Here is a 224,583-nt window from a genome sequence, read left to right on the forward strand (position 1 = left end):
ACCAGGTCCCTCTCACACTGTGTGGATGCTGCACGTTCCCCCTGTCCCCTCCTGCACAACAGGTACCTGCTTCTCTGCCTTTTCTTTCAAATTTTAAGCAAGGTACCTAAACCGGCTGTATAGGTTCATTCAATGATTTGGGCTGCAAAGGATCTTTGGATGTCTCTAGTCCAACCTCCTACTCAGAGTAGGGCCAGCTTCAGATTTATGTGTGGTTGCTCTAATCCTGAACCTGGGTATTCGAGTATCCCCAGGGATGAAGGTCCCAGTGCCTCTATGGGTCCCAGTTCCAATGCTTGACCATTCCCATTGTGAAATTTTTTAACCTCCTAAGTTAGAGTACAATTCTGATACTGCTCATTTAGACAAAACAGGTTTAAAAAGCTCCTCTATTGATGGTGCTTTGATTTTTATTGTTTTGTAGCAAAATAGGAGATGAAGAGGCAGAGCTTCACATAAGACACAAACTGAGCTCTTGGGCAGCATTATTACCTCCCTACCATCATCACAGCCACCCCAGCTTTTCAGCAGCCAAGACAAGAGACCAATCCCAGCATTTATCATGTCAGATCCTACTCTCTCATCAGGCTGGGTGGCTGTAAATATCACCCTGATGCTTTTCTCTCTGGAAGCAGTTTTGCCTGCAGAGTCACCTGCTGAATACTCATACTGTGCATTGCACCAGCACAGCATGTTCCTCCCTCCAGCATGACCAATAATATTTTATTTGAAAATCTTGAAGAAAAATAATTACTCATCCTCCCTATCAGAAAGGCAAACAATTAGAGTGGTGAATGATATTGTAGCAGTGTTGGTAATTAAGGAACTGCTAGCATTTTATTATAAACTAATATCTTCAGTGACTGATGATCCAGCTGTACAGCAGACATATGAAAAGTGAGATTGCCAGTTCCAGAGTTATAGACCAGCAATTAAAGTTTTAAGGAGATTTTCTGTACTTCTTAAGATGTGTTTCTTGCCTGTTAAAAGCTTTGGGAAAAGCTTTCAGTAAAGTCCCTATGTGAATGAATAGTCACCTTTCCTTTTACTCTCAGTGATTCTTCTATCACACCATGGGGTGGGGACATCCTGATGCCAGGAAGTGTCTCCTATCACACTGAAGCCCACTCAGTGCTGCTTTAACATTTACCACCTTCAAATCATCAGTCCCAGCTATTGTCCAGTCTGCCCAACAAGTTCTGCTGACCCCTGGTACCCCAAGTACCAGTGGGGATTTATTCAGTATTCACCTAAATTTAAAAATAGATATTAAACAATAAAACTTCATTAAGCATAAAGAGGCTAAGAATGCAGCAGTTTGCATTATCTAAAAATATTAAAAACAAGATGAAGCATATCCCTTTCCCAGCCTCTGCTTCTGAGCCACTGCAGAACCAAACTGTTGTTCACTTTATTTTTCCTTCATTCAGGAACTCAGATCAAGTGTTCAAACTTAGCAGTAGCAGACATGGAGACCCTCTGGACTGCCTGTCCCTGCAAGGGCTCACACACTCCAAGCCCATGCTCGACCCAGCAGTGGGGCAGATACAAGGGGCAGAGCAGCTGCCAGAGGCCCTGAGTGTGCAGGTACCAGACACACCAGCATCACCTACTCCAAGAATCTGCTGCTGAAAACCTCCCTATCCTGCAGCAGCCACTGCACCTCCCAGGACTGCAGTGGAAATACTCCTGCTAAGTGGTGCTATTAGGTCAAGCTGCTTCAAGCCAAGACCAGGTCGTACAAAAGGATAACAGAAATAACAAACTCTGATCCTGGTAAATTTGCACAGATCACGTCCATTCAGTTGGCACAGCAATAAGCACCCAGACATGCCTTTGCTGGCTGGCCCCAGAACACACAGGCTGCAGCAGGAAATGCACAGGGAAGCTGGTGTTACCTGCCTGCAAGGTAGGATTGTGCAGCTCCCTCCAGCCTTTCAAGACTCAGGATTGTAAGCTGTGCTGCTTGGTTTACACAGTCAGCCTTGCCCTTGTTACAGGGGGGACAAAACCCCAGCCAGGGCAAGCCCCCTCCTCACCTCCCTGCCTTTTCCAGTCCAGGTCTCCAGTGAGAATCAACATAGAGGCTTTCTCTCATTCCTTGCCTGGGGATACCCAGGGGTGCTCAGACTTCACACAGAGACATTCTCTGCCTGGAAAAATCACCCACGCTGACATGCACTTCTGAGAATGTATTTCTGTCCTTCAGGTCTAGCTCAGGGAAAGGTCCTCACAGAGCTCAGCAGAAGCAACACTTGGGAATAAAAACCTGCTGAATGAGATGTGCTGTGTCTTAATTACAGAGAGCTGGTGTTCCCAGCATCACCAACACATGCACTGGAAGGTAAGAGGTGAAGCCTGTCAGGTAGTGAGTTTACCACAGTGCTACCCAGTGCAGGGGTCCCTTGGAGAGACGAGGCCCCTGCTCCCACCCCCTGGAGCCTCACAGACCCCAGTGACCCACCACGTCAGCTGGATGGCAAGGCAAGAGCCATGAATAGCAGGCAGGGGCAAGGTATCAACCCCAGCTACAAGAGCTGCTGGGTGGCAAGATCACTCAGCCAACTCATTCCCACTTCTCCAGCTCCTGGGGCTCTGCTTTCTTCCCCAGCTGCTTCTTCCCTGCCTTGGTTTGCTTGCTCCCCAGCTACTGCCCCCCATTCTCTTCTGGCAGCCTCCTCATAAAATAGCAGGAACAAAAGCTGTGCTGTTTGCAGGTGCACCTCAGCCTCCACAGGCACACAGGATGACTGTGGTTTCAGAAGGGAAATGCAACCTGTACAAGGGAATATTTTCTGAAGAATGGTAACTACCTTTATAAAGAGAGGATAAAATACATACATTCTATACAAAAAGAAGGTGTCATAGAAATGGTTCCAGTATCATCAACAGTAAATACTTTACTCCCTCATAAAACTTCCAGATAGTTCTATCACATACATGGAAAAGAAGCATGTTACAAATCCTGTGGACATAATCCTCACATTTCTTAATGTCCTACACTGTGAAGATGTCAAGGCCAAGGACAGGACACTTAATAGTAATAAAATCACACCCTTCACCCTTTGTAGTGAATGAGTTCTCTGCTAGCACTGAATGTCACTGCAGCAAAGCTTGAAGTAAGAGCTACACTGTCTAACTTCATTATAAGGTTTTAATAATATGATAACTAAATTCCATGGCAAATGTTAGGACTGGCTGCTGTTTTAAGAGGTATTTATGCAAAATCTGCTGCCAGTTCAAATTAACATATCTCATAGCTAGCCCTGGAATGAGAAGTGATCAGCTGAGTGACGAGCAAGCCTCAGTTTCTGTCCTTGCTCATGTCCTGCCTCAAGGCTAATCCTCCTTCCTTCAGCACAGCTCTTCTAAAGCTTGTGGTAAAGGTGTCAAATCATGGTTCATAAGGTTTCAGCAGGAAACAAAAGTATTTTTTATAGCCTAAATGTCACTAGTGCCTGCTAGAAACTTGTATTTGAAGTGCATTTGGTGCCTGAAATCTTCTGTGGAAGGGAGCCAGACTCTTTTCTCTGCTGGAGGAATCCAACTCTGAGCCCTGGGGTTATCCTTGTCTGTGGACAGCAGGTAACCCCACATGTACCTGTCACCCCTGTGCAGGGCTCAGTGCTGACAGCAGTGACTCACTTTTGTCTGGCCTGAACTGGGGAATTTGTGAGGTAATGAGTGCTGTGTACATTCAGTACCTGAGCTGTCCAGCTTTGAAATCATGCTTAAAAATCTGAAGCTTAGAAAAATATTTTGAAATGTTGGAAACAGGTTCTTCCCAACTTGCCCTTGGCCACCTTCTCTCCACTTACATTTCAGCAATGTTTGGAGCAGAGCTCCTTTAGCATCCTTCCCAGTGGGAGATCCTCAGCTTCCAGAGATCTACCTGCTATGGTCTAGCAGGTTCCTGTATTGCTGGGAAGTGGCCCTCAGACATGAGTGTAAAAGAGGAGCAAAGAACAGAAGAAAGATTGCTGTTCTTTACTCATGCTGTCTAATTATAAATGGCACTTTCAAACCCATGCACAGTGTTAATGTCAGGAAATCACATTTCTGTCCTGTGTCTTCCCTTACTTATTCTGCACTCTTCTCAGGATACAGAAGAGAGAAACTCCTACATGCAATTTATATATATCTGTAGATATGTGTGAGAAATTTTTAATAAAAAGAAGATGACAGTTGCCACAGGAAATTATGAATACATGCATACATACATTCACTTAAATATGCACCCTAAGCCTTTGAGACTTTTCAATTTCTTGAAGGAAATAAGAAGTGTGATACTCTCTGTTTGCTCTCACTTGAACCAAGAGCTCAGCAGCAAAGGGTGTGAATATGCACCCAAGCCCACCTCAAGAGTTCTGATGTAAGAGAACACATCATTTTGTGACGTGGCCATGTGAATAAGTTGTTTCTGAGTAAGCCATAGCACAGCTACTCAAGTAAATATGCATTTTCTCTCCTTTTACTGCAAGGTAGGGCATATGGAGGGTAAATACTTCACATGGCCATTGTGAGCATCAGTTTTCCTCTACAGGAGGGAAGGGGGGGTTTCACATCTTCCTCACCCTTAATGTAGCTATCAAAGAAATGAGTCAGCTTCACCTGAGATTCATCCACTGACAAAATACATTGAGATCCTTGAGCTTTTGTTTTTCTCTAATTGCTACATAAATAATCAGTTTGGAAGTAAATCTGGCCCTGGAAAAACTTGAAGCAATAAGAGTTTTGTGCAAGCTAAAGACTAGTGTCTTTATTAAAAAACTCCATCAAAGCCCGTGCCTAGTCCAGTCTATTCACATTACCTCTCTTGCGTTAAACGTGATCATACACAGAAGAAACCTGATGGATCGGAGCCATAGGAGGCAAACCAGCAGATTGAAGAGGTAAGTTGTATTCCTTTACTAATGGGCCTGATGCTGTACAAAGCTCCCATAAAAATTCAGCATGAAGAGCTTCCTAAGCTCAGGGGCTTTATAGACTTCATGATCATTCAACTTTTAAGCTGACACAAAGAAAATTTTTCTCTTCTTCTCTCTGAATATATCCATCTCCTCAGGAGCAAGGGAAAGACTTCTATAGAGAACTTGATAAAATTCCTGAGACAGCTCATTAATTCCAGTCACTTCAGCAGTGACTTCCCCACCACTTGTGGCACTCAAAGAAGTTATAGATTGCCTTAGTAATAACAAATCCTATTCATTAGCCATGTCCCTGTACTTGCATATTAATATTGTCTGGCCTTGTTAAATATAGAAAAGTATTCTCTTTAATCTGTTTTCAACAAGCAATTTTTTTCCTAGGGGTAGCCACAAAATAATTGATAGTGATAGCTATTCCACCTCTAAAAAACTTGTGAAATTTCCTTAATGGCCTCTTATTGCTGCTGGGTAGCTGGAGGAGGCCAGCTACCTCTGTAGGTATTGTGATTTTACCTGTCTTGATGGGAAATTTAGAAACTTTTGCGCTGTACACACCCCCTTTTCCACTTTGTGGAAACATAAGTTTATCAGTAGAATTCTGTCTCTTACAGGAATAAAATGTGTGCTTCTAAACAGGATCCAGTGGTGAGGATAGGAAATAATAATCACAAAGAGTGCAAGTGTTTGGTGTGAAGGACCTTGCACAACCCCTTATCCTCTCTACAGCTCTGCTTCACACGTCACAACCCAATCAAAAACCTCTGATCGCAGAATCATAGAATGGTTTGGGTTGAAAGTGACCCTAAAGATCACCCAGTTTCAACCCCCCTGCCATGGGCAGGGACACCTTCCACTAGACCAGGTTGCTCAAAGTCTCATCCCATCTGGTCTTGAACACTTCCAGGGGTGGGGCATCCACAACTAACTCAAGATACTCTCAAGTAACTGAAAAGCAGAAGGACTTGGCAGCAGCAAGAGGTAACTTGCTACCAAAGAAATCTTTATTCTACAGAGTAAAGAGGGCAGTGTTCATTTATTTGTCTAAAATGAAAGCTGGTTGAAACCTCTCAACTGTGTTCAGTTGAATAAGGTTTTTCATGTAGACAGAAATTTTGAAGGACCTTGGGGAGAGGAGGTATATTGAAGAAAATGTTGCTTTCTTGGCAGGAGAAAACTTTAAGCTTTGGAGAATTCTGTGAAAATGATGCCTCTTGTGCTGTTAACTGCCTAAGGAACAGTGTTCTACCTGAAATAGAAAATAGGTTTTTTCATCTTTTATCAGCTTTTAGTAGTTTCACAAGTGTCTGATAATTTCAGAAATATTGCATCTTAGATTAGATATAAGGAAAGAGTTCTTTACTGCAAGGGGGTTGGGACACTGGAACAGGTTGCCCAGAGAAGTTGTGGATGCCCAAATAGCAAACTATATAGGCAAAGTGGACACAAAAAATCTGACCCTAATTTCAGCTAATTTGGTCATTCTGATGAGGCTTCAGGAAAAGAACTGGAAACAGAAGAATTACAGAGGAACTCTCAGATATCAAGTGGCAGCCAAAACCTCCCTCTGATACTGGCAACGCACCATAAACCAAGGGCAGTTCAAGCCCACGGCTGCTACTAAGTTCCTGATTGTTGGTGTGGCAGTGTTTTAATATTCATTATACTGAGGAGTTCCAGATGAACTCTTGCTGCTGTTTATAGCACAAGCTCAGGTATAGCTCATTTTCTAAGAATAACTTTGGCAAAATATCAGTATCTGTTGCAGCTTTTTGACAACTTATAATTATGGTTGAAAGTGCAGTTGAGCAATTTCAGACAGCAGAGCAAGTAATTTCCCAGAGCTATCCACAGGGGCAGAACCCTCCCCATCTGAACACCCGTAGGGAAGAGAGCATTCCCACTGTTCAAGTTCCCACAGGGTGTGTGCATGAGGGGAAAATGCACTTTTTGCCTTTAAGGAGGAAAAAAACCCTTTCCATTTTTCTCTCCTTTACAGTCTCTAGTGATTTTCCATACGCTAAAAATACATCCCAAATCCCAGTGTTCCTGCACAGAACAATTGTGCCTGTGAAGCAGAGTCCCCAGGTGCCCACTGCTGTGTGCCAGAGCACCAATGGTGAGCGTTGCACTTCAGCATTTAATTCTGCACTGTTAGTGACTTTCACCTTTTTTTATAGTGACTCAACACACAGCACAACCATGACAAAAATCCTTTTCCTGCTCTTTTGGGACTCACTTGCTTCCCATCCTCAGTACCTGTGCTGGATGCTTGATTCACTCCATTCAAACTCTACGGTGGACTAGGTCCTCTGTGATTTCAGGAGCTGCCCCTCATGGGGTTGCACAGACAGTCCTGGGACAGCAGAGCTCAGCTCAGCTTCTTTTAAATAATTTAAATCCTTTAAATCAGTGCCGACTTCAGTGCTGGTACAGCTGAACATACAGCCAACAAATTTCACTGCTACACTGATAGAAGACTGACATAAATGCAATCAGAAGTGTGATTCATCACTTTTAGAAGCCACTTCGCTGTGTTTTTCAGGAATCATGACTCTAAGCTGATTTTTACTGAGAAATCAATTACCTACTGGCTGTTACATTTATCAGAACAGGTTTCCAGTGATGTGAATCATCATCACCTTGCTGAAGTCAGTAGTAAGCACCAAGCCCACCTGCATGAGCCAGGCAAGCAGCCTATCTCCTATCAGGATGGATGGCAATGTATGAGCCTTGTACAACTGACAGGCATTTATGGAGGATAATTACAGAGACTGCAAGTATATCAGTTACTTTGACAGGTTAATGTTTTCTTTTTAATTCAATACACAGGCACAGAGGTGATTGCAAATAGTTGTGTCTATCCCAGGACAGGTCCCCAGATGTACTTCATTCTGTGCCAAAGAGCAGTCTATCAAGTATGGGGAAGGTCTTCCAGCAAAACAAGGCCAGGAACACCACCTGTGAGGTAAAACTGAGCCCAGGTGCCTTTTTTGCCAATGAACCATCCAGTTTATGGTGCTGTCTAGACTGATCCAAGCCCACACAGAGCTGGAAGCAAGGTGGGTATGGTACAAAGCAGTTGGTGCTACAGCCTTTGGGTGTACATGGCTGCAGCAGGGAAAGGAAGGGAGGTATTTGGTGGGGAGTGAGCCCCTGGCAGGTCCCAGTGAGCTGATTAACCCTACACACGTGGGACACAGTTGTGCCTGGTGTGCTGTGGGTCTGAGAACAGCAGCCACTCCTTGAATAATCTGAGCCAGAATAAACAGCAAAACTATTTAGTCTTGGGAAACTGGGGGATACCTGTCAGCACCTGGCAGGGCTGGAGGAGACTGCCAGGCTCAGCTGCCAGTGGGCACTGCTATGTCTCCAAGGGGACAGTGTCCCAGACCCCTGGCTGAGGGAGAGCACCATGGGCATCCCACCTCTGAGGGAGCCAGCACTTGTCATGCCATGGTGCTCCTGCCTTGGGACTGCTTTGAACAGGAGATTGATTCTTGCCTCTAATATACTACTTTCAGAATGCAATTAAAAAAATCAAGAGATAAATGCTCTTTCTATTTGACCTCAGATATGAATATCTCAGAGATCTACCTTGTCATTACATGGAATATGTGAGTGCAACCATGTATATTTTTAACAACCACCTAACACTGATGGTATGGTTTGCTTTGTCAGGCTTTCAAGGTCACTGAAGAGTGAGTTTATGAGGATCCACCTGAAGCTGCAGGTGTCAACGTACATGAAATGATGATATGTGACACAAGACCTTTCCATACAGGAATATTTTTAATGTCAACTCCTTATTTAAAAATTCTCTCTACAGACCCATCTTATTTTCCTATCCTTCATATCCATCAGATGTATTTTACAGAAAGTTCAATCCATTTCCTAGAAAGTTGGCCAATGAAGCAGCTTCCACTCCAGACACCACATCTGTGTTACCATAACCAACCATCTTTCTCTTATGCCACATCTCTGGGAAATTCTTCCTTGCTGTCTGCAGTGAATAGCACTGTGTAAAAGAGAGCAGCGAGCTCTGAATTGGTATTTAATCCCTTGTTTCTAGGAGTAGGCTGCAAAGTTGGCTGCATTTCCAGGCTGGATGCTGACTCATGGAGTTTTCCCAGTGTCCAGTAGCAACCCTGTTGGCAAACACCATCTCCTACACAGACACCACGAGTGCACCTACATGTGTGAGTGTAAAACCCACACAAATTTCAGCTTCCCTTTTATAACCTAAATGAGGATAAGGGAGCATGTCATGGAAGATCCTGTCTTTGCTGGGATCTAAGAAAAGACAAAACCTTCCTCATCCCCCTGTCTGCCTCCAGCAGTCTCCAAAAGAAATGGAGATAATTTGTTTAGCATCAGCCACATTCTTTCAAGGAATACAATTGCTACACATGACACTCATAAACAATGGCATGTTTAGCAATTTGTGGCATTAAACATTGAAAGGAATTTTCTCTGATGGAGTTTGACAACATTGTCCAAAAAAAAAATTTCTGTAAGCTGCAAATAGTCTTTAATGGAAACAGATTTAAATACAAACTAAAGTTCCTTCACACTGTGCTGTAAATCACAAGGGAAACATAATTCATTTGCAGCAGTTTTCAACAAGAAAACTTGGCAGTCTTTCAGCAAGTTTCATAATTGCTCTATTTTAAACTTCAGCTTGAAAACACTCAAGATAGCTTTTAGTTTTATTGAAAGGTTAATTTCACACCTACAGGAAAATATCAGCTTTCCATTAGATCTAACGGAGTGTTAAATGTGAAAATTACAGTCCCTTCATATGAATGTGCAAAGTTTGTTGCATTTCTAACCCATCTTGCTTTCCCATTCTTTCCCAGCAGAGCTGAGGCACAACGGGCACTGTGCTGCCTCCGTGGGCACACTGGGCATGGGGCTTCCTGCAGAACAAACACTGACAGCACATATTCCCATAACATCCCTGGCTGAAAGCTCCAAGGCATTGCCAGCCGTGATAATCTGGGTGCCAGCTGTGTGGGGCGAGGGCATGTGACAGCCCACACCTGAAAAACACTCAGCACAGAGGGCAAAAAGGGACATATCCTGGGTCAAGACTTGAGCAAAAATACTAATTCTTCACAGATTTATGCCAAGGGGTCTCAAAAAGCACCATTGCATCTCTGAGCTCACCTTGCTGTTAGGACAGTGCAAACAAGGGGTAGGTAACCAAGAAATTTGCTCATTTCCATTCCCAACCCATCAGCTGACTTTCCTATTGGAGACAACATGACTTTGGGGACCAGCCTGCTCTCATGCTCCTCCCATGACCAGGCAAGCACAGCTACACTCCCACTACAGGAGTCAAATTAGAGCACAGAATTAGGGGGCAAAACTCCACATAAACAAACAGCAACAACAAAACAACCCCTTAAAAATACTTCTGGTGATCTATGCACTTGGTGAAACATCCCATGCCAGCAAGGTACAAAGTCCATCACTGTGTTTTTCAAGGCTGGGAAATGTTCCCCTGGAGCCACTCCTGAATTACCAGAGTCATTCCAAGAGGACATTTTCTCAGCATTTATGGCTAAATATCTTGCTGTGATTATTTTGTGACAGAGCCTCCCACATCCTACAGCAGGGCTTGAGAAAGCCCCTGCAAATGCGATGCTTTTGTGGTTTGTATTTGGCAGCCTCCACTTCCCCAAAAGCTGCACTTCCCCCCCCTTTCTCAGATCGCTGCTTCCCAACAGTGGAACTCAGAGAGCACTTGTAGCAGTAGTTTCAGTTACCTCCGAGGGACACAGACAGCTCATGGCTCCCAGAACCATCATTCCTCGAAGCAACAAGTGCATGTGTGAGCGTGAGCGTGCCAGAGGGGGTGCGCAGAGACAAATAGGAGTGAGTTTCTGCAGCCATATGCACAAGGAATGTCATTAGGAGAAAGCATAGTCTTTGCCTTCAAGAAAACTATGACTCAGTCACTACTTTATGGGGAAAAAAAGTCACACTGAATTTCACTTAGGTATTTTAAGTTCAGTCTCACCGGAAATAATTCATCAAGGGAAAAGGGAGGAGATTAATTTATCCTGATGAATCCCAGTACCATGGCTCTGTGAGAGGCGTATTTATCATTGCAGAGTGCTTCCTGGAGTGTGAAGCACGACCCTATCATCACTAGGGGCTCTTGCCTGAGGAAAGAGGGGCAGAGGGATTGTTCCCTGGGCTCAGGGGATGTGCAGAGCTGCAATCTGCCCCCATCCAACCGAGGTGCAGTGCACTGACACACCAGAGTGCTGAGTCTCTGCTCAGCTGGGATCCCAGCACTTGTGTGGGCTGCCACATCCCAGATTCCCTGGGAACAATTTAATCACTACTTACAGACAAAGGATTAATGCAACAGAAGAAACATGTTTACTGATTGTGAGTTCCCATCCCTGCCTGTGGTAGGGCAGGGAGTTGCAGGAGAGGCTGTGCAGCACAATCCAAACATGACCCTCACACACCTCCTCCAAAATGCCCTCTCTGTGTCCAGCTCATTCAGGAAGAGCTCTTGTGTTTGTGGCAGTTTTAGTAAACAGTGAAAAATTTCGCTGCAAGTTTTAGATGCACAACCCTCAAGAAATAACTGGGGGCATCCAGTGCTCCAGAGTGCTGGCCTCAAAGCCAGTCAAACGCTCCTCCCTGCAACAGCAAAGCAAACTCATCATGGCAGAGAAAGACAGGCCTGCAAATAGCTCGGTCGGGACTCCTCACCAGGCAGGGAGATACAGAAAACAGCCTGGAAAATCAGCCTTCAACCAGGTGTGGAGACTGGGAGCAGGGAGTGCTTTCTAAGTTGTGCTCGGGGAGAGATGGAACCCTGCTTTTATAAAGGCTAATCTGTCGGCGAACTGAGGCACAGCCCTGATAAGGGACTTCCAGGCAAGATAGTGGTAAAGTAACTGGGTTTCTTTGGCTGCTTGCATTCTTTTTAAAATAGGTTTATAATTTCTTGCCACAATTATGAGAATAAATAACTTGAATGTCTTGGACTCCTTTGCCTAGAAACAGCAAGAAAAGTGTAGCTTATGAAGGAAGCTGCTGTCTTTTTAAAAGTAATGCTTCCTTTTAACATTTGCATGTTATCAGCATTGCCAGGATCCTGGCAGCGGGTGAGCCATCCTGCAGGAGATGGATGGGCAATTGCTGAACAAAAGCTCCTGCAATTTGGCTGAGTTACTGGCAAGTTGAAAAAAAAACACTTCAGTCATCAGTGAGAGCAGCTCAGGCACCCCTCTGAATGTCCCAGGTGGGCACCATCTCTCATCCCAAAGGCAGGTAACCTTTATATTACTCTCTGGTATTCAGTCTCTGGCCTTTAGAATTGCTGCTCTTCCGATCTTCCCCATGTAAATCATCACACTTCCCCTTTTTATGATATTCTAATTAAGAAAACTGTGATAACAGTAACTAATTATGTCCATAACACATTCTGAAGTGCTCTCTCCGCCTGTCAACACTCAGAATGGGAGTCTAAACTTTGGCAAGGGTCCCGGAGCCAAAAAAGATTCTGGAGCAAGATGCCACTAACCTCCTGTCATTAATCTTAGATAAAGAAGTTCCTATGAACAACCAACAATTCATTTGCAATCAGTCTCTGGGATCCTTGTTCAGCTTTGCTTATACAGCTCAGTTTTACTCTTCTAATCACTTGCTCTCAAGCACACAGTCACTGTCATTTCACTATTCCGTTTTCCTGAATAAACTATACCTGTTTGGAAGGATTGGATCTTAAGATGGACTACAAGCAGTATTTCATCTTTTGGGAAATTCTAAACTACACCACTCCCTTAAAACAAACTGTTATCACATCAATGCATTTGAAAACCTTCCCTAAATACACACAAACCTGTCAGGTTATGTCACCTCAGTGTTTCAGCTGCAACATCTGTCTCCCAGCTCATGGAGCTGCTCAGTGCAGCACAGGTGCACCAGCGGAAACACAGTCTGGGGGAGCCTTTCTTGCTACAGTCAGAAGGGAGAGCTTCCAAGAGCTCCCGAAGGAGTTAAGACAGGGATTTTCCAAGGTTGGGTGAGTACAATTGTATTTTAAGATCATGAGACAGCAAACCTCTGCACTCCATTAACATGCTGTGAAAACAAACACCTCCAAATTTCAGAAGTTCCAGCAATTAGCAGGGACCCTCAGTGAGATGACGATCAATACTCCTGATGAGAGGCTCCTCAAGCTAATGCCCTTACCAACCAGCCTCCTCCATCTCAAGTTCCTCCATCTCTTCCTCTAACAAAACGCTGGAGCTGTGGCTTCAACCTCCCCACCTCAGCACCAGTCCCAACAGGGGCATCTGCCCCTGCTCCCAGCTGCCTCCCTTCCCCACCATATTGCTGGCAGCTGGAGCCCTGCAGGCAACTCTGCTTCTAGAGGGGATTTTTGTATTTAAAACGATGACAAACAGACTCCTGACTGTCAAATAGGGGGTTCAGATTTCCATATAGCATCTATAGCCAACATGTTTATAACATTTCCCCCCCTGGTTTAATTCCTCAGAAAATCATTTAACACACTGGATGTCGTATTGCTAAAAGAGATGCAAACCATTTGAATTCCACAGCCCGCGGCTGTACCTGCAACATCAAAGGAAAGCAAACTCAGCATCTTGACGGATATGGGTGAAATCTGCATGTATCTGCCTGTCTACGCGGTAGGGAGTGCCTCTCTAGGGAGTTTTAATATTTTAGCCATGCTAGGCCAGTGAATTGCCGCTTTCTGAAGTGAGTAAATTGATTATGTAGATTAATGTGGTCTACAGGATACGTGATGTGCACAGAAGGTGACATAAATACGTATTACAGTGCCAACAGCTTGTTTTATTTCAATGCCTGACAGGTTACAACTGACATTGAAGAGAATAGTGATGAGCAGTCACTTTGCAAGCCCTCCCTGTAAAAGACAATTGCATCTGACAGTGGAACTGGTGGGACAGACCTCCACAGTTTCAAGCTAAACTCTTATGTGAGGGACTAAAGCAGCTCTGCACTGTGGATTCAGAGAGTAGCTGGTAAAGTGCTTTGTACACTCCTGCATTCTCTACAATTAGATATGAGTTATTGGTCATTTTTTTTGGATAAACTTGTCTGTGCAATGCAGTACAGTCCTACCTTCCATTTAGAGAGCAAGATGTATTAAAAGGACTGGATAATGGGCTTATGAACCATGCTAATTTCACTTACATCATCAGGGTTAAAACCCACACAGTTATTGCCAAGCCCATGGGTGCAATTCAGTGTGTGAGAAACAGTGAGTGCGAATCAGAACACAAAAAGCAATATCTGGTTAGATCAGGATAGCCCAGTCAGGAGCTGCAGGTGCTCCCCACATCTTCCATAAGAACACTTTCAGAAGAAACAACCCCCTATCCTTCAGTGACACATGATGCACCATGAAGAGCTGCAAACTCATACCCCAAACAGTCTGGTTGGCCATGCCTGGATGGGGCTAATCCAGACATCTCAACCGTCCCATTATGCTGAATGCTGTTCTGTGCCCACACGCTGAAATCTCTGCCCATAGACTGTGTAAAGTGGAGACAACACTGGGTTGCAGACTGAGCAGCACAGGTTTGTAAAGTAGCAGCAAAAAAATACTAGCCAGTGCTAAAATCACAGTATCATTCAGATTGAAAAATACCTGAGATCATCAAGTCCAGCTGTTGACTCAGCACTGCCAGGCCCACAGCTAAACCATGTCCATCAGAGTCAGGTCTACATGTCTTATAAATACCTCCAGGGATGGTGACTCCACTATTTCCCTAGACAGCCTGTTCCAACACTTCAACACTTTAGCTGAAGAAATATTTCCTAACGTTCAATTTAAATGTTTTCTGGCACAACTTAAGGCTGTTTCCTCTCATCCTATCGCTTGTTACCTGGGAGAAGAGACTGACCCCCATCTGGCTACAACTTCCTTCCAGATAGTTTTAGAGAGCACTAATGTCTGCCCTGAGCTTCCTTGCCTCTAGTCTGAACAATTAATAGTTGTTTGCTGTTGATGCTACTTCACACACATGATCATCTGTCATGGGAGCTTTTTTATTTCTTTGATTTTATTCCATTGCAGAAAGAAAAGAAAATGTTGCCAAGATAGAACAGCAGCCCGTTGCTCCACTGTGACTACAAACAAAACAGGTTACACAATGCTTGAGGAGTTTACAGCAGCAGTGATGGTGTTTGGCTTCCCCTGGGAAGTTGACAGGTTTGGGGGTTAAATCACAACTGGGCTCACAAGAACAGTTTGGCAGGACCAGCAGGCTGCAAAGGTTGATTTGCTTCTACACAACACACCTCGAGGGGTTTCACATTCTGATCCTGGCCAAAAGAACGGGAATGATTGGATGGAGCCTCTCCCAGGGTCATTCTGCATTAAAATGCAGGTATTTCTTACAATAGTGTTGGTAGGGGTGGGGCTAATGGCCTGGGTAGAATGGAAAAAGTGAAGGAAAAAAATCAATTAAATTAATTATTAAAGGAAACTAAAGAAAAAAAAAGAATTGTTTCCCTCTATTAAAAAAAAAAAGAAAAAACCCAAAAGCCCCCCAAAAGCCCCAAACCTCAGAACATTTTTGTTTCTCAACCAGAAATTGCCTTAATTCTATTGCTCTCTGCTTCTTCTGAGGAGCTATAAGTTTGCAGAATCATCACTTAATCATCACTTAATGGAAGAGCAAAAGGTTTGTGGATAAGTCATTTTTGGGAGTTTTAACCATACAATGGGATACAACACAGCATCTGCTCCTTTGGCAAACTATTCCCTCACATTTGTTTTGGGATATCAACATCTTTATTCATTATTAAGGATTACTCACATGCCAAGGAAAGATTGGCACTTCTGAGAGATGCTCACAAAATTTCCATGAGTTTTAGCACATGCCTCCTTGTTCAAAGTTTACACCAGAAATATGGCATCCACCATCCTCTTGTCCTTAAAAATATTTCTCTCATTCATCAGCGCATGGTTTAGATCAAAACCAGAAGGCAGGAACAATTCCAGTCAATGATCTGTGAGCAGTCCCTTGTCTGAAGGATACACATCCAGAACCGATGAGTTGTTGATCATTTAGACAAAAAAAGAAAACAAACCAACAACCCTGAAAATGCTTTGTAAATTAACTACTTATTGAGAAAGAAATCTAATTTGCAGCTCCATCACCTGACTGCGTCCAGTCCATAGTGATTACTGCTACCACCTTGCTGATGGATGGCATTCTCCCCAAGATTGCAGTGCTCCTGTGAGGATCCTGCTCCCTGCCCAGCACCAAGGTAGGCACAGACTGCAGGTGTTCCTCCCAGCTTTGTGCACAGAGGGTTATATAATGGGCAGAAAGACTATCAAACCCTAGATAAAACCAGATCTGGCCCTGATCTGCAATGAACTGTACATGAAATATGGATATTTCCTGACACAGATGGCCTTGAACTCTTCCATTGCACTCAGAGGAAAGCCCAGCTCCTCTGGACATGAGCCCCTGCCTGATGGTTCTGTGGGTTTGGGCAGGCACAGAGAAGTTTTGCCTGACCACCATTCTTATGCCCTCTAGCAGACAAGACAGCACCACTCTCCATAGGAAAACCTGGCCAAAACTCCAGAAGAGTGGAAGATGTAACTCTTCCCAAGATGGTAAGAAGCTGAGCTCCATAAAAGCCAGAACTGATTCAGAAAAGGCAATGACAGACACTTCATGAGGAAAGAACAGGCCTGACCCCTTTCAACAGGGTCCCAGAAGGTCCCACCTGCCATAACCCCATCCCACGAATCCTTTTTAAGCCACAATTTCACAGATCTTTCAAAACCGTATATTTGAATATTTTCATGACTGTAAAGGCCTGCTTCACTACCCATGTAGGATAAGCCAGGTAACTGATATCCTTCAGCTATAAAATCTGTCTGCTGGCTGCAGCATTCTCAATCACATGGATGCTGTGATACATCTCAGGAATCTACTGAGTGGCCACAGCTTCCAGCTCAGCAAAATGAGCCAACTTGCATCAGCTGTGCATTAATGTGCTCATCTGTGCGCTGCAGCAGCTGCTGTACAGCCAATTGAGATGTCTCTGCCTCTGGCAGAGGGAAAAAGAAATCCTTCAAAACCACTCTGTGTGAGTTAGAGTTATTCGGATCATTACTCCAGCACTGCAATACAGGCAGAAGCTGCAAGACACACCAGGATTGCCAGGTGTTTGAGGACCATGAAAGTGAAGTTGCCTTACTGCAAATACGGTCTCAAACTAACTCCAAATTTATCTTGGGGAGCCCAAGACCTTATAAACCAAGGCATCATGTCTAAAGTTACAAGCTGCTTTCTGCATTTTCTAGCAGGTGTCTTAAATGAGTTGTTTGAAGACATAATATTGGAAAGCCAAGGTTATTCATATTTATATTAGAAATCATTTACCCTTCAGAGGAGGCTGTGTTACAGAGTCAAGGAAAAAAAGTCACTTATAAAGAAGGAGTAAAATCTGCTGTGCATGACACACAGATTTTTGCAATGATTTGCCTGGGTAAAGGTTATTTAATTTAGTGAGATATGTTGTACTCAAGTGTTTAAAATAGAAACCTGCTCTGAGCTGAGCATCTTTGATTAGACAAAGACGAGAATGGTAATCACTTGGAGCACTGCACACAAGAGGTGAGCAGCCACTCAGAATCCCTAATTTGTAACTTATTTATGCACTGCAGAGCCCACACACCTTAATGGTTTAGATATTCTGCTTCATGCCAAATGACAAAACACTCCTTGTCTGAGCAGACAGTCACTCACAGGCAGGTCATTTATCTTTCAAAATAGCAACAGAGCAATCTTGCCCTCTCTGGCTGAAGGTCTCTTGAGACACAAATGTCCTGAGGTGGCTCCATATCAATATGCATCATTTGAGAGCCTGCTATGGGCAAGTTCAAGCAGACAGCAAAGTTGTAAATGTGCTTCTCCATATACAAATTGTGATCATTATTGTATGCTGTGAAAGTACCAACACATCACTGCACAGTGACCACAGGAAAGCTGCTTCTAGAAACATTGTAAGGACCCAACAACAGACCTCTGTATCATAGAATGGTTTGGGTTGGAAGCAATCTTAAAGATCATCTAGTTCCAGCTCCCCTGCTATGGAAAGGGACAAGTTCCACTAAACCAGGTTGCTCAAAGCCCCATCCAGCCTGTCCTCGAACACTTCCAGGGATGGGGCATCCACAGCTTTTCTGGGCAACCTGTTCCCAGGGCATCACCATTCTCACAGGGAAGAATTTTTTCCTCATATCTAATTTAAACCTACTCTTTTTCAGTTTAAAGCCACTCACCTTTGTCCTATCCTATCACTACATTTTGTAAAATTATACAGGGTCTGTGTGGAAAGACGAAGCCAATGAGCTCCCCATACAGATTCATTAGAAACAAGGCAGCATCTCCACTCCAAACACTGGTCTCTTCCAAGCACAGTAAGAGGACCCTGGTGCTTCTGACTTGCCTTCAAATCTAGATCTTTCTCTGGGTTTGATTTGCAAATGAAGGAGCTGGGAGTTTCTGTCCTTAGGCTCCAGTACCAGGGAATCAAAGCTGCTTGCTGCAGGACCAGAGCCCTTGTAGCAAGGATGATGTAGTTGCGCAGCCAGTGTAGGAGCATCATGGCATGCAGTAGGCTCCAGGATAGAGTGCAGCCTCCATGGCTTTAAAAGAAACCCTCTGGAAGGAAATAGTATCCCCACTTAAAGTGTGGGCACCTCTGTCCTGTGCAGTTGAGAGCAGATTCCAAGCAGCCTAATCCCATTCCCCAGAGACAACAGCCTACAGTCTTATCACAGAGGGAGAGGAGAAGTGAAAAGCTACAAGCACCTTCCTCTAAGGTTCCACAGATGCTGCTGTTACATTTAGGGCAATGTTTAGTGGCATTAGCACACACCATGCTCAGCAGCGCATTTGAAATCTGTCGTGTCTGGGATCAACAGACAGATCTTTGCCGGCTGTCTTTGCTGGTACATTAGCACATCTCACATTAATTCATCAAATTAAGAGCCCTGCAGTAAAGCAAAGTAAACTTGTTGGAGAAAAAACAAAAAACAAAACAAAAAAAACTTGTTTAATATTCCACAGGATTTTGTCTTGGATACTTCAAACAACAGCATCCATACCCTGCAGTGTTACAGGTGTCCCTGGGACAAAGTCTGGCTGGGAGGAGTCATAAAATAGTTTAGGCTGGAAGAGACCTCTGTTCTCATCGATCCCAATCACTAATTCAGCACTGCCTTATCCACCACTGAACCATGTCCCTAAGTGCCACATTCACACATTTTTGAACGCTTTCAGGGGTGGTGACTTCACCACTGCCCTGGGCAACCTGTTCCAGTGCCTGACTAGCCTTTAAGTGAAGAAACTTTTCTTAATGTTCAAAATAAACCTTCCCTGGTGCAACTTGAGATCATTTCCTCTTGTTCTGTCACTTGTTACCTGGAAGCAGAGACAGACTCTCACCTGGCTGCAACCTCCTGTGAGGGAGTTTGAGAGAGTCAGAAGGTCCTCCCTGAGCTTCCTTTTCTCCAGGCTGAACACCCCCAGCTCCCTCGGCCTATCCTCATCAGACATGTGCACCAGACCCTTCTCCAGCTCTGTTTGCTTCTCTGGACATGCTTTCAGTGTCTTTCTTGTAGTGAGGACCGCAGGATTCCAGGTGTGGCCTCACCATTGCCAAGTACAGGGGGACAATGACTGCCCTGGTCCTGCTGGCCATAAGGCTCCCCTATCTAAACCAACTATCTGAGATGGGGCTGTGCCCCTCCTTGAAATCAGACTCACACACAGCATCTCCAGGACATCTGTTCTTGTGAATATAAACCCTTTGTGTGTTTGGACTTTCATTTCTAGACTGGCTCCTTCAAGTCCTAGCCTTCCTCATGTCCCCAAGGAATCATTAACTAATGAATAATTGAAATACCTGATTTTGGAGCAGTGTCTCAGAGCTCATACCACGTGAGACCTGGCATTTGGCTCCCATCACATGCACCTGTGAGAGGGGGTCTCTGGAGAAAGAGCCGATGACTTTTCCATGGTAATTACCTTCAGCAAGACGCAGTTACAACACAGCAGTGTGTTACAGACAAAATGGCAAAGCAGCAAGGCTCTGCTATCATCACAGCCCCCCTCCCTCTGCCCTCTCCCTATAAACTAATGGGCTGTATTAAAGCGGAGAAGTTTCTGAGTATTCAGATTAAAAAAAACAAACAACAAAACAAAAACAAAAAACCCCAACAAAAAACCAAAAACCAAAACAAAGAAAAAAAACAAACAAAAACCAGTGGTCTGTGCCAAATGTCCCAAATGTTCATGAAGTATTTGGCACCCTTTAGATTCTAACTAGCAAGAAAGGAAAGAAATAATAAGCTATGAAAAAGACTTTGTACTCTTTACAGTCTTACTGACAGCTAAGTGGTATTCAGATCACAGATACTGAGAGAAAACCCCCACAGGATTTTTCAAAGATCTTCCACCACAGATACTGGTCACAGCTGCCTCTGGTGGAGTGACAGCCCCTCTCTCCTCAACATCAACACCAGAGACATGAGAAATGACAAATGTGAGACTGAGTTTAAGGGAGAGCCCTGGGGTAGGGAGACCTCAATACCTGCAGGCTGCGAAAAAGCTTTGTGAAGAACAGCAGCAGCAGGAAGGGACCAGGATGGCTCCTGGAAGAGGAAAACACTGTCACACCAGCAGGAAAGAGGAGCAGTGACCAGCAGAATGATTGCCTACTCCATTTTGCAGCATTTTAGTGCCAAAGGGCTTTTAACAAAACCCCTCTTCAAGGCACTTTAAAACTGCTAAGATGTCACAGGATGAGAAGGAGGATCCTTTAATGCATTAATAAATAGAGGGATAAAAAACTCAAAGCCCACAAGGCTAGGAACAAGTCCTCGTTATTCAACAAAAAAGGAATGTGCCCAGGGATCTGTACTGCTCACTGTAGTCATAGGTGGCCTAAAAAGTCATTTAAAAGCAAGACGAAATTTTTAGGCAAGATAAGTCAGAAGAGCAAAAACTGGAGATTTTACATATGTACATGCAGAGGGGGATATTTTATATATTAGTAGCTATATATTGTAGATATTACATATATAATATATTATAGCTTGTGTATAGAGAAGTCAAAATATCACAGAATATGCTGAGTTGGAAGGAAACCTTAAGGATCATTGAATCTACCCCTAGCTCTGCACAGGAGCATCCCCGAGAATCACACCATGTGCCCGAGAGTGTGTATATTATTTTTAACATATGTATAGACACACAGGTCTATTATAAGCTAATGGCCATTCCTTCTTCTGCCGTCTTTCCCCAGGTACCAGGGCCAGCCACCCTCCCAGGGCAGGTGTGGAGGGCAGCAACACCAAACACTGCACAGCAGCATGCAGGGCTCCAAGGTGGAAACTACAGCAGAGTCACCTTACCAGCAAGTTAAATACATTCCTTCAGAGCAAACCAAGTGCCTGGGCTCCCCTCCTGTTCTCCCTGGGGCAGTACACTCAGGCGTGCAACATGAGCCCGACTCCCCTCCAGCCATGCTGGGGGCCAGGCAGGCAGCCAGGACAGTCACTCTTTGCTGAGAGCCACAGGACAACTCCCAAAACATCCACAAGACCAGTGGGTGTTTTTGAGTTATTATGTGACGTTGCAACAATTGGTACCACGGAGTTTAAAAAGGTGTTTCAATTCATTTGCTTATTACTAAAGTTCAAGCTCTTCTCCATTACTTTAACAAACAGCCTGAGCACTTCAATTGATCTCAAACTACCTATTGGCCTCTGTTAGCTCCTAGTACTCATTAGGATACGTATATCCAGCCAGGAATCTTGTTATGAAATAATTGTTAACAGCAAGATGCTCCCAGGTTTGCAGCAGAGCACACAGATCAAGTGGCTTCCCGCTCAAGGGGACAGTCCTGCTTGCCTAAGCACTTGGAGCTTACAAAAATAAGATGCAAGGCCTAACTGGACCTTTCTTAGGCTACTGGAATACCAGCTTTGTACTCAAAACAGCTACGCAACTGAATTAGGTCAAGGACACCAACAAACCCCTAACTCAGATTAATACCAGCATTTGTTTTCCAGTATATCAACAAATCTTTAGTGTGAGGAGACTTTTCACATACCTGTAAGGCAGCACAAACCAGCACTCCATCTGCTCAGCCTGGGAAGTCCAGCACCATGACCTCTCTCTCAAGAGCTCTACAGAAAAAGGGTGTTTTCTTTTTATCAGAGTTTCTGAGCTGATTTGAAATACCCAGCAGCTGAGAGCTCCCAGGTAAATGCCTAAGGTAGAGCTGCAAAACATTTTCCTGGGCTAGAAAAAAGGAGAGAACCAGAACCAAAATGTTCTCTTGTGAAGGCTCTGGCTGTAACAGGTCAGGGAGACAGCATATACGTCCAGAGCACGGTTATCACCCCAAAAAGCTAAAAGGCATTTTGCTTAGGAGTCTTTTTCCACCATGTTCTATGTATGCATCAAACTTCATAAGAAAAATGGCCACTTCAGATTACAAAAGAGTCCAGACTCAGCCTTGACCTTCTCTCAACTCCAATGCCCACTGTCCTGTTGTATCAGTGGTATCTACTCCAGCAGGAGAGGTGAATCCCTTCAAAGGCTGCACTAACCTACATAAACCTGCTTTCTCCAAAATATCTCTGAGGTGCTGCCTGCCTGTCCTGGACATCAGCATGCCATCCACATCCCAGATCCCAAATGTCCCCCCTGGCACCCCAGACCCACTTTGCACACTGGCCAGGCTGTGGGGCTGGGTCAGCCTCTCCCTCCTCAGGGGGCAGCCAGGCCATGGCTTAGAGCACCATCACTCCTCAATCAGAGTCCAGCATTCTGGACACAACACAGGCTAGGATCTTCTGGATGAATTCAGATCCATGTGGAAGAACTTTCCCTTTAACCCAGACCTCATTATCCTCTAAATGGGGTAAGAAGTCTGCAATTCTTCTGCAGACTCAAGGGCTGGAATATATATTGGAGAAGAATTAAACATTCCTCTCTAATTTGCTGTGCTTACCCACTTTTTCCTCCACATATCCTTGAGCACTCCCAGCATTGCTTGGCCTCAGGATTCATTCATCAGAAGGCTTTAGGTGCTCATTAATTAATGCTTAATTTGTGTGGGCTCTGCTTACAATTATAATGCAAATCATTATCAAATTGTGTTGTGTTTTCAGCTAATCCAAATCCAGGCACTAAAAAGCTAAAAGAGGAAAGACAAACTGAGGAGTGTATGTGCAGGTAATAAAGCTTATATTGTCCTCAGAGGCTTTGCAGTAACCTTGGGTCATATGTACTACAAGCATAAATTTAGAGGAGAGATAAAGAGAGCTGTAATGGCTGAGCCTTGCAGAATGTGCGAGTTAAGAGCTGCTGTTGGAAAGAAACTACAGATAAACACTCACTGATGTGTTGGTTATTAATGGGATGTTTTTATATAAACTCTTCTTTTTCTAGAAATGTGATAGATTTTTACCAGAGGAGAAAAAGGGAACTTTCCCCATACAATTTAATCTTTGTGTATGTTGCCTGATACTAACACAGCATTTGACAAAGCCACGTCTAATATGATCTGTTTTTAATTTGTGCTCTTTATTACAGTTTGTTGTAGCTGCCTAATTAAAATTTGTCAGGGAAGTAATCAGCCTTATTTCCGCAGTGAGATCAGTTTAATAAGAAGGTAATTTTGCAATTTGTTTTCATTAATTAATTAGGCAAAACCATATAAAATCCACACAGTGGCGTATAAACACAGCGAAGCCATGGCACAGTGTCCAAGGAAAAAGCGACCCATGGACTTTCTGTCTGCCATGTGGATTTTGTCCCTGCCAGCTTCAGAGAAACAAACTGTCATATCATGCTTAACCTGGATGTCTCTGCTAGTACAGAGACCACAAAAGAGCATTATGTGTGGATAGAGGCAGAACAAGAGAAATCCACCAGGAAATGTGGGAAATGGATCAACATCTGTACATAGGCTTTCTCCAACAGGCCCAGGTGTCAAAGTAAACAAATTCCATACTCCTGGGAAAACTAGTCAAAGAAATAGTGGGAAACCTCTCTGGGCCAATGCTAGAGGAGGAGAAAGAGTCTCAGGGTTGGGTTGTAGATCTTTTTGCTTGCCCTCACTGTAACAATACTTGGGCCATTCCTAGCATGAGCCAGTTTCATTTTCCAAACCCAAGCAGAGACCTGGCATAGATCAATTTATCCAGTCAAAGAGTTGTCTGACCTCAGCTGCCTTTCCAGAGAGCTCAGTTTTCGGTTTGTAACATTAATGCTTAACAAGACTCATGGTAATCACATGCAGCAAGGCAAGACTCACCAAAGATCATCTACAGTGATATTTGTTCTCACTGCTCTGGCAGTGCTGGGGGGGGGGGGGGGGGGGGGAGGCAGAGGCCAAGGAGCTGCTGTGTGCAGGAGGTTGTCAGTGTGGAAGAGCTCCTGGTGTCCTGTACGTCATGTATTGATCATCTCAGGGCAAGCAGGACCTTGATTTTTGCCCACTGATGAGCTGCTGCATCCATTTTTGCTGCTGGTTTTACTGGAGGGTTAGAAACCCACTTGAGGAACTGCTCCCCTCCACCCAAGAGGTCCTGCCCTCTCACTGATTTCAGCTGCAGCTTCCTGGGAACATGTGCCATGGCTTGTGTTTCTCTACATGTCAAGGTCCAGCAGACAGTAACCAAGAAAGCAGGATCATGGCAAGGAGAATCAAAGGAAGAGGAAATCACAAATGGAAATTGGTCCCTTGGGTCCAGGGTTTGCACTGCAGATGTCAGAAATATGAAGGTGTCACCCATCCTTGCAAGGGGCTCAGCTTGTGCTGCTGTCAAGTGAGGAGCCATCACCTGAGGGACATTTTGGGCTTTGGAGTCCCTTCCTGCCCAGAGGCCCTTGGTGCTCCAGGTCCTGTTTGAGTCTCAGTGGCTCTTTGACAAGCCATGTCATGCTCATTCGCTATAAACCTCAATCTGCATTTTGGCCCAGAGGAACCAAGTACCACCTGTGATCCTCTGGGGGAGATCCTCTCCAAGCTGTTTGTTTTGGGGCCTTTGAATGGGAGGAATGATCATCAAGGCACCACACCAGGTACACACAACCAGCCTCTGCTATGGACACCTGAGGCTGGGCTCAGGGCAATCCCATGAGTTTTCTAATGTTTATTTTGGGGCATCATGGTTTCAGCTCCTCTGCATGTGCTGGGTGCTGGGATTGACTTTTGTTATGGCTATGCATAGCATAAGCTCCTACAGTAACAATGAATAAAAGATCAGTCACGTGGCTCCAAATCTATCTAAGTTTAATGGCTGTTTTGCACGGTTGGGGATTAGAGAGACAGCCTGGTTTATCCGGCTGCTGAACGTATTTGCTGTTTACTTTTGGTGGATGAGGACTCAGATACAGGGCTATAAACACTTATACAGGGGTAAGGGAACGTCAGGTGAGCAAAGTGAGGAGAGAAGACACAGCTTCACTAGAAACCTTGTAAACCACTGACAGCAGTAAAAGTCAATGCAGGATTAAAAGCTATCAGTTCAGAAAACCATAAGCCACCATTCCTTCTACATCTCTCTTCCCTGACTGAGCTTGAAATAAAGAGATTTTATTTTTTAAAGGAGACATTTCAGAGTGCTCCTTTGAGGCTCACAAACCATCACACTTCGGAGAGAACATAATTCTGGGACAAAGCTTTTCATCTGCTCTGTTTGAGCTCCTAAGAGGCTGCACCACATACCATCTTTCTGACTCATTCCAACTCTCCTGAAGAAGGTTTTCCTACCATGTAGCCACAATTTAACTGCTTTCTTGGCAGTCTATGATGAAAACCTCTACCTCTCTCTGCAAAGAGACCTGCTGCAATAACCACTGGAGGGGATGTTGCTGTCAAAAAGCTTTCATGGGCCAGGACACATGGCAGCACTGAGATGGGGTGTGCACCACACACATGTCTGCAAAATGTATGCAACCATGGCAAGTGTTATTTAACATGCAAAAGTAACACAACAGTTACTTTGAGGGAGGAAGAGACAGGCAAAATGCCTCTCAGACTGCAAGGTTCTCTCACCACCTAAACTCCAATGCCCCAGACATGAGGTCTTACTGAAGGATCAGTAATGGCAAGACAGTTGAAGAATGTATTTCTCCTTCCTGAAAGTTTTATGAAAAATTGAATATACAGTGTGTGTGGCCCTGGGCTCCCAGCAGAAAGTTCAACATGCAAAACGCTGCCCTGACTCACCTCCTCAAAGTCAGTGGACTGGGATTTGTGGGAGCTCCTTAGAGATTAGACCAAAGCTAGATTTTCAAAACTTTCTAAGTCCAGGAGGTCAAAGAGTTAAGGTCAGATACAAAATAAGAAGTCATGGGGAGAAGCTGTAGGTGTTCAAATTGAAGTGCGAGCATGAACATGTCTTCCTGAGGTGATACTTGGAAATGGAATCTGAAGATGTGAGGCTGAAACTCTCTCTGACCCCCATTTCTCCTCTGGAAGTTGTCTGAAAGCTCATGAAACTCCAGAGATGATTTAGTCTTTTCAGACAGAACTTCAAGCTTAGATCTGCAGTACCTTCCAGGGTGGCTGTTCACACCTCAACGCTGTAACAGCAAAAATCCCAACCCAACCTCAAGCCCACAGAGGTCAGGTCTTGACTAGCTACCCTTCATATTACCTTCACTTCTGGGGGTATCAGATATTGATATGGTGTTCCCACTTGCTGAGGCAGAGCAGCCTGCAGATTTCATCAGTTCAGCTGCTGCTCAACTTCTTAGCACTTGTGTGGGCTCTGCTATGAGAAATCAATGATGAACTCGCATTGCTTCCAATAGGAGTAAGCTAGGAACAAAATAAAGCACAACAGTAGCCTTTTAAACAAGCTTTCAGCCAGCTCCCTGAGGATGCAGCCAGACAAGCTGTCTACACCAGATCAGCTTCAAAGCTGATCACTGAGAGTGCTCAGGGCAGTCACAAATAGTTTGAGCTAATGAAAGAACATCTTCCACAGCTGAGCGGCAAACTTCTGCCTACTCTTAACTATAAGTTGCTGAGGCTCTTCCAAGTGCATCCTTCTGCTTTTGAGCATCAGGTGGGAATTTGAAGGACTGATGCAGATCAAGCCTTGCATATCCTGTTCACTTTGTTCAGAAACTCCTGCAGAAACCATCACAGTGCCCCTTGGTTTTTGCATGAGGAGCCCAGTGTAGGCTGGCATCCAGTTTCAGCTATGCTACATGTGCTCAGCAAGCCACTTGGTTTTTCTGTGCTTCTGATTTCTTGCCTAACATTTGAATATCTTTGCTATTGAGTTGTTCAGGAATTCCTTCTCACTTTGAATTTTCCCTGTGCTGAGCACAAGGGGCTTTTGATCCAAGCCAAGGACTCAGGATGTTGTTCACAACACACTGCATTGGAATGGAAAGGGTTGCATATGGTCAGATGACAGAGTGAATTGATCTAAGGTTCTTAAGTCATTAATTCAAGTTGTGCAAGATTTAGAAACATTTCAGCAATAAGAGAAACTGTGTTAGGGCACTAGCAATTTCAAAGAACTCTTTCTTAACTGGCTTCACAATATTGTTCCTTTCAGTCTTTTTTTTTTTTTTTTTGGTAACAGAGGGATATTAGGAAATTTATGCTTACAGCATCACCAGTAGCTCCCAAACAAGCTTTTCAGCTTGTGTTGTGCTTTCTTTGCTTTAATAATAGGAAAACTGCCTAGAGACTCAAGTTCAATCCATCTTTCTACCACAGAAAAGAGCATCAGCTGATAGTTTAAGCTTTCACAGATATTTTAAGCTTTCACTGATTTTCTACCTGGCCAAAACCCAAGGGATGGGGGAAAACACTGAGCAACAGCAGGGACACGTGTCAATGTGAAACTGATACCAGCATGGATGAGGCTACCATATTAAGTGCCCATTTTGTTCTGGGGTGCTTGGTTAAAGTCTGCTTCCTTTGAGGACACATTCCTAGAAAGGGTGGTCTTCAAGAGAGAGAGGTTTGTCCTCCTCTTCCAGCCCTGTGCTCCCGTATCCCATCTCTGGGAGGTGTGATGGACACCCCATAGGAGCAGTCACCCTCATGGCATGGGGTCACCAGTCTCTGAGGGGGGATTTGTGGCAAAGACATCTCCACTTGCCACAGGTTTGATGCTGCCTATTCTTGCAACACACCATCACAGCAAGGAGCTTTGCTAATACCAGTTTTTATTTGTAGGAGGACCAGTTGTGAATGTTTAGCCTCCAAACCAGGCCATGCCCTAGCTGAGGTCCAAACCCTGCATCTTACCTGCTGAGCTTCAGACCTCACTGTATGCACTTGTGTTTCTTCTTTCAGCTCCATCCCAAGCCACACAAACCTTCCCTCTTCAAACAACTCATATTGCAATGTGTGTCTTTCCTTTGCATCAAAATCCATTACAAAATATCCTCTTAGCTTCTGGAAACACTAAGAGCCTTTTTATGTCAAGGAGTTAAATCTTGTTACTCAGCTGGCATTTCTTTCCCTCTTTTAACACCAAAGAGTTTGATCCCTTCCTGTTAAAAATTCATACACCAAAGCTAAATCTTTCTTGTCTTCTCTTTTCCAGCCAAGGAAGAAGAAAAACTTAAAAGTGCTGCAATTTTTCCTGGCTCACTTCTCTTGGGAGAGACTTGTTAAATCCTTAGAGAGGCTATTGCATTTCTGGGGCATGAGTCTGTTTTTAGTGCCTCAAAGGGATGTCACAGTGGGCTAAATGTTGTCTCTAAGACAGGACCTTGTAGGTAGGAATCAACCAAAAGATTAGGATGATAAACATTTAACACTGAGGCTCTGGCCCTAACCAATTCCATGTAGCAGGGCTAACGGTGGGGGGGTGGAAACCCTGCAGGCTAAAGTCAGTGTGTACCTAAGGCTGTAACAGGCTTTGTGGCCACTGCCAGTTGTGAAACCCCTCCCTGGTAACGCCCTGCTCAGGGCTGAACCACCTTGGGGTAACTGGGAGAGCCTGGTGGTATTGGGCAACCCTGTTCTAAAGCAGATGGGGCTGCACGTTTTTGCAGCTCTCTCCCCATCGTATCATGGAAGAGGATGGAAAGGTCTGGAAGAGCCTGGGTTGCCTTTCTGGGGCTGGGGACTGCATCCAGCTGTTAACTGGGAGCCAGTCAGCACAACCCCCCCAAAGCACCAACGGGACAGACACAAAGCCCTGAGCACCAGCTTTTCACTCCATGGACTGTTTCTACAGAAGAATAAGTTCAGCCAGGTTTGGACAAGATTTTATTCCACTTAAAAGGGACCAGCACAGGGTATCCAGGCAGGCGGTGGTATCTGTGTGTAATTCACTCACGCTTTCCTTATGAAGTGCCAGGTTATTTCTTCTTTTAAGGCACAGATCATTTTGTGGTTTTCACATTTTTGATCTCCTGCAGGAGGTCAGACATTAGAGTGAGCATGACTAATGTCATCATGAAATCTTCAAAATCAATTTTGTTCTCTGGTTCCCCATCCAAGTCAGAAATTATCTCCTGGTATTTTGGTTTGTTTTCCTGACCCTATGGAGGATTTTCAATGCGGGGAGGGGGGGGGGAGAAGAAAAAGAAAAAAAAGAAAAAAGAAGCATAAAGTTCCTTTTTAATTGCATCACTAAAAATCTGTCAAAACAACCTCACATCTACCTATGCAAATATAAATGTATTTTTCTATCTTCCCATTCATGTTTTTATATCCATATTCACAGTAGTTTTTCTCAAGAACATTCAAACAGAAATATTATTGTAGTCAGACAGGTGAACAACAAGTTCTCAAAGTTTTCACCAGAATCCAGAATATATCTTTAAAAGACATCTAGTCATGACTGAAACTCTGATAATGATGATGTAGCTGGTAACTGCTGGATAAAAAGGAGTCCTGTGTCTTGATAAAATTGGAGTGAGGAAACCACCAATCAACCAAACCTCCTAAATTTAAATATATACAAATATATACTGTGAAGGTCTCAGAATCTGTTGATTTTACAGGCATAATTTCAGTAGCTGCTATTCTCTGTCCTGTTGGGCATTACTGCTGAAATGGAAGGGATTATTAAAATTATGTATCCTGTTTTTATTCATATTTGTTATGAAAAAACCTTGCTAGAATTCCAGGTTTTTAACTTAAAAATCACCAACATGTCTCATGATCCTAAGTATGACTGCCTATTGATATTTTCAATTCTTCTTCCATAAGGAGACTAGTTTCTTATTTGGCGCCAATTCTCCCTCCTCAACCAGTCCTGATTTTGTTAGTTTTGGAAGTAAAGTATTGTCAAGAATGTCTTTAGTCCTAAACACCTTTGTCATTTACTTAGCTGAGCTCTTTTTATTAGTCCTACATAGCTTTTCCTACCACTTGAAAAAAACATTTTGTTCATTGGGTTTTTTTTTTGAGTTTGCTTGTTTTTTAATTTAGGGAGGGGAAAAAACCTGAAAAGTTTACAGTCACAAGTGCCAACATGGCTGTTTTTCACCACACCCATCATGATGGGTGGGGGTTTTCTGCCCTCTCTCTCCCAGCAGCCCCACCGGTGAACACAGCACAGCTCCACCGCACAGGGTTGGCTCTCAGTCAGTGAGAGTCAGTGCTGAGTCAGTGCTCTGGCAAACTCCCAAACACCTCATTAAAAGCACTGGGTTTCCTCTCAATAAATAAAGTCTCTTGTCATAAACGAAGGGGTTTTTCCTTCATTTAGTTGTTGGGGTTTTGTTTTGTTATGTTTATTTTGTTTGCAATTGCCCTATTTTCTTTCAACAAATGCAAGCAGGCACCTACGTGGTTTGTTGCTGTGCCCCTCCTTCAGCCCTGTCCTACACACAGGCTCAACATAAAGCAGCTAATCCACTGAATGTTTGTTCTAAATCCCTAAAGTCTCACTTGGGATTATCCCATGGACTGATGTTTGCCCAGCTGCAGGACAGAGCCCAAGGTGCCATTCCTGCACCCAAAGGCAGAAAGGGACCTTGGAGTACTAATTTACAGGAAGCTCAACATGAGTCAACAGTGTGCCCAGGTGGCCAAGAAGGCCAATGGGATCCTGTCCTGTATCAAAAATAGCGTGACCAGCAGGACCAGGGCAGTGATCCTTCCCCTGTACTCTGTGTTGGTGAGGCCACACCTTGAGTACTGTGTTCAGTTCTGGGCCCCTCAGTTCAGAAAGGATATTGAGGTGCTGGAGCGGGTCCAGAGAAAAGCAACAAGGCTGGTAAAGGGACTGGAGCACAAGTCCCATGGGGAGAGGCTGAGGGAGCTGGGGTTGTTTAGCCTGGAGAAGAGGAGGCTCAGAGGTGACCTCATCACTGTCTAGAACTACCTGAAGGGAAGTTATAGCCAGGTGGGGGCTGGTGTCTTCTCCCAGGCACTCAGCAATAGGACAAGGGGGCACGGGCTCAAGCTCTGCCAGGGGAAATTTAAGTTGGATATCAGAAAAAAATTCTTTACAGAGAGAATAATCAGGCATTGGAATGGGCTGCCCGGAGAGGTGGTGGATTCACCATCCCTAGAGATTTTTAAACACAGATTGGACGTGGCGCTGGGTGCCATGATCTAGTAAATGGACTAGAGTTGGACCAAGGATTGGACTAGATGATCTTGGAGGTCTTTTCCAACCCAAATCGATTCTATGATTCTATGATTCTAAAGTGCAGGTGCATTCCAGCACCTGGCCAGTGCCACTCTAGTGCCACCCACTCACCCAAACAAACCCTCTCACCTGTATGAAATGCCAAAACTGGGTTTGCAGCAAGCTCTTGGTTTCAGCTCTGCTGAGCTTGCCCTCAGGGTCAGCATTGTTGTTATACACCAAAGCCATTGTAGCTAAAGCTTTTTCAAGGTCTGAGCCTTGCCCTAGAGCTGGAGGGAAGAAAAGTTATCAATCTACCCAAAAAAGTGGTATTTGAGATATAATTGAAAGGAAACTTTTAGAACCATCCTGGTTAGGTGGAAATCTGTGTAGTTTCACTAAAGTTAATGAGAATGAAACTGTTTATACCCACAGAGGACCTGGCCCACATTTTATTTGGAGTGGGCCAGCAACATGCCTCATGTCCTACAGAATCACACCCTGAAGGAAGCTTTCCCTAGGAGCTAGGGCAGTAACACAGGGCAACATGTGAGACCCATTCAGTCTACCCTGACCCTGGGCACCCAGGAAGGACCTGCCATGCCCTAAGGACAGGCCATGATGCCTGCTGGGTGCATTTGGACTCCCAGGGTCCTGTATCATGGAAAACGTGACCCATCTGGGAAGCCTGGTGCACAGAAATGTCCATGTCTGAGCATCAGCACTGCATTTCAGCATTATAGTGTACTTGGGATTTTGGCTGGATTCACTGCCCCCACTCCTAAGCCACAGCCTAAAGACAGCAAACTCACATCCCTCAGTTGGCACTAGGTACCACAGACAATTTGGGTTGTGATTTTTGATGAAAAGGCAAAAGAGACATGATCAACACAGGAGCATCTTGCACCGGCTGAGGCTCTGCACAATCTCTGCAGCTCTGGGACATTACCAGAATTTTCTGCATGTGGGCTGTGGAAGATCTGAACCACCAAGGAGCCCTTACCTTTTATTGATGCCAGCTGCTTGGCTATGGGTATGCTGCTGGCAGGAGAGAAGAGAGGCAAAGTTATCACCTGGTGAATTGTGTGAGCGTATATAATTTCTCTCATTTCTGTCTCATTTAATCCCCCAGGAACTTGGGGCTTCCCAAGGGAGAGGAGCTTTCCTTCACACTGGAAAGGAAAGTGGCCTCTACAAGCAGCACAGAATATCACAGCTTCTAAACCCTCATCTAAGCAAGAAGCCTGGAGTTGTTACTAAAGCTGCTTATTAATTAATTTTAAGAGAGGGACCTTGCAACATACTTCATGTAATGTCTTCAGAACATGAAAGACATCCAGAAAGCGTCTCAGTTTCAAGCCCATCCCCAGTAAAGTGCAAAGGGGTCTGTCATCCCCTTCTCATCAATGCTCTCAGTTTGGAGCAGACACAGCTTTTATTCCCAGCAGGACTCACATCTGTGAGAAGAACATTCCTGCTTTCTGTTAAAATCTAAAGCCTGCTTACCTTTGGCTAAAGTGCTGAAACTAATGACAGAGCAGCCAACATAGAGTGGAAAGATTCAGGTTCAGAAACAAACACGGCCAGATAATGAGTTTCAAGACAAATGGCAGATCACCAAGATGCCAGAACAAAGCAATGACTTACCCCTTGGGCATGCCTGAGGCAGACAAAGGGCTTTTTTTGGTAGAAGCAGGAGCTGACTGATTGACTGAGTACTGCTTCGTGCTGGGAATGCTTGCTCTGCACCCACACATCTTCAGGCCAGGGTGTTTATGATCTCCAAGCAACTCCAGTAATAGCAAACAGGTGGATTCCAGCTCTGCCCTGTGGAAGCAGCCTGCTTGCAGCCATGCCTGTCAATAATGTAATCACTACCTGGTGATCACGGAACTGGCTGAATACACCAAACTACAGCAGCCCTTGCTGGGCTGGCAAATAGTGTGCCTTGTACTTCATATGAGAATTTGACAGAAACAAACCAAACTAATGGAGCCTGGATCCTCTTAGACCTGTAGGGATGTAACTTTTCATCAAGAATAACTAAGATGCTGAATCCGTTCAGCCATACACATTATAATTTTAATGAGAAACTTTCCTGGCATGGGCTAATGAAACTTGCTCCAGGCTATGAAGTGAGTTGTTCCTACAGCCAGAGTCAGAAACTGTTTCCCAATTCCTGACCCAGTGTTTATCCTAGGTGAGCCCACTCCTGCTCTGATATATTCTATTCCCCCATCGCAGTGCAAAGAGGAAATCCATTCTGCTTCCAAAGCAGCATCCAGCACGGAGCCTCTGCTTCAGTTCCTCCCTGAACAGATAGTGTCTGCTGCTTCCAAAAGCAGCACAGAGCCATATGGCAGAGCAGTCGCACATTAGAGGAACTGGAAGAGCTCCGATGAACTTTGTTATTTATTGGCATGGATATCACTATTAGAAAACACACAGCTTGTCATGCTGCTGTCTCTGTGCACCATCTCCTTTCTGCAGGTCCTTTGCCCAGAAGTGTCTAGACAGGATAACTTCAACCTAGAAGACCGAGTGGCCATTTTAATCCCAGGGTGGTCTTTTAATAGGTAGTGACTTCAACTACCTCATCCAGCTCTTCATTCCTGGTGAAGGGATACAATACTGATGTTAAATCTGTCCAGGATGAGACTTTATGTAACAGGGCACACAAAGGAGACTGCAACAGATGGCCTAGAGAATTAAAATGTTTTCCTCATTTAGTAGAAGCTAAATTACTGAAGGCTAATGAATAAGGATGTTCACCACCTTACTGTTCCTGGATTTTAATTATCTTAAAAAGCATGGGAAAAGAGAACCTTTAATTTTCCATCTAAGAGTGTCATTACTCAAACAATTCAGAGCCTTTTTCTGAGAGGTTTAAGCTGTCTTAGATCTCTAGTGAATTCTTTAGGACTGGCTCATGAATAAAACAGAGCCTGTAATTGCAATGACGCAGCCAAAACACATATAATCAATGCTCATTATCCCATCAATTAACACACTAAAATTAAACAAGAATTCAGGCTTAGTAATCTGCCATCAGCTTAAAAAAAATCTTGATATCATGTTGAAGTGATAATGCCCTTTCACATCTGTTGAGTCATAGAACGAGGCATGAAAAGCCTTACATCCTGGTTAATCCATGGAATGGGAATGTTTGGTCTTAGCATCCAAGGTAAAAAATGAGAGTGAGATTCAGTTTCATGTTTATCAGCGACAGGCAGTGCTGTGAGCTGGCTGGCAAACCCAGCCTTCTGTGTTTTGAGCTCTCCTCACTGTAGATCAGATTTCAGCTCACAGTTGTTTTAATCTCAACGACTTTTGAGAGCCTGAGCTCTAGAACAGGTGATTTGCTTCGCTGGGGTAGTAACAAGTTCAAACAAGCCTGGGGTTCATTATCCCTCTAGGAAACACTAATTAGTGTATGCAGGAGTGGTTTTGCCTGACAGATAAAGGGTAGCATGAGGATAACCCTTGCCTTTGCAGATGATCAGCTTTGAAGACAGCGAGATTTTGGCTGTTTGTTGTTCCAGTATTCTGGTCAGCAAGGTGTGCAGGGAGCCAGGCCATCTGCTCTGTAGCTATTTTGATACACACTATTTATGTTTGAAATATCCAGGTGCTTCTATCGGTCAATTTTTAGTATGTTTCACACGTTAACAATCTTGTCTGCACAAAATACGCAACCTGCCACTTCAAACTGCAAAATCTTTCCAGGCAGTTCACTTAAAATAATTGCCACTGCAAAACCCCACAGCTCCACTTCACTTTTGGTATTTTCCCAGAGTGTTCCCAGCCCTTTTTAAGTGCTTTCAAGAAGACTTATGTTGTGAAACATGTCTGTGACGGAGCCCTGGCTCCCTTAGAGATGACCCTGGGCAGGCGCAGGTGTGGGCATGCCTGCAGCAGGCAGGCAGAGCTGAGGGACACAGGCACAAGGGAACACCTGTAACAGGAGATGCATTTACACCCCTGGCCACTCTGACTTCATTTTCTCAGTGAACCCTTCAGTACTGCAGGAGAAGTGCTGCTAACTTGCATCCATAGAGGCAATAGCTTGATTTTCTCACCCAGGGAAACTGTGGCTGCCCCATCCCTGGAAGTGTTCAAGGCCAGTTTGGATGGGGCTTTGAGCAACCTGGTGGTCTAGTGAAAGGTGTCCCTGCCCAGGGGGGCTAGAACTAGATGATCTTCAAGGTCCCTTTCAATCCAAACCATTCTATGATTTTTTTGTGACCAGAATATGGTCATTTTGATCTCACATGATACAGGTGATTTTTTCCAAAGAGCTAAGTCTGAGAAGCCCCCCACTCCATCTTCGCCCAAAGCAGTACTGCCTCCCACAGTCTAATACTATTTTCCTCTTGCTCAATTCCTTTGAAACGGATTACTTAATGTGGGAAAAGCTAGCAGAAGCAGCAGGTCTGATGTGCTCACTATAGTTGGTTTCTCAACACCACAAGCTGTGGTGCCCCCATGGACAAACAGGCTCAGCCCCTTTGGGCTCCTCCTCCTCCTTCTCTTCTGCCCAGTGACACACAAAGTGGAGACACAACCCAGTCTTGCAGCTTAATGGGAGATTTAAGCATCCTGAAGAATTGAGAATTGTGCTGCTGTGATGCCTAGGCTGATTTGTGGAAGTATTAATTAGCTATTGGCCACATACCCCCACGGCCACAGAACTGGCTCCTGCTCACCCATAGCTGGTTTACTCATACTAACACTGTGCTAAGCACCCTGACACCTGAACTCCTGCACTTATTCCAGGAGATATGAATGGGGAGAATAAATAACATCACAGAATGTTTCCCATCTATTTGTCTTTCCATCACCATGGGGTATATGCTGCTGCTGCTTCCACCTTTGTTGGTGTAAGGGTCTTCTGTGTATCAAGGGAACATTTGCCTCTTGGCCATCACTGGTTTTTACAAATATCTCTTCATAGTCAATTTGATTTTACTCAAGGTGAAATCTGCATCAGTATTTATATGCTGGGATCCACTGGCTGAGGGGTGCCTGATGCTGGAGGTGTGACCAGTGCTCCCCTGGGTACCACAAGTGCTGCCACATGGGGTGTGCCCAGGGGGCCTGTGAGGGGCCATGGGGGAGAACCTGGCTGGGATCCACGGATGGATCAGCTCATCCCCCCATCACACACACAGGAGATAGCTCAGCTCAGCCTGGAAATTCAGCACTGGGGTCATGAATGATTGAAATATTTATGTATCTCATTGCTGAGAAAGAGCAGGCAAAATTCCATTTGAGAAAAACTGGTCTGTCTGCAGGGAAACATGTTTTGTCACCTCAAGTCCAGGCACTTTTCAGATGTGGTATAGCACTTTGGCCAAAATATTCTCATGTTGGATATGGGGGCTGTCAGGGAGCTGTGGGGGTCCCTTCAGCACCCAGCAACCTCAGTTTCTTTGACAATCTCATGGATAAGATATGAGCCCAAAATTTTTGGTATGTTTTATTATAGGACTTTTAGACTTTAGAAAGGCTGCTATATTCTTGAAAACATAAAAATCTTACTAAAGAATAATAACAACAATAAAAATGTAAGAACAGAAAGTGGTAGCTAAATGCAACAAATGGGATGAATCTCCACTGAATTACTAAAATTTCATATAGAAGGACCAAGATAGTCATACTAAGGATATTGGCATTGACAAATGATGGGCTAATCAGCACCAGATATTAATAGTAAAATACAGATTATTGCTGATGTTAGAAAATTCCAAGAGGAAAAGCTCTTGGGTTTAGAAGGAAGGAATAAAAAGAAATCCTAAAAAAGAATAGTTAAGTCAGGGAGAGCACAAGCTAAGTAGCCCATCCATTCACATATACAAAGATTTTTTACTCAAATCTATCTTAAAACTAGTAGAACAGGGGACTGAAATGTTTGTGATGTGATATGGCATAATATGAGAAGAATTTTTTCAGAAAAAGATGGAACAGTATGTGACAGTTTTTACTCAGTAGTTCTTTGTCTGTCATATTAACTGTGAAACTGGAGATATTGTCAGGAGTAGACTACAGGGAGGTGCAATGTGTGTTGATGCCACTGCCTCTTTCATCACTACATCAGAGTTTCAGGCAAGAATGATTCAGGCCTACAGCCTGAATTGCTCATTCAATTTGAGAGCATATAAAGATTGGAAATAATCAACCTAATCAGGTCAGGCAATTGCAATATGAATTCAAGCAACAGGAGAACAAACTTTCTCCAAGTCCTGGTCATCATCAAGGCTCTGTTATGGGCAGCTCAATGGCCACAGTGAAGGAGATTTGATCAGTCATCAGGAAAAATATCATACAGAAAAAAACCCCAAACCCACCAAGACAGGGCAGAGCCCTGTGGGCTGGGTTTGTACCTGAACTCATCCTTGTCTCCTTGATGTGCTGGGCAGGGAGTGACGCAGAATGCAGAGCCACTGGCACCCAGACACCCTCCCTGCCCTCTGCAGCACCTTCCCACAGGCAGGACACTGCAGCTCTGAAAAGTGCATCCGCTCCCCAGTCCAGAGCAATAGAGAAACCCCAAACCAGCAGATGAGTGTGCCTCTTTCTTGGCCTCCAAGGCACCTGAAGAGGAAGTTCTGTGCTTCCATCTCCCCAGCGGCACTCACAGAGGTACCTGCCTCTCCTCTGCAGCTTTACACTTGATAATGCAGACGTGCTCCCATTCTTGGTAGCTGAGAAATGGGCTATAAAGAGAAACACATTGGAAAACAGGAGGGACAGCACAGAAGATCAAGGAACATGGTTTTTTTCCCAGGCTGACCTAGTTATTTAACTAACTGGCAGAGATACTCACTAATGATGAAGTGGGAAAGCAATCAGGCTGCCAGCAGCAGTTTCACAGAGGATGCTCAAGTTTACTTAGCTATTTGAAACCTAGGTAACATCAAACACAGTCTTTTTCATCTGCTGCTCAAGGCTTTGCTATACAGTCACTATCCCCAGTTCAAATAAACTTCCAATATCTCAACAACTGCAAAAGGATGTGGTAAGACTTGAATCCAGAGGAACACGGAGGAAACATTCAGACACATTTTCTTACATAACACAGACAAGTTTCTGTTTTCATTTTTGCTACTGCCATACCATATTAATCTGAGAAGCTATAGATGAAGAGATTTTTCTTTTCTTCTAATTCAGAGTGAAGACTACAGTCCTCAAAGGGTAGCAACCAGCTCAACTGTTCTGCATGGCAGCAAGGAGCTGATGTACCTATGAAGATCTGGCCAACCTGGTAAAGCAAAGGGCAAGTCTTTCATGTAAACATGTTGTCTTTTGCCAAGTCTTCCATGAGCTCTGCCCTTCATGAGAAAAACTTAGTTCTGAAGTTACACAAACAGTACCCAAAATAAGACATAATCCCAATTCTGTTCCATTCTGTTTCCCATCTTGTATTAGAAACTGCCCTTCCTTCCAGGGCTGTGAATTCCTGAGGGTTTGAAAGCTTCAGTGCCTTTGTTCACACGATGACACAAGAATTTCAGTTTGATCATAATGCTGGAATAAATTGAAGCAAAACTTATTTCCAACACTTGGCATTGGATAGATAAGTTTGGCAATAGGACTCTGCTGATCTGGGTGGAAAAGTGCGTGAAGTGAAAGCCACTTGACACAAAAAAACCTCTCTGTTTCTGGAGAGGCTTAGATAAATGAGCTTTGGATATTCCTGAACAACAAATACCAAGGGAATTTAAAAGAACGACAATTTAAAAACTGAGTAAAAACAGGGGGCATGAAGAGCTCACACCCATCCCACCCCCTGCCACACACAGAGATTTCACTTTCTCCTGACTTGCCTATATCTAAAGTTTTTGCAAACTTTAAAGGAAAAAACCAACCAACCAACAAATGCCTAAAATCCAAACCAAAACCCCAAACAAAAGAACGGAGACTCAAAATAAAACTTTTCATTTACCCAGAAAATTGTATTTTGCTGTCAGTTGGAATATAAGGACATTTAGATATTCCAGTTTGTCTTCTTTACAACTCAAACATGACTTTCCAGCAACTCACAGAACTGGGATAGTTAGCACAGTGCCAGGCTAATCCAGCTGACGGGGGGAAAAGATGTAAAGAGGCAGGCAGGTATTAAACTGCACAGTTTTAATGTTTTTTAAAACTTGTGATACTGACCTTTAATAACAGGTGTCTGTAGAAGTGTCGTACTCCACTGTACATTAAAACAGTCTTCATAAAAGTGTTGGGAAACAGTAAGAATATGACCAATAAGGTCAGGTACAGGAATAGTTATTTTTCTTTAATAGATGTCTTTGTTATTTTGCAGTGACATTTCAATATTAACATACTCTGAAAACATGCATTGTATGCAATAACTTTATTAGGGTCAAATAGATATCACAATATAGATTCATCCACCGAGTAGCCATAAATTGGTTACAACAATCATAGAAGAGACTAAGCTGTTTTAAGCTAAGATGCTTTCAACATTACAGCTCATACAATAAGATTATATACTGATACACTTTGATCTAGAAATGCAGATGATCAGTTTGATTAGTATATTGTGCTTCAGGCTTTTGTTTGTGTCAACGCATCCCATATGACATAGTGAGGGAGGGTTGAATTTCCCAGGGAGGAATCCAAACAGGCTACAAGTCTGGCTCTGTCTATTTTAGGATGAGTTCCTCTGAGCCTGGGTTATTTGGTCAATCCAGTTACATTCTCCAGTAGCACCAAGCTAGCGCTCAGAGCAGCGACCTAACAGAGGGATATCTAACAACCTCAAAACAGCACAGACAGAAGGGTTTTCTTATAAGAGGGCATAAAGAAATATTTATGCTTTGTAAGGTCACAGCAATACATGCGGTTTTCATGTTGCTGTATCAAGCAACAGAGCATTTTCACATGGTTTTGTATACTGATATCTGCACCTCTGTTATCTTAGTTAAATAAATACCTTTGTAAACATATAACACAGTTACTTGGTCCTTATTCTCCACAGCTCACGTTAAAAGATTCACAAAACATCCATAGAAATAGTGATTTATAGAATGAATACTTAGCTGAGTTAAATGGAATAAACATTGGTCAGGTACCATATATACTACTGAATGCCATTTCAAGGAAAAACAGTTTAGTTACAAAGCATTCAGAACTTGGGTAAGCCATATATTCAACTCTGCAAAATATATAAAAGATGCATACTTCTTTTAAACAGACATTTAACAAAATGTAGTGGCAGAAGTCGAGAAGTTCCATTTACACAGTCCAGACATTTGGTAGTATGAAACTGCTTATCCATGCACTAAATTACGGATGGATGACTCAGTCAACTGAAATAATAATAAAATCTTCTGAAACAAAAAATTATAACCAAAACAAATGCTCTGAAGAGCCACAGACAGGCAGTTTTGAAAATTTAGGTGCAATGTTACATGCATGGATATACAGAATAATCTGTAGAAATCATAGTAAAACACTTCCGTTTTTCACCAAAATGCAGAAGGAAATTCAATTATATTATGCATATTAAATACTACAGACTTGAGGCTACAAAATGCTTCTACCATCTTGACACATACAAAACTACCATAAAGTTATCTCTACAGTATGTACTACAACACTGGCTCCAGGTCACCACCTGTGAGGAGCACATCCCCTGTGTCTGGCTAGTCAGGGAGAAAAGGCCAACTCCAGCCCACCAGCCACCTCCCATCTGCTGCAGAAGATGGGCTTAGACCTTCAATCGAGATTAATCACTGTGTTGTAGTATTAATTTATGTAGAACCCTTAAAAATCTGGCGCCACTGAAACTTGAGACCTGTTAAACTCTCTACATGTGAGGGATGCAAGAGCTTGTGCTGTGTGAACCCTAAATTTGATTAGCGAAGGAGGTTGGCCCGCTCTGGCCGTAGCTCTGGGACTGGCCATATTCACCCACCTGGCCATAGGAGCCTGGCTGGTTGTAGCCACCAGCTGGCCCGTAGCTGTCTTGGTTGTAGCCACCTTGGTTGTAGCCACTGGGCTGCTTCTCCATGGTGTCGGCAGCGTGCCGCTGGCCCGAGGAATGCCAGCCCGTCTCCTTAAACACAAACCAAATGTTGCCTGCCCAGAGGATAAAGTTCAAGTAGCCAAAGACCTGGGTGGGGAGAAAAGGAGCTTGTCACCAGCAGTCATGGTCTCACAGCCCAATCTAACATCATGGACTGGTTCTGGGAGAAGTCAAAGCTTCTCCCAGTTCATCTTTCTCAAGGACAAGTGAAAATGGCCTCAAATTGTACCAGGGGAGGTTCAGTTTGGATATTAGAAAAAAATCTCTTCACTGAAACAGTGGCCAAGCACAGAACAGGCTGTCCAGGGAAGTGGTGGAGTCACTATCCCCCAAGGTATGTGTAGATGTGGCACCTGGGGACACGGCTTAGTGCTGGACTTGGCAGTGGTGGGTTCTTAATGACCTTAGAGATCTTTTCCAACCTAAATGATTCTGTGATTCTCCCAAAACCTTCTGGAAATTTTCTCAGCTTTGGAGCAAACCTCCAAATTCACCTACCTTAGCTATAGCTCACAATGTGACTGCTTTCCTCTTTGTTTCCAAAAAAGGTTGATTTTTTAGGCTAAAATATTTTTTTGTTTGAAAACATAATCTAGTTTAAAGAAACTGTGGAAAGATGAATTTGAAAGAAACTAATTAACAAGAGAGATGTTAATTGGTCATCCAGCCTGGAGGGGTTTTTTTGTGGGTTGTTTTTTTTTCTTCTTCCTAAATATTCTGAAGACCAATTTTATGTTGCTTTTTTGAGGATTTTTAAAGGCCTCTGTAAGGCACAAAACATTTTCTTCCTAAAGGAGCACACAGACTCCTTTTAAAAAGTGTGGTAGCGAGCAAGTCAAAAGCAGAGAGGCCAACCAATGCACTTGGGCAGACACTCTGCTTTCTCCCCATCCCAACCCTGCACACTCATCCCTCTGCTGCTCCACGGCAGAGCTGTGGTGAGTCACAGCCTGCCTTTCCCCGCAGCAAGACTGCACTTCCAATTAAATCATGTCAGATAAGTGGTTTACACCAGCTCATTTAGGTCAATACATGGGTAAAAGATGAAAATACATTGCAAGGCAAGGGGAAGAGAAACAATCAAAGTCACTTACAACCGAAGTGTTGAGGCTTGACATAACAGGGCTGCGAACAGGCAAGCATTTGTTGGACTGCTGTTTGCAGGCAGACATCAGCAGCAGCACCTCGTCTGGGTCAGTCGCAACCTTTACATCTGACAGTCCTTTAGCCCAAGCAGATGAGCTCACTAGCCACAAGAACGAGAAGACCACTGTCACAATGAAATCCTAAAAGACAAATTAGTTAGAAGCATTATACTGGTGTGTCCTTTGGGAAGGAAAAAAAAGAATTAAAAAACACCAGAAAACTGAAAGCTTGCGTCAGAGGAGAGGGAAACCAAGAGCTTGTTGCTTAGTTGGGAGGTTGTGTTACTATCATCACCAACAGAGCTGATTTTCATGAGTGCTTGACATGCCTAATGGGGCAAAGCCCTTTGGCTGACATTTGCATCTCTGACCTTGAAGCCATATTTCCACAAACATGTGGACAGTTTCCAGGATGCCCAGTTGCCTTGAAATTGTGGCTGCTCACAGCACCTGGATGATGAATTGTGATCCATTACAAATATACACACCTGTAAAGGAGCTGGGGCCTGTAGGCTGGGCCTTGCCCTGGGTGCTCCTACAGACAGTCAGGGTTGGTTTCCAATAGGAACTGTTTCTAACTCAGGGAGCACCTGAAACTGGCTAATCCTCAGCTACCAGATAAGAGTTTTCTCACCAGCCACAGGTAAGGCAAATGTCTCTGTTGCAGAAGCCATGCAGCCACTAATTACCATGAGAGAGCAAATAAACAGGAAGACTTGCCAAGCAAAGACTCCTCAACTCCTCTCCAGCCAGTAAAGCATTTGCTCCTAATTTCCATCCATGTGAAAAGAGAGGAGAAGGTACGGTGGTTCCTTGAGGATCCAGCACCTCTAAGCAGCTCTGCTCTGATGCACCATGCTCACTTTGCCCTCAAAAGACTCTTAGGAGCATGCACAGGCATAAACTTCTCCTTAGCCAGAACAAGTGGCCAAGTGACACTGTTGTTGTGTGGGTTTGGGGGGAAAGGAGGGAGGAGGTGTGATTTTTCAAGCTTTCTTGTGTCTTGCTAAAACAGAAGAGCCTTTCTGCTGTCATATTTCATCCCATCTGTCAGCCCACAACAGATGGCAGAGGTGCCAAAGTCTAACATACCACTAACTGCATCGCTGCGTCTTGATATCCCACCTCCCATGGGGCTGCTTCCCCTTCCCCCTGGCAAAGTAAGGGTGTGCATGGAAGGAAGGGAAAACACTCATTAAGAACACAGTGCTTCAGGTTGCTATCCAGAGAAATAAATGATCCCTAGGAAACACCATTCTCATCTTCTACAAGCCTACCTGATATTTGGGAAGGAGCTCTCCAGGGCACTGCGGGGATGGAGGACACGAGTTTCCATCATGATGGAAGAGGCACCAGTCAATAAACATGCCGCAAAAGCAAGCCATGAACAAAGGATGTCTCCGCTCACGCAGATGGGATTAAATTAACTGTGCTTGGATGCTTTCCCAAGGGATACATCCTTCACTTTTAACAATTTGTTTTCTGCAGGCCTATGTCTGCCACCGAGCTTGGAGTTCCTCTGACCTCCTCCATGCTGCCCAAATGGGCTCTCTTGAAGAGCGTGAAGCCCAGGAGCTGACAACTATCTTAACACCCAAAGAGACTCTGTCGGCACAGGCATATAGCCCAGAATAATTTTTCTTCTCAGGGAGATTTCCAGCAAAAGAAATTATTGTATCTTATATGTCTTAGCAGTAACTGAATTAGAAATGGACTCCTAGAAGCAACAGTTCAATTGCAAACCTTTCCTAAAAATTCCAGCTGGTAGAACACCAGATATCTGCTGAGCTGTGGATCATGATGGGAGATGCTCTTTATTTGCTGTGAGGCTTGACCTAACCTCAACCCAGATGCCAAGCCCCCATACAGGTTCTGATTGACACCATGGGGATACAGCAGTTTTGGGGACTACATTTTTTAAATGACAAGCAACGATCTCCCAATGTTACCAAACTTAGAGCCTCTGCAAGCTAAATCCAGCTCTGCAATCAGTGCACTGGCAATGCCAATAAAATAAATGTGTAACAGCAGGTAGAAACTTGAATCAAACAGTGATAAAAACTAATGCAACACAGGAGGTTAAACTTGCTAAAAAGAGAAAAGTCTTAAAAGCAAGCAAAGTTCTTCCAGCAGGTGACAACAGCTGGGTTCAGACCTGCTGTTGAGCTCACAGATCCTGACCTCACACTGGTGAGGTGTTTCTACAACTTGTGGCACAAATGACTGCACCTGCAAGAGCCCTTCACTCTAACTGCTGGTAGCCAATGTCCTGGGCTGCAAGCCCTTCTAGGAACATCCCATGGCACTGTGCAGTTGAGGGGCTGGTCCTAGAGGCACTAAGTATTTCAAGTCATTTCTCAGATCTTGTCTTCTCCATCACACCCCAAGGTCCAGCCTTCTGCTGATTTGCTCTGCTCCACTGCACCAAGGTGTTCACAGGAGCCTAATCCCGCCCTCTCTGCCACTAATTCCCCAATTTCAGAGCAGATCAGAGGCCTGGGGAAAGGGTCCTCATTCCTGGGGTGCAGGATCAGCCCTTGCATAGAGGAACTCCCAAAAACTGTAAAGTCTGGCTGGGTGCAAGAAACACACCAAGCCAAAAGGGAAAGATGGAATAGCGGGACTGGGAGAGGAGACCCTGCAGCCTTGTCTGCCAGCTGGCCAACAGCTGCCCAGAAAAGACAGGACAGGAGCTAATAGAACATCAGGGTTTTTTTCAGCAGGAACTCTCACCAAGGCTACATGGCTGGATTCAGGCTCTTGAAGGATTTGTTCTGCCTCCTCTGCACTATGCAAGGAGCAAAATGCATAATTCCATGATTCTATGACTGGAGTAAACTCACACCTTCCTATTTATTTCGAATCTTCATGAACCTTCAGCTTTGGCTGGAACTTGAACCTCTCTTGTTTTCAAGTAGGTTTGGATTTCTGGCTGAACATTTTCACAGCTCTGGGTGGAACAGAGCTACAAGATAATGACATGCTGAAAATAAAAGTGAATTTCAAGCTAAGCTGTTCTGTGGCTTAATGTCTATCTGGGGAATTTCTCCTTGGTAATTAAGGCCAGAGTGCCTGCATACTAAAACAAATCTTGCATTTCAATGTTTAATATCCCTATAGCATGGATGAGTCTTTTTTTCCTTTGGAACAAAGTAATTTTTGTAGTTGCTCTCTTGAAGTGGTGTCTACAGATCTCTTCAGTGTGTATTGTTGTATGATTACACTACACTCCTAATTGCAAAGTTTCTCTCTCAGATCTCAGCTGAGATACTTTGCTCTGCCTTCAGGTGCCTTTGGGAAGGAGGCAAAATAGGAACATGTAGGGAAAAGCAAAAAACAAAATTTAAAATACACTGAATATCCAAGGAGGGAGTTTTTAAGATCCTGAAGTACATGCAACAACAAACACAAATTCTTGCTGCCTTCTTCAAGTTGAACCTTGTTATTACTGAATTTGCCAAAAATACCTACTTGGAACAATTTATTATATGCTTTAGAATAGAACTGTGCATGCCTTTTCACAGTAACTGAAACACTCCTTTCTATCAAGCTGGCTTTTGCCAAGTGTCCCTCTTTGGAAGAGGCAGTGACTTATAGCCACTTAAGCCTCCTGAGTGCAGTTTTGGATTCCCCACTGTCAAGCACAACCTCACCCAGCCAAAAGCATCTGCAGAAGCTGCTTGTTCACTCAGAAAGGAGATGTGTTTTGTCTGCTCTGAGCGGGTTGCTGGCTTCAGCAGCCCCTGGAGGCTGTGACACACGTGTCCCTGTGTGCACTCTCTGCCCTGCTCTGCCTCCCAGCCAAGTCTGGCAGGATGATCTTGGGCTGTTATGCCTGAAACAGGCAAAACCTCAGCTCTGGCCTGGCTGGGGTGTGTGTGGCATCCCTCCTCCCTTGCCAGCTCTCAGCTGCTGGCTTGTAACTGGCTGCCATGCAGGGCTCATGCTACAAAACCTTTCCATTCAAGAAAACCCTCTTGTACATTGACAGTATCTAAGGGAGCAACTCCTCACATACTGAAGTCCATATATTCTCCCAGCCAGAGCCTGTCTAGCACTGCCAACAGGTTTCATGGCCAGCCACACAAGAGCAGAAGGAGATTTCTTTACCTCAGAAGGGGCAAACCACTCAAGAGAACTGCCTTTCACAGTCACAACCAACCTAAAATTTCAAGAACTACCCCAGCAAGAGCCATAGCCCCAGTCCCAGCCCGGGAAAGCGGCCAACAGCAGATTGCTGCAGGCAGCAAACGCCTTCCTACAGTGGCATTTCAGCTCTTTTCTGGTTTGAATGAGGTCCCACCACAGATTTTCTGCCGAATGAAGCTTTGAAAGAATTATATGCTTCTTGCAATAGTGTAGAGCCTTGCAAGCTTGCTTCTGGCAGGGAAGTGCAGAGTCCTTTGGGAGGCACCAGCATGTACAGCAAGGTCACTCTGGTTTGTGTTTCAAAAAGGAGATGACAACAGCAGGCTGAAACAGCTCTTTGAAATGCAAAGAATTATTCAGATTCTTCCTAATTTAATTTTTTTAATTGCAAGGGATTCAGTCTGGTTTTGTAAACTGCTCTTTATTCTTTTTCTATCTATTTTCTAGAAAGCTGGACAGACGAGAGGAAATACAGCATGTTTAATCAAAGATCTCCAAAGAGCAGACCAGGGTGTACTTAACTCATTCGATCTGCAACATATGTAAAGAACCAAATGCCCTTCTGCTTAATGTGATTATTCACAGGACTCCAGATGCAAAGGAAAGATCTCATCTTCTTAACATATAAGCATCTTTATGCACTGTAAGAATGAGATTATCAAGTAATCACTGTAAAAATGAAATATCTCTTTTCAGGGCTATGTCAGTCACCTTTCTTGGCTAAATAATTTTATGCTTTTATATTAATTGATTGGAATATTAAAGTGATTTACATTTACACATGAAGACATGCATTTTTTCATGGTCAATCTGTAACTTCCCAAAGACAAACCTGAAGGCACGTAGGGTTGTCAGAACAGGGATTTTAAATAGAGCACATAAGGGATAAAGAAACTATGGAAAAAGTAAGAAGTCAGTGATGGGGGCTGATAGACATTGATTTTGACTATTCTTCATTTTCTGAGAGAGATAGAAGCATCCTATCCCTGATCCCCTAAATCTTCAGCTCAGGACTGTTGGATTGGTTACTCTCAGCTTGCAAGCAACTCCAAATATGCAGATCTGAAGCAGAGAACAGAGAGAGGTGATTGGGGTGACAGTCCCAGGGTGCAGCTCATCTCTGTTCTCATTGCAAACCAGCAATGCCTCTCCAGGTATTTAGTGTTACATGAGTGGAAACCAGCTTAGGTTGGTTTGAGAGATGGGGATATACAGAAAATTGGTGGGATTTTGCACATCTCATTCATTAAAATCTAAGTCACCATCTCCAATTAATTTCTTTAAAGTGTTTCTGGCTCTTGAGCACTAATCAGTCATTTGAGAAGCTGCCTTGCACTCGTTGTAACCACTGAGACAAGCTCCCAGCTCCTCGCTGTTCACGCGCATCACGCCGGAGTTTGCAAATGGAATTAAAATCACAGCTGTGGTTTGCAGAGCTCAGAAACACATCACACATATCTATTAGGCATTTAATCCCTGGCAACCTGCTCCCTGTTCCTTTAAAAACTGGGAATCCAAGGTCCTTCCTTAGGTTTACCTATCTGTATGAATCCCCCTAAATGACCTCTCCCAGAGCCAGAGGGAAGCAGAGGGTGTGTATGGCAAGGGCTTGCTGCTGCCAGCCCTGTGGGAAAGGTTAACTCCACCTCCATCATGGATGAATAACACAACTGAGGCCCTGTGAGACCAAAAGGAAGATTTTTATCCCCATAACCTGACAGGCAAAGTTAGGAACAGAAATGGCTCACTGCATAGTGAATAAAACATGCTGGTGCCATCCAAACATCCAGGGAAAGAGTTAATGGCTTTTCCCACTGGAAATATTTCCTTGCCATGATGTCTCACTTCACACTGAACACTAAAATGTTTTTCCACAGTTAAAGCGATGCTTTGCTGAGATATCAGCACATGCAATTCATTTCCCTATATCTGCAGAAACAAGGTAAACTTGAAATATTTGTGATTGAACTTTCCCCTGCAAGTTTCTCATGAGTGGTCATTAAACTGCTCATAATCGTATCTTCTGCACCCAGTCAGGCTGCTGCTCTTTGGTAATGTGTTGATGGTGCTCTGAGTGCCCGTGCAAGGGCTTTTTGAAAATAATACTTAAAAATTTCAAATGAAAGGGTTTTTTTCCTCTCTCCACTTTTCTTGTCACACTCATTTTTTAAATCCTGAAAATTTGTCAGGAGGAAAGGCAGTTCTGAGAGGGTGCTGCTTAAAGGCAGATGTCATCCCAGACTGAGCAAATATCAAGCCAAGAGGAAGTACAAGGCTTAAAACCAGGAGCAGTTTTAACTATGAAATTGTGATCAGGCACTGGAGCAGAAGCATGGATGGATGAGACTATCATCTTCTAACTCTTCACTAAGAGGCAAAACACTGGTAGTCTGGAAATGGTGCCTGATGCACAGATTGTGCCAGGTGATGAAAAGGAGCAAGGGCTGCCCTGCCTCCTGCACCAGCATGTGCTGGGGACTGCTGCTGGACTCAGGCATGCACATAGCACCACAGACTCTGCAGCACTTTTCTTTGGAAGGAACAGTCTCAGGGATGAGACATACTCACACATCTGATCTGATACACGTCAGTTCTGTGCAGCATCTGTCTCGAGCCAGAGGAAACATTGCCTGCCTCCTTCACACAACACGTGACATCCCCTAGGTGGGCACAGCAGCTGTGGGAAGCTGGTTTGCACTCCAAGTTTTCCTTGACCCTTGAATTCCTCTTGGCTTCAGCTGCCACCTTTTTCCTCTGCCCAGGGCTCTTTATTTTCCCTACAATTCCACTGCACAGTGGGACTCACACCTGGTCCCCAGTCAGGCTGTGGTGCTGCAATCATTGCACTGGGCAGTCTCCAGGGAGACTAGCAAGGATGTGTTCCAGGTGAAAAAGGTTCTTTCTTTTTTCTAAAAATACCAAATACAACAGAGCTGGCAGTGCAAAGGAGGTGCTTCAGTGTGTGGCTGGAGCAGATGGGACTTCCCTACTGTCCGGAGTAACCTGACAATAACCCTCAGCCACTTCCCAACACCATTCACCGGCAGGAACTGCTTTTGCTGTAGAGCAAACTCAGAAGCATCTTTATATTCTGAACAAATAAGGTCATTTAGGCTTGGCTTAAAGACTGGGAAATTGCAAAGACAGGCTTGGGTAACAGACACTTGGTTAAATTTAACCTGTAGATTCAATTATAATTCATTGCACAGAACAAATCAAATCAAAGCGACGTTAACGCAGTAGCGGATTTGCTGTGCATCCTGTGACAAACATCACTGCAGCAGCTGTACTGGGAAAATTCTGGGCAAAGGGAGATGGCCACACCATCATCTCACATATTAGTACTACTGTTTCTTACCTTTTTTGTATTGCAACAGAGGATAAGGTGGTTGGTCAAAAGAAAGAATTATCTGCTCCAAGAAAATTAAGACAGCAGAACTCTGCAACTAATTCTTTGATGAGACAGTTGGAAATGAGATATTACTTGATACCAACTGAATCAAGCAGCAGGAAGGCACTTTGTTTATTTACTCTTTCTGTAGGGACCCCTTTATCTTGCCTGTTCTTCCTCTTCTCTGTGAAGATTTTCCCACCTTTCCTCACCATTTTCCTGGAGCGGAAAGGTCTCAACAACCCCCAGATGAAGAGGATTAATTTCCTTTGATATGGAGGGAGAAGTTTTTTGGTAACAATTAGTCACTTTTGAATTATGCAAATTTAAAGAAAACAGCTCACATCTCCTTGCAGCAGGAAAATCTTTCCCTCAAAACCCCACGATTCTAAGTCTACCTTCCTAGTGTTTAATCTTTTGCTGACTGTTACTGTAGTTATTTCCTTTAATCGATTCAGCTTTCCTGTGCTGGTGATTTATTTTTCTTCTTGTTGTATTTTTCTGATATTCTTTACTGGTCGCTTTTATTCTCTTAAGGCACAAGATTCAGCCAAATATCTGGTTTCTGAGAGTCATAAATTTCAGAATTTTTCTGAAATCCAGGAGTAACTCTTTCCTGACATCAGTGCATTATAAACTCCCCACACCTTCCCTTGGAACTGCTCTCTTCACAGCACGACTTCAGAGAAGTACTTTCTCTCCCTTAATGTAATCTTCTCCTTGCAGTCATGAGGAGAGGGTTGACTATGGAAGGGAGACTGTGATGCAGCCCTGCAGCCCATAGATGCAGAGACCTGACCCAACTTCAGCACAGGTGAGGGTCAGCAGACAGCCCTCAGCAGCCCAGCAAGACCACAGGGTGTACCCTGGGGTGTGATACACTGACAGGTAACAGACAGAAGGAACAAAATAGCCCTCACTGGCTTTACAGTCTCAATTTATGAGAAAATAAATGCACCACAGCATTTACTTTTTATCACAAGCCTTCAGAAATCAGTAAAAAGAAAAACAGAGGCACGAACAGCCACAGCTTGATGGGTGCAGACGATGTTAACTGGAAGGTTCAAAAAACAGTGCAGAGACATAAACATGCTGGGAGCTCAGTGTCACACTGGAAAAACATCCACATAATTCTCCAAAGCAAAATAAGTTGGCTGAACCCCACAGTAATTAGCAATAAGGAAACTCTTTCACTAAGCTACGTCAGGGACATGTTTTCATCTGTCTGCCAGGACAATGACCAAGATCTACTCTTCCCTTTTTTATCCACCAATGAAGCTCTGCTGTAGCAGACAGGGCTCAGATCCCAGTCCTGCAGCCACTCAGATACACATTCATTGTCTGTGTGAACATCATCACTGCAGGCGGTGGGAGATGAAAGGGAATCCCACAAGTACATACAGGATTAGGATTAAACTCCACCTGCATGTAGTCTCTGTTACCCTTGGTGTTAAAACTGTAAATCACCCTTAAGATAAAAAAGCAGGTGAATGCAGTGATGCTTTGGACATTGGGCTATTCAGATCTCCCAGACCACATCCCAGCCTCAATCACAAAAAATGCCAGAAGTGAAGACCTACGCCTGAAAACACTGCAAATGTACACTTACAATTAGAGGCCCTCTGTTGTTTTCACGGTACTTGTTCTGGAAGAAGATATAAACCACGGTGGCAGCCAGAGAGTAGAGGAAGGCGAAGACTGCAATGGTAACGAAGAACTCTGCCGAAGAGGAGAAGTCCCCTATCAAGGCAAGTGTTTCTTTGCGCCTGCCTTCGCAAGTGGGAGCCTCGAAATTCACTTGATGCAACCTGGAAAACAACCCAAAGAGCAGCAGGTGAAGCATAGAAATGGAAACTTATCTGAATACATTTATACATTTATATTACAGATAAATATATTTTCTCTGCCTCCACCTCATTGCTGATGTGCTTTGACCCCTGTGAGTAACTGGCCCTATAAGTAGAGCCTTGTGGGCTGTGCTCTTCAGAGCTGCTTGTACACGTGAAGTTACTTCCACGTGAGTGTTGAGGTGAGAGCAAGCACCTGAACACATCTTTTAATCAATTCCAGAGAAAAGTTGCTGTTTCAATGGTTTGGTACAACCCTCCCCGTCCTCTCTGGGGCTTTGCCATGGTAACAACTGAAAAAGGATAACATAAGAAACAATTTGATTCTCGAATTCTTACAATCAAGGCGACAGGAAACAGTCTTACCCTCTATACTAAGCCCATGAGACACCCATGTTTGGATGTTCATGAATTCCTTGTGTAAAATTGGCTAGTACAGAGCTACCTGTGGCTGTCAGTTCACAGGGCTGAGCCACATAGTACTTCTACATTAAAGCACTTTTAAAATCAAGCTGCAGCAGAAATACACAACTTGCATCAAAGAAAAAGTCCGCATGCCCTGGTTTAAGCAATATAAGTCCCTAATCTTGTACTCATGCACTAATTTGCAATCAGTGACTGAGCTAATAGATTTGTGGTTCTGTATGAAAGCTCAGGACAGAGCCTTTTTTGCTATAATAATTCTAACTTCTAATTCAGAAAAAGAAATGGAATCCATGGAGGGGGCATTTTGGCACGTCCTTTTGGATGGCCCAGACTGACATCAGTGGGGATATGGGGGCCAGCAAAGGATCATGCTGTTCTGAGGGGATGAAATCCACAGCAAGTGAAGAAGTGATGATCTGGGGCTGAGAAAGGATTAGGCCTTTGGGGAGACATTCCTCTGCTCAACAGCAAACCAGTGGCAGCAGCCATGAATATATACCTATATAAAAAGTTAGGTCCCCAGAGGAAAGCAAGGTACACACAGTAGAAATCACAGAAGACAGATTAATGGACATTGGAGGATTGCATGACTTTTTACTTTTGCTGGTCCAAACTATGTACCCAAACAGGTAGGCAGAACCTTTTCATCAGTGGTTGATAAATAACACCTGTTATTTGCCTCAAGCATTTACTTCCCTGAGTTTCTGTCATTGTAGTGGTGGGATGAAAACAAGAAACAAGTCTGCCCAAATTGTGGAGATGAGCAGTAGCTGAGTCGCCTGCCCTGTGCAAACCCAGAAAAGCCTGATGAAAACCGAACACATGAGAAAGACCCAAATGCTCACAATCAGTCTCCTGACTGGGTTTCTAAGCTTCCTGGCATCACTGATACACACTTTTTATTAGGGCTTATTGTTCTTTTCTAAAATGGGGGGAAAAAGGGGAAGGAAGATTTCCTTCTGCCTGTTAGGCCAATTTTGCAGCCTGAAGAGAAAGTGGCTTTGTTTTAACCATCACCACAAGAATGGGAAGATTTGAAACGCATGATTTGCATGGTCTAAAAATAAAGCTTTCTCTGCTTTTCTCATGCACAGCTGCTTGGGTGCTACATTGACACAGAACGAAACCCGGGAACCTCTTTCAAAGCCTGCTGGAAACAGTGGCAGCCTCTGTGAGGCTCTGAATCAGTAAGAAATGCGGCTCTATCCCTCTTTCCCCTGGGGAATGCAAAGCTGTGCAGCCAGAGGCTGTCCTCACAGTCCTTGTCAGGGCTCAAGGTCAGGTTCAGTCCAGGTTTCACATCCCACCCAGCCCATGGGGATGCAGTCTGGGGCAGGAAGGGCATCTACAATGGTGAGCAGAGCCAGAGGGGAAGACCACCCTCTGCTCCTCATCTACCTACAGACCAAGGGTCTCCCTGTCACCCCAGATTTTGCAACTCAGCACTCAAGGTTGGGTGGGTTTTCTTTGGTTGGTTGGTTGTTGCTGTCGGTCCCAACCTCCAAATGCTTCAGTAGCCTTTTTTGGTTCTGACACTTGCTGTGTTTGAAGGGCCACACTTGGGTACCAAGGATGCTGTTCAAGGGCCCTGCTGCAGGATCTGCTTTTCCAGCTGAGCACAGCAAAAGCCAGGCTTTGCTGCAGTGGGGGAAGTTCTATGATTTCATGTTACCACATCCCCTCACATCACTTGTATGTGCACTTTGAAACTGGGCTGAGCTACACTGGGAGAAGAAAAAAAGAAAAATGAGGCAATTCTGCATGCATTTTATGGGGCTTTTTGGTTTTTTTTTCCCTCCTCCTCTGGAACCCTGAAACAGCATACCAGACAACACATGTTGTTGTAAGTAGCAGTTCAAACTCCTGTGCATACCAAAGAGGACTAACTTCAGGAATGTTTCTATCAAGGTTTGGACTGGGAGTTGCTGCCCATCTCTGCCCTTCTGACTGTCCACAGCCACCACAGCCCCATCCAGTCTCATCATCAACAAACACCAGCCTTTACAAAACATGGCAAAGCAACTGAGACCATTTTCCTTTTCTATCCCGTTCTTCTGACTTCACCTTAGTTCTGAATCTTAAGCCAGAAAAAAATGTTAATATATGAACATCACACTCATATCTTTCCAGCAGTGCTTTTGTGGCCAGGCACCTGTCAGGGACACAAGATCACAGAAACCTTCTTCTGTCAAGTTATTTTTATGCACTTCCTTTTTAGTTTTCCCCATCCTCCAAGAGGGTGTGCAGTATCTGGTGTGTCTTGTGGCCACCTCACCTTAAACAAATGAGATCTCTGTTGTGCAAAGGGCCCCAAAATAGACCATGATTCAGACCTGGGAAGAGGAGATGTGGCAGGGAAGAGAGGTGAGGGAGCCAAGCCCTGGGGTGGCTAGGGTGGATGCTAAATTTACAGGATACATTTGAAAAGTTTCTTTAAAGTAAGGGAGGATCAGTGACAGAAAATCCAGTTTCACTAATAGAAACATCTTTGATCTGGAATGGCACCTCAGAGAGAAAGCTCTGATTTTTCCCACTGATGTTGCTGAGTCAGCCTTTCTGGGGGCAGGATGGTTTGGTGATGACTCACAAAAATTAATTACTTCTACCTCTGCCTCCCACTTTTGATGTAATTTTACCTGATGTGCCTTTTACTTCCTCTGACTTATTCTTCTTTCATCTTATCTCTCAATGTTTACGCTCCACCTTTTCCTTCAAGTCATCCTTGGCCAGTGTCTTCCTTTTGCTGCGTTTCCCATTTCCAACACCACCCCTGCATCCCACCTTTGCATCTTCATTTCCTCAGCAAAACCAGGAGCCTCAGGAGTGACCCTTTGCAATCACACCCTCTGCACCTTGTTAACATCTGACAATACTGTTGGGCTGCACTGGAAGAAGTGATTTTTCACTAATTGATGGACAATGCAAATAAAGAACACAACAGTAATAAATTTACTCAATAAGGGAAACAAGTAATGAAAAACCTTTCCCCATCTAATTTCCTCCAGTGTTTTTTTGCTTTGTACTGCCGTGAGTATTGCTATTAACTCAGAAATAAAGCTCCTGACTTAGGAATGTGACCTTGCACCCCACATTCAGCAGAGCAACACTAAGGTCATCCTCGCTGCCCATTGCTACTGGCACCACCCCCTTCTCTAACAGCAGCTGCTGTCAAGCCATCCAGGCCTGAATTCCCTCAAATTCACTTCAGTCTGAAGCAAGTCCACCAAATGCAGTCAAGTTTCACTGATGAAGTCACAGTAATTAAGGGCTTCTGAGGTTTCTTCTACCATTTGGCAAACTTGCCGTTGCCGTGGGAAATACGATGACAAGACAGCTGTATTGTCTAGCTTGACAAGATCAAAAGAGGGTAGGAATGTTTTACAGTGAAAAAAAGGATTTTTACATTGTTCTACAATAGCAAAGAGCAGTTACATTTTCAGACACTAATTACCCCTGCTCTGAAAACAATATATGAAGCCAGACACACTGAACAAAGCTACAGCTGTTACATGTGCGTGTGGGAGCAGAAGCTGTGCTCGCCCCATGTAAATGTAAAGCTGTCTTTCCTTCCTGAACTTCCCCAGTACAATATTCCAGCCACAGCTTGCTTTTAATAATTTTTTCCAGGCAGCCTAGTTCCCCTGAGGAGCCTTGAGCATAAAAATGGTCAGAGCCAACCGTCCCAAAGACCCATCCTGTCCCATGCCCCACTCCACCAGTGGACACAGAAGAGCCCAAGCAGGAGAATAAGCACTCAGTGATTTAATCTTGTCTGACTCACCAACCTCCCCCTTCAGCAATGCACACAGGGCTTAGACTTGAAGCCAAAAGAACACGCAATTAACAGCAACTATGTGCTCAAGTGTTATCGATGACCCAGCACAGATTTCCTCTCCTGGGCTTTGATCAGCGTGTGGATTAATAACAGATAAAAGTTCTGTCTCCAAAAATTCTCAATGAAGATTAGTGTTTCTCCATTCCTTTACTAGGACCTGATGAAGAACAGGCAAAAAAAGCTCTCTGTTTTGGCAGGTTGTCCTATTTTCTGAAAATAGCATCTTGTAATCCACCCCCCAACCCATCTACAACATGCTGGAACAAAATCTGCAACACCCACACATGTGCTTGCAAAAACCCAGAGATCTATTATCCTTCCACTGGGCTTTATTTCCCCATTACTGGTTTCTGGTAGTCAAACTGTCAATTGTCTTTACTGTCTGCAAAGTCCTGAGAGAAATACATTGCTGGAAACGAGTTATTGCAGGTAGTGCTCATGGAGGGGTTTTTTGGGAAATGTTTATCTTGGCTGATAATCTCCAAAATGAGGGGAAAATGAAATTTCAAAATACAGTAGTGAAATGCTGACATGCACAGGGCCCCTTAGCAAGACAAACTGCTCTGTCGAGGCACAAAAACATGACAAATGTTTACACCTTTCCTTCTCCATGATACAGAGTAAAGGCATTTTTTTTCAGTTAGCCCTGAAAACACTGGAATTCCCTCATTTCAGGGGACTATGCTGATATGCTTTCACATTGGTGCCTCCAGCCAGCCAGTCTCTGGGCCAATGACCCTTTCTGAGGTGCCATGTATGGATTTTTTTGTAGGTTTAGGGGAAGAACACCAATAAATGGGAGCCTTTCCCCTCACAACAGAGCTCACTATCCCTGTAAAACTTCTCTAGAGATATTACCTGCATTAAGAACAATATTTCAAAAGTAATCTTTAATACTTAGGTGAAAGTAGAAATCCGTCTGAAATGAAAAGGCCTTTTCTTTAATGAAAATGTTGGTCCATAGACTCTTCCAACACTCCTCACAGTCTATTCTCAAGGAGGAAGTAGCCCACACAGTGCTCTTCACTGCAAAGAACATTTCCCCCAGTGCTGGGTATCCCTGCATGCTCAGTGATAAATCCTGGCTATCTTCAAGGCTGCCTGCACAGCAAGAACAGGCATCATTCCAGCCCTTGGGAAGATGGATGGAATAAGCTCTGAAGCTTCCTCTCCTGCCTTCTCCCCTCAGATCTGCTCTCTGAGAACAGACTCCTAACAGGGGGAGCCCTGCAGTGATGAGCCCATGCCACAAGCTCTCAAACACACCATAAACTCTTGCAGAGGGAGCCACTGCTAAGCAGCTGCCCTCAGTCCATATTTTCTGCCAATTATTACCATTATCCAGCAATTCCTATAGGACTTGAATTTTTGCACCCAGGCATCCTGGAGCTGTTGAAGTGAGTCTGAGGCAGCCAGCCTGATAATATCACATTTGAACAGCTTGAAGCCATTTATCCCAGCACTGCCTGAAGATGCTGCAGGCATTTGGAACTGTGAGGTGCTTAACCACCCTGTCTAACTGCCCCAGCAATTTTCCATACCTCACTCTACCACCAACACTCCTCCAGATTCCGCAGCACCCAAAGGTGCCTTCAGTATCCTCCTCTCCTCAATCTTCTCCCCTTCCACAGCAGAAGCACATTAGTTTCTACCACATACCTGTCCTTATGAAATAAATTCATTTTTTTCTGGAGATCGAAAACAAAACTAAAGTTCTCCAGCTGACTCAGCCATCCAAGCCTGCTCTTTTGTTTCTTTGCTTTCTAGAGGAAGAAAGAATACAGCTGGCTGATCAAAGAGTATTTGAAAATATTTCGCTTTGAACTTCTGTCCTCTTGATGAAACCTCTCCATTTATTAAAAAAGAAATATTCCAAAGCCCACATCACTCTAGAATTATTCAACACCACCAGCAGTTTCACACAAATACATATTTCATCTTGCAAACACTTGTTTCTGAATCCTATCCTGGACATTTGAACATCCTAAAGATCTCCCCTTAGCCACAGCTTTCAGTGGTTTATACCCATCCAAATTCACGTCCCAAGTAGCACCACCAAAAAACCCAGGAAGATGCTGCTGGGAAGCTGATTAGGAAAGCTGTAGCAACCTACACTCTCTTATGGTTTATGTCCAGCAAAAAGAATGGAAAATATTTCCTTCTTTCTTATTTTCAATTTCTTAGCTTGTCAGGTTCCCAGCCCTCACTAGCACATAGCTGTGGTGCAGATCTTTGGCCAGTACTGATTTAACAGGACAAGCTCCCAGGCACAGCTGCTGCCCCAGCACACCACACTGTGTGCTGCACTAGCAGAGGGGGCAATTTCCCCAGTGCAGCAGCTCAGAGCAGGCACACTCCGATGCCTACCCAGATCTGGGCACCATGCACATGCTCTGCTCCATCCCTCTCCACATCTCTTCTGTTAACAGAGCGAGTCTGAGAGCCTCCAAGTAGCTCACACCTACAGGAAGAAAACCTACAAGCCCCTTTTGATGTTGAGGTCTGAAGACATTGGAATAAGGACAACCCAGGTGGTGGGGAGAGGGCACCAGTGCCACGTCCATACTTTACACCCCTCGTGCAGGACCTGCTCCTAGTGATTGACTTCACAAAGCTCTTGGAAAATGGCCTGTGCAACAGCTCCGTCCCACTCCCAGGGGAAGCAGCGTCCCGGACACGTGCCAGCCACAGCAGGGAACGTCCCCAGCCTGCGCACGTAGCAGCAGTGCAAACCCTAGTACTCCATCGTAGCACCAAAAGAGAAAAAAAAGGCTCACTATAGAACACATGCTGCTGGGAGCGCTCAGAAAGCTGAGTGGGTGATCCCAACCCCACTTCCAAAACTACATCTGAGACCCAGATTTATCTCCCAAGATATTTTCACAGCTCTGCTCAGGAACACATGCTTTTCCTTGCTCTGCAAGCAGAGCACAGTGCTCAAAGACATGCTCCACCAGTCTTTACAACCCAAATATCTTCCAGATTGGGCACTTATATTCTTTGTGGTACAGGCTGGTGGCATTATGCTGTGAATTCCCTTTATTGCACTATTTTCTTGGGGTGAGCTGCTTCCTAGTCCCTGGGAAGTTCAGTTACTATCTCTGAAGTAACTAAAATTTTTTTATCCTAAAAAAATGTTATCATGTTCATGAAACAAGAAAAATTAGGAAGCCTGAAAATGCCACAGGCATGCGTTTGCATCACTACATACTCAACTGTCCAATGTGTCCTGCTGCCCTCCCCTCTGGACAGACACAGGAATCAGCTTCCAAACTAACAAGCCCCTGTGAGAGCCGAGCAAAAACTTCCATATGGAGAAAGATCCTACAAAAATCTAAACATCTGCAGATAAAACACAAGCAATAGAAATCATAAAACAAAGGCCTAAAATCTCATTGAATGCAATAACACCATTTCTGGGAAGTGGGTGTGTCAAATCCCTGTGCTGTGTTTTTGTGATGTGGGACTGCTGGTCACACCTTCCAGCACCCCAACACACTCTGCTGCTGCTGCTGCATCAGTTCATAGCACTCACATCACCTCCAATACACCTTGCCTTCCACAACCCAATGGGCTATGAACTCCATGTAAATGTATCCTAAATTCTTGGACATCACCTGGTTTTCAGCCAGAACCACCTGAAAGCATAAATCCTTTGCCCTGTGAGCAGTGTTCATATCCAGTTTGATCCAGCTCTATAAACTCTGAAAGCAGCAATTTCACCTCCAAGACCAGCTGAGATAAATGCAAGGGCAATTACAGAAGATGCAGTAACATTTATCCTTTGTATTTCAACATTACTCTGCATTTTAACTGTAATTTTCTCAGTATATTTGTCCTAAGCTGCTGAAAGCAATCAAATTAAGTTCTCTGGAGAGTTTTAGGGCATGACTCCAATAAAACTCCCAGCCACAACATTTACATTGGAAGAACATGTCAAATCCTTTACTCAGGGAGCTGGTGGATTCCAGTGCAGGCTGAGGAGCCCATAAAGCAGGAGCCAAGGAGGCCTGTGGGTCTGCAAGTGGACCTGTGGACAAACTGCCAGCAACTTCACACTCTGAACAGCCCAGGAAGCATAAATCCAGAGAGGACAGGCATGGAGACGGGCTGTGCTGGATGGGGTTGGATAAATCATCCTCTCCAGAGTTTACTGAATAAGAAATACTACATTAAACGCTTGGTGAATAAATTCATGTAGAATCCAGGTGTGAGAAGAGACCAAAGACTACCACATATCTCATTTCCTACAGTCCTGGTGAAACCTTCAGGGCTGTTGCACAGCAAATGTACATTTGGGAGCAGGAAAAAGGGGAAGGACACATGCTTGATTGTTCCCTAGCCGGGTCACTACATGCCATCTGGGGTGTGGGATCAATTGCTAAACAAAGCAAAGCAAAGCTGAAAGGTTTCTGCTTTGGTTGCTTCTGTACTGACAGCATGAAAATGTGCAAAAAGAAATTTGTAAGGGAAGTTGTCTAAAGTCTGACTTTTAGGAAAAGCCTTTGTGGCAGGCACAGATAAAATACCATCACTGCACAATACTGCAGAGACTATTCATGAATATATATTAAAAATTTAAATTGTGAAAAAGCTGCATATATTAACAAATCCAAAAGTGACTTCCACTTCAAGAACAAATTTGACCTAAAGAATTAACGTAGAATTTTTCTGGCACTAAAGAGTGTTAACCATAAAATATAGTTCCTATGAAGAAAAATCAGCTAGTCTGGATCAATTGGACCATCCAAATTCATCAAGAATCCAATGGTTTTGAGTGCCAGGAAAAGAACTCTACAATTTAAGAAAGACTTAAAGTGTTCTTCCTTATCTGCAGCAGACACCACCTCCAGAAAGTTGCTACCACTTTCGTTCCTCCCCAGCTGTGCGTCCATGAGCTCTGTGTTCATGCAATGCTTGTGCATCAACTTCCACTGCAGAAGAATAGAACTGACCAGTCTGAAGAGCTGCAAAGCAAGACAAGTCTCCTCTATGACCCCAGTTCAACACTCAAGGACATTCAAGTTTTAAGGGATTAAAAACTACAGAGTAGAAGCTGGAGAACACTGAGGGTAGCAGCAACTGAGACGACACCAACATATGGAAAAGTCATGTTGCCTGCAGAGTTGCTGCCCCATGACAAAAGTATTGCCTGGACCAATCAGCTTGTCCCTGGCTGTGCAACTGACTGGACACTTCACAGTCTTAATAAATCAATAGCCAGACCTCCTTCTTGGACCTACTCAAGCACCATATCATTGGACAGCCCAACACACCAGAGGCAGAAATGAGCAAAGACTTTGCCACCCTCGTGCTGTGGCATCTTGGCTGTGTACAAACCACTCTGGCCTAGAAAGCAAAGCCATTCAGACCAGATATCAAATTGTGGGGGTAGTGGATGATGCCTTCCTTCAATGACAGTGCATCACTTGTGCTGAGGATCACATGCACAGGGGTCAGCCTCAAAGAGAAGCTGAAGATGTGACTATCAGATTTGTAGTGGTTTTCTGAAGATCTCAGGAACAAAGGGTCAAGTGACTGGAAGAATCTCCCAATCCCTCACTTGTGGGAAAAGGGTACTTGCATTTACCCACAGTTCAAATGAAAGTGCAAACTGGCAGTAATGACCATTCTTTGGCCAAGTTCCCAATCTTGAAGACTTCTACAAAGTGGGTTTGAATACTGTAATTGGGGTCATGAAGAGGCACTCAAAACCAGAAAAATCATGGTCATCCTTATTTTTATCTGTTTTAATCAAACCAGCAAGGATTTCATCAAACTCTAATAACAGGAATTAAATTGTACATTGTGCTCATGGACAGCTGCTATCACAGACCACAGCTGTCCAAGTAAAAAAGCACATTTTCTTCCATTCTGCTGTTCTATTGGTTTGAAGTATCCTCAGAGTCTTGAAGACATTGGAGAACACTGATTTGCAGTTTTTAATTACTTTAGTAGTCTGTAGCCATGCACAAGCAAGCAAAAATCATATCAGGGCTGAACTATGGCATTCACTTTCTAATAACGAGAACTGGTTACAAAAATGTGAAATATTCTTTCCTAAACTATGTTCATTTAAAGCTGAAAAGAAAGGCATTTATTCTGAAGACCTGGATCACCTTTTCCCCAGCCCAGGAGATAATGTAAGAGCAAACAGCTCTAAGCCAATGGCTCATTGATCAGAATGCTCAGATTGGATTTGGAACTCGTTTCAGCAAAGAGATTTGACCAAGGTCTTGATGCCTTCACTGCCAGGGAAGTACTGGGGCCATCCTTTAAATAGCTCAGAAAGTTCTTGTGTTCACAACACAATGGAATAAAAATTTTTTTACCAAGTTTCCATTGGGAAAAAAAAGACTTTGAAAAAATTGAGCTGCAATTTTCTGGCCAGTCCTGTAAATTACTAGAAGGTACAAATCACAACTGAGGAAAAAAACCATATCTATTTCCTTGTTAAAAATACATCTTAATGCTTCAGCTTGCATCATCAGGTCACATGAAATCTTAAGATTATTTCATGAAGGTGTTACGATTAGAGATATCTGTGTCCTGAATGATTTCCGAAATTTTGCTCAGCAGGAAGCAATATTAAGTTCCTCATCAGCATAATTTACAGTTTCCACTAACAGTAGTTAAAACCCAGAAGTCCTGGTCAAGCAAATTATTTTTTAAGAGGCCAAAATCAGGTATTATAAGCACTGCTGAGATCAGGGAATCTGATGAAACTCCAGATGAAACTTGTGAAAGATAATTAAAGCCATGACTGAGCCCTCAGAGCCCATCAACAGAGCCAGTTTGTATAATCAGGGTATTGGTGAAAATCTCCAGCTTCACTGATGTATTACTGAAAACTTTTCCTTTGCAGTTCAGCTGTTAACCCCATAACTGCCATAGTTTGGCAAGAAAAGGGTCTAAATTGAAGCAGTTTTCATGGACCAACCTATTGCCGATTGAGAAGGAACCATTGTCACCACACAGCTTGTGCTCTTTGCTACAGAACTCTCTGTCTCATCATCCCTGAAACTCCTGCCTGTGCAAAAGGACAACCTCTCAAATGCACCAAGTCTTGTCCAAGTTCCACAATGGAGATTTCTCCCTCTGTTAAGCTGGAATGGGTCGTGTCCCTCTCACCTTTCTGGGAGCTCTGCTAAATCTGCCTGGAAAAGGAGGCATCTGCATTTTCGCACAGAGCACACCTGAAGCCAGTGCAACTCCTGCTGGCTTGCTTTTGCTTCCATCTCCCCACAGAAGGTTTATGAGGCCACGATTTGCTTCCGTGGAAGAGGCATCTTCTGTGAGATGAACACATCCAAAATAAAACACAAACCTTAAGGAGTTTAGTTGCCTCAATGACTTTATTCCTTCACATCTCTCACCGTCCCAAGATGCCTGGGAAGAGAGCCTGCTATAGTTGCCTCCAAGTCAGCAATGCAGGCAACTACTTAATTTAAAGACTATCTACTTATCCTGATCTCCCAGCCATAACAGAGATCTATAATCCTTTGGCCAAAATTTTTATCACTGAATTCTGATGCAAGATTTACTACAAATGAATGACAAAAAAATAGAAGGCTAGTACGTTTTGGAACAGATATGTGCGAACATCAACAGAGGCCTTTTCCTAAGAGAGATAGATGCAAAGCTCAAAAATTTAGATAAATAATACCGAATTTCTCCTTAATTATAATTTGTAACTTCTAAGTAGGCAATTTAAATCTGGCTGTCATATTTCAAATGGAAGACTAGTCGACCCACTGCATGCAGATGAAGTGAACACTTTAAAGAGTGCTCAATGGGAATGTCTTTATTCAAATGAGATGCTTAAAGTGAATGAAAAGCTCCCATAAAACACAATTTCCTTTTCCTTCAGAAGCAAGAATCACTTCAAGAGACAGATTTAGTAGCACACTGAAAAGACACTAATAAGTGATTTAGAATAAAATGGAAAGCATTTGTTTTGCTCACTGCTATGATACAAAGATGCTCAGATGTATTTTCATCAGGCTCTCACGTTAGCACCATCAGGCAATCCCATTCTGTCCTGCCAGTAACTGTGGCTCAGTGTCCCCAACAGCTATGCACACACTTAACCATTGTCTTAGGTGAAACTGTTTAAAATTCAATCATGTCATCCTCCAGGCCAGTATTTTCCAAGAAGTTTGTTGGATGAATGGCACAAGAAAAGGTGAGATACTCCAAAGGAATTCCCATACAGTATTTAACTTGGGGATACACCGTGTATGTTGGGTGGGCTAAAGCACCTCCAAAAGCTAAAGGCAAAGAGATTTTAGTCCAGGACCTGCCTCAAGACTTGACAGACAGCACAGTTATGGGATTGCATTGAGATGGTTCTCCCTTTCCACTGCCCTGTGGACCCATTCAGCACAACAATTCTGCTCTGGCGACTCACCTGAGCCATTCAGCATCACCCACAGGCAGGACCTGGGCACAGCATTCCTCCCCTGGTGAGGACAGGACCACAAAGCAGCAGAGAATACCTCTCATAGGACATCACCATGACAGCAATTCTGTTATGCAGAGGTTCACTTAAATCTAGCTGACAGAGCCAAAACCTTTCACTGCAATTCTGCCAGTTACAAGTAAAACATTATGTTTGTGACACGAATAATTATGGAACAAAAACTCTTCAGTACAGCCTCAGTAAGCCAAGTAACCAAAAATTTAGCTTTTAGGAGGACTAGTGAAAAAGCACCTTACTTAAAACAATGAATACCAGTGAGAAATATATGCAGAGTAGGTGTACTATTCCATCACTTACTATCAAAACACCACCAAGAAACAGCAAAGTACAAGAAAAAATGTTGCTGAGATCAAAGAAAATAATAAACAAATAGGACCTTTACCAGGACTCTTATTACAGAAAAAAAAAATATTGCTTCAGGGTTCTTGGATGAGTGACAAATGTAATCTGAGAGGGTGATGGACTGCAAGAGTAACAAATAATTGCAATTCCTCCCCTCCTGCCCCTCAAAGAATCACTACTGGCATGAGGGTCAAGCTGACAAACATCCTAATGTGTGCCAAATTTGCAATAGATACTGTACCAAACACAGATCCTAATGCTGAGGAAAACTGCTAACGTGAGAGCAGAGAAGTTTTTGCCATATGTGAACTTGTAAAACTTCTGAAATGTCTATACAGATACCCAGAAAAATGGCTGATTTGTGCTTTGAAATAAATGCAAGGGAAGTAATCCTTTGTGATAACACTGGAAACAGGCAGAAATGAGAGAAAACTTCAGGTGAATAATTTGAAACATCCTTATGAGTATCAGCTTGGGCATGGAAGAGTCTGGCAGGATTCACAGAAAAGTGTGGCAGAGCTCCAGGAGATACTGCTGGAGGAGGGTATTAGGGTTTGGACTACAGGTTTAATTCCACATTATGGGGTGACTACAGGGTCATGGGTGTGGGTTGCCGGAAGCTTAAATGAATTGGTTTAGCTGTGGATGGAAAAGCATCACTTTGTCTCCTATTTCAGGAGAGATGGTGGAGCCAGATTTGGGGTCTATTACTCAGCAGTGTAATTGGAGAGACTCTTTTGTAGTTACTGCACTCCAGGAGCACGAACCCAGAGCAGGAGCTCTGGCACAGGGTACCCCTCAGAAGGGAATGGCTCAGCCTCCCCTCACTCCTGCCCTGCAAAGGTACCCCCCCATGGGCTTTTCCACAGCAATCACCACTTCACCAGATTACCCTGATGTCTTCTATAATGATTAGTGCGATTATGTGTTTCTCCTCACTTCTTCCTTTTCAAAGCATGAACTAATCCAGGTCCAAAATTAAACTGAGAAAGTGATTCTGGAAGAAATGAGAAGCAATTACCTTGTACTGGGGGTTTCTTTGGGTTCTCTTTTAGGTGCTCCACAATTGCATGCTGTCAGAGTTATAACAACAGTAAGACAGCACAGGAGTCAAGCACAAATATCATATTGCCATAACCTTAAACTAATTCTAATTTTTTTCTCATTTTTTTAAGGTACCCTTCAAAACTTTCTAATAGTACTAATTATTTCTCTTGAATTCATTTATATTGCTTGCTGGAGACTTTTGCAATTTGTAGGCTGGAGCTTTGAAAAATCTCAGTAAGAGGGTATGAAGATGCTCCTTTGTTTCAGGAGCATCTGGAGCTGCCTGCTGTGGAGTGCGATGCTTCTTCTGTACATTCAAGACTGGCCTGGGGCTACATGAATCACTGGTTTGAAGTTGCCTAGACTTTTGGTATGTTTTAATCACGCATCCCTAGACCCCACTAGAACTGGTTTTGCCCTCCTGCATCCTCCTTTTCTTTATCTCAGGTGCTGGGCCCCAGTAGCACATGGTCACAAGTGTAGTGCCCCTCCATTCAGTCTGGAAAACTCCCTCCCCCATTCTTTACTGGGAACATTTTCATACTCTTTCAGTCTCATCTACAAAACATCCAAATCTTCTTGCTTTTCCAAGCTGTCCTGTTGAGCCTTACCACTTTGTTTACTTTCTTAAAGCTCTTGTCATCTACTCACCGAGGTCTAGCAGTTCATCTTCTAGGAGAAGAAAACAAAGCCTCAAACCCACAGCAACAGGCACGAAAGCAGCTGGTAGCACGGCTGCATGGCTTTCTTCATTTCAAGTCATGCTGGAAGGAGCAGCTCATAAAAAACAGAGCTCAGGTATTCAACTTGATTCGGTGTCACTGCTGACAGCCACAACAGCAGCAGGGTGTCAGATGCTCAGCAGCATCTCTCCTTCCACCTACACCTCCCCCAGCCGACAGCCAATCACCAGGACTCTGAAGGCACTTGAATGCAAGACAACTGGTGGGAAACTCATTCTGTCTACACAAAGCCTGCGTGCCCATACAGGGATATGAGCCTCAGGAGCACAGTTTTGATGAGGGAGCCTGAACTTACAATGTGTCTGCTCTTTCTAAGGGTATTCACTGTTCCAAAACAAGACATTAACTTTCCCAATTAATTTTTGTACTTTAAAGCATCCCCTCTCCATTTTCAGGAAGGAGCATTGGAGAAAAGCAGAAAAGAGCAAATACAGGAGGAAGCCACAGGAATATTTAGATAAAACAGCAAGATGACACCAAGTTCCACAGGTAGCACTGGGCCAGATTTTCCAGGCACACATTTGCTCCCCTGCACATCTGCAGGGCACATCTGCACATCTTTGGACACTTTTTGCACATGCCTCAGGTTTGCATACAAACCCCCAAATTACATAAAACCTGAGTACCTTTATGCTTCTCCCAAAACAGCAGCTGGCTAAATGTCATCTCCCTTCTCACCTGCACATTTCAGGTGTATTTATACCATGTAGCCAACCACCCCACTGTACATGCCATACACCCCATCTGTGCCTGCTGAGTTCAAGGGCCAGCTACAGCCCCAGCTGGATCCCTCCTGCAAATAAGCCCTATTTTGCATCATCTTTGCAACATGCTGGAATGTAACAATTACCTATCAATTATTCTAGTTTTTTAATAAGCAAGACTGTGGGAAATTGCAGATCCAGCCACTTCCTTCTAGAAGTGATGGTCAACCTGCCAGGTAAAATACTAGGAGATACTTGATGGCTACTTTTCTCCCTTTTATTAGCTTTTAACATATGCAAAATAAAAGCTCTTCACTGTAGGGTGTATTTGTAATGAATGCTGGAGAAATGACCTACTCAGAAGAGAATCAAATTACAAATTCACATAACTTAATTTTCAGGATCTCTCTTGTGCATACCAAGCAGAAATGAAAGAAAATGTAGACAAGTTCAAGACAAAAAATAAACATTTGTAATACCAGAAAATGTGACTTTTTTGAGTTATAAATATGTGTCAAACAAGAACAACATTCCCACTGTTTGGAATTTGCTATATTTTAGAACATGTTAAAGAAATAGATGCTTTAAACTCTGGTCTGTGCAGAGCAATCATAAGAAAAACAGCATGTGATTTCCCAAGGAAGCATAATAATTTTAGAGTCATAGTGTACTCGACTTGAGATTGGATTATGCATTCTTTTCTTAATCAACTCAATTCCTTGAAGAAATCACTTATACAGAACTGAACAGTTTCTACAGTGGACTTGACATCTCTTAAAACAGAAGACTGTCGATGTTCTTTTGAAGCACAATCTTAAGCAACACGAATATTATATATATATATAAATGCACTACAGCTTTCAAATGTACTTAACATAAAAACTGTTTTCTTAAATCACTAGGTTGAAAGCACTTGGGCACCAAGAGATGCAGACAGGTAATTAGTCAAATTTTCACAAACATTTCAAAATTATGGTTCAAATTGGTTTTGTGTTTTGGTTCCTCTTCCCCTGAGTAGCTATTTCAGATCCTTGCTACTCCAGTGGATGGGAATCCTCCTTCATTTCCAGATTAGTTAATGGCTACACTACAGATAATGGATATTTTATCCCCATTTTTTTCCCTTGGGCTGATGTGCCATTTTGTTTTCCCTCGTCTGCCATTCTCCACTCCCTGAGCTGTCCTGGCCTTCACAGGGCTCTGCATGCTCTCTTCTCCTTTGCTGAGTGCCCACTTCCCACAGGGTCCCACAGCCCCATCCACACCGGGTCTAGCCAAATTCATTTCTCCTGCACACCCAGAGCCTAAACAACACAGTGAGAAAAATTCCAGACCCCAGACTGATGTTTAATCAAAAGATGGTACAGATGATGGGAAACCCACTGCAGCTGGGTTTCGCCCCAGCCCCCGAGTGCCTCCCTGCCAACGCACCGCCGCGAGCCAGCCAGGGTTACCTGAAGGGGTAGGCAAAGGCTATGTCAATGCTGAGGTCACTCTCTGACTTGTTTGCACAGTCCACACTGAGGCGCAGCTCTCCAGAGTACCCACCGCATGTTGCAAATGCAAAGATTGCAAAAAGCTGTCAAAAACAAACAACATTTTAATTTTATTTCATTACGGCAACCATGACATGCAGTAGCTCTTGCTGCAGCACCAGCCCCTTTGGGTCAGGTTATCCATCACTCCCTGCATTCAAAGCATTGTCACAAATTACTCCTGCAGCCTTCCCAAAAGCAGATGCAAAGAGTCATGAAACGTGAAGATCTGTTGCCATACAGGCAGAAGCATCGCCATTTGTCCATGTCAAGCATCTCAGCCCTCCCCTCTTGCTTTGAACCCAATTTGGGATTCACAACCCAGGCAGCTATTAAAATCATCCCACTGACATGAGAGATTGGATGAGAAGGATGAATATTGACTAAGTGTAATGATTCAGTCTTAACCCAAACAAAACACTGGCAGAAGTATTTTCAAGGAGCAACCAGGAGTAGCAGCAGTAGACTAAGACGTGGCCGCCCCTCAAACCACAGAATTGTGTTACCCCTCTTCCAGTGGATGTATGACCTAGCAAAAAACCAATTTTTAAAATTATTTGTACTAAATCATTGCCATAATTCAAGATGGATGTAGAAGTACAGTAAACTGACAGCAAAGCACAAAAAATTTCCAGACTTAGGATTAAAATCAGGCAAACTGGAAAGGAACAAAGAGCTGGGGTGGTTCTGATGTAAACCTGTATCACATCTTAATGCTCCAGGAGGAAAAAAGGGAAGGAGGGAGCGTGCGGGCCAGAGACACATCAGCATTTATATCAAGAGTTCAAACAGAGAAATTGGAGGTGGCCATAACTGTCTTAACACATCATTGTCATAAGCTTCCTTGGAAGGCTCTGAGCAGAAGTGGGCACAGTTCATTTAGGTAGTTGTAATTTAAATTAAAAGACAAGCTAGATTTTGTTGATTACAACACTACATCTCTGAACTAACTCTGTCAGCTTTAACAGAGTTACTATGAGATCTACAGAGGGGCAGCTATGGGAAATGACAAGCAAATGCCCAATCCCAGTCAAAATTAAATAAGCTAAACATCAGCAACTCTGAGGAAAAAAAACTAGTGCACATATCTGGGAAAGAAACCATAGGTTTAGACACTGAAAAATTACGCAGCAAGTAGATGTAATGGCAAAATAAAGGACTGAAAAACATAATAAATGGAAAAAATAGATCTATTCTTGCTGCACAGGTCTTTGCAAAACACACAACTAATCTTAGTTCTTCCCATTTACAGCATGAGTAAAGCCCCAAGCTTCAGCTGCTGCAGCAGTTTTGCATGTGCATTTTTCCCCAGAGGCTGTCAGATTATGGGGGTGACTCTCGAGCACTGGGGCAGGGAGATCCCCCCACCCCAGCTGCAGCAGCGTGATGTGCTGAGCATGATGGAGCACGGGGAGTAACAGGAGAACAATACACTTTCCCACTCTGCTACTCACTTCCAGTGTGATCAGGGCATTTCACATGTGGAGGATAGATTTGCAAAGGTATTTAGGTACCCAATGAAGAGGAAAGTTGATATAAACTTTGACTGAATCAATTCTTTTTATTGAGCTCACTGAAAAAAAGAAAGCTGAACTCTACTATGAATTGACTTGTTAAGTGTGTGCTATGGAATAAGTATTTGCACTATCACTCAGTGTTTCTTCACCTAAATGAGATGCTTTTTCTGTACACATAAGAAGTTTCTGCCCCTACATCTAGCACAGCACTGAAAATCAGCATTAATTACCTCAGGTTAATTTGTGAAGTAATTTAACAAAACAATATGTTAAGGAGAACAGGAGAGAAAGCTGACCTGCTTTCTGGCCTAATTAACAGAGTTGCAAATGCAAATGTTTTGCAGGTACATAGAGAGGCACAAAGATTAGCAGTGATATATAAAGGAGGAAGTGAAAACCTGAGAGTTGAGACCGACCTGCCATAAAGGAAGAGCCATCACTTCTCAGTAAGGGGAGAAGCAGAGGAAAGAGATGCAGTGGAAATGCATCTCTAATCATGCGTTGGAAATCAGCATAACAGGTGTCATCATGTTTTATCACCAATGGCACAGAGCCATGCCCCAAAACACAGCTCAGGTTATTCCTTCCCAGAAAGTATCTCCTCCAGAGTTCCCAGTTTTCCTTCTCTCCTATTGAGAGCAACTCTGACAGCAGACTCAGGCATCTGGAGTCTTGGTCCCTCAGATAGTTCAGATCTAGCCTCTACTCACCCATTAGCTCCAAGTTCTGCTCTTAATCAGAAGCTTTTCAGATGCCTTCACTTGATCAGCAAACCCTCCAGGCACAACCACCAGCTTTCACCCTTGCTCAGCACACACTCTGCTCCAGGCACCCAGACAGCACCCACAGGGCAAATGGGAAAGAAAAAAAGGACCCAGCTGGAGACTTTTATATCAAATTTCAGCAATGCCTCAGCCAACCAAAGTTTGCTCTTTGCCATGGCTTGATCAGATGCTCCTGATGTATGGGATCTCCCAGCTGCCGGTAATGCTCAGCCAGTCCCCACAGCAGCATGCTCAGGCCATGAAGCACCTTTTGCAAGCATATTTACCTTTTGCAGCAAGGGAGAACAGAGTGAGGGCTGTTGAGCAATAGTATTTCCCCAGGGTATCTTGGCCAAACAGCAGTGTAATTCTCCTTCTCCTCCTGTTTCTGCATTTTCCCTTTTTCCTTGCCACCCCAAGTTGTACTGCTTTATGTTGACAGAGGATTGCCCACTGAAATAAGCCAAGATTTACTTGCTGTTTTTTGTGCACACAGTAATTCTGTGGCAGTTTCAGGGATGCTGTAAACACCACTGTATTTTATTATAGCAAGGTTTGTGTAAATGGCAGTTGTAAACCCCATAATGGGAGCTTTATGGGCCAGATTCAATAAAACCTCCATCTGCGAGATAATTTTATTGAACCTGGCCTCTCTGAAATTGAAAAGTTTATGGAGAAAGGCAAAGTGTTCCCCTATGTTCCTATTTACTCTTGCCTATAAATCCACACTCAGCACCACTCCTATCAGCAGTGTGCATGCACACTGCTTCTCCCCTTCGCATGAGATAAATCTCCCCAGCATGCAGTTACCTCTGGTTATCACGTGGCTCTGCCTCCCAAGGCTCAGCCTGGATGGCCAGTCCTGTGCCTGGCTTCCCTGGAGAAGTAGTGGGAGAAACATGGTGGCCCTGAGGCAACAAATCCTCATTGCCATGGCTGTGCCAGGATACTCCTGCTGGCCTGCGTGGGAGCAGAGCAAACCCTGCCATCCCCTGTGCGCCCCATCCCTCCTGCAGCTGCACGTATTGCCTTTCCACTTTGATGCAATGGGGAGGCTGGTGCTTCACATGTGCCTGGAACCTCATAGAGAAATACAAAATGACTGTTCCCAGCCTGGACCAATGGTCCACATTCCATGTGGGATAACAAGACACGCAAGCATCCCGCAAGTTCGATGTGTGCTATCAATGCAGTTACCAACCCACATAATGCAGCCATAGACTGAAGAGAGGGAGAGGAAAGGACGTTATTTGTGCTCCCTGGCACAGACCAGAGCAATGCACATCTCCAGTGTCCAGCCCAGCCTGGCTGGAAGATCTTCCTTCTTCCTCCTGGTCTCAGACACATCTGTGGTAAGGCAATGAATTACAGTGATATTCCCTCTGTGACTTCCAACTTTGGCCAGGACTATTGGTATATTTTTTTAAGGAATTCAGGTAAATCTTATAGTCTAACTTAACAATCACATTTTTAATGATACTGCACAACAATAAACAACCTTCCCTGTCAAATCAGATGAACAGACTTTAAAGTTCAGTTGGCTTCTTAGCACTTTGAGAAAAAAATAGCAATATAATACCCTGCAGAGCACATGCTTCTTGCACCAGAGCAGGCCAGGGAAAGGTTCATCAGATAATTTATGGGATCAGCTCACTTCTTCCAATGCCAGGCTTCAACACAATGGCAATGGATCCTCTAATTCAGTATTCATGTGATGTTACTCAAGGCTGGTCCCTCATTTCCTGACCCAGCTGTCCCCAGTGGCAGGGACTCAGGGCGCACAATGCCCTGAGGGAACTGATGTCCCAGCAGTGCATTAGACAGTTGGTAGCATCTCAGCACGCAGCTCTGGACATCACTCATCCCACTGTAGAAGGGAAAAATAGGATCACTTCCCATCACTTCTCCATGTTTGGCTTTCTGACAATTCCCCTCAATGCCTGCTGAACAACAGGCTCACTCTGCGCACCAGGAGAAGGCAGAATGACTCCTGATAAGGCAAGTTAAAAGGCACGTTACAGCTAAAACATCCTGGTAGGAAGATAACACTGTCATTTAAAATTGATGAAACGTCTATATAAACCAGTTGCTTTTTCCGGGAGCACATCTGCCCTGTGCAGCAACCTTTGGCAGCTTGCTGGCAGATGAGATGGAGCCATGCTGAGGATGTGCCCCAAATCTATCCCACTGTAAAGCAGAGAACCTTGCTCTGCCTGAAGGCTCCTTGGTGAGTCCTCCAGGACGGCAAGATCTTAAAAAGAAACTGTCAGTCTTGCCTGGAGCTGTGGTGGCCAAAAACAGGCTGTGAGGGACATAGTTCACTATGTGGGTTTGTCTCTAATGCTTTCCCTTCCAGCTGAGGGAGGAAAATGGGAATGAACCTGCTGGATGCTTTCCCAGAGAGATCCTACCCAGGCCCCTATTCCTGCCCTAACATTGGAAAACTGAGGGGAACTCCTGACACTTTTAAAGAGCAACCTGAAATATTCAAAACACCTACTCTATTATTAGTCATTTTACATGTTCACAGTGTTTTAAAAAAGACCTATTTTTCTGGCATCATTTCTGGATGTAAGACTTCCCTTTCTCCATATTGCCATAATAAAGAGACTGCAAAACCTTTGCCAAATGTTCTAATGCTTCACACTTTCTGTTGCTCACCGTGGCCAAGGGCATGCACGGAGTGGGGAGGGAGCGCGTCGCTCTGAGGGCTCTGGAGACATTCCCCTGCCGCCGGCATCGCTCACCCAGCAGCGTCTTGTTAAACTGAGATTATTTATTTATAGGGCAGACCAGTAATTGAACATTATTATTAAGGCTGTAAAGGGAAGGTTTGAAGGCACTAAATGACTGTACGGGAAACATTTACTGCAGAGCTGATGGCCCAAAATATGTCACCAGTGAAGGATTAGGAAGCACTCTCTCCTCCGGGTCTCTGCCTGTTTCTTTTTTAAAACCTGGCATTTTTCCTGCATGGATCTGAGCTGCAGACTTCCTGGAATCACTTCTCCTACATAGAAGCCTTTGTGCACTGGAGATTATCAGATTATTGACTTTGGGATTCCTAATTATATCAACTTGACTGGTTGATGAATTGGAGGTGGATGGCATCGCAGCCGACGCAGTGCTGGGGGGAGGCGATGACTAGCAGGAGTCATTTTCCTCCAACAGTTATATAGGGAAAAAGCTGAAATATTTTCTGCTCCTGCTGAGAAATAAACCCTAAAGCAATAGCTCACTAATTGCTGGGATTTAGTGTTCCCTCTTACAAATAAACAGCAGCATTGCTAAGAACACTTCTGTGCCTGTCCAGACCTGGTCTGTGTGGAGGGAAAAGCCCAAACACACATTCCACTGCCGCCCTCCTGGGGGAGACCAACCTGCCTTACAACTTCCCACATGGCTTTGGGGTCTTCACTTGGGCATTTGCATCAGTAAACCTCCGGCATTTTAGGGTACTTGCAGAGAGCAGAGGTTGGTTCTGCCAGCTGGACAGAAAGACCAGACCCCACGGCGGGCAGAAACCCCACAGCGTCCTCTGTTTAAAGCATAGCATTTCATTTAATGCTTAGCATTTTTAAAATTTAAAAAAATACTTAATTTGATTTTTAATGGAAAGATTTATAGAAATGAAAATGGAGTATTTTTAGTGAGTAAAGATCATGTTATAATAATTTGGTCCCACAATACTTTAATCCCAAGGAGACAGTTTTCTCTCTTTTTCTTTGAAGAAAACCTTTATCTTTTTTATTCATCTTCCATTGATTATTCTAAAAATCCCATTTAGCTCCACCACATAATGGTATGGTAGTCTTTCCTCATTATATTTTAATAGAATAAAACCCAACTGTATATGAGAGAATTAGACAGCCATTTGTTGGGGTAAAGAACATTGTTCCTCCAGATGGCCAGACAGAATCTGTGTAATGCCTTTCCTATTTATTAAGTTCAAAATGTAATGCAAGCTGATGAGATGTGTTTCATCCAGTATTTAATGGGTCAGTCACACAGCTGAAAGGTAATACTAAGGTTGGCAGCATGCATGGAAGAGTTAACAGCCAGAAAACAGACACATTTGGAGCATCTCTTCTCGGACTCAGTGAAATGAAAAGTTGTCAGAGGACAAAGGTGCTTACACAAGCAGGGCAGAGTGCTGAGCTCTCCCAACCCCTCTAATCATTAGTCAAAGATTCAAGGTAAACATTTACAAGGACCTGAGGGTTATTTTAATTAATTGTATAAATTGCTTTCTGCACAAGAAGATCGACAGATTGGCAACAAGTCTTCCATGAAATGAGAGACACCGATATGTGTTGCAGACAGGCTTAGGAGTACCTGGGGTAATTACTGGGTGCTCATGGGCTCATTTGGGTTATATCACAGCCTACAGCCCTTTTCCCCTCTGGCTGTAGAACAGCCTGAAGTTACGACTCTTCCTCTCTGCAACTCCCACTTTGTGTCCCCTTCTTTTAAGGATGTGGGAGCACAAGTTGGACAGACATGTTTAGATTTGTACATATAATCCCTGAATGACTCACGCTGTGACATATGTCACTGCTGTAGAGACATGTGCTCCTTTTTGGGCCTGAGAGCTTTTCCAGTCCTAGATTGTCAGCAAAAACTGACAACCATCGTGTTCTCTATGAGGATCCACATTGTGATAAGTGCCCAGAGCATCACAAATGCCCAGAGTCTAGGAGAGCAGCCACACCCAGGCTGTGCCCCCTTCCCCTTCCTCTAGCCCATGCCAGCTGTGCCCCCATGTGCCCACATCATCTCACGAGCTACTCTGGCATTGTCGCACCATTGTCAAACCATTACAGGCATCAACCCCATGTAACCACTGTAGGCAAAATCAAGGAAAACCATGGTGAGGTAAAGGAGAGGTTTTCTAACAGGTCAAGTGCATTCTTATTTTAGTAATGTGCAACAAGCCAGCAGTCAGGTTAATACATAAATGTAACTCTGTTCCTGCTCCCTCCTGAAAATGCAGGTTATGTGCAGACATTACAGGGTGATTATATGGGATTTATTGTGTAACAAGTGTAAACATTTAATTATAAAACAAAAAAAAGTTTGGATGGATGCTCATTTCCTTGTTTGCTTGGTGGGTTTAAAAGGATATGGGTTTAAAATGGCTCACGATGTAACATAAATGCACGCAGAGCATGATCCAAGTTATTACTAAGCAGGATTTACTCCTTCTAATAATCACAGGGATTTACATTATTGCTGAGTGACATGCATACATGGAAAGCACTCTGTGAAGAGAAAGTGCCAGTGAACTTAATGTTGCTAAGCCCCTGATGGTCAACAAAGCCACAGGGGCCCAACAACAACCAAGACTACACTATACCCTGTCCATAGCAGCACTGCATGGCAGGGGAGCACAAACCCAGCCTGCAAAAGCAGGGTTGGAGACAGTGCACATACTGTCTGCTCTGGGCTGGGGCTGGGACCAAGGCACCTCTCCCAGCTGGGGAGCCCAGCCCCATCCCCAGCTATGCCACCATCACCACCAGGCACCACTGGGTGGATCAAGTCCCCTGGCAACACAGTCTGATTGCTGCTGGAACTGCTTTCTCACTTACTTTGTGTCTTTCCATTAACTTCAGCTCCTTTCCCAGCACTACTTGGTAGACCTGGGCTCCAGAGAATTTTCCTGCGCTGGTGACAGATGCACACAGCAGAACTGAGAGGAGGGAACACTTCTCTAACCAGAAAATGCTCTGACAGCTGGGTGCCCACAGTGTGGCACAGTGTGGGGGCTGCAAACAAACCTTCCCCGGGTCAGCACCCACAGAAAATGATTGTTACAGGAAAGGCTCCTGTCCTTCAATCACGCTGTATTATTTATGACCTAATGATTGCCCATTGACTAGCAGGAATTATATGTTCTTGAAGATGTTTCTGGGTGAATGAAAGGGCATTAACCTCATTATTATCACGTCCGTGCTCATCAGAGGCCATTAGTAGCTTCCTCTCAGCTCCCTGGGCTGCCGTGTAGCTCTCTGGTGTCATCTGCTGCCTCTCCACCCGACGCCCCACATGCCTGCGCCAGCTCTGTCTCCTTTCTCCAACAGATTTAAGGAAATGGGTGAAAATTATTTAGCTTGAGAAGGAATCCATAAAGCCCATGGGATTAGTACTCTGGTGTAACAGCTTTTTTCCCCTGAGGATTTGAAAGTGCTTTCAAATTGCTAAGCACTGGAGCCTCCAATCCCTTCTCACACACCCAGCAGCTTTCTTTCAGTTCGTGTCTGGCCATTTTTCCCTTTTTTTCAGTTCCACAATGCCTGTACAAGCAGGAACACTGGGAACAAGGCTTTCCTCTTGGGAAAGCACATCTGGTTTCCTACGCACTGTGTCTGCAAAGCCCTCCGGGAACCACCCAGCCCTGGCCACTGTGGTCCATTAGGGGGGTCCTCCGCAGCCTGGCCTTCGCAGATACTCCCTCCCTGCTCCAGACCCAGCCTCACCATGACACCTTTTACCCTCCATATCTGAGATCTACATGGAATCCTGTGCACGTGTGACTCAAGCATGGGCCCCATTGCATCATCTCAACCCAACTTTTGGATGGAAATTTCCACTGGAGCAGCCTTTGACCTCAACAACCACCTCTGTGCAAAAGGATGGAATAAGAATTTGATCCTGGCTAAATATCAGCCCACGTGGTAAAAATAATTTATTTTTTAATAATTAAGATGATGGGCTATAAATGAACATTTGCTTTCCTGAGCTGTGGGAATTCACAGGGAACATTTTGAGCAAGAAACATTTTTAAAATTAAAACCTCCCTCTCTTCTTTTTCACCACTCCTCTTACACTGTCCCCAGAGATGGCAGTGCTCTCCTTCCCACACTCAATCATAAAAAGCAACACCTAAACACAAACATATTTAGGAAATGCTAATAACAATGTCCTTAAGCTGAAATAAATATTCTCTATCTCACTAGCTCTGGACGGACTTCATCTGGACAACCCAAGTTGTCCTGTTTCCTCTACATTCTCCCCCTCACTGTGCTGCTCCACACCTCTTGCCTCCTTTTTCTTTCACACGCCTGAAATCTGCACCCATACCTGCTTCTAAATACAAAAAGAAAAACCTTTACAAAAAATCCCACCTGAACACTCTCCATTTTCTCATGGTTCAAAATACTTAATAATTCCAAGACAACCAGTCATCCTTCCCTTTCTCTCAACTGTTAGCAGCTGCTGCACATCTTCTGTGCCTCTTTCCAATGTACTTCAAAAAAGCAGGAAAAAAAGCAGGCACTTGTGCAAAAGCAATAATTCATCAATATGTTTTTGGCTGTTGCAATCTTTACATCTGAGTAGATTCAGGCCTATGGAATAAAGCCAGTACCACCAAAATAAGGAAGGAAAGAAAACACAAGCAGAATGGAAAAAGCAATTGAACATGCTATAAACTCAGAATCAGGTGAAAGCTAATTACGGCCATGCTCACTGAAAAGATAAGGACACAGCGAGAGAGATAGACTTATTAATTATTTGTGTTATGGTAGCACTTAGAAGCCCCAATCCTTTATCTGGGACTAGCTGTGCTACACACTGCAAACACTCAAATATATCTTTGGGTAATGTACAGGGTTTTAAGGAAAATGTGCAAATGCTCTCTTCTTTCACCCTCAGCAGTTTCTGGTTTGTTAATGCTGTTAAAGGAATCTGAGTCCACCATCAGTCTCATTCTGAGAAGCTCACAGGATGGTTTCATGAGTCAAAGTACAAATAATTCAGCGTGAGGGAAGCCTCTACCCATAGGTGGATTGGGCAAACCCCAGCAAGCCCTCCAAAGTGGACATGAGCTACATCCCATCACCATCCTCATCCCCTGGCATGGGGTACAGAGCACTCACTGTTGCCAACAGGGATGTTTCATCCTCAGTGACTCTGTGCAAGTTTGATTGCTTTTCTAATTAAGATACATTTTATGGTAATCTACCAAGCCCCTTTGACTAAATCACTCACTTAATCTGTTGTTAGTGCCCATATGTTTACAGCTTTACAGCCTGCTGCAGCATATTTGCTTTGCCACGGTGCCGGGGAATTTCGGTGACAGATGAGCTGCTGTGCAGCCGTTCAGGTAGCGCAGAGCTCCTTCACCCAGACAGCTTTGCATGGACAGACGGACAGACAGCCCTGGCACCTGTCTGGCAGTCTGGAGAGGAGAGGGAAGGCACAAGCATTGCAGATGCCCCATGCTGTTCACCTGTCTCTTCCTCTGCCTCTGCAAAAGGGCTTAGTACATCTTTTTCATTTTCTTTTCTTTCCCTACCTTTTTTTTCTTCCTCCAAAATAAGAGGTTGTACATGACAGCTGTAGAGTTTCACAGTATCATCACATCTCTGGCTCTGGAGCTCATTTACCAAGGAATTTCACTGCAGGTTCAAGGGCTCTGAGCAGCCCTTTGGCCACATCTGCAAACTACAGACAGGCAGAGTCAGACCCTCCATCGCACTGGACACTGAATTAAATAAAGGCTGAGCAAGCTCCACAGTTTTGCTCTCACTGCCCCTGCAAGCCTGGCAGGGGTGTGTGTCCCCAACCTCATCTGCAGCTCAGACACACCAATGGGCCCTTCCAGCTTCTTCAGGGCTGGCACTGTGCCACCACACGCACTGCTGAGGAGCGACATCTCTGCTGGGCTCTCCAGCAGTCCTGCCTCCTGTGCACGGACACACGTGTGCTGTGCTGGCAGTCAGCAGCTTCCTCTCTTCATCTCACATCAGGCTGCCCACGCCAGCTCTAGATGAAGGAAAGGGGATGTGCTGAACAGGGACGTGGCTCTTGCCTGTCCCCAACTCATGGCTCTCCTCCCGCTTGCCTGAATCCTGCAGTGGTGCCTGCATGGGCAAAGCTTAGGAAGGACCCAGAGACACCAGCTCTGCTCAGATCAGCTCGGCTGAGTCCCTAGCCCACCACACACAAACGTGTTGAATTCACTAGAGTGTGACATGCTCCTGTTTGAAATAACTTGTGCTCAGCTTGTCCAGGGAAAGAGAGCCCAAAAGCCAAGTCAGGAAAAACCAAACTCCAGGTCAAATTGCCATCTGCCATCCTAGGTACAGGGAAATATTCCCTGGAAAAAATGGTCATATAATTTTACAGAAACTCTTAATCAAGAGTGACATGAAGAATAAAATACCACCTGCAATCACCAGCAGTGACAGGCAGCTGCTATCCAATATCAACACAAAACCCCTTCCCCTGCAGAGTTTCTATTGATCTGAACAGGATTAACAGAGGTGAGGAAAATACTCTTTAAGTCTTCCAAGGACTTGGCTAAAAAAAGAGTATCTGGCATTCAGAAGGAGCCAGATATTTAAGAAATCAATTTCTTTAAGAGTTTAAGGAATTCCTCTAGGAACTGTTTGAGCTGCTAAGAGGAGCACCCAAGAAGACAGGTCTCAAAGGAAATGAAGCTCCCAGAATTGAGACACCCCTGAATTAGTGTGTCAAACCACTTTCAAACCCTGATGCACCTGCTAGAAGGGCATAGTGACTCCTCCATCCCACTGGCACAAATCTCATGTTTTCAGCCATGAGGCTTGCAAAGCACAATGCTGTGAACCTGTCCCTGCAGATTCACCAAGCCCTGGTTTGCACAACAGCCTGAAATCATCTTGGAGAGTGGATATCATGCTCCTGGGGAGGTGATGGAGGCTGCTCCAAGGTCTGAGAGGCGAGTGGTGGTTCAGGGTACTGGGCAGGGAGCAGCTGCCCCTGGTTCTGCTACCACCCAGCAGCTGGAGATGAAGGAGCACCGCACATTATAAGTCTACGATGGGCAAAAGGCCACAGGTGGAAAACCATGAACACTGAAGACTTCTGTAAGAACAACACAAGGAGCAGGGCAACCTTGCCTGTCCCCCGGAGTTTGTTGCAGCTGTACCCTGTAGAAATGGCATGTAGGGCTGAAGGGATCATTCCGTGCTCAGCCAAAAGCCAAGGGAAAGTCTTGCAGCAAGAGACTTAACCACTTTGTGCCTCACAGTCCTTTGGCTGCCAATGACCTACCCTAAGGGACCTAAGGGTGAGACTTGCCCCTGCTTGCAGTCAAACCAGCCATCCCAGGCCACTTTTCCTGCTTCAAAGCTATTAGGATGAGATCAACTGCCTTCCTAAATAAACCACAACCTGAATTCAGGGCAGTCTGGCACCCCTGCTATGACAAGCTATGTGACACAATACCCCCCAGGCCTTTGGTTTTGTGGGGTAGAAGCAGGAATTGTGCTCTTCAGTTCACACTACCCAGGCCCCATCCCCTCCAGGGTTACCCAAACGTGCTCTTTGACCATCACCCTGCCCACCTGGAGGATGCTGCACTGAGCCAGATACAAGGGCTTAGCCAACTTAGAAATGCTCAATGCTGTCCTCAGGCAAGCAGGAATATGCTTAGAAAGAGTGTGAGACATGCACTGCTTAGACACTCATGCCCTCCACACCTGAGGAGTTAAACGACTGTGAAAAAGGCACTTATTGTTTTGTAGCATGTTCTCTAACACTGTGGCACACAGCACAGTTTATGTACCATGTTTTCTGACACTCTGCCAAGCACATGCATTCAAGCTACACAGCTGGTTTAAATATATATGGACCTTACGAAACAGCAATCATGCAAACACCAGAAAGCCACTGCATTGAGTGCCTATGAACTACCTTGTCAGGAACCAAGTGCATGGGCTCGCCTGTGGAATGCTCTGTGCCCAGCTGGCTCCCCATGGGGAGGCTGTGCACCAGCACGAGCTCAGCCCAGTCAGGGCACAGACCCAGAGGAGCTCATGAGCCCAATGCTGAGGGGCACACCACCAAATATTCCCACCAGCTGCTCTTTAGGCAGGTGAGAAGGCAAGTGCAACTATTATATTAAAAAAACTCCAAACAATTAAATTAGTCCAAAAACATCTTAAAATGACTAAGCAGTTACCGCCTATCTGAAATTTCTCTCCGGTAGAGTTTAGCTCAGGCTGGCAGACACAACATCCTTACCTTCTCCTGTGGGTTTAATAAACTCAGTTACAGCCTTCTAACATCTTATTAAAGTACACTTCATATAGCTATTAGCATTCCCTGGTATCATGAGAGCAGCGGATTATTCTGGGTCTAATCTGTTGATTTTCTGAGCAGATACATACTCAAGCATGTTCTCACAGCAGCTCCAGCTTGTGCTACAGCTGGAGTTCTTAAAGACTTCTGAAACACCAAAGCAATCGACTACCATGGACGTGATTCAAGTATGAGAGAATTAAAGTGCTAATAAATTAATCAATACAATGGTGCAAATTCAAGTATTATGTAGTCTGAAAGTATTACAGCTATACATCTTGTTTTTGTCAGCCTGCTATTCCAGTCGCTGACTTGTGCTGCCTGGAAAGCTCACCAGGAGCTGTGATGGGGAGAGATAAATAACTGCACCTCGCTGTTATTTACAGGTAACAAAGAGGTCTCTAAGTTAGCCAAGAGGGCTGAGGAATGAGGCTGCTGAGCTGTACAAAGCAAAGGCAGAGCACAGAAAGTCAGAGCAACAGTCTATTGACCTATATTAATGATGTTACACTCTGAAAACTGTTTTCTTAATTAAAGATTTTCTTTATTTCATTAACAAATTCTGATGAGGAGCATGTTGCTGCCAACCTGTTATACTTTAGATTGATCTTTCTAAGGTAATAGGCAGTCAGATTTCATACTTCAGCTTGATCAATATTAAATAGCTCTTGCTGATTTTTTTTTGTATCAAAAATTGCTGCATTATTTTGGAGGCACCTTTGATTTAAAATGCCAGAAGGAACATGGTAAATCAGAATTCGTTTTCCCCTTAATTGTCACTGTCCACATTTCTGCTGTAAAATGAAGCACAAAACAAGTTTTCAAAGCAGGCATGCCCCTCTGCAAAGCAAATACAAATCGAAAATATTTCAACGTATCTAAAAACCATGGAACAGTTTGGCTCAGCACAAGACTACAAAGAAACCAAGCCTAAAAACAATTTTGTGGGCTTCATGATTCCTGAAAAACCCCACTTCTCCCCCAGCCAGTACAGTTACACAAATAAGCAGAGATGCATATAACTTACCGGAGCAAATATCACCATACACATTTACAAAAGGATTTATAATCCAACTTGCGCCTCCTGAAATAAAGCAAGGTTTGTCTCATACTAAAAATAAAGGCTCCAAAAAGCTTCTCACAGGAGAGAGAGAGAGAGAGAGAAAGAGAGAGGGAGGGAGGGAGAGGGAGCAAGCGAGCACCAGCTCCTTGCCTCGCTTTTTATGAAGCAAATAAGGAGAGCAAGAAAATCAATGCTGAGAGAAAGTGAGATGATATACCAATCAGGCAGCAGCCTCAGCCTTGTTTGCAGAGGGATGGCAAAATGCTCATATTATTAGACACTGACTGCATACAGCCCAAGTAGAGAAAGAGAATACTTTCCCCTCAGTGTGGGGCTGATTCCTTTACCACCAGGATGGGTTGGGAGATGCAGCCCCTTCCCATCCACTGCTAATGCAGCATCACTTTAGTCCTTGTGCAAGCTCCATAGAAAAGACAGTTCACAATTCTGGGCTAAAGTTGAACTAAGCTTGAAGATCCTCCAAAACACTGCCACTTACAGACTGTCACTGGAGAAGTGCTGCTTTGTGGTGGGGCTTGGGGGCTGTTTGGACTCTCTATTACCTTTTGAGATGCCTTTCACTGCACCTCAGGCAGCTGCCCAGCAGCTACAGCAACAAAAGGGGAAAAGACCTTCTAGGTCTCCCTTACTTCCATTTGTGCTGAGCTCCACCTGTGCTTGCACTGGACCAGACCTTCAAATTGTACTCCTGAAATTAGAGCTTTTGCCCCTTTTTGTGTATCACTGAAAACCTATGGGAAAACCCATGGGTTCCCTTGCGCCAAAAAAGAAGGTTTTTTAGCTATTAACCCACACAAAACTTTTGCTGTGCCTCATTTGTGTTGGGGGAAGGAGGAGGTAGCAGGGGATAAGCACATTGCCTCCAACACACAGGCACCTGCTTGTGAACGGGACACATCAGTGGCCAATGCACAACCACTTCCTTGGGAAAGGTGCCACATTTGTAGCCCCCAGCAGCTATACACAGACCCAAATCTCACACTGTCACAGCAGTGACCCCTCATGAGAGGGGTTTCAGGTCAGGCTCGTGGTCTCCACTCTGCATTCAGGACATCAGCACAGTAAGAGATCCACGGATCCCTCTGTGTTCTGTGTCCTCTCTGTGCTTACTGTTGTCCCAACACCACTCCGTGTAACTGAGATTAAACCACACTCTGTGCTGTTTATTGATCGTTGTTTTGCCCTCTTTTCTACATGCAGCATCAAGTATTTTCAAACACATGAGACTTAATGACTGAGACATAAGGTAAACTTTCCCTTTTATTTGGAGACAGAAGTTACATGCTGGTATACAGAAACACCTGCAGGGTGACAACCGTTCTCTGTGCAGCAAAACTGGAGTACAACTGCTTTCCCCCAGCGGTTTGGGATTTATGTTGTACAAGAAGTGCTGAAATTCACAGGTAAAATCCTGAAGACAAAATCAAGGAGGCTGAATTAATCTGCTAATCCAGGCAGAGGAGGCTCTGACAGCCCCTTATGAGCTCAGGTCCCTTTCCCACAGACAGGAGCCACACTGCCAGGCTGACAGATGTCACTGCTGATGATGAGGCTCTGTGTTTCCAACAGATACAGCCTGATGCTGGCTGATGCTGTAATGAGGAGGCACTGTGATGCTCAGAGAGTTCTCCAGGCTGAAGCACTGCTCTGCTGTGTGGTGCGTTTCAACGTACATAAAAACATTCACCAGCTACCTGCACACAGCCTGAGTCCCAGCCACGAAGATTAAACTACATAGTGATTCTGGTCTGCAGAGCTGGGCAGCATTTGCCTTCCCCTACACCGGGAGCAGCTCTTTGATGCCTCATCACTGCAGGAGCTGTACTCTGCAGTCACGCTCATGCTGCACATGGGTAAAGATGACCATGGACCGCAAAAACCTCCCACCCACTGCATCAACACAAGAGGTGATGCTGGCTCTCGCACACCACTGGGAACTTTTCTCCAGCCTGTGGGTGCCTGGGTTGCTCCCACATGTTGGCAGAGGATGGCAGGAGGATCCTCAGCCTGCCTCAACTCCCCAGATGATACATATCACTGCTCCTGGCCTTCTTCATTGCATTCAGCTCTCCAGCTGGCACTCAAATGCGCTGTATCTCATGGTGACCAGCCTCTTGCTGCAAGGTGTGACAGTAAGTGAAACGCAAACACCTCTCATACCATTTTCCAGCAAGATAATTTTATTTTTCCTTCCCACAGCTAACAACTGCTGTTACTTACACTCACTGAAGTCTTCTGAAAACTTTTAAAAAACATACATTAAAATAATATTGCAGAGCTGAGAGCTGCCATTTCTCAGTCCTCTAAACCACATGCCCACTTGGGCACCTGTGGGGGATGTTCAGATGCAGGATGCAGCTTTAGACAGAGCATGATGAGTTCCAGCAGACAAGGACCTGTCCTGTTGCACACCTCCTTCAAACAAAGCTGCAACACAGACTCCATGGCATAAGAAATCAAAGCCTGCTTTTTTTTGCAAAATCAGTGATACACTATGAATGCTGTGGATGAGGTCTAACACTGCTGAAAGTGGATGTGTCGGTGTTTGCTGACAGGGCAAAGCGCTTGTTGAGCTGCGGCAGACCCTGCTGCACTGCAGGCTGGTCCTTGCTCCAGCTTTATTACATTCCTTTTCAAAAATTCATCGAAAGTAGTGGATGGGGCACTCAGCATCACCAAGCACAGAAAGAGCTGCTGCCAATGCCAGTGCTGCTATGCCATGTCTCTGTGCTGTATCAGAGCAGCTAAAAGGGAAGCAGTGACACCAGCAACCAGAGTGCAGTCTGGGGAGCGCTTTCTCCCTGGGTACAGCAGGACTCAGGGGAGGCATCTGCAGGAGGACAGCATGGAATTACGGAATCATTAAGGTTAGAAAATACCTCTGAGATCACCAAGTCCAACTGTCAAGGCAGCACTGCCAAGTGCATGACTAAACCATGTCCCTAAGCAGCACATACACATTTTTTTTAATACTTTCAGAGATGGTGATTGCAATGCTTCCATAGGCAGCCTATCTGGCTCCCCACCATGATTTGCTGTTTCTTCCCACCATCCCCAGCCCACCACATGGTACCCAAAGCCCACACAGCAGAAGCCCAAAGGCACTGGTTACACTTAGACCCTCTCATTGCTCTGTTACTTTACTCTCAAAGGAGCATGGTCATGCCTGCATCTGTGTGTGTGCAGATTTATAGATGCCTATAAAATCACACAGCGCATGGTGATAAAGTTTCACTGGACTAGTCATGGAAGACCTGAGCTAGAGCTTTTCCACATCACAGTGCTCAGCTCTGCCCGAGGCTTCATCGCACCCACTTTCGCCCTGGCCACATGAAGGCAGAAGCAGCAGCACCACCCCAGGCCCTCTGGACCGTGCTACTACATCTGTGCCCACTCCACATTTGGAGGAGCTAATTAATAATATTAAAGCCTCCATCCCACCTGTGCTGCAGAGAAAGCACCAATTAAGGCAGCAGCAGTGTGTGAGCAGGCTGGAGCCTGGCAGAGGGGCTGCAGTCCCAGTCGGGAAAGGAGAATCAGCCAACCTGGAGCTGCTGTTGCAAAAAACTCGCCAGCACAGGAAATATTAAGATGGGCTGCCTGTTTGCCAACATAGATTTTCACATTTCCCTCTCAATCTTTATTTAAATTTGGGAAGACAGAAAATTAACAAAGTCTGAGATATATAACTGGAAACCATTTGTTTTTCTTGTGGAAATGGAACGTTTCCTAATGAACCTCCCCTCCCCCGGTGCCGCTCAGCTCCGGATGCAAATATTGCTGCGAGTTTATCAATCTGCAGCTTGTTTCACGCAGTTTGCAATGCTAATGAGTAAACCAATTTTGACATATTATGTAAGCCGGTTTCTGAAACAGAGATTCTTGGCAGGCCAAATGTAAACACAGACACCCTCTTGCATCCAATTTAAATGAGCATGTTGCTGAAAGCACTAAGGGCTTGATTCTGTTGACTTATTCCTGATTTACTCCAGTGAAAAAGGGGGGGGGGGGGAAAGAAAGGAAAAAACCCAATAAAAATACCCCTTCAATTCAATTACTAGTGCAGCAGCAATTTGCAAAATGGATCTAATTTTGTAACAAGGAAATGTGCTGGAATAAGCTAATGCAGGGTGGTGACTCGGGCACTGTGTGAACATCAGCACAGCACACACCCAGAAGCACACATACCATTCCAGATGGAGCTAATGAGGGAGATGACAGCTCTCCTCTCCCTCATCCTTCCAAGCCAAAATTAGGTCCGGGTAACTACCCACAGGGTGGACTCCTTTCAGCTTCCTGCCCTTCCACCATGGCTTTTCAGGAGAATGCTGTCCAACAGCAGCAGACAAAGTCCAAGCACAGTACCAGCTGCTTTGAGCCACATGCTGCTCCTACTGCAATTACACTGGGAACGAAGAGCACAAGGAAATAATTGTTTCAGAACACACTGAAAGTTTGCACCCCCCAGTACATTTCCAGACTCTGTGAATCGCTCTCTACATTGTCCACCTGGCCTGAACCTGCCAATACTGGCCCCACCACAGAGACAGCTGGACACCCTAATTAATGGATTACATTCAGTTTCTACAGACTATGACCTTAGCACCAGAACAACATGCTGGAAGGCATGTACATTGGATGGCAGACTGCAACAACCAGCAGCACCCCTTCCAGTGACACAGGGATGAGCTGAAAGTCACAGGCTCAGAGGCAGAAGAAAAGAGAAGGGATGCAATTTTAAAAGCCCCTTTAAAAAAAAAAAAGACAAGAGAGATGAACAAGATTTTATTGAAGTGAGGAAGGGCTGAAATCAAATCTTTCATTTGCACTTTTCCCTGTACCATCTGGAGCATTTGCATCTGCCAAAAGCACAGCACACTCCTGTTGACAAGTGGGAGCAAACGGCATAGAGGCATACCTGGAGGTGGCCTTTGCCTGGTCTCAGCTCTGGGCATCTCCAGTCTTTAAAACTAACACAAGTGTGAAGTTTAACTGTGATGCCTCTGCCATGACAGAGAAAGAGAAATAAAATACGAGACATGCTCTGCTGTGAGGTCAGGTGAGCCACTGCAGAACACATTTATTGCACGTGTCAGGGATGGCACCAGACCTGCAAAACATCACCTCACACTCAGTTCCCTGCACAACATCACAACCAGAATATCATCTGTCATACATAAATCTTTTACGTCATAAGGTATAAGAGAGGAAGAGTAGGAACACTTTTAAGCTCCAAGAAAATATCCCATCCTGAGCTTTCAATGCTGAGAGCAAACCTGAGAGCTCTTGCCTTCGTGCTGTGCAGCACTTTCAAGCTACAATCATAAGCAGCCAAAATGCCACTGCTGGCTCATCAAGTTTCACCCTCTAAGTTTAGCAGCTGCATATTTCCAAAGTAATTCAAGTTTTTATGGCATAAGAGAAAACTTACTGTTGCCTAGACACAGAAAAAAATGTTTGAAAGGAGGGCAGCAGACAAGGAAGCACCACTTGGGATGTGAACAACAGGGACATGAGATGTCTGTACAGCCCTGGCACATCAGCACACATTCCAGCATTACCAGGCTGCAGAGGAGCAGCAAAGACTGGGAAGAGAAGGTACCCTGCACACCTGAGGGACCTCAGAGGTTCTTGTTCACGTCTAGATCTTTGCCAGCCAACAAACACCTCCACCACTCACACTGCCATCCCAGCACAGAGCCCAAGGTGGGAGTGAAGCCCAGAATCAGATCATGGCATTGACTCACACCCCATGAGAGAGGTGAGGGCAGCAAGGAACCAGTGCACAGACCGAGAAACCACAGCACCTCCCTCCCTCTTGCTTATCTACACCTGGCACAGTACAGTAACAGGGCAGGAAAACTAGGCCTTAATTTCAAACATCTCGTTTTTACTGTAATTTTAAACGATTTGGAGTAACTCCGGTTTTTAGAAGTCCAGCTGTTAGTCAGGGTTAGTCAGGTTGGAATTCAAGAATCCCCTGGATTTCTCATGTTCATAAGTGTGTTACTGCCACTCCCTTATTCCTAGAGCTTTCTTCATGTTTTTCAACATTGTCTCATTTCTGCATGTTTTCAATATCAGATACTAAAAACATATAAAAGAATAATCTGAAAGCCAAATGGACACAGACTAGAAGATGAAAACAGCACAAAACAGAAAGAAATCAGATTATTTCCTGTTGTAATTTTTATAGCTATTTAACAGGAAGAAAGAAAAACCTAATTACTGTCGACTGTAAGTTTTCAGCTACACAGCCAGCAGTGTGCTGTTATTAAACTACTGTATAATTGCCTCTTTTACTCTGCTTCCCACAGAAGTTGTGTTATTTCACTCATAGTTAAACTCATAATATTGGCTTCATAACTAATCCTGTCAATCGAAATCCCTGGGGGTTGGTGCAATGATAAAAATAGCAAGGAGTTGTTTCTTCTCTTGGCTTTTTTTCAAAGCCCATTTCTGCAAGTACTGGGGCTGCAGCTCAGTGGTGTCACAGACCTTTGCACCCACCACTGGCACGTGAACGCTGCTCCTCCAGCTCAAGTACAAGGAAGGGAGGGACTGGTCCTTCCCACAGGTGATTCGGTCTCTTTAGCTGTGTCTGCCCCAGGCAAGATACATCCCATCCTTCTCTCCCTCCTGACCCAAGCAGATCAGGTGAAATATCTGGTGTTGGATAGCTGAGTCCCACCTTCAAGTCCAGCCATGACTGCCCAACCCTGGGGCTTTGTGCCAGCACTGAAGTTCAGCTGCCACTCACAAAGTCTCTGGATGCACAAGAAGCATGAGTTCATTCCTTTCCTAAATATCAAGCACTGGGATGGCTTCTCATACAAAACCCCACCCTACTACCTGTTCAGGCACTAAAGATACTCACTGAGATGTCTGTTGGGCTTGAAATTCTTAAGGATCTTTTCCAGACTAAGTTATACAATTCTGTCAGATTAGCACAACTTGCCTGTGCACTTACACAAGACTGCATAAAGCACTAGATTTTACCCATCCAAGGTTTTAGGTGCTGTCTGAACTCGTACTTGCTCTCTGTGTGCTGAATTGATGCCCTTTGCTAACTCATGGCATGGTCCTTCCCTGGAGGTGGCATTGGGTTTGCTGCAGAAGACCCAGGCAGGGTCTCTTGATGGAGCTTCACAAGGCAGTACGTCCTCTCTTTCCCATGGGATACTCCTCTTGCCCAGGACAGTGTGCACAGTGGGGCTAAACTCACTGCTCAGCTCAGGTTTGGGATGAGGTGATAGGCCTGGAAGGGGTGAAGGAAGATGGATTTGACCTCACACCCAGACCTACAATCCCTGGTTCTGTCTCTCTGAGACAAGAACCCTGTGCTGGGGTTGCTCTCTGGTGGGCATGCACAGAAACTGCTGAAGAGCTGGAGAGGAACAGCCAGGAAACAACACGTTTCCCAAAAGTGGTGTCCCAGAGCAAGGGCACGGGATGCCCATGCCAGGAGGAAGCCAGTGCCAGGGCTCTGACTGCACCTGGACCAGCTCTGGAGCCATCACACTAGCCTGGAGAAGACTCTCTTTGTGCTGGGGCTGACACACACAGACAATGGCACAAAGCACACCAGCACACTCACTGCACCACTGGGTCCACGGGGGAATCATGGGAAACTGGTTCATCTGAGGTGTTTTTCCTCCTGGAAGAGCCACCATCCTGCCTACTCCAGCCAGAGACAGGTGGTACAACACAGAGCTGCAGTACCACAACCTTCACTCATAGCCTGCATCTGAGCCATCCTTGGGATTGATGGCAGCACTGTCCCTCAATCCAGGAGAGAGAAAGGCAGAGCAGCAGTATAAAAATGTGCAAAAAAAATTGCTCACCCTTTCTCCCCCCACGCAGCAAGGATGGATCAGCCCCAGCACAGCAGTTCATAGCCACACAGAAACTCCTGCTTCTCATGCACACCTGAGACACCCTGACCACCATTCCAGAGGGTTCCCAGGGTTAAATATCCCTTTGTGTGCACTGTGAGAGCATGACTGTGCCCAGCATAACCCTCTGAGAACACAGCTCTTCCCTGAGCTGTGTTACTCTGCACTCCCTCCTGTCACTGTACTTGCTTCACTGTTTGAGACAGAAGATAGAAAATAATTTATGGCATTGCCTAGGCTGCCAAGCAGCACCACAGTGCTCTTAGGCAAAGCAGGAGGGCTCCCACCATGTCCAGCCTGGAGAGCCCTGGTGTTCCCATGGGCTGAAGGACTACCTTGGCTGACACAGCTCTCAGCAGCTCCTGAGATGTAAAATAAACATGGCCCAGCACAGTGTTAGATTTCTCACCCATGGTGTTTGTGTAAATGAATCCTCAGACTGACAGATCTCCTCACTCAGAAAGCTCCAAAGGTCCAGAGCAACGGTGTTATGGACAAAGTCACCCTGGTGATGGCTCTGCCAGTGAGCTGCCAGCCCCCAGACACCAAGCAGAGCCACAGCCTCCTCAGCTGTACCAGGCATAGAGAGGATGGAGGACGGAAGCACCAAAATATCAGGGCTGAAGTGAGCCCACTAGCATGACTGAGAACTATCCCTGAGTCCAAGCACAGGATAAGAGAAGGAGAATAATAAGCAAAAAAGGAACAGCAAAATCTCCAGGCACAGGAACAGCAAAATCTCCTACAGGAATAAGTGTTGGTGATGGCACAACGTTCAGAAGAGCTCAGTGTAAGCTGAGATCAGGTGGTATGAGCCAGCCTGCCTCAGTGGAGGTGACTGCATATGCCCCCTCTCTGGATGCTCAGCCAGGTCCTCAAGGAGAACACGGCAAAGCACTCGGTCTTATAAACACAGGTCACACCAAACATCAACATGAACATCCTTGAGGTCTGAATTCTTCAAAGTTTCGAAACCCAACAGGGTTTCTGCTTTTCCTCCATCTCCCCTTGACTCTAGTGCTTGTGGTGTGTCCATTTAAACTTGCCAACTCTTCATCCTCAAACAAGAGGAACTAGAGTCCCAGGCTGTCCTGTGCTCCTCCTGAAGTGGCCAAATGTATTTGACAACTTCCCATCAAACAGCAGTAGATCCTTCAGGAGGAATCTGGAAGAGGAGAGCACAGGCTGTGTAAGCACCAGGTAAATCAAGGCCAGTCCAAGTTCTCACTTGCACAGTGATATAAACATGCAACAAAATGCATGCAGGGTCTCACTACTCCCCCGATCAAAGTACTATGGATAAAAGAAGTAAAGTGTATTTCAACTGACTCATTGGCCAGAAGAAAACAAAAAGAAAGTATATTACTTCTTCCATAAGGTCTAATTACCAGTGGATCTTAGATGCAAGAGCAAAGCATTCATCTTGCTACCTATTTTTCATTAAACACAGTTCAAGTAAAGAGGCCATCAACTTTCCTAGATGGAAGTAATTAAGGAATTCAAGGGCTGTTGTGTTTGCAGCAGAAACAGGAGTCTTTCCTTTGACATTCCTTATGTCCCAGATGCATCCAACCTAACAAAAACTTTCAGCCAGCTGTTAGCCCAAGGTTTGTTCCCAGACATGGGACACTCAGCTGCTCAGGCAATTCACCCCCACTCCTCCAGCAGTGCAATCCCCACTGCACAGCTACATCCATTATGGGAGCAAAATGCAGCTGCTTCTGACAAGGTCACACCATGCAACAGACATGCTCATGTGCCTAGGAGAGGAGATGTGTGTATTCGACCGCTTCATGATCCACTTTGAGTCTGTGACGGATGGATTTGTAGTCACACCCAAAGGAGTAGGTGTTCTATGCAACAAGACCAGGGATCACTGAAGACACTCCATATGGAGAACAAAGCTGGAGGATAGTAAGGGCTGGGCCATGTGGTGAAAGATTACACTTCTCCAACTGATACCCCTGCAAGTGCAACACGAAGAAGGTGGCTATGCCACTGTGCTGGTACCTCTTTAGTTGTCTGAGACATGCTGACCACTGAGTGTAATCAGGGTATCTTGTATTGTCCCAGTGCTCAGAAAAATCAGTCACGCCCCTAACAGCAAGTAACATGCCCAATGCAAAACAGCAGGCAATGTCTTACCTGATCACCACCAGCATCTTCCAAACTTCAGTTTCAGGAAGGTCAGGGGGTGAGGTACTGTATTTCCCCTGTGAACGAAGGGGAATGGTCCATTTTTTAAGTTTCACATTAGACAGGCACACAAGTGCTTTAGGTTGACCTTTCCTGTGGATCGCAGAAGAATCTCCTTGTCCAACCATCGAGGGTTTCTGTGCAAATCAGCTCACTGTCCTTGGGCTTTTGTACTGATTTTGCATGCAGGATTCAAGCATTTGTTATTATTTCTTGAAGTGAGGAACCCCCAGGAGCAGCACTTAGTTGGTTCACGTGGAAGACAACATTCTCGCACACCAGTCATTTCCAGTAAAGCACTCCACAAAGGTCTGGGTGTTCAGTACATGTTTGTGGGGAACTTATGCAAATCTATTCTACAAATAATCTTGACAAATAATGCTAAGAGTGAATTTGAGCTGAGGCTGTCTGAGATCGAAGGTGTTAGTTAGGTTATCAGACACAGTGGGTGGCATGTTAATGAGTTCACTTCTTAACTAGTGGGTATAAGTGAGAGGCTTGATCTACAACTGAAAGAAAAAACTGAAAGAAAAATTGAATTTAGAGCATAACAGCTATTGCTGAACAGATTTGCATGTAAGCACTTGTTTTATCGCAATGCCTACATAAATATGTATGGAGCAACTGTTTTGGAGTAGCCCTGTGTATGAACAAGCCTGTAAAATTAGTTTTCTGTTTTCAATATTAAAATTGGCCCTTGGCAAGTAATACAAGGTAATAGTCTCTTACAAAATCACTGTTTCCATTAATTTTACTGGCATCACCTTTGTTTATCTGTATAAGAAGGAGAATGAAGCATCAAGCAGGCCTGAAAGCCAGCAAAATAAATTCAGAGTTATTTGCAAGAAGTCTGCCTGTCTCACAGTTAAGAAAATGCATCATGAGATGGAAGAACAAGTGTCAGTCTCATTTTTGCCAGGGCCTAATTTTTCTCCGTAGAAAAGCAGGATGTATTTCTTGCAGCAGACACAAAGCATTTTCTCTTACAAAAGTACCTTCCTGCTTCCTTAAAGCCATTAGAAATGTCATTCACATTACTCTGTGGATGTGAATTGAGCTATTCCTAACAGCCACTCAAAAAATACATAATTACCATAATTACTGGTGGCAACTAATTAACATTCAGCTTCCTCTCTGCAGCAGCTACAGCTGGACAGCCCATTTGTTTCAACCTATAACTAATGCTCTCCTAATTATTTTCTGTCATGCTAAGCAGCCCACCTGTGTCCATCTTCACCGACGCCTCCGTCTGGCACAGTGCGAGGACAGAGCCTGGTGAGCACCTCCACGTGCACCATGTGTGCTCAGCCTGCAGCAGCCTTGCTAACAACTGCCCTGAGCACACACAGGGACCTGCTCCCACTAATTATACAGCTGCTGGCTCCATTAGCTTGCTTGACAAAAAAAAATGAAGGAAAAAAGGCAAAGGAGTTGCCTTCATCAAAGACAAACACCCTCTGCTTGGCACCATCACTGGGGCAAAACCCTGAAGCCACCCTGAGGTACTTAGTGTTCTGGGTTTGACCTCATGGGAGAGGTCAGAGGATAAACAAGCCTCTAAAACACTAGTGCCTCTGTTTTGATGCTGGGGGCTATTTTCCAGAAGGGGATGAGGTCAGGGTGGGCCCACCAGTGGGTGGTCCCAAATCCAGGCACGTCCTGGTGCTGATGGCCAGACTGGGGCAAAACTTCTGCTGTCACCTTCATTCCCTCTCTCCAGCCACTCCGTTGCAGCAACAGGACCAAAATTGCTCAGTGCACACATTTCAAAAATAAAGACAGATAGGGATGAGACAGATAAAGCAGCTTGTTTTTATAAACTGCCCAATATCAGTCACTCACTGGGAATAAACGAAAGTACATGTAAATGCCTGATATGTTCAGTCTACTCCTACTCTTTTCCTGTAGCCCTTTCAAGGCCTACACCACTGATCAGGCAACTTTTTAATTCTCTTTTACTCTCCAGACATACATCACCTCTCCTGGTAGGAAAAGGAATGCCTGCTGCTGCCATCTAGATGAGCTCCAACTCATTAGCTCTCTGTTTCTTTCCAAAACTCAACTGAAAACTTAATTTCTCTTATGCCTCTCTCTTTGCTATTATCTTTCTACTCATATTATTTCAGCCTGTAATGATTGCAGCACTCCTAGGAATGATGCTCTGCAAAATTATCTTGTATTTGCATTCACATTTAAGCTTTCATTTTTACACCAACTACATAAATAAAGGGGGATGAGAAGGGAACTGACAGTTACTGGGGGAAGCTCTGGCTGAACTTCTCCTGAACTCAGGAATTACTAATGCCTCTTTCTTTCCCTTCGCCCCCACTTCCATTTGTCAGCTTTAGGGTGAACCTCTGCAGACAGTGAGAGGCCTCTGCTCAGCCAAGCCAGCTGGGATCATAAAATCCACAACAACACAGTGTTTAATCCCAAAGCTGGTAAGGACAGGCTAACAAAGTTCAAAATTTGTATGGGGAAGGAAGGAGCTCAGACAGCATGCTCTTGTAAGTATCACTTCCTTCAGAGATCAAGAAGAAAAATACAGCAGGTTGAGAGATGTCACAAGAGTTATCATAGATGGCCTGAGAGTCAAGGGAAAAAATAAGTAAAATCAGCACATGCAGATTGGAGAGCTATTTATAAGTAGTTATGCCAATATAAGAACTGTGAGCCCCAGTTAAGCTCAGAAATTCAGTATCTTTAAACTCTGCATGAATTTTTTCCCCATCATCACCCACTGAGTGGTAAAGTGCCTCCAAATGGAATTGTCCAGCATTCCCTAAACAAATCTCCAACTTCACAAAACATAATCTCATCTTGACAGCTGACCTGCAAAACATTTTAGACAAGGCTATAAGCAGATGACCAAAATTTATGAAAATGCTCTAGTTCTTGTCAGTGTAAATCAAACTAAGATGGATCAGAGAACTGAAGTCTCAGCATGTGATAAACCCAAGAGCTGCCCATATGCTGCAGTGGCTGTCCAGGAGCACTTGTGTTTGAAGGACTAACTGCAAACCAGCGTATTTTCTTTGCTGTTATATTTAGAGAAGAACTTAACACAGTTAGCACAAGAATGCTATTCTCCAGCCAGCAAAACATTGCTAAGATTGGCCAGGTGAACCTTTTGCAACTCATTTACCTTCTGGGTGCAGCGTAGGTTTGCAGAGACCTGGTTTTTGGCCTGCCCTGTAGACACCAGCAGCTCAGGCTGCCCAGCCCAGTATCCCAGCCCCTGGCTCCACACATCAGCCAGGATCACATCTCCCACTGCACATCAGCTCTCCTGGAAAAGGCACTCAAAGCATCAGCAAGGAAAGAGCCCTTGCAAACCCCAGAGCCCCACAACAGTCCCAGCAGAGGAGGAGGAATGGGTGAAGGTGTCAGGCACCATGTTTGGGAGCACTGGAGCTGCCTTTCCAATCCTTTCCACTGTGTATTCTCTGGTGTCTATTTGCACATACACTGTCTCTGCAAGTGAAGGGGCAGTGTGGGATTTGTGAGGTTTCATTTATTTTTTTTTTTTAAAACTTCCAAAATGCAGAGTTTTGAACCACCACCACCCTGCCCATCAAGCTGAGGCTGTCCAGCAGGTTCACAACATATTCATAGCCCTTGTCAGGCTGCAGGGTGCCTGCCACAATGGAATTATTTCATCTGATGCTTAAAGACAGGACTTAGAGATGGATAAAACAAACATCACCTCAGAACTAACAGCCCTCTCCAAAAGCCAAGCAGGCAGCAACCTATCACTTCCAGTCTCAGCCAGCACTTGCCTGCTTTTCTAATTGCTTTTAGTCTCCTCTGGAGGCAATTAACTCCATACCCACCCTCTGACACTTTCTCACTCCAAAAAGCAGTTCCCAGTGTACTGGCACAGGGCTCTGCATTTGGATCTCAAGCTTCTCCACTTAGTCCCTTTCCTCTGCAGGGCTCTGCATGTGTTTGTGTCTGGGCATGTGTTTTCTTACCCTGATGAATTCATTATTTATGGGGCTGAAAGAGCAAAGCTGCTGAAATCATTTAGCTCTTCTGCATGTCTCTCAAAGGCATAACAAACATTATGGGAAAGCAAGTATCAGGCTAGACTGGGTTGTTTGAGGGAAAACACAGAAATAAACTTAGGGATGCCATTCAGTGGGTATGCCAAAATGTGCCAAGCTTTACCGTCTGGCATGGGGCTAAAATGCTCTTAAAGCACTCCCAGACTCCCTGCACAATTCCCGGAGCAGCCTGGACCAGGACGGGTCAGTGTACTCCAAGGGATGCTCTGAGTGAAATGTGTTCCCTGGATCACTGATGCCTTCGGCTTTAACAGATTGGCAAACGGCACTAGAGGGCAGAGCTGTTTACCCTCAGCATTTCTGAGGCAAGGAAAAAAACCCATGACTTTCAAGCAGCTTCTGAATTCCCCACAATCCTGTCCAATATCAAAAGCCTGCTAATACACAAAAGCCACTGAACATGTTCTCACTTCGAGTGACAATCACAGGCATTAAAGAGCCAGACAAGAACCTGCACTTCCTTGCTCTGTCTTTACTAAGACCAAAGATCTTCAGGTGTGTGACAGCCTCTTGCCAAGGAAGCAGCAGCACTGCCCCAGCCTTTCTGGCTCTCTGCAGTGCAGGATGCACAGGGCAATATAAATTACACAGAGCTCCCTCTGCAACAGGGAGGTAGGAAAGCCTGTTCTCTTCCCATCACTGATGTGGATAAAAAGGCTGTACTCAACAGGAAGCTTTGATCACAAAGATCTGAAATTACGGACCACACTGACACTCTGCTGCCCAGGCTTGCTGCTAAGCATCTGAACAGATGGAAAATGCTTCCAACCGGACAAAACCTCCCAGGTTTTAGCTTTTGTTTCCAGCAGATGAGTAGAGCACAGGGAACCCCTCCCTGCAGGGTGGCAAGCAGGACTGTTTGAGTACCCATCCATGAACCACATGGTCTACATTCCAGAGCACCTCCACCAGCCACCACTACATCTGCCAGACCTCAGCTCCCTGTGTCCAGCCCGGGAGGGGTGGGAAGGACCATAATTTGTGAACCTGACCCTCTTACGCTGTTACATGCAAAGGTTTTTGGACACTTTCTAACTTTTTGCTGCATTGTTCCTGGTACCAACAGCTCCCTCGGACAAGGATGCCAGCCCTGAGAATCCCTCTCCAAACCACTCATAAATCTTTTTCTTATTTCCCCACTGCATACAGTGTGCTTTTCTTTATTATTATCAAAATCAGTCATCCTGCAGGCCTGCCTGCTGCTGAGGCAGGAAGGAAAGGAGTCTTGCATCCAAAACTCACTGTTCCTTCCAGAAGCCAAAGAACTTGTTCATAAAGAACCACACCACATCCCTGCACCGAGCTCCACTGCCTACAATGGTACTTCACAAGAAAATCTCTCTTGAGAGAGGAAGGAGAAGACCTGCAAAATATAGCTCAGAGTACAGTGCTTTAATGGTTTAGGCAACAGCTTAGAATAATGCTGGCTATCCTGATAGCGTGAAAAAAATCTCTATTAATATTTAAAGAGAAGGAAGGAAATACTGATTTCAGGTCCCTTGCCACAACCACTTTATTCCACATCTCTTCCTTTCAGGCACACCCTGCATCTCCTTCCTTGAAGAGAAAAGGCAATGGGTTGACTTATTTTTGTGCAGAATTTGATTTCAATGTCATCACTGCAAAGAGGGTTAGAAGGACTGTCAGAGGAGAGGCCAGGCAGCTCTATTTTTTCTGGCAGATGTTTGTCTAACTTCTGACCTCCAGTGACTGCAACTCCACAATTTCCCAGGGCAAATCTACCCCCATGCTTCTCCATTCCCTTCTTAAAATTATATATCCCTCAATACCATGTCTTCCTCTCCCAACCACCACAGAGAATTGCCCATTCCCTTCCTCTCTGCAGCAGCCCAGAACTCACACATCTTACTTCTTTCCAGTTACCTCTTTTTTTTTTCACAGTAAATAGCCTGACCCCATAACCTTTCTCTCCAAAGCCTCTAGTCTCAGTTCATTTCTACTGTACCTTTCTTGACTCTGTCTCCCCAATCTCTTGCTTTGGGGATGAGGCCCAAATTGTGATGGTTTGCCAACGTCTAATCTGCACAGAGCAAAGCAGAAAGAATGGCCTCACCTCCCCATCACACAACCCTCCCAGTCTGCTGTAGTTCCATGCCTATCTGGCTGCTTAGCAAAAGAATACTTGTTGCTTTCAGTCTATGAAGAACCCTGTCCTCACCAAACTCTTTCCTCAGAACTCCTCTCCCTGCAAAGCCCTACCACAGAGAACTCATGAAGCTATTGCTACGCCTTGCCAAAAGATGTTTATATAAAATCAGATGCCTCCAGATATTTTCTCAGCATCAAACTCATCCCTTAACTTACCTTAAGGGGCAGCATAGCTCTTTCCAATTGCTACATAAAAAAATCAGACTGCACAGTATAATTTAATTAGCATAAAAATCTCTTGATCTTCTATCTCAGTGGTCTCACTGTCTTGCCCCGTGTGTGTTTCCCGTCCTGCCCCACAGAGCTCTGCACAGGAGTTGTGCTGCAGAGAAAGCAACAGAGAAAGCAAGTCTGGCTTACTGGAACACATCACCTGCTCAACTTACACCTGCCCCAGCGACTTGGTTAAAATTGCCGCTCCCTCCCTCTCAGTATCTTAAAAGCAGTGGCTGAATGTGACCCTACAGCTGTGACTGATGAGGGTCTCTTAAACTTTCAGCTGGGTTCACCTGAGCTCACCTGCACTGACCCCAGGCATGCTGAGTTGGGTGATTAAGTCCATGCTCACAAATCCTAAGTGCACCCCAGGTATGTCTGGGTTCTTCCTCAGGCCATCAGTCACTGCTCATTTGCTCCTTCCCTTGGCACCATCTGGCCTCACAAAGAGTCTGTGACAGCACTGGCAACTCTGGAGTTGTGCAGAACCTGAGCAATATTTGCAGATAAAATACCTTCATTCTCTTCTGTCTACTTAACAATTTAACATGCAGTTATCTACTTTTAACACAGTTGGACAGAGCACTAAGATGGACACTGTTACTGTTTTTCAAATACTTACTAATAAATTACTCCTGGAAAACAGAAAAGTAGTATACTAATATTAGAGGCATTTCTTTCATCAGCTGCATGGGCATCCTCTAACTGACAGGGGCTATCATGTACAGTGGAATTGGAGCACTGTGTTGGGCTCATTAATTTACACTTTAAGTCTGCTGCAAAATTGCATGACCAGTGTGAAAAAAACCAACACTTAATTCTTTCACAGATGCTGACTCTGAATTACATATCACAGGGAAAAAAACTTTATGAAAATCAAAAGTGCTAAAGAGTATATTCATATGAGTAATAAATTCAAAAACAATACAAAGCACCAGCGCCCTGCCAAGGAGAACATAAACTACTAACAACCCTGTGTAAAATGAAATTAAGCCAAAGACGGTTTAAGCTGCATTACAAAGACAACATCACTCTAACGTTAATGACAAAAACTGAATCTGGTTTCAGCCACCCTTCAGGTTTTTAGCATATAGTAATTCTTGACTCTAGCCCAGATATACCTGCCAAACCTTTCTGGTTGCATTTACAACAATTCAGATGGTGGTTGTGCAACAAAATATCTGATTTGCACATGCAAATTCTCATGAAAATCATAAACAGACAATTAGCTTAGACAATTTTTCAATGTGTGCTCAGAGGCTGTTTGACAATTTAATCATTTTAAGTGTGAACCAGCCTTTTTGTTACTGCAAAACTGTGGCCTGTCATGTGGTTATAAATGAAATGCATACAAACTGCTATCTGAGGAGTATGAACCATCAAAGCCAAAGGCCTGGATGGATTTAAAATCAGAGCAAGGCTGGCATTAATGAATTGTAGTAACCAAGAGTCTTCAAATAATTTAAAGGACAAATCTCTGTGTGTGCATCTGGCTATACATATTATCATATTAAACATGGCATGTATAGAATCATGGAATGGTTGGCATGGACCTTAAAAATCATCCAGTTCCAACCCCTCTGACAGGGGCAGGGAAGCCACCCACTAACACATCCTCATATGATATTTAGGCATAGCTGGTCATCCAGGAGGATCCCATGGAGGAAGGATGCAGGTGCCATTTCAGCTCGTGGTTCTGCAGCAGACTGTGCCCATCCTCACCTGTGTGATGCTTCCCATGCCCATAAAAGCTGCCTCTCCCAGCACCTGTAGATGCAGCCAGTGTTGCCTTCCATGGCAGGGAGAAAAGGGATCCATCTTGGGGCCTCCGATGCAGAGGATCTTAGGCAGATGATGGATTGTTCTCCCCATGCCCCTGGGTCACTCCCTTCATCATCCCTCTGCCTTGCACCTGCAGCTCACTTCTGTCTTACAGGGCTGCCAAGTATTTTTAAAGAATTACCTCATTAGTTAAGGGACAAAAAAAAAAAAAAAGATAAAAGTATATCAGCTGTGACACTTAAAAACTGAGAATCACCTTGTAGCTGAAAATCCAGATAGTTAACAAAGCCATTTTCTCCTCTTCTATCATGCAAGTATTTTTTAAAATCAGGAATACCAGCTTTAACAAAACGCCCATTCCACATGAAAGAAAAAAGTGGCTTTATCTGTAATACAACAATTTGATTCTCTTCTCAAATATTTGAATAGTTTTAATTGTGTAAAAACCTAAAATTGAGACTGAGATCAAAGAGACTGATTTCACCAGAGATGACGGGTTTTATAGAGCTCTGCAAAACTCTACCATTGCCTGAAGATGTTTTAATACAGGAAAGACCTTTACATTTCCAGCCTGCCAGTTTCAGTTAAGACTAATAATTACACTCATAAATGAACTGCTGGTTCTTACCTGAACTGTGATTTTAACACCCTCTTTGGAAGCCACATCTTGCTGTTCGTACTGGACAATTTGGGACAGAGTTAGAAATGTTTCTATCAGACAGGTTGCTTCCAGTGGATAACACCAGGGCTCACATCCTGCAAATACTTCACTGCACCTCAAGAAAGAAGGAGTGGGGAATAAAGAAAAATTTCCAATCCTATGTTTATTTCAGCCAGTCATGTAGTATTATACTATTTTTTTACACTTTCTTGTAATTTTTCTTATTGGAGTTTACTGGGTCCTCAGTGTAAGGACTGTCAGTGACAAAATTCAGTAATATTCTGCAGTACATGATTTCAAACATCCACAGGCTTACATAAGACTTTGTAGACAGTGATACTAAGGGGTGTCAATATGATGGTGTTTGGCGAATTGGCACTGTGACTAAAACCAGCTGCATCAAAATTAAACTGAAGTCAGACCCTGCCCTCACTTTTACATTCATTAAGTGCTGGCAGGTGATGGGGTAAATGTACTATTATTCATAAGGCACAAGATTTCAGCCCTCTGAAATAACCACAGCACCGCAAAATTAGATGACACTGACCCGATGGTGAGCGATGGTCTCCTCCAGAGCCCGGTTTGCTCATCAGTCGTCTCTTCTGCAGATCCAAATTGTTCTCCCCAGGTTTCCTCTCAAGCAGGTCAGCACTTCCTGTTGCCATTAAAATGCTCCTCCATTAACTCTGGTCTGATTTTGGGGCTTAGGGAGCTATTGTTGGACCTGAGCTTCCTATGGGAAGGTCAGGATGGATGTGTCACCTGGGGCACAGGTTTTGGAAGAGGTAGTATGAAAAAACAAAGGGCAAAGGTTGCCTCTTCCACAGAGCTTACAGCAAGTAGTAATACAATACAGTTATTTAGCAATCTTGTCATCACAGGCAAAGTCACAGCTGAGTCCTGATGGTGCTCTGATTTTAAAGCTCAATCTTTGTAAGCAGGTTGGCTGAACTAAGGATATGGATAAAGGCAGTGGGAGGCTTTTCCTTTGAAAAGAGCAGAAAACAGTTTGTCTTGAAAAAATTAATCACAAACATGCCTTTCCAAAATTTTGGAAGAGATTTCATTTCCCCTGGACATTGCATTTGGGTTAACAAGCACCAGAAGTAAAACCAATTAAAATTTTACTGTCAGCGAGGACAGAACCAACAGGGTGTAACAGCCTTCCAGACTTTCATTGATATGGTGATGAACCACAAATATTTACGAGCTGAACACTGCCTCCAACATCATTCAGAAAGAGCCCTTTTTGTGCTCCAACCAACCTGTCAGGATTACAAGACAGGAGACATGCAACAGATAAGCTCTTCACCCCAGCTTGCCCTGCAAGTACTTTATCTCTGTGTGTATCTCTTATTCATCAGTGTAAAGAAAAGGCAAATGAAAATGTGAGACAGGATAATGCTGCCTAATAAAGAAAGAATGAAAAATCTGAAGATAAGTTGAAGTGATGAATCAAACTATTGCACAGAAATATGCAAAAGAAAGCCTTATTTATATTGTAGCATTAAGGTTGGTGCATTATTAAAAGGAACAGCCCTGAGCTCCTGACAGAAGAACAGATCTCCTCATTCACAGCTCAGGCAGAAGGAACTGCTTGCCAGGATCTCACAAAGTCAGTGACCCAGCCAAGAACTCAGCCCAGATTTCTCAGTGGCAGTCCAGCATCATGAACATGTCCTTCCTATCAAAAGAAGGCTGGGAGAAATGCCCTGGCAGTGCAAATCCATACAAGAAAATTAAATCTACCTAATGAAGAAAATATTCCTCTGTGTCTGTGAAATGTATTACTACAGGTCAAAAGGAATTTGTCTCACTTCATAAATGTCACATATGCCTCACACTGCTCTGTGCTACCTCAGCAATGTGTTGGAACATGGAGAGAAATGTGGAAATCATGCCACAGCACCAAGCAGTGACTCCAGGACATCCTCCACAGGGCAGACTCTCTGTGTTCCAGTAAGCCAGACTTGCTTTCTCTGTTGCTTTCTCTGCAGCACAACTCCTGTGCAGAGCTCTGTGGGGCAGGACGGGAAACACACACGGGGCAAGACAGTGAGACCACTGAGATAGAAGATCAAGAGATTTTTATGCTAATTAAATTATACTGTGCAGTCTGATTTTTTTATGTAGCAATTGGAAAGAGCTATGCTGCCCCTTAAGGTAAGTTAAGGGATGAGTTTGATGCTGAGAAAATATCTGGAGGCATCTGATTTTATATAAACATCTTTTGGCAAGGTGTAGCAATAGCTTCATGAGTTCTCTGTGGTAGGACTTTGCAGGGAGAGGAGTTCTGAGGAAAGAGTTTGGTGAGGACAGGGTTCTTCATAGACTGAAAGCAACAAGTATTCTTTTGCTAAGCAGCCAGATAGGCATGGAACTACAGCAGACTGGGAGGGTTGTGTGATGGGGAGGTGAGGCCATTCTTTCTGCTTTGCTCTGTGCAGATTAGACGTTGGCAAACCATCACAATTTGGGCCTCATCCCCAAAGCAAGAAATTGGGGAGACAGAGTCAAGAAAGGTACAGTAGAAATGAACTGAGACTAGAGGCTTTGGAGAGAAAGGTTATGGGGTCAGGCTATTTACTGTGAAAAAAAAAAGAGGTAACTCTCTTCACACTGCACAGCTGAGAAATGACCAGTACCAGGTGATGCTTATGAAAAGGGGAAGAGAGACAGAGAAGCAGGACATGGACAGACCACTACTTATTTTCTGTAGTGAAGACTTCTGGACTTGCTGAGCTGGAAACCATCATCTTTAAAAAGACACTTTTTTCTCTTCTCTCCCTAAAATCTATCTGCTCATTTTTGCTTTTCACTTTCATGCCATTATCAGGCACTATACAATTTCATCTAAAACATCACTAAAGTTCACTCAAATAAAACCTTTTCATTTATTTAGGACTTATTTAAAAGACTGTTCACCATTGCCTGCTATTACACATCCAGTTACACTCAGTCACAAATTTGAGTTTAGAAATTGAAGTGTCTGTTTTCTTTACCACAGAAACATATAATGGCTTGGGTTGGAAGGGACTTTACAGATCATCTTGTTCCAAACCCCTTGCCATGGGCAGGGACACCTTCTACTAGACCAGGTTGGTCAAAGGCCTGTCCAACCTGGCCTTGGACACTCCTAAGGATGGGGCATCCACAGCTCCTCTAGGTAACCTATTTTAGCATCATGCGACCCTCACAGTAGAGAATTTCTTCCTTATATCTAATCTAAATTCACCCTCTTTCAGTTTAAAACTGTTCCCCCTTGTCCTACACTCCATGAACTTCTCAAAAGTCCCTCTCCAGCTCTCCTGTATCCCCTTTAGGTACTGGAAGGAAAGAGAAATATGTTGTTGAGGGAACTGAAGCACTGTTTTTCATTTAAGGAAGTAATGGGTCTCCAGCAGGGGTCATACTGGGAATAGACTTCTCTAAATGAGAAGAGATCCTGTAAACCCAAGTGTGGCCACATTGCTGTGGAAAGAACTCTTCATTTCAAGCATCCTATTCTCAAGTTCCTTGTCTGTGTCATATATTTGTAGTCATAAACCTTTTAGGCAAATGATTAACTAAGTATCTACCATGATACAATCTACTGTGTGTCCTCAGAAGGCTGTGGAAGAATATAGAGGCAGAAACCAGAACTGGGCCAGTTATTAAGCTTGAAGCAACATGTGATTAAGAAAAAACCCTCCAAACCCTTAGCAGGAATGGAGGAAAACCACTCCCCTCCATGTGCTGGGACTCTTCAATATTCAAATGCATGAAATATTCTGAAAAAGGTGCAAGTGCTGCGTTCTTGCCTGGGATGGTGCAGGACTCAGCTTTTGTTTCCTGCCCGAGTCATTCCCTTCTCCATTTGGAAGAGGAAGGTACAGCTGCAACCTCTAGAAAATAAAAGCAAAAAACTTAGGAGATTCCAGCTTGACCTAAAGGGAAGAAGTGAAAGTTACTTGTGATGCTATTGAAAAAATCCTTTACAATCACCACAGTGCTTTGCCCATTTATCAGTCTGCAGTTTTGTTCTACTTTCATAAATCAGAATTTTCTGTCAAATACATTACTTTTTTTATCTATCTGCGTGATGTTTGAATCTGAAGACTGAAGTGTGTTACACAACCCTACCTCACCTGCAGGGATGGCTGCTCAGCTGAACATCTCAGCCCACACGGCCCCGGAGGTGTTAGACAGCAGCAGCATGAGTCTCCCTGCAAGTTTCGCAGGCAAGGTAAGGAGTGTAGCACCTGGGAGAAGAACAGTTTTCTGATTATCAGTAATGAGAAAGAAACTCATTTGATGTACTACAAGAAAGCAGGGAGCGAACTTCTAAAGCAAGGGAGTTTGTCACAGTTGCTTAAACAAACAGAACAGAAAAAGATGCTTTGCTCTAAATTCTACTGTGAGGGAGTACCATTTGTGCACTCACTGAAAAAAACACACTAAACCACATTTAATAACCATGGAGACTCCTGAAATGAAACTGTGCAGTATGATGGTCACAACAGGTAACAAGTTTAAAATATTTTCAATTATCATTTCCTTAACCTGAATTGATAGGTAATATCTAGGGGTAACATTCCCAAGGTGTGACCATGAGATTACACACAGGATTTCGGCAGTGCCCATCAGACTTCAGGGAGCATCTCCCCAGGTACTGCTTTGACAGCTGAACCATGAAAAGCTGGCAAAGCAGAGAGGCACTTAGCATGAAAAGCCCATGCAGATGAGGGAACAATGGCAGAGAGTTTTGCAGAGCAAACCTGTGGCAGTTGGGATGCAGACACCCACCTGTATCGTGCCACCTGCCAGACCATGGGCAGCCTGCACCACCCCTGCCTGTACCCCCCTTTTTTCCTGCTGGGAAAAGCAGCAGTGAGTGAGGAACAGCCAAAGAATGATGCCTTCCTTGTGATGGACTCCAGACAGGGCTTCTTAAGTAGCTGCTTAAACTCAGCTCTATCTTTTCTGACTTTTACAATGTGTATACAGTGAGGTGCTTTTGGCACACAGAGCTCGGTGTGGGATAATTTGATACACCCAGAAATGTCAGTGTTCCCCTCCTGATAGTGGCCGATTTCACATCATTCCCCTGGCACTGCAGACAACTGGGTAATATAATAGCTCAGAACACCAAGAAGCACAGAAAAAAAGTCTATTAAAAACAAGAGAAGACTCCTAAGTGAGTTACAAACCTGCAGTCATAGCAGAGCCCATGAAGGACAGACAGTGAAGTTCATTAAAGAGCTCTCAGCAAACATTCTCTGTGTCAATCCCACTCTAGAGTTATCCTCCAGCCTCCATCTATGCTGGCTATACACCTGGTTTCTCTCAGTATTTCAGAAACAAGCTGCTCTTGGGACAAGGCATTGTCTGCCTGCTCTGCTCAGGACATCAGCACCCTCAAAGCTTTGAACTCTACTGGGGTAGAGCTAATTTAGAAGAGTCTGATTTTCTCTAATCTGCCTCACAAGCAGCAGCAGCCAATTCCAGCACGTGAGCTCAGTCTGCTACAGCATTTTTCTGAGAAAACAGCATTGGGTCTGGGCTGCATCAGGGAAAGACACATTTGTTCTTTTTGTACTCTCCATCCACAAAGACAGTCCCCTCTGGGCCAGGCTTCCAGTGTCATCACTCCAAATATACACACAAGTGTGGAGGAATGGCTGGACACAGCCCTGCTTTTACCCAGTTGGTCACTGGCCATCAGTCCTGGCTGCTAGAGAAGGTCAGGCTGCCTTCTCACTCACCCCTGAGCTTCTGTATTGAGCCCCATGCAAAGGGTATCCTGGCACCTGGCTTTAATTATCAGGGTGATTGAAGTTCCCCAGATACAGGCTCTGCTTATATAGAATTATCCGCCATGGCACAGCTTCAGTTGTGAAAGGCACAAGAGGACTGAAAGAGTCTGAGAACTGTGCACGTTCAATACAAGGGAGTAAGGACTGAGGCCTTTTCCACAGTTTGGGACAATAACTCAACCCAGACTAGAAGGGGGTGGCATGCAAACCCTCACCGTCAGCATCTCATTGTCTCACTGCAGCAACACAGGCTCCTTCCACACTATTTAAAATACCATTAAAATATCACTTACCCTACAGTACACATAAATATGCACTAATCCAAGCACAGGAAAATACCTTTGGCTGTTTCTGATGTAGCTGAAACTGATGGCACAGCAAATGGGGACCACTGTTCCTCATACCAAATAGCTTTTCCCTGTATTCAACTTTATCAAAAGTAGGTTCTTATATGCTAAATTTATGCAAACAAATGCTATTTTGGTGAATGCTTTTGTCAGCAATTTTATGACAATGGATACATACAGAATGCAATGACTCCAGCACACTGAAGAAAAAAGCCAGCATTTCAGAGAAAATTAGAAAGATATAGTGAAAAGGTATTCTAGTCTGGAATAACTGTCAGTATCTTCATGAAATTATTCATTGGTTTCTTCACTGGTGAAATGTATTCCAAGTGAAGTTTCTTAATGACCCCCCCCTGCAGACATCCCCTCAGAGCTCCCTTGCTGTTCCCACCACACCAAAGTATGCAGGGACAACAGGGCTGTTCCTGGTGCAAGCTCATCCTGACCGTCAGAAGTGAAGCTCTTTGGAAGCTTTCCAAGGCCCTGATTCACCATCACACGCACATCTGTAGCACATTAAGCTGTGCATTTGTTATCTCAGAGCTTGGAGAATAATGTTTCCTATCTGACTAAATAAAATCACATTACTGCTTCAGAAGTCATCACCATAAGGGCTCAAAACCCAGGCAGACCATGCTAGTGTCTCCTCAATCCAGTGCCTTCCAAGAGCACAATCCGTTTGGTCAAGCCTCAGAAGACCAAGCTGCCTGCAAAGTGAAACCTGTTACATCTGGGATGTGCTCAGGGCAGAGATGTTTGGATGGCCTGAGAGCAGGGCATCTTTCCTCTGCAGTTGCATTTCCCAACACCAGCCACAAGTGGTGGCTTTCTGAAGTGGTTTCTAAACAATAACTGCAGGGAGACTTGCAGCCTTCCAGAGCTCTGTCCCTGTTTCTCACGAGAGTGCAAAGCAGTTTTTTGCACAGATACCTGGGTTTTGGTTTGCTTGTTTGGGTTTTTTTCCCAAATATGTCATGACCTATTGATCTGTGTGATGCAGACTACAGACTCTGTGCACATGTAAAAACAGCTACTTCCTTGGTCAAAAGATCAGAATGACAAGGTTGCCCCAGCTCATGAACAAAAAGGCAACATCTTTCCTTTAAAAATATTTCAAAAGTAATTAAAATAGCGCCTTTCATCAACCTGGTGATGCTGCATGAGCTGTTCAAAATGAGAGATGTGTTATCAAAAACGCATCTAGGAAACTCCCATTCAAAACAAGCTTGATTGCCAAGGTGACCCAGCTGCACCAAAGCACAATGAAACACAACCCAGAGACAGAAATAACAGTTTTGTCCCTACTCCATTTTCCTGACACATGTGCCTGAAAGGCCATCTTCCAAACTAAAACCAGGACCAACTGCCAATTAAACACGAGCTTTTAGGTCTTCATAATCCATCTAAGTAATATAGTATAGAGATGAGATTCAAGGTTAATGGTTTTACCCTTATTGAGATGAAGCCTTAAAAACAAATACCTAACACAAATTCAGAACAGTTCCAAAAGTTTACAGCAATTCTAATAAAGAGCTGATGGATCACAACAGATACACTTGGCCAGTGTGCTGTAAGTCACAGAGAGTGGACAATCCTACTATCTTTGTCCACCATAGAAGCCAGGTGAGCTCAAATAGATATCACTAATTGTTTAGACCATGAATGCTCTTTATTGACTCTTTCTAGGAGGTATACACAGACTTGACCTTGACTGGAAGCTGTTGTTTTCATCCATGCACAGACAGAGCTGCTGACACACTATTATAAATGCATATCTAGTAAATATGTAAAGAAAAAGTATATACCTTATGGTTTTTTTAATACATATATATACTCTGAACTTCATAGCACAAACTTACACCAGTACATGCCTCCCCATTGGCCTCTACACCAATAAAACTACACAAGACGCTGTACACTTAATAAACATGGTTACTCTACTGTATGGAAAACAGTAATACATGCAAAAATGGACACAAATCTATTTTCAGCCCACCAGAATAAACAAAAATATATATGAAGAAGACAGGCAGAGTGATTTTGATATTACCATGCCTGGGAAAGCAGGGAGATAATGAGCTGTCACAGCGAGTAACAGTTTGGCACCAGTGATGCGGCTCTGAACAGTCACAGTTACCAAATAATAATGTTTACTTCAGCATTTCTGTCGAGATCAACTTGATGCCTCAGGCAGTTTGGGGAAGAATCACTTAGTCAACAAGCAAAATTCAAATTCAACTGGAGGAAACTAATTAAACTGAGCATAAAAGTGTTCCAAAACATTCATAATGTCTGAAAAGACACCTTAGTACAACTGAACTGACAGGATTTTGGAAAAGCCTCTGTTTCTCTGATTTTAAAACACTGTGGTCTTAGGCTGTCCAAGAAATATGTTTTATAGTTAATCTCTTGCAATAAAGCCATCACATGGAGAAGGAGTGCAGCAACAATACCTTCCGAATAATCCTTTCATGTTGCTCCTCTGATATAATGATGCTACACTTCCATTGACCAGTACATGTGACTGTAAAGGATAAAAAGTCACTTTAAAGAAGTTTTCAAGAATATTTTAATTGGTTTTCATTCTACAGAGTTCTGCAACTGGAACCATTTTATTCTTTGAGATGCACAAGGATCCTGATTGCAGCCTGTCTGAGTCACCCTTTGGCTCTGCAGGGGTGAGCACCACCCTGAGCAGTGGCTGTTGCTGATCCTAAATCACTGTTCCATACGTGCACTATCCTGGCAGGCTCCATCTGGGTGCAGGAAGGGTCCTTATACCAAAAAATGATCAGTAACTCCAAACCTCCCCCAACAGGGCAAAAATTCTTCCAATTTAGTCTCTGGCGAGTATAGCAGGAACAGATAAATGCAAACATGCTATTACCTTCTTATTAGCTGATTCCCCGTGGCTCTGTAAGATGAGCCAGATACTCAAAAATGAAACAAAACTTAAGCAAACCTGATACGCAGAAAGTAGCAGTTACTCCAAATATTACTAGACAAGAAGCCCGTTGTACTTAACCTCTGTTACAGTCTATTCTTCCCCAAATTTCTCATCCTTTACAGATAACACATTCCAGGTGATGTGAGAGAAGGGGATCAGCTAAATTCGAGCAGGAAGAAAAAGGTATGGATGGTCTCAGTCACATCATCCTGCCTGTGCAGCCAGGAGCCACGGCAGAGTCGGGATGCTCCCGTTGCTGCACACAATTGCCTCGACCGAGTTTTATCCCCATAAAACTCTTGGCAAACAATAACTCTAACGTGGAGCATTCTGCCCTTGTCAGAAAAAAGCGGTATTCCTGCAGCAGTGCATTTAAAGGGCAGTGGTTGAATCTGGGTCAGGTACGGGTTTGGCCAGCGCCCGCCACCAGGTGTCACCAACTTCTTGATCAACGCAGATCTGATCTCAAAATGTGCCTTTATCCGTTTTATTTATTACTCAAAGGGACGATTCCCACACATACCACCAATAAAAGCAGAAAAGACAGGTGCTTTCACCTCCAAAACCGTGTGCTGTTTGTCTCCATTCCCATGCAGGTGCTTGTGGATAATTCCCTTGTGCTTCCAGTCGTTCTGACAGTCTGCCACTTTACAGAAAAAGAGAATTTGACTGTTTAACTCTCATTACCACGAAGGATGTGGGGGCTTGAGAGTGCCATGTGCTACCTCTAAAAAAGGCAGACCTAAGCCTGCCCCAACCTATGGGGAAACCTTGTACCCCAACCTTTGCTTTACTATCAAAAAACAACCCAGTGTGCAGTTACGGTCTAGATTTCCAGAGGGAAAATGGCCACACTTTGAAGATGATCAATGAGGAAATATTCTTTCAGCATGTGGACACTGCCTCAGCATGTGAAAAACAGTCCCGGAGGGACGCAAAGCTCTCTGTTTATTCTGATTTGAGCTGCCATGGATACAAATGTCTTTAACTGGGAACAGACCTTCCTTACTGGTCAATAAGCCCCAGGTCCTTTGATTGAAGCAAACCCACATTGAGTGAAAAAACTTAGCAGCAGCCTTGAAATCTTCCAAACATATAAAAATCAGGACTGTCTGTTCTTCTTTCTTCCTCTGATTACCCATTCCAATGTCAGAGCCTTGTCAAACACCTCAGATTTCATAGCATCCATCTGGCAGGTCCTTCATGTCATCTTATTCTTGCAGATTGTCACTATAATGTCCACTTAAGGGACCATCACTGCGGACACTACCCATTAGGCTCGAGTTGGATGTTGTCCATAACTTCATGTAAGACAGTCCTTGGAATCTGATTTTTTTTTGTAGATTAGGCCATGCAGATACTAAACTCAAGAGAGAGACACATGACAAGAAATATTTTACATTGTTTTCAAGGCATCACTTTATACGGCATCTATTCCAGGAATATTTTCACTTTGGATAGCCGTCAAAGCCCCATGTCCTCTACATCAAGCTTAAGCTAAGATCTTCATACCAAGGCTGCAAGAAATCCTTTGAGTTTTTCAATTGTATTTAAAAAAACTGAAAAGTTTTCAATTCAAAGCAAAGCTGTAAGTAAAAATGTTTCTGATCTGTATTGACTTCAACGTAGAATTTGCAGCCCAAACTTGTCTAATAGCAATGAAAAATCACAAGGGTATTGTACAAGGTGTCAAAAAAACTTGCAATCTGAGACAACAGAGATTTTCACAGTCTGAAAAGCAGAGGTGATAACTGTGTTTTAAGGACATCCACATGAGCTGAAATTTTCTAGTGAGGTCTTTGATAGTGAGTGACCTTGGTGCGTTCAGTTCATTTATCACCAGGAGTCACACATCTTCACCCTCCCTGGTTCTCTGCAGAGCCACACAGATGCTGTATTCTGCACAAGGATTCTGCTGTGAAAAATGCAAAACATCACGGACATGCACAGTGAGGTAAGGCAGAAATGTCCCAGGTTTGGTTCTCCTACCACAGTGGGTCAGGGCAGCAGCTTCCTCACAAGTCCAGGATCAGGCCCTTTGCATGAAAAGCCCTCAGAAATGGCTGAGCCATTTTCTCAGGGAAGGTATCTTCTTCTCTAACTGTGTCTGGCTCAAACAAGCAAAGAAGGCTTGTGCTCTGCTTTGATTTTGCATCTCGTTATCCCACTCTTCACAGCGAGCAGATGTGAGGAAACTTTCCACTTTTTGGAGCGTTGCTGTATCGAGACTGGGTAGAAAATACTGCTCGACACCATACAACTGCCCAAGTAAGTGCTATATCCTCTTATCCCTTAACCCACTGGTTAATCTAGAAGTAATTCCAGACCTCCTCCTCTATTAAATTTTTGGTTTTCTTGCTGTATGATGAAACCCAGCTGACGTTAGCAGCATCAGTAGGGGCAGAAGGTTGTTGCATCATTAAATCAATGATGGGGGACTTTGAAACTCTGGATTAAACTCCCAGCTCAGACACCCATTCCCTGCATAAGCAAACACCACCCTTTCCTGCCCCTTGCTTTCGGGCATGAAACAGAGGTGGCAACTGTTTCTATAAAAGCAGGGAGGATGTTTGGCAGCACTTACAATAGGCCACATTTCAATACAGTAAAGGGTGAAGTGAATGCTTAACCCATACTGAAGGGTTTTAATTGTGTTTTTATCAATGGCAAGGCACTGCAAGTCAAGAGCTGTGACAATATACCCTAAATCATACAGGATTACTACATTGTGTCAAACAAACATATAATTAAGCAGCTTTAATATGTTAACAGTTTGGAATCAGATTAGTGTTGTATTAGGCTAATAGAGTTGGTCCCCATTAATCCAGATCAATTGCTCAGCTCTGTTTATTTAGAATTTTTTCCCAGAAATTTAAAAACATAAATCTAATTCTCAGCAGAACGTGCACATGCTGTAGGGCAGGATGAATTCATCAAGATATTTGAGCACGTGGATAAACCAAGTGCAGCTTAACTGGTTCAACTGCACAATGCAGAACTAAACACTCTAATCCCCCAAGATGAGTTTTTTGTACCACAAGAAGAGATGATGTATCTGCACAGAGAGATGCTGAGGCACCTTTCCACATGTGCAAATGGCACTGTCCTGTGTGGCTCCACACAGCCCCAGGACCAGTCTTAGAGTCCAGCATCACATCATGTTGGAGACAGTTCACAGAGGGAATGCTGCTTTTGTAGACAAAATGCAGGGATGCAAGGCACAGATGAATGTAAAACCTGCTGCTGAGCTTCCCCATGCTATCCAAGCTTTAAATATGGGGCTTTAAGGATCACACACATCATGAGAGCAATGCTGCAATGCCTACACATGTCCATCGTGAATGATCCCAAATGTAGGATTCATGCTACAGAGATCTCTGACAGCCAGCTCAAAAAGGGTCTTCATTCCCCACCCACAGATTACTCCTAAGGATGACTACATGGCAATACCCAACTGAAAAAAATACATGAACAGTGGGTCAGGAAGGGTAGCCAAAGGGCCAATCTATATTGCTAATGACCTGTACCAGCACTGATGAGATCTAATCCAGCCCCGTGTAATGCAGCCCACTCCTGGCACATCCGAACACAAACTGCAGCAGAGTGACACCTTGCCACAGTAAGATTTGGTTCATATTTCAAACTCAAAGGTGACACTTCAAAGCCAGATTCCTACAGCCATCCACACATGTACTTTATACTTAATTTCTATATGTGTGTATGCAAGTGTATGAGTATACATATACATATATAAATTTTTTTATATATCATCTATCACAGAATGATTTGGGTCAGAAGGGACCTTAAAGATCTTCTAGTTCCAACCCCCTTTCTATGGGCAGAGATGTCACCCACTAGATCTATAAATAGCTGTATTCTATATTGCAGCAGGGCAATGTCAAGATTTTACTTCTTGATCTGGATAAGGCAAAATCACACATTATAGATGCAGTTTCTTTTAAGCCAATTCTATATTGCTTTATACTCACAAAACATGGAGCAAGTTTAGATAAAATCAATGTATACTTGTCTTAAACTGATCAGTTGTCACATTTTTCCGCATCCCTGTAAACAATTTTAACAGTCAATTTATACTGATAAACAAGGCAATTTCTAAGAAGACAATTTCTGTTACATGGCAGCACTCAGCCAGCAAGAAGAGATTTGATTTACATTGCATGAGTACTAGTGAGTCACCCAAGCACCCATAAAACATGTTTAGAAGCTGAGTGCCAAAGTATTAATTCATCATACTCATTCCAAGACAAATCCTGTGATGTAGAGGGCAGGATGCTGCAGTCACCTGACATGTGGACACCAAGCTTTTATTGATGGCAAAATGTTATTCTCAGTACAGAGTACCATCCCCAGTTACAAAGCATAAATTCTAATTCACAGTGTTTATGCTACTGGGGACAAAACATTTGCTTAGAAATATTGCTGGAAAAATGTCAAACAATGAGTTACCGGTGATGGAATGACATGGAGACAATGGGGCTTGTGCTGAGAGTAAAATGGTAAAATACAGAATGTAAATAGGTTTGGACAGCACTGTTCCTTCCAAAGTCTGAAGATCAGCATACAATCCTGAGAAGAAAAACCACTTGCATCTGTTCTCTTTACCATGGAGTCATAAGCAGCCGTGAGATATTCATTTGCTATCAAGCAGTTATTGATGTGTAGCTCAATAAGATGAGAGTTTTACAGCAAAGATTTGGTGAGCATCCTTGCACTGCCAGAACACAACACTGTCCTGGAGCAATAGGGTTTAACACTTCTCTTCACATTTATTGGTATTTACAACATGCAGCAGTAAATGACACATAAAACCATGGTCACACACTCTTCAAGGGCAGCTTCAGAAACATGTGCAGCTCTGCCCCGCCCTCCCCACACAGTTTGATCACTTTCTGATGGCCAGTCACGTTTTCTCATTAGTAGCAGCTACAACACTAGTACTGGCCACAGTGCTGCATGTGGCCAGTTTTCCCCAAGGGACAAGAAGCTCTTCTCCATTTGGGAATGCACCTTTGGCAGGGTGCACTCACTCCTGTCCTCCCTGCGCTATAGCTGATACAGAGGTACCTGTAGCGCTTGGAGGAAAACAGCAGGACCCATGAGGAGGCACTGTGTGAACCCATACTCTCCAAAACCTGGAATCTCTCCCAAGATCACTTTGTTAATCATATTTCTTCCCAAAAGCTGCCAGCCTGACCTGTGCCCCTCCTTACCTTTCCATTTGCAATCAGGCACCTGCACAGTGCCAAGGCTGCAGAGCTGCTGGCTCCTTGGTTCTGGCTTTGCATTCCAGATGTCTCAACATTTCTTTGCTTTTCAGGAGATAAAGCCACATGTCCCACTAAGACTGTGACTGAGGTGCCATCAGCCACATCATTCTTAAGGCTCCTGGATTCCGCCAAAAGGGGTGGTGGTGGGGAATATTCCTGAGAGTTCCTCCAAAAACTGTTGGGACAGCAGAAGGTCCAACTTCTCCTCCCATCAACAAGAGACCAACTGACTGAGCCTCAAGAGGACTTACCACTGATTCTCAAGATAAGCTACAGGTCTATACTAGGCTTTCCTCTTCTATTAAAATTGAAGCAATCTATTAAACGATGCAGCTGGAAAGGAATTTCCCAAAGAGCTATTATTGCGCATGTGTGCTTTTCCCTTAAAGCTTTGATTTGTCACATATAATTGTAGACAGGAAGGATGACATGTTCTGTACAGGAATTTATTACATTGTCAAAATCCTTGCTCTGAAGTTTTCAAAATGAACAGTTTTGGTTGAAAAATACTGTGTTACAAAATTTATACACAGATGAAAAAGACAGTGTAACGCATCAAAATCAAAATACTTCAGTTGACCAGATCTGAGTTTTGGGGTGTTGGTATCTTTTTCAAGGCAAACAGACTTTCAAGATTTCAACATTTCTTCCTGACTCAAAACAGACAAAATTTTGGCAGTCTTGCCTTTTTTCAGTGAGACATGAAGGCTGTTTCACACATGGCTTTGCCAAGCATCACTGAGGAAGAAATTACCCTCATGTGTAGAGAGAGGGCAGATTTTCCTCCTCCCATGCCCTGCACTCTGCAACGGCCCCCTGAGAGCACAGTGGTGGCCACAGAAGGAAATGCCCAGCTGTGGTGACCAGGGCCACCCCCTGCCCCACGCCCTCCTGAGGGCAATCACAATCACTGCATTCTCCTGGCTCTCACAGGGCTGGAAGAAACCATAAGGGTCACCAAGCCTCACGCTGCTGAGGAAGCACAGCATCATCACTCTCACCAATTCCTTAATTTTCTCACAAAACTACGTTTCTTTCTTTTCTTCCCACCATGTTGGCAGAGGAGCCTTGTCCTCCCAAAGGCTGCAGTTCTCTAATGTGGTTCCTACAGCCATACAAAGTTGGTTCATTAATTCAAACAGCTGCTCTCCCCTTCATGTGTTTAAAGAGCAAGGTTATTTTTAAGTGTGCCCATTACACCTGAAAAACCAAGCCAAGCCCTCTTTTGTCTCCCTCTTCTAAAGCAGTTTCTCATCACACCAGGGTTTTTCCACACCTTTCCCTGCTATCAAAAACAATTTAAAATTAAGCACCAGGCAGGGCAGCTCTCGTTGGCCACCTCTTTCACTCTTTTAGCAACGTGTGGCCCAATCATAAATGTTTATTTTCACAAATAGTGCCCAACCTCCAGAAATGTAGAATATTTCAGCCTTTTCAGTGTAGCTGCTAACAGATTTATCACCTCCGTCTATTACCCAGCCTAAGACACTTAAGATCGATCCAGTCGGTTGTACATTGAGAAGCAGACCATGCTGAGGATGAGTTTTCCCCAGAAATCAGACTTCCAGCAGCATGCAGAGGAAAGGAGGGTACAAGTGCACCTGACAAGCACCCTGCTATGCACTCCAGAGAGCCAGGCATGGGCATGCACCACATTCCTACATCCAAATGGCTCAATGCCCAAGGGGAGACCACAAGCCCTTACAAAGGCACCACAAACCTCATGGCCTTCATACTCAGCCTGGCAAACATGGGTTTTCCCCGTGAGCTTTTCCTTCTGCAGGTGAAACATGTAGGAAATGCTGTAGTGCCTCTGAAACTGGAATGCTCCTCACACCAGGATCATGAAACCCACAGCCAAGAACATTTTATCCCTCAAAGAGGCAGAGGTTGCGGCCATTATCCCCAGCCCAACCTTCCCTCTTCAGTACTTGGGTGTATTTTTTGAGGATAATGAGCCTTTAAATAACTGCTTTCAAGACTCTGCAACATTCAAAAAATTGATGGGATCCTAGTTTGGTTTTATATTTTGGGAAGGAGGCTGAGGGAGGGTCTGATATTGCAACACAAACAAACAAACAAAAAAACCACCTTCCCCAACTCCCCCCACCAATGCCAACAAAGTAAGAAAAAAAATTGCTTAACAATAGCAGTTCCTTGAACTAGCATTTTATTTTATTTTTTTTAATTTCTATACAGTGACAACATCCAGGTGAGAATAATAAAGTACTAAGTGTCACAGGCTCAAAAGTAATGTTTTCTAGGCACAAAGTATTTACAAAGACAAACTGACATCACAATTTCATTCATACTCAAATGTGAGGAAATGAGTTGGCACAATTGACAACTCCATCTTTTTGACATATTTGTAATTTGCTTTAAAAAAGTAATGCAAACACAAAGTAAAAGTGTTCAACACAGAGGATAAAGAAACACACGACCAATATCTCCCACTCTGCACAGCTGGAGGTGACACATTCCCTCAAACACAGTATTTATCTTGGCATTTCTAAATTATTCACTGTTATTACTAATTTTTTCCTAAAGACATGCCAAGGTATTACTTTCCAAATTACTGGTCTCTATTCTTAGTTACCTGTAATTTCCATCTCCCGTGCAAGTCAAGGCAGTCAAGGCTGAACGTGAGGGGCTGTTTGTCCATGACCCCCATGGCCTTGAGGGTGCCACAGCTACAGAACTCCTCCAAAAACACACTTTGAGAGCTGCTGCCCATATGAAAGGAGCTGAGATGAGAGTGAGGGGAAGGGAAGCCAAGTCATGAGGCTGCCACTTCCCGGGAGCCATCCAGGAGAAGAGGTGGGTGAGGCATTCTGGCCATTGACTGACCAATGCCCACTCCCTCCCAACACCCCAAAGAGCAGGTTGTGTGAGTAATTCACCACCTTGCACATGGCTACAGCCTCTGCAGAACATATTGCTTAAACAACTGACAATTATTTGGCACTTGCAAGAAATTTGGCCAAGCCCTGTTAGAAGATGCTGTTTGGAATCATGTTGATGTGTCATCCTCTTACCATGGTATTTTTAGAGGTATCTCTGATTCCTAGCCCTTTCCAGAATAGAAAAAAATCCCACTTTGGCCATGATGGGCACATATCAAGGAAAAGCAGCCATGTAGGCACCATTGTATGATGAATATGTAGTAAGAGCTGGTATCCTTTTGCTGTACAACAGAGGGAGCAGACACACAGAGCATTTGGATCCAGAACTTCCTTCAGGTACCAACTTTAAACACTTTGCAACAGCTAAAGCAGCACAAGGATTCCATATTCAGTTCTGAACTTCTCCCTAACCTTTGTGGTGGCATTAGCATAAGGCAAGGAGACATATTTTGACTCCCATCTGTGCAAATCCTCCCCGTGCTGCAGAATCAACATTCTGTCAACCAATTATTTTATGCTGTATCACAGCACCGGGGTGGGGGGGGAGAGATGAGGGGGAATCATCACACCTACAATCAAAAGAGCAAGGTTTTGCAACATAGCATGTACTAAAGATGTCTGTCTTAAGTCAAACTAGCAGCCATATTTTATTCAAGAAGCATGTAAACAAATCTGGCACATTCATTATAAAAAAAATTGTGTACCTAGCATGTTCATCACATTTCAGATATTCCATTCCTCCCTCCCCACTGAGCTCCATGGAGACAAGTCAATCACAGTTAACCATCTGGTAATCCTTAGCCCAGGCTGTGCAGCTGCTACCTACCATTTTTAATCAGGGCTATGTCTTCCATTCATGCTAAATAGGAGGCATGAACAGCTGCTTGGCCAACACTTTCAAGCAAGCTCTCTCTCTCTCTCTTTAGTATTCCTGGCTTCTCTTCCTTTCAGCTTTACATTTTGCCCATGTTTTACGAGCATTCACTTAAAAAGCAAGTAATAGTGAAATGAGGAAAATGTTTCTGATCATTAAATCTTTAGAGGGTATATCTGCTCTAAACAAGCTCCTGGGGGACACAGAGTGCAATCACAGTCTCTGATTTTAGAAAGCAAAGATCAGTGTCCCCATGGAAATACACCAGATTCTTTTTACCTACAGAGCCTTGCAGAATGGTTCTTCATTGCACATTTCAGGTAAAGAAGTTTCAAGCATTTCAGAGGTAAGGTAAATTTAAATTAAGAATATAAGGATTAATTTTTAAAATGGGTGCTGCAATTCCCTAGCTTACAGGAAAGGTTTCCTGCTGGCTTTCCTGTATCCAAGCACCCAAGCAGAAGCCTCCCTGCCTCCAGGAGATGCAGGAAAAGGGCACATGCCAAAAGCTTGTTATCCAAAATCACCACCTAATCAGGCTGTCTCACCTCATTTGCTCAGATCCACAGGAAATGGTCCCCTGTGAACCACGTCTTAAGCTTCTCCCATCATCCAAAAAACTTCATGTTTATTTTTGAAGGAAATCCAACTGTTATGGCAACCAAATCTTTCCCAGAGATCTAAATAGTATAGCATCAGCATGACAGTATCCTGGAACTGTTCCAGGAAGCAGCATATATCCTGCCCAGGTGACGGGTACCAGCCCCGCTCCACGCTGGGTACACACATGAGTTCATCAATCTCTCCCTTGGGTGCATCCAGACCTGTGGCTGTAAACCTCTTACCACAATAATATTAAAAAAAAAATCAACTTTTATCCACTGCCAGTGGCAGACTTGCTGCAAAGTCAGCGAGATGGTCATGGCAATTTGTGGTGATGCCACTGAGTAGCATCCAGCCCAGCAGGATTTCCACAAGGATTTTTGCAAGTGCAGACACTGAGGTGTTAGTTGAGCCTATTTGTTTAGGCTAATCCCTCCAGCATAGGTGCTTCTGTAAAACACATCTTTGCAATTGTTTTTCCTGAAATTCTTAAACCACAAGATGTGTTATATATATTGGCCTTTTCACGAGAGTGGAATCTTGGAGTATGGAAATCGCCCATACACCACACAACAACAATAGTCACAATTTATACCCCAACCAGGTTAGAGATACTTTTGTGGCACTGCAGAACATTGTTACTTACTCAACGTATCAAGAGACAAAGCCAACATGAAGGTCATACTGGAAAAAAAAACTAACAACAACATGCTATAGCTGTTAGAAAACATTGCCTTTATTAATGACATGTCACTGGAGAGGTAAAATCTTACATGGGTTAATCAATTAGATTGCCTTAACAGAAAATAAACAGAGGACATTTTCTGTACAGAACAATGCATAATGGTTAATGCAATCATGCATTCCTCCAAGCCCACCATGAATTCAGCATTTAACTTCCAAGAGTTTGCCACAAGTAAAAATACCCAGAGAAATAAGTTTGATGACAGGATGGTGTTTCATCTTGTGGAGGGAAAATTCCTCCAAAACACAAACATGTCAGGACAAATTTTAAGAGAAAATAAAAGAGTCTAGAACTGTGGTAGAAGGATCCTGTGAAAAAATAGCTCTAGGATAATGAGTGCCATCAAATCGATAAGGTTCACTTCTCTTTATGGCCTTTATGCATTCATACACAGAAAATAACTGTAAACATTCTGCTTTAATGGCATTTTAGTATTTCATCATGGATAAAAACAGCCATTGCTGTATCTAAATGTGCAGACACTTCAACTAAAACATCACTCAGACCGGATTGGTAGAATAAAATATGAACTGTATATTAGCCCTTCTGGAAAGATTTATTTCAACCAAAAAGCTCTCCTCATGAGTGATGGGCCAATGCATGTACATCTCTAGGCTATGATGAGACTGAGAGCAGTGAAAATGGGGCAAGAGAGGTGTGCAAGGAAGACAAAAGCCAGTGAAAAGCAGGAGTATGGACGATTCCTTGACTGGAAAAATAATGCATAACACAACAGAACAGTATTCTGCCAAACCAACCAAACTAAACTGGAACCATGTGCTGAACATATTTAACTGGCCCTTGCTGTCTTCTGCTTGTAGGTCAATATTACCAGTCTGCAAATTCTGTGTATGTTCTCTGATAAGCTGTGATGAACCCCCCTGCTCCTTCTGCATCCCTTCACAGAAGTGAATCAAATTTAAATTTAGGATAGAAAATACTGTAAAAGCCAATCAAAAATTTGCATACACTAACAAAAGGCAGTGCCAAACTAGAGGAGTATTAGAAACCATGAGAGCCAACCCATTTTATGGTTCTTGCTCTGATTGTGCCAGCTGCTTGACGAACACCACTGACAACAATGATGCTGTGATGATGTGCAGAAACTCAGGCTCAGCAACTCTTACACAAACTACCACACGCCAAAAGGGTGCAGAAAACATCTCCTGTGACTGAAGGAAAGACGGAAAGATGTCTTCAGTCACTGCAATGCTATGAAGTTGTAAAAAGCTAAGCTTTGCAGCCAAATACACTTATGAATTATCCTAAGCAGCAATGCCCATGCTGTAGCCAGTGGTAGCTATTTCTGGCAGAAAAGTTGATTCTCTGATGACACTACTGCTACACCAAAAGGGACCATCTTTTCTCGTAAGAAACCATTTCTTTGAGCCTTTGATTTCACTGCTACAAAATGAGGCAAGTGATGTTACCCCTTCCCCAAGCCAGCAATGTCTCCTATGTTTGGAAAAGCTCATGGCACTTAAATCCTTCAATTGGCAAGTGAAATCAGTGAAGTACCATTAATCCTCACAGCAATTAATTCAGTATGGAGCAAGCCCTGGACAGACACACACGCACCACTGAAAAGACTCAGAACGACTCCCTGGATACAATGGGCACAACTACTTCAGATTTTAAAAAGTCCCGTGTGCCAATAGGAGATGTGCTGGGATGCTGAGCACAAAACTCATGAAATGAAGGGCTTTGATTTAATAATTGGAAGGGTTTGGATTTAATCATTCAATGACATGGGAGGGGGGGGGGAAGGGAGGGAGGGAGGGGGATTTTCATAAAATAACACCTTCTCTTTGAGAAGTCCCATTTTTACAAAACGTGGTCATGATAAAAAATGCATTCTTCCTTGGATTTACTCCTGAATAAAAAACATTTTGAAATCTTTATTGATTGAGACAAAACCAAATCAAAATCTGCCAGATTTGAGTTATAATAACAGTGGTGGTGATGATTTTGAGTTTGTATTTTCCTTTCCCCACCAAGTATACTAGTTATGAAACAGAGATTGAAAGAATTGAAAGTGAATTTCAGCATCTTTGATTAGGAAAACAGAATGAACTAGAAATCTGGAAAAATAACTTGTGACTAATATGCAGATTTTATCAGCTTGTGGATCGGAAGCCACAGTTTGCTGGAAGTTGTCTCCTTTTTTTGCTAATTTGCCTCAGATGAAAAAGGCACTTGTGTTCCCTCTCTGAGTGAATGCTTTGCCTCAGTGCCTCTTGCATCATATGCTCAAGTTAGCAGTTACTATTGATAGAATGGGAAAGAATTACAATTCTTAAGATTTCAAAAAAATTCTTCTTAAGCCTAAATGCCAGAGTTTAATATGCCATTCAGATATTTGCACTCAAACATCAGTCCTGGAACCTTTCCGTGCAACATTCCTACCATAGATGGAATTTAACTTAAATAAAGGCTGCAATGGTGCCTGTGTTCAGACTGTGGCCTCACCAGAGCATGAAAGCTGGCAATGACTTCAAAACAGTAGAAATGTTCAGACTATTTTAGGTCAAATGTCCAGTGGGATACCTGAAAACTGCTAAGCTGGAAGAGGATAGGCATGTGACTTTAGAGAGGTAAGTCTCCTCTGTGGTCATCAGCTGAAACCCTGGGAATATCCATGTGAGGAGCAGAGGGAGCTGGCTTAGCATGAGGGCAGAGACTGGGGAAGCGAAGCCTCACAAGTGAAGGATCACCAGACTCTTCATCTCAAGCCTTTCTTGAACCCACCCGCCCCAGTGCTAAGGTGTCAGAAGCTGAAGTCATCAATCATAACCTGAAAAAGGGGCAAAACCTGCATCACACACAAGTTTATTCCTGCAGGACTCTCACCCACAGGTTTCTGCAAGGGTCAAACCCTTCATTTTCTCCAGACAAAAAACCCCTCAAACAAACAAACAAACACCTAAAATCCAACCTTGATCCAGATACGCTCTGGAGAGCCTTTCAGAGAGTCTGTGAGAGCAGGGACACCCACTGACAGACCATTACCCCTCACCCAGGTGTCAGTGCAGCACTGGGAGACTGGGGGAGAAAGCGCAGGAGAGGGTGAATCTGGAACCAGTTCTGCTCCTGCCATTCCTCCTCTCTGACTCTCCAGCCATGCCACAGGAGATGAGATGTACAAAGGGGAAAGTGCAGATGGGCCATCACACTGCCCATTTCTCTGTGTTTCTTCCTACTGCTTCGATTGGAGGATTTTTCCAGGCTTTTCAACCAGAAAATGCTAACAAAAACTAAACTTTGATCCCATCAGTGTACCACAGTGTACAACTGATTTCTGTGTTCTTAGGCATGCAATAAACTAAAGGCACCACAACTAGGAAGGATATCATCTAGCAATAGGAATGCCTTTGTTACACTCAAGGATTGTAACAATGAACTAGACCTGGAAACAAAATATCCATTTCCTAGGCTTGTTTTCTAAAGCACCATGGTATGGATAGAGGCAGATACACCAGCTCACACAGTCCCTTAGACAATGTGACTAAAGCTATCAAAATATGTACGACTGGGTAAGCAATGTGATACTGTCACTCAGTTAACAATACCACAAATGAGACTGTAGCACAGAAAATGTATCCCCGAGGAGTGTGAAAATATGTTAACTCCATGATGCTCTTCAAAATGTTTTAACAGCTACAGAAGGTAGGCGATAATATCCGAGCCCCCAGCATCAAAGATTAAAGACATGATACACAACCATAATCATTTTAATTATAACAATCACCTTGTAAACAGATCGGGAGCTAATTGTATCAATAAGTGAATTCCCATCAAGTGCAATGAGCTGCATGTTCAGCTGTGTAAGTTATACCTTCCAATGGCTAAAGAAAGAGAGTTTGTTCTCAGCATTATTAGGACAAGATCACTTTTAAATCGGCTGGAGCTGCTGATCCCAGCACTGCCAGCCCTCTGTGTCCCAAAGGCTCACTGCAAAGGGCAAGCTCTCATAGTGGCTGCTGAGAGCCTACGCACCCACCACAGCAGTCTTCATTATAATTGGTATTTGAAGCATAAAACAAACAACAACAGGATATTTTAACTCCTAAAACCAGTCAATTATGTTTGCTGAATTAGCCTGTGTGACTGAGTTGGTAAGTGCAACGAAGGAATAAGAGTGAAACAAAAGCCCTGTTTAAAATAGGTCGCTCCTTTAGAAAATTTTGTAATTACACACTGCAAATACATCTGCATGTTCAATGACTGGTACATGTTTCTTGCGATGAGAAAGCCTAGAAGAGCCTAATCAAAGCCTAGCTTATCAGCAAAGGCTAATTGGCTTCCATAGGGCATCATCCAGCAGAATCTAGAATTAGTGCAAGCTTCGCCAACCATTAGTTGTCAGAAAATCCCAATTTATTTTGGTAACAGAGGTCTTACCTCCAGGGGTTTCCATGACCACATAATCAGGTGGTGCATCAGTGGCCCATCCCATGCCCTCCAGTCAGCATCACCCAGTTAATCAACTCGACAGACAGGGAAGATGGGAACTGACCATGATGCAAAATGTGGGAAAGAAGAAAGGTACAAGGGTGATATATAATGAGTTGAAATCTTTTTCTTTTAAGAAAGAGTGCAAAATTGAAACTAATTAATAAACTGCCATGAGTAGAGCAACCCAAAAATGCAAAATAATGATGGACTGAAGTTTTCCCTACAGCAAGCTGTCATCTCAGTTTGTGAACTGTAAGGCTGATTTCCGCAGCACGATGCAAAGAAACAACCCTTTTTTCTGTTATTTAGGTTTCATACTTTAGATTCTGAGTCTTCTTTACACTAAGTTGGGTTTGCAGGCAAGGAATAAACTTAACCCTTCTATTGCTAGGCATGATCTAACTGTGTGAAAATGTGGAATTATTCTAGGGAAGCACATCTTAGTACTCCCAGATTTGGATTTCCACCAGGGTGACACATGACAACAAATGACAACATCTACAGAAAGTCAGACCTTATGGGAGGCAGAGGTTAAACGTGTTTTATGTAAAGATGAATTTATTCATTTAACACTTCATCTGAAATCATTTAACATCTGTGTCACAGCTTGAAATTGTATAGTAGAAAGTATCATGGGATATAGTTGGCTTTGTGCAAAACAACAGCAAGGAGCTGGAATCAGAATTTATTGCCGTACCTAACCCAGAGTGGAGGAAATATTGCCATTTCAATTCCATGGCTAATTTAAGGGTGAAGAATCAAGTCCCACCAGGATCACCTGTAATCATCTTGTGGCTGTGTGCCACCAGGCCCCAGCAAAATGCCATCTTGGAGTCTCACACAGCTATCAAAAAGCCAAAGAGACAGCTCTGTAAGCATTATAGACTCATCAATACAGCACTTCATTGCTAAGGACCTGACCTAATTTGCACTGCCCCACTGACAGCATTGCATTAGGACCCAACCCATCCCCTCCACATGGCACTGCCTGGTGCCCAGTAGGCCCCCACAGCTCATCCAAAGCTGGCCAAGGCACATTGGGATGACACAAGGCTCATGCCCCACTTGTGTTTGTCATTCAAATCACCCAACTACAAAACTCAACTACAACGGTTAAACACAAGCAAAACAATCTAATTTTCTGCTTCAGAAGATCAACTAAGAGTCCCCTCACCGTAAGTAAATCCAAGAGCCAGACCTGGGCGATTAGGACCGCGTGTTTCCTAGGTGATAAGCCTTTCATTTTTCTGGAAGACATTTGAAATAGAGCATAGGAAGATTAATCCTCCCCAGAGAAGGGAGAGTTCACTGACTAATTTCTCTTGCATTTAGATGTAATAATTAGGCGTATTGATTCTCCCGCTTTGTTCCTTACCATTATAATGAAATAATTAAGACAACTTCAAGGAAATATTTGAAAGCTCATTTCACATTGTCTCTTCAAACATGGGCCACCTAACACTTACGTGCTCACTCAAAGGGAAAGGCAAAGGCAGACCCTCACCTTATTTATCTCTGCAATTCATCAGGCATCAACTTCAGGCAGCAAAGTGCTGCCTCAGGCTCCACTCCATTTGCTGCCTATCATGACTATGAACAGCAACACAAATGAGATCCCTCTGGTGCGACCAGGATGCACATTGCTCTGCTAAGCTCTCACAGCAGCCTGTTACCAAGGGGGACTGGAGAGAGGTTGACTCTCTTCAAGAGTTCTGAAGAAAAAAACCCAATATTTGTAATTCTTCTTGCAGAGTCTCATGTTGGTATCCTTACGAAATGTTATGCAAATGTTATTTCCAGTTCAAATTTTTAAGTTTAAGGTTCTAAGAAGATAATGCTGAAGTGGCTACACTGAGGAGCACTCCATTCTCTCAGACAGCAGCACAACCAGGTTTTTCAAATACAAGTATGAAATTACTCATGAAGGGCTCGATCTTTGCATTCACAGGAGGAAAATGACCCCCTGAGACAAACAGTTTGAGGTCTTCCTGACGGTCCTCAGAGATGTAGAGCTTAGCTGAATGGATCAGGGCCTGAACGGTGTGCACTGTGCACATCTGCATGGATACTCAGGGAGAGCTGAAACTGGAACAATGATTAGAAGGATGAATGAAGACATTAAACATGTAAAAAGTTCTGAGAAAAGCTACTTAAATTGAAAAGGATTTTCTCGTGTCTAATTCAACATTACTAATTCAACAGTTGATACGAGTTCTCTGATCTCTCCAGCATGTCTCAGTTTTAAATAATTTCCAGTCTTTTTTGTATTAAATAGCCTTTCAAATATTAATCTTGTAAAAACACAGGGAAATGCATATGCATTTTAAAACATGCTTGCTTCAAATATACCACTAAGCCAAGCTGATCCAAAATCATGGTCTCCCAGCCCCTGAGGGGCAAAAGCAATTACTGACAAGATAGAGATCACTCCCACAAAAGTGGGAAGATAAGCTGTCCTGGAATATGACACCAGATGTGTTAGATGTGGACAAGCATTTAGGTCCAAAGTGAGCACTGAACTTTCCAGAAGCAAGGCATTTACTGCAGACTGTTATATCTGGAGTATCCTCACCCAGGAGGCGAAGTCGCAGCCTCCTCCCCCTTTTCCCTTCATGTGAAGGTCACCCAGACCCTGACAACTGATGTAGCTCTGGCACAGTACTAGTTGTTAACATTTAATAGGCATCTTCTGTATCCAGTGGTCACCCTGACAGCAGGGAACCAATGTTTACGATTGAACACTTCAAACAGAATTCTTAGATGTGGCTACCTCTCAACAGGAGGAAACATCTGAAGAATGTGTTCTTCTGATATTTTTACTCCCTGAGAAATGAGGGGTGTTTTCTGTATGACTCACATCCATGTTTTTCACTTGCGATATTTTTAAACTGAGATCCAGCACTGATTGAAGTGCAAAAAGTATGACTTTTCTCCTGTCCTACCCTGAAGGGCCTGTCAGCCAGGGACAGGTGACAGCAGGAACTAGGAAAGGGTCATCTCCAGGATTATGATGTAGACAGAAAGCCTAAAATAAACAGCTTTGGAATTTGTGAATGTCAGCCATATGAGAAAACTAAAAGGTTTAATGAAAAAGAAGTACATGGACCCATTTTCTATGAAAACAAACAGATAAACCCATCCACAATAAGGGCTCCTTTCTCTTCCCTCCAGGCAAAAGTATCTTTACAGTGTAGCTGAGAGATCACTTTTTTTAAAATGCTATTAATCAAGTACACAATTCAAAGAGATATCCTCATGACAAGTGAATCAATGCAGACTGTTTACATGAATTTCCTCTCACTGCACATTCCTTCCCAAATTCAGATGCTTATATGAGGCCTTCATGAAGAAACCCATGCCTGTGGTAGCCACACCCAGACTGTGCAGGTCTGAATTGTCCAGGCTTCAAAGAGTCAAAAGATGCATAAACCCCCCCAACAAATAATGATAAAAGAGCTTCAACGCTTTGAAACTGCTCCCCAGAGTTCAGTTTCTCTTTCAGCTTGAAGGTTGAAGGGCCCCTTTCTGGAGAAAGGCTCACCATGAAATCTTGTTGGCTGGGCTAAAATGTCTTTAACATCAGATCAATGTAAAAACTGCCTTTCTTTAAATACAGTTTAGTTTCTTTACAGCACCATTCAAGAGATCTAAATGCCAGCCTCAAGCTCAGACACAACTAACTGTTCAATGGAAAATCATGGGCAAGATTTTGCTCCGGGCAGAAGGAGTTTGATAATGGTTTAGCAAAACACTTTTTTTATGCAGGAGCAAGAAAGAAGAGAAAACTTGAGGCAGAAGAACCACACAATGAGTCAGAACAATAAAACCTGGAAACTTGAGAAATGGTAAGAGAGGGGCTTCTGCCCAGCCAGGGGGAAGGCAGCTGCAGCTGCAGGATTGCTTAAGGGACACAGGAGGACACCAGGCTCCTACTGCCAGTGTGAATAAACAAGAGTGAATCACCAAAACATCTGAAGCAGCTCCTTCTTTTAGAAGAAATCCTACAAAGAACTGAAAACCTGGCTAACGATTAAGATCAAAAGGGGTAACATCAACACAGAAACCCATTCAGTCTGCACAAAAATGTCTCCAGCTCTCCAAGTGACAGGGAATATACTGTTTTCTTTGCAATAGCCCAGAACTGTACAAGATACAGAGTTTAAATACATTTCCATTCAGATAAGTTATCTCTTCCCTTCCCCACCAGCAGCTTTTAAAAGATGCATCTTGAACTTAAAGCACTGGAGGGTTTTTTCTTCTCAAGATTTTTAATTCACTGGCATCATAAAGACCTTTAGCAATTTACAGTGTGAAGAGCACTTTCTCTTCAGATTGCCCTGCTTTGAGTCAGTTTGTACATTATGGTTACTTCATTACTTACATTGCATTACACAGGGGCAGACGAAGCAGCCGCGCTCCTCTCTGCAGCAGATGTGCCCCGGGGCTGGCACGAGCTGGATAAATAATAAATTCCCATGGCCCCACATCAGGAGCAGAGACTGGGCTGCTTTACCCCAACTGCCCCTCCACAGTGCTGAGCCAGACAACACACCCCTTGCCCTCCTGCTAGCTTGAAAGTGGGGTAAATCAGAGAAGTACTGCAGAGGAGGCAGCCACATCATCAGGCTACACTAACCAAGGCGCTGCAATTAGCAAAATAAAAAACCCCAACCAAACCAACTAGCCAAAGAAACCAACAAAACAAAAAACCCTAAACCTGCCAGAGACAACCAAATTCTGTTGAACTACAAAAGGAACACTAGAAGGATCAGAATATATTCCCTCCTGCCACAATGGCCTCAGCTATTTGTTCTCCTCTAAGTGAGAGGGATGCAAACCGGACTCCTCAATACTTGACACCACGCTCCCACATGTGGTTTTGGTGACAGTTGCATCAGGGGTTGAGTCATAAATTTCAGGTTTAGCGACCGTGACCAACCAATGCACAAAGCCTTTACCTGTTACTCAGTTACTGTCCAACAAAATGGCATCTTAGACAGAAAATCCCATGGGTTTTCTTTAGACATGTTTGAAGCAGAGCATTTCCACACCTTGTTGCCTAACTCCTGACCACGGCTTCCACAAGACACCTCCTTTTCATAAGCCCTTCCCATCTCTACATGCTACACATTGGCTTTAAACATTGCAGACAATACAGGTGGTAAAAAACAGAATAGACTGCAAGAATCTCGCTTTCCTCTCTGAAGGCACCTGTGCTTTCTTGGTAGGTTAGTGAGCTGATGCAGGAGGCCAGTCTATAGGGAATGCATGTGCACTATATGTGGCACATTGAATCTGATTTTGCTGCATACCACCATATGGAACAGAATCTCAGCGGCATCAAACGTTTACCTAAACGCCATTAATGTCTTCTGCAAGCCAATATTTATAGCATACACACCAGTAGCTGCTGTCAGAGTGTGTATAAATGTTAAACTGAACTGTTAAAGAAACATAATGACAGATGTAGAGATGCTGAAGAGTGCAATCTATTCTAATTTATGATAATTTATTTCCATCATCTGGAGCCCTATTCAGAAGAGAAAGCTGAACGCATCCCAAAACGCATCACGGGGTGGAGTTTAAAAATCCCCAGAAAAAAAATCCACTTCTTTTAAATGAACCAAGTGTACTCTTGTCCTAACACCCAGGACATGCTTAGCAATCTCTCTGTGCAGAAGCAATACAGATGTGGGGTACTCAAGTCCTGCCTCCTGGCAGCCCAGTGACATGCAGGTTTTGATGCACATTGCGAATAGCTGGGAACTGTTTGTCCCATGAGAGATGTCTGATCATTGCTGAGTCACTACTTCTAGGGGACTAAACTGCGTCATAAACATTCATGAGCTCTGTCAGAGCGCCTTCATCTGCATGAACAACCAACACTGCACCCATGGGTGGCCAGCACTAATGAGCACATAAACAAAGAGATGGAAAACTGTCTTTAGAAACAAGTGAACTGTACTGTGGTGAGCTCTATGGCAGAAAGAGCCTTCCTGTTTGATTCACCAGCAACACAAGCTGTGCTGGATCAGTTCTTCCATGAGATCTGAACCTTGTCTCACTCTCCTGTTGCTGCTGTTCTGCTGTGAAAACCATGATGAAGAGGACGAAAAAAAGGAGTGGGGGGGAAAGCAGTGACAGCACTTGGTCCCCACAGTGGGGACCACCACTTGGCTGCAGAGGACCGCAGGCAAGGAGCTCATTTTCATGGCATCACCCCTCTCTGGGAAGCGCCGTAACGCGCGCGGCGGCGGCAGGAGGCTTTCTGCCCCGTGGCACAGCCACTGTCCCCTACATATGTCTGCCCGCCGTGATGCCAGCTCCTGCTGCCTGCCAGGGCCTCGCAATCTGGACAGGCACAGACTTTGTGCTGGAATGGGAGCCCTCTCTGCAGAGCTGCCTGCCACAAGTGACAGGCTGCCACGGCAGCAGCGGGACCGCGCGCAGCCCGTGGAGCCCACGCAGCAAAACAAGGAGGCTTAGGAATGCTGATTCCCTGCTAAAAGGACTGTGCTGCCTCTGTGCAGCCCTGGAAAACCCCATCTTTGGCCAAAAAAAGGGCAAGGCACACAATATGCACACAGACTACACCACCAGCTTGCCCACACTGACTTAGAAGTCAGATGACAATTTTCGACCAAAATAATTCTCTGCATTTTAGACTGGTCTTTTTGAAAAAAGTCATGTATCAAAAAGTGTTGACTCTTCTTTGCAAACCTTAGTGCTCATTCCTCAAAACATCTATACTCTGGAAGCACCACTCCTGCGCCATCGAGGAGTTTGGGTTGGCTCATCATGCTGCCCCTGCTCTGGAAATCAGGTGCCACAGCCAGACTACACCATTCCAAAGGACAGAAGAGTCCTGATCTATCATCAGCTCCTCCAGAAGGAATGAGCCTGGGGCACGGCAGCAGGGAGTACAGAGGAGGAGGGGAATATGACCCAATGGCCATTTTTGTACAGAATATTTATTTACAGAAATATTTTGTGCTGAAATATTTTAGTTTCTGGCATAAATAGTTCTTCATTCATGATCTCACCAGAATTCCAGTTTTCAAAGGAAATTTAGATTAAAAATTATTTTTCCCTCAAGGAAATGAAATTTCTTTACCTAAATCAGCTCTATCTATGACTGGTTTTGATGCAGCAATGACAGATTCTGCTGTGACATCTTAGGTACAGCCCAAATGACAAAGAATAAATATTCCACATGATCCTCAATCACCTGCCCCAGCCTATAATCCACGAGGAAACTCTAATACCTTTCCTTGTCATGAAAACACCACGTACTCACTTACCTCCTCCTGCCAAGACTGAAGCCCAGCCACAAACACCACAGGGGAAAAAACCTGTGACCATGTCTTATTCGAAGCCTTTTCCACACATTTAGGAATGGGTTGTGGTGGGGCTGTTTGGCTGATGCTGTTCAGTGCCCACGTTGTGCCCGGCTGCACAGAAAGGCAGCTGCCTGCCAAATGCTCCCAAACTGGGCACTTGGCTGGGACTAATGGATGGATGTGCCCAGTCAACATCATACAGTGTTGGTTCTGACTGAAGAATCAAAGTTTATTAATTATTCCACTTGAAATTAAATCTGTTTTGCAATAAAATCTCCACTGTTGGCCTCAATCCTCTCTATGAGTAATTCCATCAAGGAAACTCTTCTTGCAGCACCATTCACAGAAGTAGATTAAAAAGGAAGAGAGAATATGTTCAGAGAGAAGCTCTTCTGAGCCATACTCGTGAGTAATCTCTCTGTCCACATGCCTGTGGTCACCAGTTGGAAAAGGCAGCTTGCAATGCGCTCAGCACTTGGCACTGTACAGCTTTTGCACTTCTATCCATCCTCAAATGCATCCTTGTGTCTGCATGCAGGATTAGAACAAAATGCTGCTACAACACAACAGCACACGCCATGTATATCAGCTCACCGAGATCAAAGGCACACAGCAGCAAAGAATTTAATTAAAATGTTAAAATTAAACAGGAAGACATCCATTGTTTAATTTTTTGGCAGGCGTGCTCTTTCAAACCAGGACCTAATTCCATTCCAGCATGCTGACTGCCCTTGGAGATGGCAATCAGGAGAGCTCTGCCGGATTTATCGGCTGCTGGATTTGGCGGAGGGGGAATCCCACGCTTGCTTTGGCTTTCAGGCACAGTCCCTAAAAAAGCACTTGGAGAAACAGCTCAACTTCAAAGGATAATTATTGCAATATACATATTCTGCAGTTATAAGCCAATTTCCATTATCAAACCTAAGCCCATTGGGCTGTGCACAAGATACACCCATGGGTATCAATCATTCCCCCTTACAGTTCCAACAGGGAGGTGTGACCTTGCCACGTTCAACCCCTTCGAGCCACCTCTCCCTCCATACAGACATAGTTTTAAATGGGGTAAAAAACTGATGCAGAACAATAGTTTTTTGTGTGCAACATGGACTCTGCATGGGGAGGAGCAGGGGTAAGCAAAGATGTGGGTTTAGACTCACACACAGATCGGGGACTTGTCTTGTTTGGTTTTGCTTCAAACATACCTTCAGCACCAAGCCAGGGAGCAGATTTTCTGAAAACAGCTCAAGCAAGGCTCAAGTTTGCTTGTTAAATAACTGTAAGATATTTCCTGGCATACTGGGGTATTTTGATTTGAATGTTTAAGGCAGCCATAATATGGCCCACCAACAGGGAGGCTGAACCAAGAAGCCAATTGCCTCAGTTTTTGGGAACCTAGCAAAGAAGATTTTGCTACTTCTATAGTATTTTGGGATGCCACAGAGGATTTCCATCTAATGTTATGAAGATCATCAAATGCAATGTCAAACATGGGGTTTCAATACAAGCACCCAACATGAATGTGACAAAGGATGTGAGCTGAGGCTTATCACTTCAGGGCAAAGATACCTTGGATTTGCATCACCTGAGAAATTACATAGGCAGGCAGAGCATTAACATCAGGAAAAGAGAAGACTGAGGACAGACACAATACCTTCTTTTTGAAATTCAAAGAGATACTGAAGAGGTGTTACTATAAATTATTTCTTGATGTATCAACGGTCTTGCCAATGTTGGGTAGCATTTCTTTCTGAAATCTTCTAGGCAGAATTTCACCCTCAATACTTGAGGTTTTTGAGTACTCCTACTGAATATTCAGTCAGGCTGTTTGCAGCAGACTCTGGTATTTCTCATAGAATAAAAATCAAGTTGACAGTTCAGGACTTCTGCAAGAGTCAAATCAGATTTTTTTCTGACAGCAGGTCTGGGACTATACACCTCTCATCTGAAAATGTATAACACTTCATGGAAATCTTCCTGCTTTAGTTTTTCTCCTGCTTCCTTAACAGGGATAAACAGGAGACTACCTCCCCATTGTAAATCTTAGTGATTAGGATGCCTATTGGGGTCTTCTTACCAAAGAGGCATCTCCAACACCCCAGCAAAAGCCCCCTATGTGGAGTGTCATGGTCTCTGATCACTCTGAAAACATCCTTGGGATGGCCCTTCCAGACTGGGACTGGGACATCTGTACCAGGGCATCTATCCATGAACAGGAACCCACAGAGTTCCCCGCACTGTTTATCCCAAGCTCCAGGCAGCAGCACTTTCTGCTCCCCACAGAGTCAGCTCAACAGCTCCCACAGGCTCTGCCTCTAGCACAGCCTTTTCCCAGATGCTAAGGCATTTTGGAAAAGGCACAGACAGAACAGCTTGCTCAGAGGAACACATTTATCTATCCACTAGAACATCACAAACAAAGGATAGGTAAAACAATAAAGGGCAATGAGCACATTACTTCAGCCTTTCCTGGCCCTTTTTTGTGAATCATGCACCCACCCCACTGCTTTAGGGACTAAAGTTGGCATTAATCTTGTGAGACCTTTACTTTCCTCTCCATGCTGAGGTCCATAACATTTTCTTCATGCCACAGATGGCTGCTCATCTGGAAAACCCCCTCTCCTGAGGGGCCATGTCAGTCTAATCCTCTGCGGATCCTTCTCCCCTAGCAGTATTATGAAAATATTCCACCATGGCAGTACCAGAGCTGCCCAACACAGACTGCCTGTTCCATCTCACCACAATCAGTCTCTGAGCCTGACCCACGGGAGTTCTCACCTCACCACCCATTCCAGCTTAGGTCTGAGCACTTTGCAAATGCATGCAAATACTACATGCAAAAATATTCTGGAGCACGTGTTCATGGATGTGCCTGCATCCACAGGCTGCTGATGAGGCAACACCTGATACTTTTTGTTTATATAAAATGTTCTCAGAGAATATTTCCTTACTTAAATGAATGTTATATACCAAAGCCTTTCAATGCCCCAAATAGTACCTACAGTTAAAATAACTGGAATCTCCATCATTTTATGTGATTTAAGTTTTTCCCTAAGAATGGGAAGCACTATTAGCTTTTCTAACCAAGTGAAGTATTCTGAATGGGAAAACACTGCTTCCAAAGACAAACCTGACAAGTCTCTACCATGGCCAGAAGATAAAACCGTGCAAATTAAAGCAAAACCCTACAGTTTGCCTATATTCAGTATTCTTTTGCTTTTGCCCAAATGCAAGCAAGCTGTCACCTTAGCAACTATGTCACACTTTGCAGCACATATGCCACTCTGAACAAACACCTTAAACGGAGCACCTCCACACTGTATGTTCCTTTCTATAATGTTCTTAACAGCACTCTGTAGATCCCCTCCAAGAGTAAAATCCATTAAAATCCCTTTGGCAGCTGCTGGGCTGGACAGACAGACAGCTGGCTAGTGGTGTTTTCCACACTGCACCCCAGGACCATACTAAGGCAGAACTCCTTTTATTTAGTGCCCAAGGGGAAAGCTGAGCTTGCAGAGGTGTAGTAAGCATTTTGCCTTCCATTACAAGCCTTGTGCAGAGCCCAGCTTTACTTGCTTTATGACTCTCCCCTTCTCCTGGCTCAGGAGAAGGTCCTCTTTCCTGGAGTACAGTGGAGAACTTCACAAAGCGATCAGGAGGTTTCCTGCCCCTTAGGATCACAAGTAGTGCCATGAATCCAGGTTAAGTCAGGGACCAGAGCCTCCAAATGAAGAAAAGATTTTATCAGAAGCACCTCCAAGCCTGTCCTCCCCCTATTGCAACATCTGAATCCAGAGATGTCAACATGCAGGGCTTTTACCCGGGGCTCCAATTATGCAGATGCTGATTTACAGGAATGATGACTGAGAAACACTGCCCTCATAAAAATTGTCAAGGAGACTTTAGCTGTATTTGTCTAATGGCAAAACCCTCTATCTCCACACATCTTGCTAGTTTGAAAGTCAGATCATTTTTGTTCCTCTTTTCATAGAAACCTGGTTTGCATATATAATCAAATTTAGCATTAATGAGTCTCATTCCTCATCTTCTATTCTTAATGCTTCAAACAGCCACACTTGGATAATGGCAGCCACCAAAATGGCTTACCATGACACTTTACCAGTTTCACCCAGGTATTTCCACTGTAGCAGCATGTAACTCCCAAAAATCTTGCCTCCTGGAGCCCTGTCTCTCAACCATATCTGCTAGTCCTATATAATTATTTTTACCAGGTCCCACTCTGGGCTGCTTGAGAATCATCAGGATTTAAACTAATTGTTAGGCAACCTTTTAAAATCAGTTCTTCCATGATGAAAATGCCAGCCTAAGTGGAAAATGGTAGGCACTTTCCAGATGAAATATATCATTTATTTGCAATGAGGTCAGGCACTTTTCCCTTTCCCTGTACCAGAATTTGTACCATTTTAACAGCAACTTTGATGAGCACAGTTCTCAGTTTCCAAGAAGATATGCATGCAGATAAACAGGCATGTGAACAGCAAAGCAGCCAGCTCTCTGTAGACTGTGTAAATCCATGGGATCACAAGACAGATTTCCTGCTCTTTCACTTGTGTTCTGGGTTTTCATTCTTTAGGGCTTTTGTCTTTCTTCTGCTACCTTCATCTAAAACCATCAAAACCAGAGGTTTCAAAATCACAAGACTCCCAGAAGCTGAGACTTTCAAGCCACAAGGTAAACCATTATATAGGCACTGTTAGTGCTGCTGCTGCCTTCACCCCAGTCCCACCAGCAGAGTTAACATATGGCTTTCACATCTGCCTTCAGTGAGACTACAAAAACTTTCCAGATCCTTCCTCTCACACCCCACAGAGTCTGATGTCTAATGGCAAAATCCACCTCCCAGTTCTTCCTAATAAAAATAACTTGTCTGATAGAGTTCCCTGCCTGCAGATTACCAGTGCCTCAATATGTGCTCAGAACTTGCAGGTCCAAAGCCAGGATCTGATGAAGCCTGTTTGCAGGGCTCAGGTCTCTTGGACACTCTCCTCCTGTTGGTTCACTGTGGCAATTTTTGACTATACACAGCTGCAGTGTATTTTGCATGCATTATGCTAAGCTGCCTATAAGAAATCATCCAATTAATGACAGCTTATAGAGGGGGGTTAGTTACACAGTAATTACCTTTCTAATATTAAAATACCATAGAAATGGATTTACATTTTTTGATTAAGTGGCACATATTTTATTGACCTGACACTACACATACAAGACCTTTGAGGTAGAAACTGGAACCAAGTTTACAAGAACAGCTAAGTATCTACGTTCCAGATACCAAGGCAGACATCAAAAGAACTGGCAATACATTTTTAACATGTTTGTGTATCTTACACATCAAGATAAGTGGACCAAGCACCAAATGCAGCATCTGATCCTGGCATTGTATAAGCAAAATCAACAGGCAGTAAGAAATACTGAATTTTTAAAGGCTTTTCTTTCAATGTGAAGGTAGAGATGATCAAACATTCAACTCTTTTACCCCGCATCCATGAAGAGCATTAAGCTTCAGCAAGGCTACTCTGCTCCATCACCTGAAGTCTCTGGCCATGCCAGAGCAGTTTGTTTCTAGCTAAACAAAAACAAACATAAGCAAATGTGATGAAGAGTCTCAAGCAACTATATTTCAGACCCACGATACACTATACAGAGCAAACTACTAATCACATATGCTTCATGCAAGTATTACCTTCTTTCTTTTCCATTTATTTTCAGCATCTCAAGATATCTAGGCTTTTCTAGGGCACACTTGAAAGCATACAGCTACTTATGTCCATTCATATGCATGTAAATATAATCCAACAAAAGCGCTTCATGGCCAGATGAGCAATCAGCACTAGGACAAAAGACAAGACTTATTATCAGTCTTTCAAGATTCAGATTCCCTCTGCCTTCTGAATACGCATCTGTTTGCAAGGCAAGAGGTGCTAACCCTTTCAGAATCCATACAATCACAGCAGGCTTGACTCTTGCCAGGCGGGCAACAGCCTGGCCTTTTTCCGGTCTCACCAGTCAAATGGTCACAGCGTGAAGGCAACGAAGCAAAGCAAGGTTAGCTTGGTCCATGTACACTACATACAGATTTTTTCAAGCCACCTTTGTCCAGTTTCCACCAGAGTTTTGCTGTCCAAATGCCCTGAAATGCTTGGGAACTCAGTGGCACATCTCATGAAGATGCTCATGAGCAATGATCACCTCCAGTCATGCAATGTCTGGAATGTACCTTTTCTGCACAAAGTTAAGAATTAAACCAACTTCTCAGATACATTTCCATTCACTGAATATCCTAAAGTCTTCTTCCAAGTTGGCTGATCAAAAAAAGCCACAGTGTCCACAAGATTTGTCCTGCAACATAAATGATTCACATGTGCCCTGCTGGCTCAGACAGTTACTGTATGGCCTTTGTGCCAAAAATACCCCTCTGCTCTGCCCATACCAGCCCAGACAGGACTGCAAACTGCTGGAGCAGGGACCTCACTGCACAGTATTTTGAAACACCAACCTGTAGATAATCATCAAGGCAATCACAGCATCCCCTGACTGGCAAAATGGTGGAGTTTCTGCATCCCTGCTATTTATGATGGAATACAAGGGAAGGCATTAAGGACAGCGCTGCAGCTTCTGTTACTGTACGTGGAAACCGGACAAGTATCAGGTTGCCTTGGGTTTGCAGGAGGAAAGTTGTCTGTGGCAATTCACAGAAGTAATTAAAAACCACATCTTAGGGATAGAAAGTTTCCATGTTTACAAAAATATTTTTGCCAGTAACAATCTGATTACACATGAGGTAGTTCCCATTCCCATCACACTGCATGGGCACAGCCCTGCTTTTCACTTAATTTCCTTTTCTAGGGCTCCAGAGAAGCAGCAATTGCAAAACAAATATACCAAAAGTGACAAACTGGCTTGTCTTTTTCACTTTTTGCAGACCCCAATAAAAACAGCATAAACACATCCAGAGAGTCGCAGGACTGAAATTAATCCAATGAGACAAATGAACATATTTCTTCTCTTTCATCTTTCCTTATTCATTATTGTCAGGTGCATGTATAAGAGAATAATTTCTCAAGTGAAGTTGTAAGAGTGTTTGTGACATTGCTACTGGTTGTAGTGCCACAGTAGATTATCATGAGAAATAAACTTCAGAAGAACAGTCTTCTCATGCAAAGATCTGTGGAGCAACAGCCAAAGAAATAAAAAGGAACAAGAACAAATAAAGCTTTTAAACAGCTCTTCCCTAACCCAAGCACATGCCATGAGCCAGAGTTGACTCAAAGTTAGAAACACCCAGGGCTGACCCAGTAAGCTGTGTGCAGTTTTCCAAGCGCAGATTTGTGATCCACATACTCTATTGCCAAGGTAGAGTCCAAAACATTCAACTCTTGCTTAATTGTTACAAGTCACTTCTTGGATTTTTTTTCTTAATCCTTCCTGGGCTTGTCTCTTAATGGCTTTTAAATGCAATTTCTTGGCTGAAAATAAGATTACAAAGTCCATGGGAAATACAAATGAAAACATATTACAGTGCTGTGAATATTCAAGAATCAGTCTTATCTTGGCAGCTTCTCTCTGGGTGTTGGGTGACAGTCAAAGTAGGAGATTGAAGAAGGTCAGATAAGGTCCCGCCTCCTCGAGACAGAGGTCCATGATGCCTGAGCCAGACTTCAGGTAAACTGGAATCTGCACACCAACAGATTATTTCTGCAAAAGTTACAGTTTTACACCTGAGAAAACTACAGACACCTCAGCTGCCTCCAGATTTGCAAATGTTTGCACTCACAAATACACAAGTTTCAACAGCACCACTGTATAAGAGGTTTATGAATAAAGACATGCTCACTCCAGAATCACTGTGAGCCAACCCAAACCGCCCAAACAAGAACACAAATTCAAGGCTGGACTGACTGGACCAGCCGAGGACATCTTCAGCCTGCACCACCTCCACCCTACCAGCCTTTCTGAGGAACCCCCACAGCTCTGCCATCTGTGCTACAACACCACAGAGCCTCCCCCCAGACACGAGAGCCACCCAAAGCCCAGAATTGCTGCATCACCAGCTGGGCTATGAACTACATTTCTTTTCAGATGCAATCTAGGACTCAAGGGGGAGGTGTCAAGGGGTGTAATTTGACTGTTCTGACCAAGTGCAATGAGGTCTGTGAGGCTGCTGGGGGACATGGAAACAGATGCAGAATTGGCTGGAGCATTGGGTCTTCTTTTAAAGTTTAAAATTATGATTAGGCTGATAAAAGGAGTTTGAGGGAGAGATGGACAATTAGTTGAGACAGAGATGGCAGAGAAAGGTGGACAGCAGTTGGGAGGCATGGTAAGAAGAGAAGGAAGATGGGAGCAACAAGATTAATTGAACAGAGCTAGAATTTGGGTAATCCAAAAAGCCTTTCAAGTATATTAAAAAAAAAAAGTCTTCGACTCTGAAATATCATACAGTAAAATCTGCTTAGTACTATTTACAGATACATGACAAAAGAGAAAAAGTAATTTCTCAGATCATTTTAAATGTTAACACACTCTGCACCCTTGTCCCACATTCCCATATGGCCAAGGACTGGCACACCTTTGCTGTGTCAGAAGAGCTCTGTTTACATACAGCCACTTGTGCATGTATATGTACACAGACAGGAAACATACACTTAAAGCACCCAGAAGAGTTCTAGATGGGGCTTCCAAACATGACAATGGCAGCTTTGATATCTGGATGTTGGAAGAAGTTACAGACCCAGGAAACTGCCAAGAGAAGGGTTTCCACTCACTGTCCCAAGGACGCCAATGTACAGACCAGGGAGAACGATTTCCCTGAGGGCACAGCCCCTGCCCATCCGTATAGAGCCCTTCCTGGAAGAGCTTGTTTCCCAACTTCCACCAGACACTGTCTCATCAGGCAGACAGCCAAAAGATCACACTCCCAGGGACTATTTGCCACAGAAACAGCTTTGATCCCCATTCTTCTGTCCCATGGTGAGTTCTGTAGAGTGACTGAAGCACCCTCAGATTGGCACCTGGAGTTCAGCACCAGGATGTCCTGAATTATTGTCGAGACAGGACCAGCAGGGCTGTGTGGGGTTGTGGTGCTCTGGGTGAGGAATGCCAAGGGACCTTATCCATTACAGCACTGCAGGCAGGTGACCCCACTGCGGGGCCATCCCATCCCAGGCCCACGGCACCACCAATCCCCATCACCCAGCTCCACGGCACCTGGCGCTTCGAGGCACCCGGCTGGGAAGAGAAACTGCTGCTGGTGAGCAAGGACAGGGTCCGGGGCGAGCAGCCAAAACACCCCCTCGCAGGCACCCCGCGCCCGGGCTGTGTGCGGCGGGTGCGAACTTGTGGATAAACACACCCGCACGGGGACGCGCCCCCCAAAATACGCGGCTTACATAATTCCCCAGCCAGTCGGCGTTAGGGGAATGTGATTAATCCTCCATGACATGTTCTGAACTTTCCGTTCAGAGAGGCTCTCTGCTCCCGCAGACCTACTGGCGATGGATGTCATTTGACCTGCAGACTTCACTACGAATGAGCATCAGAGCAACACACAGTGACATTGCTCCGCACACCAATTATCTGTCTCCTTCCCCGCTCCGGCCCAGAGACAAGTTTGCTAAATGCATAATGAGAATTTTATTTTCCTCGTTGTTTTTTTGGTGCGTTTTTTTTTAATTCGTTTACAGCCAGTAAAAGGATGAGGGGCGGAGGGGTTCCCACAAACCCAGCCCCCAGCCCGCCCCGGCGGCCACAGCGCTCTAGGACGCGAGTCCCCAGCCCCCGTGTCCCTGTCCCCAGTCCCCGTGTCCCTGTCCCCAGCCCGGCCAAGCTCCCACCTGTTCCCAGGCGCGCACTTTGGGGACGTCTCCCCACCGACACCCCCTGCATCCCGGGACTCACCCACTCGAGCACCCTGAGGAAGGCCAGCGGCTCCTTCACCACGCGGAAAGTGCCCGCGGAGGCGAGCTGCGGGCAGAGAGAGACGAGTCAGCACCGCGCCCGCTCCGCGCTCCCCACCCCGCACCGCCCGCACCGCCCGCGGGGCTCCGCGTACCTGGTCCACCGCCTCCATGGCGCCGCAGCCCCGCGGAGCGGAGCCGAGCGGCGCGGAGCCGAGCGGAGCGGACCCTCCCGCCCGCCAGCAGCGATGCGCGGCGCTGCCCCCGCGCAGGCCGGGCGGAGCAGCCGGGCGGGGCCCGCGCCCCCCGCACCGCCCCGCGGAGCCGCCCCGGCCCCCGCCCGCTGCCCCCCCGAGCCGCCCCGGCCCCCGCGACCGCACTTTTAAAATCCTTGTTACTCTTTTTCTTTTCTTTTTTTAAAGCATTATTATTTCTTTTAATTAGTGTTATTTTTTTTAATTTTCTTAATTTTTTTTTTTAAATTACTATTTCGGGGTGGGAAGGAGAAGGAAGACGTCGGGGAAAATTAAAAAAAGCCTAAAACCAAACCCCAAACCAAACAAAAAACCAAACTGCCTCCGCACCGCCCGCACAGAAACTATTCATATTTTAGGGGACGGCACCAACCTCCCCTTGTCCTTCCGTCCCCTCTCGCCCTCCCGGGACGAACGCCCCTGCGGCCCCCGCGGCCGCAGGGCTACAGCTCTGCGGTCTCAGCCCTCGCTCCCTCCTGCTTTCCGAGCATTTCCTTGACAGCAGAACAGCGTTTTCTGCCTTGCTGTTGTCCTGGCCTCGTTTCCCGACAGAGCCTTAATAATTCTAGTACATCCAGGGTAGCGCAGCCTGGCAGGAGCGGAGACTCCCTGTGCTCATCCATGCTCACTGACAGCATTTCCAGCTCCTGGTGACATTAAAACACCCATGTGAGGATTTTCTGATGGAGCAAGTTCCTGCCCCAGCAAAGGCTCGGGACACAATTTCATCACCCCATTTAACAACACAACAGCAAATAGATTTAGCCCTCGATTCTGCAAACATTTGCATATTCAAGTTAACTGCCACCCTGATAACCAGTTGTGCTACCAGAAGGACACAGGTGCTCAAATAGGATTTGGGCTGTAAGTAGGTCAGAGATCTGCCTAAAAAATACCTGAAGCTTTTATGCCCTGTAAGGAATCAGCCATCTGCAAAAGTTTAATAAGTCAATTAGTTTTGCTCAAACTAAATATTAAAAAAAACAACAAAGCAAACCAACAATCTAAATGTATTCTTGGAGTAAACAAGATGCATCAGGGTGAAGATAAATTTCTGAAGTTTTCATTGGACCTTGAGTCAGAAGATTTTGTGTCAAAGTCACATCTCTGAAACAAACCCATTTGAAGTCTGGTAGCAGTGGGCCTGGGTCCAGATGTTTCTTGAACTTAATTTTTTTTAACCATATCAAACCATCTTTGAGGCCAAGATTACCATTACATTAAATTTTTTTGATTAAAAAATGTTTTATTTTATGACCTACTTTCTTCCTGCCTGAGGAGAAAAAAGTAGGAAAGAAAAAATGGGTAATTTTTCCTTAGAAAATATTACCAAGTATGCCTTTATTTATTTATTTAAATAATAACCTCTAGGAAATACTTCTCAGCAATTCTAGTAACTGCCTGCTGGTGGCCCAGGGCCATGGGAGGCAGTTCCCTCACAGAAGCATGAGGACAGACCATCCATAAGGCTCCAAGAGGCACAAGCAGGCAGGAACACACAATTATCCCTCTGACTTTCATCCAGAACTTCTCCCACTGGTACAGAGATGCAGGGCCAGGTCACTGTGAGCCACCTGCCTTCAGCTCTCATGCCTGAAGAAGAAATTATCATGGAATATCCTGGGCTGGAAGGGAACCACAAGGATCATTCAGTCCAAATTAGTCTAGTCCCCTAGAGCTGCAGGGTACTATGCTCCCTCTTGCAGTTTTCCAGCTCTGTTATCTGGTATTCCCACCAACCAAGCCCTCGGCTGTGGGAAGTTTCATCACTTGCTGTTTACTGTGACTCTCACGTGCTGTTTCCTTTAATAGGTTTCTTTCATGGAGAGACTTACAGCTGTGGATGTATTGAAGCAGCTCAAAAACATTCTGAGAGAATCAAAAAATGCTGAAACATTTAGTAAACTGGGGAAGATGTGGAGAATCTTTTTCCTGTAATTTTATTAGTAGTGTATTCTGGAAAAAACATATACTCCATGTCCATTGACTGCCATGGAGAACTGGAAGTCTAATTCACTAACCCCTTATTAATTACCTCCAATTATAACCTTGAGATTTCAGTAGCTCTTGAAATTCAGTTTTCAAAAATTGTCAAAGATAGAAAAACAAAAGCAAATATTCCTAAAACCTTCACCTTTGGCAGGCCAGGCCTTCTTGCACACTGGTTTGGTTTCCCCATTGTTCTCTAGCTCAGCACACTTGTGTTTTCAGCAGATACAGATGCCGTTCTTTTTTCCATTTCTTTTCCATCATCCCACTGTGTTTCACCTTGGTGCTCTTCAGTGCTTGTCCATTCCCACCTGAGTTTCCCCTGTGGCTGGAAATCCTTGCAGAACCATGGCAGCAACCTGAGTTTATAGTCAGTGTTCAGTGCCTCTTCTCACCATTATTAACTCTCCCAGATGGCTATTAGCATTTGTTCTTCCTTATAGCAGAGTGTGTCTCTGGCTTTCACAGCTGCTCTCTTTATATACCAGTCAGCTCAGAAGTAAGAGCACCTCCATACCAGTTCTTGAGCCTACCAGTACAAACCTTGCTCTGAAACTTACATTAAAGCTCCACACCTTTTTGATCCTATGAAATAAAACACCCTCTGTAATGTATGTTCAGATTAGCAGAGAAGATACATCTGCAATTACTGGCAATACAGCAAGAAGCTGTACCCCAAGATGCTACATTACATTCACTCTTCTCACACCTGTATGACTGGGCTTGACATGCATGAGTCACAAAAAGCCATAGAGCTGCAGTTGCAAATATCTGTGATAAATTAAAAATGGCCTGGAGAGACTCAAAGAGTTTCACAGGGACAGAGCCTCACAAGGACTGTGCTCCCTAAAGACAGGAGCCTCCCACTCTTTCCTTGGAAGGGGTCCAGCAAAAAGCAGCAATATCAGTCCTGGATCACTGCTGGGGGCCAAAGTCCCCCACAGGACACTAGTGGAGCTTTAGTACTCTGCTCCTTTCCCTTCAGGAAAATAAATTTAATTGGCACAAGTCTTGATAGGGCAAGTTTAACAGCAAAAGTCCTAATTTCAGGATTAGCATTTTGTCCAGCAACAACCAACGATCTCTTTCCTGATTCTAGTAAGCACATACCTTGATTTTTCATTTGGGTAGAGGGTGGGAAGAAGTGTAGGAACTGCATCTGTTAGATGTTATGTGTCAGTAGAAAAGGCAACAATATGTGCCTACCTCTCATTTTTACCTTGGAAACATTTTCTGCCAGGGCTTTACCAAAAGATGTGTTAGAATTCTGCTGGCCTGCCTAAACCTGTATTCTGGTAAATAAATTTCTACAGTGTCCTCCAAGGACCAGGCCAAGTGAATTCAGTCTTTCGCTCCACACCCGTGGACTGCAGACCACATTGTGCTGGGAAGCATTGGATCCAAGCAAGCAGTGGATCAGTGCAAGCATGACTGTGCCAGCACCACTCCTGAGCAGGTGGGTCTGGATCAAATTGTCCCCGTGGGAATGAGGAAACAGTCACTGCAAGATGGGGATGGTAGTGATGCTGGCCCTGCCCAGAGCTGCATCAGGCAGAGCTGTACCAACCTCAGAAGGACAGTGGAGATTTGTATTTCTTTGGACACCTTTGATTTAAATCTTACTTCCATCTGCTAATGGGGAAATGGTAAGGTTTGACCCTGTTTCTGCTGAGATGGATATTAAATGTGACCCAGATACATCTACATACAGGTATGTGCACGCTCACCTACAAAGGATAAATAGTTGGAAATACATTTCTCGTTTCATGTGGTAAAGCACAAAGCCTATGACCTGCAGGTCATCCAGGCTTCAGCAGCAAGGACCAGATGGTGGGGTCACCCAGTCTGAAGTGAGTTTGAGGCAACTGGTGATAGCACCAGTGCAATTTTTTTGTGAGCAGTTGGGTGTGGAAATGAGGTCTCGCACACGCGCTAGGGGGACCATATGGCGCTTAGCACACCAGATTTCCCAGCTCCAGCCAGGCCTCAGTCTCACACTCTACCTGTCACTCTTCTCGAGATCCACACTGTCGAGGGTCATTTCATCCTCTCAAGGTCTACATCAAATTTGCTTGCAATACATTATCCCCAGAGAGGGAGAGCTTGGTGCCATCTCTTGGATCTTTCCGTTGTTTTTAAACCTCCCAGTCATTTTGATTAGGTTACAATATTTTCCCCTGGGGCTGTATTCTGCACCAGGGAGCTTTTTACCTTTCCCTGGCACAGGAGAGTTCACTCTCCCATCCCAAAGCCAATTGCCAGTCATTTCATCACTTGGTTTCATTTTTTTGGTGTATTCACTTAAAATTTAATAACAGAAGAGCAACAAAACAAGAGGCCTTTGGATAGCCAGGAATTACCTTCCATGTGACCACAAATCACATAATGGCAAACGATGGGAGAGACCGGTCTCTGTCCCGTAGGTCCCAGCCAGCTTCTCTACTACAATTTCCAGCACTCATGAGCTTCCCCCCTTATTCCATTTTCCAGTTCTAGGTCTGCACCTCTACCTATAAATAATCCTTAATAAACCTAATTTCCCAAGGAATCCCATTTCCCAATTTTCCCTGTGCACAGATGATAGGACCAAGCATGGACATCAATAGCTTCCCACCATATGTTAAGGTCAATGATTGAAAAGCCACAGTACTGCAGGATATTCCATCCTTGGAAGCTGAATAAAGTCTGCAAACAAGCATCCACTTGTTTCAGAGCAAAATAACTTGGAAAAAAATGGACATCTCAATGCGTTGCCAGACAAACAATAAAAAGTCTTCAGGATTCAAATCAGCAGAGCAATGAGGCCATTGCTCATTATTAAGCTAAAGGTACAAAAGTACTTTTGAAAGGAGCTTTGTTGAATCAGCATTTGTTTTTCTAGCAGCATGCACAATTTCTTTAAGCAGGGTTATTTTCAGAGTATGGTATGAAAATAATTATGGAGCACTTTCTAAAGGTTCAGTGATTAAGGCAAGAGCAGGCAGCTGTTTGGCTGCACAGCTGATGTTGACCGAAAGTATCATGTCTACAAGTCAAACTGTCTCAACAAGATTTCTAGATCTCACACAAGCCTTGCAATTATTTCTCTCCTGATCTCTAAGAATAGCTGCAGAAGTCGTCTCTGGTGTTTCTCTTTGGATTTCAGTTATGTGCCTGTGAAATAAAATTAAAAACCTTATTATTGAAAGTCAAGTTTCCCCGAGTCCAAAAGGTTTGCCTGACTTGGCTGCAACCTTTGTTCCATGTACAAAGAATGATCCTGATTTGATTTTAAAAATTAATCAGTCATTTTCCCTTTCCTTCCTAATCCTTCACTGCCATCCAGTCTTGTCATTTTTGATCCTCGCTTCCAGAGCGCATTGTCTGGCTTTAATCAAAAGCATTCTGTAATTAGGTTCCAGCTAATTTAGCTTAGACTATTTAAAAGCAAAAAAATAACATTACTTCCTGGGAAAACCCAGATAAGTTTCAAAGGAACTGAAGAGGGGTAACTTCATTTCATAAATGTATTGCTGGCAACCAAATATTTTCCTTAAAATCATGGGGATGTAATTTGTCCTGGGCGTTTTGAGGGTAATTTTGTACACAGGAACACAAAGAGCACAAATGAGCGTGAGAAGCACCACTGCAGTCATATTCTGTCTCTCTCCAAAAACCTGGGTCTGGAGCTCTAGAAGGGACACTGTCAGGGCTGGGATCCTTCAAATCCGACCTACTTTTCCATTTCATCCTTTACCAAAGCAAATGTTTAAATGCTAGATTTTTTTGTTTTCTTAAAGGAAGATGGGAAAATGTCAGTGCACTGGCTCCAAGGAACAGCTGCAGAGACCAGAGCTGCTTTGGGGTAACCACAGAGGAAGGATCTTTATCACACCCTGCATGGAGATGATGCTCTCAGCAGTCCCAGTCCCTCAATGGACACATCCACACATCCAAGCTGTGCCCTGGCCCATTACTCATTTAGAGCACCAGAGCAACAGCAAAATCCTAAACCTGCCTTGCTGCTGTTTTGCATGAGAAAAATCTCTTCAGGATAAGGAATTAGAGGGTCAGAGCTAGACAGTGGTGGGGAGGACTCACCTTGCCAGCTCCAGGATTGAATGAGAAATACCACAAACCCAAATTTTGCTCCTCAATGCTGGTATAAAGCACATACACACCACTTATATCCTTAGGAAGAGATGAGGTAGACATACTTCATGCACATCTCTGTATCCCAGAAGGTATCTCCCCTGTCCTTTCCTTGCTAGGGGAGCATCTCTTTGCCTCTCTCAGTCTGGATTAAAGCTTTGACAGCGCAGTAAGTCAAACCACCCAAAACATGAAGTGAAAAAAACAAATTCACCAAAATCCCCAAATTCACACCAGCACAGCCCTGCAAGTTGGAAGGTGTTTTTCACAGCTGGCTGTAAAACATGGCAAACACTATCACTCTCCAGGGGATACCCATCCAATTCCATGTGCACCCACAGCCTGGAGCTGTAGGAGCTGGTGCCCCACTCTTAAGACAGCAACAGCAACTCCTTCTCCTTAGAACTGCTACTTGCTGGTTTGAGCTCTCAGACAAACCATGGGAGGAAAATTCAGTCTCTTCTCCAGTCAGAGTAAATTCAAGCTCATGTCATCCTTCCTGGAGGGTGCCCCAAGCACAGGGCTGCAGATGAGGCCAGGCTGAGAGGCAAAGCATCATCTGGTGTGCAGCCCAGGCAAGGTCACAGCAGCAAGGGGGTGCTCCAAATCAGATCAAAATACTCAGCAGGTTTCACTGGTGAAAGCTTGGGCATGCAAGGCATTAAAGACAGTGACCCACTTGGATGTTTTTGTAAAAGGCAATTAATTAATACCCGATGGGAGGATAGAAAAGTTTTAAACACAGCACCAGTTCCTGTCATTTGCAACAAGATTTCAGAAAACTTTTAGGAAATGAGCAGTTCTTTACATCCTGCTTTTGGGCATCAGAAACATAAAATGAACTAGACAAGTGTAAATTATAGGAAAGTAAGAATCTACAGCTCTCAAAATGCCTATAACATCCCTAAACATCAGCTCCCACTCTTGCTCTCCTTGCAGGCAATTCACACATTATCTCTGCTTTCCTCACGCTGACTACAGTTTTCTCAAATGCTTTCTCAGGCTTTGGGGTTAAGCAAGAAACAGTGCTGTAAACCTTCAGGTTTTAATAAGGTACTTTCTGGATCTAATTGGAAATTTTGATAACAGTATGAATAGTTTGTCAGCATGAGCTGAAGTCATATTTTCTGTAGCACCTCAAAACAGGAGAATTACTAATGACATAAAGTGAACTTTTTATAACAATAGATAATTAAAAAATCAACCAGAGACTTTCCTTTTCATAACAATTAATATAACAACCTTTTCTCATGCTAAACATTATCTGAATTTCCTTCAGATCTGCAATCTGTCTAAAGCTGTTGCAACAGTCATGCTGGTTGCTGACGTACTATTTATAGCACTGTTGAGAACACTGAAATCCTTTCCCTCCTCCTAGGATTGTGTGTTTTTAAATTTGTGTTTTCACCAAATTGGAACTAGGAGAAAAAAAGAAAAATTTTTGAAGCTTGGGGGAAAAACTAAAACAAAATCAAAAAAATAGAAATAAAGGGCACTTTTTACTGCCCATTTCAACAGCCTGTTGAGTTCATTTTTCTTCACAGCTCTGTGCCTTGTAAGGCTCTCACAGGGTGGGGTGCAGCTATCCCAGCACAGAGCCAGCTCTCCCCAGCTCAAGACAGGATGCACTGAAGTACAAATCCTCAACAAGGAATTAACAGAAGCTTCACAGGTGCCCACACAGATGGAGCAGAGACTGGATCCTCACCACTAGCCAAACCCTGGCCAGGCTCTCCTCTGCCCCAGGGACAGTGTGAAATGGGAAAGCCCCTGCTAAGAATTTGGTTCCAAAGGATTCTAGTTAATAGTCCTGAAATTATTATTTAAGGGCTGTAAAACAGAGAGCCACCCAGTGTATTATTCCTACTTACTAACCAACACCCAAGTTTTCATGAGGATAAATTATCCTTCCCCTATGGTTAGAAACACCCTTTCAGAGTTGTCCAAACACCCCCCATCAGTCCTTGATGCTGCAGAGAAGGTGACTGTCTTTTGATTGGAAGAGCTTAGACTCCACTCCTTTACTGGAAAGAGAAATACCAGGAGACCCTGCAGGACAGAGAGCAGGCAAAGACCAGTAACAAAAAACCCATGGTGAAAGGGTGTTACCAAACAGAAGAAGCAGCATGAAAACTGAAGTTGAAAAATGGGGATGGAAATATAATTAAAAGGAATCAAAACCCCAGAGATATAAGCAAAACAAGAATTAAAAAGAAAGCAGGCACAACCCATCACAAAAATCCCAAATAGCTGCAGTTGAGAAGGTAGAAAAGGCTTTGCTAGAGTGAGGGATTGTATTGAGTTTGCTCCTCCCAGAGGTTTTGTTAAGTCATTCAGCAAGGGCTGGGAAAGGCTGTGGATAGTACCTCCGGGAGAGTACTGGATGTTTTATTTGGGTAGATGGAAGTGGCAGGTAGGGCTTTGCATTAGGCAGCAGTGGCTTACGCAAACTAGTCCAAAGTCTGGGTGGTTCTGCTGAGCATCTCCTGGTTTAGTTATCTTTATAGCTATGTGCCTCCTAAGAAAAATAAATTTACTTTTATTGCTGAAGGTCATTTTTCTTAAAAATGTTGAAAATACTGAGTTTTGAGACCTTTAAAATAGTAGCAGAAGGGAATTCTGCAGTATCTTCTTTTTTTCTGTTCTCCCTCTTGTATGTTATCACCTCTTGTCTCTTCCTCAAACTTTGGCTTTTGGGCTACATTTCCTGCTGCAATTTTCAGAAACATTTGAAGTCCTTCAAGGACATCTCTTCAGGTGCAGAAGGAGCTGGGGGCTATGGAAGCTCTCACAGAATCAGTCTGGGAGATGGATAACAAAGGCTTGAGTCTGTGAAATAACTTATCTGGGTGAAATGATAAGCTCAGGCTGTCTGAGAGCATTTGCTAGGCCTAAGGAAGAATGGGAGGCTGGAAAAGGAAATAAAAAAGTTCTTTTTCCCCCAGGCTGTTGTCAGCAAAAGGCAGTGGAGTGACATTGCACTGCTTTTCTCCAAATCTGCCCTGGCAGAAGGAACTTCTAGAGCAGCCTGATCTTTATGAAGGCCATACAGTTTATTTCAATGACCTATGTATACCAGAACTTCCCAGAAAGGTTGGAGATGTGTCGAGAATCTCTATGTGTGCATATACATAGAATTACAGAAGTGTTTGGGTTGAAAGGAGCTTCCAGTACATCTAGTTCCACCCTTATGCCATGGGCAGGGATATCTTCTGCTAGATCAGGTTGTTCAAAGCACTATCCAACCTGGCCTTGAATACTTCCAGGGATGGGGAAGTGTATATACATACATACATACATACACACATATATATATACATACATACATATATATACATATATACACACACACACATATATATACACACACACACACACACGCACTCTCTCTCACATATATTTGTACACATATCTTAGTGGGTGACAGTCCAAGCACATAAAAGGAACAGTGACTTTACTGCCATTGTCTCCCCATAGCAGTGTGACCAAAGGACCAAATCCAGCTGTTCTGGTCTTAATCAAGTGTGACTAGAAGTACTGGGTCTGATTATTCATGTGTCAGGTAACAGCCATGAGCCAGCAATGTGATAAGGCTATGAAAAGTGTCAAGTCTCAAGTTCAGTGTCTCTGGCCAGGAACAGCAATTCCCATGTACCTGATCCTTGGTCTAAGAGTCTGGAAAGCAGCTCTTGGCTGTGTAAGCATTCCTGCACCTCCCTGGATAGGTACCATGGTATGGGAGCTGTCAGTATAGAAAGAGATGGGCAAATGCTGGCTTCAATGTGCAAATTTTGGTACTTCCAGATGGGGAGTTTGCCACATGGTTCTTCTCTGCTCTTTTTCTCCTGACTTTCTGGCAGCTGTCACTGGTGTGAGAGCAACCCTTATGAAATGGTGGTTGGGGGGTAAGAGTGTGGTGCCAGAGTTTTGGCTCAAACCTGAAACCAAATCGGGCTGAATTGGTTCCTGACAATGAGGTGACCTGGAAGGTGTTAAGATCCTCTGCTGAAATGTAGGCTGTTCAATGGTTTCTCTCTGAGGCTGCATCTGACAGTGTTGGTAGTGTTTAGACTGAAAGCTCAATTGTGTTTTGACAAGAGTTTTTCCTGGTGTGCTGGAGAGGAACATATCCCAAAATCTGTTTTGTTTTGCCCAGGCTTGTGTCTCAGCAGTATTTAATATTCTGGGTTTAGATGCGCTATAAATAAAGCAAAAAGCTTGAGACTCCCTGAGACAGTCTCTTTCCTCTCCTCCTGATTTTAACACAGGCTCCCTGCAAATCTGAAATCCAAACACAAGCCTGAGAAAACAGGAGTGTGGCATCCAGCATGCTCTGCTCCCCAGTCCTGCTGCTGCCCCGAGGGAGACCAGGGGCTCAGATCAGGGACATGCAGTGACCAATGTGACCAGGCTCTTTTTGTCCTTGATGGATTGATGAGACATCACACGAAATAAAGAAAAGTAAGATTAAACCCTGAAGAAATTGTTAAACAATGAATTTTTAGTCTCAAAACATTAAGGAGGTCTGAAGCAGAGTGGGTCAGTATATGTGTGTATACAAGTACCTGATCCAGTGCTGAAGAAAAGATTTAAGAAAATCCATGAGGGGCAGGTAACAGATTGAAGGAGCCAAGGCCAGGAGTTCCCCAGCTGAAGGACTAATGTCCCCCACATTTGTGACTCACTATTTGAGTGTTTGAGCCCTCGGGCCCAGGACCAGCTACATTTTAGAAGCAAAGATCATGGTAATTGCTGTAAAAAGGTTGATATTAAATGCCTTATTGTGACTTACTGATTTAAAAACAAGGCTATATCTACAGTAACCTATTAAACACACTATCAATTTAAATAATTGGATTAATTTAAAAATATCAGGCCAGGTGATTAAAATGCTTTTCAAAAAATATTTCATAACACATTCCTTTCCTTTGATGTGAAAGCAGGGGGATAGCTCATTTTGTCTTACAGTAAAATCTCTATTGCCACAAACAACCATGTCACTAAATGAAGAATGCATTAAGCCATTGAATGAACAAAAATAGAGCAACATTATTTGTGTTTTTAAAGGGTATTTTCCTCTTGGTACAGCCCTTACCAGTAATGAAAATTATGTGCACATAACAACAGGAGAAAAATAGATTCTTAGTAAGATTTTCACAGTTCTCAGGCAGGACATCTCGTGCAAAATCTGCTCCATGTGAATGTGAGTGCTGCAGGACTTGGGGTGGTTTACTTGCCTTTCATCTAATTTTTTTACAGCAACTCAACTTGTGAGGAAACTCATGTTCACCTTTGTTTTGTAAAAGCAAAACATTTAGTTGGGAGGGGGGGTATCACTGATAACTACTGATAAGTGATAAATACTTCAGAAATACCTGTTAAAGATCATGAGTTCTTTGATTTTATTGTGTCGCTTCTCTGATATTTGAAGCTATTTCTTCTATCTTTTATAATTCAGATGAAGTATAATTCCAGTTCCCAAAACTACAGTTCATTCTCAATTCTCATTTGTACAAAAGCCTTTTTACACCTTTTAGGTAGAGCAAAAAGGGCCTAAAAATAAGATTAATTTGCTGGCACAACATAAAGGCTGTAGCATGAGTGAGAATTAGACCCCTTACCTAAAATGTATCAAAAAGAAAAACCTGCCTGTATTCCATGGTGACAGGATAATTTTTGCCTGTAATGGCCTGATTATACGCATATTTACATGTTAATCTGAGTTTGCAAGAAAAGAAGTTCAAAGTGAAAATCAGGGAAGCCTAAATATTTTATAAATATTAATTTTTTTTGTTTTATTGTTCAATTTGTCACAGAGGATATTTTTAGTCAAACCTCCCCTTCGTTGCCATCATAATTCCTTGACATGTCTGGCTGCATGTACCAGTTACCTTCTCCATTCCTCTGCTGTGTGGCCAGAGCCCAAGGGCAGAAGGGGCTTTTCTCCACCTCTGGTTTTGAAATCCTTAGTGGGTGTGAGAAAGCAAAGAGCAAATAAAAAACCCACTGTCCAGATTCTGATGAAAGCATTGGGGTGAGAAAGCTGCCACCCAAAATCTTTAAATCAGTAATATAAGCTCCAGAAAGAAGGACTTTGAAACCGTGAGTTTGAAACAGAGCTGGTGGGTAACTTCCAGCTGTTCAAACTACCCATTCTCATCGTGATTTGCTGCTACAGGGATGGGATGTGTGTCAGGAAGTCAAGGCAACCAATTCCCGCCTAGGGATCATTCATTTGACCAACAGAAATGCCTTTCCTGGCTGCATCCATCCCAGTGGAGCGTAAGGCACTGAAGCCATCCAGCAGTACCCGGTGCCTCCCAGGCTCTGCTGGGGGGCCGCTGGCCTGGGGGATGCTGCAGCATCCACCCAGGACTGCTCAGTCCTCCAGGGCTGGCAGCCTGGAGCAGCTGCAGCTGGTCTTGTTCTGATCCCACACGGAGCTAAATCTGGAACAAGTCCTCCGAGATCAGTGGCGCTTCCCTCACATAAAGCCACTGTTCAGAAGGCAGATTATCCCAGACCAGATGTCACTTTCTGCAGGCACTGTGATGCCTGCACAGTGTGAGTATGACTGCCTGCACCTTTCATAGCTCTTATGGCGTTCTTGCCCTTGCCTTCAGCACCCAGGTGAGCTGGCTATCATTTCTTATCTACCTTATTTTTTCAGGAGCTCAGTTTCATTGCTCATAAGCACAGGCCTGGCACCTTAAAACATGTTTTGCTACAATAAAGCTTGGAATCTTCACAAGATACACAGGGATCAATAGTTTACACAATCTTAGGGGTGTAATCTTTTGTTTCATCAAAAAAAAAGCTTAAAGTTGTTCCTCGAGGCACCACAACTCAAGAAAAATCCCTAAGTATTGTGAGGCTTGTGATTAAATAATGAGATCTGTTAGCACCGGAGTGTGCAGAACATCCCCTTTTAATCTCTTGGCCAAACACAATCATTGTTTTTCATCTCTCATCCCTTAACTCTGGTCCTAGCCACAGTCTGGCCACACACAAAACTATTTTCTCCTATTGAACAGACCCTTTAACAGCACCAAACCACCCTGAGGTCCCAGGTTCCAGGGGTATCTCTCTGCCTCTCCCAGAGGATGTGAGAAAATGAGGCTTGTGCTGCCGAAAATTGCTATCTGGGTGATTCATCTTTTCTTCCTGAATAAAAGAAAACCTTGCCTGGCTCTGCATGAACACATGAGTTCCACAGCTGGCTGTGTTTAGCTTGGAGTGAAGCAGAGATGGGGTTTATAGCTTGTATTGGAGAGTAATTTGGAGCCTTGGTCACATGTTGGGAGCTATAGGAATGGAGAACAAAAATGCTTTTTTTGAAAGCTTTGCCAAGAACACCAAGTCTGTATTGGATTTTTAGCAGATTTGATTTCCTTCAGTTGCATTTTCATAGGTAATTGTGTCATTGCTGAGAGAGATGGTTCTATAAGAACTTCTTGACAGACCAGAATACACTCACTCCTGCAGGAGCCCTTGAATTTGCAGAGAAAATCCTCTTCCCAAACATCTGTGAAGTCAGACCCTGTCACGCACGTTATTGTGAGGAGAGCGAAAGAGAGAAGGTAATCCAAACATGACTAGATATCATCAAGATTTAGAGATTGCAAATCATTTGCACACTGTTGGTCCCACTCTAATCAGCAGCAGAGCATCTGGACCTCTGACTTTTGAAGGCTTTGAAGAGCAAAGTACATGTATGTCAAATAAACTTCCTTTTGCTTTAGTTTCAGACATAGAAAGACACTAGGGTTATTAAGTGGCTAAAGAATATATTATTTTTCATTTTATAGGCTCCCTAATCATACTACATATATGCTTTCTTTAATACATTTTATAGCTATGGCATGAAAAGATCTCTTTGGAGCTATTTTGTGCAGGTAGATTTTAATTTGGGGGAGAGAGAAATGGAGCAGACATCTGTGCTCCATTACATAGCTCAAGTTTAATTCTGAACAGAGGGAAAAGGAGCAGAGGTCTCTGCTCTGCTGTATAGCTGGAGTTTAGGTCTGAGGAGAGAAGACAGTTTAGGTCTGAGGAGAGAAGACAGAGGTCTGAGCAACAGTTTCTCTCTGAAAGCTCATACCTGTTGTGCCACCTGAGAGAGGCAATTTTGCCCATGTTCTTCCAATCCCTTCAGCATCCTGACAATGTATAACCTCACAGGGAAAGGAGCAGGAACATCTGACATTTTCCTCTGGTGTATGAAGTATTTCACAGCAGGAGTTTAATGCCTAGCCATAATATTTTTCTATAACACAGCATGCAAGTCAAAATTCCCAGTGCTTTCAATTACTGGACATCTGAGTGAGGAAACTGCAGCTGATAGGATTAACAGTGGGGCAGGGTAAGTGGCACACAGTGACCCGTGGGGACCTCGGAGCAGTTCCAGGAGCTGATTTCTGTGTAGGAGCAGGGCTGTGCAGTGAGTGCTGGGTGGCAGGGTCCTACTTGTCCTGCCAGAGTGAGCTGGGCACTTGTAGCTGCCGATTTCAGCAGGGTTTGAGTACTGCAGGAGCGTGAGAGCAAGCCCAGAAACTATTGCTGGTGGCAACAGGAATCCCATGAATTTCCTGGGGGCAGGGTCGGATCTTTGATTCCCTGTGTATTTCAAGCCAGATGTTGCATTTTCAAGCTGCCACTGAAGGAGACAACCTACGATGTCTCTTGTGCTTATAGATACAGCAGTATGAAATCTTATCTGATGTGATAATATGCTGCTGGTTCTGGGAGCTGCAGCAGGTCTCCATACGTGACTGAGCAGCGTAAATGTCAGGCTGCACCAGTCATGGCACTCCCTTGCAATGATCTCTTATGTCATGATATGGAACCATGAAAAACAACCCAGTTGTGACTCATTCATCATAAATGGTGTGATTATAGTAATCACATATAACACACAAGAGCTATTAAAAGGCAAGAGAGCTCACACAGTTCAGGCTCTCCGGCTTTGTTTGGGTGAGAGTTACCTCTGTGGTTTGTGCTTCCCAGTGCACAAGGTAGAGTTTGAAACACAGAGGAAAAAAAAGGATTCTTTAGATGGAGTGATGCCTTTGTATTCTGGATCTGAGAATGAGGACTGATAGTGAAAGTGAATGCACTCTGAAGGAACACAAGGAAAAGCATTGATGTTCACTTGAGGCACTAGGGGCAGAGAGCTCTGACTGCCACCTCACACTGTGGAGCTGTGAAGCTGCCACCTCACACTGTGGAGCCCCGTGTATGGCTTGGGTATTTGGATTTTCCTTTCACTCAAGATTTAGGTGATACTTGGTGCAATGAGTAGCAAGGGCTCTGAGATGTAGTGCCTGGGAGAGGAGGCAGATGGGAGGAAAGCTGCAGCCCATCCACTTCATCCTTCTCAGTGTGTAACCAACAGAGAAAAAGTCATCAGACTTTAAAAGCCTCTGCAGTCCTCAGCCTTTCATCTTCAATCAAAACACAATCCAAAGAGATTTTTATTATAGTCAAAAAGAATCAAAAACTATATCAGAATGTTGCAAGAAATACAGAAAAAGAAATATGATGGATGACGCACAGTCAATAATCAGCATCCAACTGATAATCTCACCTGTTATATAATTTTCAACAGTTACCACCAAATGAAATAACACAATGATTTTTGAAAAGCACTTGCACTGGGAGGATGCCCAGAACTGGCAGCTGAGGGGCAGCAAAGCTGCCATGCATCAGCATTTTCTTCCTAAAACTCCCTACTGCCAAGGTGCCTCTGGCTATCCTTAGGTAGTTGGATGGCTTAGGGGTTTAACTGTAATTACTGGTCCACAGTCTGTGTTCAGGAAAGCTGTGATTGTAAGAACTCTGTAAAGTTTCCTGATTCCTTAGTCCTGTGTTAGGCTGCAGCAGGTAGTTCGGTCTGTGCATTACAATTATAGGCATTCCCAGGCTGTTCTTCAAGGCCCCTTTTGCACCTCTTTCTTTCATTTTCCTTTCACAAAAATGAAAACTTTTCATGAGTAACAGTCTTAGGTGGAATAACTCACTCCTGGTTCACCACGGAATAGCCTAAGCTCATATAGCCCAGAGCAGGGAGAGTTATACCCCTGCGTTTAATAAATGGGGCATTTCTTATTGTGACTCTATGGGTAGAAATAGCGTCTCAGTAGCAAAATCTGTACTCCCTCAAAACAATATTCAGCAATCAAGAGTTTGACTAGCTCTTAGTGCTTCCGAAATGGATGGCATAATTAGATGATTTAAAGCCTGCTGTAATCAGGAATGCACAGTCAATGAATATTCAAGCTGTTCTCATTGTTAGGGGTGATAAAGAAACATCTTCTCTTTAGGTGGGTTATTTTTTATTGTCTAAAGAGTCATCCAGAAGATGGTGCCACAGTTCTGCCTGTGAAATTAATGCCAGCCCAGAAGAGAGTCCTTGCACAGAAAATAATATTTCATAGAAATTTAAGAGCAAACTTATATTCAAGCACAGTTCAGAGCTCCAAACCTGACATTTAGTCTGTGTTAAGGCTCTTACTGAAAACTAGGGCAATGTATCTTCAACGCTTTTGCTCTGTGTCACTCCAGGCAAGGTCAGCCAGCACAGCAAGGAGGAGAAAACCCATCCCTTCTCCCCATTCCTTTCTGAAAAAGAGACAAATCCTTGGGTATTCATTAAACTGCTCATTCTGGAAAGCAGTAGACATCAAAAGTGATGAATAAGAGGAGTTCAAAATAAACCTTGCTCTGGATCCTTTATGAGTCTTCAGTGGCAATAGGAAGTGCAGCATAAATAGTCTGTAGCTGTTTCTGTTTGCTAAGGAAGAACAACATTTCTAAGGCTCTGTGTCACGGAAGAAAATGATGATGTCAAACCCATAGATCCTTGTAATCAGATTAAATAATCTGATTTCCATTTCACAAAGCTTCTCACTAACATAGAGGGAAAAAATGAAAACTGAGATTGGTATGAAGCAAAATCTTTGCTCCTACCAAAAGCAGACATTTAATTTTTTCTCCCATTACAATTTTCTGTTGTCTGAGGTCTCTTCTCTGTAGCTCAAGCAATTTGTCATCCGATTAGTCTGATGAAGCATAGAGAAGTCATTTGAACTGTAAATTTTCTGCAGGCAAAATAAAATGCAAACAAGAAGAGCTTCCTGTGCCTGCCAAAGTGATGATACTCAGAATACAAATAAGAAAAAGCCATGCTGACAGCATAAGCTATTTTTATATTCTGTCATTGGCTCCCGGGCATTGCAGTTTGAACAGGACCGCATCTGTATTCCCAAACCCAAATAAACCATGTAGTCTTAAGTGAAGTTCGTGTCTTACAGAATAGCTGTTTAATCACAGTGAAAGGATACATTGCAGGAAGGATGAATCATGATGTTGATTCACACTCAAGCTGTACGTTTACTGTTTGGATCAACCCGGACAGAACAGCTACAGAGAGGAGGGTTTCCTGATGCTGACATGAGACATGCAGTGCCGTGCAGGAGGAGCCAGCAGGGACTTCTGTGCTGGCAGCAGGAGCTGATGACACTTCACATTGCCATTCAGTTCTGGCACTTTTAGAAGCCTACATTGAGACTTGGCTTGTTGTGGTGGTTGGGCACAGCCATGTGGGCATTTTCAGGACATGTGTCCTCTTCCACCTTCTCACGGTGACACTCCAGACTCCCCAGAGTGACTGGTATAATCACCTGAGGGTTACTTCCAGGACAAAAACTTGCTGTAGGAGAGCCCTCACTTGGCTGAGGGATGCTCGGCTGGCACTGTCCTTTTCCCACAGCTTTAGCATCTCTCAGCCTCACCCTCACGTGGCTCCTCTCTGAAAAGCAGCTGTGGCCTGATTCCCTTCTATAAAACCCAAGGCATTTAGAAAACACAAACACTTTTTCAGCACTCTTATGCTGCTGAATTATGGTACAGCACTATGTTATGTACTCATTACCTGCCAGGATGCACTTAACAACTCTGGCTAATTGCAATAACATCTTGCTCTTTATACGCTGTTTGACACTGCTGGACCTCAAAGCCTTTTGGGAGGTCAGTAGCATTAGCAACAGGCAGGGTTTCCCACAGCAAGTGGAGCTGAAAGGAACGTTAATAGGACTGAAGCTAACAAATGGACCATGAAGTGACACAGAGGCCCTGATCCTACAAGTTATTCCAAAATAATCCTCTGGAAAATGTTATTGGGGCAATAGGAGACTTTTATGATGCAAAAGAACAGCTGCTTATGAATTTCTGGAAAGTAGTCTTACTTTCTCTAGGTAAGCATCAAAGGGAGACTTCTGCCGTGCCAGGGAATGTTTTACTATCCGGCACTATTCATTCACCACACTGCAATATTAGTTATATAATTCTCCACTCTTGAATTAGAAAATTACTCTGATCTCTACAAAAAATTACTTTGCAAAGTCAGGACCTTGCCTGGGTTTGCACAGTACTTGCACTTCAGGAAACCATCCTCTGCCTCAGCAGCACTCAGGGCAGCCTCCTTCTGGGGCTGAATTTGGCAGCCAACCATCCTGGCTGAAGTGCCCTGTTCAGTTAAACTGGGGTAGTAACCAAGCCTGTCATTAAACTTAGTGTGGTTCTTCTCTTAATTAGGAATAGCGGCTGAAGCCTTTGCTTCTCCCCTCACCATCCCCAGCATTTGCTTGGCTGAGTGCTCAGCAGCTGCTTGGTCCATGTGGTTTTCTGGCAACTGCGGGATGTTCCCTCACTTGAGTGGCACCACCGGCCACGTCGCGAAGGGATGATTGATAATCTGATCAGAGCCATGACTGTGTTTCCACCCACACTTTCTGCCAGTCCCTTTCAAGAGTGAGATGCCTTGCTGCCATGCTCTGCTTTTGATGAGTGAGTACAGCAAAACACACAATGAGATGAGTCCATCAGGCTTTTTGCAGCTTTGGACAGGCCTGACTATAACTTTATCCTGACTTTGCTTATGAGCAGCTGAGTGTGTTCAGGGATGCTTCCAGTGCATTCCAAAACCAGGAGCTCTCTGGCAAATTGCCTCTCACACAGTATGCCCAGGGTGAAGATTGACCTGTGTATAAAAGACTATAAAAAGCCTTGTCTGGGGAGGAGATGTGTCCTGTGTCCTGGGTGAGTGCCCCAAACCTGGGGTCTCTAATGACAGTGCTCTCCCAGGCCCCAGAAACCTTGTAAAAAGAAGTGTGTAATTCCCATGCATTCTTCCATTTTGAAAAAATGGGGCTTTTTGGTAGGAAAAAGTTGATCAATAGATTTAAAAAAATATTTTAACTTTTTATCAGAAATTTCTCTGCAGGAGAAGGTGCATTTGGGAGTTAGGCAGATCCTTGCTGCTGCTGGGGACCGGAAGATCCTGTGTTAAGAGATGTCAGTGTTGTGGTGATTTAGGCAGCAGTTTAGTGGAGGCTTGTGGGAGAGCTCTGGACTATAAATCCACTTGCTGAAATCCACCTTACTCAGGTTTGAAAGAAAGGAGGGGAAAATAATACCCAGATTATTAACGTTGACTTTTGCCTTTTTCATTAGGACTTCACCCTGCAGGAGAAAAAAATGAAGGCAGAGCTAATGTCATGGATAAAATTGAAGCCCAAACCTGATTTTCATGCTCTATTTATTACAGCAGATCAGAGGTTTTGTCTGAGATCCTTGGAAATGTAAAGAACAGTGAGATTGTTAGAGCAAAGCAGCAGTTGCATATTTTGTCCTGCCTCAACACAAAACTCAGCTGTTTTCTCAGCCTGAACTGGGTCCTTGTTCAAAAAGTGACCTCAGGAATGAAGGTCCTTGATGCTGGATGGGAATCTGACCCCAAATGCTTTACACAAGCTCAGTCAGCTGCGGCTGGGCTGGAGAACAGCCACTTTCTCCCGTGCTGGAGGGAGGATGCATCACCCTGGGTGCTGCAAGAGGCATTATTTGGTGCTCAGGTGGTGCTGTTGCCAGTGCCAGGCTCTCCAGCAGTGAGGACTATGGGGGACAGCCTGGATTGCCTGGAGAACCCCTGGCTGGGTGAGCATGTCACGAGCATCAGGCACCTGCTAGAGCCAGTGCAGGAGCTGCCAGCTGGCACCTTGCAGGGCTGCTGGCTGCAGACAGGCATTATGGCAGTGCAGGAGGGAGGCACCCAGTCCCAGCACCCTCTGAGCACCTTCCCTCCTCACCCAAATGCACCCAAAAATAGGGGCCCTGCTTCCTCCCTCCAGACAAGTGCTTTTCCCAGTGATGCTGCTGTTTTTTGGCAGCTATTTCAGATATGTGGTAACTTACTGGTGCAGTGGTTAGGAGCAGCATCCGCTCATTTTCTCTTTCTGGGATCCAGCTGGGTGCCTTGGGGGCGTCAGAAATCCGCTAACATGAAATTAAACCAAAAATCCCGGCTCCCAGTGAGAGGGCTGTGTTTCTAGCCCAAGCTTTGTCTTTCAGTGAAAATGGCCTCACTTAGCAAGTTATCTGTGAGAGCGTGCAGGCTGTGTGCCAGGAACACTATCAGCCTGCTATCGGCTGTGTGCTGAATTACTCACTATTCAGTGACCTTTCAGCAGATTATTGGAATTATATTGAATTGCAAGGGAGGATGCTGGAGCCTCTGCTTCTTTCAGGCTTGCCCTCTGCCCTCTGATAAATTTCTGAGCCACCAGCACAAGCTATGGAATCCAAGGCAATAGGAACAGTTCTGGTTGGGAGGCTGACATGATGTCTTTTCATGTGTATGATCCATCAGAAAAGCTGTGCTCTGAATCCAAAAGCAGCAAGACTGTCATGATCAATATCCAACAAAAGTAAGCATTTTGGTTTTTGATAGCAGAGGTGCAGGTTTTACTTGTGGGAGACCTCATGCTGAGCTAGATGTAAATGAGCTGATCTTTTCTTTAGGGGCCTGCATTCATTTGCACAGAAAAAGTAGGGTTTAAATTGATATTTCCTTAAATGAACAGAACAGAAGGTGAGGAGGAGAGAAAATAATTAACAGATTCAATCACAGAATTGCTTTCAAAGCTCTTCACAGGTACTAGAAAATGAAAGCACCTGACTGATGGGAAGAGTTTGAGCGTGCTGATGGTAATGACAAATGGCCTCAGGTTGGCTGAGTTTGAACGGGGGATCTCTAGTTGGAGATGGACCTGTTTTCCCAGCTGAACAGATCCCTTTTAGCAATGCCAAGGAGCCATTTCATTGTTGATGGTTTAGCATGTGGAGGAGGGAACATGGCTTGTGAGCCACAGAAAAGGCTGATGGAAACTTTCTCCTGCACAAGAGTCTTGCAGACTTTCTCATGAATTTCCATCCCATGAAGATTTGTTGGGTGTACTTGAAACAGAGCTGAGCTGGGAAGCCAGGACTTGTTAACAGCAGAGCCTGTTCTCTGATCTACCCTCCCTGTGTAGGGAGCAATAGAAATCAGGACATCAAACACCTCAACTATTCTTCAATTCATTACAAGCCTCAGGACTCGTAACCCTGGAAAACACTTCAGTGCCAGTAACAGCATCATTTTATACCCATTTACTGCTGTGACAATGTTCAAATGGTAAAATACACACTGAAGGTTTCTAAGCCTTTAGTCCGTGTGATGGGTAATACATCTAATAATCCCAAACTCATTCTGAAGTGGGAAAACTGGGTTTGCAAGGTTACAGTAGTGTCCCTGCCTGGGCTGTGCTGGGGTGAGTTTCAGGAAAAGATGTGAATTGCAGCCTTGGTTAGACCTAAATCCAACCACTCTGCCTTTCACTAAAACTGTATTATTTCTAACCCCCTTAAGTAGGACATAGGGTAGTTGTACACTCATGTGTGAGCACAGACACACAATGTAATCTTAGCTATGTTTCTAAGCACTACACTAAATAATTGCACATATGTTACACTAGAACCTCAAAAACCTGACAACACTTTCAGTGAAGAACAGCTATTATAAATAGTGGTACTTGGAAAAAAACCCAAATTAGTATGTATATTAACTGAATTTATTATTGCAAAGCAAGTGAGCATTCCTAGGCTTCCCGTTTAGCAAGTGTAACCATGTTAAACGAGGATACTACAAATGGCCAGCACCCTTTTCATTTGGCAAAGAGCGTAACTCTGTGGCAGGGCAATAGGAAAATATGTAAATATTGAATCCTAAAATACAAGCATTTTAGTTGCGTTTTCCTGCAATTTGCTGAGCTGCCACTTGATGGGGCCGAACGTCTCCTTTTGCGACAGGATCTGCTCGCTGCCCGCGCCGGGCTGGGGATGCGCCGTCGGCTGTGGCAGAGGCTGGAGGCGATGCGGCGGTGATGGTGGTACCCAGTCTCCGTCCTTTGGAACCCATCATTATACTGGGAGTCAGTCATTCCTTTCCAAATCTCACCGTTCTTCCTTTGCCTCATCCTGCACTAATTCATGCCTGCACATATAATTTGTCTCTAAATCCTTCTGCTTTGCCCAAGGAAAAAGTGGTACCCATTCCACAGCTAATGACAAAGAGCTGGAACAGAGCATCTGGCTCTTTTGTACAGGTTTTGGACTCACAAAATGCACATTCATGGACCTGATTTCCCTGAAGAAGCCATGGGAAATTGTTTTCCCAATTTTATGTGCTGAATACGTCTAAAAGCTTTCATGCAAGCCTTGTCAGCAGAACAAGAAAAGTTGCTTTCCCCTTCCCCTTGATGCACCTGAAGAAAAACATCCAGTTTGGGTTCCTCTAGTTGAAAAGGGCTGTGGAAAAAATGGAGAGAGACTTCTGGAGAGCTTATAAGATGGCAAGACTCTGGGGTACATGGTAAGGGGCAATGTACTGAAACACAGTAGGTTGTAGATATCTGTCCTGGGACTGCTGCTGAAAGGAGCTGTAGTGCCCTGCTCCTTTCTTGTTGCATCAAACAGCTATAGAATTGCAGGATATCAGCTGAGCTGACCACCAGCCAGCCATTTGTATGGCCTTGGGTGTTTTAGAATTAATATAAAGAAAGCAATGAGTGTCAAGGGTGAATGAGGAAAACATCCAACACCAGGCCTTGTACAGCTGCACTTGGGTGGCCCAGAAGATCCACACACTCAGGAAATGGGGCTGCAGAAAAGGTACCATGGCACTTGGAATTGCCTCTGTCTGAGCTGGTGGCTGAGTCTAAGGCTCAGACATACTCAATAAAAAGCCAATATTTCGTTACATGTGCTCTGACCTGGAATCTCCTTGGCTGAATTGGCAAATATATGAAAGTTGTACAATATATTCATGAAGAATAAACATCTGAGAACTTGAAGGAAAAAAGAAATTAGACCAGTGTCTGTGCACAGGTGAAGTGTGTAGGCTTTGTACACTATGTCAGCATTTCCATGCTCTGTAGGTACCATTCTGTGCAGCATTCATGGTCTGGCTGAGGGTGAGGACTTCAAATTTCCTAGTCATTACTCGGCATCGCTTTTGGAGCACATCACCCAACTGGGCCAAAGTCTCTGTCTTAATATCGCACTGTCGGTAAAGAATCTCCCTGGTATTGTGCAAACATGCCGTATGCTGGCAGGGAAAGGAGTGGTGCTAAATTGCATCAACTCTAAAGATGTGTTTAAACATAGAGCTCTTTTTATAACACCAGAACCATCTCTGTGTGCTAACACAAAGAAAGTAGCTCATTACCAGCCCATGGGAGGAAGATGGCAGGATGGCAACAGCGCCAAGGGACCATGACTTGCTAGGGATGGGCTAAACACAGGCTTTTCCTCCCCTACATGATCACAACTGCTTGCAGCCAAGTCCTTCTAAATTCTTACACAAAAGTTTATTACCTTGAACTACTCAGCCATGAATTGTGCTAAAGCCTCCAAGGAAGGTTGTCATCTCTCTGCTGTCATTCTACTCCACTCTCATGAGACCCTACCTGGAGCACTGCACCCAGGTCTGGGGCCTCCAAGATAGGAAGGACATGGACCTGCTGGACTGAGCCCAGGGGAGGCTGCAAAGATGCTCACGGGGCTGAAGCACCTCTGCTACAAAGACAGGCTGAGAGAGCTGGAGTTGCTCACTGTGGAGAAGAGAATGTTCTGGGGAGACCTTGTAGTACCTCTAGTACTTAAAGGGAGCTTATAAAAAAGAGGGACAGTGAGTTTTTACATGGGCAGATAGTGACAGGACAAGGGGGAAGAGTTCTAAACTAAACAAGGAGAGATTTAGATTAGGTGTTAGGAAGAAATTCTTTCCTGTGAGGGTGGTGAGGCACTGAAACAGGTTGCCCAGAGAAGCTGTGGATGTCCCATTTCTGGAAGTGTTCAAGGATGGGTTGGATGGGCCTTTGAGCTACCTGGTGTACTGACAGGTGTCCCATTGGCAGGAGGTTGAAACAAGGTCATTCTTAAGGTACCTTCTAATCCAAACCATGATTCTTTATCTTCATCGGTAAAATACAAAGCTGATTTATAAACTGAGAGAAACGAGACAGGTTTAACAGGTTTGTGCATCCATGAATTGCCTGATGATGATGTCCCAAGGAGAGATTATTGATTATGATAGTTAAGAAAGGACTGTGTGAAAACTGGATGATGATTTCTAGAAGGTGGTTAAAGGTGAGAAAGCAGCACCTTTTCAGCACAGCATCAGGCTAGAGATGGTAAAGGGATTGTTTTCCAAAAAGCAGTCCAGGCTTGAGCCTCTTGCATGTAGTCACAGCCTTTGCAAACAGTGCATGCTAATGAAATACAGCAAGGAAAGAAGGCTCAAGGCATTTTCACCAGAGAGAAGATCCGACCACTGGGGAATAAATTGGGGACATAATTTAGTGGAATCAAAGCACCTGGTAATGCACTAAATGAGCACTTCTGCTGTGAGTCAAGGGCTCATTATTTGGAAATGATTGCTCTCCATCTATCTGTTGCTAGCAGGCTGAGGTACGTGAAGTATGAATGAGGGAAATGGCAACCCAGCAGCAGAGCTCTTCTAATGCTAACATGGATCTAACGGGGCACTGGTGAACCCTGATCTTAAACCAAGATGTCCTGAGTAGGAGTATTGGGTTGCTGGATGTATATGAGAAAGGTCTGTAAGACCTCAGCTACTTTCACTAAGCAAAACCAAGGCTGGGTACAGTGTTTGAGAAAAGCTCCTTATCCAGCAGCCCAAGTCATAAGCAGCACAGTGCAATGGGACCTGCTCAGGTCAGGGCACAGCTCTTTGCCTCAGCAGGTGCTGTGGCTGGTGACAGGCAGCGTGGCACAGCAAGACACAGCATGGCATTTTACCTCCCTTTGTCCTACCGAGCACAGCTCTGAGCAATGCTGAGACCTGAAGGTTTTGCTGGTCATGGGGCTGCATGTCCAACAAGAAGGCACCTGGTAGTTTGCAAGCACTGGGGGGAGGTGGGATGAGCTGGAAATTAGGATAACTAGCATAAACAAGCAGTTGTAGATTAAGTACAAAAGAGCAATATTTGGTTGATTAACTTTCTGGGACAGTGAAATTGCTGGAGCTAAATGGGCAGAGTGAGTCCCTCCTTCAGACTCCACAACTCCATCCCTGGGTGATGGGGACACTGTTGAGCCTTCAGATGTCCATTGCATTGGGTGCTGAGACCACACTTTGTTCTGTCAGTCCCTCTGTGCCTCCCTCCCTTCAAATCATGTGGCTGAGAGAGGAAAACCTTCACAGAGGGATAAGCACAGCCACAGCTACAAGAACAGTGCCTGGGGGCTTCCAAAAGCCAAACCCCCTGTGATGATGATGCCGGCTCTGCTCCTTCATCCTCACACTCCTCCTCCTTCTCACTGTGCAGGCACTCCTATTGGCTGGGTGCTGCCTTGGGGAGCAGGAGGGATGCAGGGAACCAGAGAACAAGGATGGATGGTGCTTCCAGCAGAGCGGGAGAGGCTCTTATCAGTGCAATGCAGCACCCAGTCATACATATTCATTTCATCTGCAGTCATTTTGATTTTCTCTGGGTTTAAGAGAGCTAGCAGGGGGTTCCCCTTTGAAAGAAAAACTTATTTTTTTTCCATTTCCTCTTTCAAACTTGCCTCTGAAACAAAGGACTTTTATAGCTATTTTGCATACACAGTGATTTGCTTGGTACCATATCTGGTGCTGACCTGGAAATTAAGACATTTTTGAAAGGGAACTGTTTCTGACCGTGTTATTCCAGTGAAGGGCCACTGGATGCCTGGCCATTGAATGAGTCCCAGGTCTTTGACTGGCTTATAATTCTTTAGTGGCAGCATGCCCAGACTGAGGCATTGTCTCTAGGTAGGAGACTTTAATGACAGCAAATCTCAGACAGCTTCATAGCAACTTCCACCAAGGGGAACATAGAGGTCTTTCAGAGTGTTTAATGAAAAAGGCTGTGTTATCAACCATATCTTAATTAACTATGTATAAATCATTAATTATATAGAAACCTCTAAAAATTTTAGCATGCATACAAGCTTCTATGAGCCCTCCTGCACCTCTGTCACCAGCTGCCAGTGCTGGTGGGCTCTCTTAGTTGCCTGCAACTTTCCCTCTTCAAAATGTTCTTAAAATGCCCATCAGATCCTATGGCTCAGAAAGCTCAAGAAACCTCATACAAAAGCACTCAACAGCAGATTGGACAGCAAAAGAGAAGAGCATTAAGCTTGTGTGTTTCTCCAAGTGCCTTGCTAGGGTACAGATCTTGGGGTAATCCCTCCTCCTTGTCCTCCTCGTCCTCCTCTGCCTCCTCGCCCTCTTCGTCCTTGTCCTCATCCTCCTTCTCCTCCTCCTCCTTCTCCTCCTCATCCTTGTCCTCATCCTTGTCCTCCTCGTCCTCGTCCTCATCCTCCTCGTTCTTGTCCTCCTTGTCCTCCGCGTCCTCCTTCTCCTCCTTGTCCTCATCTGTAGCAATGAATTCTCAATCTATGGCATGGAGAATGTCCTGCCAAAAATGGGCTGATGAAGAAACCCAACCAGTTACTGAGAATGCTTTAACAAATGATGTTTTTAATGTGGTTTGAACGTACTGAATGTAAAAATTGCAGTGTCACTGTCTTCTTCCCAAAATCCCCTGCCAGGCCAGGGGGCTGGGAGAAAGATTGTGACCTCATGTTAACTGAAACCCTTTCCCATTGAATGTAAATCCCCTTACTCCTGTTGGCCCAAAGCCAGATTCCCCTCTTGTCCCTTATTGGTGAATTTGTATCCCTCCAAAGTCCATATAAACCTGTTCCCCTGATTAAACTTCCTCTTTGTTCTTGTCCTTGCCGATGGTCTCTGCTTTTCCTTTCTCAGGGACCAGATGGTCGGGGTAAAAGCAGAGAGCACATTTCTCCTGGGTTAATGGAATAACAAATCCAGGACCAGGAGAAACACTATATCGTTGCAGAATTCCTTCAGCACACAGCATCACGAGGCTACAAGAAACCCACACTCGCACTCGTCCTCGTCCTCTTCCTCGTCTTCCTCCTCCTTCTCTTCCTGCTCTTCCTCGTCCTCCTCTTCATCCTCCTCCTCCTCCTCCTCCTCAAAAGCTAACACACAGCTGGAGCTCTTTGTTGGGTGCCCCGTAAGGGCAGAAAATGGCAGCACAAGGGAGCACATTCCCAAGTGCCTGGTATGATGTGCAAGTGCACTTTGAAAGAGTTGGCACCATGATCAAGCAGATATAAATTATGGCCAGTGCCACTAAAGTCCCCACTTGCCTGTGCCAAGTTGTGAGCAGGTGCAATGCCAACCATGGCAGGTCAGCTCCGTGGCTGATGCCAGTGAGGGGTTTACTGTCACCTAGACACGGGGCTCTTCTTTTGATATGCCTGTGCTAATTGTCTGAGTATCAAAACCTGTATATTGAGACACATTTATCATCATATTGGATGTGCCAGATATTTGTTAGGTACCCTGTCACCTACAGTACTGCATCATTGATTTCAACAGCAGCTGAGCATAAAATAACAGTGAAATATTTTTAGAACCTTCTATCCAAGCACCATTCAAATATCTGTGCATTGTCCAAGTGTTTGCAGCAACACTGTGCTGAGTTTAACAAAATGCAGTGACAGCTTACACAAACTTTCCTTCCCCCAACCTATGATATGCCATACTTTCAGGGCTTTGAAAGTTTCACACAAGAATGGCGTTTTTTTCTGACTATTTTAATGAGATATCACCAAAAAAATCAAGGGAAAATGAACACATACCTGGTTTAAGTACTGCTTGAGTCTATTGGTTAATCAATAGTATGCTTGTAAAAATAGCACCACCATGACCTAATTCTCAACTTCTTTTTGGTTTATGTTTTCTCCTGCTCCCTCATCTGTCAGAAATCACCTCTTGACACTTGTCAGAGCTTTGGAGTAGGTGTCTTGTTGCTCTCTGAGAGTATAGTGCAGTGAGAGGTCTACCTGTGCTCAGAGAGCGGAAAAAAAGTTCTTTTCCATGGAAACCTGTTAAAATTTCCAAGAAAACCCTCTTGTCCAGGATAAGTTCACAGCATTGTTCAGAGAAGGCAGTTTGTTTTCAAGACTTGTGTTTCATATGCCCCATTGGAGTGAGTGCCTGTTCCTGTGCCTGTAGCTGGGGATGTTGCCCGAGACAGGAAAGGGCTCTGCCTCAGAACACTGCAGAGGTGCCCTGCCAGAAAAGCCAGTTCTGCCCTCCTTCTTTTGTTTTTGTTGGAGACTGCTGTCTCCGTGCTACCAAACAGTTTCTCATGCCTACTTCACAAAAAATATGGGCTAAAATCCCTTTCAAAAGGACCTCTCTTTAGCTCTGACAGAGAAAAGACGAGCAAGGGACTTCTGAAGACTTGATATGATTTCCCTCTCTGAAACAAAGCAAAATTTAAAAACAAAGCGAAAAGTCTTTGACCATAAGGAGGCTGCATAGATTTTAAGTTCATTTTAGTGGGAAGTAGAAAGAATCTGAAGATGGAAGGTGAGAGGTTCTCTCTGTCTTACATCTGCAAACTAATTTTTTTTTTAGCTCACCAGAAAACAAATGCAATAGGGAGGATTGGGAAATCTAGATTTGGTTCTATTATGCCCTCTGCTGCTACAGGGCTGAAACAGGGTCCAGCATTATTCAGAGTAACAGCATGAAGCTTCTGATTTGAAAGCTCTTTTTGGCTTAGAGGCTTGAAGTGCTAATTAAAACCCTTTTCACTTACAAGACTTTTCTGGCTCTCTAACATTCTCTTTGCTCTACCTAAAAAGTGATGATCCTTCATTACATCAACATTATGCAAGAGTTGGCTACTTTACTCAGCCTGAGAGCAACTGCTGCTGCCATTCATATTGGCAGACACTAGTCCAAGCCATGATACATTAGTGAGGGCCCATCAGCAAAATTCTTGCATAATTTATTTGAAGAAGTGCAGGAGAGTAGCTGAAGAGGGGAAGGAAAAAGAGTGCCAAGGCTTTCATCTGGCAGAAGGGGTCCTCTGCTCTGACAGTACTTACAAACTTTGAGCCAAAACAACATTTTGTACTTTGTTTACTAGGAAACCCATTTACTCCTCTCAGAGCACAACTTCTTTGTGGAATTTTAGTTTATTTTAATTTTCATGTATTTATTGATGTGTACAGGTGTTCAGCAAGCATCAGTGGAGAGTTTCACAGGGAAATAGCTGTTATGTAAGATCCCATATTCAGCTGTGTTTGGGCTCTTCAATGCTGCAGAGCAACATACAATTTTGCAAAAGCTCACATGTCAAGGGAAGGAGGGACTCCCCTTTTGACCTGTGATTTCTCTGCCTTTTTGGCTTTTCATGCCCCAAGGCTCTCTGAACACTTGGTTCTTCATATGCTGTCATCACTCTCCTCAGTATGTGAAGTTACTTAACTCATTGCTGTCTTTCTCTTGACAGATCTCACCACCAGCAAGTTTTCTTATGAAACATTATAGTACAAAGAGAAGACAACTCAGAAATACCGAAATACCACCCTTAAAACCTTCAGGGATTTAGGAAGACAAGTGGATAGACAGACATGGCGCTACAATGAGCCCCAGCCATATGAGCTGTGACATGTGAAAGACAACTGAAGGGAAAATAGGGAAGAGGCATTAAAAATACTCTGAAAAATTATGGGGATGTCTGAGATACTGAGAGTCTTTTGGAATGGTAATAAAAAGGAAATATATGATAATAAAAGATGGAAGACAGAAGCAGTTTGCCCATTGCTGCTGGCAATGCTGAGCTGTGTGAGACAACCAAGACATTATCCCCAGCCTGTGTGATGCTCAGGCACTCAGTTCTTTCACAAGCTGACAACCAATGGTACAGATCAGGGCAGGAGTTTATGCAACAGAGGAACATACAGCACAGACTTTCAAACCCAAGGAGACTTTGGTGCCTGTCATCAGAGTCTAGGAGAGATATTCCCCCTTAACTGGGTGATTGCACTTGACAGGACATGGATGTGACAGCTTCATATGTGAAACAGCACCAGCTTGGCTGAATCTTGGAATGGCTGATACAATAGGTGCAGATGGGAATGTATCTGAGAAGAAAAGGTGAAAAGATAATTGTGTCATTAAGTCACCTCAGTATTTTACACTTAACAAACATCTTAGAAGGTTCCTGCTCTTACACAATTTCTGGAAACGCCTTTCGGAGAAGGACAGACCAAATATGACAGTTAGTTAAAAGGTCTTTTTCTAGCATTGGTTTAGCAGTGTAAGAAGCCTTTTGGAGCCCAAGATGTGTTAAGAGGTGCAGGGGAGTGATTTAGCTCATGAACATTGTGGGTTTAACCAGAGAGCAGCTGTGGAGAGATGATGATGAAGGCAGGAGCAGTCTGGCATTAGGCAGGATCCAGGCTGTACCCTTCCCTGTCCCTGCACACACAGACACACACACAGAGCTGCTGCCAGCACAGCTCTGTGATGCACTGCCACTCCCCGTCCTTACTCCTGCACAGTGTTCCAGAGCAGACAGCCCAGATCTGCAAAATTAATTGGGAATCAGGGCGGGACTGGGTAGTGTTTCTCATAGAAGTGGCAGAGAAGACAGAAAAAAAAGAACAGCTATAATGAATTGCACCTCTCCCTCCCATGGTTTCATGCAGCTGGTCGAACACAGTCTAGGTGCCAGCAATCTGCTTCCTGCTTCTCATGGCTGGCAGACAGGTCTGGGTGTTAGGAGTTGGGGAGACAGCCACTATGTCTGTTGGTGCTGCTTCTGGCCGGTGTTAGATGCTGCTGACATCTGCAAAACTGAATGTACAGGCAGAAGTGGGAGCAAAGCAAGAAAGAGCAGGAGATGCCCTGAGAGACCAGAGTTCTTGTGAAAGGATATTGGTGACTGTGGGCTTTAATCACCTTTGCATGGTGGGTGCTGGGTGCTGAAGTGAGGAGAAATGGCTGTGGTGGTGAGGAGTGGAGCCCCAGCATCCCCAAAGTGCTGGGAACACGCCTTAAGCAGAGGACAATGAACTCAGGTCATGACTCTCTTGTTTGATTCCAAGTACCTTTTCCCATATAAAGTTGATTACTTCTCACCTTCCCAGGGTGGAGGAAGTTTGTCCCAGGCAACGTCAGGCAGCAAGAGTCATGCGTGGGCTCTCTCTGGGGTCGAAAGTCAGGCCCCATAGGGATGTTTTATGCATCAGCTCAGACACAGCCCAGACTCCAGACTCCCTGACCTGCTTGGGGAGCTGAGTTGTCATCTCTGGCTGCCACTCATCAGGAGGCAGAACTGGGCTGAGGGGATTGTTTCCTTGCATGAGCTGTTTCTAAAGTCTGGGAACCATAGGGAGGACATGATGATGCTGGTGAGGATGGCCACAAGCAGCAAAATGCACAGCAAAGTGCCACGTGGTCATACCTTCTGCATCATCCCAGAGGCTACACAGAGGCCCATGGGCCAAGATGGTGCTATTGACTACTGTCAGCTTGGGGAGCACCCATCATCAGGTGCTCATGGTGAACTGAGCTGCAGTGCATAATAAAAAGGGCCTAATTTATTTTGGTGCTTTTTCTTGTATCTCTCTGCTTTTTCCCCTCAAATTGTATTTTTTACACTTCATACTCCTAGAAATTACAATAGAGAGATAGCTGCTATTTATGAATGGACAGTGCTGTCAAATTAGTTTTTAAAAATCACCATTAGATCCATGACATTTTAACAATTCTGCAGTTATATCAGGTGATTGAAATGTACAGGCCTCTCCTCCAACTTGCTCTATGCTGCCTTTTCCCACAACCTGTGAAAGAGCCAAGAGGGTCTTCAATATCTACAGGAAGATGCAACTTCTTCACAAGTCTGCAGGTGAAAATGAGCCCATTTCACCTGAAAGCCTGAGAGGATGCTCGCCCTAGTCCTGCAAGCAGAGATAGCCAGCATTAACAGCACTTCAGAAACCCAGAACACAGCAGATTCCTCATAAGCTGCAGAAGACAAAATGTCTTCCAGAGGCTGATTTTCACTGCCCAGCTCTGTCTGAGTTTGCATCCTCCTGAGAGAGAGAATTTGAGTCCCTGAAGGGGACAGGCACGAGCCCACAGTTCTGGTGATGCTCTCAGGTTTGCACAGTCTGCACCTCCCTACTGGCAGCTGCCACATCCCCAAAAGCAGCGATTCTGGCTGCTTAACATCTCTGCCTTAATCACCCAGCGACATGAGAGGCATTATTAATATCCATGCACCCAGATGGCTCCCAGCTGCCATCCCTGGCTCCCTGTTGAAGCCGCTTGCTCAGACCAACTGGCTGCACTGGACATTATCTCAGAGACACTAGAGAACTAGGAAGACATCATACAATTTCCAGCACTAAATGCATAGGCTTCAAGCTGCTGAAGTCCAGGCAAGCACTGCCCTTCCCAGCAATAATCTTTGGGTGGGACTTTAAGCATGATAATTACTGAAAACCAGGGATTTTTATTCCAGATGCACATTTCATATGTTATTCAGACTCTCTCTGATCTGATCCACATTTTCTTTTTATTTGAAAGAGAAAACTCAGGGAGGAGGCTGTGGGAGGGTTGGCAGCGTGTCACAAGGGCTCTGGGACACTGCTCCATGTCCTTGCCGTGAGCCCAGCAGGCAGCCTGTCTCTCAGATGAGACGCCCGTCTGATGGACCACATGCCCCTCTGTCTATCCAAGGCAGTACAGTGAGTCTCACAGTGGGCAAAGCCGAGCAGATGGGGAATCTTATATCATCTGAATTTCAGGGGAAATATAAGGTTAGCTGTGCCTTAAAACATGCAAACTTTCTTCTCTTTAATCTTCTAGACAGCACTTGCTTGCAAGGGATGATTTGGCAGCATCCTGGATTCAAGTGGAAATCTCTTTGTTCTCAGAGTTAGCTTGGTGAAATGTTTGGCCCTACTTTCTGTTCAGATGTACAGTTTGCAAACTGCTTTATCAGTGGATGTATTTGTTTTGCCAGAACAACTCTTGTTGCAATTTTCATATCACTTGCAAAAATTCTGGAGCAGAGCTATGCACTCCAAAGATGTGACTCACCTGTTTTGGCTTTTTATTAGGTGCTGCTTCTTCTGAATCATCAAGTCTCCCAGCTTTCAAAAGTCTCTTTGCATTTTAGTTCATGGATTCCAGGACTTCCTTGTTACAGTATCTAATCTCGTATTTTAAGTTCTACTACTCACACAGCTCTTAATGCTACAGTTGACATCTGGAGCACCTTAATGTGGCTCTGGTAGTCTCCTGTCTCTTTCTGGCACACTTTGAAAACAGAAAGACCACAGATAACAGGGTATTTTTCCTAAATGACAGTTGACATCTCCCCTCTCTGTCTCTTTGTTTTGGATCAATTTGTTTGCTGGTTTTATCTGTACTGTTAATTGTCTTTTGAGCTCTTATTATAATCAAGGTCCCCATTCTGATGGTATTTTTTGGCAATGCTGAGGAAAAGGACACAAATGGATGTGCTGCTCTGTGGATGAAGCCCATCCTCTTGTATCTCTGCCTCTGCTGTCCCCACTGCAGCTGTCAGCACTGGCCTCAGCTCAGCAGGAGCTGGAACACACAGGTTGGACAGGGCTTTGAGCACCTCGGTCTCTAAAAAGTGTCCTAGCCTTGGCAGAAGGGTTAGAGCAGATGGGCTTTAAGGTCTCTTCCACCACAAGCCATTCTATGATCTACCCAAAGCAGAATCAAGCGCACCATATCCAGACATGCTTCACATAATTTTCTTGGGATGGAAAATATAAAAGGTCTTCAGGACAGATGGGGTTTAAGGAGAAAGAAAAAGCCACCATTGCAGAAGATGCTAACATGGCTGAAAATTATAACATCCTTCAAAAATTACAGGGTTTTTGAGTGATCTTTAGGTTTAAAATATATCTGAGGAGGAGAGACCATCTATTTTGGAAAGGGTGATGATTTCCTTCCCAAAAAACATACATCAGAAAAACATCCAGAAAGCATGGGATGATATGAATGCTTTAGATAAAGGATCTTTGCACTTTTGCTCCCCACAGATAAAACTGCTCTGATCTGGACCTGCACATTCAGTACAATGAGTCCATCAAGTAGGAGGCTCCTGTTGCAGTAGGGATCAGCAGCTGCTTGGTGGCAGAGCCAGGCAGCTCTGCAGTGGTGCTGGTGGGCTGAGGTATGTGGGCAGCTGAGCTCAGCCCTGCCTGCAGTGCAGTTCACACCTCTCTCCTCTCAGCACATGGTAGACCCAGGACTTTGTGGATATTAGAGTACTTCTGAGAACCATGCAAAATATATCTAAGACTTGCCCAGCCCTTTGGCTAGATCATAAAATTACAAGTACATGTCTCACAAACTTTTAAAAGAAGTTTCTTAAAATCTGCCTGCAGCATCCCATCATTAGATATAATTAATGAGTCTGCTGAGCACAGGGGTAAATGCTCAGATCAAAGCTGCAGTGATTTATTTTTTTCTGTTGAAAACAGCAGACATCTCCAGAGCTCCCTTGAGTCACTCCATCTTTATTAAACAGGCAGAACTTTGGCGGCCAAGATTTGATAAATTGAGGGCCAAGTTGTAGGCCGAGGTGTAAGTGTGTATCTCCAAACATTCAGTCAACCACTAATATAATGAAAGGAGGGTTGATAATTATAGAAACCTAGTACATTAACTGGCAGAACATTAATGGCAAAGAACAACATACAAGCTTATATTCCCTCTGGCTGAGAAGGTAAATTGCATTTTCAAGTTATGACAAACTTGACATTTGTTATTATATATTATTATATTATTTATCTTCTTTAAAGTATCATTCAGAGACCTCAGCTGTGGCCAGAGTCTAACCATACTCTGAAAAGGTTATATTTTAAGTCCCTGACATTCAGGATAATATTTCCTGCTGTCTTGGTTCTGTCAAGACAGAAGGTAAGCTAATTGGGAAAACATCCATCTGAGTGTATGGAGGAGTGTGAAAAGCAAATGTGAAGACTCCAGGTATATATTAGGCAGCATCTGTCCTAATATCCATCTCAAGTGCCAGCAGAAAGCCACTCTGTAAGGTCCCCAGGATGTGCTGGGCAGCACGTTCTCCCCACACCACGGTGAGCAGTGGGGGTACAGCTGGATGTGTTCCTGTGCTGGACTCGTGTGTGCTCTGACCACCTGTGTACAGCCAGAAGGCACATGGAACAGCCTGGCCAAGGACTGGAGAAAAACTGAGTCCCAGCTCTATGTTGTTATGCATCCCTTGTCCCCCAGAGTCAGGCAGGAGGGGACAAAGCAGCCCCCCGACACTGACTGTGAGTAGGGGCTGCACCCCCCTGCTCTGCCTGTGCACCAGCCCCCAGAGGAAAGGCAGCCCTTTCCCTGCCTCTGCTGGGCCCTTCCCTCTGTGTCTCAGCAGCTCTCTGCCTGCAAGTGCCTTTCTGCTTGCTGGACCAGCAGCCTCCAACCCATTACTCCTCATCAGTATGTGCCACCATAATTAACAAATGTGATTAAGAAGTGCAGATGTGCTGGTGTTGCACCTTGTCACTATGGCAGCCTTTTCTTTTCTCACTTGGTATTATGAGCTAATAATTAAAGCTTTATATTTTTAGCAGCTTCATGTAATTTAGATCCAATTTCTCATGGCATTCCCTGATGTTCACTTCATCCTCATGGTACCAAACACAGGCTGCTGCCACACCAATCAGTAGTGATTTTGTTCTTAATTACTGCATCTTAAAATAACAATTAGATTTAAAATTATATTGTATAAAACCAAACATATTGAACATACTTTTCAGGCTAATAAGAATAGATGAACAAGAAATCTATCCTCCTGGTTTCTGGTTTTACAGGGGTTTTGTAAATCCTTTTCATGGAACCTCAAAACAAGCCAGGTTGGAGGGCATCTTCATAGATCATCTCATCCAACTGTTGTATTTCAATATCCGTCATAAAACAAATTCCTCCCAATCTGACAATATTTTGATTTGCAGACAGTACATGGATATAGGAATAAAAATGGTTTAAATAATTATTTACAGAAATAAACAATCTGAAGTCCTGCTTGGCTGGGTAACTGTAAATTAGAACTCAGAAGAGGAATTGATGAGAGTTTTGGGGCTGTCATTTAAGACATGACTTCAGGTACAGTGAATTTAACTTCCAGAATGCTGCTTCACCTGAACTTAAAAACACAGTGATTACTGCACCAGCCAGGAAACACTGGGCTGCAGAAAATGAGTATCCCATTTCCAGAAAAAAAAAAAAAAAGAAAAAAGAAATCAGTTGACTCAGGTGCAGTATAATATTTCAGCCTAATTTATTTACAGGCAGGTACAGTCATGGACAAGCATTAGAGTATTAGAAGGCCAAAGTGAATTAGGTAAGGAAACCTTCCAAGCTCCAGAAATCAACTTCTGTTGCAGCCATAATCATTTTTGAGGAAAAAAGCCAGCAGCCCTGATGGCACAAGGGGCAGCTGTGGATCAGTCACTTAACATGAGCCTGCATTCTGTCTTTTTGTCAGATATGAGTCTCCTCTCCCCTCAGGTTGCACTCCAGACAAAGGGGTTTATTATCTCCTGAAGATTGATTAAAACAGATGACAGAGCAATGCACAGGACCTTGTGGTCCTTAACCTGAACTTAATTATGGATTACCCCAGAGTACAGCTCAGCTTCTCTTGTGGCAAATATTTGCAAACAAACACCACATTTTGCAGCCACATTTTTGTTCTATTCCATCAGCTCAGTCAGCACCATCTCCAGGTGCCCTGATCTAGTACAATTTAGTTACAAGTTTAGCTCAGGTTATTCATGACATATCAGGTACTTTCATGAATGGAGAATTAGGGGAAAAGATCCCTTCTCCTGTGTGTCCTTCTGAAAACCCGGGATAAACTGAAATGCTTTTGCTTTTCCGACTTTTAAATTGTACCATCAACATCTGGCTCATTCTGTGGAAGTGAAATGGCTCGTTGCACCATGTGGATTAGTGAAAGACTCCATTTATTATCATTATGTCAGTAATGTGCCTCATCTGTGCTCTTTGCTAATAGCTCCAGCAATTATCCCAGGATGAGCTGCTTTTTTGGGACAGAAGGAGGTTTGTGAGTGTACAAACCAGGTGGGACCTTGTAACACCTCAGGGACCCACAGACTGTGGGGTGGGTATTGAAGCTTCATCAGCAAAGGAATTGTGGCTCTTTGACATGGAAAATAACTTCTGTATTAGCACAGACCCTGCAATCTCATATAAAATGCAGTATAACCTCATGGATAAGCATAGCTGCAATTCATTGTAAACTTAGCTAGTAAAGTGTATGAGGGTCATTTTGCTTTGGTTGTTTTTTAATCCCACATGCACATTTCTGGCTTATTTTGTCATTAAGGGGAGTTTAGATTACGAGGTACTTTTGTCATTCCTCACAGCCATGATAATTCTGGGCTCATATCAAGGGGTCTGAACCTCACAGCTGCTCTCCCACCACCAATGGATAAGGCTCCCCCATTCAAGAAAGACTCGTAGTCAAAAAATGAACATCCTGTACTGCTTAGCTGTGTACCCAGTGCATTTAATGCACTGGATTTTAGACAAAACCAAGCTGGCTTAACCTTCATCCACATTTGCCAGGATTCCAAATCTATAATATGTAAAAGTAATGATATATGGGTCAGGTGAGGTGCCTGGGCTGTGTCACTCTGAGGCCAGGAGCTGGTGCCTGAAAACCCATGGAATCACTAAGCTTGGGACACCTACATTCCTCTCTCCAGGAACCAGTAATAGAAATTTTTGGGAAGCAGCTGAAGATGCCCCATCCACCTTGCACAGAGAAGGGAGAAAATCCAGGCCCTGTCTGGGTCTGGTGGCACAGCCAAGCCCCCTCTGTGACACTACCATGACTAAGGACTTAATCTTACATAAAGCTTCTAAAATGCCACTAAACCCCTTTCCCCACACCATTTTTTGTGGAGACCGCATAATGCATTAACTTGGGCTTCACAGCTTTCCTCCCCTCCCCAGAAGGGCACAGAGCCAAAAAGTCAGTGAGATCCACCAGGGTCTTTGGGACATGCTCAAATATGGTGAGTTTTTTAGGGTCTGAGATTGGGATTGGGAGTGGAGCTAGGCCAGGTCAGGGCTCTGATGGGTGCAGGACTGGGCTCATCACACAGGCTGGCCCTGACACTGTCACTGGCTGCTCTGAATTGTGGTAGCTGCACAGTATTCATTAAAAGGCACTGCTTAGTTCTTGGTCTCTTTCATTTGAGAATATTAGTCCTTTGTTCTCAGCCAACATTGCTCTAAATACTGTGTTTTGCAGGGGCTTTTTATGAAACTCCTTCTGTAACCTACTTTGAGTTTAAAATAACCTTATCAGTAACACGTTAATGATAGTCAGCCTTCCTACATATGATTTGACTTCAAGGCCTTGCCCCAGCTTTAGGTAATCTTCGCAGTGGTTGTGAGAGGTGGGCGCTCAGTGCAGTATTTGGAGACAATTCTGTTAAAAATGGAGATGATGCAACAAAAATTGCTTGATTCTTAGGCTTGGCATTTGCTCAGTCTTTACTGGCACCAGGGCTACTCTCTTCCCTTCAGTCCATCAGAGGCTCTTTCGAGACATAATGAAGCAAACAAGAACAAGCTAAAAGTCTGGGAGGGCATTTCCAAGATCCCACTGGCTCCAAAATATTTGAGAATGTGACTAATCCCTGAACAGGTGAAAAAATTGTTTCCTTTGGCTGCTTGGTCTTTCAAAGGTCCCTTGCTAAGTCCTAGAGTAAAGCATTCCTTGTTTATGGAATATACTCAGATCCATTGCACATAAATCTTCCTAGGCAACATCCGAGCTGAGCATCAGGTCTTGCCAGAATCTGTGCTCTCTTGGAAATATATTAGAAAACATCCAGAGGAAAGCAACTGCTATATTTTGCTGTTGTGCCATCCCTGAGTAATTTGCTGAGCAGTCAAAAATCCCTTTGCTGTTCACTTTTTGAAAAATGGTAAAGCATTTGATATGTTACCTCAAGCTTTAGCCTAGAGACGAGATTGAATGTCAACCTGAAAAGGATTCTATATATAATTAATTATTGATATAACTAGGCATTGTATTGGTACATTTTACACAACTGTAGGACCTGAGCCTCACAGAGGAGTACTTGAAGGGAAAAGAAGTGAGAGGAAGAGCTCCCTTGAGCTTGGTGTTTGTTGATTGGGCTCTCCAGTTTGAAACATCAGGTTATCTATTAACCAAAAGGGGACTTTTTATATTTCTGTTGCAGAGGAAGAAGCCTTAGTTTTGTGTGTTTTCTGTATACCCTGCTTCAGGGCTTGGGCTGATCTTAGGGAAGATTTAAATGTGGGGGAGCTCATCTTTCCAAATTGATGTTAAGGTATTGACATCCTCCCACAGCAGTGAGCCGGCTTTCCTCCGTGCCCGTATTTCATCTGAATTCCCTGGAGGTGAAACTTAGATAAGAAATAATAAGCTTCATGATTCATTGCTGCTTGTGTGTGGAGGAGAAAATACCAATGCAAAGAGCCCTGCATGGCACCTTGTAGCTTATCTCCAAAACAGCGAGTACCTGAAGCTCCCAGGAGCATCTACCTGAACCAGCTGCAACAGGAAGGACAGAGCAATCTTCCACTTGCTCATCAAAGCCATTGTGATCACTTCTACTAAGAAAAAATCCTTATTGCATCTTTAAATAATTCTCTTGGGGAGGTTGGCACAACACAGGAGCAGCCAGTACTGGCTGCAAATGCAGAAGAATTTTTGATTTTCCTACCTTTTACTTGATCAATTCACATCCATTTTAACTCTTCTAATCTCCTCCTGGAGCTTTGCCATCAGCTACTGTGGGAGGACCTCAATAGGACTCACCCTGTACTTGCAGGGCAGGAAATCAGTGGAGAAAGTGATTCTCATTGTGGAGACCCAGGAAGTTGTTCTCCAACTCCTGACATTTTCCAAGTTTTCATCCAAATGAAAACATTTTTGGCTTGTCAAGCTGAAAGCAGATGCCAGCTCAGGGCAAGTGAGTTAATATATTTTCACTAAAAATAAATCCTTTTGAAAAGATCTTTGCATGGAGAAGACTGAGGTGATAAATTACATGGACTTGAAGGATGAAAGTTGTTTCAAAACAAAAATCAAGGTTGCACCTTGTTCAAACACAGTATTGCAGCACCTACAAACCTATCTTGTCATTACTTTTGTTGGAAAAGATTTTTAGTGCAGGTTTCAGTTTTGCTGAATCAGTTGAAGAAAACTCCAAGATGATGTAGTCAGTCCTTGTCTCATTGAATTTAACAAAAGATCAATTAAGTGGACAAATTGGAACAGGACATATGTGAGGGCGCCTTGCCCAGGCCTCTGGGAACTTGGCCCACACACACTTCCACTTGGTGGCATTTGTCATGAACTGAAGAATTAACTCAGAAGAAGGGAACCTGATGCTTTACAATTTGGCTGCTATAAGACATTAGTCACTACAGGATTCACGCTCATGTCTATGGAGGCTGGCATTGCCCCTCACGTGGACATGGGATGTATCCCAGCCCTTGACATGGCAGTTCCCCCCATGCTGCTCAGTGCCTGGAGGGAGGGAGGCTCTGAAAGCCATAGGTGACCACCCTGCTAATCTGTGGGTTGGGTGCTGCAGGCAGGTCCTGTGATATACCTTCAGAAAGGCTTATGCTGGATGCGTCACTGTGCTTAAAAACAGAATATGGCACCATGACTCATTCCATATAAACCTGCTAGTCCTAAACACAAAGATGTGCTTAAAATTGTTTGCTGGAAAGTTTATTTCCCTCCTCACAGAGCTGAGCAAATGTCATGGCACTGCATAACCCTTCCATTCTTCTGTGCATTCAGCTATTCCTCGCTTTGCTCTGCTGGTAAATTAAATGGAAAATACCTGCAGGAGACCAGCAATTTTAGTTGTGCCATGGAGTGTGGAGTGCATTGGAAGGCTGACCTCTGAGACTTCCAGTGATATCAATGAATTGGCCCTCTTTGAAAGCCCTATTAGCTCTGCCTTCTCATCCTTAAGGAGCTGTTTGAGTGGTTTCTGCATAATGACAATTACAGCCCCCCACAGGGTTTGATGCAAACAGGCAGATACTGTGTGAGACTGCTTTTGTTGCAGCCAAACATCTCAATGGCTATTTACAAAGATGGGTTAACACCAAGGTTTTCCAGAAATGAGGAAAAAGTGTCATTTATTTGTTTTACAAAGGAGAGTAAAAATACAGCCATTCACCTTGAGGTGTTCACCCACAGTTATTACCAAAATGAGTCAGGACCCGCCTGTCCAGTCACTGCTCTGTGTGGCACCTGGGAACCTTTGGGAAACATACCCGGGGGGTGGGGGTCCTTTAGGTCACTGGGGAGGGACTTTTTACAAGAGTATGTAATGACAGGACAAGAGGGAATGGTTTTAAACTGAAAAGAGTAGGTTTAGGTTGGACATTAGGAAAATTTGTTTACTGTGAGGGTGGGGAGGCACCGGAACAGGCTGTCCAGAGAAGCTGTGGCTCTTCCATCCCTAGAAATGTTGAAAGCCAGGTTGGGTGGGCCTTGAAGCAACCTGGTCTAGTGGAAAGTGTTCCTGCCCATATCAGAGGGCTTGGAATGAGATGATGTTTGATGTGCCCTCCAACCCAAACCATTCCATGATTCTGTGATTCTATGACAGTCTTGGTTTCAGGACAAGAAGCCTGCTCCCCTTTGCAGGAAGGGAGCCATAATTTCTGCTGCATGGGAGGGCTGAGGCTGTTCTGCTCCCAAACACAGGGCTCATGGAAACAAAAAGGCCAAGCAGAGTTGCCATCCTCTCAGACCAGGACATGGACATGCTGGGAAGGAATGAGTACCTCTCTGGTGCTCAGAAGATTTAATTGTGTCTGAGATCTATGTCAAAACCTGCCCCTCCTTGCACAGTGAAAGCCAAGTGCCTGATGCTCTCACTTGCCAGGTCCAGCAAGGAGAAGAATGGAGGGACATGCCCAGCACCTTTGCACCCTTCTGCAGCCAGCATTGCCCAGGGACATAATGTCTCACCAAAAGCTGCAGAGCCACCATCAATACCTGCTCGAGGCAGAAAACTCAGGGACACTCTATGGGAGAGAGATTGTTTTGAGACAAGCATAGAGGAAACAACATTAATTTAAACAGAAAATCAAATTAAACAGAAAATTTGAAATGCAGAAGATTGTTGGCTGTCTCACCAGGAAATTACTGTCCCTTAATGCAGTTAAGCAGCCAGACCCCAGGACAGCTGGACAGATCGCCCAGAGCACAGTGAGGGTTGTGAAGAGGGATGCTCTGGATGAGTCCAAACATTGGAAGGGGCAATGGGAGCAGGCACAGCTGGACAGTGAATTGTTGAATGCTTAAAGGTGCAGACACCTCCACAGCATCAGATCTGCCTCCTTCCATTCGTTTGGCAGGAGAGGGCTGATGTTCAGCATGAGCAGGTCCTGCAGAGCTCTGGAAGGTCCTGATACACGTGGTCCCCTCTGTCCTGGGGCAGAGTTGGCATCTCCCTGCAATCATCGTCAAGCCCAGGTGTGGACAGGTTTGTCTCTGAACAGGCTTCAGACACAAAAGCAGGATGGCTGCCCCTCTGCAAACACATCTCAGAAGTGCCCTTCTTCACCTGCTTTGCTATCAGATCCCTGCCCTGTTGCTTGTGCCAACAGTCACTTTCAGGGCCATCACCTGGTGATCATCTTGTGTGCTTTCTCCTGTGCCATCTCTCCAGGGAAGGGGCTGCAAACGAGTTCTTCTCAACCCAAGGAGCTGTCACAAAGCAGCACTTTTCAGTAGTGCTTTGCCAGTTCATTCTCCTCCACCTCCCCAGGGGAAGCAGGCATCATCTAACCCGAACCTCGTACTGACTCCCTGCAGGTCAGTGTCTCTGTCCAACCCTTCGGCTCTGCAGCAGTTTTAGCTTTGAAATCACGCAATGAGGTACAGCTGCTGAAAGAGAAGGGCTTTCCATACTCTTTCCTTGCTCTTTCCTTGTGCGGCTGAAAATGTGGCAGACAATGGAGAGAGGGCGTGAAAAGGCCTCTCAGTTGAAGTAAACATAAAGAGAAATAAATGGATATAAAAAAGAGTTAGCTTTGTTCATTCCAATTTGCAGCACAGTCCAAGCTCAGAAACCTCCACGAACAGAGTAGATTAGTGATAACCCTCAGGAACATGGAATAAAGTGCATAATTGAAAACAGTGTAATCTTTGTAACAGTTAGAGAACAGAACAGAGTTGACTCAGCTGGCAAAAATTTCATCTGAAATGCCTCCTCCTTTTTATCCATAGGTTGTTGTTTAATGCATATTTCCTATTAGAAACAGCAGGTAAGTTGCTAAAGGTCTTCTGGCAGGTTTCAAGCTTTCTGTAATGCCTGAACATATCCACCAGTTTAGAGCTATGCTTATATTTATGCTAATAATCCCTCTTAAATACCAATTTCAACACAAATTCCAGAAACTGAAATTGATCAGATATTTCTGTAGATGAGTGCTGAAGATCTGAGAACTTGCACAGCACATACTGAGAAATAGCAGCAACCAAATAATACAAACTGCTTACTAAACATAATGGAAATGAGAAGAGAGCACTCAATACTTAACACAGCTCCTCTGGAAGTGTTAAAGACTACCTTAACAATGTGGGTAAGGAGGTAGCTTGGCAGCTTCTTTTAAATGAGGTAAAGCAAAAGGTGTTAAATTTTACATTTCAAGGTCCAGAGAAGCCAGATGAAAACATCTTCAAAAGAAAGCTTTAAGTGTCAAGATTTTCTGTTTTCTGTCTTTTGCCTGGTCACAGGCAAAATACATCTTCATCCCAGCCTTATGTTTGGTAGAAATTTGGATTTATCATACCTTTTGCTGAGTTCATGTTGGAAGGCAATTAGTGAAAGAGCTTGAGCAGAGGCCATCAATATTGCACTCCTTGATTAAAAAACCCATCTGGAGCTGGCAATGAACTAGCCTGCTCTTGGCAGGGGTTATTTAGCACATCTCGATTCCTCTGTGAAACTCTCCATTTCCTCCGTTATCACAGGGTGAGATCCCTGTGAGCAGAAACTTGGGAGATGGTTTAAAAAGTGAACATGAAATTACATGAGACCATGACACTTGTCAAATAGATCAGCCCTAGAGGCTGCTGGCTCCCTGAATTTTTGTACAACAGATCCCACTGAGGGTCTTCAGGATCCACTGAGGTTTAGCTCCTCATTAACTTCTGTATCTGGTCATCATGAGAGTTCAAGGGTGAAGTGCCTTGACTCCTGTGTTGTAACCCCAGTAGTAATGACATAAGCAGGACTTGTAAGGAGTGGTAACATTTTGGTCAACATCGTCTCTAAGAGCTGGAAAAAGAGACAACACAAGCTCTTTTTCAGCTCTGAAATCTTACCAATGTAGGACTGTGTGAGCAGAGCTCTGCAAGGAGAATAAAAGTAGAAACAAAACCTACCTTAAGTGAGTCTTTATTCCCACATTGTTCCTCTACTGAGTCCAGTTTGACTTTGGAGCTATATCTTCAGCTCAGATGGGGTTGCAGCTCTGAAAGCATCACTCCTTGTTCCAGCTGGACCAGCTGCTCCAGTTAAGATATTGCTTCTGTTTACTGCCTTCCTCCTCATCACAATTTTGCATGTATGGAGAAATCAGTCCAAAATCTCTTGCCCAAGTCCTCTTGATGGGAATTTTGTACCTGGTGAAAGGGAAGTTAAATCATGCATGAGGCACATGGGAACTCACCACATGAGACTGGAGAATGGAGGCACAGGCTGGCCAGGAGTTCTACCCAGCATTATTCACATGACCAAAGGCAAAGATGAGAATTTAATGTATTTTCCAAAAGTCTACCATTTGGATTTTTGAATGCTATCCTCACATGGATTGTAACTCTCAACTAGTAATTTGGGATGCTGCACACTCATTCCCTCTGGTGCTTCTTGTTCCTGTTGTAGCTTTGGGAGAAAAGCCACAGTGAAACTTCCCTGACTGCAATTTATATCACCAGTTTAATAACATTACACAAGGCTGGGAGCTCACTTGATCTCTATGTGTCTCAGCCAAGGCAAGTAGTGTAGAGGGGTGGTGGTCAGCAATTTAAAAGATCATACAAGAGCAAAAGGTCTATTTCCCCAAGCAGGGTGCTATTAGTGACTGAGCATGTCTATAATTGAGGAGGAAGAGGAGGAAAAGGGAAAATAAGGTGAATAAAAGAAGTTAGACACAGCGGGTACACTCTTACCCATACTGGTTTTAGATGCATTTCCCATTTTCATTCAAAACAATGGATTCCAAAGAAAGCTACTCCCAAGAGTGAAGCTCTTCAAAGCTAAAATGTGCTATCTTGGGTGAATCACTGAGTCATTAACAAAGGAAACCAGCTTGATTGCTTATTTTTAAACCTGCTTTTCTCAGACTGCTCTGGAAGTGGAATTTCACAGCTCCCACAGCCTAGGTTTTGCTTGCTGCTTGTAGCCACCTGCCTAGCAGAGTTTTGGAGCACCACCTGGATCACCTTTGTGTGCTCAGGCACTCAGAAAGGGCCATATTATCATTCAGAGCAGTACATGGGATATTTTGTGCCAGTGATAGGGCATTATTATGTCCTTTTGAGCTCAAGGCTGATACATTTCCTTTCAAGGTTCAGAACAAGAAGATGAAGAACTGAAAAATAACTCCTTCAATCTCTGCTGGGACAAAAACCCTTGGATTTGTTCCAATACTTGGACACAGATTTAAATCTTGCATAACAGCATGGCTACCATTCAAGTCACTCAGTTTGGATGCAGGATGACATTCCTAGAGACTTCAGGCTCAAGTCTGCTTCTTTGGCCTTTGTGGTGGGACTGAAAGGACTGATGTGCCTCCTGTTTGTTATTAGTTACTGTGGTTCTTCCCTGTATTGTATATTAATGACAATTTTAATGGGCAGAATTTTAATATGTTCTGTAAACCTGCCCAAGACTTCAAGAGCTGAGGGAGTGTTTTCTTCCTAGGATGTCTAACAGACCATGAGGTAGTTCCTGCTCACTTTCAATGTGCCTTAGCCATTTTAAGTCCAAATGTCTTCATAAATACTTGGAATTTCAAGGAATTCCAGTGTGGAGCAGAAGTGAGAGTCCTGGCTTGTGACATTGTGTTCCACCATTACAAGAATAGTCTTTTCAAACACAAGGTTTGAGTTGGTTTTGTGTCTCAGCCTATAGCACATGGAGCCATAAGGGGTCATGCTGCAACTTGGAGTTTGTGCCCAGAGGAAGAGTGTCACTGTTATCATCCTCTTCTTCATATTTGCTTTTACTAAATGCAGATAAAGAGAAGAGAATCCCAGAGTCACAGAACAATCAACTTTACACAGCACCTCGGTCTCATGAAACAGCTGAGAAGCAGATGCACAGCCTGACACACAGTGACTACACCTCCATGCTCCTGCATTTTGGTGCTGGTTTGGGTTGGACCTCTGGCTGTGTTGGGAGAAGAGTCAGATATTTCCACCTTGTGAACCAGCCATAGATGGGGTGGCTCAGACTAACACACTAGTGTGGAAATCAAATCCTGATCCCATTAGACCATCTCCCAAGGAAAAGGGACTGGAGCACACACACTACAAGGGCTGTTTTTAATAATAGATCTGAGACAACAGCACAGGATGTCATGTGGAGGGATCTTCTGCACTGAAAAATGATGGAAAGAGAACTGGCTAAGCCTATTCCTCACCATCTGTTATTAAAGCATCTCAGTTTTGCCAAGATCCCTCAATTATCTGCAGAAGACTCCTCACAACATTACTTTTCTCTCTTTGAGGGTTCTGAAGATCCTGCAGGGCTTAAAATCTGTCTGGACCCTTCTGCTTTTACTCAAGTAATTCAAAAAATGCTGTAATAGGAGCTCTGTACCAAGCCAGGGGGTTGGTCCTGATGCCCAAGGACATTGAAACTGCATTTTTTGTATAACAGGTAAGGGCACTTGGATGTTGAAGGAATGTAGAATATGATTTAAAATAAGTAGATTTGAGCTAACATTTTAACTGGAAAATAAATATTTGTTTTTCACCTTTAATCAATTTTAAAACAAATAAAATCAGCCTTAGGCCATTAGGTCCAGTACATCCCATTCTGGTTTCTGAACTCAGGTGTCAAAACATTTCTTTGTGTCAGATGTCACTTTGCTTGGCAATACTGTGGTGAAATGAAACAGCTGAACAAAGGACATTATCATTAGACCATATTCACTTAATTTTTAACCCTAGATAGAAACAAGTCAGTTGTTATTCTTTACCTTTGTGGGTCAGGCCAAGTTTATCCCATGTAGGAAGACCATTACAAACAGACCTATTAAAAGCTCTTTTCAGGTGAAGATTAGCACTTTCAGACACAGGTAATCAGTACGTTGCAGCTTGAGAGAATTAGGGAGCATACTGTTCTTTGAAACTGAACTCTTCCTTCAGACTACCAGAAGGGGCGTACCTGGAAATTTTCTCCAAAACTTTCCTATGCTCCCATCAGATTCCACTTACAGTTTTCTTTAGTTTTCATTGTCTGTCCTCATGTTTTTCATTAGTAACAGCTGGCCCTGTTTCCAGCCTTCAAAGATGCCATGAGAGTTTGTTAACAGACATTGGGTACAAACAAGCAGAAATTCAGTACATGGAAGGTGCATCATGAAACTTCTCTGGATCAGTGGTTTGGGTGAGTGATGCCACCTCCCACCAGACAAGAATATGATCCTCTGTAACTTTTTTTCTCAGAAGAAAATACATATAAGTAAATAACACATCAATATGGTGAGGTTGAACAGGAGAATACACAAAAAGGCAGAAATTACTGAAATGCATCTGGACAGGTTGCCAGGGTGGTATTACAGAGCTGGCAATGGAAACAGCTTTGTAGGGTGTACTTATGATGGAAATCAATTGCAAGGTATTGGCCACACTGGATTTTCATTAGTCTAATGGCCATGACTAAAATGAAGTCAGATTTATCAATCAGAAATCCCGTTAGCTGCCGTTATTTTGTGAAGCACTAATGCTAGAAGGCTATTTCAAAAGAAAAAAGACATTACTCATGTAGTGTATGTCATTTAAATATAGAAATTCCTTCAGATCTTTACACAGAAATTAGCAAGTAAATTTCAGAAGTATTACTTGAGCAATTTATTTTAATTACATTTTTTTTTAAAGATCAACAAGCTACTTAGGCCATATTGCATTTGCAAAGTGAGGCCCTAATTTTGAAAACCACTGGGACAGTTCCTATTTGAGAGACTATTGGGAGAGTGGATCTGCCTTTTCCTTTTAGGGGTCATTGACTTTGTCTAATTTTCTTGATTTGCTTATTTTATAAGGCACATTTCCTCCCTCTACCTCTACTGATGTTTATTATTTTAAAATTAATTGGGTATCTATCCATACTGCCCACACTGGTAATAGGATTTTTCTTCCCTATTGCAATAAGGTTTCTCTCTACCAGCCTGCCCTTTTACTTGTGTTGCATGTCAGTCACATAGTCAGGGAGCACCATAAATTAACAAAGAGCCCTGGGTGAAGGCCCCCAAAAGCCACCTTAAGATTAGACTCTGGCTCTGAGTCTTGGCAAGATGCTCAGGGTTTGAAAACTTGATCTCACATCTTCAGCAGCTGAATCAGTGAACATGGCAATCTCTGGGGACACTGATGAGGTTTTCAGCTCTGAAGAAAATCCTGAGGCCTGTTTTCATTATAAATGGAAAAAAAGCCTAACCAAAATTTTCCTGTAAACATGGTTTTTGGTTTTATTTGATTTGGGAACATGGGAGCATTTCTTCCCATTAATAACTGGATCACATAGTTCTGATACAGCACCAACTTCTGTTCCAATAACATGAAAACAGTTGTAGTCTAGTACTTATCCTATTATTACAGCTAATATTGTACTATACCAAAGTTCAGGTGAAACAGCTCCAAGCTATTATGAAATAAAGTATTTTGGCACAAGAGAAAAATGAGTAAATCAGAATGATTCACTGTCTTGGGCTGAGCTGGCAGAATCCCAACTGCCCAACACAGAGAGAAAGAGTCCCCCTCTAACCAAGGGAAAAGGAGAGGAAAAAACCCCAAAACCTGAAGTAGCAAGCTTCTTATACTATACAAAAGAAAGACAATTAAAAACAGAATTATTGCATATATATATATACAAATGTGAGAAAAAGAAAACCAGACTAACAATAATAACTACCAAGTCAACCAACCAATCAATACAGATTCCAACCACGCAAACCCCACAAAACCTCCCAAAAACTCTTCCAGAGAAAACCTCCCAGCAAGACAGGAGAAAATTAACAAGAAACTGTTCACCTCCCTGGATAACACAGCAGGGATGGCGGCAAGGCCTGATCTCAGCAGGGTAGGGCAGGGCGTCTTTACAGGTCTGAGGTAAAACCAAGAGAGAGAAGCTCCTCCTCTCTCTCTTTTTATATTTCTTGTCACTTCTTGATGATGTTACATGATATGAAATACCTCTTTGTTCCTTAAGTCAGGTGATGCTTGTCCCTTCTGATCTATGTCACATCCTCTGGGCCCACTAAATTTAGGCCTAACTGAGGCCTAAAGCCAAAACTATCACATTCACATCAGATTTCAAAATTCATCCAAAGCCACTCTCCTTTAAAAGAGTATTTATGATCAGAAACCAAGTGATTGGGAATCGCATTGGCTTGTTATTTCTTAACATAAAATCACAGCCTTTTTGGCTAGAGAAAGGAAGCCACATGCCTAAACTCTTTATTCTCCTACATCTGCTGTGGACAAACCCAGCCCTGAGCTGGGGAGAAGGATGAGTCGTGGTTGTGGTTCAGCAGCTGCAGCTCCTGGGCTGGGATGGGGTTGGTGGCCCAAGGGACTGAGGCAACGCCGGGTCTGTGTCCACACTGCAGACACCATCCCGCAGAATTCCACTGTGTAATGGAGGTAAGACCGCTTGGAAAATAAAAATGAGGTTCAAACTAATTGAAAAGATTTTCTTTACCTTTGGAATGGTTCTCATCCCAGCTCAGCCGATGACCTTCAAGATCTGTGGTGGAAAGTCCAACGGCCCTGACGATCATTACATAAATTATCCCCCTCGAATGCAGAATAATCACCACAGTTAATACAGTTCCCTAGTTAAATTTACTTTATTGTATTTCACACAGCCCTATTTACACTTTAAGACCCAATTTGTGCCTGTCTATTAGAATACATATTGATTTTTTCGGTTTTAGCACACTGCAGAGCCTGTTGCAGGACTATTTACAACAAAGGGAAAGCCCAGCTCTCCTGGAAGATGCTCTGTGAAGCTGAACCTGAAGGACTGAATTTTATGAGAGTTAATAAAAGCCAGAATAACATTGAAAATGGCATGTAAATAGTCAGCACCCAGTCTATGCACTGATGGTTCATTTTCTAAACATTAAATATTTCAGGAATTCAATAAATATTTCAGAGTCCCAGAGAACAATAAGGGGTAATCCTCTGTCTTTGAGCCCCAAAAGTGAAGGAGCAAAGTGACCAGGGGTGCCTTAAAGGACAGTGACTTTCAGGCTGTAATTTGGGGCAGTTTTCACATGCTGTGCTTGCTCACTGTCATTAATTATTAACTTTGTCTTCAAGTAGGAGATTTGGAACTGAAACATGCTAAAAAATTAAAGATTTTTTTATTCCAAATATCAGCTTATAACAGAATTAATATTTTTAGGAATTAGTAAGTGAACTTAGTCAAAATCTTACCCAAATTCTTAAGGCAAGGACTACATGTTCTCCAACAAATAATGTATAATTTACTTTTATCCTCATTTTGTTCCCAGTCAAACTGATATTTAATTGCTTGGAAATAATAGTGTGATTATTAAGGAGCAGCATCCACCTATTGCCATTCTTCCTTCTGCAGTTTGCTGGTGTTTTAGCCTTTTTTGTGCAGCAAAAATGATCTTTCAGATAATGATCTTACTCAGTGAAAGAACTATTAAAATCTCTGCACATAGTGTATTTCATAGGGGGAAAACATGAAGTTTCCAGCTGAAGAATAAAATAAGGGAAAATATGACATTTTGTCAATTTTGAAAATACAAAGTTTTTGGAAATTTAGAGCATCTTGTCTTAACACTATCAAACCTCTATCAGATGCTTTATTTATAAGAATAGCTTTTTTTTCTTGTAAAGTCTGACCTGAATTTTTAATGAAAAAAAATCATTAAATTGTTTATTGTGAACCAGAACTTTCCATTCCAAGCTAAAAAGTTGCAGGTGTACTGAAAGGGTTTTGGAGAAGGCACATGGCAACTCCACTTGTTCTATGAGGGAAAAGATATGATGTGATGATGAGGGAAAAGATCAGATGTGATGATGACTTAAAATTAGACATTTGCCTGGGAATAACAGAGGCAACAGAGTACATTGCAGCAGACTTTGCTATTCCCTCCACATTTCTCATTAGCTGTTTAATATTGTGATTATTAGAGGCTGTGCAATGACATCTCTTTTTAAATCTTTAATTTCAAGCAACCCGTTCCTCGGGATGCCCATGGGACTGGAACGGTGCTAGACCTGTGCCCCCTTCCCTGAAAATCCTTTAGTCTGGGTCCTGGTGTTCAGCTGGCCATGTGTGCTCACTGAGTCACACTGTGTAGACATTGTCATGCACCATTCAGAGGTAGAAATTGTAGTTAAAATACAGATATTGGGATATATGTAACTGACTGACATTTGTGTATCAGCATATGGCACCAAATTCTTCTTTAGAATATAGTAACAGCCCCACTTGACTATATTAGAAGATATATTTGCATACTTAAGGGCAATATTCAGCACACAATACGGTTTCTATGGAAATACATGTTTTTATTTGCTTGGTATGTGAAATATAATGGCAGACATTGCAAAATCCACATCAAACCCTGGTACTATGTATGGCACAGTGACTGTGTAATCCCATGCCCCATGGGAAGCTTTCTTGTGTGATAAAAGGACTCACTGGTGCTCACCATTTAATTTGACTCCAAGGAAGCACAGAGGTCTAATGAGCCCCTGGACAGCTGAATGCCCAGAGTTGCTATTACACAGCTATTCCTTTCCCTCAAAAGTAAAGATTTGCATTTGTACATAAGGTCTATTCAGAAATGGCTTGCAATATTTCTAATAAAACGTGATGGCCCTTGCCCCAGGTTAACTACAATTTTAACATAATATGCAATATGGAAAATAAACATTAAAATGAAGAAGAAAGATGACCAGAATGAAGAGATGATGATGTTTTGCCTGATAAATGAACTTCACAGTCCAGTAATCCATGGATATCTCACCTCAGAAAAAAACTCATTCTTGTGTGCAATTCAAATCTCTGTGTAAACTGACATTGGTAATGACCAAGGCAAATTTCCTGTTGAAATTCACAACAATAATACAGATTTAAAATAATTCTGTTGCAAAGCACAAAAGATGGCAATTCATGTCCATAATCAGCACAGAAACTCAGCTTTCTAGAGGGTATAAAAATGTCTGAGTGGGGACAACCCACAGAAGCTACTCTGCTAAATGAAAATGGAATTGAGAAAAGAAATATTCTGAAGGATCCTGCCTGTAAAAATAAATCCCATGTAGGAAGCTGCACTGACAGAAAAAACAGGATTGTCACAGATGACTCTTCCGCACTGTCAACACTAAAAAGCACTTGGGAAAAGGAAACCTCAGTTCATCTCCCAACTCTTCTCTGGAAATAGCAGCCACAGTAAATTTTAATCTCTGTGCCAATTGCATGGGAGAAAACAAAAGCAAGAAACTTTCCCAAAGCTGTTGCAAAGCTTGAAAAAGCAACAAGGTTTCATCATCAGTTCTAAACTTCCTTCTTCAATCAGAGTGCAGGTCAGATCCCTCGAGGTGCTGCTTCTGCTGAGGTGTCTGATAAACAGAGAAACAGTGTGAGGATAACACTGTGCTGTGCCCCAATCAGGACTGAGCTCTGCATGCCCCATCTGAGCTGGAACAGTGAACTTAATGCTGCACAATCATCCCGTTTTTATTCTTAGACATCATGACCAAAAGTAATAGCGGACTTTGATCCTCAAAATTGGCACTCCATGTTTTTTGACTTTTTTTTTTTTTTTAGGGGGTGATTGATCATTTTGCACAAATTTCCTGATGCTGCCAGCACACTCATTGGCTTCTTCAAAACACAGTTGGTTTGAGGTGGCAAGCTGTCCCAGGGACTTGCCACGGCCTCCTTCCCAAATAAGGCAGTCTAACAAGTATGATGCCAAATATTTTTAGAATTTCCCTTGCTATCAGATAGATCAGACCACAGTGTATTACACCCCAAGCAGGAGCAGTCCAAGATTCCCCTTCTCTCCCACCCACGTAAAGCAGCGCCCTGCGGCACTGCCTTAAATACAGCAATGAGTTGCAATAACGTTCTAAAGATCAAGTAAGTCTGAGAAAAAACCCTTTTCCAGACCATTGCAGATGAAATGTTAAAGAGGAAAGGTTTGGATAACCTCAGAGGCTGTGGTGCTGGCTTTCTCACACCCATCACTGTGTGGGGACTGTTCCCATACTAGTTTTGATCATGCAAATTTCTACTGGTTCTGCAAACTACTCACATGATTGAGAACCTGAGAAAGATTTAAAAATAAATCCCTGTGTGGATGTTCTGATAACATTTTAAATATGTCCCCAGAGCTTTATCTGAGCGAGCCATCATGTGGAGACAATAATGACCACTCTGGTCTTTGTTTCTGTGTCCTTAGTCTGTGTGACCAGCTGTGTCCAGAATGCAGCAACACACATCAAGCCTCAGCACAACAAAGCTCCTGAGTACATTTCACTCTAAGTAGTCACTTAAATCTTGTATTAGTATCAGTGGAACATAGGCAGCTGCTTAAACACTTTATTGAATGGGAATAGACTTAAGCAGGCACTTACATGCTTTGCTCCATCAAGACATAAACTAGTTGTGAAGCAAATCAATGAATTTTTGCTTTCTATAGGCACATGCATAAAACATGGATCCGAGCTAACGCTAAATCAGAGCGTACTTTCTCCCCTAGTTTAAGTAAATTCTTGTTTGCTGCACCCTTGGTTCCTGCTAGATATTTTTCATTTCTGCTCTACTAACAGGCACATCAGGCTCAGTTTTGGTATTTTTAACCAAGTTATTCTGACAGGCATGATGGAGCACATTCTGCATGTGGTGCATAGAGAAATAGGTACATGGGGCCCATTAACACCCACAATACCAGTTTGCCATAGCAGGTCTAATGAAATAACGCAGATGGAGAAATTAGAATCATTAATCTGGCTCTAGATCCAGACTTTTATCAGTCTGAAACGGAAGGTCTCTAAATTATGAAGCTTTCAGAAGTGTACCCAGCTAATAACAATAAATTAGCTCTCCCTCATCTGTTTCCCAGCCTTCCTGTTTGGTGGGTATACACAGAGGCACCTCCCAGCTTTGCTGTGGCCAAGGCTTTGTCAGCATTACCATTATTAAATCCTGTTTTCAGAGCTTTTATAACTTGCCTGTGAAAATTTACTCTAGGCTCAGAGTTGACATTTAAAGTGTCAGCTAAGAAGAGATTAATTCTTGAAGTGTATTTTTGAATGTGTAGAGCTGGGGGTTTTTAAAGTTCCATGAAAATAAAGGAATTGGAAGTTGACAGGTTGCAATTCTTTTCATAGTAACAAATATTTTCAGCCACCCCAGGGAACCTTTTAGTTTTGTTTTTATTTAAGGAATAGACTTTGATCTTGCTCCTCAAGGGCTTGGCCAAAACCAGCTCATTCACTTAAGATGAGCCATTCCTGGGAGGTAGAAACTGGCCTGATATGACAGATTTCAAGAGGCAGTCACTCCACATGGACTGTAGCAAAATCTTCTCACTCAGCACAGCGCATTCAGAAGATGCTCCATGCAACTAGCAGTGGTTAGATGGCTCCAGTACAGACTGCCCAGCTCTGTCCATGGCAGGAGGGACATGGGAGCCCTGTGGGCAGCAAACTGCAGGTACCTTTGCAAGCTGTGCAGCTCCATAAGACCACTGTGCTCATGCAGCACCTCAGAGACACAGTGTGACACTGCTCCCAGTGCCTCAGGCAGACCCTTGTTCACTGATGACATCCTCTGTCTTTCACTGCCCTTGTGATGTAGCCTGGAATCTCATGATACGTTTGCTGGGTATATATCTGCTTTCCAACATTATCTTCCTGCCCCAAATTCTTCTCTAATGGTTTTCCTTGGTGTGAATTTAAACCTAAGGCCCCATGCCTTTCAGACTAGTGTACTGATTTTGTCTTATGGTTGCTCAGGAATGAACTAATTTAGCCAAGGCCAATCTAAATGACAAATTAAGTTTTTCTCTAGTGGGCATTTAAACTTCAAAAAACCCAGAATGATTGTAAAGACAGTTTAGAGCCAAGTGTCTGGCAGGCATTACATTTGTCACTAGGGAGACAAGGGCCATCAATCTAACTAAATTGCTGTGTCTATATGAAATTCTTGGCAATAATCAGGCAGTGGAAAAAAACAGAAAACAAGCACAAATTGTAGGCTTTGCACCCTCAGCCTTACAGGAGCAAAAATGGGAAATTTCTTGTTGTGCCTTTCCCCCTGCCATTTTGGGCTGTGTGCTGCAGACGCTGGTGGACATTTGCCACCCACCCAGGAAGCACCAAGGCCAGATCATTGCTCCGGGTCAGCTGACTGCAAGAGAGCCAGGAAGGACCATTCCAGAACCCATCAGGGATGGCACCTCTTGGTAGCAGTGCAGCAGTGACAAGGGCCAGGAATGTTTGCAAAACTGGTGCAAATCCCTCAGAAAAAGACAGTCCCGCTCCAGAGAGCTTCCTGCCCTAACAGAGGAGGAAGCCAAGGCAGGAGGCAGGACTGAGGAGCTGATCCAGGTTCCTGAGCTGCAGCCACAAATAACTCACCAACTACGTGTCTTACAAGTCTTAGGAAATGCACAGCTCTCTGCCTTCCTCTTCCAAGTGATCTCTCTTGGTAAGACATTCTGGTTCAATCTGCCAGCTGTTTCCAGCCAAAACAACTGCAGCGATGCTTCCCTGCTGTCTCCCCTGGCAGAAGCTCAGGAAAGCTTATCCATGTCAGTGAGTGGAGTGTGCTCACCTCAGTGCACCAGAATCAGTGTGTACAAGTTGTGCAATGATTATGAGGGTTAGGTGTTTAAATCCCTCTGCCTGATAACAAAAACATCCCTCTTCCCCAAACACTGCTACTAGGACCCTGACTAAATCCCACTGTTTTACATTTGCTCAATACCTCCCTCAGCTGAGATGGACTTTGTGAGTGGACCAGCTCATGGCAGAGGGATTTTTGCAAAATACCCCTGTGACAGGGAACATGCAACCAGGGCACCCAGGCACCCTTCAGACAAAATGTCTGAAGACAGTCAGCTAGAGACAGTCAGGTACTTTGGCAAAGCCTGCTTGTAACATGCTTTTCATCTGTACCTTTCAGTAATCCAGTGCTGGATTACTTTGCAATAGCAACATACCTACTCTGTTCATATTTACTGGCCAGGCTGCTCCCAGCAGGGTCAGAGCAGTCCTGTCGCTGATGGAGAGTGGCAGCAGAATCCTGTGGGAATCTGCTATGCTGAGTTGCTCTCCAAATTAGATTTTATGGATGGCTCATGGTGTATGGCTCCTCACTGCTTTTGCCTCCTATTCCCTTACCTTGCTGAATATTGGAATGCAATTTCATTTCAGTCAGGCTTGCTCAGCTTCTATGCATTTTCTTTCTCTTTTCTCCTTGTCCCAGGTACTCAGGGAGATCAGATTAGGGTTAGTTTGAACATTATTTGGAGAAATCCAGCCTTTGTCCACCCTTTTGCTTCTGCTTTATGTCCCAGTCCGATCCTCTCCCTCAAGCTGCCAATCTGATTTGTAAGTGGTATCAATAGTTTCCTTATACTTACTTTGTAAATCATACTCCCTTTGTGGCAAACTGTCAAACGCTTCCCTGAAATCATGATAGATGATGTCCTCTATTACATACTTATCTAGTAATGCCCCAATGTACTCAGAGAATTCAAACACATTTGTCAGGCAGAAGCCTTCCTGCATGAATGCAGCAGTCACTCAGAAAGTCCTGGTGATATCTGCTCCAAGCTTGGAGGGCATCAATCCTGCTGCAGATTTGCTCTGATTCTGGTGTCTGTTATGCATATTTTCATGGGGCTTCATTTTTCAGATGGTGAGAAAACAAACAGGGAGATGCACTTGAAAGGACAGAATTCTTTAAAAAGAAATCAAGGACAAACGCCCAGGTGCCAAATGCTGCTTTTCCTATTCCCAGCAGAGACAAATTACCACTCCTGTCACCCAAAATGTCCTTTTTAATCTAGAAGATCTGTACATGAACATCTTACCAGCACTACTGACAGTGTGTTTTCCAGAAAGTAAGCAACACCTGCACACAGGAAAGGTCAGCAATTCAGTGTGGAAAGGCACATTTTTGGGTGGACAAAGTCCCTGCAGTGCTCTGGGCTGGCCCCCAGGAGATTCTGGTGCCAAGGAATCTCATAAGCCACCAGCAAGCAAGTGGTTAAGAAAAGCGTCTCCAAGATGACAAACAGCAGAGCTGGAAAACCTCAAAAGCCCTGCAATATGTAGGCTGGCATATGCTGGCTCCTTGTATGGTTGGTTGGGTTACACTGTGAGTGATGATGCATTCACATGTAGAAGTCACTGTAGACATTAGAACTGCCATCTGTAACTTCATGTGACAACTGTCCCTTGTCAGAGTCTATCCTACATGTACTTCCTGAAACTACCCATGTCACTTACATAGTCTTTGCTCCCTGGAAATGCTTGCCCTAGCTGTTCTGGAAATTTGAGCAGAAATTTAGTCTTGCCATGTTTTTGTTCTTCTTTTCCCTCATAGACAAAGCAGATTTGGCCCACTTGCAGATAAATAATTTGGAACCAATATATTGCAAGTCCTGAAGTATATTAAAAAATAACTTTCAGTGTACCATTTCTCATCTGCCAGGCCCATTTTCAGTTCATCATCAGGTTAGTTTAGCTGATTAGGTAGAAAGAGGTCAAAGACAATCAAAGCAGTTTACTCAGTGTAGCTTCCTTGGAGCCCTCTGCTGATGCTGAGCAGGGGGAAGGATTGCATCTATTCTTCCAGAGAGGTGAACTGCAGCCACCTCCCTCCCAGCTGTGAAAGGAGGACACAGAAGAGATGTCTCAACTCAGAGACGTGTCCTCTGGGATAGCATTTGGTGGTACATGTACATGTACCTGTGCCTGCAGACAGATTGAGCTCCTGGATATGCCAGAAGATGGAGAGATTTGTGCTTCACTTGTCTGGTGGGTCCTGCTGCCTACTGCAAGAACAAGGCAGAAGAGACATATGGTCATACAGACCTTGCCAACTGCCTGTCATACCTTGTATTATTTTTATTTAAAGCAAATAGACACATACCAGGGCTCTCCATCCTGCTGGGAAAGGTATGCTGCCCACATTCATGGTGCTTACAGAAACTTTCTAAAGAAGCTCTTAGCATGCAGCTCAGCATAAGTATCAGACAGATGGACCAGGTACATGTGGGACATGCCCAGCCTGCAAGCTATCCATTATTGTTTATGTGTGTTTAGCCTGGGAGTGATTGTTAAAAAAAAAAAAAGACAACAAAAGATAAGACATGACCTGTATTGGCTACACTAAACCTAAAGGGACTTTTTGACCCAACCTGCATTTGGCCTTGGTATAGATAACTGCTCCAAGGGTGGGCCAGGAGGGTTTGGTGGCATCCTCCTAAGGCTGGCACCTGTCTTCTAAGCCAGCTTTTGTACATTGATCTGAGGTGGATTATCCTTAGTGAGAACTGTAAGGTGCAAAAAAGGAAAACACTCTTGGAATGCTCCTCTGTGAACCCCTAAGGCTCCTGTGGAGTCCAGCCCAAGTACAGCACCCCATTGGTGGGATGTGGATGGATGCTCTGCCTCTGCTCCCCACCAGCTCTCCCAGGAAGGCAGCTGAACTCCCACAACTCAGACACTGCTGGTTGCTGCCTGCCCCCGATGTTCTGCCTTCTCCATATGCTTCACAGTCACCCAAGGTGGGAGCAAATTAATGTATGGAACGGATATTTTCTCATAGCTTCTGGGACCAGCTGGTTCAGGAACAAAAGAGTATTTTAATGACAGATTACAAATTGAATTTTAATGGCAGACAAATGGTGAGCATTGTCCCTGCATCAGCAGTCTCACAAGCAGGCTTTTGACCCTGTAAATAAATGGTGGTTGATTCTCTGCATTAAACCAGCTAACCAACAGTGAGCAATTCTGTATTTTATACCCCCTCCCCATATATGCACCATTTTGGTGCTCCATCTCCATGGTCTGGATGGATGTCACACTCCTCTGATGGACAGGATATCCTGCACATATTGCATTAGCTCTCATCAAGTGACAGAAACAATAAGAGCAATTAAACAAAGAGGTCTAATGGGAATTTTCATTTTCCCTCTCCTAAGTGATGATGGATGTCAGTGAAGGATATGTGGAAGAGAATATTTGAGCGAGCTCCTTATGCTGTGTCTGTTGTTATGAACAGTTTTGAGTACACAGAAATTTTTCCTGTTATAAAGCACAGAACTTAGTGGGACCAAACACATCTTCAAGTCTTCACCAGTTGCAGTGAGACCATTCCATCTTCTCGTCTTTCCATGTCCAATTGATTTCCTGTCCTCTGGTATTTGTCTCTATTATTTACAACCCAGGGGAAGACAGTATCAGGAAACAGTTTCATTTTCTGTGTCCAGGGCAATACTGAGCCTGGATTTTCAAAAGAAGGGCTTTTGGCTCAGGGTTGTTGTGGGGGTGTTTACTAAAAACATTTGGGTGTGGAGTTTTAAAACTGAGCATTTAACTTTCCATGTAAAGAGTTATTTATTCCCTCCTTACCAAAAGTCACTTCTACAAATTTGTTAAAGCTTTCAACATATCTTTTTATTTTAAGTCAGTGATTTTTAGCATACAAGGGATTATCATCCCACCTCTGGATCAAGGGCCTGAATAGATATCTTGGTGACATCACAGTTACTGTCATCTCTTTCTAGTGACCCTGTGAAAATCAGATGCAACACTCCATTTCCTCATAGAAAACTCCCAGCTGGAGATTCTCTGATGGCTGAGTAATAACTGAGGAAGGCCATGACAAGGAGGGCACTGAAGATATTGTGGCAGAAAGACTGAGCTACACAAGGCATTGGAATAAAGACAATGGTCAGACATAAAATTGATGGCAAAGCTGATAAGCTACAGAGGAGATCTGTGCAGAAACTTATAAGCAATGAAAATTAATTCAGAATGTGAAATGTAGACAGTCTATTTCCAAACTGGCATGAAAAGATTACCTTCACTGTGAGTAAAGGCAACACATTCCTACACCCAGGCAGAAATCTCAATGGCAGAAATGGCTCAAGTTCAAAGAAAAGCAAAGATGAGAACAAAAAACATGGACCCTAAAAGAAGACAACAATGTGAAGTGCCAGATGAAGTGTTCAACAGAACCACAATACACACCAGAAAGCTTGTTACATCAGGGATTAGCCCACTTAAAGTCAGGCAGATTGAAGCATTCCAAATTGCTAGGGCTGGGTGTTGGGGTAGGGGAGCTAAACAAACCTGTGACATTGCATATCACCTTAACAACTGTATTTGTTCAACAGAAATCTCAGAGACTTGGTGAGGAGAGCTAAGATGTGCATAACTTAGCAATGCCCTGATCTTATAGACAGAAAATCTTCACTTCAATGATTCATCAAAAACCCTCTAGACAGCAACAAAATATGAAACTTTAACCAAATTTCACTGTCACTGCTGCCATTAGCATAGAAAATTTAAAGCAAAGGTTAGTCATTCATTCAGACGTGGGCAAGAGCCTGCCTGATACGTGATGCAGTGCAGAGACCACCATATGCTGAGATTCTCTGAGATAAAGTATTTCCACTGTGACCTTTCGTTTTTTGAAGAATCCAACAAAACCTGACATGTACAGGACTTGGGATAGCGAGGATAAGTCTATAATCCCACCTTAGATGCTTAAAATACCTCTCACTTGGCAGGTTGTGTCCTGGGTAGCTGGAGTGGGATTCAGTATGCATGAAGGAGCAATCTATTCCAAGCGAGGAATAATGAGGCAATAATGCTAAAAATCCCATAAATCCTAGATGAAGTAAACATTTTGGAAATAGCAGATTTTACTGAGCAGTGGCAATCTCCTTTTTCACTCTTCTTCTGCTTGGAAAAATTGCCATTCAACACTGAGCAAAGCCAGCATCTTTATGTCCCAGGTCAAGGCTTCCAGATGTTAATCTCAGCACACTGCCCTGTCCCTCTTTCCATGTGGCTCCAAGCCATCAACAAGCTCTCAAACAGTAGTTTTCCACCACTTTTTTTCAATGCTTGCTTAACTGCAAAGCCTTCCTTCCCTACTCCCTTCTAAGTTTTTGTTCTGGGAAGCAATTGCTTCTGGTATGACTCATTGCAAATAACTTACCTGCTTTCTGCTGTCCTGACTCAGCCACGCCACTGCAGCATGGCAGCCACCAGCCCTGGCTGGCAGTGATGGAGGGGCTCATGTCGCCATCCCTGGCTCTTCACCTGCAACACGCAGGGTCCTGCAGAGAGACCAGTGACCTCATCCCTCTTGCACATCACCAGAGTCTATTCTTCCTCTCCTTGTGACATATTATGACAATTCTGTGCTCAACAGTAAGTGCACCAAGTTTAATAACCATTGAGCAGCTCATAAAAATTTAAACAAAATCATGAGCTGGCAGTGGGGCGGCAGTGGCTGGATTTAATACCTCAACCCAAGAAAGCTGATTTGCAATTATCTGTCTAAAACACCTGTATGGCTGGGTTTGCTGCAGTCTCTAAATGTGCTGCCTCTTCTGATGACTGTTGAGAGCATGTTTTGGCCTGACAACCCCTTTTTATTCAAGCTGCTCCCAGTCCAGCCTGCTGATGTCAAGAAAACCTCCTTGAGCCAATTTAAATCACTGACTGAGACTAATGGGAAGCCAGTGCTGCCAGCACAGAGCTGCAGAGAGGTGCTGCCTGGTGGCAATGCCATTTCTGTGCCTCCCTGTACTCAGGAGCAGGAAGTTGGGACACGTCTGGGGTGGCAGAGCCAACAGCAGTCATGGGGGCAGCTGAGGTTGTATAGGGTGCAGAGACTGCCCTCAAGCCATGGCCCTTCTGCAGCTGCCTGAGGCCAATGCATGTCTTGTCCCTTATCTGCTCTCCTGCAGAGACCAGTTCCAGTCCCTAACGAAAGGGGACTCACACTCTGTCACAAGGCTCTGGCTGCCTTAGAGAAGTGACACCAGGACTCAGAGGCTGCAGGGCAAAAAATATTCTCTAAATACATTCAGCAAGTAATACTGTTTGCATAAAAGGGTATATCTTAAAACTTCCTTGGATTTTCATGCTGTAGGTGTGTGCTTGATGTGCCATAGGTATTTGCACTGTCTGCTTGTTCATCTTCTTTCAGACTATCCCCTCATGACCCCTGGTAATTCTTGGTGACAAGAGAAACCTGCTCTCAGGAAAGGCTCTTCCCAAGCTCCAAGCTTTTTCAGAGCAGGGACAGCATGTGGGAGAACTTTCCTTGAGGCGCAGACCTGTAGAACAGACAGTGTTGATTTTGCTGGCTCTGCAACTGTTTGTGTTAATTAGGCACTGTGCCCAGGGAATGGGAAAGGTAGAGAGGCACACAGATCAGCTGAAAACATCTCTCATCTGACAAGTCTGAGATGTACTATTAATGTGATATAGCAGGAGGAGGAAGGTGATGAGGGCTGAAGGGGAAGGCAAGCTGGCCAGAGAAAATGTCATCTGCTTCACTTCCTCCTTGAGCTTAAGCAACTTCTTTGCTGTTTTGGTCTCCTCATCTATACTGTGAGGATGACAATTATTCATTACTGTTACTGTTAGCATGAGGGGGAAGGTGAATGGAAGTTGACCTAAAAGTCCTACCTGGATTCTAGCAACTGGGAGGAGACGGTGGGGGTGTAGATCTCCTGTTCTTGCAGAGATTTCAGAAGGAAAAAGTTGAGAGTCTGAAAAGAAACTCAGCTCAGCTTCCAGGGCTTCATCTGCAAGCTATGAGGAGGCAAGCCTTGGACGACTGTAAAACAGTGGTTGCTCTTTCTTTTTCATCTCTCAGTTGCCCATGGGAAACACTTCAAGGTCATACCTAAAATCTCAAAGGACACAGCAGAAAAATTGGTTTTTTGACAGAGTTATGGGCTGGTCTTTAAGGTCTTAGTGACATTAATTGTGTTAACAGTAATATTTACAAAAGCCTTTAATTCCCCCCTTTATCTTGTGGCATAAATCATAAGCACCTTTATGGTAGGTCCTATTTCCTTTGTGTTTGGAAAGCACTTAAGAAATTTTAATAGGGACATGACTAATCATTTGCTAATCACTTATCTCTTGACAAATTCCTAGTGACACAGCAAGAGTTATAAACATCTGTGCCCCATGAATACTCTTACTAAATAAGTTTTGTAAAGGATTATATTTAATTTTTCTCAACATATTATGTAAGATTTCCATAGGGGAATCCATATTCCTAACAGTCCGTGAAGCAAGGCAGCTCACTTGCAAATGTGCCACATGAAAGAGGATGCAGGAGGATGAGGAAAAGAAGAAAAGAATTGCTTGAAGAGTGTGTTTTGCCTACTTACATCTTCACAAACCTCAGAATAGTCTAATATCCTGACCCAGAACTGAGTCTAGTTTGACAGCAAGATATCTAAATGAATTTGCGTGCTTAAACAGCATGGATTCCAAGAGGATTTGAGGAGCTAAAGGCACAGAAGTCCATACCCCAGAGTGCACAAAGACCCCCTTACACATCTGCATTCCCATGTGGTCACCCAGCCCTGTTCTGGGTGTGCTCATTGCTTGGCCCAGGGTCTGGCAGTGCCCCCCAAGCCCCAGGCAGATGTGTCTCATTACTTGTGGTGCTCATGGGCTGCACAGCCACAAAAGCCCTGTGTGACTGCCACAGGGAGATGCACAAGGAACCATCACAGACCGTCTACTTCTTCACATGCAAAAGTTGCAATCACAAAAGGTCATTTGTCTCATTTACCCTACAAGTTCATAGAAAATCATCTTTGCCTGAGGAGGCCAAGGATGGATAACAATCATTCCCTTGGTTTTGATGTTGGGGGCCATTGACACCCTTTGGGTAACTCACAGCAGGAATCTAGACCAAAAAGGAGAGAGGTCCAGTTGTTGATTTTTTTTTCTATGTTAAACAGAATGTTTTCTTTGGAAGCTCTACTCTTTTTATACTGAATAACAGCTTAGCAGCACTGCACTCTTCCAAGAAAGAGGTATTGACAGCTCTATTTTAAGTCTCAGACCAGCAGGCTGGTAGGAGCCTATAAGCAAGGTAAACCTTTGTGGGGAAGTCAAACCACTGAAATGTACATCACAGTACTTGAACATGTCATCTGTGATTCAGAGAAGCCCAACATTTTAGGACAATATTAATTAGATAGTAAAAAAATTCTTTATCTTTCATGAAAAGTACTATTTCAATCTAACTTTGGAAGTGAAATGTCCTATGCATGATGCTATGATAGTAAAGAAATAGAAGAGGGCAAACAAATTATTTTTCATTTCTGGTTCCTCAAAGCTAGAGGAGTGGGTAACTGAGAATCCTGTATGCAGCTGGCCCAAGCCCCACTGTTCACAAGCTGACAGAACACACTTGGGATCTTCAGACAAAAGGGGGTTGCCCGTGAGAGAGGGACCATTACAGACCATTTCTGGACAATTCCACATGTATTTACTAAGGTTCTGTAAATGCTCAGTTTTATTTGTAGAGGTAGCATTTGCACCTTGCATTCCAAGCTCCTTCAAAACTGGCTGCAGAAATGAACACTTGCTGTGCATAATGACTTTGTTTCCCCTATCAAGCAAGGGTACCAGGAGCACTATTAAACAAAATTGTTTCCAGAATTGCTTGTTTAAATTTGTGATAAACTACCAGAGCTGAAAAGATCATTTAGAAGAAAAGCACACACCTGGATTTTGCCAACTCAGGTAATGAAATGAAAAGTTTAGGAAAAGCTGTATTCCCAAGGAGGGGTAGAAAGGAGTTCAGGCCTTAGGAAAGGAAGAAGGATGGAGGTGATGTTCTCTACAATTACATGGGAAAATCCACTGCTGGGGTATAAAAGCTCTTTTAATGGAGCACTAAAAACATGGTCTGTAAAGCTTCACAAACAGCTGGGTGAATGCAGCAGCAGTGGCTGGAGGCAGTGTTGGAGGGAACTCAGAGGTCCCATGAGCCCAGGATTTACAAACGGCCTCCCTCCAGACTGCTGGGATTTAATCTCCTACAGTCCCATCCATCACTGCTCCTCCCACTGGCCAAACAGCCCATTGTGGCCATCAACCATCTTGCCTAACAGTGTTTATGCCTTTTCCTGATGAAACTGCAGTGGGAATTTTGTCCCTGGGAATGTTGTGTCAGCTGAGTCATTCCCCAAGTTCATGCAGGAGAGGTCAGCCATGCACCAGCTCTCCCCTGGCATGGTCACAGGAGCTTTTGATCAAGTACAGTGTACTGCACATCTCACACAGTGGCCAGTCACTTTGGGGCTGTTTGCTGCCAAATGACCGTGGTCTTGCAACTCAATTTAAAAAAAGTTAAAAATTAATGTGTCCACAGATGCTAAATGAGACAAATGATACAGATTTGACATGCCTGCATGTTCCTGGCAGGGACCTTGCACTGTCAGATAGGGCCTGTTGTGTCTCTGGGCAAAAACCTTTTCACGCTTGCAAAAATCTGGGCAACAGACTCCCTGCCTCCAATTAGCTAAACTCCAAAGGCTTGATGTTTAAACATCAAGGATAAATAGGAGGTAAGCACATTTTGTTAATTTTTACCATATCCAAATTTTTCTTTATCTTGCTTTTAGTGTTATCTTTCGTTAGGCAGCATGTCACAAGTGAAGAGATGGCACAGGCCAAATCAGCTTTAACAGGACCTGTGTGCTGCTGGCTGAAATACTGCTGCTCATGTCATCAGTCTGGACTTGTACTGCTCTTAAAACCAGCCATGCCTGAAGACCCATGAAACTGGGGAGACGACAGGCAGAGATGGGGCTTGCTCTGATTTCTCCAAAGTTTAGGTTTGGTTCTATTCAAGTTCTCTGATGTTCAGGTTCAATTTTTTTCCAACAAGCATTTAATTCCCCTATCAATTTCTCCAATGCCTTTTCCTCCCATTTTGCCAGAAATTCAACACTCCCGTATTAGTCTGGAAGTGGATATTCTGTGCATTGGTGCAATATATATATTTACATGCAGCACTTGGACCTCACAGGTCCCATCCATGCCACACCCAAGGATTAGGCCAGTGCAAGTCCAGGGCCTTTCCCCTGCAGAGACCTTTCCTGCAGCTTGGCTTGAGGTCCAGAACATCCAGTTGGTTTGGCAAAGCAATTCTCTCCATTTCCAACCTAACTCTGACTGATTTTGAGTTTCTTCTACCTCTGGTGGATTACATGACTCCAAAAGTTCCTGGTCATGGAAAGTAGTAAGATGAGTTTGTAATGCCTAGAGAAATGAGCCTCTGTTTAAGTAACTACAGATTTCTCCTAAAACTAACTCTCATATAAATGTTGTTGGAAGTTCCCTAGAGCCATTCCTGGCAGTGCCAACTCCCACTGCTGTTGGGGAAGGTCTTTCTGTTGACTTGAACAGACGCTGGATGAGCACCAGACATTCACGTTGCCAATGTTTCCGTACTCAAATAAAGTAATACAAGTATTGTCCAAACGCACTCTGAGCAATACAGCAAAGGTGAGCAGGGTTTCCACTTGTCCCTTCTCTGTTCTGGGGCAGGCAGTGTCATGGCCAGGCTGATGAGTTGCTTAGAGCAATTTGCCAAAGCCCCCCCGTTTCAAGCAAGTCCTCTGGAACATTGCACCCCAAGTTTGTCAGAAAGGACACTGTCAAACCAGTCACTTGCTTTCCTTCTGATTATGAAGAAATAGGGACAGAGAACTTGATCTTGGGAATGGTAAGTATTGCCAAGCCATATTTTGAGGATTGTTCTGTGTAGAGCCGGTAGCTGGACTAGGTGCTTCTTGTGGGTCCCTGCAACATTCTATGATTCTGCTGTTTCTTGATCTCTCCATCCCTTGCACTCAGTACTTTACTGAGGGGGAATCACAGAGCAAATCTATGGGATAATTCAAATTATTATTGACGGGCACATCAAGATCAGTTGATGGCCAAAGTGAAACAAGTGCTGTCATACAAAGGAGCATCTAAAGGCATTATGATAAGGGCAGTTATCCCCGACCTATTTAAATGTTTCTGGCCTCGGGCAGCAAAGCTTCAGAAGAAATGAAATGCATAACTATACCCAAATGAGATTCACCTCTGCAATGCTAAATGTGCATCAGAGCTGGAATTATATGTAATTCTAGTATAATCACATTATCTCAAACATAGGGTATATTGAAAAGAAAAGAAATCCAACAACTTTATTATACACACTAGCAATGTATGTTAGGATAAAAATCTGTGTATATGTAGATACAAGTTATTGCATTACTGATATTTCTCTGAATTTTATCTTTTCCTCCTTACTCTTGAGACATGGCAGCTTGTGAATAAGTTGTATTTTCTGGATAACCCTGATGATCTGAAATTCAACCCAAGAGTGTGAGTGCTCTGGGTCTGAAAGACTACAAGGGGGGCTTTTGCCTCTCCAAGCAGCTGTGGCATCCTCAGACCTGGCAATGCAATGAGCAGCACAGTGACCTTTCCATGCAAAGATTTGGAGGGATATTTTTGAAAACTTATACCTAAATTTTAGATCCTAAACTGATGCCTAGGCATCTGAATATTAAATTATAATAAGGGATGAAAACAGCATTAAGCAGAGCAAATTTCCCCCATCTGAACTGATCACTTCTTCAAAGACCTGTGCATGTAAATACTACATATTCATCCCTGTAGGTATTTCAGCATGTTGCTATGTGATTATTGGTGATCTGTGGCTCCAAACTAAATGTCAAACAGTTCTGGGGCATTTCCATGTCATCCACAATGCATGAGTCCAGGTCTTTAACATGAAGGTGCTTAAAATATACATACAATATGAATTAAAGGGTGAGTTTGTGTGCAGGTTAGGTTGTGTTATTCCCCCTGACACCTCACCCCTTGCCCCTCACCTTCTGAGGTGCAGTAACTGCCAGTGTGCTCTTAGCTCAAACAAAATGTGAGATTAAAAGACATTATTGTGACCTCTGTGAAAGAGGTCTAACACTGACTCACCAAAATTGTATTTTAAACTGCACAGTTTTGGAAGTCTTGTCATGCTTCAGTCAAGTGCCCCAACACAGAACAGGCATTTAACCAAAACTGGATAAACGGCAATATTGAATAATGGCTGAGATTTAGGGAAAACATCTCCCCAGGGGGATACTGTACTCATCCCATGGATGAAGAAGAGCTTACAGCTACAGAATGACTCCTCTCCCAGCACTGGGTTCCCAGTCTGTCCATGTGTCTCTGCAGGGCAGGGATGAGTCACTCCTTGTACCACTAAAGAAACAGTCATTTCTGTAGGCACAGATGATGTTCAGACAGCTGCGTGTGTTTACTCATTTCTTCATTCCTGGCTTAGGATGAGGCTTGAGAAACCCTGTAAGAAAAGCATTACTTTTATAGATGTCCTTCTGCCAAGTGCAGGAGGAATCTTATTTGAAGTTTTGTATCTGATTTTTCAAATTTTAGATTAAAGTTAGAGCTGAGTAAGAATTATGTGTTTTGATTATGCATATAGATAATTATATATATACTCCCTGGAATAAATATACATAAATTCCCTGGAAATAAGTCTTCACAAATTCAGCTGTTCATGGGAAAGGGCCAGTTTTGCTGGATTCCTTAGCTCAAAATAGAGGAAAAAGTCTCTGAATCTGGCCAAATATTTGCTGCTGATGTTTATCATGTAGTACAAAATCCTGTACTTCACCCTTTCAAGCTTCAGCTGTGAACCTGGTTATACAAATAAAAATTGGAATAAAAGGTTGGTAGTGGAATGGAGTACTTTCAATAATCTAAATTAATAACTAAATCCATTTGCCTAGTTTCAACAATAATTATGTCCAGATTATGACATTTAGTCAAAATCATGTTTATATTATGCAATATAAAATTATAAATAAATACATATGTTTGTGTAAATATACATATACATACACATGTACACATCCTAGTGCTCTTTGAGCACATGCAGGCTCCTGAAGAAACACCTGATGCAAATCTGGATCCTGATGCTATGCTCACATCTCAGCTGTGAAGACAAGGTGACTATTGCCACTGCTGGTCCCTATGGAGATGCTCCTGTTCTGAGCAGAGGGAACATGAGCTCCAGGCAGGGAGTGATGTACATGAGCTCGCAGACATTTAACTCTGAGCCCACGGTCACTGGAGTATGTTCAGGAAATAAAATGGTACAGAAACAATGCATCTGGGTTAAATAAAAATGCTTGCATTTAATGAGCCTCATCTTTTTTCTGTGAGATAGGAGAGGAGGAACATGAGCAGTGTGTTTATCATGCTGAAGGCTTTGCAGGCTTTGACAGGAATGGAAATGAGAGGAAGGGAGGAAAAAGGATGGAGGTAGGGGACCAATACCCAGAATAGGGAACAGCTTGCCAGCTTCCTCTGGGGGTAACAGGGGAAGAGAGAGATTTTCATTAATGGATAACTGGCATTCCTTTACTTTTCAATTTTAACAAACCTTCTAATGATAATTGCAGACTTTCTGTATTTATAGAGACCCAGTGTCTGCAGACAATAGCGTCATCTACCAAGTCCTTTCTTCTGCTGCTACACAAATTCAGCCATTATCTTTCATGCCCTTCATTAAAATATGAAAGGACATAAGCAATATATAGTGATGTCGTTTCCCAGTAGTAGGAGGAGGGGATCAGAATTAGCTCAGGCTAAGGAGAGCCAAAAGATAGTCTGAAGAAAGCATTAGAAAGAAAGGTAGGCAGAGCTGTGCTCACACAAATTCCTGCTGTCAGCACTGGCTAATGCTTACAGGAATGATCAAAAGTGGGGGAAAAAAAAGAGAAAGGACTATAACCCACAATGTTAATGCTCCAGGAAAGGAGACACACAGCCCTCAGGGATCCCATCTGCATTGGTCATGCTCAGCCAGGCAGGATTCCCATATAATCCTTTTCCTTGGTCTCTACAAACACCCTGGTAAGATAAAAAGCTGAGAATTCTAAACCTCCTGTGCTCAGTAGAATTAGTTGAGTGCCTCCTGCTTGGATTTAGGGAGTAAGAATGGGTGCAAATTTCAGATTTCAGCCCAAAGGACTAAAGCAGAAGCCCATCACAGCACATGTAGCTGATGCCTGAGCCAAATTAACCTTTGGAGAAGTGCACATTCCTGGTTGTATTAAATTTTTTTCTGAACTTTCATTAAAAGCGATTTTTAAAAAGCACATTTTCCCCCTATTCTTATGTAATTTTCTTTTGTAACTTGGCATTGGTGTGTTCAAAAGAAGCTTAAAAATTTTGATTTTAAGGAATTTCTCCCAACAAGTGGTATGCCCATGTGCTTTCAGATGCCACAGTCTCACAAATTTAGTAGGATTCATAGAGTAAAGAGTCTTATACTGAAATTATCTGTCAGTCTTGTATCTCCACTGGCACACTAGAAAATGTTCTGTGGATCCTGGATATATTCTCCAAAGCCCAAGCTCCTAACTGTCTCAAGGTTGTAAACCAGAGCAGCCACCATTAAAAGGCACTTTAATCTTGGCTGTAATTTTTACACTGCAAAAAGCATTTTGATGGTCAATTTGCATTAAAATAAGTCATCCAAAATATGGCACTTACAGCCTTGGAGCTCTGTGGGAAATTCACTGCAGCTGATGAGCAATGGGAGAAACGTACCTGGGGAGGTCATCTCCATATCCAGCTACCTTAAGGGCCTACCGTGTTGGGTTTTGGTTTTCTTTTTCGCTTATGATTTTAATTTTTAACTGTCCTGTGGCAAATCCAAACCCATTTCCTGGCTCCAGACAGCCAGAGCACATCTCCAAATCTTCCCCTTTCTGTTTACCTAAAACAGCTTCATGACCATCCAAAGCATAAATCATGTTTTTGGGGAGAAGGCACCCAAAGCCATCACCATAGCATTTGAAATTTCAAATACTTTGTTTACTTCATAAAATCTATGAAAATAAAGAGAAAGAGCTTACCACTGTCTTTCTGTGTGCTTATAGAATATCTATAGTATTTTTCAGTGGCAGAGAAGGCTCAGAGGCAGTTTCTCTCTCTGTAACATAGTAGTAAAGTAATTTTATACAAAAGATGTCCTATAGAATTGAAACTGCTTTTCTAGCTCAGATGTGTAAATATTTTCATGTTCCCTGAGTGATCCTACACATATATGGCTGTTCTTTTGGAGTGCTGAATATTTACTGCTGATACCTTGGGAAGAATGCACAGGGAATGATGAGAAGAGGCCCTTTGGTGGAGGGAAAAAGGGAGGCAGAGAGAAAACTGCCCTTTTTTGGTGAAGAGCCTCTAAATTCTGACAGAATCACATCCACTGCAGCAGAGATGAGGCAGAGCCTCACAGCCTCCAGAAGAGCTGTAGAGTTTGCTTTGCAGTCAGTCATTGTGTGCCATGCTCCAGTGACGTCATTCATCATCTGCCCTTCAACAAGGTTATCTAATGATAGTGCTTTTATTGATATCCCTAATGGTCACAGGAGAGGATGTTTGGTGGCAATTCTTCAAGAATTGGTTAAAAATAGCAACAGAGCTACAAGCTAGGCAGGAAGGCTGTAAGGGATCTTATAGAGAATTGCTAATCCACATCTGCAGTTTCATTTCTCAGCCTTTGATGTCTGAAGTGTTGTTCCTTTCTCATGAGTTTATAAACAAACTGCTTAGTGAAAGATTTGATGTTCAAGTTAAGGAAGTCAAGGGATGAAGGGAAAACTAAACTGCAGAAATTACTGTGTATTTTCTACTTTCTGCAAATCATAAGAACATCCAAAATTAATTTTTCTGTTTAATTTTACGTTCCTCAGAAGTTGTGAGTGCTTCCAAGCTAGCTGGCATTTCCATTTTTATTTAGCATTTGTCCACTGTGCCATTCTTCATGTCTCCTTCGCATTTTAATAACGCTACCAGAGGAGACTCTATAAAATGGAAAGTAACTAACATCCTTTCTTCATTAAGACAAAAGCATTAAAGGAATCTGAGCACAGAGAGTGAATGTGTTATTAAGGGATGACATTTCTGAGCAGAGAATAATGATCCTTGTGGCTGTGGCTTACTCTCAACAGACGAAAGCCATAGTTTGCAATCACTACAGCCATAATCCAAAATTTTGTGACCTCATGGATCACTGAACAAATGCATATTGCTGTTCATTGTCTTGTCCCTAAGGGGAAGGAATTGCTTTGTTTGCTCCTTGGCTTCCTCCACCCCTCCAGCAGCACCTGTGGTGGGTACAGAGCAGAGTACTGGGGAAAGGTGGACACCAGATGCAAAGGCAGGTACACCTGTTCAAATGCATGTTACAGATGTTGGTTGGCGACTTTGTTTTATATGAATTTAAACATGTGAAAAACTGGTTTTCCTGTAGTAGTTTCGTATAGGGATGTGCTGGGGTACCCTGGACTGAGAGCAAAGGCTCAGATAACACAGTGAATGTAAATGCTCATGTCATCTGAAAAGAACAGTGTTTTTCAAGAGCATGAGTGTGCCACAGTGCAGCACTGCTCCTGAGCCTGCCAGGGGTGAGGTGGAGGCAAACAGCAGTTATTTCCCTCCCTGTACTGCTGTCTGAATCCATAAAACCTCAGGTGGAAGATTTCAGCCTTTGCTTTCTGCTTCCTCCATGCCACCCACAAGTGCCCGTGGGCACCAGGCTGGATGCTGTGGCTCTGAGCAAGCCCTGCCAGCTTGCCAGCAGAACCCTGTGTCTCATCCTGTGGGGCTGAGAGGCTCAAGCCCAGAACTTCCCCACATCATCCCCTGCTTGGCTGCCTCAGCCCTGCCAAAAATAACATTTCAGCTGAAAAAAGCAGTGACGAGCCACATTTCCTCTACCCACTGCAGGATGAAAAACATCCTTCCATCCTTCTTATCCCCTGCATCATTATTTTTTAATTGCTAAGTGATTTCTTTGTCTTTGTATATATTTTCCTTCCGCTGCTCCTTTGTGCCAGGCGCCGGGCTGTTGGATTGCAATGTTACACAACCGCCGCCACCGTCTGCCTCGGGGCGCTCACCGCAACCCAGATGTGTCACATGAAAGCAGAAGTTGGGCTTACGACACTCGGAAATGCTTTTGCCTACTTCTTAAAAAAAGCCTTTCCGGCTTCATCCTAATAGTAGGGTTCAGAGCAATCCCAGTGCAGGGCTCTGAGCTGCTGAATTAAAAGGATTCTTGTTGCTGTTTTATGTTGCTTTTCCAATAAATGTAAGTAATTAGGAAGTAAGTTGGAAACTACAGCACTTGTAAGGCTGAAACATCACTGCACCCCACCCCAAAACCCAGTACCAGTCACCAGGACCTGATCAGTTACAAATTGCTCAGTCATCGATCTAAAAAGATTTCAGTCCAAATCCCCATCAAAATATTTGCAGGGCTTGATCCCTGTTTTCTCATACGAGAAAGTGCTCTAATTATGCCACTGAGTAGAGCAACCCATTCCTGTGTAAGAACCAAACTAGAATTAATAGTGAGAGAAAACCAGTAGTCCGAAGGCACTTGGCAATTCAGGCACTAGATATATAGTACAGTGAATAATTCAGGAAGAAATAATCCCTGAAGTTAATGCAAGAGCAAAAGAAATGTCAGAATACATTGCTACATGAGCAATAAGTCAGGCCCAAACATTTGAAATCAGTGGAAAGATACAGTGAATAGACTGAATCAGACTATAAGCAAATTTCTGTGTCAATTCTGATGGATGTCAGAAATAGGTTTGTTAATGAGAACATTAGAGGAAAATAAATCCAGCTTCAAAATACCTTCCCATGATTAGCTCTTCATGCCACTCTACAATGCAAAAAACTAGTGTTTCTGTTCAGTAAGTATTTGGCATAGCTAAAGTTACATACTACATTTAAGGTAATCATGTAATCACAGGCTCCAGCTCTGCATCTACTGTAGGTTGTTTCTCATCCTAAATAATGACTTCTGATCCTGTTAATCTGTGAGTATAACAGTTAGATCATACCCTTAGGGCAGATCTCCTTAAAAAGTAAGTAAAACCCAAAGAAGGTCCATCTTTATGATGTTGTAGGGGAATCTCTGCATGCACAATAAAAATTCCTGGTTTAAATGACCATACATGGTACTACAATTTGGGTCATATTCAAATCTGTTCACTGGTGACATATGCAGTGTGGATAAGAATGACTGGCAATTATTTCTTTCATGTAATTGGATTATCAGTAAATATATTCTTTCAGCTTCTTATTTCCTGATATCTTAATCAGTGGTGTCACTGCAAATTTGCATGCACAGAAACACTTTCTATTCTGCTCAGTTTCTTGAAGAGAAAAAATTCCTTGAGCCTCTCAAGCTGCCAGTAAACAGGAGATCTCTAATCGTGGCCTCCAATTCATTTCCCTGCAAAATTTAATTCCCAGTCTTATTCCTCCATCCGTTTCCTAAAAATCAAGGCAAGGAGACCACAGCTGACAGGCAGAGAGAAAAGCTCTGAAGCCACCAGGCACAAAGGCGATGCACAGATTGTGCCTGTGGTCTGACATCCATCTTTCAGTCCATTATGAATTTCTTCTGCTTCACTTTGCTACCAGGACCAGGGGACACAGAGCACATGACAAAAACAGATGAGAATTTCATTTCCACCAGGGTATGGGATACCAGGGCAACCCTACAGGCTTGTGATTTTAAAAAATGCTTTGGACAGAAGATATTATCCTCCTTCAAGCATTTCAGCTCTGACTTGGTGTTTGGCTACTCCAACAAGAGAAAGAAAAATAAACAGTGTATGAACTGAGCCTATCAGTAGCATTTATGTTCCTGGAAAAATTCTCAAGTAAATTGGCTGGAATCATCTTAAATTCTGTAGTCCAGGCACACATTGTGACATGTCATGGCTGATCTGGCCCACAGGTATGCAAGCTTCTTCAGAGCTTTGCCATTAATTTCAGGATGAGAATGATAAAAAGCAAAGTAGGGCGAGTCCCACTCCCTCCCCACAGCCCTGACTCATGCACTTGGCTCCCACAGCCAGGATGAAGAGGTGCTGCACAAAGACCATGGCTCTTTATATGGAGCTTAGGCCTTTATTTAGCTACAGGCAAGAGATGCTCTGACCTGCCTGGGTCTTTCAGTGAGGTGTGGTGGTGGGTGATCCATGTGAGACTTCGACGTGTGGCCAGGTCAGCCAGGCTCCACACAGTACAGCACATCAGCCTTCCCTACACACAGTTTATTGGAGGTAATTTACTTCCCATTTTCAGAGTGCTGAGTGGGGCTGTGTGAACACCCATGGGGACCCAGCCAATCTGTCCCTGGCAGCAGCAGGCTGGTGCTGGCAGTCCCACTGGGACCAAAACTGGGAGAGATAACACAGGGCATGGTAGGATGCCTGTTAGTACTGCCATGGCAAGGGGGTCTCCAGCCACTGCACCATGTCTAGGACTCAGTCCAAGAACTCCAGGAACTAGAAAATCAGCCAGACATGATTGTGAAACATTATCTGACACTCCCTGGCAATAATTCAGTGGTGTTCTCTTCACTCTGTGCCATCAGCTCTCAAGGGCTCTCTTTTTACTCCTCAGAAAGCTAGAGAAATGTGTTTCATCATGTCACTGGGGAGTTCAGGGAAAAGTGGAGTATTAATTAGACTTCCCTGCAGTTTAGCCAATCACTGCTCCAGGCTTGGGATGGAAATACAGCAATTAATCTTTTCTCACTTGCTTTTTTTTTTTTCTTCCCATCCAATGATAACCTTTTGTGCATCCCTTTTTAGCAGGAGAATAATCTTGCACTCAGTTACCACCTTACCATTATCTGCAGGTTTACTGTGTACCCATCAGTGACTGCAGAGTCCATGTGACAAAACCAGCCATGTGATTAGGCAGCTAAGGAAGTGTTGGGATTAAATATCGACTTTAATTCTTGTCTTATAAACAAAACTGTGTGAATGAAGGAAGAGGACACTTCCATTCAACTTTAAACCTGAGACAATTAATGAGTTAGTCAAGTCTCATTGGCTTTACTTATTGGTGTTTAAATCAGAATAGTGTTAACAAAAACCTTTGTCCCAAGATTTGTCGGAAATGAGTGAAGAGTCCAAATCATACATTGAGACATTGGCTAACACATCTACTTAATCACCATTTCTGCAAATTTAGTACTGCAGGAGGCTCTTTATGTCCATGTGGATTTTATGGGGGGTTTTGCATTCTTCATTCCCATTTTCTCTGGGGACCTGCCGTTAGATGATCTTCTCCACATCATCCATAAGGACTGATGGCACTGACGTGCTCTGGGAAGAACTCATGGCTGTGCCAGAGGTTTGCATGTTTATGGAGGAGAGAGGGGCTCAGCCGGCCCCATGCCAGTGCTGCTGTATGCTGGGGCTGTGATGAAGCTGCAGCCACATCCAAAGTTCAGTTACCAGTTTATTTGTGCTGCCATGCTAATGTGTTGTCTTGACACCATCACAATATGCTTGTAATTACTTCTGTGGAAAAAGCAGTGGCTGATAATTCAAAGGAAGAATTATTTTATGTTTGGCACCTTCTGTCCATGCAATTTCCAGCTGCTCAGCAAATTAATATGTTGCATTTTAACCTTTACATCCATCTACAGATACCATTGTATCCAAAGGAAAATGCTTTGAAAGAACTTGCAGACCTAAGCTGCTTGAAAGACTTTAAATAATGTAAAGGTCTTAAAGAACAAAGAGTTCATTATGTAGTTTCAAAACTGTTCATTTATTTGTAACCAGGCCCCTAAAGAAAAATCTGTCAAAGTACACTCAAATATATCAATGCCTGAGTAGCCCTTATGGGGGAGGGATTTTGTTTCCCTTTCAATACTGTATCAGGAAAACAATATTGAGCAATACATAAATGCAACAAGATTCCTAAGCACTCCAACAGCTTGAAATTCGGAAATAGAAACTGATACTGAAAAAATGAGAAATATAATTATTGTAATGCATAATCCACATTTGATTTTACTTTTTGAGGCATTGTTTGTGTCTGGGATAAACAGCATATTTCAGCTATTTATTGACCATTCACACACTGGAAGCATATGAATCAGGATGTTTTTATTGCCTTAACATCTGATTACTTCAAGGGGTGTTTTGTTCTAGGTATGAAGCAAAGCTGAGGTTAATACTAGCCTGCCTGTTCGTCTGCCTAGTCCCAGCTTTCACTGTAACACACATTCCTTTAACAGGAAAAAGCCCAACTCACCCTACAGACCTGAAGAATTGTTGCGATGTATTTCCCTGGGTCCCTCATGCCTTTTTCCACATCAGCTTAGTGAGTTTGGGACCACACTTAGAGGTGTGTTGGGATTACTTCCCAAATATTTATTTGGTTTAGTACAATTTTGTGTTAAACACACAAAAGAACGGATCAGAACCTGCTTACTGCCATGAATTTCTGAAAGCATCTGGTATGGCAAAATGTCAGAACTTGGACCCAGGTAACAGATGCTGAGTTGAGAATGGTTAATAAACATGGAGATGCTGCTACAGCATTCAGGATTTGGGACAGACCTGCAGCTGAGGTAGCTCAGGCAGTTGCCTTGGTGGTCCCAAGCTCCCCAAGGAGCACAATTCCAAAAGTTCCCAGCTCTAGAGACAGCACAGATTGGGCTCTAATTGTTTATAATTTATTTTTAATTTTGTTACTGCAAGAAGACATTAGTTGCTTATTAGGTAACCCAATCTCTTTGCAATTCTGTCACATCTCTGGATTAATATTTATTGTTATTGCTGTGTTTATTATCATTCTAATGGTTACTGATACTGCTGTGCTTATTTTGTATATGATGAACTTCAGTATATTAGCTTCTGGGGTAGGACTAGGCAAGGTCTAGAAAGAAATTACTGTGAGCTGCAGGTTTTTCAAATGCTGTACATTCTTTGCTGTGCCTTTGTGGGGCTGAGAAAGTCCTGTCCTAAGATCAGCTTGTGGCAGCCAGGATAGGGCCATGAGGATGCACCAGAAGGGATGATGCAACCTCTGCCCAAGGTGTAGAGCACAAAGTATCCCACTTTGCATAGATGCTGAGCACCAGGGTGACTGAAGAGCATCCTCAGACCATCCCTGAGATCAGGCTCCTTTGAGAGATTTCACCAGCATTTAGGCAGTTCAGCAGCTGATTTGCAGCATGGAGATGTCCATCCACACCTGCCGTTTGACAGCTATTCCCACCTGCTCCTGGACAACTGAACTACAGCACATCACACTCAGATTGCTGATCAATTAGCTCTCCATAATTGATTCTTGGTTCTTCCCCTTAGTGCTGTTTCAGCCAAACCTGCCAGAGAGCCCAAGATGCTGAACTAAATGAAGTCTGGCTGCTGACACTGTGCCATGTAGCAGCTTGGCCACCACAGCTGGGAACTGACCCTGCTAAATGGACTTCTACATTCTTCGTACTTTTACTTACTCAGCAAGAGGAATGGTTATCAGTCTCAGCTCATCTGCATTCCTATGTGTCTGCAGCCACAGCTCAGAGCAATTTCTGAGCATCCCAGATGATGGTGTCTTCCAGCTCAAGCAGGTTCTGTGCCTGAGACAGAACCAGGGACCAGGGATCACCTTACAATGGGGGTGAGCAGTCATGGGTGCCTCACCCTGGACACACTCTGTGTCTGGAGATGACTCACAGGGTGCCCAGGAAGGGTGTTGGAGACCAGGTTTAGCAAACAGTGTTTAACATGTTTGTTTATGTCTTAGGCTACAAGGTCACTCACTTGCATGTGGGTTTTTTCTGTATCTAGAGTTAGTTTCAGTTATGGGATCTTGTTCTGAGCTTGACATTTGCCAGATTTTCCCTATAAAAAGAAACATCCTCTTAGAATCCTCCACTGTGGATCCCAAATTTCTTGCAATGGCTGTTGATATTACCTAACTCACAGCATACTAAGCTGTGAGCCCATCAGGCCACTATCTCATTTAAGCACCACTTCTGTTAGTCCTGTCTAAGGCTTACCTTGACTGGTTTGGACCTTTTTTTGGAATACAAAAAGTATCAACAATAGGGAAACCACAGGGAAAACTATTGAAGAAAAAGAAATTGAAAAAAGAGAGAGGAAGTCAATTCATCAAGGAGATAGTAAGTTCATAACAGCAACTTTCTGCCTTAACGGTTCCCTATTGTGGAAGACTTGCGTCTTTTGATATATCCTGATGTCTAGCATCAAGGCAACACCCTAAAGACTATTCTTTATTACCTCATATATCTGTAACTTATAAAAATTTAGAAATATCTGTATTTTTAATTGTCCTACAGGAAAATGTGACATCACAACACATCGATACTAAGGAAAGACCTGCTTGCAAGAGGAAAGGATGAAATCACATTTGATCTTAAATTGAAAAACCTGCCTTTGATTTTCTGGTCTTCACTGCCATAAATCATCTTGACAATGTCACTCAAACTCATTGAAAGATAGGTCAAGCAAAACATATTAACCAGCAAATTAGATTTCCTTATGGGGCGACTGACAGCACTGAGCTCTGCCATTTGTCTTCCTTTTACCCTCTTTCTTACCAGATAGCCACAGCTTGGTTTTGTGCTCTTTGATGGATTATTTAGATGGTCTATGTCCATCACACAGGTGAGCTTTTATTTTTACTTTTTCCTACCATTAGGTATTAGGAGAAAAAATGCTTAAAAA

The 224,583-nt window shown here is 43.8% G+C and overlaps 2 protein-coding genes across 5 annotated transcripts; both read right to left on the reverse strand.

Annotated features, from left to right (window-relative positions):
- Window positions 1-29,242: 29,242 nt before the first annotated feature.
- SNTN (sentan, cilia apical structure protein) lies at window positions 29,243-33,416 on the reverse strand. 2 transcript variants are annotated; one of them, XM_071549689.1, is made up of 4 exons: window positions 33,214-33,416; window positions 32,570-32,604; window positions 31,717-31,856; window positions 29,243-29,524 (listed from the first exon to the last, which is right to left on the reverse strand). In XM_071549689.1, exons 1-4 carry the CDS (start codon window positions 33,321-33,323, stop codon window positions 29,366-29,368), a joined length of 444 nt encoding a protein of 147 aa, XP_071405790.1. In that variant the 5' UTR covers window positions 33,324-33,416; the 3' UTR covers window positions 29,243-29,365. The 2 variants fall into 2 exon arrangements, with proteins under 2 accessions (XP_071405790.1, XP_071405789.1); XM_071549688.1 differs by having other exon boundaries at window positions 32,570-32,607.
- A 6,500-nt stretch (window positions 33,417-39,916) lies between these two features.
- SYNPR (synaptoporin) lies at window positions 39,917-144,175 on the reverse strand. 3 transcript variants are annotated; one of them, XM_071550327.1, is made up of 6 exons: window positions 144,042-144,175; window positions 143,888-143,953; window positions 69,174-69,298; window positions 51,903-52,101; window positions 42,703-42,894; window positions 39,917-41,695 (listed from the first exon to the last, which is right to left on the reverse strand). In XM_071550327.1, the coding sequence occupies exons 1-6, from the start codon at window positions 144,057-144,059 to the stop codon at window positions 41,429-41,431; spliced, it is 867 nt and encodes a 288-aa protein (XP_071406428.1). In that variant the 5' UTR covers window positions 144,060-144,175; the 3' UTR covers window positions 39,917-41,428. The 3 variants fall into 3 exon arrangements, with proteins under 3 accessions (XP_071406428.1, XP_071406430.1, XP_071406429.1); XM_071550329.1 differs by lacking the exons at window positions 143,888-143,953; window positions 144,042-144,175 and adding an exon at window positions 83,633-83,793; XM_071550328.1 differs by lacking the exons at window positions 143,888-143,953; window positions 144,042-144,175 and adding an exon at window positions 79,835-79,885.
- Window positions 144,176-224,583: the final 80,408 nt, after the last annotated feature.

This window comes from Pithys albifrons, chromosome 3 (genome assembly GCF_047495875.1).
Source record: "Pithys albifrons albifrons isolate INPA30051 chromosome 3, PitAlb_v1, whole genome shotgun sequence".
Classification (NCBI taxonomy): domain Eukaryota; kingdom Metazoa; phylum Chordata; class Aves; order Passeriformes; family Thamnophilidae; genus Pithys; species Pithys albifrons.

Excerpts from the sequence above, each read along its gene's own strand:
- SYNPR (XM_071550327.1), bottom strand. Across the intron at positions 52,102-69,173 it reads GCCTTTGCCTACCCCTTCAG|GTTGCATCAAGTGAATTTCG; the intron begins GTAACCCTGGCT and ends GTTGTTTTCCAG. Across the intron at positions 42,895-51,902 it reads ACAACAGAGGGCCTCTAATT|GATTTCATTGTGACAGTGGT; the intron begins GTAAGTGTACAT and ends TTTGTCTTTTAG.
- SNTN (XM_071549688.1), bottom strand. The coding sequence starts at position 33,323 with ATGTGTGGGTGCAGAGCAAGCATTCCCAGCACGAAGCAGTACTCAGTC. Across the intron at positions 32,608-33,213 it reads GCCTCAGGCATGCCCAAGGG|CAGCATACCCATAGCCAAGC; the intron begins GTAAGTCATTGC and ends CTCTCCTGCCAG. Across the intron at positions 29,525-31,716 it reads AGTTTTGGCATTTCATACAG|GGTCAGGAAAACAAACCAAA; the intron begins GTGAGAGGGTTT and ends AATCCTCCATAG.